This window comes from Coregonus clupeaformis, chromosome 33 (assembly GCF_020615455.1).
Source record: "Coregonus clupeaformis isolate EN_2021a chromosome 33, ASM2061545v1, whole genome shotgun sequence".
Classification (NCBI taxonomy): Eukaryota; Metazoa; Chordata; class Actinopteri; order Salmoniformes; family Salmonidae; genus Coregonus; species Coregonus clupeaformis.
In genome coordinates, this window is record NC_059224.1 from 842,257 (window position 1) to 1,130,614 (window position 288,358).

The following is a 288,358-nucleotide window of genomic DNA, read 5'->3' on the forward strand; positions in this document are numbered from 1 at the left end:
AGAGCCATGGAGGCCATGTTCACGGGGGAGAGACAAGCCCAACATTTTTTTAGGGGGGGGCTCACGCCGTGGACGACGAGGCAGCGGGAGGCCGCGATAGAGCGGTTCAGCAGGTTAGCTGAGGAGGCCGCCAGGTTACGGGGGCCACTGGTCACGAGGGAGAAGGAGAGTGTGGAGGCACGGCGAGAGGAACTGGTTAGGCAGCAGAGGGAGCGGAGGTTTATGAGGAAACCCAGTCCCGCTCCTCGCACCAAGCAAGTGGTGTGTGTCACCAGTCCGGTCCGGCCCGTTCCTGATTCCCGCACAAGGCCAGTGGTGTGTGTTCCCAGTACGGTCAGGCCCGTTCCTGCTCCCCGCACTAAGTCTGTGGTGCGCGTCGCCAGCCCGGTCCGGCCTGTTCCTGCTCCCCGCACCAAGCCAATGGTGTGCGTCGCCAGCCCGGTTCGGCCTGTTCCTGCTCCCCGCACCAAGCCAGTGGTGCGCGTCGTCAGCCCGGTCCGGCCCGTTCCTGCTCCCCGCACCAAGGCAATGGTGCGCGTCGCCAGCCCGGTCCGGCCTGTTCCTGCTCCCTGCACCAAGCCAATGGTGCGCGTCGTCAGCCCGGTCCGGCCCGTTCCTGCTCCCCGCACCAAGCCAATGGTGCGCGTCGTCAGCCCGGTCCGGCCCGTTCCTGCTCCCCGCACCAAGCCAGTGGTGCGCGTCGTCAGCCCAGTCCGGCCCGTTCCTGCTCCCCGCACCAAGCCAGGGGTGCGCGACGTCAGCCCGGTCCGGCCCGTTCCTGCTCCCCGCACCAAGCCAGTGGTGCGCGTCGCCAGCCCGGTCCGGCCCGTTCCTGCTCCTCGCACCAAGCCAGTGGTGCGCGTCGTCAGTCCGGCACGGTCCGTGCCTGTTCCACCGGTGCCTGGTCCGGCACCGGTCAGCTGCTCCACACCGGAGCCAGAGCAATCCGCTTCACCGGTGTCCAGTCCAGCTCCGGCCAGCGGGGCCAGACCAGACCAGGGGCGCTACGGGGGGGTAGAGATAGAGTGGTGGTCACGCCCGGAGCCGGATCCGCCTCCGAGGCGGAAGGCCCACCCGGCCCCTCCCCTGTTGTGTTTGGTTGGCGCGGTCGCAGTCCGCGCCTTTGGGGGGGGATACTGTCACGCCCTGGCTCTGGGGACTATTAAATGTTGAGCCAGGGTGTGGATTTCCTATTGTTTAGTTTTCTAGGTTTGTGTTCTAGTTCGTGTATATCTATGTTGGCCAGGGTGGTTCCCAATCAGAGGCAGCTGTAGCTTGTTGTCTCTGATTGGGGACCATACTTAGGCAGCCTGTTTGGCACTGTTATTTTGTGGGATCTTGTTCCGTTAAGGTTTGTGTTATTAACCTAGGACTTCACGTATCGTTTGGTTTGTTGTTTTGGTTCGTGTGTGTACACAATAAAAGTATGTACGCCTATCACGCTGCGCCTTGGTCCGCTTCATCATCTAACGACGATCATGACACAGTGACACAAAATCTCAATTTAATCAATAAAAATTCAGTATGTAACAACAGAATGTAGAAAAAGTCAAAGGGTGTGAATACTTTGTGAAGGCACTGTATATATATATATTTAACTACAACTAAAGACACTCAAATGTACACACATTTCAGAAACAATACAACTAAAGAATAATAATGTGAGGTGTGTGTAGAGTGTGTGTTAGAGTGCATGTGTGCATTTATCAGTTACACATACATGTCAGTACATACACACACATGGGGGAGGTCACGTGGAAGAGGCATTGTGCCTTGAGGTGTTGCTTTATTTGTTTTTTGAAACCTGGTTTGCTGTTTACTTGCGCTATGTGAGATGGAAGGGAGTTCCATGCAATGCTGTGCAGGTTAGGGTTGGGGTTAGGGTTAGGATTGTGGTTGAGGCTAAAGTTAGGGTTGAACCGAGATGTGAACATGAAGCTATTGTTAGGATTAGGGTTGAACATAAGGCTAGGGCCAGCCCTACACTCTTAAAAAAAATTTTTTTAAGGGTTCTTCGGCTGTCCCCATAGGAGAACCCTTTTCGATTCCAGGTAAAACCCTTTTTGGTTCCAGGTAGAACTATTTTGGGTTCCATGTAGAACCCTATGTATATGGAACCCAGAATGGTTCTACTTGGAAACAAAAGGGTTCTACCTGGAACCATCAAGGGTTATTCAAAGGGTTCTCTTATGGGGACCGCCAAATAACCCTTTTAGGTTCTAGATAGCACCTTTTTTTCTAAGAGTGTAGCATAACCCTAACCCTAATCTTGGCATAAACCAAATATGGCTCCTCCACCTCTGAATTTCCATTCAACCCCTGGTGATATCCAAAATGAGAGACATGATGCTATTATCACCAAGAATAGAGCTGGCACAAGGCAACAACACAATGTAAGCAACATTACGTCAACCTAATAACAGAAGACACTTTTAATTAAAGCTGTCAAGACATAGACCTATTTTCATGCAGTGCTTCCACTAGATTCCTGCTCAAGAATATTGACAAGACGTGGCAATGTCAAAGGTGATTATTTAAAAAGCTGAAAAATAAGGAAAGGCTTTTATTGAATCTCACAAATTTGCACAAATTCCAGCCGCCGACGCGTCAGCCTAATCTGAACTCTATACAATGTTACACAATCCACTAAACTCTGCAGGTGATTATGTTGCACAGCATTCAATAGTCTATTGTGAAGTGATTAAAGCATGTCTCTCCTGGACTGGTGATAATCAATCTAACCTTCATACATTGACTATTTGTCCAACCAGAACATTTACTGCATATGCAGAAAATTAATAAGACAACTGGAAATTGATAAATACAATGGATAGTGGCATGCAGTTGAGGCTCCTCATAGGAGGAAGGGGAGGACCATCCTCCTCAGTGAATTTCATTTTTAAAAAAATCACAAAACATTGAAATAATTTAGATAAAACTACACTAAATATATTCACGTCACCAAAGAATTGATTAAAACACACTGTTTTGCAATGAAGGTCTACAGTAGCCTCAACAGCACTCTGTAGTGTAGCACCATGGTGTAGCCGGAGGACAGCTAGTTTCTGTGCTCCTCTTGGTACATTGACTTCAATACAAAACCTAGGAGGCTCTTGGTTCTCACCCCCTTCCATAGACTTACACAGTAATTATGACAACTTCTGGAGGACGTCCTCCAACCTATCAGAGCTCTTGCAGCATGAACTGACATGTTGTCCACCCAATCAAAGGATCAGAGAATGAATCTAGTATTGAAAGCATAAGCTACAGCTAGCTAGCACTGCAGTGAATCAAATGTGGTGAGTAGTTGACTCAAAGAGAGAGAAAGATAATAGTTGAACAGTTTTCAACAAATTCATTCATTCAAAAATGAAGGAGAAGCAAGAGAGAGAGAGAAATTTTGTCATTTCTTTTCACTTTCAGTTTCACTTACTTAGCTAGCAAATGCAGCTGGCTAGTTTAGTTACTCAAACACCATGCTCAAACAGAGGGATGCTATGTTAGCTAGCTGGCTATGACTATCCAACACAACACTGGAACTCTTCCATGTCAAGGTAAGCTTTTGGTTTTATTAATTTATTGGCACTAGGGTCCGCCGGTGAAACTGCTTACTGACTATACACTGTAACGTTACTGCATGATTGTAGCGGGTTCACTAACGCATTAGTTCTATTAGCTATGTTGACTAGGACGTTACTTTAGGTAATATGGGGACAACGATGTAGGCTGTGTGTAGCGGTTATGACATGGTTTGGCTTGCAACGTTTTTTTTTGCCTGGTACATACAGTTGATGTGTTGTTCATTGAAGTCCACAAACAAAGGGAAAAGGTGAGAGGAGGAGAGTGCATAGAGGCTAGAATGAATACAACATGGCTGCTATGAAAGTGAACTGTGTTTATGTGTGATCAGGGGTGTATTCATTCTGCCGATTCTGTTGAAAAATGTTTCTTAAACAGAAGCAAACAACACAGGGATAAAAATACCTGAATTTATCCAATAGAAACTCTCGTTTGCAACTGTTGGACTAATGATTACACCCTAGATAAGGTAGATGCAGGCAAGAGTGTGCAAGGTGGTATTGAATGTGTCACTGTCTGTCCATGTGTCACTGTCTGTCATCTCAAATGTTTCTCTCAACCAGTGTGCACCTATGTTGTAAACTTTAATTCATAGGCTAGGTTGTAGCAACCTCATGATGGATATAAGGAAAAAAATTGAGTATCATGTAGCAGCCTAAACCTATCAATGTTACATTGAACTGGGTGAATGGAATATGAATTGAGGTTATGGATGAATGCTGTAATGGAAATAAGGCCATTCTCATTAAAAAAAATTGTCCTCCCTCATCATAAACAGTACTGACCGCCACTGGTGGCATGATATGCACAGAATAGGGAGAACAACAAGGTGTGTGTAAAATTTCCTTTGAGAATTTCGGGAGAGGTTATGGATGAATGTGATTTGCAAGCAGCTTTTTATTGGTTTGTGTTGCACTGCATTAGCAAAACAAAGATCTCACAGGCATGCAATATTGTGTTTGTGAATTAAACAGCTTCCCCTGGGCAAGCAGATTTTAACAATTTGTCCAGTTCCCGTTGTGACGCAGGGTCTTATAAATGTTTATGAGGCTCAGAAGCTCTACAGTTCACAGCACATTATAAGAAATAATATTGTTAGCAATCAGTTTCAGTATCTCTTATTCATCATGCACCCTGATAGCCTTTTAGGCCATGGAGTTTAAGGCAGGAAACAAATATGCTCATAATAAACAGGAATAGAGGGAAGGCAATTTTCAAGTCAATAATCTAGTAATATAGCAATCATGCGGCTTTCAGCACGCTTTGCCTTATGATTCTCAACAGGAACTCATTCCAAGCTTACTGAGCAGAGGAGCAGCATATAACCATCAATATATTCTCACTGCCCATTACTTTCTATTCTTCATAAAACAAAGGACCTTTGGAAATTCAATTTCAATAAAGTGTCCTATATTTGCAAGGGAAAGAGGTTCCAAGGAGATGAAACCACTGTGCAGGCAGAGTGTTATGAGAACATCAGACCACATGGGCTATTTCCAATTGTAAGGGCCAGACATAAAAAGGCAAGGTGTGATATCACTGACCATACCTGAAATAAGGTGCAAGTCAAAAAATTATAATAGCACACAATCTGGACCTTCCATTTTCTGATCTGTACAGTAGTAGAAGAGATAGTAATTTCGTTTTTTATTGCTTTTAATATTGCATTTTGCATTATACATGTGTGACTGTCACTAAAACAAATAGTTTTACCTTAATTCATCACTGCCTAAAAAGGTTGTCACAATTAAACAACAAGAAAGGGGACAGTCCAAGGGACAGTAATGCACGCTCGTCACAACCAAACAGCTAGTTAGTTGTGCACGTTTCCATGGAAATCTGGGACTTTCACTCCCAAAACAAACACTGGTTCACGCCTCCTCGTGGCAATGTTTACACTGTGATTGGTTCTAAAGACAAAAGCGCTACGCAAAATAATTGCCTGATTGGCTAGTCTCTCTGTTGGAACTGGAACTGACAGGATGTGCAGGTGCCGAAGCGGGAGAAGGGGGCTTCCAGGCGGGTAATGTTAGAACGTGGTGACAGCGGATAAAACGGAACGCAATAAGTTTACCACTGCATTTATAATGCAAAGTGGAAGGGAGACTTTCACTTGCTGAACGACATGAGATTGATTACATCTGTGCAAGGGAGCCTCATAAAGCCTCTTGGCATATCCGAAACCGAATGAAATGATAAGCAGCCGGAGTGCAACAGGTAGCTAGCTATATATTATGAGGACAACACAACTCTGTTGATGTTAGCTAGCCAGCTAACGGAATTAGCCAAATAATTATCTAGCTATAAGCTAACGTTACCTATTTGGCTATCAACGTTAGGCGACCTCGTAGTCTTTCAAGAAGTTGATACTGCCTGTGGGTTTAAAGCCATATCCTGGAAAACACTTTTGTCACTGTTTGTCAAAGTAGCTAGCTAGCTGGGTTGCTGCTACTATCTATCCATCTCACTCAGCAGCTCGAGTTGAGGCTCGTGATGCAAAACACTGCCACTGAGAGATTTGTAATGATGGTTGTGCCTCAGATAGGTGCGTGCTGTTTGTGAAGTTAGCTAGTTCTAAATGTAATTTAAATGCACTAGCCTGATTTGTTAATTAACTAAACCTCCCTTTTAAAGGGACATTTTCTGTCTCTCTCTCGTTCTCTCATTCTCTTGCTCTCCTCTTGCTTTCTCTCTCCATCTCGATCTGGAGTTGGTTCAATCTAATCCAGAATATGACTTGGTCAGAAGTGAGATAAGGAAGATGGGGGGGTGGTGGTGTGTAAACATCAATATGAATTAAATGGACAGCACCACCTCTATCAAGATCATCCTCCAAGTCAAGGCTACTCTGCAGCAAGATATGATTTATTCTACTTTCCTTTTTCATTACTTATTTTCCTTCCAATGATTTCAGAAGATTTAGATGCAGCTCACTCACACATACCCACAAATAGAGTTGTAAACCTCTGAGTTTTGGGCATTTTCCTTTGTTCTTTGCCCACAATCTCACCTGCTCCTTTGGTGCACAGTTTCTCTTTATCTGCCATTGTTATAACGTATTAGTTGTCGGAGTGAAATGTGTTTTATAGGCCGCTCCTCAAAGAGAGACTATGCTGCTCTGCTCCCTAGATTAATTACTGCTGTTAGAGAGAATATAACTAGGCATTGTGGTCTGAAGCAAGGGGCTCTGGGTAGGTTTTGCAGCACATAATTAAAAATGATGACTTGAAAAATAAGGGCTTTACTCACCTGAGGATTCAGGTATGTTATTAAAGCCATTTATTGTGTGGGCTGCTGCATTTCTGGACAGTCACAGTCCTTATGAGAGTATCTGAGGATCATCAGTGGCCAGCTCAGACATTGATGCCCGCACTGAAATCCCATCACTGTTTTTTTTACAGTGTCTCTCTATATGGTACTGTAGGTAATGCCATAATTTACTGTTTTAGTTAAAGGTTTGTCATTGTGAGACATGGTGTCCATGCATTAGTTGTGTTGATGGTAATATGTGTTTATTTGTGTTGATAGATTACAGGTCTGGCTCAGGGGATCATGGCTACTCCAGAGAGACTCAGCCGCCAGCTGAGATGCAGAAACTCCTGGTGGAATTCCGGACCCTTTACCACGAGCGCCTTCGACGCATTGACCAATCAGATGACAGCCGGGAGGAAGCTCTGCAGGTAAACTGGTAATGGCGGTCACGCTCCTTGGATGTTTGGATGTGCTGGGGAAAGAGTGTGATTTCCGCTAATGAACTGATTATTTAGACTGGCTTGGTCAGTGGAGAAAATCACACGTGGCAATCCCAGTAAATAACAGATCAACCAACCTACATTATGTTCCCCAGAGCTTACAGTCAGGGCTGGAAAAATCACCACAAAGACTGATGCAAATCATGAGGTGGTCCCCCTACAATCCTGCAATGTGATGCATATGTGTGAGAATAAACTAGAAAATGTTTAGGCCTACATTATGATGCAGACACTTAGTGACAGGCCTTTTATGGCGACTAACTGCTGGCACTGCATGTGAAGTCTGAGGAGGGAGAACAGACTGGGCCTGACAAGGGCAGGGAGGAAACTTGGTGTTTTAGAGACTTATAACGCTATTAGCCTAGCGCTTGGGTGCTAAAAGGTATAGTGCCATAATGAAAGCATGACAGGTTGATCAATGTTGTTAAGAGAATTACTGTCTTTACATCAAAAAGCTTTTTGGGTTATTTTTTAACTATCCCATTAAGTGGCCTTTATTGAATATCTTTACATCTCTGAAAAATTTACCTTTTAGCTGGTGCTCATCAGTAAAAGTGGAATAAAATATTTGTTATGACGTAAAAAGTAATTTCCCTACCTGTGCGTGCTCTTAGTCCTTGTAAGTCTATTACTAATTCATTTTTCTTCTCCTCAACATTTAAAGATGTGCTATTTTTCATATTCATCTCCACTAAAGAATGATGAAAGTGATGAGGACGAGCCAATTCCGCTGCTCTCTCACTCCCTCTGTGCATGTCATGTCAGTGGCTGTGGGATGGGGTTGGCTGTGTGGGTGGGGGGGTGGCTGCACACCTTGAGGACTGGGCTTGATGACGGCTGATGAAAGTTTTAGTGAGCCAAGCTTGTCTCTTTGACTCTAATCACCAGAGGAAAGCTCCTTCTCTCAGAAGTATCCTCTCCATGGCGAAGCAATGCCAGAGTTTGGAAACAACACGGCCTCTCATTTAAACTGCATTTATCCTCGGTTTGGGGAAATCCTGTTTGATTCACACAGCCTCTGACAGCCTCTGCTCTGGAAACACAAAACAAGCATTTTAGAACTCTCTTGTCAAGGGTTCAAAGAAGGACTAGTACAGTATATCAGAATCTCCATTGCCTATCCTATTATAGTGTTGTTTTGAAAGCAGTGAGCTAAGAGTTGAATTAAATTACATAGCATACACTATCTAATTTACTTGATAATTACCATCAGAGGGGTATGTCAAACTCATGTAGGTATTTTCAAAATGATCTCTCTCCAGTTCTGTAAGTTCAAAAAAATGTTTCACTTATTCTGTAGCCTTATATTCGGAAAGTATTCAGACCCCTTTCCCACAATTTTTTTAACGTTACAGACATATTTTTTCCCTCATCAATCTACACACAATAACCCATAATGACAAAGTGAAGACAGATTTTTAGAAATTGTTGCACAATTATAAAAATAAAAAAACAGAAAACCATATTTACGTAAGTATTCAGACCCTTTGCTATGAGACTCGAAATTGAGCTCAGGTGCATCCTGTTTCCAATGATCATCCTTGAGATGTTTCTACAACTTGATTGGAGTCCACCTGTGGTAAATTCAATTGATTGGACATGATTTGGAAAGGCACACACCTGTCTATATAAGGTCCCAGAGTTGACAGTGCATGTCAGAGCAAAAACCAAGCCATTAGGTCGAAGGAATTGTCCGTAGAGCTCCGAGACAGGATTCTGTCAAGGCACAGATCTGGGGAAGGGTACAAAAAAATGCCTGCAGTATTGAAGATCCCCAAGAACACAGTGGCCTCCATCATTCTTAAATGGAAGAAGTTTGGAACCACCAAGACTCTTCCTGGCCGCCCAGCCAAACTGAGCAATCGGGGAGAAGGGCCTTGGTCAGGGAGGTGATCAAGAACCCGATGGTCACTCTGACAGAGTGCCAGAGTTCCTCTGTGGAGATGGGAGAACCTTCCAGAAGGACAACCATCTCTGCAGCACTCCACCAATCAGACCTTTATGGTAGAGTGGCCAGATGGAAGCCACTCCTCAGTAAAAAGCACATGACAGCCCGCTTGAAGTTTGCCAAAAGGCACCTAAAGGACTCTGATGAAACCAATATTGAACTCTTTGGCCTGAATGCCAAGCGTCACGTCTGGAGGAAACCTGACACTATCCCTACGGTGAAGCATGATGGTGGCAGCATCATGCTGTGGGGATGTTTTTCAGCGGCAGGGACTGGGAGACTAGTCATGATCGAGGGAAAGATGAACGGAGCAAAGTACAGAGAGATCCTTGAAAACCTGCTCCAGAGCGCTCAGGACCTCAGACTGGGTCGAAGGTTCACCTTCCAACAGGACAACAACCCTAAGCACACAGTCAAGACAAAGCAGGAGTGGCTTCAGGACAAGTCTCTGAATGTCCTTGAGTGGCCCAGCCAGAGCCCGGATTTGAACCTGATCGAACATCTCTGGAGAGACCTGAAAATAACTGTGCAGCGACGCTCCCCATCCAACCTGACAGAGCTTGAGAGGATCTGCAGAGAAGAATGGGAGAAACTCCCTAAATACAGGTGTGCCAAGCTTGTAGCGTCATACCCAAGAAGACTCAAGGCTGTAATCGCTGCCAAAGGTGCAATGTGATATTTCCGTTTTTATTTTTAATACATTTGCAAAAAAAATCGAAAAACCTGTTTTTGCTTTGTCTTTATGGGGTATTGTGTGTAGATTGATGAGGGAAAAAACAAACAATTTAATCTATTTTAGATTAAGGCTGTAACGTAACAAAATGTGGAAAAAGTCAAGGGGTCTGAATACTTTCCGACTGCACTGTAAGCGTAGAGTAGACCCATGGCCTGTAAGGACCATTATTGATGGGTTGTAGACTGTCCCCTGCTGTCTGCCTCTACCAGTATGTGTGTGTGGAGGTGTCTCTTGGACCCCATATCCCCTCCCAGTCCCTGGTCCCAGTGGGCCATTTATCTGGCCGTGTTGAGAAGCCCCAACAGCACTGAGTGGACCCAGTTTAATGGCATTCTGCTGTTTACAAGTGACCGTTTAGCCACCATTTAGGGAGTGTAAACAGTGGTCCACATTGTAAAAAAGATCCCTCATCCCCCTCTCCCACCACAAAGACCTCAGTTACCATGCTTTTATAGAGTAACATCTCTTAACCTGACAGAGACTGAAGAGTGGAGCTGCTCCCCAATGCATTGTGGGTACACAAGCATGTTGGCGATATGAGGTTTATCTTTGACCAATAGAAGGACAAGCCCAGGCTTGATCAATGTATTCTAACACTGCAAACCTCACAGCTAATCCTAATCTGTTACCTACGGTGTTCCATCTGCAGTGAATAACAGAGAGAAGCTATGGACATTGTGTGATGGGACTTCTTCCACATTTAAGAAATAAATGATTTATTACTGTCTCTCTCACAAGTGCAGTTATGATCCAGTGGTGTTGAGTGATGCCATCCATTCAATCTCTTCTCAAGGAAGATGGGGGCTTGGAGAGGTGTAAGTGAAAGCCTTGAAAAGACTACTTTAGCAAAGGCTGCACTCTCTGTCAATCCACAGGGATCCTAATGCTTGATGCTTCTAAAAATGAACTGTGTGTGTGTGCTCACTCCTTAGGAAAGAGGGGATGTTGAGAGAAGGGTGTGATGAAGAACTGTCTGTTTGTGGTGGGCTGATGTGGCAGACGGCGTGCGCTGGGTGTTACTTGATCTGATGTTAATGTGCTGCCGTGTGTGAGGGAGGGAGGGAGTGAGTGTTTGACTGAGTGGAGAGAGGGAGAGAGGGGAGATGGGCAGATAATCCCGTCTGCCTGATGAGATTGAAGGCTGGGATTGATTGATCGCCTAATCATAGGAGGAAATGGGCCTGAAAATGAATGGGACTCTGCCCTTGGCTTGCTGTGGAGCTGGGCGGCTGGGTTGCAGGGGATGTTAGCTGCAGCAAGACATGGCCTTAATGTGCACGGTAGCTGATTTCATTTGTGTCTGATATACAGTTATACGATCCCAGCTAAATGATCAAATAAAAAAAGGAAGAGGGGGAACAGGGAAGGGGTGTAAATCAAGCTTTATTGCTGGAATATTACTTTTTCATGCCGTCTGAAATGGATGCTTTGAGAAAGGTGAAAGAATAGAAATCCAATATGAATTTGAATGTGGTGAGGCTGTGTGGAGGCCGAGATAGCCAGCCGCTGTCCTGGATGCAGCTGGGTGGCTGGCTATTGGGTGTTGTTGGATTATTATTTGTGTCATTATGAGGTTTGCATTATCTTTCTCATGGCCAGGAGATTTGTTTTGTAAAATTGCTCACAGCTGGGAGGCAGGATTATACATCTAAAAGGCCTAAAAGATAGTATTCTGTGTTCTCTCTCTTTCCCACTCTCTCTCATTTTCTCCCCCTCTTTCTCACCCCTCCTGCCCTACCTTCCCTCTCACTCTCTCCCTCCTCCCCCCTGCTAGACGTTTCCTCACTCGCTCCCTCTCCCCATCCTCTTTACCATCTCACCTGCTCATTCTTTCAAACTGAGGGCAGAATTACTTAACAGAAAGGGGAACCTTTGATGTTGGCAGGGTCCATGTTGGTACTCTCAAGGAACCTAATGCTGCTCCTCTCATCCCTTAGTCACAGTAAGGACTCCCACATGCGTCTTTGTGGCTAGAGAATTAGCCCGGTGTTTTCATGTACGGCCCCCAGTTCACAGGGTGTGTGCTGCCAGTGCCCATCGCCACGGCCTGATTGAGCTGGTGGGCTGGGCTTTGCATCAGGGCAGCATCAAACCCACCTGTTTATGTTCTGTTTAAGTGAGGCGGGGCACTTGTCACTTCCACTTCAACTCCATCTCCACTCCTCTAAAAGAGGCTTTGAAAAGCGAATACCCTTCAGTCTGATGGAGCATTTATCTCCATTTCTACCTGACAGCCGACAGAGCGGTAATAATTCCTATGTGTCCATCCCATGCTAAATTATAATCTGGGTCCAAACTGGCTGAGCTGTTCTGCAGATAGTCGGCATGCTCCTGCGTACGAATTAGTGTCAGAGTATCCATGTGTCTGGGCTGTGAAGATGCCATGCTAGATCAGAGGTGGCGTATGATTAATAGTACCCCTGGTGTTAGCAGAGCTCTAATATGGGGGGTGGTTTGGATGTCATGTGACAGGATTGGCCCGAACACCCCCTGCATGTCCTGCTTGATGATCAGAGGGGCTGGCTGTCAGAGAGGGGATGGGGGCGGGACAGGAAAGGACACAACAGCAAGCGAGAAGAATTGTCTCTGTCTCCCTCAAATACCTACCTGATTTACCTACCTGATATCTACCACTTTCAAACTTTCTCCGACCATCACTGCTTCCTTTGCTGTATTCATACAAAGTGATGTTTGAGAATATGCTGTATTTTTATGAATGGATTTGTTTTAATCCCAACTGGTCACTCAGTCCTCCCTCCATAACACTGACTGAAGGTGGGTAGCAGCAATCAATTTCATTGTTGATATTCCATTAAACACCTAACTATGGTCATGTTTGCTGTGCCCCTCCTCTCTGTCTCCCTCTAGAGCAAGGTGGGTGTGCTGCAGTCGTTTGTGCGGGACCTGAGTGAGCAGAATGAGGTTCTGATCCAGGCATTGGAGGCTGAGGAGGCGGAGGGCCGGGCGGTAGAGGGGAGAACAGCCAGCCTGCACAAAGAGCTGGAGGTGAGTGATCAATGGCATTGATCAGCCAGTCAATCCAGCAGTCTATATCCCTCTCTGTTTACACCCTCAGTGCGGTGCTGTGTTAAACTGAGCGTGCTCTAAGCAGCCACCCCAGGGACCCTCTAAAAGCCCGCCTCACACCCGCCATTGATTGACATGTCGATTAGCCTGGAAGCTGTTGACAGTGGGCTTGTTAGCCATCTTAAGCATTAATGATGATGTGGAGTGGTGGCCGCTAAGTTCAGGGTTACACTCTGACTATGAGGAAGGTCACATTCACATTCATAACTGTATAGACAGCTGACTGTGTGTGTGTTATGGATTGGTAAGGCCCATAGAATAAGCCTGGAGCTAGGCCTTCAGTGGGCTTGCAGGTGAATTCAGAACAAGGTAGGTGGAAACAACCTCATCTGAGTCTTTCACTGGGAACATCTAATCAATTTAAGATTGATTTACTCTCAGGCCCATGTATTGCTGAACTTGTTCCTGCACTGAACGATTGTTGAGATTTCCCCCTAATGTTATTAACTGGGCTTTTCATGCAAAATCAGCCGTATTCACTGTAGCTGGGCCTTGGGGTCGACATTGGAGCTGCTAACCACATGGTCTTCATTAAAGATGTCATTGTCATGGAGGCATCTGTATCACAGCTTAATAATCAGGTTTAATGCCTCAAAAACTAATTACAGCCTTTTGTTTGAGAACCTTTGCTTTTCTCCCATGAACAGTATAATGAGAGCGGCATTTTGGGTGAACAGAAAGTTTTCTTTTGTAGAAATTGGTATCCCCCTCCATTTCCCTGTAGAATATATCCTGCGCTGTAAAGTAAGCTGACAGTAATTGAGTAACGGTGAATTATGAACTAAGAAAATAAGAAAAAAGGCAAATGACTGTTTTTGTATTGGATTGTTAAAATAAGCCCAAGCAGAGTTTGGGAAAGGGTGTGCCTATTGGCCAAGCCAACGTTCTCTTTGTCGCTCAGTGTAGCTGACTGCCCCAGACCTTTCAGTCATTTAATCTTCACAGGAATGGAATGCGGTTGACCTTCAACAGGCAGCATTAATTATGAAACCCAAACGAATCAGTCTGCTCATTCATTATAGCAGCACACTGAAGATAAGCGCATATAGCCTACATACACTGTTGAATATTATTTGAACATGCTGGAAAGAAACCCAATGCCATTACACAATACTGAATGTAGCACATACTTTGTTTGCCTGTTGGGTTTGAATTTGCAGTGCTTTCTAAAGCTTAATTGGTGCCAGGTTGTTCTTGGCATTGGAATGTTTTTTGTTGCACAGTTAGTCAACATTTCTCATGAACGTGTCTGTCATTTTGGCTGGTTTTGAAGTGTGGAATGCATGTATTGTGGTCCTCCTTTGTGAATCACTCACAGATCGGGGGTGTGTGTGTGTTGAAGATAATCGTGTGAAGTGTGTGCAGACACCACCACCACAAGCCCCCAGCCCCAACCTCAAACCTGTTTCCTCTTTTATGCGTCATTTACAGCCTGTAAACAGTTTGTGTAAAGCAGTTTATAGATGATTTATAAGAGTTCCCCCAGCTCCCCCAAATGTGTGTGGAGTTAAACAAACTCTTACCTTAATAGACACCCAGTAATGGGCTGCTATGAGTCTAGGACCAGGCTGTGGGCTGGGGGGAGAACTGGCTGACGGAAGTGGTTTGAGGTACGGTTAGATCTCGTGCCACAACAAAGCCACTGATTAACCATGTGCTTACTAGCACTCCCCAAGCACAGAATCATTTGAACTGATGAGTTCCTCATCTGTTTTCACTGTGTTGTGTTTTCTCTTCCTTCAGCCTCCTTTCTTTCTCTGCTACCAGATAAAACCTAGCCTGTCTTGGTCAGCGCATTAAAAGCAGTTGTGGAAAAAGTACCCAATTGTCATACATGAGTAAAAGTAAAGATACCTTAAAAGAAAATGACTCAAGTAAAAGTGAAAGTCACCCAGTAAAATACAACTTCAGTAAAAATATACTTAAGTATCAAAATTAAAAGTATAAATCAATTCAAATTCCTTATATTAAGCAAACCAGACAGCACGATTTTCTTGATTTTTTAAATGTATGGATAGCCAGTGGCACACTTCAACACTCATACATCATTTACAAACTAAGCATTTGTGTTTAGTGAGTCTGCCAGATCAGAGGCAGTAGGGATGTCCAGGATGTTCTCTTGATAAGTGCGTGAATTAGACAATTTTCCTGTCCTGCTAAGCATTCAAAATGTAACTAATACTTTTGGGTGTCAGAGTAAAAAGTACATTATTTTCTTTAGGAAGGTAGTGGAGTAAAAGTTGTCAAAAATATCAATACTAAAGTAAAGTACAGATACCCAAAAAAGCTACTTAAGTAGTACTTTAAAGTATTTTTACTTAAGTACTTTACACCACTGATTAAAAGTTGTGGTGCCTCTTTACAAGATTGGCTTTAATCTTTTGCCTCTTCCTTGTCACCTCGAAACATGTGGAGCCTGATATGATAATGATGTGGACCTGTCCAGGGTATTAGAGTTAAGCTGGCTGATTAGGCTGCCCATCGATCAGTCTATCACTCAGCACTCCGCTCCATGCTGACCAGTGCAGCTGGCAGGGAAGAAACACACTGCTACTCTGAAGGACAGGGGCCACACACACACTTGCACGCACACGCAATTAAAAAAACTGTATTTTTTCATGAAGATGGACAGCCTTGAAGTTGCAAACTTTTGCTTTTATGCTAGAAGACTAATATGCTTGTGGCAATCTTTAAAATCTATTGAAATCTCAAACCTAGATAAAATAAATTGTAATACAATGTTGGTACAGAGTACTCCGTTTCCTGTAGTCTTTGTGCCTCTTATGCTTTTTCACACTCAAAGGTATGCTGGTACAGTAAACCATTAAAAAGGGTTTGTTATTGTCTTTTGTCAGTTGCACATAGTTTTGAGTTTCTTCCATCTCAAACTCTTCAAAGCAAGAGGCTAGTGTTGCACATATACCGAAAGTTCAGTACTTTTTCGATACTAGAACATGAAAAACGGTTCGGGACTAAAAATGTGTTACTTTCGGTACTTCTGTCAAAATATGTCTCACGGATCAACTCTATCAGCGCAGCCGATATCCCCGTATAGCGCGAGGCGCGCACCCCACCGTGCTTGTTCCACTTAGCCTGCACTGGGAGTCTGAGCTGCATCATGTTAGGTCCCCACTCACGCTGCACAGAAGTTAACACACTTGAATAATGTGACACAGCATGTAGAAATGTTGCAATTATTCATTACTGTTCGCAAAACAATGTCCATACAGGCTCGAACACTTTACAATGCAAGATACCGGTAGCTTCCAGCTGTGTATATGTACGCTAACTTTCCTTGCTAGCTGACAGCTAAAGCTAACATCAATTCACTACCCTAGTACTTTGTGTGTGATAATATGCGTACCATAACACAAAATATGCTGATTTCAAAGCTGATTGCCACCGAAAACGTTATTCATTCACTTATTCAGTCTCTCACGTCTCTTGCAAAGATGATCTATTGCCTTTTGGCTCATGAATGAATGAGGTCATTACTGGTTAAAGAGACAGCGCACATTTTTATAAAAGAAGCTACTTCTATGCAAATGCTGTTAAGTACAATCAAATAAGTGAAACAGATTGTCTGTAGCCCCATGAAATTAGCCAAAACAAGCGTAATAACTCAATGCATGCACACACTCCTATTGAATATGCATTCACCTGTATTGTGAATAGGCCTAGGCTACATCTTGATTTACCCAGTTTATCAATAGAGATTTACCATTCAAATAAATTATGACCATTATGTTTTTATGTAGTTAGGTTGGTAAAAACAAATTCAAATTGATTGTATAATTGATTCATTAATGCATACATGGCTGTCTCTGAAAAATGTTGACGTAAAATGTTTTCTAATGTAATGATATTGAACTCAAAAAGATGCCCAACGATTGAACCGTGCAGTAGTTGAGTTTATCTGTGATGGATCAAGTTCTGTGACGTTGGCTATTATGCCTTCTTTTTTTGCTGTGGTATCATTTTGGTATGGAGTATTGTTATACTAAACCTGGTAACGGTATCTTAAGTCAGAATTCTGGTATCGTGACAACACTACAATAGGCTTTACAACGATGGTGTGAGTAGACAATGCAGAGAGCTGTTGGAGGATGGAGAAATGTTTACTGTTTTTTGCTTTGTTCTGCCAGCACAAATGCATGAATGGAATTAACCTCATTTAATTGAAATTTGGCCTTGACTCCCAATGTGTGAGTCAATTATACAGCACATAAGGTAATGTAGACAGTATATTTTCTTATCACCTTGTTGTTCTGTAGGAGCTGTAAAGCCTAGGCCTGCTTTATATCGTATAGTGATGAGAGAAAAAATCGATACAGTTACATATCGGGATATTATTGTATCGTTTTGACAGTATCGCCGTATTATTTTTGCACTAGTTGGCTGTACCTGCACCAAAACTCCAGTATTTTTCCTTGTTCTCCATCTTCTTTTTAAATAGGGAGCCAATTTGTTTTCAGCATTTCTATCAAAACTAGTTTTCTCATGTCTCTCTCTTTTCCCTTTGCAGCAGCAGGTGAGCGATATGTTTGGAACATCGAATCGCAATAAAATCACAGTATCGAATCGCAATACATATAGAATCTGTCATGCGTCAGTGTGTAGCGGTAGGACGGAGTCAGGCGCAGGACACAGAACTTAGTCAATGACGTACTTTACTTGTCACAAGTAAAATAAACATATCTTCCACGCAGGGAAGAAAATACCGACTCACAATGTCAATGACAACAAAACAACGAACAATCACGCACAACACCATGAGGGAACCAGAGGGTAGAATAGGGAAACAAATTATCGTAATTGGAACCAGGTGTGTGCAATATAGACAAAACAAGTAGAACACAGAAACATAGATTGGTGGCAGCTAGTACTCTGGTGACAACGAACGCCGAAGCCTGCCCGAGCAAGGAGGAGGAGCAGCCTCGGCTGAATTCGTGACAGAATCGTGAGAATCGCAGTACATATTGTATCGGCACCTAATTATCGTGATAATATCGTATTGTGAGGTCCCTGGCAATTCCCAGCCCTAGTATCCTGAGAAGTTTGGTTCACTGGTTCACCTTCATGAGTGTTTCATCTGTTTCTCACCTCTGTCAGAAATGAATGGATTGTGGCTGATGTTGCTAAGATAGCGACAATGGAGAGAAAGCACTATGGGGACAAAAGGAGAGAGACACTTGAGAAATTATTCAGGAGTGATACATACCTTGTTCTCTCTAACCTTTTGGACTTTAACCTCAAAGAAAAGGTTTTATGTGTGGAAACAAAGGTGTGTGTATAGCTGCCAGGAGTGGCTGAGGGTGAGAGGCAATGAGAGGTAGTGTGAGGGAGAGAGGAGCAGGAGGATGAGGAGGAAGGTAAAGAGAAAAGAAGCAGAGAGAGAGAAGGGGAGGAAGGGAAGGAGAGAGAGAGAAGGGGAGGAAGGGAAGGAGAGAGAGAAGGGGAGGAAGGGAAGGAGAGAGAGAGAAGGGGAGGAAGGGAAGGAGAGAGAGAGAAGGGGAGGAAGGGAAGGAGAGAGAGAGAGAATGGGAGGAAGGGAAGGAGAGAGAGAATGGGAGGAAGGGAAGGAGAGAGAGAGAGAGAAGGGGAGGAAGGGAAGGAGAGAGAGAGAGAGAAGGGGAGGAAGGGAAGGAGAGAGAGAGAGAGAAGGGGAGGAAGGGAAGGAGAGAGAGAGAAGGGAAGGAAGGGAAGGAGAGAGAGAGAAGGGGAGGAAGGGAAGAAGAGAGAGAAGGGAAGGAAGGGAAGGAGAGAGAGAGAGAAGGGAAGGAGCGAGAGAGAGAAGGGGATGAAGGGAAGGAGAGAGAAGGGGAAGAAGGGAAGGAGAGAGAGAGAAGGGGAGGAAGGGAAGGAGAGAGAGAATGGGAAGAAGGGAAGGAGAGAGAGAGAAGGGAAGAAGGGAAGGAGAGAGAGAGAGAGAAGGGGAGGAAGGGAAGGAGAGAGAGAAGGGGAGGAAGGGAAGGAGAGAGAGCGAGAGAAGGGGAGGAAGGGAAGGAGAGAGAGAGAGAGAGAAGGGGAGGAAGGGAAGGAGAGAGAGAGAAGGGGATGAAGGGAAGGAGAGAGAGAGAATGGGAGGAAGGGAAGGAGATATAGAGAGAAGGGGAGGAAGGGAAGGAGAGAGAGAGAGAAGGGGAGGAAGGGAAGGAGAGAGAGAGAGAAGGGGAGGAGGGAAGGAGAGAGAGAGAGAAGGGAAGGAGAGAGAGAGAGAGAGAGAGAAGGGGAGGAAGGGAAGGAGAGAGAGAGAAGGGAAGGAGAGAGAGAGAAGGGAAGGAAGGGAAGGAGAGAGAGAAGGGGAGGAAGGGAAGAAGAGAGAGAAGGGGAGGAAGGGAAGGAGAGAGAGAGAGAAGGGGAGGAAGGGAAGGAGCGAGAGAGAGAAGGGGATGAAGGGAAGGAGAGAGAAGGGGAAGAAGGGAAGGAGAGAGAGAGAAGGGGAGGAAGGGAAGAGAGAGAGAGAATGGGAAGAAGGGAAGGAGAGAGAGAGAAGGGAAGAAGGGAAGGAGAGAGAGAGAGAGAAGGGGAGGAAGGGAAGGGGAGGAAGGGAAGGAGAGAGAGAGAGAGAGAAGGGGAGGAAGGGAAGGAGAGAGAGAGAGAGAGAAGGGGAGGAAGGGAAGGAGAGAGAGAGAAGGGGATGAAGGGAAGGAGAGAGAGAGAATGGGAGGAAGGGAAGGAGATATAGAGAGAAGGGGAGGAAGGGAAGGAGAGAGAGAGAGAAGGGGAGGAAGGGAAGGAGAGAGAGAGAGAAGGGGAGGAGGGAAGGAGAGAGAGAGAGAAGGGAAGGAGAGAGAGAGAGAGAGAGAGAAGGCTTTTAATCCAGGAACAGAGTCATTAAGGTTCACAGCTACAGAAAAGGCCAATTAAAGTTGAGTGTAGGCCTACGTCTGGAGAAAGGCAGCGTTTGCTGCAGGAACCCAGGCCTTTTATCGGACCAGTGGGATCTCTCCCCAGTACACCTTGGGAATCATATCAACTGCCTGCCTTCCTGTCTGCCTGCCAGCAATCCCAGGATCAGTCAGTATGGACAAGATGTTTTTACGTCAAATGAAATACATGAATTAATTTTTACCCTAGCTTACAGCAATGGTGCTTCAATACAGAACCATTAAATCAGCAAAGTGTAGCTTATTTTAAACATTTAGACATTGTTTCTCTTTTATGTTGACATTAGGTTGTCAATTGTTGTTATCATATGATGCAATTTACCTTTCTTTGCTTTATCATTCTTGTTTTCATGGAGTAACACAAAGAGGTGTTGTCACAATGTAAATGTACTGGACGTTAGGGCTGGGACTGTCATGTTATTGGTTAGATGTTAATAATCTGTTCATCTATCTTACCATACAGTAATGGTTGCTGTTGACTACTGCCTGTGGATGTTAGAGAATCTGCAGGCCCAGCCTATTCCTCCTAATCAGCCCTGATAACAGAGAGAGAGCGTAAATAACCCAGGGCTCAGAAGAGCCACAGTGACAAAAAGCGCTTGTAAAACAAAGTGAACAGAGTGAACGCTGCCAGAGTACGATCAGATTCTGTTTACTGAAACCTCTAAGCATCTATTCATCTGTTCTTCCCAAACTCTCTCTCCTCCCGGGCTTCAGCACAACTGGACCCAGCTGCTCCCCAGCTGTGTGTAGCCCAGCCTAGACCAACCCTACCCAGCACCTACTGACTGACTGACTGACCACAGGGCTGGGTGGGGCGGGTCGGGTGGGGTGAAGCAGGGTTGAGGGAGATCAAGTTCGTTTATTCAGATGAGTTCATCTGATTCATCATACAGTACTTAGAATCCTGCAAAACTACAGCATATTCATTCTGTTGATGTAAACAGGATGTTGAGTTGTCCCTCGTGCACTCTCTGTATTATATCAACACACAGATGGATGTTGCAGCTAATTGGAGTAAAATGGGGCTTTGTGAGGGATAAAGGAGGATTTCCATAGGCTGTGATAGGTCTTGTCTGTGAGGAGCAGTTAAACTATGCAAGGTGGAGAGAGGTCAAGTAGCGTGGGTGTTTATATATGTTTGTGTTGTTCTAAGGTAAGGTGGTTGGGTATTTTACATGTTATTGTAAGCAGCATGGAACATGGAGAGGCATTGGCACTGTCTACTATTCTCTATTGTGTGTGTGTGTTATGGATTGGTGTGTATGTGTATGTGTGTGTGGATTATAGCAGCAGTAGGCCCTACTGTGTCTCCTCACAGGCCCAGCAGTCGTACCTGTGTGACAGGAAAAGCAGTCAGGTTGGTCCTCTTCCAACCAGCAGGCCACCTGTGTTCAACATCCATGCACAAATGCACAATGATAGAGCAGCCATACCTTGGCTTGGGCCTATTTTCCCATTTATTTTAGCCATATTGATATTTCTTCATTTAGTTTCACTCTCATTCCATATGGAGAATATTCTGCTCTTGTTCACAGGAGCGCTGAGTTTTTGTAGATTACCCTGGGTATAAACGCATGGATTCTTTTAAAGGTAATTAGACTTTATCACTAAGTAGACTTGGAGACGTTTTCAAACCTCCGCTCCGCCTATCAAAGAATGATTGTGACTGCAGCCATATACATTACATAGCATTTTGCACATCCAAGGAGATTCGTAACACATTTTACAGCTCAGGTCTCTCCCTACTGTAGTGAATGAGGCTGCTAATGGGCATCGTAGTGTTGTAATATTGCGCAACCATGTTGTTCAAATTCTTGGGCTACAGCTATACAGGTTTGTAAACACCAGTGATACACTATATATACAAAAGTATATTAGTGGATTCAGCTATTTCAGCCACACCCGTTGCTGACAGGTGTATAGAATCGAGCACACCGCCATGCAATCTCCATAGACAAACATTGGCAGTATAATGGCCTTACTGAAGAGCTCAGTGGCTTTCAACGTGGCACCGTCATAGGATGCCACCTTTCCAACAAGTCAGTTCGTCAAATTTTTGCCCTGCTAGAGCTGCCCCGGTCAACTGTAAGTGCTGTTATTGTGAAGTAGAAACGTCTAGGAGCAACGACGGCTCAGCCGCAAAGTCGTAGGCCACACAAGCTCACAGAACGGGACCACTGAGTGATGAAACGCGCAGTGCGTAAAGATCGTATGTCGTCGGTTGCAACACTCACTACCAAGTTCCAAACTGCCTCTGGAAGCAACGTCAGCACAATAACTGTTCGTCGGGAGCTTCATGAAATGGGTTTCCATGGCCGAGCAGCTGCACACAAGCTTAATGTCACCATGCGCAATGCCAAGCGTTGGCTGGAATGGTGTAAAGCTCGCCGCCATTGGACTCTGGAGCAGTGGAAATGCGTTTTCTGGAGTGATGAATCACGTTTCACCATCTGGCAGTCCGACAGACGAATCTGGGTTTGGCGGATGCCAGGAGAACGCTACCTGCCCCAATGCATAGTGCCAACTGTAAAGTTTGGTGGAGGAGGAATAACGGTCTGGGGCTTTTTTTCATGGTTTGGGCTAAGCAGATTAGTTCCGGTGACGGGACATCTTAACGCTACAGCATACAATAGCATTCTAGGCGGTTCTGTGCCCAACATCAGTGCCCGACCTCACTAATGCTCTTGTGGCTGAATGGAAGCAAGTCCCCGCAGCAATGTTACAACATCTAGTGGAAAGCCTTCCCAGAAGAATGGAGGCTGTTATAGCAGAAAAGGGGGGACCAACTCCATATTAATGCCCATGATTTTGGAATGAGATGTTCAACGAGCAGGTGTCCACATACTTTTGTAATGTAGTGTATCTGAGGAAGACCATTACATTGGGAACTTTGTTGTATTACATCATGTTTAGAGGTAGCAAACAGTGATAAGACCTTCCCTTTCTATTCACAGTAACCCTTGTGGCCTTACCGGTCCAACCCTGCTCATCCACTCTCCTCCTAGACACTCACTGAGGCCTGTAGCGAAGCTCTGCCTCTGCCCACCGGGCATAACAGACCAAGGTTTATAGAGAACCAAATAAATAGATAAAGATGGAGTGTAAATTACACCTGGTTTCAGTGGGCTACCTTGGAGGATGGAGCTGAATGAGCCTGCTGAAGTAAAAGGAGCTGGCTGTGTTTCTCTACAAGCAGGGAGAAGGAAGGCCTCCTGAGCACTATGAATAATGAAACAGTTGACTGCTCTGTACAGATTTCACATGTCATAAAAATGGCTTTTTAGTTGCTGTTAGACCTCTTACCTGTCTGCTAGGCTTACACAGGTCCGGGCGTTTGTGAGGGGCTCGTGGGGAACGCTCCCTCATGCCTCATAGACAGCCTTCTAGTAACCGAAGGAAACTGGGTCTTGTATGGGAGGAGATGGAGGGCCAAGGCCTGTTAAGACTCCCATAGCTAGCTAAGACAGACGGCGGCCATCTTTGAGCCTACTGTAAGAATTATATTTCAGTGTATGAATGTGTTTTACTTTGAATTGCTAAAGCATATGTGTTGCAGTAAGTTTCAGAAGTCGAGGGCGATGGATGGTTTTGTTGGTTTGACTAATTCTGTTTCAGTTTTGTGGTGGTGGGTTGCAGTAGGCTTCTGTCTCCATGTCAGAATCATATCAGATTAGCTCATGCTCCAGTTGTCACACACACACATTCAAGATGGAGGGAAAGGTGAAATGGCTGAATAATTTATGTATGAATTTCCACACAGTGGACTGAGGAGTGTGTTATTATTCCTCCGAGGTTCCTCTCAGACACAGAGCAGTTTACCCATCTGTAATATCAACATGGGTTTGGAAGGAACTCACCCTGTCTCATACTGTGCACACTGACACTATCTATCACCAGTGCTGATTGCTTTCTCTTTCTCTGTCCCCTCTCTCTCTCTCTCTCTCTCTCTCTCTCTCTCTCTCTCTCTCTCTCTCTCTCTCTCACTCTCTCCTGCTATGCTTTGCTGCCTCTTTATTTCACTGCCCTTTTTTGTTCCTCTCTCCCTTTCTCTTGTTCTCTCTTTCCTTCTCTGAAGACTGAGCTGATATCCTCCTTTGAAAAGGTAATGATCCTGGTGTGTTGAGATTATGTATGTGCGCTGCACAGTGTAATGGCCCGGCTTTTTATTGCCTGCTGCATACTAACCCCACAACTGAAGGAATGAGATGACACCTGCAGGGAGCTGTGTGAGAGCTGCAGCCCCACATGAAAGAGCGGCCATTAAAAATGATCAAAGGAATTACTGCACTCTGCCGCACAACACTGCTCTCACGCCTGGCTAGGTGTACATCCCTGTGCCTGTCCGTACACACACACACACACACACACACTAATTAGTATCTCTGTCTGATGGATCTTTTCCATGTGATCCTCTGTGGAAATGTCCTCACTCTAAGTTGCCCTAGGCTTTCTACAGACACTGATGCACCCACGCTTGCAGATAGGAGGAAATGGTGGACATGCATACGCTCAAAATGAAAGTCGGTTTTCCATACCTCCATACAAATGATTCATGACACATAACTTCAACAGTTTCCCAATTGAATATTTATTAGCTCTTTTCTTTATCAAGTAGCCACTTGTTATATCAACAAATGGTTTGAATCATTATTCATCTGAATAGGTGTTTGTTTCTAGCATGATAATGGAATCGTGATAAGATGTTATTAGAGCTGAATGATAATGAGGTAGGCCTATCCTTTTACAAAATACTAATGCTGGCTTATCTGTTACTGATGTGAACTACAGTGAATCTGCTTGTATAGAGTTGCTAGTCAGAGCCTGATATCATGTGTGGACTGTCAGTGACACTCATGGGGCCTATAGGTCATAGCTTAGCTGTGTAGAGGATGTTACAGTGCAGAGTTATCAACATACAGTAAACCTGCACATCCAATCACCAGTCTATCCGTTCTCTTCATGTCTGGTTTCAGTCCATCTATCTTTCTTGTTCTCTCTCTCATTATCACTTTTTAATTGCACTACCACTGTGTCTCTCTTTCTGTCACTGTATTTATCTGTCTCCTCCATTATCCCCTCTCTCTCTCTCTTTCTCTCTCTCTCCCCCCCTCTCTCTCTCTTTCTCCCTCTCCTCCTCTCTCCCCCTCTCTCTCTCCTGCTCCCTCTCCTCTCTCCCCCTTTCTCTCTCTCTCTTTCTCCCTCTCCTCTTCTCCCCCCCTTCCTGCTCCCTCTCCTCCTCTCTCCCCCTCTCTCTCTCTCTCTTTCCCTCTCCTCCTCTCTCCCCCTCTCTCTCTCTCTCTCTCTCCCTCTCCTCCTCTCTCCCCCTCTCTCTCTCTGTCTGTCCCTCTCCTCCTCTCTCCCCGTCTGTCCCTCTCTCCCAGGCAGGTCTCACTCCTCTCCTCTGCAGCATGTCCATTTTGTGTGGCTACACAGTGTGAACCAGGCAGCTGCTCTTATCAGTGGGCCCAGTGTGGAGAGAGATGACATTTTACTGCAGCCAGTCAACCGCTCCACTCCTCATAACACATTCACTCTCCCTTTCCGAGCAGAGACATGCTGATAAATGCAATTTCATTTCCTTTAGGTACCCAGAATAATACTCTTTTGCTTTGTTAAATGGCCGCTCTGAAATGGCAACATGCAGAAATGATATGAGGACGGAACATTGATGGCAATGGGGAGTGGAGGAATGGAGAAATGGCTGTGGCCCGAGATGCAAAGCAGTTCTGAATTTTTCTCATTGTAATTGTAAATGATTATTGTAGTAAGCATATATTATTTTATTTCTTTTCTGTCACGAACATAGAGCGCTCCGAAGCTTAGAAAGATGGTTATCATGGGGAGCCATTTTAGTAAAAGATTCCTCTCCTCTCTTCTGCCCCCCTCCTCCCCTCCCTTCTCCTCCCTCCCTCCCTCCCCCTCTCAGCGGTCCATTTTAGAGCCACGCGGCTGCATGGTTTGGTGGGTAATTTCACTGGCTTTTCATGTGTCGGAGGGCGAGGAGTCCTCCTCCATTAGGTAGTGTCTTCTTGTGATGTATGCGCAGAAAGGCAATCTGATGTTTATTCATGACTTTCAAGGCAATGCCTCAGCTAAGCCCTCTGATTTCCTTTTAAGGAACAAAACTAGGTGAGATTGAGACTTGGGCTTAAAGGCACAGAGACCCATCCTACAGCACTTATTTCTCCCTCTCTTTCTCTCTTCCATCCCTCGTTTTTTCCCATCTTCTTTTAAATTCTCCCCTGACGTTATTTCTGTCAGCTTTAATTTACTTGACCCGTAGTAAAAAAGATCACGTGGTTATTTCCCTGTGATTCTGCCGGCTGGCTCCCCATCTCGCCTCTGTACTTTGTTAAGGACTTTGATGAAGAGATGAATTTGGAGAGTTTTTCTAGAAGGGCAGCATGTTAATGAAGCAGCACCACCATGAGACTAAATGGCATTTTCTGGTCATGCACACAAGGGCACAGCATCCCTGGTGCTAGTTATAGATTGCCTGCCCACTTCCTCCACCTCCCAGAACCTCAGCCCAGCCCACCTGCTCACAGTGCTGACCAATCATTCTGTACAGCTCTGTAGTAATCGCCAAGGCAAACTAACGGCCTGTTGTTCACACTGCATTTTGTCTCCCAAATGAGCAATAAAGTAACCATCATTTGAAAAGCTAGTCCCTATTTGTCTTGTAAATGACTTTTTAATGATAATCAAGCCGCATCCATCCATCACGCCAACACACGTCCATGCAGTTCTGTGATGGAACTCCTCCTATGACCAGATGGGGTCTATTTATAATCCCAATGACCAAGTTGCAACAAAGTGTGGTGCCTTTACAACAGTACATGCATCATCATGTGTATGTATAAGTATATACACAACATAGAAGCTTATGGAAGGCAGGACGCTGAACTGACCTGTGTGTGTGTGTGTGTGTGTGTGTGTGTGTGTGTGTGTGTGTGTGTGTGTGAACCTGCACGTGCGTTAGATTGAAAGCCTCAGAGCCTTGAGGCAGTAGCGCCACCTGTCACTACTAGCAGGACTGCTGCATAGCTTCTAAATGGTGGCTCTTATAAATGGGTGGTTGGATGGGGGGCCATGGAGATCCATTGTGCAGCTCAGACCCCACACAGGAACATGGAGGATATACAATAGAGAACTGGTAGCACTTGTAGGACATTAATGTTGAGCACTGTTTGTTTTGTGCAGGCCCACACAGCATGTAGCCCATCTTTTAACACATGAACCATTGAAAGCCCAAAAGCACCCCAACGCCCCCCTTCTTCACCCCCTCTCTCCCATGTTTGGTGTGAGCAGTTTAGGCTTATTAACATGAGCCCTGTTTTATTTTTGGGCTGACCATAGAGGTGCACTGGAGCATGAGTGAGGCAAATAACTCCCTTTTGGACTTAACATATGTAATGTTGCATTAATCAACAAGCGGCCCGGCCTTGAGCCGTGCATATTCCAAGCGGATATTATAAATAATGCAAATGTGGCGACCGCCGCAAATGCCAAAGAGAGCGAGGGAGCAGGGAGAGAGGGCGAGAGGGCGAGAGAGCGAAGGAGCAAGAGAGAGGAGAAAGAGGGAGAGCGAGAGCTGGCGTAACAGACTGATTGTGGTGCTGTCAAGTTGATTTGCATGAAAAAGGGTGGGCTAATTGCAACATTTAGCTGCAGTGTGGTGATAATACAGAACAGGATTACTAAAGGACACAGAGGGGCTTTTATTAACGCCAAGGATTTCCTGGGGTTTGGGAGAGACGCACCACCACCTTCTGTTTCTGTATGAGCCATTCACAGCCACCACTCACCCACTGTCTGGCAGTCGTGGCATATCCATCACAACACACACACGCACTGCCTGAATCACCGTTTCAGCACCCGCTGCTCACCAGTCAAACAGCCATACCATATTATGTGTCATTACATTGACCAGCTCTGCAGAGATGGAGCAAGTAAAGTTAACTGCACTGGAGGGCTAAGGGTGCAGAAAAGTGTTGCATGGGGGGGGGAGGTGTTGGGGTGTTGGGGTTACTGGAGCTGCCGAAGGCAAGCCTTCTCTTTCTTCCCTTTAATAATAAATGATTATGAGATAATCCAATTCAGTGGCGAGCTTTGGAAGGAGGGCATAAAGAATAAGCAGTGGAGTTCTGTATTAAAGGTCTTTGTTTTGCTTCAGTGATCACAAAGGGGCCGCTGGTGTATGATTTAACATGCCTGGTGAAAATGGTCTCTATTATGTACCATTAACAAATCAACCAGGCCCCACCCAGGGTGGATCTGGGGGCTCTCAACCAGTTTTCGGTGGCCTTTGTCTTTCCCCACTACGCATTGATTTATAGACCCTGCTCATAATCACATTGGGGTGGAGGAACACGATTGAGTGTGTGCTTGTGTGCGTGCGTGCTGTTGTGTCTGTGCTTGTGAGGGGACGGGGCTAGGACGTGGATCAATGCTTGGTAAAGCCTGTGGATCTGGTCATTTACAATTTGTTATCTCTCTTCTTAACTCTTTATCTTTCCCCAGACTTAATTCCTGTTTATTTCTCTCATTCTGTCTCATCTCTCCATCCCCTCAAGTTCAATTAGTTACCTCTCATTCTCCATCACCCACTTTGGTACCCACTATTACTCTCTCGTAAACCTCCACCCTTCATCCCTCTTCCTCCCCTCACTCCCCCATCTTTCTATCCTGTCTCCCCCTCAGTCTCTCCCTGCCTCCCCCATCCTCCTGGTCCTGCTGCTGGTGTCTGTGATATGCATGGTCTCTTTGTGATGGCAGGAATCTGCCTCTAATGAAGCCAGCATGACCAGAGAGCAGCAGCAGCCAACCAGGAGGATGTCTGGCCTTTCACTTGCTGAACAGAGGGATTGGCTAATATCCCTGTCCACCACAATAAAAAGAAAAGGAAAAATAGACATTCCTTTTTAATGAACCTCTGAGCCGGGACGCCAAGAATGCAAATCCATAAAGTAGGGAGAAATAGAAATGGAGTAATAGCGGTGTTAGTGGTAAAAGGCACATTTCCTCTTTTTGTTGTCGCTGTGCTCGGCGTAATGCTCCAGATTTGCACTGAGAAAACGGTTAATGCTTTTGGCCGATGGGATGAGGAATGAGGAAAGAGGTCTTCAAGGTCCTCAATAGCGTATTTTGTGCCAATCATTTCAAGAAATAAGCCATTCATCTTTTTTTATTCCCTTTCTAGGAACTTCAACTAAGACTGGACATGAGAGAGGAACAATGGGTGGAGTTACAGTCCAACTCCCCCTGCAAGGTGAGTGTTAGTAGCTAAGTTACTAATGCTTTACCCAGCTATGCTACTGTTTTCATGAGTGCGTATGAACACGATTCACTGCAGTAGTAAGGATATTACTGGCAGGCACACACACACACACACTCGCACCCACACAGGTGTCAGGTAGGCTACACTGCTGTAAAAAGCAGTGTTTCCCAGTAAAGATGGCCATATATTTCACTGTGGTGTGAAAGTGTTATTCTAGGGTCGGATTCACAAGCTCAACACCGCTTGCCCGTAGACTGCCACAGATGTAGGGATTGTGTGTGTTATTTTATTTTTGGTGTTTGGCTTTATATTGAGGAATTTTATATGCGTGTGATTTTTTTTCATTACAATGGCGAGTTTAAAAAGATTTGGGTTGGATGGAGGACAGCTCGGAGCAGTACATGTTAGTTTTATTTGCACTGTGGCCTTGTATCAATGATTCGAGCAGTGCTCAACCGGGCCTCATGCGTATAGTGCTTAAACAGCTACAGATGCAGGTCTGTGCGCTTCAGAGAGCCTTTGTTTAAGTTGGCTACCTCATTTGAGCAGTTCCTCTAACATCAGCTACGGGATTTGCCAAAAAGACCTTAAAAAATGTATATTTCGATCCAATTAAGTCTGTCATTGCCCTTTAGCAGTAAACTGTGGAGGCAGCACATTTTTTCCTCAGCCAGCAGAGGTCATATTGCTATGTGTCTCCCAGCCTAAGTCTATTCTTATGAGCGGCCCTCTTGCCTTTTTCTCATCTCATTCTCATTCTGAGGCCGGGCTCATTTGGAGGGGTGGGGAGTTCTGGGCCGACAGGGTTCTCCTGACAGAACTGTAAATTCTGTGCAACACATAACTTGGAGTGATTCCCTGTGTCGGTCTGAGCGGCTGAGTATTTCAGCAGGACTCCATTATTATTAGATCTTTTTAGATCAGGGCTGCAGTAGATCCATTAGGCCAGGGTTAGGCTCACCTCTGGGATGGACTCTGGCTGTCCAGCATGCAGCGCTGCACTGGGCCTCTGGCAGCTGTTGGGTGTCAATGACAGCGAGAATATGGCCAAGTATAATCAGCATTTTCTTCGACTGAAACAGCCATGATGGGATGATGTAGCCTAGGTGTGCCTATGAGCCAGGGGGTTGGTCAGGGGGGCGAGGTAGATTCTATTTGGCATGGGCAGCTGTATACCAGAGAGAGAGATAATAGACACCATAGAGATAGAATCCATGGTAGACACCACTGTATGGCAGGGGGTTGTGGTGGTTGTAAAAGCTGTGGTGGAGGTGATTAGGGGAGTCAGTAGTAGACAGTGGGAGTAGTAGTGGCGGCTGTAGAAGCTGTGATGATGAGGATGTATAGGAGGGAGACAGTAGTAGTGGTGGATGAGATGGTACAGTACAGTAGCAGCAGCAGCATGGGGACTACAGGCAGCCTGCTGCTGTAATGAGAGAGTGAGCTGTCAGAGACACGCGTGTAATGGCTCCCCTGCCAGCCGCCCGGTTCAGGCCCTATGGGATTCAGCACAGACACTGTTTCTCTCTCTCTCTTTTTCTCTCTTTTTCTCTCTCTCTCTCTCTCTCTCTCTCTCTCTCTCTCTTAGGCCTGATCAGAGACCATGTCAGGCCTCTCATATCCTCACAGCTGCTGTCTTCTTAGCTCTCTCTCACACACAGACACACTCTCTCTCTCTCTCTATCTCTATCTCTCTGTCCTCTCCTCACTGGGCACACAGACTGAGGATGGACATTCAGGTAGTACATCTCCCAGGCTCTCCTTTCTTCCTCCCCTTCAGTCAGCCTGTATGTACTGTACAGCTCCTCTCAGGGGAGTCTATTCCCAGTGAAGAGGGCAGGCAGCAGCTTCACATGGGGCCAGCCAGCATAGTCACGCTGTGATGTCACTGTGTCTATATCTATATCCCTCTCTGACAACCACTCTGCTGCTGTAGGACGTCCATGGTCAGCTGACTACTACTGTACACCACGTCCTGCTAGTCCAAGGTCATTTTCACTAGGCCTCCCTCCCAGTCACTCATTAAGACCAGATGGGGAGCTGAGCTGAGATGTAGCTAAGGCATAGTCTACTGTATGAGTTAGAACATCCACTATGAAGACTAGACTAGCTAGTACAGTATGAGGGGCCAGTTGAGGGATATCTATGGCTCTCTGTTTATATTGAGGATGCAACATGAATCTCAGGATCATTTCTCATACTGTTCTTGTAGAGGAATGGAGTCTGATCAGAACTCCCCCCAACTTCATCTATAAATGCCCCCCTATGCATCTCTGCGGTTATGACAGTCATTCGGTCGCTCAGCCATTTAGGCTGCTGCTAATAATATCCTCTACCGGACTTTAAAGGCTTATTATCATATTGTGCCGGATGATTGACAGTTGACCTTCACGCTAGTTTATATTAAGCCAGTGAGACGGTGCGGGTCACCTCGATCACCTCAGCGACAGCGTATTAATACTAATCTGATAGAATTACCAGGAACCAATTAATGTGCAGGACTGGGCGCGGCGTAGTGTGAGAGGCCACAAGGTGAAGCGGTGCTGCTGTGGAAATGCTTAGGTGAGGTTACAGTGGCCCTGTTTGGCCGAACGCACACTCATTAGTCAGAGAGAAAATGAGGGAGAAGAGAAGGGGTTAGAGTGGTTAGTAAACCAGGAGTTACATTTAGCTGTGTGTATTAACACTACAGGTATGGTGGAGGATGGTTGTTGAGGGCTCTCTGGGTTCTGCTGGAGAGCATCTGAGTGTATCAGTCTATCTGAGGTGCAGACACTCTCACTCAATAACATCAAGCATGCTTACCTGCTGCCTAATGCTCATGCTAATTTGCTTATTTTAATATCCACCGATTCTCTTTCAGCCCCTGTGAATGGTAGCAGCGAATAACAGACGACGACACAGTGACTCTGTCCCCATGATTCCCACAACGTATTCTGGGATATCCAGGTCTAGGAGCCTAGAGGCTGGGGGGGGACTCCCCTGGATGTAAGGCTGACTAACGATGTAACAATATACCCTGCTAAGGCCCACTGACCTCCTATTTCAGGACCCCAGCATCCTCTACAGCCATTATTAACGGTGTTGAACAAGGCTAGCCTGAAGAAAAGTGTGAGATTCCTGAAATAACCGAGTGTTGAGCCAAGGACAGAGCCTGACACCTGAGAAGGCCTGTCTGGTTATGTACAGTCATCAGTCACTGGGAGGATATAGTCACATTGTCACCTCTTTAATGGTAGCACAGAGACATGCAGCTGTACGTTTAGAGGCCTTGAGGCTGTAAACCTCTGGGACTGGGCTACACATGGAGACGAGCCCCAAGGTGCTAGTCACCTGAAATGTGGTTTAGGTGTCAGCGTGTCAACCCTATTCACAATGGAACATTAGTGCACTGGATGGATTTAAGCACATGATAGCTAGGCTATTTAGGGACTATGCCTGCCTACCCATGTCTCATATATAATGGTTATTTAATTCATTAATAAATTGTTTATTAGGCTATATTAAATCTGGTAGAGGAGGAGGAAACTACTCTTGATCATATGTGAGGTCAGCTGATAGTTGTATTTGAAGTGACCAGTCAGCAGTATATCTCTCTGGTCACTTTGGCAACATCCCAGGTGAACACAGGTCATCTGCTAAGTAAGTTATTTCCGAATGATAGAATCTTTGGTACAGCATATGCCTACCACTGAAACCAGGCTTTAGTGTCTCTGTCCCCCTCCCTCCCCCTGCACTGTGCCATGCCTGGCCTCTCTGTGCTGCAGCAGGTGACTAATGACCAAGGGGCTCTGGGATAGGGGGACTGGCTGCTCTGCTCTGGAGGTACAGAGGAAAGTGGCTGTACTTTTTCAGCAAGATGACCTTCTCTCTCAAGGTCAAGTGGTGTTGGAGGGTAGAATGACTAAGAGCTCCCGAAACCCTGCCTGCCAGCCACTGGCACTACCACATCATTCTGCACCCACCGTGGTGACTACACTAGCTTCTTGTGCCAGGCAGCAATAGGGCTTTTGTGGCCAGTTTACCCAACCATTCCTAAATTCCGTGACGGAACACGCAGAGCCCAGCCAGCTGATAACCCAAGTGGTGTCTGTCTTTACCAACGACTTGTTTTTTTTAAACATGTTTTGGGATCGTTGTGCCGCCCCCCTGTGTAAGAAGGCTTTTACGTCTTTCTGTCAATCTTCTCTCATCCATATTTCATGGGGTCCCATGAGCCTGCTTGGTTTGTTTTGTTTGATGCCGTTTGCCAGGGAAACCAGTCTCATGAAATCTGGACCGTACCACCTCACTGGGGGCCTGTATGAAAAATGTATGCACTCACTAATTGTAAGTCGCTCTGGATAAGAGCGTCTGCTAAATGACTAAAATGTCAATTTGATCACTAAAAAAATACTGACGCAGGTGGGTTTCCAGTGTGACTCTCAAATGATGAAATGGAAGGACTAGTAAGGGTGTGTGCAGGGGCGGGGTAGTAGGAGGAGCGTATGGTTGGGCGGGGGTCAGGTCGTAACATGCCAGTCAATCTCACACTGCGGTAGAACTCACCACCACTTGAGTTTTCTTTTCTTTTCAGATGGAACACCATGGATATGTGTGGTAATTAAACATTTGGAGAGGAAATGAGGGCTGTGTTTGTTCAGAGAAAGATAAATTCCCAGACTGTAACCAGAGCACGGCTGCTCTATACAACCCACCAATATTACCTCCTCGCCGCACCGGGTTCGCATAATAAAGAGGCCCCTTATGCATATTAATATGAGCACTCTGCATAATGGCTACACCATGTGACACGCTCAGTAGCACACCGTCATCCTGTCGGTTCGGCTTTACCTTGCCCACGTTTCACCACTATTATTTATGTCCACATTCCTCCATACAGGGATCCCCCTACTCCTTACCAATCAGCCCCACCCTCACCCATCTTAACTCCTCCGCCCCGGCTGCCAGCCTCGTTCCCACACACTCCACCCCTCACACACGCTCATGACTCCTTAAAACATACGGCGGAGGTGTGTGCGATGCCAAACGAGGTCCTCATTACCTCCCCTCCCTCTTGGCTGGCTGGCTGGTGGAAAGCTTTTGGAAGAACTACAGCGACATCTGCATGTGCTGCGGCTACAGAGCGCCAGGCTGATACCCGCTATGCTGTGCCGGGCTTCTCCTGCCAGCCTGCTCCCCACCGTACCGACCCTCCGCCCACACCACCCCTCCGGCTCTCATTACTCAAATTACTAAACACGGCTAATTGTGCGGCGCGTGAAGCTTGCTTCATTTGAATATTCCTGCATATGGCCTGAGGGGATTTGCCTCGCGAGGGGACGGACCTAGCCAAGAAGTCTGGAAATTTGGGCATCCGCAATTATCCGAGCCAGGCGGGCGCTGCTCTCTCTGCACTGGGCTTCTTTTTACCTGGAGTTACGCCGTTTTGTTTTTCTTTTTAATTAAACGACACAGTGAAGATTATGTACTCCTTTATTTGGGTTTTAAAGGCCTCAACATTCTTAGTAACTTTAACTGGATTTATGATGAAATAAATTCATAATGTATATCTTTTTTTGATCTATCATATTGAAAATTGACAGGAGAGAGTGTGAAATGAAAAATAAATAAAAATAAACATCTTTAGGGAAGTCCCGCGATTGCTTTTATGTTGAACTGAAACAGACGGTGGGAGGAGACAGAAACGGTCCACAATCTGTACGCCTTAATTAATAGTGTGGGGTGTATTTGCATGCGTGTGTGGTGTGTGTCTTGGGAGCCAACAATGCACCCCTTGTGTCCCATCACAAAAGGACAGTGCACCAGACAGAGAGGGGGGCGGGAGGAGGGGACATTCTGGAATCAGAAACAATGATTTCATACAGGCAATCAGAGTCCAAGCAAGCGTATGAATTTGCGCATAAATTACACCAAATTAATTTGGTGGGGGTGGGGGTCAACATGTGTGGGCAGTTGGGGTTGTTTTGTCTTTTCCCAGGGACATCATGGTGAAGGGTTGCGACAGAATACCCCCAGTGATTCCCACGCTTATCCCTGTGCCCTGAGTCACCAGGTTTCAGCTCCCCAGCCCCCTGGTCCCTGGTCCTACACCCCGTCCCGCTGGCGCTGCCCGCCCGCTGCCAACAGCAGCTTGCCGCCTTCCCAAATAGAGAATGTTAAACCATTACAGCAGGTCAAATATAATTAAGAGCAAAATGCCCGCTTCGTCCTCAACATGATGTTGTTGTATTAATCATATCCAGAGATCACAGAAAACATATTTAAGATTTGTTCTCCGCTAAGTCGTCTGCGAAAAAAAAGGGGGAAAAATCCATTCTGTGAAAAGGTGTTGTAATTAGAGGGATTACATTTTTTTCAAATGGTCCTGTAATAATTGACTATAACCAAAGATATCCACATACTTTACATACACACACACATACTGTATGTATGACGAGTCCTTGCTGCGCAGATTGGAAGACACTCAATTAATCCGAGTTGGAAAGGTTGAGCGCGCCCACTTTTTTAATTAACGTTGAATTAAAACGAATTGGCAGGTTGCCGGAAAGCAGGCGCACGGCTTTGAAGATTGCCATCGCATAATGAGTCGCTCTTTCCTTTTTTTACACTTTGGGCTCCTCCATTTCCACTCCCTCGCTCTCCGCTGCCAGTTGCTAGTGTGCCTTAGCGATTTAATGATATGCAAATGAAATATGCATAAAATCATTCTGCTGAAGGATGATTAAGCACAGAGGACATTAGCCAGTGCCCGCCACAGTGTCTGTTGTCTCTCTCCATTCCGCTTCGCCCGGCGCCAACGACAGACACCACTGGAACAAAGCACAATACTAATTATAGGACACCACTAATCATTTGAATAACAACAATAAAATCCAATTGAGAGAAATTAAATTCCAGGCAGGGTATTTTCTCGCTCCTGTTTTGTAAGATCCACATCCAGAGAAGTGAAGGCAGAAGTCCCCAGAGCTGAGGACTGGAGCTGTAGAGAGCAGAGAGGAGAGGAGAGGAGGCAGAGACCAGGTTTTCCAGGATAGCACTTGAAGAGACTAGCATTGCCAAGCATTGCAGGAGCTTTTCTCTGCTTGTTTGCGAGTAGTGTTGCCTTATTTGAATGCTGGCTTATTAAAGAAGGAAGGAAAATATCCCCCCTTTCCCAATCTCTCTCTCTCTCTCTCTCTCAATTTCCACCCTTTCTCCCTCCTGCTCTCTGCTGAGAGCTCTCTTTTTTGGTAATCCATTTGTGTAATGAAGACGTGGCGCAATTAACATCCCCCATGGAATTAAATAAAAGGCCGATCATCCAAAACTCATTAGCTCCGAAAGATTATAATATCCACATGCGTTCCGCCGTGAAGGGTACGGGAAAAAACACAACAGAATTACGAATTAAACCGTTAATTGTGTGTGTTTCGATCGCGGTTTAAGTGACTGCGGCGTAGATGCCCAAAAAGATGCCACCATTCATACCAGCCTATCCTTACTGATGGCAGCCTGGCTCTGACATCTTGGTGGTTTATGCCAAGGCAGTGTAGGAAGCACAAAGATTTTATAATCCCTCCCTTTGGATGGCTTCTTCAATTATTCATATTCCACAACCGTGCCCTGTTGTCCAACAAAAATCCAAGAAGAGGGAAAAAAAAGTTGGGGATATCCATTTGTGATGTCCAATGGCTGATGTTGATTTCTTCCTTGCTAATTGTTGTAATTATTCCGGTGCAATTAGTGAACTTAACGGAATCCTCCAATCTGTCTGTTCGCAGCGGCGCCCATCCATGGCTCTGTGCCCGATGCCAGTGGACCTCGCTGGAACCACGGCAACGTTCCTCCGAACCAAGACCCGCGAGCCGAACCGGTTGGTACTCCATCTGCATCTGTTCCTCATAGTTTACCCCTTCCACTTTACGGCAATAAAAACACTGGAAGGGTGGAGTTTAGTAGTTTCTTTGGTTGGTTGGCAAGGAGGGGGCAAACAAAAAAAAAGCGTGGTTGGGTGGCTGAGGGGGTGCCGAAAGTGTTCCCATGGCCCCCCTTCCCCCGCCTGGCGGAGTTGAAGGCAGGCCGGCTGGGGCGGGTATCTCCTCCCCACCCCAACATTGTGTGTCTGCGGCCGGGGCTGCTGCTCCTGTCGCCCTGCCTCCTGTGCCCCTGCCCCCTCCACTGAGTTCTAGCATGTCTGTTGTTTGTGTGGCATCCCCCTCGCCTCAGTCTGGCTCCCATACTGGTGGATGCTGTATAGAGCCTACAGCCTGAGCCATTCATCTCCCTGGTGATTGCTGTGAATGTAGATAAATCGCACACACACACGCCTGCCTGCCTGCCTCTCTGGCATAGCTTTGCTTGCTGCTGAAGTAGATTTTCATGCTTTCTGTTTTTGCCTTTTCTTTTTTCAAGAAGTTGTTCCTGTCACGCATAAATCCCAAACACACCTGGAGGAAACCATGATGCACGATTAGTTTTTCTTTGGCGAAAAACAAAAAGTACAATTTAAACGAACGCAGACAGAAAAGTAAATTAATTCCTGTCTGTCCGCTGATTATAATTTGTGTTGGCGGTTCATTAGTATGCGTCCTCATGTTTGCAGTTTTTTTTCTTTTTGTGTGTGTGTCTTTGTAAACAGCTGCTGTTGAGACCATGGCACAGTCCCTCAGGTCCTTTCTTCATTCCTCCTCTCTTGTGGCAGGCAGGCAGGCGATTGGCAGGTTGGCAGCGTCTGCGGCAGGGAGGCAGGCAGCAGTGGCCATGGTAGACATTCTTCACCGCAGTGGCTGCCAGCCGGCTTGATGAGAGCTGGAGGAAAATGGTGTGGTAGAGGGGGGAAAGGGGGTTGGCACAAAAACAGGCACCCGCTTCACACCCTCCCCACAGAACAGCTTGCTGCTTTTGTTTAGTCTTGTTTTCCTCCGCTTTGTTTTGTTGGTAATCTTTCCCGTTCCTTTCATTTCGTCCGTCGCGCTAATTAACAGAGCAAACTTTTGTTGTTCTAATTAGTCATTTGAAGCGCTTGATGGTCTTTGTTTGCACTTGGCTTTCTTTATCTTTGCCAACCGACCCGTGACTGGCGCCCGATCGTGTTGATTTGCTCTTGATCGTTGTGTACCATCTCTCACCCCCATCCATTTTTCCGCGACAGATGCCACCGAGTTCCCGCTGGTACACCTCTCGAAGATCGTGGGTACCGAATCACCGCCACCGCTCATCGGGCATCCTCAGAAGCGGTGACTTTCCCGCAAATCCGTAAACGCCACCGTCCAGATAGACGTGGTGCCTTTTCATCGCCTGTGTTTTCCTAGGGTGCACCGCAACTGCCGATGAGCAGGTTGGCATGGCGTCCGCTGCCTGGCTGGCTGGCTGGTTGCCTGGCACAGGGGGTTGTGCTTGAGAAGGGAGCGCAAGAGAGAGAGAGAGGGAGGCGCTTCTTTTTGTCCCACCCCCCAGTCGTCTCTAGGACAACACCACAAGCTGCAAGTTTCTCTGTGTTGGTTGTTCTAGAATTTCCAATTCCCCCACCAGTCCCTTGTGGCAGAGCCCATTTCCTTAATCTCCCCTGCTCCCTGGCTCCTCCGCCAGCCCCCTGGCATCCTGCGCTGTGGGCCACTTATTGTCTTTTGTTTTTTGTTTTCAAGCCGATACCTCCTCCCTCCACTCCGTGCCACCATGCTATGCCAAGCGCTCCATCCCAACTCCCCAAGTCGTCCCCTGAAATTCCTCCAGGTGCGCTGCTCTTCTCTTCCCGTCGTCTGAAGGCTCCTTTCTTCTGTAATCTGGGGCAGCAGATGTTCTCCTCTTCTCTCTGCGGTGGCGTTGACTTGATGTTGAGCCTTGGCTCCAGAACCCCATCCGCATCCGCACTCTAACTTCTACTATTTGTAAAACACCCACCCCTGGCGTGGCACTAGCTGCCAAATCAGGCGGGGGTCCTTCTGTCTCCCTGTCTACATCAAGCCGCCTACCCCCGAGAGCGAACGCGTGTCCGCCCTGGCGCTACCACTGAATGGATGGCACTGTGCCAGCTTCTCTCTGCCATCATCTGCATTCGCTGCTTGTTTCTCTCGCTCGCCCACCCCCTCTCTTCTGTCTCTCCCTCTCTTACCCTCCCCTCCTTCTTCTCTCTTGGCTCCCCCCCCTCCAGAACCCCTCTTTTGTTCTATAGGCTTGACATTAATTAACATATGGGTTAATTGACTCTAAAGCTGATGAATTGCTCTTAACAACTCCCATAGACTGGCTAGCTGTTTGTCGCGCCCCGCGCCCGTACCCCCTTCTGCCTGGCACCGCCTGTGCCTCTACCTTGCCCTAGCTAGCCTCCACGTTGGCTGGCGCTAGTAAAGGAGTAGAGAGATAGCGCAGCCAGCAGCTCTGGTGTAGTGTAGTGTTATAGACCTGAGTGAGCAGTGCCCCTAACCCCACTGTACACAGGATCTCAGGCTGCTTATTGGACTATAGCTGATCGCAGTTGACGTTTTGCTGTCTGATCCCACCGCAGGATGTTGCAATGGCATTTTGTTATAAATAATCAAAGTCCTCCTGCAACCACCTCCCACCCCTTTTTCTATCTACCCTTCTCATCCCTTTTTCACCCTCCCTCTCTCTCTCCACCCTCTCCCTCCCTCTCTCTCTTTCTGTCTCCAAACTAAACACACTTTCACACCAGCAGACACCAACTCTCCTCTCCTATCTTACCTTTTCACTCTTTTCTATGACCATCTGTTTAGTTTTTCCCCCATTTTTAACGAACTTCGAGGATTAAATGGATAACGAATCAAAGTTGTAATAAATTGGCATGTTTTTGGACGTTTTTCTAAAGCGCTCCTTATGTACCGTGCGGTAATTATCTTTTCTCTCTTGTCATTAGCGGTTTCGGGGAACCTCGCTGAGAATTAGCCTGAATTACCTACGTCTGTCATATTTGATTACGTAATTATCTTGGCCACACCGCTTTCTGTCTTAAATTTTTTCTGGTCGTTTCGAACGGAGCTGATGAGGTTAAAAACGAGAGACAGAGTGGGTTTTAATTATTAAATAGTATGCCCCCCTCCCTCTTACAGGGGTCTGCCAAGTGCCGTTAATTAGCCAGGCTGCTGCTCGCATTAATAGTCAAGGTAGAACAGACTCATTAAGACACAGCACACACACACACACACACACAGCCAGGTTACCAGGTGCCTCAGCATATATGCTAGCTCCTGTAGTCTATCATTTCCCTCTCTCTCCCTGCCTGTGTTTAGATTTGATATGGGTCTGGTCGTAAGCTGTTTAATTGCTGATGTTCTTAGTGTTGACTCTTTTCCCTGCGATCTCCCTGTTCTGTCTTTTGGTGGGTTGGCGAGATCCCTCGCAGCAGCTCCGTCTGGCGCTGGCGTTTTTGGGAGGCTGCGATGGGATGGTGAGACGGGGCGCTGGCACACCGCTCCATGGGGATGAAACACGCTATTCTCTCCTCTTTCACACCCTTTTTATTTTATTTTCATTATTAAATCAAAAGGAGCATGAGGCAACAAGAGGAATCCATTATGCAAATGAACTTATATTTGCATAATGTCTTACGCCAGGAATATGCAAATTAAGCTTATAATTTATGAGCGCCTGCGTCTGTCTCAGTGTCCCCATAACTTACAAAGAGGATATTTTTGTTCTACACCCTCTCTTCTCCCCTCCTCTCCAAGCTGGCACAGACACACACAGTCTCACACACACCATACCCATACAAAACAAGCACACACTCTATTCTCACAAAGGGGTTGGTGGCTGTGTGTACCATGGCTGGGTGGGAAACAACTTGTCTGGCAGACTGATGGGGGATAAGGAGGCAGGCTAAGGAAGGGGAGGGTTGGTGTGATGGAAAACATGGTGAGAGGGGCACATAAACCCCCTTTACAAAGGAACAGTAGCAGAAGCACATTTTCTAAAACAACTGCGAAACAAAATAAATTAACGGACACTAATGCGGGGCTGGGTGAAGGGGAGCCCACGTGCTTTCTGACTTTTGTTTTGTCTTTGCGAGAGAATATGGTCCTGCCTCTTCTGGCTTTTCTTTGATGCCCACTTTTGGGGTTGAGATTTCTGCCCATCACAGGAGCTGGTAGCTTATCCTCCTCTGGAGGGTTTCCTCAGGAGTCAGTCTGATGAAGGCAGCGCAGCGCCGGCCGGGATGGAGAGGAGAGGAGAGGAGAGTGAGAGAGAGGCTGCATCTGAAGGCATGTGTGTGGAGGCATGTGTGTGGGCTCCCCTCCACACAGCCTCCAGTACCCGGGGATGCAACATCTCAACCCAGCCCAGCCAAGTCCTACTCACCTCAGCGCTGCTACAACCCGGACGAGAACTAGGAGAAAACCCGGAAGCATCCATGTTGTCTGATCCGAACCACGACAGTGTTATTTTTTCCTCACCCGGCTTATTGTAATCACCGGCCTGTTTTGCATACTTGATCTGTGGCTAATGTCTGAAGTAACAATACCACATTGTTGAAGAGACAGAAAGCCACAGACGACATGCGTTGGAGTAAAACTTTTGCAATACAGTGTATTGTGAAGTTGGGCGGAGAGAGACAAACTTTGGATGGTTTCGCAGTTTTTTTTAAAAGACATTCCTCCTCAGGGTGTCTAGACCTCTTTTTAATCCTTTATCTTTTTTTGTCCTCGTCCTCTTGCTGGTGACTTGGTGGCTTTTCCTGTCTTTGTATACGTCCCACACACGGATGGATGGCAGCTGGGGAGGCTGTGTGTGTGTACCAGGACAGGACCAGTGTGCCCGCCTCCCACTGAGCCCAGGGGGCATCTGCTCCCTGCTCCTCTCTGCTTTCCTGGTAGCAGCTAAGCATTGTAACGTTCAGAGATGGTGCGGGCTCCGCAGTGTGTGTGTGTGTCTTGTATACAGCTCAATCACACACTCACACAGGGTGTGTCACCTTTACTCCAGGCAGTGCAGGATTCTCTATTGCAGTGATCAGGACTCAGTATGGGAAGGACAGAAGACTCTTCCATGGGAATATTGGCTTTGCTACTCTGTATCCGTGCTGTGTGTGCCCATGGCTCGGACTTGGACTGTCGCTCGCTAGGCTTTACTGTACTTACAGCCTTCGGATCCTGCTACAGTCACTGTTAATTAGAGCGCCGTGATCATTATCCGTATTCATTTAATTCATCGCTGCTCTCAATTATTGCTTCTGATTCACATTTGTTTGCTTTGTGTATATTGGCGCAGTGTAATTGGAAAGATTTTCTGTGTGTATGTATGTGTTTTTTTTGCAATCGCAATTATATCAGGAATTAGCGTTTAACTGCTGACTTAATTATGCCGCACAGACCTTTCATTATTCACATGCATGATAATGAGCTTCTCAATGAATGTTGAATATTCACACCAACGCACATGTTCTGAATATCAGCTGCAGGTCATCAAGAGCAATGTATAACAAATGGCATTCGCAGTGTTTTATTTCTCCATTACATTTCTCAAGTGTTCATGTAGTTAAATCGCAAAGTGCAATTGAGACTATAATTGACAATACATACTCAGAGTAGCAGTCATTGGCTAAATTAGCAATGTCAAATATAACTAGGTCTGTATTTTTTTTATGCATTTCCCCCTCATTTTCTCTAATGAGACCAGTAATTGTTAGTTCACAGTTTAGTCGCCCTATTTAAAATAATAATGTACTGTAGCCTGTGTGACAGAGTCACATTGCACATTGTTTTATTTGGCACATTACTTTCACCTGGCTCCTGTCTTGTTTTTATTTGTGTGTTAAACTGAAGTGAGGAGCTGTTCTGGCATAAGTGGGAGATTTAAAGCCCTGAAAATACCTCCACACTTCTTGTGCTCTCATCAAACAGCAATAGAATTTCATCTCATTCTCTGAAAAAGCCAAAGAAAAGCAATTTAAAGTCTGATTTAACTTTGGTTTGAAGTTCTATTGGAGGTCTAGGAGATGCTATTGGAGGTCCAGGAGAGCTGAGCGGCCTGCCATTGCCACTTGTATATATCCACAGTCTGAAATTAAAATCTCAGGGCATTTGGGAAAGCAAAGAAAACTGCATTTAAAGGGAAATGGGAGAGAGACAGAAACGCATTGGGCTTTCAAAAGGATACTTTGTATAGAAAGGCAGTTTTAATAGGAAATAGGCCTACCTTTGTTTTAGATTCAAACTGTGTGTTTGGAGGTCTTGATCACCAAGTTTCTCAACTACTGTATTTTACGAGCACACTTGATACGAATAACAATGCACGAACAGACCAAAGAGACACAAAAGAATGTAGGATTGCAGTTTGCTTAGGTTTTCTACTTGCTAGTATATTTATTTAAAATGTATGTAACTGTCCTTGAGCTGTTCTTGTCAATGTTCTGTATTGTGCATTGTTAATCTTATGTTTTGTGTTTTTGTGTGGACCCTGGGAAGAGTAGCTGCTGCTTTTGCAATAGCTAAAGGGGATCCAAATCAAATCCTAAACCCTAGTAACTGCATAACACAAACAGAATATGTTTACTTTGGCTAGTTGAATAGACACTTCCTCATGAAACCCTGAAATAGTTTTGGGCTGTAATTCTATCCAAACAATGTAGTAGATAATATCACAGTATCCTAACCAGCAGTATTGTGATGCAGCATATCAGATTTTTCTGTCACAATTTATACAGCATTTAGACTCCCACAGTTCCAAAAAGGAGTAGGCCTAATTAACTGTGAATAGTTCAGTGGTGTTCATCATGTTTTCAAGTTTAAATGTTTTAAATGCTGTTATTGCACTACTTACGTGCACAATGTTGTATCAAAGAGGTGTGTTAGAACAAAATAAATGACCAAAGCATTATTTACCACTATGGCCTGTGTTTTCCTTGGAATGTGGGTGTGTCTTTGAGAACATCGTCAACATGTACTGTCCATTGCCATGCACTGCAAATACATTTACGTCATTTAGCAGACGCTCTTATCCAGAGCGACTTACAGTTAGTGAGTGCATACATTATTTAAATTTTTTTATTTTATTTTTCATACTGGGAAACGAACCCACAACCCTGGCGTTGCAAACGCCATGCTCTATCAACTGAGCTACATCCCTGCCGGCCGTTCCCTCCCCTACCCTGGACGACGCTGGGCCAATTGTGCGCCGCCCCATGGGTCTCCCGGTCGCGGCCGGCTACGACAGAGCCTGGATTCGAACCAGGATCTCTAGTGGCACAGCTAGCACTGCGATGCAGTGCCTTAGACCACTGCGCCACTCGGGAGCCTGGCTCATACAGAGACTCATACAGTACATTGCCTCTTCCGGTGACTCATTTAAGAAGGAAGACATTATATGGTTATGTGTCGTTCTCAAGTGTCAGTCTCAATACATCTTTCATAGTGTTGACTATGCAGGAGGTTTGAGTTAGTGTTTAGTTAACGGGGCTCAGTGTCTGCACTACTGCAGTAGCGGCTGTTTAAATGAACATGCTAATGAATATATGAATATAGCTCCTCGTAAGATGAGTAGAGCCATTGAGCACTTCAGATGGGCTCAATAGAGTGTTATGCCATCAGTTCATTTGTTGAGTTAATAACATTTCTCTTCAGTATAGATTCCATGCTATTCGATCCCCTCAGTCAATCAGCATTTTATCTCTGAGCTTCAGTTTCTTCCCTCCCTGGCAGAAATGGCCTCTAGTTATGAGAATAGAACAATAATGAGTGTCTTGGCTACAAGTGGGTGTTCAGGCTGCAGTGTGTAAGGGAAGGGGATGCTATTTGTTAAAGTGTCTGATGAATGTTTGAACTGCAAATACATGAGTTTCAAGAGCTTAATACTGTATAAGTGCATGACATAGACTGATCAGGTGAATCCAGGTGAAAGCTATGATCCCTTATTGATGTCACTTGTTAAATCCACTTCAATCAGTGTAGATGAAGGGGAGAAGACCGGTTAAAGAAGGATTTTAATCCTTGAGACAATTGAGACATGAATTGTGTGCCATTCAGAGGGTGAATGGGCAAGACAAAATATTTAAGTGCCTTTGAATGGGGTATGGTAGTAGGTGCCAGGCGTACCGGTTTGTGTAAAGAACTGCAACGCTGCTAGGGTTTTTCACGCTCAACAGTTTCCTGTGTGTATCAAGAATGATACACCACCCAATGGACATCCAGCCAACTTGACACAACTGTGGGAAGCATTGGAGTCAACATGGGCCAGCATCCCTGTGGAATGCTTTCGACACCTTGTAGAGTCCATGCCCCTGACGAATTGAGGCTGTTCTGAGGGCAAAAAGGGGGTGCAACTCAATATTAGGAAGGTGTTCCTAATGTTTGGCATACCCAGTGTATATTCCATTGTGTAAGAGCTCAGCCTCCAGCAGACATAAATAGAATTTCCTCTTCTCCCTGTCACATTCTCAATCTCCTTTCTGCTCTTCCTATGACAGTCTTGTTTCTGAACTTCTCCTTCAATGTTGTTTCCTTGAGAATAAGCCATAATAAATTGCCTCTGTGATTGTGAATAAGCAGAGAACTTCTGGAACCTTTTGTAGGGTGGAATTAGCCTTCCATTTGAGCAATCACCATTTTGTATTTATCTTGGAAAACAGAAGTAGCAGTGATTCAATTTTAAACATCTGTACTCACATACCTGGTACAATGTAATTACATAGGCTATTCCCTTATAGTTATTCCATAATAGATATGTAATGTCAAGTGTTGCATGGTGAGTGTTCAACAAGGATAAACCTGTCTCAAAGAAATGGGGAAAAGAGACTGGCACTGGGTGATTGAAGGGAAAATGGAGACGCTGGGGGAAGAGACACTCCAGTGTGGCTCTCTTTTAATGGAGGCGTATGAATGGGAAGTGCAGCTAGATTGCGGCCCTATTGAAAAGCCCCTTCACGTTCATTGCGCCCTTTGACCCTGAGGTACGTATCAGATGGCGAGCGTTTATTTCAACACAACATGTTCTCTCATAAAAGTGGCAATCTTGCTCTAGCGGTGTGAAGGTTTTAGCGCACTGAGTAACAGCACCTGAAATCACACAGACGTAAATGGGCCCATCCATGAATGATGGAGGCAGTCCATGTAAAAGCACATGGCACAAAGACAGCCAGGCTGCACTCTCTCTCTCTCTAATGATATAATTTCCCTTCCTCCATTCCCGGTAAACAACCACCACTCTCATTTGCTGTATAGAACTATTTGATGGGGAATAAAAGAGCCTTTGCTGGTGTATCATGGTGGGATCATCCGGATCCATTCCATGTCCATGGGTACATTGTGTTTCAGTGGTCCTAGCCTACCTTGCCAGGTTTATAGAGTTAATATAAATGCCTGGCTAGGAACCAGCCAGACTACCATTAACCTGAGCAGCACTGTGTGTGGAGGCCTGCGGAACAGCAGCCGTGTGTTCCAGTATTCCGCCATGGGCTTCGCAGGGATGTTTTAGTCTGGCCTTGCCGAGCCCTGATAAAGCCCACACTTGTCACACATGATTGATTTGTTTACGTATTTGAGGCCAGCCCACTCATCATGTGTCTCATCCCTGACTTGGTGCACGGATGTGTTCTCGCTCTCTCTCCTTCCCCACCACTCTCCCTCTTTTCCCTCTCTCTCTTCTGCACCAAAAACTTTCTGAGTTGACTTTATATTTATATACATGTGTATATATAAACCCTCACTGTAAAACGACAATACCCGGTCATCATTCTTCCAGCCACCTGGATGCTTGATGTAGGAGGTTGATATGCTTATAGGATCCGAGGCCTTGGCGAGTTCCATTTCTCATTTGAAGCAGCCAGTCAGACACTCTTAATCATTGTACTTGATAAGGGCACTGTAGCACTGCTCGGCTTGGCTAGCCCGGGTAAAGGACTCCTGCAGGTCTCTGGATAACATGGTGAACAAAAGCCCTGAGTGAATATCCCACCCCACCTCATTCAGCTCGGTAGTAGGGCCTGCTGCTGTGAATGGATGAGGTGATGGCTGTACTATGCATCCCTTCCTCTTAGCCAGGTAACTAGTAGAGTTCCATCTGGTTTTTCCAGGTGTAAGGACACTTGAAACTTCAGGGTAATTTACAGGCAAGGGAAAACTGTATTTGTATTGAGTTTTCTATTGGCCTTTATTACCCCATGTTATCATGCTTGATATTTTTTATAATCTCAAGGTCTTTTTTTCTCTAAAACTATCTAATATATTTTTCAACGTCTATTTGAATCTCGTCAGCTGTCAGGGCCAGAATTCAGGTAGAACACGGAATTGAACAAATGTTTCTATTTCTAAACCATTTCTAGAATAGGTCCACACGGCAAAGTTATGTTTTCAACGAAATTCACGCAAGTGGGCCGGGAAGGAGCATGGTACGGAAGCAATCTTTCCCCAATGAAAGCAGTGCAGCCAAGCCTGATTTCAAGCAATAATGACACGCATAGTTGCATTTTTAATTTTATTATAACTGGATTACAGCTCCCGCCCAAATGTCGTGAATAATATACACTGAGTGTACAAATCTTTCCAGGACATAAACTGACCAGGTGAATCCAGTTGAAAGCCATGATCCCTTATTGATATCACTTGTTAAATCCACTTCAATCAGTGTAGATGAAGGGGAGGATACAGGTTAAAGAAGGATTTTTAAGCCTTGAGACAATTGAGACGTGTTCCATTCAGAGGTGAATGGGCAAGACAAAAGATTGAAGTGTCTTTGAACGGGGTATGGTAGTAGGTGCCAGGCGTACCGGTTTGTGTAAAGAACTGCTACGCTGCTGGGTTTTTCACGCTCAACAGTTTCCTGTGTGTATCAACAATGGTCCACCACCCAAAGGACATCCAGCCAACTTGACACCACTGTGGGAAACATTGGAGTCAACATGGGCCAGCATCCCTGTGGAACGCTTTCGACACCTTGTAGAGTCCATGACCCGACCAATTGAGGCTGTTCTGAGGGCAAAAGGGGGTGCAACTCAATATTAGGGAAATGTTTTGTAAACTCAGTGTATATAGTGCCTTCAGAAAGTATTCACACCCCTTTACGTTTTCCACATTTTATTTTGTTACAGCCTGAATTTAAAATGTATTACATTAAGATTTTGTGTCACTGATCTACACACAATACCCCATAATGTCAAAGTGGAATTTTGTTTTATAGAACATTTTAGAAATGTATAAAAAATCGAGTCAATAAGTATTCAACCCCTTTTTTATGGTAAGCCTAAATAAGTTCAGGAGTAAAAATTTGCAAATCGCATAATAAGCTGCAAAAGTTGCAAGCTCATTCCGTGTTCAATAATAGTGGTTAACATTTTGAATGACTACCCATCTCTGTACCCCACACACAATTATCTGTAAGGTCCCTCAATCGAATAGTGAATTTCAAGCACAGATTCAACCACAAAGACCAGGGAGGTTTTTCAATGCCTCGCAAAGAAGGGCACCTATTGGTAGATGTGTAAAAAACAAAACAAATAAGACGCTGAATATCCCTTTGAGCATGGTGAAGTTATTAATCACACTTTGGATGGTGTATCAATACACCCAGTCACTACAAAGATACAGGCGTCCTTCTTAACTCAGTTGCCCGGAGAGGAAGGAAACTGCTCAGGGATTTTACCATGAGTCCTATGGTGATTTTAAAACGGTTAAATGTTTAATGGTTGTGATATGAGAAAACTGATGGATCAACAACATTATAGTTACTCCACAATACTAACCGAGTGAAAAGAAGGAAGCCTATACAGAATAAAAATATTCCAAAACATGCATCCTGTTTGCAACAAGACACTTAAGTAATACTGCAAAAAAAGCGTTATGTTTGGGGCAATGATGACCACTCTTCATATTTTCAAGCATGGTGGTGGCTGCATGATGTTATGGGTATGCTTGTAAAATCGTTAAGGACTAGGGAGTTTTTTAGGATAGCCAAATCTACACAGAAGTTGCTTACCAAGACGACATTGAATGTTCCTGAGTGGCCTAGTTACAGTTTTGACTTAAATCGGCTTGAAAATATATGGCAAGATTTGAAAATGGCTGTCTAGCAATGATCAACAATCAACTTGACAGAGCTTGAATAATTTTTAAAAGAATAATGGGCAAATATTGTACAATCCTGGGGCCTCATTTATCAATATTGCGTAGAAACTATTGTAAAATGCTAGTTACGACGGAATTTAGAATGTTCGTACGCATATACGATTTCTCAAACAATCCTACGAGCATCATATGCACACCGATAAAAACCAATTGTTCTCAGCCTCAGTGCTTGTGCACGACCTTGGATATTTGCATCTCGAAGCACCCCTAATTAACCATACATGGTCAAAATCAATCCTTTAAAGCCTGTGGGGAATATACAACGCCATACCATGAATTACAACGGTGCCACAAAAAAAAGCTACGAAAAAATTACTTTTCCGAGGTTGACACTGAGCGAGAGGTTGGCTCGCTCAAGTGTGGCTTGACCAGTAAAAATGTAAAACATAGCTACAAAGACAGGACCATTAGGACAATTCAAGTTGCTTTAGCAATGGCAAATATACTTCAAATGAGTAGGCAACACTCACCAATAAGCCATCCATTCTCAACAGCTCCCCATAGGCGTAGGCTATAGGCCAACATTGCTGTTCTGCAGAATGAACGAGTCGTACGTTCCACCAGGCCACCTGGCCATTCAGCAGCGTCTTTTGCGCATCACATAACCTATCACCTGCACATTAAGAGTGGAACCTTTTCTGTTCACATAGATGAACTTGTTTTGGGATGGTGCTTTTATGGCGATGTGGGTGCCGTCTATTGCTCCGTTCGTATTTGGGAACCCATTGATGGCAAAGAAACCCCTCTTGACTTCAACCTGTTGTGCAATGGTGTATGGAAATTGTGTTACAGTTAGTTTTGCTGATGATTGCATCCAAAACATTGGCTCATCAACGGATCTGAGATGCCGATTGGCAATCTCCCGCTGAAAGAACCCGAGGGTGGATAGCACTTGGATGTGCACCGGAAGGGCATGTGTTTGCCTTTCTAAAGTAGATCTTAAATCTTCCCAAAGATCCTATATGATCAGTTTTGGGAAAACATATCTGGTGAGCCAATCTGTACTTTCTGCAAAAAACTCCCACCTGTCTCTAAAAATGCACTCTCTTTGAAATGCAGCATGTGCCAAATCTTCCAACAGAGTTAGGTCAGCCATCTCTCATTCGATTTCCCATTCTTCTCAGTCTTTTATAGTATTTCAACAATTGTTTCAATTTCTAATTTAACAAATGACTACTTTATATGAATATTATTATAAAAAATGCACTGATGTGGTCAAATTATATGATAGGCCTATAGCCTGTCAAGATATGTTGCATTAATTCACAATTGAAATACAATGAAATAGAAAAATTATTTACATTTTTACTATCACAATGTTTAAAAAAATCTACATGCAGTATATTTTCCCCATTCACTAGGCTACGCTTGACAAGTAGTCATGGCTGTGCGTACATTTACACACACTCTCAAGCAAACGTTCATATTGATAAATCTGACACTTTGCGTGGAAAAGATCCCACGCATGGTTTACGTACAGAGTTGTGCCTACAAATGATATATTGAATCCATTTTGAATTCAGGCTGTAACACGACAAAATGTGGAATAAGTGAAGGGGTATGAATACTTTCTGAAGGCACTGTATTCATGTCATATTCACCAATCAACTCCATTACATTCAAAAGTTACTTCAACTTCAACCAGTGAATGCTAGCTATTCTACCTGTCTGTTGGAATGAGTGCTAGCATGCTAAAAGCACACCCTGCACACAAAAATTAATATATATATATATATATTTTCTTTTTAGTCATTTAGCAGACGGTCTTATCCAGAGCGACTTACAGTTAGTGAGTGCATTCATTTTTCATACTGCCCCCCGTGGGAATCGAACCCACAACCCTGGCGTTGCAAGCGCCATGCTCTACCAACTGAGCTACACGGGGTATGCAGTAGGTTGATAACGATATCACTAAAGTATGTTGTATCTGACATTTCAAACAACATTCCCAACTAATGAGAAAACAGTCATGGTATTTATAGTCCCGTGTAGCTCAGTTGGTAGAGCATGGCGCTTGCAACGCCAGGGTTGTGGGTTCGATTCCCATGGGGGACCAGTACGAAAATGTATGCACTCACTAACTGTAAGTCGCTCTGGATAAGAGCGTCTGCTAAATGACTAAAATGTATTTAATTTAAGAGAATGAACAAGAATTAACAAGGCAACCTTGGGGCTAATTTGAATGGGGCGCCAACGGCAGATTTTGAGGGATTTTTACATCCGTACCCCAGTACAACCCACGTGGCCGCAGTGAACGTCACTCCGTGAGGGACTATAAGATCCTCAAAGATTTTGACAATAAATGCTTGTTGATAATCCGATTTTGTCTGCGCTGTGTAGGTGTATTGCTAGCATATGATATGCTAACTGAGGGTGAAATTGATTGTAGCTACACTCCTGATTCTGATTTCATAAACAACTTTTTACAGATTTACTTTGTTTTCAACTCATTTTCAACTTGTATTTGTATTGACAGTGGAGAAAAGGCAGACCGTTACAAGGATGTGCAGACACACCTGCCTACCCAGGATGCTATACTTCAGCATCTCAAAGAGGCCTGTCTATCTCAGCAGGAAGCCCAGGTTAAAGTAAGTATCCTGCACCTCCACTTGGCTCCATTCACTGTTTGAAACAACATCAGAGGAACTGGCCATTACTGCAAGGAGAGGTAGACTACTGACTCCAGGGCCCCATGTAGCTCAGTTGGTAGAGCATGGCGCTTGCAACGCCAGGGTTGTGGGTTCGTTTCCCACAAGGGGGCCAGTATGAAAAATGTATGCACTCACTAACTGTAAGTCGCTCTGGATAAGAGCGTCTGCTAAATGACTAAAATGTAAAATGTACTAGTCTTGTATTATGGAGACAGAGTTAATGCCCACTATTCATGCAGTCAGATTGACCAAAGAAAGGCCAATGATATTTACCCACCAAATTTTACATAGATGTACCCTATCTCTCATTCTCTGTGTGTGTGTGTTTGTGTGTGTGTTCTACTTGACTGCACTGGACCCCTCTCTGAGCAGAGTACGCATCCCAGTCCCCCCACACTCTCACGCTTGATGAACCAGAGACAAAAAGTGCCAGGGGGTGAACACGTCCACTGGCTGCATTTTGCATGCACCACCTACCTGAGTGGTTGGATACCCACACACACATAAATACACACACATCTCTAATGAGTGTGGGTCTGAAACACACACCACCCCTGGGGGAGCCCGGCACTCTGTTATGTTAACTATTGCATGCAATCCCCACTAAAGTAGTGTAAGCAGAAAGTTGAATTATTCACACTGGTGGGGGTAATTAAGAGTGTGTTGTACTTCCTCCATAATTCATTGACGTTAAAGGCCTGGTGTGTTTTTGTGTGGTAAACAGAGTTGGCACATGATGTGGCGAGAGATAAGGCAACATGACGGTTGTGCCCAGAATGGCCATGTTCTCTCATTTAGCCTGCGGGCAGCTGGGGTGACGGAGGGTGGTGGGGGAGGAGGGGATGGTGGTTAGGGTTAGTCTGCTTCACCTGGTCTGGTAATTTACCCCTCCCCCACCTTTGTCCTAACTCCTACCCCCATGGCCATGTCATAAGAGGACCTATGCCATAACTAGGTCACCACCTGAATCTAAAATGGATTAAATTGAGATTTTTTCACACTGGACTACACACAATACCCCATAATGTCAAAGTGGAATTATGTTTTTCGAAATGTTTTAACATTTATAAAAAAGGAAAAGCTGAAATGTCTTGAGTCAATAAGTTGCCAACACCTTTGTTATGGCAAGCATAAATAAGTTCAGGAGTAAAACATGTGCTTAACAAGTCACATAATAAGTTGCATGGACTCACTCTGTGTGCAATAATAGTGTTTAACGTGATTTTTGAATGTCTACCTCACCTCTGTACCCCACATATACAATTATCTGGAAGGTCCCAATGCCTCGCAAAGAAGGGCACCTATTGGTAGATGGGTAAAAATAGTGAAGTTATTAATTGCACTTTGGATGGTTTATCAATACACCCAGTCACTACAAAGATACAGGCGTCCTTCCTAACTCAGTTGCCGGAGAGGAAGGAAACCACTCAGGGATTTCACCATGAGGCCAATGGTGACTTTAAAATAGTTACAGAGTTTAATGGCTACAACAACATTGTAGTTACTCCACAATACTAACCTAATTGAGTGAAAAGGAAGCCTGTACAGAATACAAATATTTTAAAACATGCATCCTTTTTGCAAAAAGGCACTAAAGTAATACTGCAAAAAAATTGGCAAAGCAATTCACTTTTTGTCCTGAATACATAGTGTTATGTTTGGGGCACTGAGTACCACTCTTCAAATTGTCAGGCATGGTGGTGGCTGCATCATGTTATGGGTATGCTTGTAATCATTAAAGACGGGTGTATTTCATGGTAAAAAAGAAATGGAATGAAGCTAAGCACAGCAAAATCCTAGAGGAAAACCTGGTTCAGTCTGCTTTCCACCAGACACTGGGAGATTAATTCACCTTTCAGCAGGAAAATAACCTAAAACGGCCAAATCTACAGTCGTGGTCAAAAGTTTTGAGAATTACACAAATATTAATTTTCACAAAGTCTGCTGCCTCAGTTTTTATGATGGCAATTTGCATATACTCCAGAATGTTATGAAGAGTGATCAGATGAATTGCAATTAATTGCAAAGTCCCTCTTTCCATGAATATGAACTTAATTCCCCCAAAAACATTTCCACTGCATTTCAGCCCTGCCACAAAAGGACCAGCTGACATCATGTCAGTGATTCTCTCGTTAACACAGGCGAGAGTGTTGACGAGGACAAGGCTGGAGATCACTCTGTCATGCTGATTGAGTTAGAATAACAGACTGGAAGCTTTGAAAGGTGGGTGGTGCTTGAAATTATTGTTCTTCCTCTGTTAACCATGGTTACCTGCAAGGAAACACATGCCGTCATCATTGCTTTGCACAAAAAGGGCTTCACAGGCAAGGATATTGCTGCTAGTAAGATTGCACCTAAATCAACCATTTATCGATCATCAAGAACTTCAAGGAGAGAGGTTCAATTGTTGTGAAGAAGGTTTCAGGGCGCCCAAGAAAGTCCAGGACCATCTCCTAAAGTTGATTCAGCTGCGGGATCGGGGCACCAGCAGTGCAGAGCTTGCTCAGGAATGGCAGCAGGCAGGTGTGAGTGCATCTGCACGCACAGTGAGGCGAAGACTTTTGGAGGATGGCCTGGTGTCAAGAAGGGCAGCAAGGAAGCCACTTCTCTCCAGGAAAAACATCAGGGACAGACTGATATTCTGTAAAAGGTACAGGGATTGGACTGCTGAGGACTGGGGTAAAGTCATTTTCTCTGATGAATCCCCTTTCCGATTGTTTGGGGCATCCAGAAAAAAGCTTGTCCGGAGAAGACAAGGTGAGCGCTACCATCAGTCCTGTGTCATGCCAACAGTAAAGCATCCTGAGACCATTCATGTGTGGGGTTGCTTCTCAGCCAAGGGAGTGGGCTCACTCACAATTTTGCCTAAGAACACAGCCATGAATAATGAATGGTACCAACACATCCTCCTAGAACAACTTCTCCCAACCATCCAAGAACAGTTTGGTGACGAACAATGCCTTTTCCAGCATGATGGAGCACCTTGCCATAAGGCAAAAGTGATAACTAAGTGGCTCGGGGAACAAAACATCGACATTTTGGGTCCATGGCCAGGAAACTCCCCAGACCTTAATCCCATTGAGAACTTGTGGTCGATCCTCAAGAGGCGGGTGGACAAACAAAAACCCACAAATTCTGACAAACTCCAAGCATTGATTATGCAAGAATGGGCTGCCATCAGTCAGGATGTGGCCCAGAAGTTAATTGACAGCATGCCAGGGCGGGTTGCAGAGGTCTTGAAAAAGAAGGGTCAATACTGCAAATATTGACTCTTTGCATAAACTTAATGTAATTTTCAATAAAAGCCTTTGACACTTAAGGAATGCTTGTAATTATACTTCAGTATACCATAGTAACATCTGACAAAAATATCTAAAAACACTGAAGCAGCAAACTTTGTGAAGACCAATACTTGTGTCATTCTCAAAACTTTCGCTGTCAAAGGTGTTTCTACAAAGTATTGACTCGGGGGTGAATGCTTATGAAAATTAGATATTTCTGTATTTCATTTTCAATACATTTGGAAACATTTCTAAAAGCATGTTTTCACTTTGTCATTATGGGGTATTGTGTGTAGATGGGTGAGGATTATGTTTTAATAAATTCAGGCTGTAACACAACAGAATATGGAATAAGTCAAGGGGTATGAATACTTTCTGAAGGCACTGTATTATGTTGAGTACATTCTCTGAACATAATGTCAATATAATGTTCTGAGAAGGTTACAAGCCAACCATGCATTATTGTACAACGTATCGAATAGACTTCAGTTAGATGATACATGAGCCTGCTTTATTCGAATAGACAAGGCAGAGAAATATTCATATAAATGATCCTCATCTTTCATATTGCATAACTTCTAGTGATTAGATGATGGTGTTTGTTATAGAATGTGCAAAGGGTCCTGGTAATTTGGATAAAAGTCTTAATTGGCGTGTGATAGATTGACTGGGCTCAGAGTTTAGACGGAAGGCTGCAGATGATGGTAAGGCTTTAGAGAGGGTATTGATTGTGCATACTTAAAAACTCTCCCACCCAAAATAAGAAGAGGGCTTAAAAGTGCAAGGCAAATTAGTCACGATTTGTCAATAATTTACACTAAGATGTATGCTGAGGGATTCACTGCTTCAACTCCAGACTGCTCTGTTGGATGGAAAAGAACAGAAAAGGCTGAATTCAGAGGAATCTTTATAGATCTGTCTTTTTACTACAAACCCCCTGCGTTCAGAGACAAATGGAATTAGCTCAACTAATTGAACTTTTTAAATGACTCTGGATCTGAGCACTATGTCATCAGTCTCTAAGTGGTTATTGGACCAGAATGAGGTAAGGGAACTTCTGTGTTGTGGGATTCTTCAACCGTACATCACACATACCAACACGTACACATACCAGCACATGCATGCAAAGTGCATGTAATATGCTCGGCTGTTGTTAGAACTAGTGAGAAACTGCCCTTTTGGAGAAAGCTCAGAGAACTATCAGTAACAGTAAATTAATGCTCACACACATTCGTACATTTCTCTGTGTAACTGCTGATGTCTACTGCAGAGCAGAGCGCTGCAGTACGTGGGCGCTCTCAGCGCTCTGATTCCATCTGTCAGGTTCCTGAACCGCTGGCCCACTCCAGCCCACCAGGCCGACCCTTCCCCCACACAGCCCACTGCTCTATACAACACAAGAAGTCATCCCAGAGCTGTTTCAAAGGTCAGCAGGACTACACTACAGCCAGCCTTGACATTTGATTGGCAGAGGTAAAAATCTCAGAGTGGTTGAGATGGGCCGTGTCCTCGTGCACTGCTTCAAAGAGCAATGTGAATGGGAGATACGCAGGGTTGCTTCCCCCGGGCGAACTCCCATTCACTGGGTCTTCTTTTAACAGGGCTTTACTGGAGCTACATAGACCTTTTGGATTATTATTAGAGTCTGTCACTACAGACTACCATTCATTGTCTCTGACAGCATCCTGTTTTGATATGCAGATATATGCTGGCCGGTCAAATTGCTAGTTATGTTTATGTGGAGGTGGACAACCTTGAGAGGTTTGTGTGTATGTGCGTTTGTGTGTATAGTTGTTAAATTATTCATCTGGTGTGGGTGTGTATTCTGCTGTGACCTCAGCCAGGACAGGAGGGCACCATGGTGGGTCATCTGGGCCCTGCAGCCTGCCAGTCCCCCTCCCCTACTTCCCCCCTCCGCCTCTCCAGCCCACTCCCTCTGGTCACCGCCTTGTGTGCAGCGTGCTCTGGCGGCTAAAGGCGCTCGTTAAAGGCCATAACTTATCTCACGTTTGAAGCTAATGGGAGGAATACTGGCCGCAGTGAAAAATAAATGACATTTCCCCCCCCTCTCTCTCCCTGCCCTCCTAACCTGCAGCGTAATATAGCAGCGGTGAGGGTATGCATTACAGATCTGAGGCCTTAGAATTTATCTGTGCTGCACTACGCTGACTGATGCATTTGAAAATAATGTACTGGAGCCGGAGCATAACAGGGACCCCGTAACTAATGGACAGCTCTCGCCCCGTGGCCGCCACTGTATATCATTCAGCTGTACTACCTCATCAAGCCCCGGCCCTACACACAGTCCTCGGCAGGCAGGCAGGCAGGACCTGCAATATATCCCCTCCCTCTCCATCCTTCCTTCTTACTCTCTTTTTAATTCCCATTCTCTCTCATGATGCCCTCTTACTAATTAATACATAGCCTACCTTCATAATGTTATGTCGTTGCTCTCAGTGTACCCCTTTTTTGTGATATCCAATTGGTAGTTGAGGTGAAGGTCGAGAGCCATGCGTCCTCCGAAACACGACCCTGCCAAACCGCACGGCTTCTTGTGACACTGCTCCCTTAACCCGGAAGCCAGCTGCACCAATGTGTTGGAGGAAACGCCGTCCAGCTGGCGACCGAAGTCAGCTTGCAGGCACCGGTGCGCCACAAGGAGTCACTAGTGTGCGATGGGACAAGGAATTCCCTGCCGGCCAAACCCTCCCCTAACCCGGGCCGACGCTGAACCAATTGTGCCGCCTCATGGCCGGCTGTGACAGCCTGAGATTGAACCTGGGTCTGTAGTGACGCCTCAAGCACTGCGATGCAGTGCCTTAGACCGCTGCGCCACTCAGGAGCCATAACTGTTCAGATTGATGACACCAAAGTCCACTCCTCTGAAGGCCATCATTGTGTTTCCTTTGTAATAACTGAGACCTTTTGAGGCCTAGTTACTGAGTCATTTTCATTTGACCAATCAGATATCAGAGCATAAGATATACTGTATCTGCGGCATAAAGCAAGTTTCACATTTTTGTGACATGCACTACTTCAGTGAAATGTCTTTCTTGTTCTTTCCAAACAATGCAATAATCAATATCAGTAGTACTATAAAAAAATATATATAAAAAGGTCAAGTAGAACAAAAACACACGAGAAATATAAATAAGAAGAAAGTAATTAAGCTATATACAGGGTCAGCTCCAGGGTCAGTGCCAATACCATATTTGCAATGTGCAGGGATACTGGAATGGTAGGGTTAGATATGTATAGGGGTAAGGTGTCTAGGCATCAGGATACAGTGCATTCGGAAAGTATTCAGACCCCTTCCCTTTTCCCACATTTTGTTACATTACAGCCTTATTCTAAAATGGATAACAGGTTTTTATAAATTTTTGCAAATTTATATAAAAAATATATACAAAAATACCGTATTTACATAAGTATTCAGACCCTTTGCTATGAGACTCAAAATTGAGCTCAGGTGCATCCTGTTTCCATTGATCATCCTTGAGATGTTTGTACAACTTGATTGGAGTCCATCTGTGGTAAATTCAATTGATTGGACATGATTTGGAAAGGCACACACCTGTCGATAGAAGGTCCCACAGTTGACAGTGCATGTCAGAGCAAAAACCAAGCCATGAGGTCGAAGGAATTGTCCGTAGAGCTCCGAGACAGGATTGTGTCGAGGCACAGATCTGGGGAAGGGTACCAACAAATGTCTGCAGCATTAAAGGTTCCCAAGAACACAGTGGCCTCCATCATTCTTAAATGGAAGAAGTTTGGAACCACCAAGACTCTTCCTAGAACTGGCCGCCTGGACAAACTGAGCAATCGGGGGAGAAGGGCCTTGGTCAAGGAGGTGACCAAGAACTCGATGGTCACTCTGACAGAGCGCCAGAGTTCGTCTGTGGAGATGGGAGAATCTTCCAGAAGGACAACCATCTCTGCAGCACTCCACCAATTAGGCCTTTATGGTAAAGTGACCAGACGGAAGCCACTCCTCAGTAAAAGGCACATGACAGCCCTTTTGGAGTTTGCCAAAAGGCACCTAAAGGACTCTCAGACCATGAGAAGCATGTCTGAGAGTCTGATAAAACCAAGATTGAACTCTTTGACCTGAATGCCAAGCGTCACGTCTGGAGGAAACCTGGCACCATCCCTACGGTGAAGCATGGTGGTGGCAGCATCCTGCTGTGGGGATGTTTTTCAGCAACAGGGACTGGAAGACTAGTCAGGATCGAGGGAAAGATGAACGGAGCAATGTACAGAGAGATCCTTGATGAAAACCTGCTCCAGAGCACTCAGGACCTCAGACTGGGGCAAGGTTCACCTTCCAACAGGACAACGACCCTAAGCACACAGCCAAGACAAGGCAGGAGTGGCTTCGGGACAAGTCTGAATGTCCTTGAGTGACCCAGCCAGAGCCCGGACGAATACAGGTGTGCCAAGCTTGTAGCTTCATACCCAAGAAGACTCGAGGCTGTAATCGCTGCCTAAGGTGCTTCAACAAAGTACTGAGTAAAGGGTCTGAATAAATGTAAATGTGATATTTCAGTTTTTATATATTTATATACATTTATATAAACCTGTTTTTGCTTCGTCATTATGGGGTATTGTGTGTAGATTGATAAGGGGAAAAAATTATTTAATCCATTTTAGAGTAAGGCTGTAACGTAATAAAATGTGGAAAAAGTGAAGGGGTCTGAATACTTTTAGAATGCACTGTAACTGCTTGATCATTTTGCTTTTAGGCGTCCTATTTCCTCGCACTCGTTTCACATCCCTTTTCACAGCCCATTTTTATTTAATGGTGTTTATGTTTAATAGCTGGATCAGACAGTATCCACTCACTGCCCTTTTCCAGCCAAATCAAGGTAAAGAAAGAGGGAAAAGCCAAATGAATTCCATCCAGCGAGAGGTCAGAGAGACAGACAGAGAGTGCATAGCAACGCCTTTTCCCCAGTAGGCAGTGGGAGATACAATGCTAATAAGATCATAAGAGAAGAGGAGAGGCTGGACCCCCGGGACGACCATAAAGAGTTTCAGTAAATTTTTTTGAAAGAAACGCCCTGAAAAAATAATGATGTCTGCTTTGAAATGCATTAATAATCGGATGCGGACTGTTTTGTTCTAGAAAATGAAATAGGATTTAAATTCTGTAGTCTTGGGGAGGGCAGGCGTGGGCGAGAGGGGGGTGGTGGTGGCGAGTTGGGGGCCTTAGAGAGAGTTAAAGGAAAGGCGGAGTGTGGAATGAGAGATGTGTTGGTGTGAGCAAGGTTGAGGAGGCCTCTTCCTCCCTGCTCTCCTTCCGTCTGCTTTCCGTCCAGGTGCACAGGGCAGGGGGAAGAGAAGACAGGAAGAGGCTCTCATTATTTCTGATTTCCATTTTCTCTTAATGGAATGCTCTGGATAGTAGTGGGTGTTTGAACTCTCTGCGTGTCTTCCCATGTTCCTCCCTCCGTGACAACGCCTGTTCTCTAACAAAGATGCCTCTCTGACTCACTCTCAGGAATAGAGGAATATGAGGAATATTTGAACAGTTGTGGCCTATCTTAGAGCATGATGAAAAATACTTGAAAGCTTTGTCTTTCTATCCCCTTCAATCCTAATTGGAAATTCATAGAATACCTAATGAAATGAAACCTGAAGGAAGTGTGCCGTTTCCCCCCCTTTCTTATATAATACATCAGAACATTTTGGTGTTGTGCTGAGTTTATAATGCAGTAGAATCCTTAAGTCGATGAAATCTCTATTATTAAAGTGTAATATAATTATAATACTTTGTAATTGGAAAATGCATTGCGGTGTATAATGAAAGACTGTGTGGTTGTCAAGTGCAGTCTCAAGCAGATTGTCTGCCCCTGTGGATGTATGAAGGTCAGACGTCAGCATTCCCACTGCCTAATCTGTCTGTATATACATATAGGCAATGCCTCTGGGCTATTTCCATTCTGAAGACCTGGCCCACTGTCTACCACAGGGGAAATACCCGTTTGTCATCACAAATAAATAATTCACTTAAATTCATTTTAGTAACTCGGCTGTAATGTTGGTAGGGTATTACTAATTAGATTATCCTTATTGGATTGTTTATTTGGTTTCGGTCCTAATCAATGCATTCTTATTCACTTTCATTACATTTTGGCACATCTTCAAGTATTATGATCCAGATATCTATAGGACTTTATTTGGAGACAGACGACCGGGGTCCCTATAGTGGGTTCGTTGGATTGACTGAGTGGTTGATGTAAATAATATATTATCTCATTCATCCTCCAGTAGTTGTGAGGATCCAGGGAGAGAGCTCCAGGGCTTGGCCATGTGTTGATGTCACTGAAGCAGGGAGGCAGGACGCCGGACAGAGTGTGATTTCATTGTGACTGAGCATGTGCGGCTGGCATCATCACTCTGTATTCAACTGTATCTTAGTCCATGCCGCTCTGTCATTGCTCGTCCATATAAATTATGTATATATTCTTAATTCCATTCCTTACTTAGATTTGTGTGTATTGGGTATATGTTGTGAAATTGTTAGATATTACTTGTTAGATATTACTGCACTGTCGGAGCTAGAAACACAAGCATTTCGCTACACCAGCAATAACATCTGCTAAACACGTGTATGTGACAAATAAATTTGATTTGATTTGATTTGGCTGGTGGTTTCAGTGTTGTGACAGGCCATGCTAAGGCTGAAGCAGGCAGGTGGCCAGCCCAGGGGAAGTGGTCGATCAGGTCGGTCAGACCTATTTTCTGACTGACTTCCTCTGTGAGGGGGGAATGGGCCGTGTGAGGTGGCACTGGCCAGGACAGAGAAGGGGACCCTGGGGAGGAGAGTATAGGTACTGTAGGCAGAGCAGCAGGTCAGAACTGAGCCACTGACCAGTCAGTCCACCTAGAGGGAGATGGAGCCTCTAGTAGGCCCATCATCACTGTGTGTTTGACTGTCTGGACACAGGCCTGGTTCTGTTTCAACCCCACACTGAAACCTCTTCAGCAGCAGCCCAATGGTTGAACTTCAGTTAGTTTGCTCTAAAGCACTCTTCACTGGGCTGGCAACCTGGCACTCTCACTAAGCAAACAGTAGATGGGCTCTGCTCTGCTCGCTCTGCTCTGCTCTGCCTGGATAGGCCTCTCTCATGGCAGTGTGATCCAGCCAGCCAGGCCCACCTAAAGCTCTGTAATGGCTGTGTGTGAAAAGGGTTTGCTGGGAATGGTTTTAAACGGTGGAGAGCTCTGAAGAGGCCGACGGTCGGACAGATATCACCTAACAGCCTGCCGTTAAAAGGTTGACCGCGCCGCGCTGGAACGGAGGTGTCCTATAGTCGGCCCAATTTCAGCTAATCCACCACGCCTGATTGTTTGCTGAAGTGCAGATTTGTGGTGCACAGTCATTAGCCCTCCACTGGATGTTTCATAGGATGATTTCCTTTATTTTGGTATTTTTCAACTGTTTTTTTAAAATTTATTTTTTACATGGGCTATCATTTATAATTTCCCCAAGCTACAGAATCTCATCTACACTGGCTTAATTTAGACCGTCCTCCCAACATCAGAGTGCATATCCTATTTTTGGGGGAGCTTACAAATAACATGGAGCATCTCAATGTGAAAGCATTATCCAAATTGCAATTGGTAAATGTTGCGCTAGATTTATTTTATGTTCCCCATCTGCAACAGCCTCAGTACCCAGACACAGTCTCTGTCCCCCCCGGCCTGTGCTTTGATGTGGGTTATCAGTGAGCCCCATCGCCTCCGTCCCCCAGCCACCCTCCCAACCGCTCCGTGTCAGCACCTTTTGATGTAGCCTATGTACACTTCCAAATATAATTTTTAATAAGGAGTCATTATCATTTAGATTTCTTGCTGAATGAGAAGAGTGACCTCTGGCATTTATCTGGTGGGTGGGGGGGGTAATGGTGATGATGTGTGTATGGTGCTGTGGTGGTGGCAGGCAGATATGGCTCATTGACGTTAAGCCAAAATGCTTACTATGTGCATTCTGGGAAGATTGGGTGGAAGCCACTTATATGGGTAGCTGTATGTGGTGGCAGTCATTCACATATGTCTGGAAATCAGAATGTCATCTCTAGCAGTTCCCTGAGCAAGTCAGTTTGGGTCTAAGCAATCTAGTCTGGATTCTAGTAGTTAAATAAATCAGTAGTTATTTAGTACTTAGTGTAGATGTAGCTTGTTGGAGATGCGTACGTATGTGTGTAGTGGTGGGGGGACTTATTATGAAGCTCACCTGCCCTGAATAAAGGCATTACAGAGCAGGTTGGGGGACTGGCCTTGGCTGTGTTGGGCTGTGTGAGGCAGGAAGGGTAGCAGCTGTGCTCTCACACACTAGGCTCCTCTAATTTGGCAGAGCCCACCACCACCTCGTTGAAGGCGAGAGTCTCAAGACTTAATATCATCCTATTTTTATCAGGCAGTGAGCGAGCGGAGAGAAGTCCCAGGGCCCTGACAGGACAAAGAGCCTCTCCACATGCCTCCCTCTTTAAAATCTTTCTGTGGACCAGGTCGCAATTAGCATGCTAATGAAGGGATCTGAAACCTCTAAAGATCAAGACAATAGGAGTCCTTTCTGGGCGCCTGAAGATAACAAATAACCTTTAACGGAAATTACCAGATGAAATGTACAGCGTTTATCGTGTGAAATACTCATTTTTAAGATTAATCTACGAAACGCTGGCGTTAATCTTTTTCTTTATGCTTTTGAGCCCCATGCCTGCCTCTAGCTTATTTTGGTTAATTACATTGAGGACACTTATGCTTCTCTCTTTTAAAAACGCATTGCGGTTATCTGCATATTCTCCCTGCCCTACTTGATGTTGTTGCATGCTGGCTAAGCTGTGAGAGGCTCATTTAGGAGCGCTGGTGCTGCAGCTTTGTCGCAGCTGTGAGAGATCAAAGAGACCCCTAATGCTCAGATTCAGGAAGAAGAATACCAAAATCACACTGGTTTCCTGGACAGGCCTGGTGTCGGTAGCATTTGGTCAAACTCAAGATAATGAGGAGTGTATTAGAGCCCCTTTAAAACCACACAGCTTTTCACACAGGTACATTATGCAGTGGGAACATGCTGGACTGGGCTGTCCCTGAGGTGTGTAGGAGTAGAGGGTTAGTATTAGTACAGGTGGTAATATAATAATATATGCCATTTAGCAGACCCTTTTATCCAAGGCGACTTAAAGTCATGCATGCATACAATTTACGTATGGGTGGTCCCGGGATTCAAAACCACAATTATGGTGTTGCAAGCGCCATGCTCTACCAACTGAGCTACAGAGGTGGTAGATGCAACAACAAGGCCTTGATGCAACGGTCCGATGTGAACAAATAAAGGGGCTGAAAGGCATCCCCTGGCAGAGGGCAGGTAGAGGAGTGGGTGTCAGAGGGGGTTGGGAAAGGCAACACTGCTGAGTTCAAAGCACCTGTGTGAAGAAGACACTGGAAGGGCTGTCCTCTACAGAGAACCCCTGATTCACTGTTCAGTCAGACCAGTTAAGCAGAAGCTTCCTGGAAACGCACGTGTGTGCATGTGCACACACACACACACACATCAGCCAGGCCCAGACGATACCCTGCAGCGTCAGCAGCACCCCAGCTCTCTGCATGCACTGCCCCAGGCCTCAGATCCAGACAGACAGACAAGACAGACAGACCCAGCCTCTCTACTCCTCTCATCTACCACTCTCCTCTCCTCCTCCCCTCTCTCCTCTCTCCTCCCCCTTATCTCCTCTCCTTCTTCTCCCCATCTCTTCTCCTCTTCCTCCTCCTCCTCCCATCTCCTCTCCTCCCCATCTCCTCTCCAAATCCTCCTCCTCCTCCTCCTCCTCCTCCCCCTCCCCATCTCCTCTCCAAATCCTCATCCTCCTCCCTATCTCCTCGCCTCCTCCCAATCTCCTTTCCTCTTCCTCCCCATCTCCTCTCCTCCTCCTCCCCATCTCCTCCTCCTCCCCATCTCATCTCCTCCTCCTCCCCCTCCCCATCTCCTCTCCTCCTCCTCCTCCTCCCCCTTCCCATCTCCTCTCCTCCTCCCCATCTCTCCTCCTCCCCATCTCCTCTATCGCTTTCTGTCTCTCACTACTAGCTTAGTGTTTTTTCCTCTTTATTCCTCCCCATCTCCTCTCCAAATCCTCCTCCTCCTCCTCCTCCCCCCCCCTCCCCATCTCCTCTCCAAATCCTCCTCCTCCTCCTCCTCCCAATCTCCTTTCCTCTTCCTCCCCATCTTCTCTCCTCCTCCTCCCCATCTCCTCCTCCTACCCCTCCCCATCTCCTCTCCTCCTCCTCCCCATCCCCATCTCCTCTCCTCCTCACCATCTCTCCTCCTCCCCATCTCCTCTATCGCTTCCTGTCTCTCACTACTAGCTTAGTGTTTTCCTCTTTATTCTCTCTGTCAATCCATGGCAGTTTAATGGATTTCTAATATCTATGCATGGACATGGTTGTGTGTATTACTCTGTGTTTATAAGAAATAACCTTTCACCTTTGGTAACCTTGTTCATATCAATCAGGGTACATATTGTGGTTAATATACAAAATTTACATTGCGTGCGTGAGAGAGGGGTTTGTACACCCATATTTTCCATGGAACTGAATTCTTCAAATATCTTCCCAGTTTAGCCCTGGCAGGTAAGACCTCACATAGATGTCGGATGAGGTAAAGTAGCCCCTGTAATATTGCTAGGAGGAGGGAATACGACGGTGTGGATTATCTGTCAAAGCATCAGCCCAGTGAGCTGTGTGGCCAGTTCATTAAACTGCTGACAGTACCATTAATATTAGTGTGCCTTTAAAACCCCAGCACCAAATCAGAACCACCCAGGGAGATGTGAGGTGGTTCAGCTGTTTAGAGGGGAGTGATCTGAATTGTAATGGGCTGTAGGCGGATAGGTGTTGGAGGTCTATAATAAAGTCTCTTTTAAAACCTATTTTCGGAAATGGGAATTATATGGTACTGCTAGCATTATAGAAAGCAAACCTTAGAAAACTGGTGAGATGGACATGTCATGAGATACTGGAATGAATGTATGTTTGTTATCATGCCAAGCATTAGGCCAAACGTTCCCTGATGCATAACTTCTTGCCTAATTATGATATTGAAGAATAAAACTCCTGGAATTTCCATCATATTTAGACACTGTGTGCATTTGGTGGTTGCCACATAATATTTTTTCTGTGATACAAATGTTCAGTAAACTTCTCTTGCAGTAACCGGCATCAAAAGATAGCCGATTCTTGCGTTTGCTTTTCATATTTGATGCGAGAACTTTACCAGCATACTTTTAGGACATGGAGATTACCAAAATTGTATGCTGCATGTATACAGAACAAAATGAATTTTTCTGTGGAAAACAGGACGCAAATGTGTTGCTTTGATGTTAGCCATAAAAAATACACAAAATAAAAGGATGAATACTTTGGATGTACACAGAATGGTGTGACAGTTCTAGAGCGCCCTCACCGTTGCTGTCCAGCAGTGCCTGGGATCAGCGCATTTACCATATATCCTCCCACCACTCTGACTACCAGAGTAGCTTTTATTCTCCTCAGAGGAGGGAGAGATGCCTCTTGTTCTCTTCAAGACAGCTTTTTAATACTGTTCCTCTCCGACAACATTTGTAGAGAGCACATGCTTTGATGAAATATGGGACAAACACTATACACATCATGTTATTCATCTGTAGTAGTATAGCATTGAAATGGACTCTACAACATATCATTTATCTGATATAATCATGTACTTGCTTTTAGACTGGCTCTAAAAAACTGCCTGTTGATTTCAAAATATTTATTACAACTAGTATCTTGGTGAATTTACATGAGATGAAATAAGTCATGACATCCACTTGCTAAGCAACTGAGGAGCATATAATTGCGACATCCAAGGAAAATGAAATCTTAATGATATTTGCTGACACTTACCATGCTGTATCCTTTGGCCGGTTATAAAGAAAAGGACATGCATTTTATCCGTGTAACATTGTTTGATTACGAATCTGGCTGTTGGGTTAATTGAGTTTATGAAATTAGAAGTTTTCTTCTTGAATTGGAAATGTTTCCTGTCTTACATCTTGAAGTTCTCTCAACACTGTCAGTTTTATTGTATAGTAAGCATGGAGTATAACAGGATTTGATGCATGTTTTGTGTTGAGGCAGCTATTGCGCTGTGATGTACAGTTTCATCTTCCAAGGCCTATTGTATTGTGACACATTTGCTTCTGGGTGACTGACCTTGCTTTCTTCTACACTGTGAGGCTAATTTGGCTATGGAAAATGGATTCAAAACTAACCTAGCAACAAGCACCAGTGGAGCAGCTTTTCTGGGAAATTGATATGTACTGTATCTTCTGTCACAAAAATGTAATCTTGTACCTGAAATTGGTACATCTTCTTTGAGCCCTCTCTTGATAGGTCGACATGTGAGTGCAACCTGTATTTTATTTGGTGTTTTACTGTAATAGACGACTTTGATATTCAGTTGCTTCTGGGGACTTTCAATAGGCTTTGTGCTTTAGTTTAGTGCTGCAGACTTCCAATAATATGAAAATGCATCCCTGTTTCTTTCCTTCCTTCCTTGAAATAATCACTAATAATAATAAAATAATAGTGGAATCCTTGCTTTCACCCAACCTACTGTGTGAAATTGATACCTCAAGGAAGGATTACCTCAAGGATTACCTCAAGGAAGTAAGGCTGGATGGATGGAAGGAAAGACGTTGAAAGGAAGGAGGTAAACATATATCAAATCAGGCCTGTGTTTATCTTGTATCAGGTGGAGGAGCGTGAAGCCCAGGTCCAGGAGCTGCAGGACACCATCACAGAGCTGCACCAGGAGATGACCAGGAAGGACCAGGACAAGCTGACACAGCTGCAGGAGCTCCACCAGCTGGAGAGCAGGGTGAAGCAGCTTACTGACCAGGTAGGACTGGGGAACTATTACAAGCCAGACGGGTCTAGTTCAGGACTGGCCAGTTCTGTTGGGCAGCACTGGCCCACTCCTGGTCAAGGTCAAATAGAACTAGGAAAAAAAGTTTAACCTAATTTAACCACTTTTAATCACATTATGCTTCATCAGCATAATAAGACCATCATTGGTCTAATCTACAGTGTATGATACAGTTGTACTTGTAACCCATTGGTCTTGATGGCAGGTCAGGAGCTCTGAGGAGACCATAGTCCAGCTGAGACAGGAGGTGGCTGTTAGAGTGGGCATCAGCATCAGCAGCGCTACCCTGTCTGGGGACGTGAGTACAGCAGGGAAAGTGGGTACATACATGTACTGTTATATGTTCCACAGGTCATGATCTAATACCTGACCTACATTTTATATAGGCTGTAAGGTCTAACAATGCATCAGTGAACATATAATGAACTTGGGTCCACTCTGGGCTTTTCCGGTCTTAAATATTCATCCAAATGTCCCTTTTTCTGCGCAAACAAATGGATGAGTAGGTGATAGAAAATAATAGAAATGTAAGCTAGTCCCATTATATTGTGTTCATGTTCTCTGTTCTAAGACTCATTAACATTTAATCGGTCATCCTGTTGTTATTAACATTCCTATACAAGCCTACGCATTCACACATAAATCACATTAGACCCTCATTTCCAGATGAATGCGTACGCACATGGTGACTTAGTATCTGTATGGTCTATCTGTATGGTGTCATGGGTTGGAGATCATGATTGCCCTGTAGAGCTGGAGATCTTTGAGAGCAGTGCTTGTTGAGAGGGGCTCTAATGATGGCACGTGGCCTGGGATCTGATGGGCCCAATGTGGGAGCCAGGGCCAGCCTGAATAGCAGCTCTGTCCCCCTCCACTCTCTTGACGTCTCCACACATCTGTCAGGCAGCCAAGAGACCATGATGGGAGTCAATTAACTCTAATGAATTGTAATATTGTGCAATTTTAATCAGGCAGTAATTCTGTATAATAACCTTATAATTTCTGGACGTGATTGGATTGCACTTACGTCTGCAGCAGCAGGAGAAGGCAGAGAGTTTAAGTAGGGAACTATGCAGGTCCCTAGAAAGAGTTCCTTTTGTTTGCGTTTAATATGGAAATTGTGCGAAAATAATGAGACAACTTCTCCTCATTGCTTATTGAATTTGGGAGGTCAGGCACAATGAGTCTGTGTAATTATGGAGATAGCCTCAGATATGGTAGGTAGATTGGCCTATTAGTCCTGTCTGTGATGAATTTATTTCTCTCTGGTGGAGTTTGACCTTCAAATCATCCAAATGTTATTTAGAACCTTCCTGATTAGTTGAATTGGCTTGTTGATTAGTCAGGCTTCCCTGGTGGGCTCACAGAGCACTGACTGGTATCCTGTTTGGCTACGTGGGGGTGGAGGAGGAAACAGCCTCATAGCCAGATGGTAGAGAATAGAGGGAACCATAGAAAACATATTTAAATGAGATAAATGTTCCTGTCATGTATTTGGTGTTTTAGTGAAACAGCATCGTCTTTGTGTAAGAGTGGATGTCTTTGGCGCTGAAACAGAATATTCCACTGAAGGAATCTATGGGATTCCTGACCCTGTCCTCCATCTCTGCGGCCTTTTCCTCTCTTCTCCTCCTCTCCCTTTTCCTTCTCCTCTCTTTCCCTCTCGTCTCTTTCCCTCTCGTCTCCCTCTCCCTCAATGTGGAGGAAATGCATTGGAAAGGAGAGCCAAAGTCACACAACATTAGTTTGGTAGTGGCTGCCGCTGCAGAAAGCCATTACTCTTCCTTGACAGTATCATAGAGAGCAGTGGAGCTGGGTCGCGCCTAGCTTCTCGCTCTCCCTCGCCATGCGCCACTCGCAGGAAATTGCCTCATACTTCAGCGGGCAGGAAGGTGACACGTCGGCGACACCCACACATGTGTCACTTTCAGGGCCCAGGGCCTGGGTGGGAGCGGGCTCTGGTGCCACAGACAAGCGCTGCCTGGGGAGCTGTAGAGGAGAGCTGCCCAGGGGAGGCTGGCTGAGCTGGGGTCTGCAAACGGAGGGAACCACGCTAGATTTAGAGGTGGGACGGAGAGGGGTAGAACTAGTGCTACCAATAAATGGGGTCTTAACCTCCCTAGCTTTCTTTGACCACTAGAGTTTGACCTGATTTAACCCATCTACTGCACAAAAAGGAAATGGAAATGGAGATTTGTGACGTTTCAGTAGATGGGAAATTTGCAGTGCCCACTGTCCGCTGTCTCTTATTTGATGAATTTTGATAGGTAGGTGCCGGCACTGGGGGGATGGACGGAGGGATGCAGCAGGACCCAGGGAAAGTGCTAGGTGGTGGGCTTCTCTGTGGCTGGTTTCAGCCTGCAGTCTGGAGCCTAAGGGCTGTTCTGTCCGCTGTCACCTGTATGGGGAGCAGTAATGAAAGGAGAGGTTAAGGAGGAGAGTGAAGTGGTCTCGCTCAACAATACATCCTATGTAGTGGGGGATGCTATGGGACCCCACTCCTAGCACACAGTAGGGGCGTTGAAAAGGGACAGGCGTACGCACACTCACACATACACACACGCTCACACACACACACACACACACACCATACCTGTTAAGAGCTGTTGTGCCTCGTCTATGAAAATTTGGGCTAATGTTTTGTGGAGAGCATTCCCTGTAAAATGCGAGGATTCTCATTGCTCACTCAATACATTAGGTTCTTTGTGTCATACATTGACAAAAATGTTGTTTATGAGTTGATTTGACTATTCTTTGAAAATGTAGACATCATTTTAACAAAACTAAAGCCTTTATCAGTTCTGAAGCTACAGGCACTGATGCAGGTGTGGTATACGTACCAGCTGCTGGGTTGGCCATTATTTTCAGATGAGACATGTACATTTTGTTGTTTGAGAGGGAATAGAAAGCTTTATGCTGTTCCATCTCCTCCAAAACACCACACCCCGTCCCTGTGCAGACCTCTCCAGAGGACCAATGTTTATTGCCATTCTAAAGCAGGCTTTGTTGTGATTGTGTGTGCTCTCCGTCCCCTTCTCCTTGTTTCCACTCTTCTTTCATTTTGTGCAGGGCTGGGGGGATTGCTCTGTGCTGCGGCTCTGTGATTAGAGAGAGGGAGAGGCAGAGTGCTTCTCAGCAGGACTCTGTTTTATATTCATCAAAAGAGCTGCCTTTGATTTGCTCCCTCTGACGTGTGACATCGGCGAGGGCTGCAGCACCACACAGCCGCCGAGGAAATCGTGCACTTATCACCCCTCCCTCCTCTCCTCCCCTGTTCTCCTCACCCTCCTTTACCAGCAGTATACCCCACCGCCCTACTCCCCCCCCCCGCAGCCCAACCTTTCGGGCCGACTGGCCGTCTTATTAATTTCTCTATTATTATTAATATTGCCTCTTTTCACTCAAAAGGCAGACTTTCTCCAAGGTCACTGGAAGATTTGCTGAGCTGAGAAGTGCCCCCCACCCCTCCCCATCTCTCCCTCTCCTCAGAGTAGTTACCCAGAGTAGAGCCTGTGGACTGACGGACCAGCAGAGAGAGAGAGGGTGGAGAGAGAAAGAGAGAGAGCTCTAGGACTGGATGATGGGTGGTGATGAGAAGGTCATCCAGGCCCTGTCTGTCTGAATAGGATGATGTCCATTTCCATGGGAGGGAAAACAAGCTGTTGTTGATTATAGAACAGTACTGAATACGTTTTTTTCCCTGTCGATTACAGTATATGAATGTGACCGTTCAGTCACTGCTGCCTACATAGAATTACAATTCCATTACAGTTGCCTTCTTTGTCCTGCTGACGTCCAGTGGCCACCCTGTTGTACAGACTCCCTCATTATCCAGGGTGGGAATGATATAACATCTGGGTTGGAGAAAAGGCCAGGTAATGTCCTGGGATGGTGGAGGCTCAGGCTAACCTAGATAAAGTCCTGTCCTGTAGCCTGGAGGAGCATCTCTCACACTGTCTCTATGACCTTCAGCTCTGTGTCAGTAGGAGCTCAGACGAGGCCTCTAGTTGCCTATGTGTTTACACAGGAGCCCACCCTATTACCACTCTCAACTAGCAGATCAGTCAATTCTGCACAGTTTCTGATGGCTCAGACTAAAATCACATACACACTCACACACTAACACTGCCCCCCTCTGCACCACGCCTGGGCCCTAGCAGGACACACACACACCTGTGTTTGAACAGGGCCCCTCTGTGCCGCAGAGACCAGCCTGGTTATTAACAGTGTAAATTATTAAAGCAATTTCCAACTCTGCAAACAGTGGCAGGGAGAGGCCATCAGACGCAGGAACGTGTGTGTGGACGTGTGTGAGTGTGAGATCCATGGGGAGGGAGGGATGGACAGACTGAGGCCATTTGCTTGCCGTTTTATCCCTGCAGTGGCCCAGCTAACAAGGTCACACACACCCAAGGTTAGCTCGGAGGGGAACATGCTTGGGTAATATTCCACCTTCTCCTTGGTTCCACAAGACTCTTATGCACACCACACACACATGCACGCATACTTGCGAACACACTCCCCTCCCACTAACTGGAAATCAAAAGGGGTCGAATTTACATTATGAATGTACGGCAGCAGATTGAAATGGAAACTGAAGCAGTGTTCTCGGGCGCTCACTGATCGCTCCTTGCCATTAGACGATCCCCCATACTTCATGGCTCATGTCACATTTGATAGTGACTCCACCATGTTAGAGTTCATATAATGTTCTATATGCACAGGGATAGATGCACTCCACAGTCTCGGGGTCCTCTGGAGAGCGGGAAACATGAGTAAATGTTCAGCTGCATGTTGTGGCTGACATTTTTAAATTGTCACATGCTTCGTAAACAACAAGTGAAATGCTTACTTCCCCAACAATGTAGAATACAATAAAACATTATTAGAATAATAGAAAAATAAAAATAACACAAGGAATAAATACACAATGAGCAATGATAGCTTGGCTATCTATATACATGGGGTACCAGTTCCGAGTCGATGTGCAGGGGTACGAGGAAATGTAGGTAGATATGTACACATAGGTAGGGGTAAAGTGACTAGGCAACAGGATAGATAATAGACAGTAGCAGCAGCGTATGTGATGAGTGTGTAAGTGTGAAAGTGTGTGTGTGCCGACAGTGTGAGTGTGTGTGTGTGTATGTGTTGGAGGTGTGAGTGTGTGCATAGAGTCAAAAAGCGTTAGTGCAAGATGGGTCAATGCAGATAGTACAGGTATCTATTTGCTGAACTATTTAGCTGTCTTATGGCTTGGGGTTGGAAGCTGTTCAGGAGCATTCTGGTCCCAGACTTAGCGTTCCGGTACTGTTTGCCGTGCGGTAGCAGAGAGAACAGTCTTATGACTTGAGTGTCTGGAGTCTTTGACAATTTTTAAGGCCTTCCTCTGACACCGCCTTGTATAGAGTTCCTGGATGGCAGGGAGTTCGGCCCCAGTGATGTACTGGGCTGTGCGGTCAAATGCCAAGCAGTTGCCATACAAAGCGGGGATGCAGCCAGTCAAGATGCTCTCAATTGTGCAGCTGTAGAACTTTCTGAGGCTGTGTGGGCCCATGCCAAATCTTTTCAGCTTCCCGAGCGGAAAGACAAGTCGTGCCCTCTTCACGACTGTGTTGGTGTGTTTGGACCATGATAGATCCTTAGCGATGTGGACACCGAGGAATTTGAAGCTTTCGACCCGCTCCAGTACAGCCCCATCGTTTCCTGTAGTCCACGATAAGCTCCTTTGTCTTTCCCACATTGAGGGAGAGGTTGTTGTCCTGGCACCACACTGCCAGGTCTCTGACCTCTTCCCTATAGGCTGTCTCATTGTCGTTGGTGATCAGACCCACCATCGTTGTGTTATCAGCAAACTTGGTTACATTATTTTAGCTCTTCCTCTCCTGTGTTGTGTTTGAGTCAAGCCTCACCCCCGAAAACAAAGCCTAGGTCCTTTAGTATTAGCTCTCACAGCTTGTTGCTCAGAGGACCGATGCGGAACAGACAGACAAAGTAGAAGGACTACAAAGTAATACAATGGAAGATACAGTGTAGGCTTATGATGCCACACGCATGTAGAGCATTCCATGTTTAGATAACTACAGGAGTGAATGTTTGTTTCAGGCTGCACAGTGCACAACTCCAGGGCAAAGTTAGTTGGATGACACTTTGAATGGAGTTTGATAGGAGTGTAATGACCGTCTGATGGCCCTCCTGTCTGGGTCACATCAGGCTGTTCAAGGTGACTGCTCCAGACCCTACTCTCTGTCTACATGCATGATGATGCATTTGATCAGAACCCATCTCCCTAATGGTCTCTCAGTGAGCTGCCAGCATTCTACAGAGCACTCAAGAAGCCCTTGTCCCTGTCATTTCAGATGTTCACCTGCCCCACTAAGCATAGGTAGCCATTCACTCGCCGCTGCTCTTGACAGAAAGAAAGAGGGAGATGAGAGCGGTGTAGAGAGAGAGAAAGAGGGAGAGAAAGGGATTATTAAACCCTGCAGCGCTGCACTTTGTGTCAGAGAGGGAACGTCTTCCTTCTGCTCCACTGTAATCTCTGAAGCCGTGCCATGGTGTGTCAGTGTTAAGTTGATACCGAGCTTTGGGCTACTGTGGACCTCTACTTCTGAAGCTCTACTATAGGGCCTAAACCCCATAATCCAGCTCAAAGGGAGACACTTGGGTTAGTTATGCGTATATGTGCTGGAGATTGACTGGCTCTTTTCTGAGAGGTGTTTTCTCTTCTCTGTTGTTTCCCCATGTTCCTGTGGCTGTCTCTTTGGCCCTGCAGGACCCCCACAAGGCTCTGGGTGATTCCAGCGTTTATCCTCCCGCACCTCCATGTCTCTCACTGGGGAGAAAGCAGGAAGCAGGGATAGCAGCAGCACATCCTCAGGGCTCTACTGTCTACTGCCCCAGAGGCCCTGTGGCTGTCTGCACATTTCTATGGAAACACTGACTGGTTATTTCTGTAGCTGGTCTGACAGCAACCATCCTTTCTGGCTCTCTGTACATTATGTAGCTTTGTGTAATATATAAAGAGACATATATAGTGCAGTCACACACCTGTAACTGAATGGAACACAGGACAAAAGAGACATAAGATAGTTAGATGGGTTGTTTTTAGTGATGGCAAATGAAGGACAGATATTTTATTTGCAAATGTAGGGACTCAGAGTCCTTATCTATCTGTTAGCCCAGCCATTTTGTCTCCACATTTTCCCTTCCTCCATCTCCTGCTGCACCACCTGTGTCTGTGTGTCTTGTCTTCACTATAAGACAGAGCCATTTATCAGTGTAACTACAGCAAAGCAAATCACGTTGAGAGAAAGATGTTAGTAGCACATTTTGTTTGTTTTCTTTTAAGGGCATATTGTGTTTTATTTATAGTGGGTTTCTGTATTATTAAGAGAGGGGTTTGTTGTGAATCACTGTCGTGTCATTGGTTTATCTTTGTGAGTATGCTTCGATGTTGTCTGCTCTCCCTCCCTGGCCCTGTGAAGTCAGACTTTTTGATAGGGCTCTTGACACAGCAAGTACTTGGCAGCAGACTCCCTTTGTTCTCGCAGGGAAAGGTGCCGAAGGCATTCGAAAGCAATAAACAGGAAAAGCTATCAAATTCAATATATCTCAGCAGATGAAGAAACAGACATGTATTTGTGCACTTGGCATGCAGCGAGATCCCTCCTGGCTCCTGGATATGATACAAAAAAAAGTTAACATGCAATATTAGCGTTAAAGTAGGGGAAGCATTTTCTGGCAGACACCACACCAGGCCTAATCTTATCAGTGACACCAACACATATCAGGTAGAATGTCTTAGTTTAGCAGAATTGAACAGATCACGATAAGTCCCTGGGAAGGAAGAAGTTACCTACAGGGAAACACCTGTCTGTGCCTTAGAGTGGCTTTGGGGGAGCCAGCCAACTGCAGGCAATTATTTGCTGGTGGTCAGCATTTGGGCTATCTGCTGGGATTAGCTGAGGGACTGCTGACCTGGGAGCTGGTCGAGCGGGATGTGGCCACACCTGACTGGGCACTCTGGGCTGAGCTGAGATAGGCTTGGTTAAAGTCCACTGGCATGGGATGGGATGGGCTGAGCTACATTTGTCTGGGTTGCTTGGGCTGGATCTCATTGAGCTCAGGAGCCTGCATGTGCCTGCTACGTTCCACATCACCAACAGAGTCTCAGGCTAGGTGTAGCTTTTGAGGTGAGCCTCTTTATAATGGAGATAAACACACTGGTAATAGTAAGAGATGATGAGCACTATTTAACTGGGCAGTATTTTACATTATCTTTTGGATCGCGAGTAGCTGTGATTGTATGGGGCGGAAATGTGTTCATGTGTGACTACAAACTAATGTATTTTTGTGTGTGTGTTGAGTGTGTGTGATTATTTACAGATTTGGGTAAATGTGTGTGAGTGTTCTGAGTGTGTGTGTGTATGTGGTGTGGTGAGTGTGTGTCTGGCTGCGTGCATCTGGGGGTCTGGCTGGGACGTGATTGTGTTTTGATGAGGTCTCAGTGGTGCGCCCCGCTCTGGTCTTGTTGAGATGCTTGGTGCCTTGCATTCCCATCGCTTTCCCAATTTGACAGCTGATGGGATCTCAGATGGAATGTGTGCCAGTGTGAATTGCCTGTGATATACATAACAACCTAATTTATCTTCTCCATCCCTCTCTTTTCAGCAGTTCCTCCCTCCTGCCTGCACACCCCTCTCCCTCCTTCCTACCCCTTCCCCTCTCCCTCCTCTCTCTCCCTCTCTCTCTCTCTCTCTCTCTCTCTCTATCTCTCTCTCTCTCTCTCTCTCTCTCTCTCTCTCTCTCTCTCTCTCTCTCTCTCTCTCTCTCTCTCTCTCTCTCTCTCTCTCTCTCTCTCTCTCTCTCTCTCTCTCTCTCTCTCTCTCTCTCTCTCTCTCTGTCTCTGTCTCTGTCTCTGTCTCTGTCTCTGTCTCTCAGTTCAGGTGCCCTCCCGGTTCTTTAGCAGGGTTCACAGGCAGTGCCAACTCCAGCCATTCCCTGAAGGCAGTTTGTCATACGTTTGAGTCTCTATAACCACCCACCACACTGTCCCTGGACCAGCTCCTATGTACCCGTGTGGAGAATAGTGGGTTAGCCAGTGTGAGAAGCCAGTAAGAACACACACTCTAACACACAGTTCATCATTGCTCTAAAATGGCTACTGTGTCCAGTGTTAAGCACCAATACACACCACTAATCCCTCTATTTTCTGGTGCCTGCTTCAGAGAGAGAGAAGAGGGGAGGTAGAGAGAGAGCAGGAGAAAGATAGTAGAGAGAAGGGATAGAGGGAGCAGGTGAGTGAGACAAGCCATTGAATCAGACATGGCTCTGTGGTGCAGCATTATTATATTGGGATTCTTTGTAGACGATCTCCTTTCTCCTGTGGTCAGTGTGGGCAGTTTGATTTACTATCAGAGATTGTTTCATACTGATGGAGGGTGTTGGAAGAAACAATTGTTGTATTTTCTTTGATGGAACAAACAGCTGACTGAAGACGGGACGAAACCGAACTAAAAAAACGTGATATTTTTGAAATAATCGAACCAAAACCGAACCGACCTCAAAGAGCACTAATCGCTCAGCACTATCAGACAGATGAGTGCAGACGGCGAAGTTGAATCAACAGATCACAGCACATATTTTAGCACATATTTTACTTCCTGCTTTGCTCCTATGGGTACACTCACAATGGCCGCCAGTCCACCCATTATGCCATCATTGACTTGAATGGGGATGCCCGTTCTATTCATTCTATTTCTATGGCAGCACATGCAGTCAGGAGCGGAGTAGAGGAGAAAATATGCGTCTCAAATGTGCTATTCAAACGTTAATTACGTTGACCGCGGTCATTTAGCTGGCGAATTACCGTCATCCAAAGTTCCATGAACATCACAGCCCTAGTGTGAGTGCATGAGTATATGTGTGTACCGTAGACTACAGAAATGTGCATGGGGAGTAATGGATATAAATGACCTCATAGAGATTGCTCCCTAATCTGATTCCTCCTGAAGCTGTGGGCTTGCCATGATTTGTTTGGCTGGCCTGGACTCTGTATGCACATCATGCAGAGTGGGTTTGATTTGCAGTGCTCCAGAATGATCCCACTCGGCATTACAGAGAGAGAGTCCGAGATATTTGTATACTAGAGAGTGCAGAAAGAGTGCCGGGGAGGCTGGTAAAGAAGCACCCTTCAGTCCAGTGGGTGGGGCTGATCCATCTCCCGCTGACTTGTGCACTTTGAGGGACATTTCTCATAACGTGCCACTTGCTCATCCTTATCACCAGCAGCCCGCTGGAAACTTTCCAAAACTCTGTCCGATGCTCCACGGTGGTGACACACGGCCCAGCACTCGGCACGCCACCTCCACGGCATGCCGCTCCTCGCCACGCCAACCCCCCTGATGCATCAGCCATCATTCACCGCCGTGCCCATTTCCATCCATTTATCTGACTGCGTCAACATGGGCACAGTGTGGGAGCTCCCCATATAGCATCACTGTATATTGTGGGGTATATTCATCAGTGTCTGTTTTCCAGAGAGTAACTGTTATGCTATTATTATTGCATTGGAAATGCACTCTGTGGTAAGAATTCCCTCAGTCCAGGATGATTTTAATCTGGTAAACAATATAAGCATATGATTTGGTACAAATGAAGGGGGAAAAAACTGAATTGCAAGATAATGGATCAAATGCTTTTTCTGTGATTACATTGTGAGTGTAGCCTATCCTTATCTAAAAGCTTCAAGAACGAAACAAAAGGAAAATGGTGTGATTGTATGCTCTTTTAAGCGGTCCTTTATTTCATAAAGTAATCACAAAAATAGGACTCAAGTCAATTACACATATTATCTCCCAGTTGAAATTACAGTCCCTTTGCAGGCCATATCTCCAGTCACATTACATAATGTCAATTACATAATGAATGTCACGTATTTTCTCAACCTTATTGACTGGCTTCCAGGCACCTGCTAAACTGCCTGACAACATTCACATTAATACCACATTTTCTGTATAAAAATTCCTAAATATATTTATCAGCTTAAAATATGTACATGGTATTTAAACAATCGTATTATAGGAAGGTTCTCTAATCATTGTGAACTGTTGATTGTTCATGCACTGCCAATGCAAATGCGTTGAGGAGAGTGTGGACTTTAGTATTATGTATGTTTGCATAAACTGCTTTTCCCTGAGCAAACCAATGCTGTTATATTATTCATCAGCCAGACACTGTACCAAATATCCCTGCAGCAAAATGGAGGTGCGGCAGCAGCAGGCAGGCAGGCAGGCAGGAGACACTTAGTCACATGGACAGAGCAGGAGCAATATCAGCTCCTCCAATTCAGCTGGGAATTGACTCTGGGTGACAATGGAATTCATTTCCAAAGGCTTGTGTGTGTGTGTGTGTGTGTCAGTGTGTGTGTCTGGTGACAGGGCTGTGGTAATGAGGCTCGGCAGCAGCCCGCTTTAGGATTAAAGGCACAACTCCCTTCCTCTAAAGGCAGTAAAGCAATGCCGGGACGCAGTGAAATGTTTACAGCGCTGTGGTTGGCTCCTGCAGCCGGGCCGGCCGTGGAGGATATTACTGCGGCTCGCCGCTAATCACTCATCCCTGACCATCAATCAGGACTCCACAACAACGCTCCTAAAGCACCGCATCACAAGGACACTTTTAATGCCTTCCCACTACGCTTAGAATGATTAGCCCTATTTAAGTATTTTTCCATTATTCATTATTTGCATCAGGAACCCATAAACACGCCGGGTTCTGATTCAGGCTGTAGCTTTTGACACTGATGAAGGTTGGCTGAGGTGAGAAGTTTGACTGGAGCTCTGGGAGTCAGAGGAAGGTTCCAGAGGGGTTGAGGAGGGACAGTGGGGTGATAGGGAGGGACAGTGGGGTGATAGGGAGGGACAGTGGGGTCATAGGGAGGGACAGTGGGGTCATAGGGAAGGGACAGTGGGGTCATAGGGAGGGACAGTGGGGTCATAGGGAGGGACAGTGGGGTCATAGGGAGGGACAGTGGGGTCATAGGGAGGGACAGTGGGGTCATAGGGAGGGACAGTGGGGTCATAGGGAGGGACAGTGGGGTCATAGGGAGGGACAGTGAGGTCATAGGGAGGGACAGTGGGGTCATAGGGAGGGACAGTGGGGTCATAGGGAGGGACAGTGGGGTCATAGGGAGGGACAGTGGGGTCATAGGGAGGGACAGTGGGTCAAGGGAGGGACAGTGGGGTCATAGGGAGGGACAGTGGGGTCATAGGGAGGGACAGTGGGGTCATAGGGAGGGACAGTGAGGTCATAGGGAGGGACAGTGGGGTCATAGGGAGGGACAGTGAGGTCATAGGGAGGGACAGTGGGGTCATAGGGAGGGACAGTGAGGTCATAGGGAGGGACAGTGGGGTCATAGGGAGGGACAGTGAGGTCATAGGGAGGGAGCCAGGAGGTGTGAAACCTGAATAATAAAACAGACTTAACAGAGTTACACAGTCACAGCCCTGCATACATCACCTCAATGACAAAATAGGATTTATTCACCATTCAAGTGGGAAGATTATCTTTGGCACAAGCTATCAACTTGACTTTTTTTGCAAGAATGCAAGTATGGCTGTTGGAGTGTAAAGTGACTTTTAGGCTTTTTTTAATCCTTTTTATCAGGGCTTGGTTATGCTTGTGGTTGGTGACTCTCCATGTTATTACGAACCAGTAGTGAGTGCCAGTTTATCCTAAGCCAGTGCAGCTGGTGGGGCCTGATTTGAACTCCATTCTGATTCTGTTGGGGATTGCCGTCACACACAATCATCACATTGGATTAAAAGTTGTTGTGATTTTAAGTACTCAACTCCCTTGCCAAAATCAATAAAGCAAGTCAATAGCTGGACCCACCGCTGCGTTCCTGCTTCCCACCACCAAAGCTGTGCTAGGCTGCTATGGAAGCCTGCCTTTCCTGCCTCTACAGTCACACACCCTACCAAAGACAGGTTCTCAAAACCCACTAAGGCCTCATCTCATTTGGACTTTTCATTATCTCTCCTTAGTTGAGTCTATATCAGATCGTTGAGATACGCTGTAGTGTATTTGGGCAAACTTCTCATCATTGATAAGAGCTAGATATTGTATGCCTTGGCCAATGTCTTGTCGTTTTTGTTCACTGTAGTTTGACGTATGTAGGCTATTCTGTGTTCTGTTAAATCCCTTACTGACTGTTGTCTCTCACAATAGCCTAAGAACTCTCTGCTTCCACAGGAGACAATACCACTCTATTATGACTTTCTATCTCAAAAATAGATTATTTTGGCAAGGCCTTCGTGGCTAGGCCTTCGTGGCTAGGCCTTCGTGGCTAGGCCTTCGTGGCTAGGCCTTCGTGGCTAGGTCTTCGTGGCTAGGGGGCCTTCGTGGCCAGGCGGCCTTCATGGCTAGGCCTTCGTGGCTAGGTCTTCGTGGCTAGGCCTTCGTGGCTAGGCCTTCGTGGCTAGGTCTTCGTGGCTAGGCCTTCGTGGCTAGGCCTTCGTGGCTAGGCGGCCTTCATGGCTAGGCCTTCATGGCTAGGGGGCCTTCGTGGCTAGGCGGCCTTCGTGGCTAGGCCTTCGTGGCTAGGCCTTCGTGGCTAGGCCTTCTTGGCTAGGCCTTCGTGGCTAGGCCTTCGTGGCTAGGCCTTCTTGGCTAGGCCTTCTTGGCTAGGTCTTCGTGGCTAGGCCTTCGTGGCTAGGCCTTCGTGGCTAGGCCTTCGTGGCTAGGCCTTCTTGGCTAGGCCTTCGTGGCTAGGCCTTCGTGGCTAGGCCTTCTTGGCTAGGCCTTCGTGGCTAGGCCTTCTTGGCTAGGCCTTCGTGGCTAGGGGCCTTCGTGGCTAGGCCTTCTTGGCTAGGCCTTCTTGGCTAGGCCTTCATGTTTAGGTCTTCATGGCTTACTTTTTATATCAAGAAGAGATTCTGGTAATTGTAACAATACAGTTATTGTCCTGTACTGATACAATACAATAGTGTAGGTGTGAGTTTAACAATACCGAAACTCTTGATGTTAATTGGTTTATGTTTTTGAAACCTCTGGGTCAGGCCGTAATTGTGAACGAGAACAAGTTATTGACTCTTTCGGATTAAATACCTCACCTCAAGCTATGCCTCTTCCAGGCCCAGTCTTGAAAAAGTGTCGCAGATTTCATTTCCCCTTCTTTACAACATTTATTTTATCCTGCTACGCCAGACGATGTGCAGGAGATGAATCTAAGCAGAGATGAGGGCTTTGTACCTATCAGTACTATATGTTTTATTTCCTCATGAAAATAACTTTTACTGGGTGTTTGTGAGTCATTTCTGTTCTACCACTATTTGAGCAACTTTTTAATTGCAATCCAAGGAGAGTCGTGATTGTTTCAGCTGGAGATATGTCTATTTTTAGATGATCCAATCTCCACCAACACTAGCAAGGCACTCTTTTTGTTTGTGTGTGTGAGTGTGTGTGTGTGTGTGTGTGTGTGTGTGTGTGTGTGTGTGTGTGTGTGTGTGTGTGCGTGGCTGCGTGTGCGTGTGTGTGTGTGTGTGTGTGTGTGTGTGTGTGTGCGTGTATGTGTGTGTCCGTGTAGCTGTGTCTGTTTTGGTGTGTGGCTGTGTGTGGGCGGTAGGTGATATAACACAGTTTACAACTAGGTGTAGGGAGCATTCAGTGAACAAACAGCATGATTAGATTCTGGGAAAACACATTTATTAGTGAGTGCTCACTTCAGCGTGCTGGGGACGTGGGTGGTGGAGCTGCAGAGGACACAATCACGTGTGGTTGACCATGATTTCATTGTGTTCTTGTTGTTGGTTTCTTAGCTTTTTAAATAGCTTTTACATTTTTAAGGGAAGATGGTAGTCTCAAATCCTCCTAACAGTGGACTCTCGAAGTGAAGGCCTACTTGACTTACGCTTCTGGCATACCCTCTGGCCTTGCTTGCGCACACACACACACACACACACACACACAGACACAGACACAGACAGACAGACAGACAGACAGACAGACAGACACACACACACACACACAGACAGACAGACAGACAGACAGAGTGGAGATGAGGATGAGGGGAAAAGAAATAAGCTGCAGCACTGCATAAGACAGGTGTCAGCGTGTCCTCTTCGCCGGCCATAAAAGTTAATTAAAGAAAATGAATTTTTATTATGCTCTGCTGCTGGAACACGGCGGCTGCTTAATAATAGCCTCTCCTGGAGCTGCTGTCAAGAGGAGCACCAAAGCAGAATAATGCCACAGTGTGGATGTGTGTACTTGTGTGTGCGTCCGTGTGTGCATCTGCGCATGTGCCAGAGGGATTCGTTCTGTGTTGGTAGGAATGTTTTGTTACATTACAGTGATGATATTCTATTGTGCATAGTCCTTCTATTCATACAAAGACCATTCAATATTTCATTGTTTTATTTGTGAAGAGGTTGCTCCCACACCTAATGACATCTGAGGACTTGGATTTCTGAAGACTTGGATTTCACCTACCTTAGTCTTGTGATCCCACCATGGCTCGATAAAGACCTGACTCTAGAAAGCCATGTCCCCATGTGGCAAGAGAATACCTCAGAATACTGCAGTGCACTGGGTGTAGCCTTTATTTTTATACCACTCCTGCCACTGCTTTAATGATATTTGTTTTGCTCTGCTCCGAGAGTATTTTGGGAATCTCAGTGGGGAGTTTGGGTTTTAGGAGGATTGGGTGATTTGGATCAATGTGGCACATTTTTCTTTTCGCATACAGCGATGCCCTCTTTTTTTGGCACATTTGAAAGAAAAACGTGGGCATATCAAACACTCTCACACAAGTACACACACCTAAGAATGCACTCACACACACACACACACAAACAAGAAAGCAAACACATGCACACTAACAAACACACTCTGTACATTAGAATGTACAGTACCTAGCAACTCTACCTCTGTTCCAGCTTTAGCATTATATCCATACAGCATAATACATGTAGGGAGATGCTATTTAAGAGCCTACATACAATACAGTTTGGAGTGGTGGATTTGATCTCTAGGTTTATGTCTAAGTTCATCTTTAATTACCAGAACGACTCAGCAGTAAATGAAGTGCCGGAGGATGAGCTGAGAAAAGGATGGAGGGGGACGGAGGAGGAGGGAAAGGGAGAGGGAGGAGGATAGACAGGGGCGGAGGAGGAGGGAAAGGGAGAGGGAGGAGGATAGACGGGGGCGGAGGAGGAGGGAAAGGGAGAGGGAGGAGGATAGACGGGGGCGGAGGAGGAGGGAAAGGGAGAGGGAGGAGGATAGACGGGGGCGGAGGAGGAGGGAAAGGGAGAGGGAGGAGGATAGACGGGGGCGGAGGAGGAGGGAAAGGGAGAGGGAGGAGGATAGACGGGGCGGAGGAGGAGGGAAAGGGAGAGGGAGGAGGATAGACGGGGGCGGAGGAGGAGGGAAAGGGAGAGGGAGGAGGATAGACGGGGGCGGAGGAGGAGGGAAAGGGAGAGGGAGGAGGATAGACGGGGGCGGAGGAGGAGGGAAAGGGAGAGGGAGGAGGATAGACGGGGGTGGAGGAGGAGGGAAAGGGAGAGGGAGGAGGATAGACGGGGGCGGAGGAGGAGAGCAGTGCGGCAGTAAAGGATGCATTAAGCAATTAAAGTTAGAGAGCAAAAGAATGAAGTGATGCGATGATTTTTGCAGTAATTGCCTTGGCTATGACTGGTGATCACAGGGGAGCAGGGCAGAGAGGGGGGGAGGAACGGCAACAATATGCTGTACATCAGTATCTTCTACTGACAGTCCTTCATACACACTCACAATCAAGGGCATACTATACACGTGATACACACACGTATGCATTTCACACACATAAACACACGCACGTACAACATACACACACATAGTATAGTATGCTTGGCTTTACTTCCACATTTGTGTTGATTAATTATATGTGCATTCATACTCTCGCTGTCTCTCTCTCTGTCTCTCTCTCTCTCTCTCTCTCTCTCTCTCTCTCTCTCTCTCTCTCTCTCTCTCTTTCACCACCACAGAAACGTATACAGACACCACCATCTGCACACATATGCGTGTATTATTATGTATGCATCAATATTTGATGAAGAACACATGAGTTAGCACCCTGCAGTATTTGTGATCTTAAATGGTGGGATTATGTTAACAGTGCTCACACAAGCTCATCTATGATTTATCTGGTGCCAGAACCCAAGCCGGCACTGTTTCACTCTTTAAAGCATTTGTCTGGCCTGTCTGTGGGAGATAAGACAGTGGAAATACTTGGGATGAGACGGAGGAGAGGAAAGCAGGGGGAGAGAGAGCGAGGAATGGACAGAGACAGTGCCGAAGGAAGGAGAGGTGTAACCTTTTGTTTGTGACTGGGGTGAGTGTGGGGTGTGTGCCGAGCCCTCCCTCCCTCTCTCTCTCTTTCTCCATTTCTCTATCCTTCTGGCTCCTGCTAGATGCTCCCTGCAGGCCCTGATTAATGCTAATGTATGCAGCCTCCGCTAGCACAAAGCAGGGCTGGGAGGGGCCCTCTCCCCTGATTACCAGCAGAGAGAGAGATGGGGGAGGTGGGGGAGGGGGTGACGTGGACAGACACCTCATTTAATTTAATACATTGGAGCATGCGGTGGCGGGGAGCGCCAGAGAAGGAGGGAGATAATCAAGAGCCCGGGCCCTTATAAATGTGCGCTGAGATGACACAGAAGAGATTGGATTTGGAAACGAGGAGCAAAGAAGAGCAAAGTCGAGCGGAACGCGATTGATTGATTCCATTCAAGTGATCACACCCGCTGATAAGGAATGAGTTATTTTGTATTTTTTTTAAGTAGGAAAGAAAATCTGATGAGTTTCTTCAAATTGAATACTGTGATTGCGATTTAAGTGTTTTCATAGCTCGGCCTATCCCTTATTCAGCGATGTTCCCTCTTTTTACAGTCACACATAACTAAATATGCATTATAAATTCCTGTGTCATAGAGCAGAATCTGCTTTTAAAAAAAAACTACAAACAGCAGCAATATGGCTGCCAACACGTACAAACATTCCAAACTCAATTCCATAAATAAAAAACTTGTTTCTGTAGGTATTTTCGGCCCCGACTTCACAGAGATAGATAATATCTGTGTCTCCCAGTGGCTCCAGTTCAGTAATGCAGCTCTGTGAAGTAAAGTGATACCTGGAAACCCCCCTGGTTCCCTGAAGACCTGCTCTGGCCATCCCTGAGCTGGTTCTGGTGCACCTCACGAGGCTCTACTCTCTCTCTCTCTGCTGAAGGTTGAAATGCCGTCCGCACTGTGACGAATGGCAGGAAGTCGGGAGGCGGCCATGACAGGCAGATTATGAGATCCCTCTGTCTACATGACTTAGCCTCTTAATCGTTAAACATGATTAAAGCAAACAAACGCAGCGTTATTAGATTAGTCAAAGGACATGGAGTCTTTGGCACTGATTATCTTTTCCTTTTTAATGAAATGCTGCTCGGAATTAACATTGCTTTGGCTAATTTGATTTAGCACTGCCCCGAGAAAAGCCAGACAGCTCTGATTCAACTGCAGACGGTTTGAGATCCTTGTCAGGAGCTTAAGACCAAACAGCGATGCAAGACCGACATTTCCGGCATTTTAGAAAGTTCAAGAGGCTGATTGAGTTACAGGCTCTGTGTTCTAAATGACAGAAGGCTTCGGATGAGCTAGTCAGAGACAGTAGAGATGGGATAGAGAAACTAGAGGGGGGGTAGAGGAAGTAGATATGGGGGACAGGAAGTTGAGATGGGATATGGGGGACAGGAAGTAGAGATGGGATAGAGAAACTAGAGATGGGATAGATTTAGTTGAAATTAGAGAGTTAGTAGACATGAGTTAGTGTACCTGAGACAGGAAGGATAAAGAAACTGAAACAGCAGGGAATCAGCTCAGCAAATGCAATGTATGTCATTTGGATGTGTGTGTTTATGTTGTTGTGTATATGCGTGTGTGTGCATAATGCTAATCAGCAGTCCAGCAGAAGAGGAGCTCTGAGGTCCTGCTGGTGTGTAATTGGCAGCGGGTGCTGCATTGTTGTTCAGAATAATCCTGTCAGCATAATCCTCCTTTGTGGGGTTCATTAATTGCACTTAACATTGCAGGCAATCTAGCTGATTCAGGGCCTGCTTTTGAGCCAGCCTCAGCCCCTCTCCCCCACATAAAGCCTCTGTCACTTCAAAGGCTAAAGGGACTGGCCTAAGCGTGTTTTCAGATTTTCTATTTAAATTTACTGCGCTTTTTATCTGTGAGTTTTACAGCAGTATGGCTACATTGTGTCTGTGGTAAAATGAATTGAACAGGCAGGCAGCCTCTCAGTCGGAGCAGCTGCTGCAGACATTTGTGTCTGAGGGATGTAGTGTTTTAATGGCCTGGGTATACACACATGTGGCAGATCATTTTCTATTCCACTCCGCTCACAATAGAGGAAGTAAAAACACTTTTTTACAGAAACCCATTCCGGCTCTTGCATTCTATTTGGATAAAGCATGTGGCTACTTGGGTTCCTGCTCCTCCAGTATATTCCTCTGTATTGTGGAGAGCGAACCACTCAGGCAGCCGAGCCTAGCCCAGCGTGGGATAGAAACACTGTTCTCTCACGCAGCCCTGCTTCTGAATTACCCTCCTGCACACGACAGCCTTTTTCTTTTCCTGAATGAAACTTTAAGAAATCCATTTATGGCGGCCTCCGCAGCCTCGGCTGTCAGACACACGGCCGCTTAAAACCAGAGGTCAGCCCCAGACTTGTTTAATAGCTACTCAGAGCACCTAAGCGAGTGTGTGTCTGCCCCGACTCGCAATAAATACTCACTGGATGGGCCCAGGTTTACCTTTCCCCACCAGGCCCTTTAAAGGGACACCTCTTACTTTCTGGCCCATCTTCTTCCTCCACTCTCCCTCCCCAGTGAGCCTCTACCCAGGTCGGATGGAATAGTTGGGGAGGTGGACTGTGAAGCTGTTGCACATGTTTGGGTAATATGAAGTCTTGGGGAAAGTGAAGACTATAATAGCTACCTCTTTCTGTTGGGGTCTGCTGTTGGTTAGTATTGGTCAGTATTTGGTTGGGGATCCGGAGGGGTCCGTCCAGGGCTTAGTTTGTCTGTCCATCCTGTATGGAGGAGCATCAACATCTCTCTTCTCTGTGGACATGACAGCTGCTGGAGACAGAGATGGAGCCCAGCTCACATTCCCATGAATACATTCATAAATGTACTATTCCCCTGCATGTATTACTGCCCAAGTGGAGAATGATGAGCAGTACTGTGGACTCCTCACCCAGGCCACCCCCAGAGAGAAAGGCTGTGAGAATAAGAAGGAGGGGAGACTGGAAGAGATAGAGAGAAAGTGAGGGTGGTGAGAGAGACAGATAAAGGGAGTGGCAGAGAGTGACGCAGACGAATGAGATGTATAGAGACAGAGAGAGGGGGAGACGGAGAGGGCAGTGGGGGAGACAGAGAGGAGTGCGGTGAGACAGACAGAGAGTACTGAGATAGATAGAGCTCTCCCCTCCACCTGTGAGCTGAGGCAGAAAAGGGCCTCTCTAAGGCCGAGCAGCCCCATCACTCTCTGCCAGACGAGGGGCTTGTTCTGTGTAGTGTGTCACCAGGGACCGCCGGGCTGCGCCTATAAACTTAATGAAGTTTGACTGAACTCATCAGCTTCTGAGAGCAAGAATCCCGGAGACTAGGAAACCAGATGCGGGGGGGACCTGAGATTTCCGATGGAAGAGGCTCACTTAGAGGTCATTACTGTGGTACAGGAAGTGGCTATGGTAGGGGGGGTGGACAGGGGCGCCCCATCTGCTTTGCCCCCCATGACCCTGATGGCACACACACACCTGGGGTGGCATGTAGCTTAGCGGTTAAGAGTGTTGGTCCAGTAACCAAAAGGTCGCTGGTTCAAATCCCCAAGCCGACTAGGTGGAAAATCGATGCGCCCTTGAGCAAGGCACTTAACCCTTAACCCCCCTGTAAAACAACATGTTTCACTGCACCTATCAGGTGTATGTGACAAGAAATATATATTATTCTTTTTTTACACACTTGCGATCCCTCTCTTCCTCTGCCCAGATGAGACAGAGATGCTGTTGTTGTCCCTTGCAGGAGGAGAACCTGAAAAATACATTTTAACTAGCCTATGGCCTTTTGTCAATTAGATTTCCTCATCTCCTGCGTCCTCTCTCCTCCGTCCTCTCTCGCCTCTCTTTGAAAAAGGTCAAAGGTAATCGAGGAGAGTCGGCGAGGAAAGTGAACGTGGATTGAAATGCGTTTGTGTGAAATGAGACTGTCCTTCTCCACTCGTGCTTCAATAGGCAAATGATGTTTACAGGGGTGGATCCCAAAAGAAATGTGGAAAGTGATCAAAACAAATTAAGATAGTTGTGCAAGACATTTTATAAATAAAACAATAAGTAGCATATTGTTTTTAAACGTGTGCATGTTTTTCTCTGCCAAAACATTAGCTGATTCAAAGGGAGGGGGTGTGGCAGATTTCAAAACTCTTCCGCGGTAGGATGCACGAGTATCCTCGATGAAAGGTGGCTATCGAGGGGGGAGGATATTTTCGTTTGCCTACTAACGAAATGACACACTCCTCGACCACTTATCGGTTTCAGGGTCACGGAGGAGAGAAGACGGAGGACGGTCTTTTGCCCAAACAAATTTCTGTCTTTTGGCCAAAAAAACTGTTTTCACGCTTTTACATACAGTGAGGGAAAAAAGTATTTGATCCCCTGCTGATTTTGTACGTTTGCCCACTGACAAAGACATGATGAGTCTATAATTTTAATGGTAGGTTTATTTGAACAGTGAGAGACAGAATAACAACAAAAAAATCCAGAAAAACGCATGTCAGAAATGTTATAAATTGATTTGCATTTTAATGAGGGAAATAAGTATTTGACCCCTCTGCAAAACATGACTTAATACTTGGTGGCAAAACCCTTGTTGGCAATCACAGAGGTCAGACGTTTCTTGTAGTTAGCCACCAGGTTTGCACACATCTCAGGAGGAATTTTGTCCCACTCCTCTTTGCAGATCTTCTCCAAGTCATTAAGGTTTCGAGCCTGACGTTTGGCAACTCGAACCTTCAGCTCTCTCCACAGATTTTCTATGGGATTAAGGTCTGGAGACATTAATCTTAATGTGGACCTTAATGTGCTTCTTCTTGAGCCACTCCTGCGGTGAAGTTGTCCTGTCCCCTTAGCAGAAAAACACCCCCAAAGCATAATGTTTCCACCTCCATGTTTGACGGTGGGGATGGTGTTCTTGGGGTCATAGGCAGCATTCCTCCTCCTCCAAACACGACGAGTTGAGTTGATGCCAAAGAGCTTGATTTTGGTCTCATCTGACCACAACACTTTCACCCAGTTCTCCTCTGAATCATTCAGATGTTCATTGGCAAACTTCAGACGGCCCTGTATATGTGCTTTCTTGAGCAGGGGGACCTTGCGGGCGCTGCAGGATTTCAGTCCTTCACGGCGTAGTGTGTTACCAATTGTTTTCTTGGTGACTATGGTCCCAGCTGCCTAGAGATCATTGACAAGATCCTCCCGTGTAGTTCTGGGCTGATTCCTCATCGTTCTCATGATCATTGCAACTCCACGAGGTGAGATCTTGCATGGAGCCCCAGGCCGAGGGAGATTGACTGTTATTTTGTGTTTCTTCCATTTGCAAATAATCGCACCAACTGTTGTCACCTTCTCACCAAGCTGCTTGGCGATGGTCTTGTAGCCCATTCCAGCCTTGTGTAGGTCTACAATCTTGTCCCTGACATCCTTGGAGAGCTCTTTGGTCTTGGCCATGGTGGAGAGTTTGGAATCTGATTGATTGATTGCTTCTGTGGACAGGTGTCTTTTTTATACAGGTAACAAACTGAGATTAGGAGCACTCCCTTTAAGAGTGTGCTCCTAATCTCAGCTCATTACCTGTATAAAAGACACCTGGGAGCCAGAAATCTTTCTGATTGAGAGGGGGTCAAATACTTATTTCCCTCATTAAAATGCAAATCAATTTATAAATTTTGACATGCGTTTTTCTGGATTTTGTTGTTGTTATTCTGTCTCTCACTGTTCAAATAAACCTACGATTAAAATTATAGACTGATCATTTCTTTGTCAGTGGGCAAACATACAAAATCAGCAGGGGATCAAATACTTTTTTCCCTCACTGTATATTACCCTACTGTTGCCTACTGTGTGTTTATCAGCCTCTACTGTGTTCTGTGTAGCGTATGTCACACAGACATGCATGTGTGATTATTGATATGAGTATTCCTCTGGTTTGTTCCTGTGCGTCTGCTTCTCATCTATGCTTTAATTCAGTTCTTTGAGGCATATCCCTCTCTCTCTTTCTCTTCTCCTTTCCCCCCTGTTGGCAGGAAGGAACTTGCCATGCATTTCACGTCCAACTCAGAGTGTGTTGCTATGGTGGTTGCTAGGGATTTAGCCTGGAGTGACGTGAAAAGTCGGCATATTAAAGGTGTCCTTCTGATGCAGTGCTGTTTGAAGCTGTGAGGAATGAGCAATCACCTCTGAGATACTTTTTTGTCTCTCTCTTTGGAATATCAGGATTGATTTTCAAACACACACCAAAGGACGGACTGCATAAAAAAGCACTAAGCCACAGGAAGAAAAAGAGTAACTAAACACTGACTGCCTTTTCAGTATGATTGGTTGTTCATTCATTTCCTAATTTCCACATTTCTATGCATCTCTAACATCATGCTGCTCATACTAAACAGTGTGTACCATCTCATCTGTGTGAAAGCAGCCAGTTGTGTATAAATGAGCAGATTCTCCACGTTCCTCTAAAATAGCAGAGGTCCTAATGTGCTTTCCTAACCTCTCTTATGCACTGAGTCTGAAGGCGACGGCCCGTGATTGTGTGCTAGCTGGGAGAATGGTAGTTGGAGGTTAGGATATAATTGATGCATGTAGAGGTGGAGGCTGAGAACCAGGTGTGGTTGGTGGTGAGGATGCATTGTAAACAGGGTTAAAGGCTCTCAGCATTAGCTAACTGGGCTCCACACTGCAGACGCTAATGTGGAGGGAAACGTCTCCGGCATAGAGAGCAGATCAGGTGTCCCCGTCACGGTCCCTGCCAGCTTTCATGAACTCAACTTAACTTTCTGTCTTCACAATGAAGGAATGCTCATAAAATACATGTTTCCGGGTTACTCATGGTCTGACTGGAGGATGGGTTTTCCAGCACCAGGCAGTACTCTCTGTCTCTGTTTAACTGTTGTTCTTCTCAGCCATCAACTGGCTGTCCAAACCACACTGTATTTCTGTCTCTCTGTCTGTTGTCTGTCTCACTCTTTCTCGCTCGCTCGCTCTGTCTGTCTGTCTGTCTGTCTCTCTCTCTCTCTCTCTCTCTCTCTCTCTCTCTGTCTCTCTGTCTGTCTGTCTGTCTGTCTGTCTGTCTGTCTGTCTGTCTGTCTGTCTGTCTGTCTGTCTGTCTGTCTGTCTCACTGATATGTACGACTGAGTGTCTGTCAGTTCTGATACGGTAGGACTGGTGTTATTATTAAGCAATAAGGCCTGAGGGTGTGTGGTATATGGCCAATATACCACGGCTAAGGGCTGTTCTTATATACGACGCAACGCGGAGTGCCTGGATACAGCCCTTAGCCGTGGTATATTGGCCATATACCACAAACCCCTGAAGTGCCTTATTGCTATTATAAGCTGGTTACTAATTAGAAGAGTCAAAATACATGTTTTGTCATACCCGTGGTATACGGTCTGATACCACGATTTTTAGCCAATCAGCATTCAGGTGTCGTACCACCCAGTTTATAATGAGAATTAGATAAGTGTCACACTCTGAAGTCACAACAACCATATTCTGTTAATTATTTTCCAGGGGAGTACTACTGACCAGACAGGATCCAGTCCAGTCCCATATCTTACAGAACAGAGGAGCAGAGAACTGCTGAAGACTGAGGTAGTCACACCCATCGAGTCAATAGCTAATGTCATGTAGCAATAATCACCTATTTTTTCTTTTTCTTTTGCACAAGCCCCAGTGTCCCCCAAACATGACCAAAATGCAATATACACAATGAAGTAATCTAGTCTTTCCATTGTACTGATGTTGTCCAATAACCTGTTGATTGGAAACCAGACCCTTAACTATTGATGAATTACTAGTGATGTTATTTTGGTGCGTGCCATGGTGTCTCTGTGATTGTGTGTGTGTTTGAGTATGTGTCTCTTTGATTGTGTGTGTGTAGCTGTGTGTGACTGCATGGGTTCCAGGCTTATTTAGCAGACTGATCAATAGCAGGCTAAATGTTAATGACCAGTCCCCAACTCAGAGCTCAAGGCCTGGGGAGAGAAGGACCTGCCCTACCCTGTCCGTCGCCCTCCACCTTCCTCCGTCACACCCTCCCCTCCCAGTCTGCAGCCACAGCAGCCGTCACACAACTTCAGGCAGCCTAGTTAGCCCTGGAAAAAAAGAGCCAGATCCCACGATCAATAACTTTAGTCTTGTCTGCCTAATTGCTCATTGGTTGACATTGGCGCCAGGCTATATGTAAGTGCATGTTCTCTGAGTGATCGTCTGGCTTTGCCTCTCTTTATCCTACCTCACGCCTAGTGTTGGGTTCACACTCTGCCCCTCTCTCCTCTCCTCTCCTCTCCTCTCCTGTCCTCTCCTCTGTTCACCCACATTCGGGATGGGAAAACCTGACCCGTTGGGCTGACTGCACCCCAGTTGTCACGTCGGGACGCGACCATCCAGAAGCTCCGGCGAGATGTGCTGCTCTCCCAGCAGGCCCGCGACTCCCAGTCTGCTCAGGTAAATATCCAGCTAGGATTAATGACCAACACCAAGATTAGCCAGTCATTTGCAGCGCCAGCTATTCCAATCAGCGGCAGGAAATCAGATGGGCTCGTTTTGGCATTCTGAACAGTTTATTATATGATCCTACCCAGGCGTATATGGCCAGGAAGCTGGCTGTGGAGAGGGCACTATTGATTGGACTCATTTTGAATTACGTGAATAGATAAATGCGTGAGAGTGCATATATATAACGTTATTACTCATTCAGGTCCAAATGGAAAATATAATACATTTCTGCTTAATATAAATATGAAATATGTCTCTATCTGCACCGTCTAACTAGGGCATCCGCAGAGTTGGTTATTTGACATGATAATTAGGAAAGCGTGTTTCCCTTTTCCTCTGATATGATGATAGTGCTCCTCTGTCTGGGATTTAAATGTGCTATTGATCAGTGTGAGGCTCGGGAGCTCAAATCAAAGCAGTGCTACAGCCCCCACGCACTTGCATACATTTCTAGCTTTTGTTTTACTTCTTGTTAAAACAAATATTTAAACCTTACCCCTCCAAAAAAATATACTGTTATCTGTTATCCATACCGCTTAACATACGAAGCGCATTTGCGTTCCTACTCTCTATTTTTCTCCAGTTGTAGTGTGCTAATGTCATGATTTAAATGAAGTATTGATCAGTTTAGGAGGGGAGAACAGAGAGAGGGAGCGATTGTGAGGGAAAGAAAGCAAGAGCAGGGTTATCGGCGTGGATCGCACACAGAAAGAGAGAGCTAAAGGGATGAGCCAGGTTTTTGGTGCGATTCTGTGGAAACGATTCCTATTTCAATGATACTTTCTAATTGAGGAATAAGCAGCAGTCACCTCATCAGGCTTTCCAAGAGGGAGATAGGTGGAGGCAGCCATGATGCTTTTCAACAGAGAAAGAAGGGGAGAAACGCCCGCACGGGTCTTGTTCTGGGTGGATTTGTGGATTATCTTTCAGCCTGTATGCAAATGTTTGATGAATGGGTCGTCTTGGGACTCCATCTTGTCTGTTTGCCTTTCCTCCTCTCGCTGCTGCTGTTGTGATGAGCTACCACCATCACCATCACACACAGAAACAGGACTATGTCTCTGTCTCTGACCGACTGGACCACTACCTGCATGGGTCTTCTCCTGTTCCTCCTTCTCTCTCTCTTTCTATCCCACTCTCCCTACTTTCCCTCCTCCCTCCCTCCCTTCTCCCTCTCTCTCTCATATGATTTAGCAGGTGACTGTGTTGTGTTAATTAGAGATTGTTTATTAGAGTTAGTGCTGTGTTGGCGTGCTTGCTGGGCCAGCCCACTGGCCAGCCTTCTACTGGTGTCAGACTGGGATCAGTGGGATCCCTCACTGGTCCAGTAGTTTGTTGTTGATGGTAAAAACACTAGACACTCTTAGAAAAAAGGGTTCCAAAAGGGTTCTTCGGCTGTCCTAATAGGAGAACCCTTCTTGGTTCCAGGTTGAACCCTCTGTGGAAAGGGTTCTTTATGGAATCCAAAAGGGTTCTACCTGGAACCAAAAAAAGTGATCCTATTGAGACAGCCGAAGAACCATTTTAGCTTCTAGATAGCACTTTTCTTTCTAAGAGTGTATGGTTTCTCAGGAATCCTGTCCAGTGATTATTACAATGATTCAAAATGTTGTTTTTAGTTATTATGCAGTTATAAGTTGTTTTACATTCTACTCTTGCTCGTATTATAATGACTATTTCCTGGTTGTCAATGCATTAACTGCGTATGAGTAACATTGTGGTATTTTATATGTAAACATACATGTAGTCTGTTATTGTGTGTTGACACTCATTGACGCAAACCTCAGGTTCCACGAGATGATACCATTTGAAATTGAAAAAGGTATTTGATTAGTTAAGATCGGACATTCAGATTAGTTCCATGGTAAATATTCCGCACTTTATTGACCCATCATTGACCTGTTGTTATTGTTCAGAATACGATCTGGACAATCTCTCACCATAAATACTGGGTTTGGTTCAAACAATGCATAAATGGCAACCATTTCAATACGTTAGGTTGTATTCGTCAGATTGATTTTTGCACTTATTTAATTCATCCAGGCGCTTTCTTACTTATCAGAGGCAGGCGGTTTGAGGTGGATCTCAGGGCTGGTGTTGGGAGAGCAGTCCTGGGACTCAGGGTGTCTGGACTTGGGCTGCTGGTGGTTCTGATCTGGGATCCATGATGTATCCCTGCCTCAGATAGACAGGCAGGCAGGCAGAGCCAAGTGGAAAGGAGAGGAGAGGCTCTTTGTACTGGATTGATTTTCTCCTCCTCTGCCGCCCTGCCTTCTTTTCTGGTTCGATAGCTGGATAACCATGGGCAGAGGATCTCTCAGCTGCAGACGGAGCTACAGGAGAGCCAACTGGAGCTCCAGAGGGGACACAGCCGCAGAGAGCAGCAGCAGAGGGACTTGCAGACCCAGACACAGCAGGCAGAGGAGCTCCACACTCAGGTAGAGAATTCACCGCCAGGCCCAGGCTTCTCAGGCCTTCTCCTCCTCTCCCTGTTAGCTCTCGTTCAGCCATGATGCTTTGTGTCTACAGTTCTTTGAGTGTGTGTGTTGGGTGTCCGTTCACTAGTGCACAGTCAAGAACCAACAAATAATTGACCCCCCAGAAATCTAATCCAAATGTGTTTGGAAAATGTAGACTATCTCATCATGCATGTCGTGTCCACTTTCTCATTTTACATTTGTTTTGTATAGAAAGCCTCATAAGCATGTGGAAATATTCAATATGTTGCCGAATGTAAAGTAGCCTGGCATTCATATTGATGGGGTGTAATCAGCTGAACTGTGAAAGTGCGTCATCTTATAGAGGAGCTTATCTGTTGACGATCAAATAACTAATCCTTTAGAAACTTGAAGATGTCTCACTTTCTATCAAAACTCTATAGTCAGGGTACATAGGCCTAGGTTAGATCTGCACAATGATCCAATAGCAGCATAAAGGGCGATAATCATCCATGTTGATGGAGAGGCACAACGTCCTGTCCTATGGACCAAAGTGCCATAGCGGGACAGCCCTATATTGGTTCCATTGGTACAGTTGTGCTATCTGATGCTGTGTCGTGGCCTGGGAACATGTGCTGAGCAGCTGGCCATGGCCCTGTCTGGGTCTGTGTCTGCCTCTGGCCCAGACCACCTCTCTCCTCTCTACAGTCTAACTGGCAGAGCCCAGGAAACATGAGTCAGAGCAGGATGACTATGTTGTTTACTACAGAGAACTGGGGAGATGAGGAGTCTGTCAACAACAGACAGACAGACACAGACAGACAAACAGACAGGTAGATAGTCAGACAAATTGGCATGCTCTCAGACATTCACACAATAAGGCAGACCAGCAATACAGAGCCAGACAGACATTTAGAAAAATAGACATCCATAAATATACATTAGTTAGATACTCAGACAGTTATACTTTCCGGTAAACACAGGTCAGTGTTGTGATGCTGAGCTGAAGGAGATCTCTAGCCGCTGCTGGCCTCCCCTCCTGGAGAAAACTGCAAACCAATCAGATTTAGTGCCAATGCTGGCTGTCAGCGCCTGTGTCACCTGTTGCTAGGTCTCTAGGCAGACTCTCTGCCTTGAGCTGGAGGGATCCACAGCAGCGACCTGCTCTACCTGCCTGATGGGAGATCTCATTCACACTCGCCACTCTATCAATGACTGCACCATTCCCTGAGCACTCTGCCTTTCTATCTATCTAGAATGAAAGGAACGAGTCAGTTTCTTTTCCCTCATAGCATAACTGCATAACTATATTCTGTAGCCTCCTGTAACTGTACAGTCATGGCTAGATCTGAAGGTTACATCAGATACAGTTGAAGTCGGAAGTTTATATACACCCTAGCCAAATACATTTAAACTCTGTTTTTCACAATTCCTGACATTTAATCCTAATAAAAGTGTCCATTAATGATGAACTAATCAACTGTCTTGTCCTATCCTGTCCTAACTCCCTGTGTGTTTCATTCCAGTCCCTCCATGACTCAGATAGTCATTATCACCGCTGTGCCATTTTCTACTCTCCATAATGACGTGTCATTGTCCTTCTCCCTAGATTGAATAGATTTTAATGCAGTGACTCCGGTCGCTGTCCATATTAGTCACACAAGCTTCTGCCTAACCTTAAAGAAGTTCACTCATAGGCGGCTCGCGCAAGTTTGAAGTTTGGGGAAGCAAATTTTTACCATAAAAATGCAAACAGATCAATTAAATAGGCCTACGAGAAGGGGAGACGCAAATACAATATGACGTCCATCTAACCTGGGGGAGGAAATAATTGTCCAAAAAAAACTTTCAAGTGGCACTGATCCAACAATGATAAAGAGTGAATATGCGCACTCACCGGGGATATGGCCGAGCTCTCCGCTGATGCCAATAAGATAAGCTACTGTTCGCTCAATGACAATTTTAATAACTAAAAGACAGATTAGAGTATTTTCATTGTCTTCTCTTTATGGCAATAGGAATTTGCTTTCCAAACTATGTTTTCCTGCGATTGTATTTTGAAATATTGCGATATGCCTGGCTGGGCTTCTCTACTTTTCTATTTTGTATTTGCCGCGCGCTGCCCAAGTTGTGGGCACTTCCGACTGTATGCAATGTGATTTAAAGAATACAATTATTCCCTGTGGCCAAATTGCGCTTTCTTGTGTAGTAGCCTATTTTGAATCATTATATTTATTTCCGAATAGACAGGAGTAGGCTAATTAGGCTACATAATGACACTTCCTATTTACTTTCGCCGCCTATGGGTTCACTCTTGCCGTTTCTACAGAAGCTTTGGAAACAGTAGTGTTACTGTAAGAAATAATGAAATGCTGTATTGAATAGAAATGGAATAGTGTGGATATATATTGTATATACAGGGTTTGTTCAGAGACAAGTAGACCTAGTTTATGCTGCAGTACTGTAGTATTCCTCCCTCTCTGACATCATGTCTCTTTTGTCCCCTAGCTGGCGGAGGTCAAAGGGCGTCTTGTGCAGGTGGAGGGAGAAAATGAGGCGCTCATGGGATATAAGCGGGAGCAGGGAGCCGAGGTCAGACTGGGTGCCTGTCGTGGTTCACAGTGACTGGAGTCCACCACTAACACAATACACACTCTCTAGCGGAAACACTTTCATAACCCAAAGTCCATCTTCACCAACAATACACGCTGATTCACACCCGATTCATATTGTCCTCCGTAACAAAAATATCTCCACAGACTTGGAGACTTTCATAAACTAAGTCCATCTCTGTTGACAATGGAGACTTTGATGATCACATTCACATTACCAAGATATTCTATCAACAGTTCACACCTCAGTACTGTACACTCTGGAGTCTCTGCCTATTATAATGTCTCTGTAAGATGTTGTTTATTACCACTGAGAGAGTCTTTTTTTTTTCTTCTATATGTATGTCTGCCCATATCCATGCCTACATAATGAAAGTGTCCAAATGTGTCTGTGTGTGTGTGCATGTGTACATGCGGATGTGTGTGTATGTGCATGCGTATGTGTGTGTGTACGCAAGTTTGTGTCTTTCCATGGTCTCTTCCTCTCTTCCTTCTCCATTAACCTGGGCAGACAGACAGACAGCGATTCCCACTCAGGAAACTCTGCTCTCTCCTGGGACTAGAGGAATATGGAGGAGTTGAACATAGACATGGCTCAGGGGCTGGGTGGATATGGGCTCTGTTAGTGTTGGAATGAGGATGTATAATGGGAGGGAAATGAGAGCCACTCTTACCTGATTGCCATGGATTCCCCTCCAGTATTAGTGAGGGGTCACAATGAGATGGGCCAGCCCACTGTCCCACTGGGAGAAGATGCAGCTGTGACCTAATGTTGTGTTAACATTACAGTAATGTAATGTGTGTGTGCATGCGTGGACCCTGCAGGTGGAAAGGCTGGCAGCGGTGGTGTGTTCTCTGCAGAGCGCTGCCAGGGACAGAGAGGGCACAGAGAGTGCCCAGGCAGAGTGGAGGTGTGTGGACCTGGAGGGGGTGCTGACAGAGACCCGTGCCCAGCTCACGGAGTGCCAGGACAGGCTACAGGATGCCAGGAGGAGGGTGAGACCACCATCAACCCAGCTGTATAGATAGAAACACACAGACACACAGGCACTACCACTCTGTAAGATAATGTAATGTTGACCTGACTGTTATGCTCATTGAGTCTACTTCAGTTCTAGCCTTACCACCCACACCCACTTGATGTCAATGCTTGAGCTTTATTGGGTATTCTGGAGTACATGCCATTGTAAAGGCAGCTACACTCATATTGAAGAAGCTTGAATTGTGTTTGCCGTGGCTCAGAACCTTGTTCAAAAGCCTCCCACTGATCCAGCCTCTCCATGTGAGATGGTGGAAGTCCGGCACATTTGCTCTAGTGCTCAGCATAAAGCCAGAGCCTTTATCTGAACACAATTAGCCATTTTCCCAGGCCTCTGCACTCTGCAGGCTCTCCCACTGTAATTTCTCTGCATTTCCCTGCAACCTTTAGTAGTGGGGTTTGAGTCCACCCTGAGCCCCGGCTCCTCTGCCCAGGCATCCATTACAGCTCTCCAGGACATCAGCATTAATCCACCTGATGCCATGCCAGCCATGCTCCACACATGGAAATTAAGCTACCTCACTGCTGCTTTATTCCTATTCACAGGAGGTTATGGAAGAAACTGTGTGTGTGTGGTGTGTGTGTGTGTGTGTGTGTGTGTGTGTGTGTGTGTGGTGTGTGTGTGTGTGTGTGTGTGTGTGTGTGTGTGTGTGTGTGTGTGTGTGTGTGTGTGTGTGTGTGTTATTTGTCTGCTCTCTCTCCATGTCACCTTTGTTGACTTTGTCTCTCTTGTCTCCAGCTCTGTGCTCTCTGCTTTAATGACGCATATATCCTTCAGTCCTTGCTTAATCCCAGCAGTGCTGGCTCAGGAACAGATTACTGCTCCCAGACATGAGAGAAGTAAAGAGCAGGGAGGGAGAGAGGGAAAGAGACGCCTCAATGAGACGGTCCACAGGGAGACAGAGGGGTCCAGCACGTGGAAGTGCATGTGCCCACAAACAACCTTCTCTCAGACAGAAAAAAAAAACTCTCAATTTTCCATCCACTGCTTTTGTTCATCCTCATTTGCCATGATGGACTCTGTGTACAGCCAGAGAACCATGTCCAGTTTCACACCAGCAGTCTCTCAGAGTATGCAGTGGGTTTCAGAATGGACATTTCCATCACTTTACTCAATGCCCTCTCTACCTGTCTATCTCACCTCTATCTCCTTTATGAGCTCAAACTGCATGTTTTTGACCCCCCCCTCTCATTTCCTCTCTCCCTCTCTCTTCCTCCCTCTCCCCCCTCTCTCTCCAGGCTGAGGAGCAGACCCAGAAGTTCCAGGCCGAGGTGTCAAGTCTGAAGAGCCAGCATGGCTGTGTTAGTCAGCAGGTAGGCAGGCCCATGTGACAGATCCAATCCTAACCCTGTCCCCCTTTACTCCTCACATCATACCCATACCCCATCCCTACCACACCCTGCTGTTACCATCCCTACCACACCCTGCTGTTACCATCCCTACCACACCCTGCTCTTACCATCCCTACCTCACCCTGCTGTTACCAGCCCTACCACACCCTGCTGTTACCATCCCTACCACACCCTGCTCTTACCATCCCTACCACACCCTGCTGTTACCAGCCCTACCACACCCTGCTGTTACCATCCCTACCACACCCTGCTGTTACCAACCCGACCTAACCCTGCTGTTACCATCCCTACCTCACCCTGCTGTAACCAGCCCTACCACACCCTGCTGTTACCAACCCAACCTAACCCTGCTGTTACCATCCCTACCACACCCTGCTGTTACCATCCCTACCTCACCCTGCTGTTACCAGCCCTACCACACCCTGCTGTTACCATTCCTACCACACCCTGCTGTTACCATCCCTACCACACCCTGCTGTTACCATCCCTACCTCACCCTGCTGTTACCATCCCTACCTCACCCTGCTGTTACCATCCCTACCACACCCTGCTGTTACCATCCCTACCACACCCTGCTGTTACCATCCCTACCTCACCCTGCTGTTACCAGCCCTACCTCACCCTGCTGTTACCAGCCCTACCTCACCCTGCTGTTACCATCCCTACCTCACCCTGCTGTAACCAGCCCTACCACACCCTGCTGTTACCAACCCAACCTAACCCTGCTGTTACCATTCCTACCACACCCTGCTGTTACCATCCCTACCACACCCTGCTGTTACCAGCCCTACCTCACCCTGCTGTTACCAGCCCTACCTCACCCTGCTGTTACCATCCCTACCTCACCCTGCTCTTACCAGCCCTACCACACCCTGCTGTTACCATCCCTACCACACCCTGCTGTTACCAGCCATACCTCACCCTGCTGTTGCCAGCCCTACCTCACCCTGCTGTTACCATCCCTACCACACCCTGCTGTTACCATCCCTACCACACCCTGCTGTTACCATCCCTACCACACCCTGCTGTAACCAGCCCTACCACACCCTGCTGTTACCATCCCTACCACACCCTGCTGTTACCATCCCTACCACACCCTGCTGTAACCAGCCCTACCTCACCCTGCTGTTACCATCCCTACCACACCCTGCTGTTACCATCCCTACCTCACCCTGCTGTTACCATCCCTACCACACCCTGCTGTAACCAGCCCTACCTCACCCTGCTGTTACCATCCCTACCACACCCTGCTGTAACCAGCCCTACCACACCCTGCTGTTACCATCCCTACCTCACCCTGCTGTTACCATCCCTACCACACCCTGCTGTAACCAGCCCTACCTCACCCTGCTGTTACCATCCCTACCACACCCTGCTGTTACCATCCCTACCTCACCCTGCTGTTACCATCCCTACCACACCCTGCTGTAACCAGCCCTACCACACCCTGCTGTTACCATCCCTACCACACCCTGCTGTAACCAGCCCTACCACACCCTGCTGTTACCATCCCTACCTCACCCTGCTGTAACCAGCCCTACCACACCCTGCTGTTACCATCCCTACCTCACCCTGCTGTAACCAGCCCTACCACACCCTGCTGTTACCAGCCCTACCACACCCTGCTGTTACCAGCCCTACCACACCCTGCTGTAACCAGCCCTACCACACCCTGCTGTTACCTTTTGTGTTGCCTTTTTCCATTCTCACGGTTTCTGAACAATCATTTATTGAGTATTTTTGTCTTATGAAACATGCTTTTCTTATATAACATGAATACCTTATGAAACATGTCTTTGTTTGATCTCTCTCTCACACTATGTGTTGTCTATCACAGACACACATCCCCAGCTCAGCTTGTTTCAGAGTCCATGCGGCTTGTCATGTATTTCACAGACTGTGAAACATGAAGGATCAGCTGCCATTTAGGACCTATCTGTCTGTCTGTCTCCATCTCACACACACGCAATGTGCACACCCCCCCACACACACACACTCTGTTGGCCCTGTCCAGTCCTGTGGAGATGACAGGAGCATGGGGTCTGAGTGAGCGAGCCCCTTCCTCAGCCTGACTGTCCTGGGGGTTAATTAACCCTCCTCCCCCAGACTCCACCAGCCCCATCCTGCTCCAGCAGCTCCAGGTGGAGATAATTGGGAGTTGTGCGAGCACAAATGGTCTCCTCCGTAACTGGGCTGGTTGCTGGACCTGCCTGCTGTCATCACGTGGGCCCCCTCCCAGGTTAGATGACTGTTAGGGCCAGGCGGACGGCGAATGATTGCTAATAAAACATTTGATTGAGAGGAGAACAGAGTGAGAACCATAAACAGGCTAGATTCTGCCCTTTAATTTTGCCATCTCCAGAGAATTGGTTTTGCTGTGCCGCAGAGCGACTCACACACAAGCAGTTAGTTGTCGTCTGCCCTAGGACTGGAATTTAATTTAGTGTGTGTGTGTGTGTGTGTGTACAAGCACATGTGGGTGCAGGTGTAATGTGGTGTGTGTATTTTGTACTTTCCTATTTCATAGAAATGAGCCAGGGTTTTTCTAGATGTGAAATCTCCCTTCCCTGTAGGTGCAGCAGTGCTGCTATAGATAAGGAGAGAAAACAAGCATTTCATACTGCAGTGGGAAAATTACCATAGAGTTACCAAGATGGCCACTGCTGAGCCCTCTGCAATCTCCCCTCATTCTGCTCTTTGTGTTACATGTTTGTGAGGTTGGTCTGTAGTGATGAGCTATTGTACAGGCTAGTGTTTAGCTACTGTGTTTGACTACATGATTTGGCTATTCTACTGTAATTGACCAGCATGTTGTGGGCTCTTTATGTTAGAGATATTGTACGGTGGTTGTTGACAGTGTCTTGGTAGTGCACATACTGTATGGCTGGTATCGCTGGCTGGTTGCTGTTGCTGAGTCAAACTGAGAGGCTATTATGCTTACTGGGATGTATTTCTACTACTGTATTCTGTGTGGATGCATGGGACTGATGGGTCTTGCTGGTGTGTGTTGCCAGTGTGTTGGACAAATGTGCATTCCTGGTGTGTGTTTGAGGTGCTCTATGATTGCTGGGGTGGGGTGGGTATAAAGTACTATACAGTATAATACCAGTATGTTTAATGCTGGTGTATGTTGGTTCTGTGCAGGGTGTATAACATGCATAATGGGTGAGTTGGGGTAGGTGAGTGTCTGTGCAGGATTTATACCATCAGTGTACACCAGTGTATTGGGGGGTGAGGGGCATATCAAATCAAATCAAATCAATTTGTATTTGTCACATACACGTGTTTAGCAGATGTTATTGCGGGTGTAGCGAAATGCTTGTGCTTCTAGCTCCGACAGTGCAGTAATATCTAACAAGTAATATCTAACAATTTCACAACATATACCCAATACACACAAATCTAAGTAAGGAATGGAATTTAAGAATACATATATGGACAAGCAATGACAGAGCGGCATGGACTAAGATACAGTAGAATATTATAGAATACAGTATATACATATGAGATGAGTAATGCAAGAAATGTAAACATTATTAAAGTGACTACTGTTCCATTTCTTTAAGGGGTCAGTGATTTCAATAGGCAGCAGCAGCCTCTAATGTGGTAGTGATGGCTATTTATTAAGTAAAAATACGGGCTTACCAGCTGAGCTACAGTGGACCACACCACAGTCTGATGGCCTTGAGATAGAAGCTGTTTTTCATTCTCTCGGTCCCAGCTTTGATGCACCTGTACTGACCTCGCCTTCTGGATGATAGCGGGGTGAACAGGCAGTGGCTCGGGTGGTTGATGTCCTTGATGATCTTTTTGGCCTTCATGTGACATCGGGTGCTGTAGGTGTCCTGGAGGGCGGGTAGTTTGCCCCCTGTAATGCGTTCGGCAGACCGCACCACCCTCTGGAGAGCCCTGCGGTTGCGGGCAGAGCAGTTGTCGTACCAGGCGGTGATACAACCCGACAGGATGCTCTCAATTGTGCATCTGTAAATGTTTGTGAGGGTTTTAGGTGCCAAGCCACATTTCTTCAGCCTCCTGAGGTTGAAGAGGCTCTGTTGCGCCATATACTGTAATCACCATGTATTGGGGAGTGGGGTGTGGGGCTAGGTCCTGATGAAAGGGTAGAAGCATATATCAGACTCCAGCCCAGGCAGAACTAATAAAAGGCCAACCATGGTGGAGCTCCCCTGCTTCTGGGAACAGCGCTGCGTTTTACTGCCGCTCTGACAGCAAGATAAAGTGCTCATCCAATTAGAAAAATATTTGGTCACCTACCTACCAACGGAGCTTGGGCTTGTATTTTTGAAGCCATTTGATCAGGAATCCTTGCTATTTTTATTGTATGTTTTCCTACCATTGTATATATACATCTTATTGTGCAGCCATGGAATGTTGATGAACCATTTACCATGTAGTAATGTAATGAATGTTGTCTGTCTCAGTGTGGTTTCTAATGAAGGGTGGGTCTGGAGGCAGTGCTACATAGTGTAGGTTTGTGTATACTATGGTGGTGTGTGGGTTTACATTTTGTTAGGTTTTTGTGTTGGTGTCGGCTAGGTTTGGGCTGAGAGGATTTTAGTCATTTCTGTCGTTTGTCCTCCTGTACAGGGCTGTGTACATAGCTGTATACTAGTACTAGTCACCTTCTCTGCTTAAGAATACTGATGTATTTTTTCCAGAGTGCATTAAAATTAAATTCTCTCTTGTTGTAAAAAGAGGCACACGTTCAAAATAATTGGATGTGGGAGAGAACAAAGGGCTGACTCTCGTTCCCTCCCTGAACACCCCAGCTAGGCGTTAATACCAAGCCAGCCGCATTGTTCTGCCGTCTGCAGCCATCCCCCCAGCCAGACACTCAGCGCTGGAGAAGTCACTTTTAATGTCTGATAATCAAGGTGAATTTTCAAAAAGCTGCCATTTTCAAACGATGGTGTATATATTACATGGAGATGGGACTTGAGGAGGGGAGGGGCTCTGCTGGGAGAGAGGCAGAGCCTCGGCCATGCACAGTGGAAGAGAGACACCTAATGGCCACAGCAGGGACTGCAGGCAGGTTTTGTTCTGCGCTAGGAATCAATGGAGGAAGGCGGTTGTCAGTTCACTGTCAGTCATGTGTTGTTGTGCTGTGTAATTTGCTTTGTCTGTGGTAGAGTGTATGTGTTCCACAAGTTCAGGCTGAACAATAGCTTTCAGTGATTCCTATTCTCTCAAGGAGCCATTCACTAGGAATGTCCTTGTGTCCTCCAAACATTCACATACATTTTAGCCTCTCTGTTTCTATATTATTTTACAGACAGAGTATATAGGGATATATTATTAAAGATAGTATGTCCATGTATATGTGTTTATCCCTCTGCTCTGCTCAGTAATGATGGAGATTGCGGTGGAGTGTTGTAGGGGAGACTGTGGGAGCGGAGTAGGGGAGCTCCATTTCTCTGGCGTGGTGCAGGGGCTCATCTCCCCCTGCTCCTTCCCTCTCTCCCCCCTCTCCCTTCTTTCTTCCCCACGCCGCTCTAAGGTATGATTATTTCTCCTCCACTCTGCCGCACCATATATCCCAGGTCCGCAGTTCTCCCTCGCCGCTGTCATTTTTCATGGCATGTTTTCGCCCGGGTGCAGCATTGCGCATTTGCACTGTGCCTATTCAATATGTTAAGGAGGTGAATATATGCAGCGTGTAGAATGTAGTAAGTGTACATTTATTTTCTGCGGTGGTGATTTACTGGTGTTTCCGGTGCTTGGGAAAAAGAGGGCAGCAGTGTATCTTAACTGCTGCGTATGCACTCACCTCCAACGCTTTTTTTTTACACACTGGAGACACAATATTATACAGTTGATAGAGAGGGTTTGGATGTTTTTTATGTTGTGTATAAATGCCCCCATTCCAGTATGTACCCTAGCTCAGCATAGTGGGTTTTTTCGAAAGTCATTTTCTTTATACAGATGGTGATGTTCGGTGGTGGCTGGGTTAAAGACAAGTCTAATGGTACCTTGTCTGGCAGTGATGCAGAGTGTAGTATATGTAGGCTAGCTATGTGGCTCGGACCCTGCCATTCTGATTGCCTAGCCTGGTCCACCTGTGTTCCTACAACCCCTATAAAGCTCCCTGTCATTAACCTGCACACACACACACACACACACACACACACACACACACACACACACACACACACACACACATACACAATCCCATCTCCAGTCCTGTCCCCCTGAGTGAGATCTGATGGAGCCATGCAAAGAGGTCTAAAATAAAAACACATATGGTTGATGGAAGCCTGAAATCGACATTATACTCTGAGGGGAAGTAGATCTAATCCCATGAAACAGTAGGCTTTAAATGTATTCTGAGCTCGGAGCCTTGTGGCGCGAGCCTCCCTCTGTGAGACCATCACTGAATAGAAAAAAGATCAAATCAAACAAAGTTTTTTCAGAAGTAAATGCTAGCGTAAAAGCTTTTGGTCCAGTGTGTCTGATGCTGTTCATTGATTAGCTCAGCCTATGTGGGACTGTTTTAAAAATGTTGTCCTCAAAAGACTGACAATGCACCCCAAAAGAAAGAGAAAAAAACAAAACAAGATGGAGGCAGCCTCCTCTGCTCTTTCAAGAGGACAGCATCTTAGACGTGTCACGCTCTTTCAGTGTGACTGTGTCTGTGTGTGTGTGTGTGTGTACGTGAGTGTGTGCGCGTGCAAAAGCCTCTTCTTGTACACTGTCAAAAGCATGAAGTGTTTTTCAATGGGACACTATTGTTGATGGCAGAGCTCTATGTCTCTCCCATCCTGGTAGTATGTGTATTATACTCCCTCCTCATCTCTTCCCCAGTCTCCCATTGTCCTTTGTGAAGTGGTAAGATTCTCCATTGCTAATGTGCTCCTTTCTCTCCCCTTTATCTATGCTGCTCTCAGAACAGTTCTTTCTCTCTGAGTAGACTATAATATAATATATAATATGCCATTTAGCAGACGCTTTTATCCAAAGCGACTTACAGTCATGCGTGCATACATTTTTTTTTGTGTGTATGGGTGGTCCCGGGGATCGAACCCACTACCTTGGCGTTACAAGCGCCGTGCTCTACCAGCTGAGCTACAGAGGACCTCTCTATAGACAGCAATGTATTCACAATATTTGCTACAACTCCCTGGCTTGGTTTATATAGGCTTATTTTCTTATACTGGCTTTGTATTGGTGTTTCAAGTTGTATTTTAGTGGTGTGCATATGTGCGTGACTGTTTGTCTCTTGGTCGTCGTGGGTTCCTGTGGTTTAGCAGAGACACTCGTCCGGAGCAGTGTGGGACAGTTGGGACAGACCTGGACCAATGACACAAACCACTACAGTCAACTTGTACATCAGAGTGACCTTCCGGACCAGGCTGGAGTTCACATCGGAGCTTTTTCTCCTGGAAGTACAGAAGCTATTAGATCTAATCGCGATGTTGTTGTCTTTTATATTTCCTATCTGCTAGAATTCATTGATAGTTTGATAATGCAGGGGTTCACTGAGTGCAAGAAGTCTAACCATATGATAAGATATTGGCAACGTGTTTAAAGGCTGGTGGTTTTATTTGGTACATGAGTATATTATTTGTTCCTGGCACTGGTAGCAGACAGTTATTTTTCATTGTTTGGTTAGAGGGCATGCTTCCAAAGTGTTGTTCACAGCTGTAGTGGAGCATAAAGAAGGAGAAGGAGGAGAGGACTGGGGAAGGGGGCTCTCTAATGGAGGGAGGAGTGTGGAGAGATGAAGATAGGGAGCGTTGTTTTGCCAGGCCAGGGTGGCAGAGCTGGTGTGTCTGGCCTTGTGCCAGCATGGGCAGTGTGCTCACGGGGAGGCAGTGTGTAGCCAGCGCTGTGCCACAGACAGAGAGACAGAGGGAAAGGCTTTACTGAGGCTGGTAAGGGTACTGACTGACTGTCAGAGGAGTCTGGGTTGAAGTGACACTCCCCCCTGGGGGTGTGATGGGTGGGCAGGGGAGAGAGAGAGAGAGAGAGAGAGAGAGAGAGAGAGAGAGAGAGAGAGAGAGAGAGAGAGAGAGAGAGAGAGAGAGAGAGAGAGAGAGAGAGAGAGAGAGAGAGAGAGAGAGAGAGAGAGAGAGAGAGAGAGAGAGAGAGAGAGAGAGATGGCTGATGTTGGATAGTGCCATGTCATTCAGTGCCTTAGCGACTCCATGGACATCATTGCCTATTTAGTGTCTGTGCATTTTCAGTTAATCTCAGTTAATCTCCTATGCATGGAACATACAGTGCATTCAGAAAGTATAAGTATTCAGACCCTTTACTCAGTACTTTGTTGAAACACCTTTGGCAGTGATTACATCCTCGAGTCTTCTTGGGTATGACGCTACAAGCTTGGCACACCTGTATTTGGGGAGTTTCTCCCATTCTTCTCTGGAGATCCTCTCAAGCTCTGTCAGATTGGATGGGGAGTGTTGCTGCAATGCTATTTTCAGGTCTCTCCAGAGATGTTCGATCGGGTTCAAGTCCGGGCTCTGGCTGGGCAACTCAAGGTCATTCAGAGACTTGTCCCGAAGCCACTCCTGCGTTGTGTTGGCTTTGTGCTTAGGGTCATTGTCCTGTTGGAAGGTGAACCTTCGCCCCAGTCTGAGGTCCTGAGCGCTCTGGAGCAGGTTTTCATCAAGGGTCTCTCTGTACTTTGCTCCGTTCATCTTTCCCTTGATCCTGACTAGTCTCCCAATACCGGTCGCTGAAAAACATCCCCACAGCTTGATGCTGCCACCACCATGCTTCATTGTAGGGATGGTGCCAGGTTTCCTCCAGACGTGACGCTTGGCATTCAGGCCAGAGTTCAATCTTGGTTTCATCATACCAAGGAATCTTGTTTCTCATGATCTGAGAGTCCTTTAGGTGCCTTTTGGCAAACTCCAAGCGGGCTGTCATGTGCCTTTTACTGAGGAGTGGCTTCCGTCTGGCCACTCTACCATAAAGGTCTGATTGGTGGAGTGCTGCAGAGATGGTAGTCCTTCTGGAAGGTTCTCCCATCTCCACAGAGGAACTCTGGAGCTCTGTCAGAGTGACCATCGGGTTCGTGGTCACCTCCCTGACCAAGGCCCTTCTCCCCCGATTGCTCAGTTTGGCCGGGCGGTCAGCTCTAGGAAGAGTCTTGGTGGTTCCAAACTTCTTCCATTTAAGAATGATGGAGGCCACTCTGTTCTTGGGGACCTTCAATGCTGCAGACATTTTTTGGTACCCTTCCGCCAGATCTGTGCCTCGACACAATCCTGTCTCTGGGCTCTACGGACAATTCCTTTGACCTCATGGCTTGGTTTTTGCTCTGACATGCACTGTCAACTGTGGGACCTTATATAGACAGGTGTGTGCCTTTCCAAATCATGTCCAATCAATTGAATTTACTAAAGGTGGACTCCAATCAAGTTGTAGAAACATCTCAAGGATGATCAATGGAAACAGGATGCACCTGAGCTCAATTTCGAGTCTCATAGCAAAGGGTCTGAATACTTATGTAAATAAGGTTTTTCTGTTTTTTAATTTTTAATAAATTTCCAAAAATTTCTAAAAACATGTTTTTGCTTTGTCATTATGGGGTATTGTGTGTAGATTGATGAGATGTTTTATATTATTTAATCAGTTTTAGAATAAGGCTGTAACGTAACAACATTTTCTGAATGCACTGTATGCAAACTGTAATGGGCAATGGGGATTTTGAGCAATGAATGGTATTTATGCAGTCGCTTATAGTCTCAAATAATAATGCTACTAGCCTGTTTAGAGGTTGTTGGTTTTTAGTCACTCTGTTGTTTCTCCTTTCTCGCTGTGTCAATGCTTGAAGAGCACATGCTTCATGGGGAAAATGCTATCTCCCTGTTATGTGTACATTTAAATAGTGTTTGCTTTTCAAAACCCTATCCCTCCTTTCCCCCTCTTTTCACTCTCTCCGTTTCCCTCTCCCCCTCTCCGCTCCTCTGTGTATCCTTAAAATATTCTGCACATCCCTCAGCAGTTCCGCATCGCAGATATCCCTAATATAATCTATGTGTCGGAATACTAATTTGTACCGTCAGGATAAAATAAATAGTCTGCAGTTAATTATGGGGAGCCGGCTCCTGGCTTGGCCCAATGATTTATGAAGTGCGCGTAGGCATTCTGCTACACATTTTTCTTAATGTATTTTTTGTCTGTCTTTCAATACATTTTCCTGGAAACGTCTTAATGATGTCAGAGGTGTGTTAATGAGCCTGGCTCAGGGAGCAGTGCTCTGGTGGTGGAGAGGTAAGGGTGTCTGTCTGTCTGTGTGGTTGCCTGTGTGTCCATCTTCTGTCTGTATGCCTTGCTGTCTGTCTGTCTATGTGTGTCTGTCTGTTTCTCCTATCAGCATTTCTCCTATATTTTCCCTCATTACTGTGTCCCCATGTGTTTTCTGTGGGGGCTCCTGTTCCACTAGACTGCTCTCTTGTTTATTTAGCTCTCTGGTCCTGTGTGAGCAGTAAGATACAGTAACGTAGCAGTAAGTTTCTGGGTAATCCATACCTCTGTGTGGTCAGAGCTGTTAGCCAGGCCAGGGGCTGGGCGTGGGTGGTTGGTGATGATGGGCATGGGTCACCAGGGGAGAGAGAGCCCCTAGCTCCCTCCCTCCCAGACAGCAAAACACTTCACATGATTAGATGCATTTTCTCCATCGTTTCTTCTCCTCTATTTGTTATGCGCTGTCGATCTCCGGCAATTAGCGCGGAGCGTGCCCGACGTGGCGCTCGGAGAGCCCTGGTGGGGAGCGGGCAGCAGGCGGGCAGGCACTGAGCCTCCGCTCTAACCACGTCTGTCCGTCCGTCCGCCCGTCCGCCAGCCTCCCAGACAGAGGTAGCACACAGCGCGTCAGAGCAGGGCCCCATTAGGGACATCCACACATCTCTCTGCATCAGGATGCTCTCATTTACCTCCTCCAGATCCTAGCATTTATCTCCTCAAAAAAAAAAAATCCCACATTAAGCGGCCAAGCATGGCTGGCCGCAGTGCCTTTCCTGAAAGAGGAAAAATAATGATTTAATTTCTTCTCCTTTTTGTCTCAGTGGCCTACTCACTTTGTTCATACACACATCATTACACACAGAGGCCTCGTTTTCATCTCTCTGCCAGGCAGGCTGAGGCTGGGATCAGGGCTCTAAGTTAGCCGTGCGGCTGCAACCAGGCCATCGCTGCAGATCAATACCTGTGGTCAGGACGGAGCATGCCGCGCTTCGCTATGCTACACCTCCTAAATAGGCCCTGCAGGTCCCACCATAAAACACCTCACAGGCCAGCCTGGCGGACCCATAAATTATTTTTCTATTGGAGCGAGCAAAGAGTAGCTGGGCTGGGTTAGGATAGGGTGGTCAATGAACTGAGGTCTAGTGGTTAGGGAGTATGGCACTAGGGTGGTTCCAGCTGTTAATCTGCATCCTTAGAAACCGATAATCAATAAGCATTGGCCAGGGAAAGGACAGGTTGGGGTTTGTGTTGTGTCTTTGTAGGATAAACATACACTCCTTGATTTGGGCCAGAACAAGCACACTTGTTTAGTTCTTGTGTTGGGATCGCTAGCCTGGAGTGTGCTACTATGGACTGGGTTACAGGGCTGGATTGTGCTAGTGTGCTGGGCTACAGCAGGGCTTGAGTGGGTAAGATGTGTTCCAGATGAGAGCCTGGGGACCTGCCAGAGACAGAGAGAGACAGAAGGCTGATTCTCCTCATCTCCCTCCTTCAACCCCCCAGGCTGTGTGTGTGTGAGTGTCTCTGTCTCTCTTGGCCTGCTCCATGCATTAACCAAACAGATAGCCACCAACTTTAATTACCTTTGCTTCCACTTACTCACCCCTGATGCCCTCAAACCCCATCCACCCTTCTTGCAAATGAAAGAGGGAGAGGGGAGAGAAAGAAGGGAAGCATAATTACTTATTTTAGTGGAGTGCGGCAGAATGCCTTTTGCCAAATGACTCTAATTCCAAATAGTTAACAAGATTTTTCTTTTTAATAGAGCCGAATCCGTGTGACAGCAAATAGCTTTCCCATTTGCAGCCCTTAATGGCTTTTCATACTTTGCACTTCCAATAAGCAGTAAACTCGGAAATTAATATTGCACGCTGTGTTATGATGCAAATGGGAGCGAGATAGGAGAGCGGTACCTTGATGCAGAAAGCTCTGATTAGATCCGTAATTGCTTCAGTGGGATGAAAACATTTCTCCCGTTCGTTTGAATTATTTTTTTATTTTTATATATGTATATTTTAAGCCTCGCCATTCGCTCCAGCGTCAGAATCGTTTTGTAATGTTGTTGTTTTGTGTTTTTAAATCAATGCTAATCAGTGGTAATTGTGGTTGGAAGAAAAACACTCCTCCACAAAGTCTTTGTCTATATGGAAGATTGTTTATGTGACCTTTCACTGTATTCACTACGTATTGGTGTATATTTTGTGTACTATGTTCAGATCTGTACAATATGTTTTAAGATCCTAAAGGTAGATTTTGTCCTTGGAGCGTCCAACTAAAACACCTCTATTTCATCTGATCATACTGTAGATGGTCACCCAGTTAGAATGTGTTTGAACCTATTTGAACCAACCAGCCACCTCTCTCCAGGAAAACACACGAGGCGCAAAAATATATATTTGTGCAAGGTGTTTCATAATTAACATCTGATCCAAGTCAATCCGTTTCCAATTCCATTTTACACATGCTCAAATATTAACCCTGGTCTGTGCATAAGGTACTGTATTCTTAATAAGGGGGATCACATAGGGACGGAGACAGTTCACACAGCACAGACAGCCACGGAGTTGTCATGTTAATGGAACATGGAACGTATACATTTATTATATGGCTGACACTGATCAAAAATTCAACTCCTAACAGCACCCTTAGGCAGCTGGCTCTCATCCTTGCTCTTTCACAAGCTACTTCAATCTGTCTCTGCCATATTCAACATCTCTCCCTCCTCAACCCTGTTGACTCACTGCATATCACTGTAGCAGCCTGTCGTGTACCGCAGACGTATGTGTTTGTCTGTGCACCAGTGTATACATTCCACCTGACCATATTGTCTGATTTACTGCATTCCCCGCCCAGCTATGGTATAACGCCTTCATATGCTTTAAATGCAGATTATTCCTGAAGGCTGTAAATATGCCACAGCACAGCAGCCTGCCCTGGTGCCTGACTCTAGCCAGCCCAGCCCACAGAGCCTGTCTTTGGGGAGAGAAGAGCAGAGCATCCTGACAGCGTGGAGCCCCAGCCCCAGACATACAGCCACCCTGACCTTTGGACAGAAATAGCTAATAAATGGGCCTCCGATTGCTGCCAGCTATTGAGGTTAAGTGTCCTTTGGTCTGTGGGGCCTCAGTGTAGCGCTGTGCAGTCGGGGCTGGCTGGGTCACGTGACCAACGCCACGCACGCACACGCACATCTGATTCCCTCTCGCCGGCCGCGTCGTCATGGCAACCCTTCATTTCTTTTTCAGCGCGTTCCTATTTCACCTGTCACTTCGATAATTGCCTCTGGATTTTCCAGCGTATCAGGGAAAAAATTACGATGATGATAATAATAAGACAATATTTATGAGCCAAACGGCTGACAGACAAGTGTAGAGAGATGAAGAAATGCAGAAAGGTTTCATTAGGATAGAATATTAATGTGGAGACAGGGCTTCTTTGGGACTGATAAAGCTTGTTCCCTTTTCTCTCACGGGCTTTAGCTCATTGCCTGTGTGACTGGCAGTGGAGTCTGAATTTCCATTGTTTTAATTGGGTCACCCTCTCCTTCATGTCGCCTCTCTGGTGAGCATCTCTCTGCTTAATCAGTTCTACAAGACTGTGTCTCACTAGCCGAAACATCCTGTGCCCTCACAACTATTGATGTTCTGGTTTTAGAAGTATTGATAAGACCAGCAAACGTAATGGCCTTTGCCACGGTGCTGTGTTCATTATTGGCCTTGGAAAACGTGTTAGAGAGAGAGAGAGAGAGAGAGAGAGAGACAGAGAGACAGAGAGACAGAGAGAGAGAGACAGAGAGAGAGAGAGAGAGAGAGAGAGAGAGAGAGACAGAAAAAAAAGGGCCAGGCCCTTGGAGTGATGGGCCAACTGGTGCTCTTTACCAAGGTCACCACTATTATGTTAAGCACCTGAACTCGATAATCTTCTCCTCTGAGATTGGAAACAAGTAAAAGTTTTCATGCCAAAACTCCATACACAAAAACCAGTCTCATTCTTACTGTATAGCTTCAAATTGACAGCAAGCTGTGAAAGCCAGCTACTAAAGTGAATAAGAACTATGCATTTATTTAATTGGCTGTGGTAGCATTTGTTTACTGATATGAGGTTATTGACAAGATGTTGGATATGTTCTATGTGCATAATTAAAGTGTGTAGGAGATTTTATAGGTGGTGATATGAGTGTGCTTGTCATTGAGTATATTCTGGACTTGGTCGATATGTGTCATATTATCACATCCTACTGTTTTGAGTGATTTCCATAATGCACTAGACCCGGTGCATATAAAACACATTTTCTCATCAGAGTGTTCCAGACCTCATTTGAGTGTTTAAAGTCAATATCTTGTCACTCCAAGGAGTCTGTGTTTATAACGATAACAAATGCCCTATCCTGTCGGGGTATTTTAGAATTAGGACATAAAAACGTGAAATAATTCTTGCTTGCTTTGCTTGATAAAACAAAAACACGAAAGCAAGTGTCCATGTTGGATTTATATGTGTGCTTTGGGGGAACGTCAGTGGAATTAATTGATTTGCCCATATTTGTCAGAAAAGAGTAAGCGCCTAACCCCAGCTTGCATTATTAAAGCTAATACCACAGTGGTTTCGGCAAGTCCTCTGCCGTGAATCAAAGTCTGACACGGACTGATGATGTATGGATATATTATTCAGAGCGTTGCATGGGGCTCTGCGCGGTGCTACTCCTTCCTTGCCCCCGATCCCATCCTGCACCAGCACCCCATCCCCCTGGAGGGCACCTGTGTTTTCAAAGTAAAGACCACTTAGAGAATAGCCCGGGGCGTCTGCATACTGGAGTGCCCTGTGTTACACATTAGAAGTCTCTGTCCAGGTCCGCAACATAAACACTCTCAATAGCCCCCGTCTCCCCCTCCGCCCTGGATACCCCAAATACCTCAGACAGGGAGGGGAAAACTGCAGACAGGCCACAATATGGAACAGATAGTCTACAGGGACGTGACCATGTTAATGACCACTCTCTGGGAACCTCCTCAGCTCAATCCTGCAGTAAGGCTTTCATAGATAATATGGAGAAAATGCCAAGATTTCATCATTAAATTGTCATTATATATTTAAAAAGCATTCAAGATCTTTTCTCTAGAGAATGAGGAGATATTCCGTCCTATTCAAAGCATTGTGACTTTTACCTGCCTAGCTTAGCACAGTTACCCCTTCTTACTTATGTAGCCTTTCCCAGCAGACAAACATCCAGTACATCTCAGAACACTGACGGCAGCATGTCTGCTAACAAATACCCTACTTAATGAGCTTCATCTAGTGTAAATTGAAAAGCACTTATGGAAATAATGAACGCTTAAACGCTGAGAGGATGGGTGAGGGGTTTGAGGGGCGGAGGGAGAAGAAGATGGGGAGGCCTTTTTGACATGTGGCATCAAAGACAGCATAGACTAAACAGGGGGGCCTATGAGAAGGAGCTGGGACTGTGAAGTGTGTAGTGTGTAGTGCGTAGTGTGCACCCACCCAGGGCCGCTGAGACTGAGATGCAGGGCTGACATCTTGGGGGTGAACAGCAGACACAATAGGCAGTAAACATCTCCCCCATGGGTGAGGCCTCGGCTGAGGGTGAGACGGGGTTAACGATCAGACGTCTCGTTCAATCCCCCCCGGTGGAGTAAATGGGGTTTGATCAGCCGCAAGGAAGGAGCAGAATGAGCTGCATTCATAGGCAGGCTTTACCATTTGTCAAGACCAACAGTTTTAATATTTTAAAAAACAATCCTATTACCGAACAAAAATAGAGCAAGGATTTCGGGAAACCTGCGATATAAATGTTTAATGGCAGTTTCTGCATACAGCTTTTGTATCTGCATGTATAGCTTGGTTGGTTGTTGAGGGGAAAATAAGGAGTATTGCTTCACTGCTCCTTTGTGCGGGTGGAGGCAGAGAGAGACGGAATTGAATGGCTGGGGAGGACATTAGAATGTCTGTACTGCCTTTCTTATTTCTGTATCTCCCCATCTGCTGAGATGGAGGTGTGAGGAATAGCATCATTAAGGTAATGTGCCTGGGAAGGCAATGAGTTGAGATCTAACGTGGGCAGTTTCCTCGGCTCAGCCACGGCTTTAAATGCCCAATCTACAGTGACCTTTACCGCAGAGAGAGAGAGAGCTTTGGAACACACACAAACACCCACAAAGCCCACCAGACATATTGAACAACGCATATAATGTACACATTTAACATATAGATTATTGTGTTAAATGGCTTCTAAATCAATCACACAACATGGCTGATGACTCTGTTTTATTTGTTTGGTGAAAAGATCCGTCCAGTGTGGATATGAGTGTGTAATTGGAGGTTTGTGTCTGTCTGGGATCAGTTAGTCTGGAGTGTTGCAGCCTCCACACCATCACCAAACTCCAGGTTATCTGTCAGCTGAGATGCAGAGCGGAGCCCTTTCATGTCACCGGCGTTCTCCCTGACAGAGTGGCAGAATGAGGGCAATTATAAATCACTTAGTGAGTGTGTGTTCCAGTAATGGATGGACCGCTGGAGTAGAGGACCAGACCAGCAGCACAGAGGTACCGGTATGCCTCTGTTGCTGTAACCCTCTTCCATCAGCATCACCCCCGCCAGGGGGTAGGGGTGGAGGAGACCATGAGGGTGGTTTACTCAACCCCGGTCTTAGTGTCCAAGCACAGCCAAGCCAATCATTCCTCAGCTCCCTTCACCCCCCATCCTGCAGCTAGAGTCAACAGCCATCCTTTAACACGCTTGTTCTCTTTTAATGTGTCTTTTCACTGTGTTTGTAGGCAATCAGGAATGACCAGGGGTTATTTTATTGTTTGGTCGTCCAATGTGTGTTTTGTTTGGGCTGAGGACTTGGTGATGAATTTCATACATCACATTTTCCAGGGCGGTTGACCAATGAGTGGTGTGGGTCTAGGGGAGCGTGGCCTGTGGTGTTTTTCTTTAATAAGTCTAGAGGTGAGAGGAACACACCAGGTGATCAGTCATCCTGTCAGGATGCTCGACTCTGATTAGTCCAGTACTCTGGCTGACATATCTGACCTGCCACACTCCACGATGTCAAAGGACAGGCTCCGGTTCACCTAATTACTATTTTGAAGTTAGCCAAAAAGTCATCTTTTGTGACCTATTGTGAATCAAGTTTGTTTATCGGATTCTTCTCTTATGAAAAGCAGAAAAACATCCATCTCCTTGTTGTGGCATTTTCAGAGTTTTCAGTAGATAAGGTCACAGACATACTAAAATACAGATCATCAAAATATATCGCCCTCCATGATTTCACTGGCCCGTCTGACTAGCTCTAGGAACCCTCTTGTTTCAACTGTCCTACAGAGGGGAGCTCTTCTAGCAACATTGGATCAGTCCTAGTTGCTCCAGGCCCCCTGGCCTTGAAGCCTCTCTATAGCTCCCCCACTACCCCCATGTCCCTATGTCCCCTACTCTCTTTGTCCAGTCAGGTGTGTGTCTGAGGCAGCCTAGCGCGGTTGGTGACACTCTCCCCTTTGGGCCTCCATCAGAGACTTCAGAATAGATCTTTATTTACAGCACAGAACTTGGAAACAGCTGGTCAATCCATTTAGCCTAAGGCCACTGATTTGTTCGTATTTACTACAACACCCAAAGAAAAGCTGGGGTATTTTCCCCTCTCTCTTTCCTATTGATCCGGTGCTTAGAAAATCTGCTCTGCTGTCTAAACACTATTGATCCCTCCCTCTCGACGGCAGGCTCCCCGCACCAGTGTATAAAGGGACTGGATGAATTGAAATTTCATTTCCGACAACTTGTTCCTGTTATTTTTACCCATTTGTGGAGGGTGGGGAACACGCGCTGGAGAGTCGATAGGTGGTTGGTGGAGGGAGGAGCAGTGGGACGAGGCTCGCAACGTCATACCAGACCGCACCGTAGCGTATAGCCATGGACAGGCCAGCCACACACACAGGCCCCAGCCAGGAATGAATTCCTCATTGACAAAGTTCCCAGTGATCATTATGGGCTATTAGGGCCTGCCATAGGCCAGCCTGCCTGTCTTTCTATCAGGTCTCTCAGGCCTGTCAGCAGCCAGCTGAATGGAGAGTCACAGCTACATCACAGAGCCAGCCAACACCCACAGAGAGAGCTGGACCTCAGCACGAACATCCAGACCTCTCAATCATATGGATCGTATGGAGTTTTATAGCCAAATGAAGAGTCTTGTGAGGAACTACCCAACATGTTCTCTATGGGCTTTATATGATTCATCTAGTCTGATGAGCTGCTTGTTGTCAAGCCTTTAGTTTAGCAGGATGCTGTTGGCTATGGTTTCGACCAGGACGTGTGACCATACCTTACCTCCTTTGAGCAAATGTTGTCTGTACAGTGTGTGTGTGTGAGATTGACATTATTCTATTTTCTATGTTCTCTAGCTGCAGGACAGCAGTGCTGAGGTGCAGAGGCTCCAGAGGTCATTGGCTGAGCTACATGGGCGAGAGATGGAGTGGGAGAGAGAGACATCCGCCCTGCAGGGCCAGCTGAGCCGTGCCAGAGAGGAGCTCCACAGCGCCATCCTCAGGGTGAGCCCCGAACTGCATCCTGCCCCTCCGCAACGATCCCATTGTGTTCCACTAAGACGATTAGCACTGAGATATAGTGGTACATAAAAGGGGAGGCCCTGTTTTAATTAACATAAATATTCATATAATGACCGTGAAGCCATCCCACGTTCCATTTCAGGCTCTTAGTGTTAATACATATTTTAATACATTATCATTACCACCATCATAATTCTGATTATGGTAACTGTAATTATTCGATTTATGACAGAATTATAATTTTGTTCCCTGCAGCCATTTCCTCCGGCAAAACTACATTTTCCCTTGTGTATGACGCCCTCGATCTCCCCCCTCAAAAATATTGAGCACTGGTAAAGATAAACACACAAACACCCCAGCCTGTATGCTCCCGCGCCTGTAAAACACTCAATCTGAATTGCATATCCGCCTGGCGACCAGGCTTGTCATAAGCCATATTAAGAAAAATGGTCACACGGTTTGACATAAATTGGAAAATGACATTTGGAAAGCGGCCGCTGCTGTGGAAATTAGAGATATTAAAATTATAAATCAGTGTCTGGATGTGCAGGGGGGGTCTCTCTCTCTCTCTCGCTCTCTCTCTCTCTGTCTCTCTCTGTCTCTCTCGCCTCTCTCTCTCTCTCTCTCTCTCTCTCTCTCTCTCTGTCTCTCTCGCCTCTCTCGCTCTCTCTCTCTCTCTCTCTCTCTCTCTCTCTCCCCCCTCTATCCCTTTCGTTCTCTGGGGACAGCAGAGGGGGTCTGGCTTTACAGGGACAGGGGCCTAGAGAGAGTGCTCCTCTCTGGCCCAGCGACCATCTCTGTCTCTGCTCCGTATGGACAAACACTCCCTCTCATTTGGCAGTGAAAGTAGAGGATATTGTCTGTGCTGGCCTGGTGTCCCGTCAGCTGATTTAGCAGCTCTCACGCCGTAACCTGCTAATGGATCATTTCAGAGGTGTGATATGCATAATGCAAAGGTATCCGCTGACACCTTTAAAAACAGACTCTTCTCTCTCCCATGTGTGCCTCACCTCTGCCCTCCGGGTGTGTGGGTGTGTGTGTGTGCATGTGTCTGTTTTGAGAAGGGGGGCACAGCAGCAGAAGGAAGAGCTGATTGGTGATCAGCAGAGGGAGGTGGACAGACTGAAGAATGAGAGACAGGAGATGCGAAAAGAGGTCAGTTAGTGCTCTGTCTATTGACAGCATCAGTCTCACACACACACACACACACACAGAGCTAGCAAGAAAGGCATTTCACTGTAAAGGCAGTGCACGTGCCATTAAAACTTGAAATTGTTGAAACACACACACTGTCTATAACAACCTTCCTTTGCTCAATAAAATGAAGAACAGTAACCCCACTCATATAAACACACGTGTGTACAGTCCAGTACCTTCAACTGCTCAAAAAGCTGTTATTATTGAGCTCAAAGAGAGCCTCCACAAAAGACTAGAACTGCTGTGGGGCTACTTGCCTTGACACTGCCGACCCTGAGCTATTGAGGAAGATGAGGCGCAACTATGCTACCTTCAAGGCGTGGGTTAAAGCCTCTTTTCGTCCCAGGTGCAGGGAGAAAACATGACATCTTTGTGTCTTTGGGGGAGGAATGTTGCATTCAGATACAGGGTATTTGTGTTTAGAGAGAAGAGGTCAAGAGTGATGTCATCCTCCTTGGATCTGAAAGAAGAGAGGTCACCTCTATAAGAGCAATGTGCCATTCATGTGCCATTCTCTGCCCTCCGACTCTCAAGATGTTCACACTCAGATTGAACTATCACTTTAAAAGTTTCTGAAGATTTCATGGCAAGTCTTTCCTTGCTCAATATCTGCTGTTTACCATAACGCGTTCTCTTAGGCCTCCACTCAGTTCAGCTTCATTTCCCTAACTACCAGAGTTCCAGTACAGCTGAATGTCACCTCCCTGCCAGGGGCCACTGTTAATAAAGCCCGGGGGCCCCAGGGGCCTGAGGTACCTGCGTCAGCCTCTCCCGTCCTGGTAGTCAGGTCTATCGCTGTCACTTTCCCCTCTTCTCCTCTACACACACCCTCGCTCTCCCTCGCTCCCTGCATTACCGCTCCCAAATTGCCCAGCCACAGCACCACTTCAATATTTCAGCACTTTTTACTCCTGCCGTAGGTTTTTGCTGTTCTCTCTTAATATTTCAATATTTAAAGAGGTATTCCTGAAGAGGTCAAGTAAAGAAAGGAGAGGCACTTTGTTTTATTAAGGTTTCAGATGCTTCTCACTCCAGGTCTAGTGAGGAGAGAGAGGGGGGTAGGGGGGTCCAACCACTCAGTAGGACTAGATAGCAGCATTAGTTATTCATCTGGATTGGCCTAGACCTGCTGTTGATTGTCAAGAGACTTAGCACTGTTGAGAATGTGAATGCTATTAAAGGCCCAGTACAGTCAAAATTCAGTTTCTTGTATCATATTGTGCAACAGCTGATGAAACTAACACTGTAAATGTGTCAAAAACTCAGTAAATGTGATCATTGTTATTTCCTGATAGTTTCTGGTTGGAAATATAATCTACACAATACCTTCTAATCAGCAGGTTTTGCATGGGTGGAGTTTTGGCTTGCCTGGTGACATCAAGGCAGAAAATTAGTTAATAGGCCAATAACAAAGAGTTCCAAAACTCTTGCCAATAACAGCGAGTTTTCAGTTTCCCCCTCCCCACTCAGACCACTCCTAGACAGTCCTAGCAAAATTCTAGCAAAATTATTTTTGGCTAAAAAGCTATTTTGTTTCTTTTTGACCATTTAAATGGAAAACTATTACATTAACGTACTTAATTGTTACCCAGAAATGATTTGAAATTGATATAAAACGGCTGCATTGGGCCTTTCATAATGTGTTTGTTATAACAGCCCTTCTGTGTAACCTCCCACTCTATCTCTTCACCCTCTGTGTACTTAATTCGTTGTGTGTGTTTCTCCTCAGCTTTGTGGTAGAGAAGAGGAGCTGAAGAGGCTGAGAGACGAGCAGCATCAGCTCAAGGACAAGGTCTGTGGCTCTGGGCTCTGGCTGACACCTTGTGCTCTCAGGAACAGGATGACACACAATGCTGCTTGGTTAACAAGGCCTCTCCTCTCACGCTGCTGTGTTGTGAGGTGGCTGACTGACTGACACAGCGTGGGCATCTTCTAAAGCCTGCCCTCAACCCTTCAACTTCACATTCGCCTCTTAAGCAGTGGGAGCCGACGTGTAATGAGGCTTTTGGTCGGCCCTTAAAGGCCAAAGAGTGGGTCAGGAGAGTTTCCGGGGATTGGTGTGGTGTGGTGTGTGGCTCTGTGTGTGTGTCTGTGTGTATGCACATATCTACTGAGCATGGCCTTGGCAGCCCACACTAATGAGGGCTCAGACAGTCCCTGTCCCAGTCAATAGAGCCAGTGGGAGGTAGAGGGTGACAGTGGGACAGAGCAGAGGGCAGACCTAGGACAGAGGGAGTGATCATCTGTAGATATGTGTGCGCTAGATCCCTGTGTGAGGTGAGTAACATTTACATTTACCTCGGACGAGTGTAGAGCGCTGGGACTGCGTGTTTTTACAGCACGGCCTCACTGTGCTCTGGGACCGCAATAAACCACGGCCTTCAAAGCACAGCCAAGCTCCACTAACTGCTGAGTGCTTCTCTGGTGGTTGGACAAGATTACTCTCAAAACAAAGTGCAGACAGGTTGATTAATAGAAGGGTCTGCAGAAGTGCGCGCCGCAGTATGTTTTCACACTCCGCTAACACACGTTCGTTTCATTCGCATGGACTTTTATGTGCTGATCCTGTTACTGTGTGAGTTTGTCAGTTCATAAAGAATAGTCCTGCTCTTTAAGTGGGTTTTAGTGGAAACTCACTAGGGCTGTTATAGACGTGTTGTTTTAACATCCTGGGAGCTAGCTGTGACAGGAGGGACAGTCTGCTCTGTGCCACAGCAGACACCGTGGTGAGGAGTGTCGGACGTATTTACATGAGTGTCTGTACTATGTCCTTGACTATTAACGTGTGTGTTCTTAGTGTGTGTGAGTTGTGTTTTTAGATGTCTCCTGACTGATATGAATGACTGAAGATGTCTATTTCGTGATATCACTGACTGTGACTGTGTGTCTATGTGCAGGTGAGGGAGAGCGAGGTGCAGGCTGTGTGGCTGCAGAGCCAGGCAGATGTGGTGGGTCGGGAGCTGTGGGAGGAGAGTGCCCAGCGAGACAGGGAGCTGTGGGCGTGGAGGGACCGCTACCACGCTGCCTCAGAGGGCCTGAGGCTGAGGGAGGCTGAGCTTCAGGAGGTACAGAGGGCCAGGGACACGGCCCTCAGAGGCCTGAGACTACAGGAGGAGAAGAGCCACAGTCTGGGGGCCCAGAGGCAGGAGCTGCAGCACAGCCTGGAGGACCTACAGGACAGGGTGAGGAGCTGGGGCTGCGGCTGGGGAGGTACTGGGAGCAGGGTTGAGGGACGGGTAGGAAGAGGAGGGGAGAGGTGGAAGAGAGTCAGGGCCTGGGGAGGAGGGGGAGGTGGCAGGGTGCTAGGAGTTGTGGGGGTTGGAGGGAGGGTGCAGGCTTGGTGGCGGTGGTGCGGCTGCAGTGTGGGTGTAGTGAGGACTCGGTCAGGCTCCATAACATCAGGTCACTGGGGTCTAATTAAGCTGAGCTCCACATTAGGCTGCAACCCCAGAAATGTACAGGAAATTCATTTTTTTTTTTCTCCCACTTTCAAGTGCACTGCCGTGTTAAAACGCATATGACCCCCATGGATTTAATTAAAATGTTGTGCTTAGCAAGCAGGTTAATGACGCTCCTTAATGGGCTTTGTGGAAAATTAGCCTCACAGAGAGGATAAATTATATTTTATTTTCTTTACTGATGTGTTTCTTTCTTGTAATTTTATTGTTTCTTGTGATAAAAAGGACATTATAACTCAGTGAACTACCACTGTTAGGAATAACTCCTGTAGGTCAACTGAAAATCACTCAGCCATAACCCTCTCACAATCAGAATTTTCTATGTGAAAATAAGGCGCCTCTGTTTCAGAGTGAGGCCTGTGCTCATTGGAAGGCACAGCGGTCTGTAAAAGCATGTGTGGTGAACCTCAGACTGACCTTGTGCCTCTATCTGCTCATTGTCCTCTGTCTGTCTGTCTGTCTGTCTGTGTTGTGGTTGGAATCCTCAGCCACTCTTTAGATACCTCAGTCTACAACCACCCCTCCGACCCCCCTCTCCTCCCCAGCCCACCAACCCACTCACCCATTCCACATGTTTCTGGTATCAGTGTTGTTGTTGTTAATTGCCTCATCCCAGTCTGCCTCTCTCTGTCTCTCATGCGTATGATTACTCGCGACAAAATAACACTATCAATATAGCCGTGTGTTTTTATTACTCTGTTACCAATGTGGAGTCTCATCATATTTTAACAGATTTGGGCAGCAAAAACGGATAGAGAAAGCTGCTTTATCAATAATTATGTGTAATCCACAACAATGTCACAGAAGCTGAATAACAATAGCAAAAATTGTTCTGTATAAACCCTTATTATCCAATTTGCAGTGAAATGGAGGGATGTAGCTAGCAGACAAACCCATTTCCCTAAAACAGGAAAACATTTCTTGCTTATCTAGAGCATGTTTTTTGTCCAAATGGGAAACTAACTGGACAGAACATCTATATATATATTGTGTTCTTTTCTCATGTACAATTGTGGTGTTCCCACCATTAAAGGGACTTTTACCTCTTTATGTGTTATTATGTGTATCCATGGGATGGCACTAAAACCATCAAGCTCTTTGTCATTGATTTTCCTGTATCCCTGTAAGACGGAACATAGAGAACAACATTAAATAAACGTTTGATTTGAACTTTTTTGTGCTTGCTGATTGCAAATAATGCCAGTGCTTTGAACAGGAAAGTGCTTTCCACTTAGCTATTACTATACAATCAGCGTGTTCTCTGTCCTTGATGTGTTCTTAAGTGTGTTATGTTCCCTCCTGTCCCACAGCTTGCCCAGAAGGATGAGACAGTGGTGGCTGTCAGAGTGAAGCTGCAGGACCATGAAGAAGACACCCGTGTTCTCCGCCAACAGCTGCTCTCCTCCCAAGATGCACTGCAGCAAGTTACTGCCGAGCTGAGGTCATGTAGAAGAGAGAGGGAGAAGCAGGTAAGAAAATGTTGTTTCATTTGACCCATTAAGAGCCATGTATTGAAATGTTTATGACAATGGAATGACCTTTCATGTGCCACTTGTTATAGGATAGCCAGTGTGTGGAGACAGAGGAGAGGCTTGCTGAGATCAGAGCTGATCTGGTCCAACTACAACAGCAGTATTCCACCTGCTATGCCCAGGTACTTGAACCTTGATAGAAAGTCACCAGTACCAATAGTTACATAATATGCTAAAAAAGTCAGTAGGGTTATCCATATACTGTACCTCTGCTAGCCTCTTTTATTAGCCTCTCCTCTATTAGACCCATTCTATTTCTCTGTCTGTGTGTAGCTGGTCCAGGAGGAGGCTGTGGTGAGCAGGCTGAGGGAGGAGCTGCGTGAGGTGGGGGAACAGAGAGACAGACTGGCCTCTCAGGTGACAGAGAACCAGGACCTGAGCAATGAACTGGACCTGCTCACTAAGAAACACAAGGCTGCACAGCATGAGGTACTGGCCTTAACATCACTCAACATCTGTCCTCCATCTGTCTCCTCTCCCTCATCTAACCAACCCTAGTCATGATGCCCCTTAGCTGGTCAGCTCACAAACAGGCAATCAGAAACATGGCCTTGTATCAGGATGTTTCATAATGGATGTCGAATACAAAATGTCTTTACCAAAGTAATTGTTAACAATGTGTCGATATAGTGTAGTGTTGTTTTAAATCTAAGCAGCAGAAGATAAACCATGCTGACAGTAAAGGCAGTGTGAATTGAGTGTAAGTAGGGACTGACCAAGGTGTGTGGTTGTGTTCAGGTGGCCAGCAGGGATGAAACAGTGCTGAGACTGACCACAGAACTGAGGACCGCCCAGGAACACCTGAAATCAGCTCAGGATGAGGTGAGGCCTGAGATCTAATCTGTTTTTAATTAGTTGAAAAGGACATGATTGTACAGACCTGCCTAACACAGTCTCTACAGCCATCGAAGATGAGTCCTAGTGCTGCGGGTATGTGGAGAGGCTAGTTCAACTCAAATCCATCAGAATTCCCAAGGGCACATAACCCCCCCCTCTGTATATCCCTAAGGAGGATGCTCAAGGACATGGTGACCTTGTTAGTGTCCAGCCAGCCCTGTACCATGGGACTTAGAAAAGACGCCTGACTGTGTGTCCCATGAACCCTCTGTGTTATTTCAGAGTTTTCTTCTTGAAGGAGAACTTGTGGAGGACCTGTCAATGGCCGTACGCTGTGTTGTGCTGGCTTATTTATACCTCTCTCTGACTGGTCAGATATTTGTTTGCCAGAGTGTCCTTGTGTGTTATAAATGGGACAGGCCTGTCACTTCAATGCTGAGAGGATGTTTTGAGTTCCTTGAAAGATTTTTATTTATTTAATTTTGGGTTGGAGGGGAGCGGTGAATAATGCATTGGGAACCTGCTACATGTACTGTTTTTATCATTAGCATGCAGCCCAAGTTATCTGCAGAATACTTATGAGTGCCAGTGAAATGTTTGTGATGTTATTTATTTATGTTGCCCTCTCAATTATTCATTTGTTTATTTATTCATGGCAGAACTAACTGCAATTGGAAAATTCATTTTTGCTGAAGGGCACATGCCCCCCCCCCCCCATACACAAAGGGAAGGGGGGGGCACATCAGGCTTGTTAGTAATTGCTTTACGTGGCGTTTCCTGAGACTCACAGGGAGATGTCATTTAATCTGAGCAGACGGGTGAAGAGAGGGACTGAGGGAGAGAGAGAGATGGGATGGGTCGGGTTGAGAGGTGGGGATGGGAGAGGAGGGGAGGGGGGGTGAATTTATCACTCACTCTTTTAGCCTACTACCTCTGAAACTTGCTGCTGACGGGGGCCGGAGGGGGCGATGGTTAGGGGGGAAACAGGGTAATAGCCACATATATTACAGGGAATCAGATTCCACTTCTCCAGACAACAAGGCTCTACAGGTCTGACTGCAGGCAGAATAGAGGAGAACACAATGGGTTTGTGGTTGTCTCTGGTTGTCTCCATATGCTCCCCTGCCTTCTCCTCTTGTCTGCTCACAGCACTGTTTTCTTTCATTATATAGACTGGGATTTTGTTCAATTCACACTTGCGCCCACACATGCAACAATTATTTCCTGATAAGTGATAATGTTTCACTGAAAATGAAATGATATGTATGTTGCCTGTCTGTCTATCTGTCTGTGTGTGTGTGTGTGTGTGTGTTTGTGTAACGGTGGCCCTGACACTAGCTTTCACTAACTGCTCATGGAATTCCAATTAGCATCATATGCTGAGTTTGTGCGTCATTGACTGTGTGTGTCTGTGTGTGTGTGTGCTCTTGATGCTGTGCACTGTGTGTCTGTGTGTGTAGCTGTCAGTGCAGGCTCAGCAGGAGCAGGCCCTTGGAGAGGAGGTGCAGAGGCTGCAGAATGAGGTGAGCTGTCTCCAGGGCAGCCTGAGTCAGAGAGAGGAGGACATGGAGGCACAACTACAGACAACTGGCCAGCTACAGCAGGAGAGGGACAGCATGCTCACACAGGTCAGCTATACACATACAGTTGAAGTCGGAAGTTTACATACACCTTAGCCAAATACAGTGGGGGAAAAAAGTATTTAGTCAGCCACCAATTGTGCAAGTTCTCCCACTTAAAAAGATGAGAGAGGCCTGTAATTTTCATCATAGGTACACGTCAACTATGACAGACAAATTGAGAGAGGCTGGGTCTTTCAGCATGACAATGATCCCAAACACACTGCCCGGGCAACGAAGGAGTGGCTTCGTAAGAAGCATTTCAAGGTCCTGGAGTGGCCTAGCCAGTCTCCAGATCTCAACCCCATAGAAAATCTTTGGAGGGAGTTGAAAGTCCGTGTTGCCCAGCAACAGCCCCAAAACATCACTGCTCTAGAGGAGATCTGCATGGAGGAATGGGCCAAAATACCAGCAACAGTGTGTGAAAACCTTGTGAAGACTTACAGAAAACGTTTGACCTGTGTCATTGCCAACAAAGGGTATACAGTAATCCCTCGTTTATCGCGGGGTTACGTTCGAAAATGACCCGCGATAAGTGAAATCCGTGAAATAGAAAACTTTTTTTTTTTTTACAATTAGCAACTATTACATGTATACAAATACAGTGACTCACGTGTAGGCCGTTTCACTGCTCTTCAGACTGGGCCGCTGCATCCTGACTGCGCTCTGCAGTGTTCTCTTCTTCTGAAGCCCGCGGTGCAGGTGTGTTTGTTCGGGAGAAGAACATAGTGATAGGCAGCTGTTGTCGCTCTTTTTCTTCTTTGCAAAAAGATCCTTGTACACCGACATGCCACCATCGATTACGTTGGAGAACTGTAACGAACGGCTCATCAAAGGGTCCCATTTCATTAGGAGATGTTCGAAATTACAAGATAATTTGGCCAACTTAATGTAAATTTGCCAAGCTGTTTTATGTACGTACACATAACTGCACGAGACGACAAAATGATAGCACAATTCGTAGCATGTTTTGATACAAGAAGCGGGAGTGAGTTTTTAGCGAATCAGAATGCAGAGCACAATGCACCAAAAAAAAAAAAATGCATTATGAAAATCCGCGAAATAGCGAATCCGCGATAAGTGAACCGCGAAGTGGCGAGGGATCACTGTATAACAAAGTATTGAGAAACTTTTGTTATTGACCAAATACTTATTTTCCACCATAATTTGCAAATAAATTCATTAAAAATCCTACAATGTGATTTTCAGGATTTTTTTTTCTCATTTTGTCTGTCATAGTTGACATGTACCTATGATGAAAATTACAGGCCTCTCTCATCTTTTTAAGTGGGAGAACTTGCACAATTGTTGGCTGACTAAATACTTTTTTTCCCCCACTGTACATTTAAACTCAGTTTTTCACAACTCCTGACATTTAATCCTAGTAAAACATCCCTGTCTTAGGTCAGTTAGGATCACCACTTTATTTTAAGAATGTGAAATGTCAGAATAATAGTAGAGAGAATGATTTATTTCAGCTTTTATTTCTTTCATCACATTCCCAGTGGATCAGAAGTTTACATACACTCAATTAGTATTTGGTAGCATTGCCTTTAAATTGTTTAACTTGGGCCAAACGTTTTCGGGTAGCCTTCCACAAGCTTCCCACAATAAGTTGGGAAATTTTGGCCCATTCCTCCTGACAGAGCTGGTGTAACTGAGTCAGGTTTGTAGGCCTCCTTCCTCGCACACACTTTTTCAGTTCTGCCCACACATTTTCTATAGGATTGAGGTCAGGGCTTTGTGATGGCCACTCCAATACCTTGACTTTGTTGTCCTTAAGCCATTTTGCCACAACTTTGGAAGTATGCTTGGGGTCATTGTCCATTTGGAAGACCCATTTGCAACCAAGCTTTAACTTCCTGACTGATGTCTTGAGATGTTGCTTCAATATATCCACATCATTTTCCTTCCTCATGATGCCATCTATTTTGTGAAGCGCACCAGTGCCTCCTGCAGCAAAGCACCCCCACAGCATGATGCTGGCACCCCTGTGCTTCACGGTTGGCATGGTGTTCTTCTGCTTGCAAGCAACCCCCTTTTTCCTCCAAACATAACGATGGTCATTATGGCCAAACAGTTCTATTTTTCTTTAATCAGACCAGAGGACATTTCTCCAAAAAGTACGATCTTTGTCCCCATGTGCAGTTGCAAACCGTAGTCTGGCTTTATGGCGGTTTTGGAGCAGTGGCTTCTTCCTTGCTGAGTGGCCTTTCAGGTTATGTCGAAATAGGACTTGTTTTACTGTGGATATAGATACTTTTGTATCTGTTTCCTCCAGCATCTAAACAAGGTCCTTTGCTGTTGTTCTGGGATTGATTTTCGCACCAAAGTACGTTCATCTCTAGGAGACAGAACACGTCTCCTTCCTGAGCGGTATGACGGCTGCGTGGTCCCATGGTGTTTATACTTGCGTACTATTGTTTGTACAGATGAACGTGGTACCTTCAGGCGTTTGGAAATTCCTCCCAAGGATGAACCAGAATTGTGGAGGTATAGAATGATTTTTCTGAGGTCTTGGCTGATTTCTTTTGATTTTCCCATGATGTCAAGCGAAGAGGCACTGAGTTTGAAGGTAGGCCTTGAAATACATCCACAGGTACACCTCCAATTGACTCAAATGATGTCAATTAGCCTATCAGAAACTTCTAAAGCCATGACATCATTTTCTGGAATTTTCCAAGCTGTTTAAAGGCACCATCAACTTAGTGTATGTAAACTTCTGACCCACTGGAATTGTGATACAGTGAATTATAAGTGAAATAATCTGTCTGTAAACAATTGTTTGAAAAATAACTTGTGTCATGCACAAAGTAGATGTCCTAACCGACTTGCCAAAACTATAGTTTGTTAACAAGAAATGTGTGAAGTGGTTGAAAAACGAGTTTTAATGACTCCAACCTAAGTGTATGTAAACTTCCGACTTCAACTGTATATACAGACATCATACCACATCCTTAGTGAGACTCATCTTTTTTATTCAACATTGTTTACAGTAGCTACTGTAATGATAGCAGCTACTGGAATGATGAACTTTAGAATGATGGGCTTGGTGCCTGGCCTATGAAATAGCTGCATATAATAAGCTATATGAATGCATGCACCATAATCTACATACGCTTGGCACTCACACATGTTTATACACAACCTCACGGCATATACAGTATGCATTCACACATATATACATACAATATGTCTAACCCTCTCATCCCTCCTATTACAGTATGCATACTGTTAATACTTGAGAATTGTCTGTGCATTGCGATCAAACTGTATGCACAAATGAAGGCCATATAAGGTTGCAAAATTCCGGTAACTTTCCCCAAATTCCCAGGTTTTAAACAAATGCCGTTTATAGAGTCACAAGCTTTATGTAATCATTGCGTGCTAGGAATATGGGACCAAATACTGAAGTTTTGACTACTTTAATGCACATATTAGTGAATTTGTCCCAATACTTTTGGTCCGCTAAAATGGGGGGATTATGTACAAAAAGGCTGTAATTTCTAAACGGTTCAGCCGATATGGATGCAAATCCATAAGTACAGAGCCAAAACAACAAAAAATGTGTCACTGTCCCAATACTTATGGAGGCCATTGTATACACAGACTATGAGAGATGGTGTGGCTGTGTTGTGTGCAGTAATGTGTGCTGTTGAGGAGAGGTAGCAGAGATACAGGAGTGGGCGGTCAGCCATCCCTCTCCCACGGCATCAACAAACACACAGCGCACAGCCATGGAATTCCAATTAGTATCATTTAATTAGAAGTGGCTGCCTCTTGGCACAGTTCCTTCATTTATTTTAATCTTGTTTATGCACCTTGATTGTTTCACAATATAGATTTATTTTAATTAGCTAAGATTGATTACATTTCATTGATTCTGTATCCTTATTCAAATGAAATCCCCATCCTCCCTCCCCCCTGCGATGTTATTTTTCATAATTAATGGTACAGTCTGGGACTAGGGTTGGGGGTTGTTATAGCGAAAGCTTTGACCATTTTGTAATCAAGGCAAGGTTTATCATTATTTATTGCCTGTGCTGTCACATTGTTGTGTCGTGAAAGGCGTTTTTTGAGTTTGTGGAGAGGCTGTGTGATCGATGAAGTTTGGTGACAGAGCTCCTGTTGCATGTCTGCCTGCCGTTCTGTTCTGCCTCAGTCACAAGATAAGATAGAGACCAGCTCTAAGCCCTGCTGCTCCTCAGACTCACACTCAGACTGCTCTTTTGTCTTTAGCTGAGAGTTCAGCCTCTGTCCACTCTACAGACAGACAGACAGACAGACAGACAGACAGAACCTGAGAGCACTGACCTTGGGCGGGGGGCCCAGTGTGTGTGTGTGTGTGTGTGTGTGTGCGTGTGTGTGTGTGTGTGTGTGTGTGCGTGTGTGTGTGTGTCGAAGCGGCTGCAGACGCCATGGTTAACACCAACGCCTCCTTCCCAACCCAGAGCTCTTTTAATTTTGATTGATGACTCCGTTTATCTTCTGCATAACAACCCTCCACCCCCGCCTACCCCACTCTCCATTTTCCCAGCTCCCGCTGCCTTCCACACACACACCCTGTAAGAAAATGATATTAGAAACAAAATGAGATTTGAAATTTATGTTTGACAAGCGACTTGATGAAAGGGTTTCATTGCAGGGCCTGATCCATGGAAATGTTATGCTAATAATACTGCTGGCCAAGCGATCTAGTTGGAAATTAATCAGTGGTTGAGCTGCGAGACGGAGAGGGAGAGGGAGAGAGGCTGCTTTATAAACACCCTTCCCCCATTCCCTCACCACCCCTCTCTCCCTCTCTCTAGCTCTGAATCTCATCAGAAATAGCCATGGGGTGTTGTCTGTGTGATGAGGTTGGGAGAGAAATAGGGAGTTAGAAAATTACACTGCAGCTTAGCACTGATTGATGCGGTAATGTATGCAGCAGGCCAGGCAGGCAGGCAGGCAGGCAGGCTGTATTAGGGATTAGAGCTCTCCCTCCCTCTCCCTCCCTCTCTCTCCCTCATTCTCTCTCTCTCTCTCTCTCCCTCCACACCAGTCCCCCTCCCTATATCTGTCCTACTATTATTATTATATTTACCCTGTTCATCTGTCTCCTCTTTTCTCTGCATGTATCTTTTACCTCCATATTTGTGTGTGTGTACACGGTTTGTGATGTCACAGACTGCCTCAGTCCATCCTCTGACTCCCTCCTCCCTCCCTCCCTCCCTCTCCATCCCTGGGAGACGTCAATGCACTGGAGTCACTAATGGAGTCATTATCAGATTTAACTCATTTAAAAGAACACAATTAGTGCTGGGGTCTTAATGATGTTTGCAAGTTAAATGTAAACTAATCGTTTTTCTCTCTTCCTTTCTCTCTCTCAAACTCTCTTATTCCTGGCTTAGTAAGAACGAAGGAGTAGATGAATCACAGAAGTGTTTTGTGAGTGTGGGTGTGTGTCTCCCAGCCATGTTAGAAGTCTGTGGGATTTGTTATTTTTACCCCGAGAGCCATCTGTTACACTGCTCCTTATTTTTGTAATGCATCATCAGCCAGGGAAGAAATAATATTATCCCATCTCGGATATTGTACTCTGGAGTGTAATAATCTAATGTAGCGCTGGTGTCATTAAAGTGCCACAGTGAGGCTGCAGGGAGAGGAAGGAAGGTGGGCTGAAGGAGTGTACTGGATCATATCTGTTTGTTCTGTCTGTGTGTCCCCTATACCCTCCATATGTGTGTATACATACACACACACACACACACACACACACACACATTCTCCCCATACACTCCCTCACTGACATTCCCCTCTGTCTCCAGCGGGACAGCCAGCAGGGGGCAGTGTGTGTTCTGCGCGGGAAGCTGCAGCGGTGTCAGGCGGAGGCCCGGGCTCAGCAGGAGAGCAGGGAAGAGGAGGTGTCGGGCTTGAGGGCTGAGCTACAGAAGGCCCAGGGCAGGCTGCAGCAGTGTAGAGGAACCATGGAGCACCTCCGCTCTGACCTGGAGCACGCCCAGAGACAGACCAGGCAGGCAGAGGATGAGGTGGGTGGGAGCAGTGAGAGGAGTAACACAGAAAGAGAGGAACATGGATTTCTCTTCACTTTGATAAGCAATGAAGTACCCTCAGTACTGTGACTATTGCAGGTTTATGTAAGCCATTATACAGGCATATTGAAGTAGAATACAGTGTTCTGAGAATGTGTGTGATGTCCCCAGGCATCTGATAGGGAGAGCCGTCTGCGGGGCCAGGAGGCAGAGTTATCCAGGCTGAGGGCTGTGCTGCAGGAGGCTGAGAGCAGAGCAGCGGACACAGAGGCCAGGCTGCAGCCCCTGACCCAGTCCCTGGAGCTGTACAGGACCAAGTACCAGGCCTGCATCACAAAGATCTCCCAGCAGGACAGCACTTTACAGGCCCAGGACGAGGACCTGAAGGAAGCCAGGGCTCAGGTCAGCTACCACGCCATCCTCACCCTGCAGGAAAACTAAGAACTGATACTGGAGCTTTTTTATAGTATTTCGAGAGCTTCTATCTGCTAGAGGTTCTGTCTGCTAAAAGATGATTCTGAGATAATTGGCTTTAAAGTTACGAACCCTCATTGGTTTGAACGGTGTCAGCAATTTTTATCTAGTATAAATATTTTTTACTTAACAACATGAATTGGGGTATTTAGAGTACTATATAGGTAGAGAACATTGAACAGAACAAGGCTATGTCAATAACTCAGTTTTGACAAAAATACAGATAGAACCTTCTAGCCCAAGCTCTCGATTAGTTTTTTTTCACTGCTGCTTATACCCATGTTGCCAGGAGTTGATCTTGCATACATCTCTAGGCCTGATTTATGAGTGTTAATAGCATGTATTTTGTATCTACATGTGTGTTTGTGTGCCTGCCTGTGTGTCCCTGTGTGTCTGTTTACCAGGTGGTGGAGCGGGAGGAGCATGTGCTGCGTCTGTGTGCCCAGGCGGTGGTGTTGCAGGGGGAGCTGAAGGCCCACAGTGCCCAGCTGGAGAGTGGGGATGACGCCCTGAGTGCCCTAAGCCAGCACCTCCGAGACACCCAGAGAGACCTGGAGGACAGCCGCAAACACAGCCAGGAGTGTGAGATGGTCATCAGCACACTGAGAGACAGCACCGCCACACTGAGACGACAGGTCAGACAGTCAGTCAGTCAGACCAGTTAGGCCAGTCAGTCAGGCAGGCCGAGCCTCATCCACAGGGCTGTAGCTTCCCAATGACAGATTTGTCCACAGACAAACCCAGTCACACTTTGCTGATCACTCCCTTTCCACTACAAACATAGATGAACATACTAGTCCACTCAGTCGTTTCCCCCTACACAGTCAGGCCCACTCATCCTGCTCACTACCCCTGCTACCTGGAACAGTGGCAGTCATGCGGCTAAGTCAAATCCAGTCAAGTAGTACAAGCACTGTAGTATACCCAACTAGCCTCTCAGGTGAGTGAAGCTACATGCAGGTCAGTTGTTGCGCCACACCTGCTGTAGGTAAGGCTCCATCTCTGCTCCTGATCTGTAAACAGGTGGAGTCAGACAGGGTACAACACAACACACTGTGAGTTGGAGGCCTGGGAGTCGGAGGCCTGGGGACCTCTGGAAGTGTTTTCACTGATTCCTATTGATCGGCGTCATGGCTCCTATACAGGAGGAAACACAATGAGAAAACACAGGCAGTGTGAGGTCCCTGGACAGCACAGAGCACAGCACAGAGCACAGCCGTTAATGGCTGGCAAGAAGGAGGAGAGAGGAGGGGAGTTGGTGTGGTGGGAAGACTGGATTACATGGGCAGAGCAGTGGAGAGGAAGGATTGATGTTTGGACTTGTTTGGGTGTGTGTGGTTGTGTGCATGCATGTGTGTGTGAGACATGGGGTGGTTGACAGCTCAATGCACGGAAGAAGCAAAGTGGAAAATCATGCTGGGGATGCGATATGTGGCTGAAATAATGGCCGCCCTGCCCAGTGGAGCTCAGTGTTTAGCTGGTGTGGAGGTGGCTGGAGATCCTGTGGGGCGCTTACCTCCTTCTGTGAGCCCACAATGGAGGTGCCATTCCCATCAACTCCAGCTCTCACCCTCCCCTCTCCACTGCTGTAACCAAGGCCTTCCCTCTACACTGTGTACCCCCCCACCACCTGGGTCCCTAACAACACCCCCTCCCACACAGCAGAGCTCCATTAGCAACACAGAGGCTCTCAATACACACACACACACACACACACACACACACACAGTATTGATCTCTCCCGTCCTCAGCTTGGTCCTTAGAGCACACAGCGCGACACACCACCCACTCGGTTCATCAGTCTCTATCTCTCACCCACGGTGTGTATGTGTGGTGTGTGCGTGAGTGTTGACCTGCATACCTTTTAAGTGATCGCTTCCTGCCAAGGTATTTTTTCACACCAATGTTTCTTTACCTCTTCCCCAAGTTTACATTTGTTGTCTGGAAACTGGTGTGTGTGTGTGTGTATGTCTGTGTGAGAGAGGGAGGTAGAGAGAGAGAGAGAGTCTGATTTAATTTAATGAGCCGATCGCTCTGAGTCTGCTGTGAGACATCAGTACAACAAGGTGATTTCACCACCTCTATCACTCCATCTTCATCCTGCCTGTAATGAGCCCCTGGCTTTATGAACACTACAGACACTGTGCAGTAAAGGCTGTCTGGAAAACAAAGACAACAAACAACAACAGTGGGTAATGAGAGGAACACCGTATTCAGATAGATATATTATCCTCATAAACTTAGAGGCCATTTGGGAGTGTTTTATATGTGTAGCAGTACAAGGTAATCCTGACAAACCACCGACACCCGATAGGACATTTTGACTCTCTGTGTGTGTGTGTGTGTGTGTGTGTGTGTGTGTGTGTGTGTGTGTGTGTGTGTGTGTGTGTGTGTGTGTGTGTGTGTGTGTGTTAATGTGAAGCCATTGTGAGGGCCTCAGACAGACCGACTCATCTGTGAGAAGCAGAATGTGCTCCAGTCACGAGCCATCAGGCCCAGCACAGCATGCAGACCGAGGAGACAGAGGGGAAACGTTCTGTTTGTCTGTCTATGCTTCATTAGTGTGAACTCACCCAGCACCTCAGCCCCAAACTTACAGTCTCATAGTGGGCCCCAGCCTGCCTCACCCACAGTCAGACAGGAGGACCCCATGCAGTCTGCCCTTCAACCATAGTCTCATAGAGCTCCAGCCAGTCCCTTCTGTCTCTACCTCTCAACACTCAACTACACAACACAGGAAGGATAAGGGAGGAGGGACCTACTAAAGTCAACCCCATGACAGTAGTTCTGTACCGGTCTGTCAACAGATATATGTTTGTTCCTGTGTGTGCCTCTCTCAGGTGGAGGAACAGGAGGAGAGTGTGGTGAAGAGCCAAGCTGATTTCTCTGTCTACAGAGCCACTCACATCCACTCTGTCTCAGACTACGACTCCCAGCTCTCCGCATCCAGGAACTACAACAGGTACGGTAGGATCAGAACACTTCACCTCTTCATGCAGGAGTCCTGCTAACATAACTGTGGCCAGTGAAATCACAGTGACCAGAGAAAGTTATTGTCTTTGGTACTTCACTTATCAACTATATTTTGTGTTAAATGCTCTACAACAAAGCTTTCTTAGTGTCCAACAAGCTTTCTCTGCCATTAACCTTGTTCTGAACACCTCCAAAACAAAGGTGAACACCGGTGTGATTTCTACCTCTAAGGGTTTAGAGCTTGAGTTAGTCACCTCATACAAGTGCTTGGGAGAATGGCTAGATGGTACACTGTCCTTCTCTCAGCACATATCAAAGCTGCAGGCTAAGGTTAAATCTAGACTTGGTTTCCTCTATTGTAAATGCTCCTCTTTCACCCCAGCTGCCAAACTAACCCTGATTCAGATGACCATCCTACCCATGCTAGATTACTGAGACATAATTTATAGATTGGCAGGTAAAGGTGCTCTTGAGCGGCTAGATGTTCTTTACCATTCGGCCATCAGATTTGCCACCAATGCTCCTTATAGGACACATCACTGCACTCTATACTCCTCTGTAAACTGGTAATCTCTGGATATCCGTCACAAGGTTGATGTTTCTTTATAAAACCCTCTTAGGCCTCACACCCCCCTATCTGAGATACCCACTGTAGCCCTCATCCTCCACATACAACACTCGTTCTGCCAGTCACATTCTGTTAAAGGTCCCCAAAGCACACACATCCCTGGGTCGCTTCTCTTTTCAGTTCGATGCAGCTAGCGTCTGGAATGAGCTACAAAAAACACTCAAACTGGACAGTTTTATCTCCATCTCTTCATTCAAAGTCTCAATCATGGACACTCTTACTGACAGTTGTGGCTGCTTCACATTAGAGAAGACACTGGAGCTGAGCTACAGAGGACCAGATGTGTTGTTGTCTCTACCTTCTTGCCTTTGTGCTGTTGTCTGTGTCCAATAATGTTTGTACCATGTTTTGGGCTGCTACCATGTTGTGCTGCTGCCATGTTGTGTTGCTACCATGTTGTTGTCATGTGGTGTTGCTACCATGCTGCATTGTCATGTGTTGCTGCCATGCTGTGTTGTTGTATTAGGTCTCTCTTGTTGTGATGTGTGTTTTGTCCTATATTTTAATTTTTAATCCCAGCCCCTGTCCCCGTAGGAGGCCTTTTGCCTTTTGGTAGGTCGTCATTGTAAATAATTATTTGTTCTTAACTGACTTGCCTAGTTAAATAAAGGTTAAATCAAATAAAATATATACAAATAAATAGTTAGAAGTTTGGTCCTACTGTATGTTCAGTAAGTTCACTGTATTTCAGTGTATTCCAACCATGGCTTTAAACTGACCCTAGACAGGAAGTCAGAGCAGCCATCGCCAGACAGACGCCAACCCGCACCAACCAAGGTCCATAACGGCTGCGGTGACTAATTGTTTGTTATGTCAGCGTGCGTGTGCCGTTTGCCTTTAATGGAGTGTAGTGGGGCGATCCATCAGTCTGTCGAGCAGGCCCAGTGTCAGCTGGAGTGGCTGGCGTGTCAGAGGAGCGCCCGCACTGCGTCGACGTGATTTACTGCCCTGCTCCCGACGCACGCAGCCACCGCTCCCTGTTCCACTCCGACTCGGCCCAGATTGATTACCCAGCTCGGCTGGCCCACGATGCCCACCATCTTCTGGCAACCTTTTAGCTGCATTTTATAGATGGTTAGAGCACCTCGTTTGACTATTTATACATCTGTAAGTGGCCATGAAATCTAGATTTGTCTTGACGGGTGTCAGCGTCAGGGGTAGTGAAACCAGAGCCTGGTGACAACTCGTTATTTTAATGGTCTGAGATGAAGGGGGAAGATGGCAGGATCTTCCCTCCGCAACATGGCTGAATTATACTCTTGTATTTTCACTTAATGTTTACGCACATATTTCACTCAAAGCTGTTGGCCTGTATTTTCTCCACCACGTTTGTTAGGGTCTGAGAGCAGTGGGGAGATGGCTAACACACATACACACACACTCTACTGGAGGAAGTGTGTGTTCAGCTGAGGAGCACACTTGACAGTGACATGTTGACCTGTCAGCTGCCTGCGCACACACACACACACACACACACACACACAGATTCACACACAAGGTCTCCTAGGTAAATATGTGCTGGCAGCCACACAGTGCAGTTGGCTGGTTAATTGAATAGTTAAAACATCAGAAGTAGGTCTGTGCAGATTGGATGTGACACCTGTCAGATAGGTGCTCCTCTAACGCAGGACACTTCCTCCACACACTGATACATATGCCGTCTTGGTGGGAATGCCAAATTAGGGGCAGGCGCTTCACTGAACGCGCTAAAGCAGGTGTGGAGATGTACTAGGGGGAGGGGGGACATTGCTATGCTGGGTCCCTCAGGTGAGGATGTGGAAAGCCTGGGGCTTCGGTCCTCCCCTTCCCCTCAGGCATAGTCACAGGTGTGTGTGTGTGTGGTGCGTGTGTGTATGTGTGTGTGTGTGTCTAGGCGTTCTCCCAGGCCGTGGAGCAGTGTGCCCAGGGCAGCCAGGACCTCAGTGGGTGCCAGTCGGAGGTTCGTCAGCTGAGAGAGGAGGTGTCCAGACTCACCCAGCTCAAGGACAACACTGTGGCAGGTGTGGAGGGCATGACACAACTCAACCAATTGATAGAATACATGAAGGGTTTATTTTTGACTGCATTGTGTGTGTGTGTGTGTGTGTGTGTGTGTATTCATGTGTGGGTTTACGGTGTGCTGTGTGTGCTGCAGAGGTGCTGCGGCTGCAAGAGGCTGGGAGGCAGCTCCAGGCAGAGGCCATGATGGAGGGCCAGCGTAGGCTTGAGGAGGTGGGAGCTCTAGCGCAGACGGCTGCCAGGCTGGAGCAGGACCTGCAGGCCGCCCACAGCCAGTGTGCCCAGAGACAGCAGGTACATACTGGGGCACGAGGCCAGGCCAGGCCCACTCACCTCCAACATACCTGGAGGATAGAAAGAGCTTACATACAACTACTCACTCACTGACATACTCACTCAGAACTTCAGGAAGTGGAAAACACGCACACACACACACAAATAGAATACTCTGGGTAAGAGGATACACACAGGAGTATACATGTACTTTGACTGAGCCTTCCTTCTTTTCCCTCCCAGGCGGTGCAGAAGCGGGATACCCTCCTGAGGCGTTCGGAGGCTGACCTGCTGGAGGCCCGGGAGACTCTGAGGAGTCGGGCTGTGGCGGTGGAGCGGCAGGCGGCTGCAGCCAGGGGCCTGGAGGCTGACGTCCAGAGGGCCAGGAGGGAAGGCCAGCAGAGAGAAGCAGAGTGTGGCTCTCTCAGGACCCAGCTGATGACCCTCAGGGAGGAACTAAAGGAGGCCCAGGGACGCTGCAGGGACACGGGTAGAAGGAGGACACACAGTCCTGGGGGGTGGGCTGGGAGACTGGTGTCTATAAAGGTGGACTCATGTGTTTCAGAGTGTAGTCAGGTACATTTATAGCTCTCTCTCTCTCTCTCTCCCTATTTCTCTGTCTTGCTCTGTCTCTCTTTGTCTGTCTGTTTGTCTCTCTCTCTCCTTCCCACTTCCTTGGTGGAGAAGAGGTTCCAAAAACAGTTAAAAGCAAAAGAGGCATGAAGAAGAAAGAATGAGAGTGATGCTGATGGAAGGAGAGAAGGGGAGAAAGAGGAGAGTGACAGGGTTGTAGTGGCAGCAGCAGTGACAGGGTTGTAGTGGCAGCAGCAGTGACAGGGTTGTAGTGGCAGCAGCAGTGACAGGGTTGTAGTGGCAGCAGCAGTGACAGGGTTGTAGTGGTAGCAGCAGTGACAGGGTTGTAGTGGTAGCAGCATCGTTGGGGCAGCAGCATGAGCAGCGTTGTAGTGGCAGCAGCAGTGACAGGGTGCAGTGGCAGCAGCAGTGACATTGTAGGGCAGCAGCAGTGCAGGTTGTAGTGGCAGCAGCAGTGACAGGGCTGAGTGGCAGCAGCAGTGACAGGGGTAGTGGCAGCAGCAGTGACAGTTGTAGTGGCAGCAGCAGTACAGGGTTGTAGTGGTAGCAGCAGTGACAGGGTAGTGGCAGCAGCAGCAGCAGTAGCAGCAGCAGCAGGGTGCAGTGGTAGCAGCAGTGACAGGGTGTAGGGTAGCAGCAGTAGCAGGCTGTAGTGGCAGCAGCAGTGCTGTAGTAGCAGCAGCAGGCAGGTAGTGGCAGCAGCAGTGACAGGGTTGTAGTGGCAGCAGCAGTAGCAGCAGTAGCAGCCTCTAGGGCTGACTTTAATGAGCCGTCTGAGACGGTCATCTGTTTACGTGCTGCCTGCCCCAGAATCCTCAGCAGCTAGCCAGCAGCTAGCCAGCAGTGAAGCAGCCCATCAATTCACAGCCTGGGGCCTTTTGTCTGACACACTCACACTCACACCATGCATACTAAGATGCATATGCACTCAGAGGGACAATAAAAATAATAAACAACGGAACATGCATGAATGCAGAAGAAGGGCAAATCAACACACAAGATAACAGATAAGATATGTAATATAATAGTGTTGTTGATAGTAAATGGTAAAAAGATGTTGTGTCTATCTTTGTGTCTGTCTCTCAGCTCAGGAGCTGGCTCGTCAGGAGGAGAAGGTGTTGCTGGTGGAGGGGGGGCAGCATCGGGCACAGCAGCACCTGGCAGAGCGGGTGGCAGAGGTGGTGAGGGCAGAGCAGGCCCAGAGGACGCTACAGGCAGAACTACGCACCCTAAAGGAGAGACTCCGCACCACAGAACATGAGCTGCAGGGCTACAGGTACACTACAGGGCTTTGGGTTCCCTAAAGCACTCTGACTGCCTCTGTCTGTCTGCCTCCATGTAGAGGTCTGCACGGGACCTTCATCCTACTCCCTCCTGCAGCCGCAGCTTTTCATACCGCACCCGCTGCTGCCGCTGGCTTTCTGTCCGACTCCCACCCACTCCCGCAAGAACTGGTCCCAAACCCAACCGCTGTCCCGCAATGTGATTTTAGGCGTATGTGACGCAGCTAGCTTGCCAGCCATGGTCCCAGCTATTTTGCGCTCTATAGACAATATCAGAATGCGCTAAAATAACCTAAGAAATAGGTAAATTACCAGAGATTCTCACATTCTCCATTATATTAGGCTATCGGTATTACTGGGCTATATCAGCCAATAGGTTAGACGTAGTATGAAGAGAGCAGAGTTGGAGAGAGAGCGGACACTTGCACTTTCTCTTGAGATACGTTTAATAGCCTACCTTTTAGGAGCGGGACGAGTTTCAGACGGAGACAAATATGGGTGATCAATATTTATTTCTAGGCAATGTAGTAAACTATAGCCTAATTATATTTAGGAAGCTAATTTCCTTGGAAAGAGAAATGCCCTGTGCTTCTCCGTCCATGCATAGGCTATAGCCTACTCTATTGAATTGAGATCAAACGCGCACCTGATCTCACACACCCAACTAGGAGAGGTATGGCTACTGAACTTGAAGCAGCAAGAATCATGACAGCTGACAGCTGCACTTTCTCTTGAGCTACGTTTTGCATATAGGATATAGCCTACCTTTTAGGAGCGAGACGATTTGCAGGCAGAGACAATTATATGGGTAATCAATATTTATTGAAAAAGGAAAGGCGCAATGCTCACCATGGTATTTGAGCGTTGTGCCTTTTCCTTTTCAATGATGATCTAATTTTTGCATTGCACCTCGACTCACGTTGGTTGAGCACCCTCCGCATCTTTCCATTATCAAAATGTATTTACAGACACTTGTAGTAAACTATAGCCTAATCATATTTAAGTTAATTTCCTTGGAAAGATTCATCCAAATTCATCCCAAAGTGGTCTGTCTGACCGGCCGCAGGATGAAAAATGCCGACCGCGACGCAATGAATCTCTGCCCTCTACCTCCAAGCACACAGCATGACTTCATTTCATGAACCTTGTCTTTAACCCCAATTCTTCACATTTCACAGAGCCATTAGTTCAACAGTGACTTGAGTGTGTACTGAACGCCATGAGCCTATAAGACTCTCATTCCCATTTAGTTCCAAACTGAACCTTAGTCAATAAGGCCACAGTGTAAAAGATAAATAAGGCTGTGAAAACACCCATTGATTTAATGTGTTTAAAAACCCACTGTGCCTCACACACACTCTCAATCCTGTCTGTATCTTAGTGGCTGAGAGAAAGAGAGAAAAGTGTTTTGGCTTTGTGACCCTTGGCACGCTGCCTCCCCCGCTCTCCCCCTCCTCCCCCCTGTCCATCTGGGCTGTGTGTGCGCCAGCCGCTCGATAGGCGGATCATTCCAGGTCGGGGCCCTCTTGTGAAATCAGATGTTTAACTGGCCAGGAGAAGAGGAATGGGAGCGTCTTAACCAGCACCTTGCCAAAGGTCTCCTGTTCAGTCAGCCGTCCTGCCGCTTGGAGAGCGCCCGCAGCCTGCCAATAGGCATTAGGGAGGATTTAGTAATTAAGTGATAGGCTGAGGACTAAATTGGGTGTTTGTGGGCTGGCGAGCCACCCAGAGGTCCCCACAGCCATGCAGATAGGGGATTCTAATTGCCAGGGATATTGATCAGCCTGGCGAGGGGGGATGCAGGGGATTCACGAGCCATCGATTAGCTGTTACTGCGGCCGCCTTGTCAATGGGAGAGGGAGGTGAGCACTGAGAAGGCTCTGGGCTTTTTCCCCACACACACACACACACACACACACACACACACACTCTCTCAAACACTCACTCACTTCTGGAAGGGCTTTACCCCTCAACCCCCGCCCACCTCCTCTCTATATCTCTCTCTTTTTCTTAGACTGTCTAAAGGTGTTGCTTCTCGAATGGGTATTGGCAGAGAGGAGGGGCAGCTCATTGGTAGAACATGTCCAGAGGGAGTGCCACCCTCACACTCTGCTCTACGTACAGTATAAGTTCCTCCTTCACACTCTGCTGGTGTGTCCCTCGTCACCCTCCCTAACGCGTGGTGTGTCGCTCCGTGGGCAGGCGAGGGCTTTGACGCTTGGCTGTGGTCTGAGTTAATGTCTCAGGGAGAGAGGGCACTGGACTGGGCCGCTCTCTGGGATTTGATTAGCTGCTTCACCTGGCGGTAAACAGGCCCTGGCCACCCCTCACACACACAGCTCTGATCCCATCACTCACGCCCGGCGCCCCATCAGCCCAACGCTCGCCCCACTAAACCATGCCACACCGCAAAGCGCAGCACAGACAGAATTAGTGCAACGTCCTCTCATTAAATGTTAAGGCTTGCCTGCTCAGATTAAATCTGGCATACACAAACACACACGCATTACTCTCCAATGATTACGTTTCTCGCATTACATAATAAGATCAATTAAATTCCCTTTCATTTTGAAAATGTGAACAAGAGTGAAAACAAAGTTTACAGCATGTTGGGGGTAGCTATGGCAGAGAGAGGTATCAAACATGCCAGTTTGAAAGTAGTGGTCGTTTAAAGACTGGGAGCCCAGCCCCTGACTGACGGTGTGTCTGTGGCTGTGTGTGTGTATCAGGACCCATGTGGAGAGTCTGAAGAAGGAGGCAGGGGAGAGCAGGCAGGCCCAGCTCAGTGCTCAGCAGGAGGCCAACACACACCAGCAGGGGGCTCAGCAGCTGGAGGCAGAGCTGACCAGCACTAAGGACACACTCAGGACCCTACAGCAGCAGGTAAGACCTAACATTAACACGTACAGCAAACCAACCAACCAACAGGTTCCTACAAACTGTGTCCTGAAACCACAGTCACCACTTTGGGGAGCCTCGCACTTGGCTGACAGTGAAAGGGACTCCACAACACCTCCTCTACCCTAAGTCATTTAGGGCCTGTTACACTAGAGGGACAGTCTTTTCACGCCACTTCGATACCGAAGTGACTTCGAGGTTAAGATTAGGAAAATTGTTAGGATTAGCGAAAATGCTCTCCTAACCTGCTACGAAAATGACTTTGTATCGAAGTGGCGTGCAAAGAGGGTGTCCCGATACACTAGAATTGTCGCAACCCCTATTACTAGCCTGTTCAACTTCTCTTTCGTAACGTCTGAGATCCCCAGAGATTGGAAAGCTGCCGCGGTCATCCCCCTCTTCAAAGGGGGTGACACTCTAGATCCAAACTGTTACAGACCTATATCCATCCTGCCCTGCCTTTCGAAAGTATTTGAAAGCCAAGTTAACAAACAGATCACCGACCATTTCGAATCCCACCGTACCTTCTCCGCTATGCAATCCGGTTTCCGAGCTGGTCATGGGTGCACTTCAGCCACGCTCAAGGTCCTAAACGATATTATAACCGCGATCGATAATAGACAGTACTGTGCAGCCGTCTTCATCGACCTGGCCAAGGCTTTCGACTCTGTCAACCACCGCATTCTTATTGGCAGACTAAATAGCCTTGGTTTCTCAAATGACTGCCTCGCCTGGTTCACCAACTACTTCTCAGATAGAGTTCAATGTGTCAAATCGGAGGGCCTGTTGTCTGGACCTATGGCAGTCTCTATGGGGGTGCCACAGGGTTCAATTCTTGGGCCGACTCTTTTCTCCGTGTATATCAATGATGTCGCTCTTGGTGCTGGTGACTCTCAGATCCACCTCTACGCAGACGACACCATTTTGTATACATCTGGCCCTTCATTGGACACTGTGTTAACAAACCTCCAAACGAGCTTCAATGCCATACAACACTCCTTCAGTAGCCTCCAACTGCTCTTAAACACTAGTAAAACTAAATGCATGCTCTTCAATCGAATGCTGCTGGCACCCGCCCACCCGACTAGAATCACTACTCTCGACGGGTCTGACCTAGAGTATGTGGACAACTACAAATACCTAGGTGTCTGGTTAGACTGTAAACTCTCCTTCCAGATTCACATTAAGAATCTCCAATCCAAAGTTAAATCTAGAATCGGCTTCCTATTTCGCCTCCTTCACTCATACTGCCAAACATGCCCTCGTAAAACTGACTATCCTACCGATCCTTGACTTCGGCGATGTCATTTACAAAATAGCCTCCAACACTCTACTCAGCAAATTGGATGTAGTCTATCACAGTGCCATCCGTTTTGTCTCCAAAGCCCCATACACTACCCACCACTGTGACCTGTACGCTCTTGTTGGCTGGTCCTCACTACATGTTCGTCGTCAAACCCACTGGCTCCAGGCCATCTATAAATCACTGCAAGGCAAATCCCCGCCTTATCTTAGCTCATTGGTCACCATAGCAGCACCCACCCGTAGTCTGCGCTCCAGCAGGTATATCTCACTGGTCATCCCCAAAGCCAACACCTCCTTTGGCCGCCATTCCTTCCAGTTCTCTGCTGCCAATGACTGGAACGAATTGCAAAAATCTCTTAAGCTGGAGACTCTTATCTCCCTCACTAACTTTAAGCATCAGTTGTCAGAGCACCTTACCGATCACTGCACCTGTACACAGCCCATCTGAAATTAGCCCACCCAACTACCTCATCCCTATATTGTTATTTATTTTGCTCTTTTGCACCCCAGTATCTCTATTTGCGCATAATCTCTTGCACATCTAGCATTCCAGTGTTAATACTAATTGTAATTATTTTGCACTATAGCCTATTTATTGCCTTACCTCCATAACTTGCTACATTTGCACACACTGTATATATATTTTCTGTTGTATTTTTTGACTTTATGTTTTTTTACCCCATATGTAACTCTGTGTTGTTGTTTTTATCGCACTGCTTTGCTTTGTCTTGGCCAGGTCGCAGTTGTAAATGAGAACTTGTTCTCAACTGGCTTACCTGGTTAAATAAAGGTTAAATAAATAAAATTAAAATCAATATATTGCTAATGACCCAGTAGCCTTGCACTTGACTTTTCCTACTAGCACTGACTTTGCTGATAACTTCTTTATTGAGAAAATAATGTCTTACTACGACTTTGATATGTGGTTGTCTCACCTAGCTGTCTTAAGATGAATGCACTAACTGTAAGTATTTTTATTTTATGTATTTATTAAACCTTTATTTAACTAGGCAAGCCAGTTAAGAACAGATTCTTATTTACAGTGACGGCCTACCAAGAGGCAAAAGGCCTCCTGCGGGGACGGGGGATAACATTTTTAAATGTAGGACAAAACACACATCACGAGGAGAGAGACACCACAACACTACATGAAGAGAGACCTAAGACAACAACACAGCATGGCAGCAACACATGACAACACAGCATGGTAGCAACACAACATGACAGCAACACGGTAGTGACACAAAGTCGCTCTGGATAAGAGTGTCTGCTAAATCAGTGGTTCAGCAGGGGGGAGCGCGGGGGTCCCCCCATTTAATTTTTGTTTTTTTTAAAGGAACTCAGTCCGGATTTAAACTTACTCTTGAAAGTTGTAATAGTAGAATGCACAATGTGCATCATCAGTTCCTCTTGTCATGTTAGTCATTGCATACCTTAGAGAGCTATTTATAACTTGTCAGAAATGTCCAGATCAACTAGCCCATGTCAACTAACGTTGTTTTTTTTGCCCATAGGTATTGTTGTAATTTTTTTGTCACTCAAATATGACATGAATACACATTAGACATGTCAAAATGTATAGAATTGCAAGAAAATGTGCTTTAAAACGGCAAAATGTTAATTGCACCCCATTACAAAATGTGTAGAATTGCAGGAAATAAGCTTTAAACCTGCAAAATTCTCTCCACCAACAAGAGGGGTGTGAACAGTTTGGGTCATGAACAGTGCTTGTGCCCATAGAAATAGACGTGGCATGTGCACGCTTGCGCGGGATGTTCCCCAATGCTGGAAGGGGGGCCCGAGTGAAAAAGTTGGGAACCCCTGTGCTAAATGACTCAAATGTAAATGTAGCCTAACCTCTGAATATTGCCCTGTAAACATCGGTTGGTAGGCTGTGTGACTGTGGTTGTCTCTCTGTGTGCCAGCTGCAGGAGCAGGCTGATGCCAGCCGGGCACTGCGGGCAGAGCTGTCCCAGGAGCAGGCCAGGCAGCAGGAGCAGCAGGAGAGGAACCAGGGGGCCAGGGAGAGAGAGGCCCGGCTGGAGACAGAGAGAAACCAGCTCAGAACCAGCCTGGAAGCAGCTCACAGCCAGGTAGATTCGAACACTATAATTAAGCAATAAGGCACCTCGGGGGTTTGTGGTATATGGCCAATATACCACGGCTAAGGGCTGTTCTTATGCAAGACGCAACGCGGAATGCCTGGATACAGCACTTAGCCGTGGTATATTGGCCATAAACCACAAACCCCAGAGGTGCCTTATTGCTATTATAAACTGGTTACCAACGTAATTAGAGCAGTAAAAAATTTTTTTTTGCCATACCTGTTGTGTACGGTCTGATAAACCACGGCTGTCAGCCAATCAGCATTCAGGGCTCGAACCACCCAGTGTATAATAATGTATATAAAACTAGCACTCAACTAGACATGTGCAGTCAACAACTTAGCACTCAACCAGGTGCTTTCACACACATACTAATGTATCCAAAAACTAGCACTCGACTAGAAATATACAGTGTATAAATTCATGCATATTGATAATGCATGTCACACTCACACAACATATGTTAATTATACTGTAGTGTTTGTCTGTTGATTTATGACTAATGGCAATTTCCCAACACAAATACAGTGGGGGAAAAAAGTATTTAGTCAGCCACCAATTGTGCAAGTTCTCCCACTTAAAAAGATAAGAGAGGCCTGTAATTTTCATCATAGGTACACGTCAACTATGACAGACAAATTGAGAATTTTTTTTCCAGAAAATCACATTGTAGGATTTTTAATGAATTTATTTGCAAATTATGGTGGACAATAAGTATTTGGTCACCTACAAACAAGCAAGATTTCTGGCTCTCACAGACCTGTAACTTCTTCTTTAAGAGGCTCCTCTGTCCTCCACTAGTTACCTGTATTAATGGCACCTGTTTGAACTTGTTATCAGTTTAAAAGACACCTGTCCACAACCTCAAACAGTCACACTCCAAACTCCACTATGGCCAAGACCAAAGAGCTGTCAAAGGACACCAGAAACAAAATTGTAGACCTGCACCAGGCTGGGAAGACTGAATCTGCAATAGGTAAGCAGCTTGGTTTGAAGAAATCAACTGTGGGAGCAATTATTAGGAAATGGAAGACATACAAGACCACTGATAATCTCCCTCGATCTGGGGCTCCACGCAAGATCTCACCCGTGGGGTCAAAATGATCACAAGAACGGTGAGCAAAATCCCAGAACCACACGGGGGGACCTAGTGAATGACCTGCAGAGAGCTGGGACCAAAGTAACAAAGCCTACCATCAGTAACACACTACGCCCAGGGACTCAAATACTGCAGTGCCAGACGTGTCCCCCTGCTTAAGCCAGTACATGTCCAGGCCCGTCTGAAGTTTGCTAGAGTGCATTTGGATGATCCAGAAGAGGATTGGGGGAGAATGTCATATGGTCAGATGAAACCAAAATAGAACTTTTGGCAAAAACTCAACTCGGTCGTGTTTGGAGGTCAAAGAATGCTGAGTTGCATCCAAAGAACACCATACCTACTGTGAAGCATGGGGGTGGAAACATCATGCTTTGGGGCTTTTTTTCTGCAAAGGGACCAGGACGACTGATCCGTGTAAAGGAAAGAATGAATGGGGCCATGTATCGTGAGATTTTGAGTGAAAACCTCCTTCCATCAGCAAGGGCATTGAAGATGAAACGTGGCTGGGTCTTTCAGCATTACAATGATCCCAAACACACCGCCCGGGCAACGAAGGAGTGGCTTCGTAAGAAGCATTGCAAGTTCCTGGAGTGGCCTAGCCAGTCTCCAGATCTCAACCCCATAGAAAATCTTTGGAGGAAGTTGAAAGTCCGTGTTGCCCAGCGACAGCCCCAAAACATCACTGCTCTAGAGGAGATCTGCATGGAGGAATGGGCCAAAATACCAGCAACAGTGTGTGAAAACCTTGTGAAGACTTACAGAAAACGTTTGACCTGTGTCATTACCAACAAAGGGTATATAACAAAGTATTGAGAAACTTTTGTTATTGACCAAATACTTATTTTCCACCATAATTTGCAAAATAAATTCATTAAAAATCCTACAATGTGATTTTCAGGATTTTTTTTTCTCATTTTGTCTGTCATAGTTGACGTGTACCTATGATGAAAATTACAGGCCTCTATCATCTTTTTAAGTGGGAGAACTTGCACAATTGGTGGCTGATTAAATACTTTTTTCCCCCACTGTAATTAGTGTCAGTGAATGTCATGAATTAAACCTTAAAAGTTTCAAAAGGCATTTTTAGGCTTTACAGGATGTTGTTTTTCCATTCATCAGGAGAGCGTCTTCTCCTCACATAGTGTCTGACTGAAGCCTGGCTATACTAATCTACAATCCACTCAGATTCCCCCTCCAGCCATGCTCGCAAATTGAATTAGTTTCCGTCTCTGAATTTGTGTTTCAAAAATAGTAATTATTTTTTAACCCCAAAGGAAGCAAGAGAAATGAGTCAGATCTGCACAAGTCATGAATTTTGTGAAATAATAGTTTTCCACCAGCCAAAGGGATACAAGCCTGAAGCGCGGCAATTTACTAACTGTTCAGCTGCTAGGAAATTAAATTGAAGCACATAATTCATATCTTTAGAAAGTTAAATCAATCTGATCAAAAAGTTTCTCACTCAATTACGGCCTGAAATTAATCTCCTTAATCCCAATTTAATATCTGTCATGCATATAAGTGCAGATCTCTCATCTATCTGCCCATCCATGTGACTTAATCCTAAACAGAGAGCTAAGATGGTGCTGCGATTGTCAGATTTAGTCCCATCTATCTTTGAGCCTGATATACACACAGTGGCACACACACACACACACCTGATGGGAGCTCTAATAGTGGTGTGTCTCCTGTCTGTCCTACAGCTGAGGGAGCGGGAGAGGACCGTGGGGTGCCTGCAGGAGCGTGTGGTGGAGCTGCAGAGCACCACCCAGAGGCTGCATGAGGAACAGACAGCCTGCCAGGCTCAGCTGCAGCAGTGCAGGAGGGAGCTGGAGAGCAGGGTGGGCCAGAGCCACAGCCACAGCCAAGAGGTCAGAGGACACATACTGTCCATACGTTGAGTGTATTTTGTGTGTAGTTTGGGGCCTATGTTCCATGTGTGTTCTCCTCTCCAGATGAGCGTTCTTCAGGAGACGGTGTCCAGGCTGAGGGAGTGTGTAGAGGAGGCCCAGGCCAGCAGCAGGCAGGGGACCATGGACACAGCAGCAGCACAACACAGCCTCAGAGAGCTGAGACTGGAGCTGGCCTCCACCCAGGCCTCCCATAGAGAGAGCATGGAGCTGGTGGGTGCCCTGCTTACACACTTGTACTCTGTTTGTCTGGCATGTATTTATAATGCTGACGTTAAAACAATTACATTAACTCTCGACTTGTTTTAAGGTAATGACTGTGAGGAAATAATGTGTAGTGGGACTAACAATGTATATTTTGTGTGTTTGTGGCTGGGCGTGTGATGGTACTGGTCAGCTGGCTGAGCAGAGTCGTGAGACGGCAGGTCTACGTAGTGAGCTGTCCCGCCTGCAGCAGAGAAGCTCCCAGCTGTCAGAGGAGAGAGAGGGCCAGGAAGAGAGGACCAGGCAGCTGGCTGCAGAGCTCCACAGACTACGCACTGCCAGCAGACAGTCACTGGACGAGGTGAGAGAGAAGGATCTACACATCAACATTTCCATTCATCCTCATGGCAATTAACCAATAACCATTCATTTTATTGTCAATATCCAATAACCACTAATATGGTTCTAGATCTTACACTGCCAACAGCCAACCATTAGGTCATGGACCAGATAGCCACACATTAAATCCTAGACTGTTAACAGACAGTTGCCAACCACTACACCATCCCAGGATTAGAAGTGTGATGGGCCAATCTTTCAACCTTATATATTGTATAATAGGAAAGGGAACTATCCATTATGGGGTTATCTAGTGTAATATACGCAGGGCTGGAAATGAACACTACACCCTTAAGAGAATGCCTGGTCATTAGTGTGGAGCACACAGCCCCTCTGAAGTAGAGACTTAACCTCCACGGGTCACGCTGTACACTAATTGACCACTACAGGTGAGAGCAGGTTCTGTTGTAGAGAAAAGAGGTGTGACTTGTAGCAGTGCCTTTCTGTGTGTGAGGGGCTGTATTCCTAAAGCTGATTAGAAAATGAGACCTCTCTCCCAGACCCCTACAGAGTCTGCATGTACCACGCGCGCGCACACACACACACACACACACACACACACACACACACACACACACACACACACACACACACACACACACACACACACATATTCATACATACATACATACAGAAACAGTTTGCAAAGACACCAACATTTACACACACACGCACAGTTTTGCTTAGAGGAGCTGCCTCACATAATAGCCAAAATATAAATCACAGTTTAACCGAGATACTAAAAGACCTTATACAGTACAGAAATGTTGTAACCGGTTTTCAATTGAAAATGTGTAAACGTCTAAGAGGCCTTATGGTTAAAATATTCTAAGCAATGTGTTTGTATTGTGACAAATCCAAAGCACTTTGTTTGTGTACACAGGCACATGCAAGCTGTGTGTGCTTGCTCTGCAGTGCCAAACATCTCTACAATGTGCATGTGTGTTTGTATGTGTGTTTAGCCCAGGGCACATCTCTGTGGCTCATCGCTGTGGTCTCACGTCATCCTCCTTAAGTGCTGTCAATGTTGCATGGTAACAACAGCGTTCTGCCCTCTTAATTGGTTTAGGAAAAGCATCCTTGTCATTTTGCGGTCAGCAAACTCCTCCAGAGAAAATGAAGTGCGAGTTGCCCCCTCCCTTCAACCCCCCACGCAACCAGTCCCACAAAAAATAATGATTATGTGCAGCAGGGTGTGTGTATGTGTGTGTGTATGTGTGTTTGGTTGTCTGTTTTTACTTTCCACTTTTAGAAATAATTGCTGGTTGCTCGGTGGGATCAGAGGAAGGGTATAATGATTCTCTCTGGCCGTGTGGTATGGCTGGGTTCTGGGGAGGGAAGACATTGGGCTGGGGGAGAGCAACTCATTTCACACACCTAAACGTTTGTGAGAGTGTGTGTTTATGTGTGTGAATGTGTTAACATTAGTGTGTTTGTACATTCTGTAACCTGTTTGTGGTGTCTGTGTTTTCTATGTGCTTGATGTGTATCTACATACTGTATGTATGTGTAGCCTAGATGGTGTGTGTGTGTGTGTGTAGCCTAGATGTGTGTGTGTGTGTGTGTGTGTGTGTGCACGCACGCACGACTGTCCTTTTGCGCGGATTAGCAGGTGAACGCAGCAAGAGGATGATCAGACAGGGAGCACACTGGGGTTGCTGTGCTGTCACACAGGGATTATGGGGGAATACAGAGCTGCAGTACTGCAGTCTGGAGCCTCCAGTCAGGCTCATCCCCCTCTGCCTGCAATCCCCCCTCCCCCCTCCCCGCTCCCACACCACTTTAATTGCCTTTGCTTCTTTCATTAAATGTATTGCCTCTGCATTGGGCTTGTGGAAAGGTCATTGTGGTGGTGATGTGAACACTGCACAGCCTCCGTGTCTCCCAGCCAAGCAGGCAGAGGATAGGGCTGGGGATGGGGATGTGGCTAGGGGTGACTGGTTACTGCTGACCTTCACATTGTTCCTATAAAGAAAAACTTGTAATTTATGTTGACCAGTGACCAGTTCTTTGATGTAGTGGCTCACATGTACATGCATATTAGCATACGCAGGCATTGTTAAGAGGTATTTAGAGTCAGATGAATGTGAATATGACAGGACAGGATGTTACTAGAAGGAGATGTTTATGGAGGAGTTCACTACAATGTAATTAACTAATTAACTATCGTTTCCCAGTTTCCTACCTGGGCAGGGTTATGGGAAACACTCATGAATATACAATTTATGTTGCTGTGATTCATTGTTCATCATTCATTGAAAAGGTCCATCAGTCTTCAGAAATGAGAACAAAAATGATATTAGGAAATGCCAATGACAGGTATCATCCCTCTCCCACCTAGGCTCGGTCCTGTGAGGGCAGGCTGGCAGAGCTGAGTGCCCAGCTGGGGAGGTCTCAGCGCTGGGGCCAGGAGCAGCTGGTAGCCCTGGAGGCCCGGGAGGAGGAGGTGGTGCTGATGAAGGTGGAGATGGCTTCTCTCAGGGACAACTACCATGCCAAGGTGGCCCAGGTCAGACACACACACTTGCACAATGGGTTCTGGGGACATTCTGGTAGGGTTTATGACTGGGGACAGGAGGTTTTGCTGACCATGTCACCTGATCAGGAAAAACCCTGGGCCCTTATTATAGCCGGTAGCCTTACTGCCTAACTGTAGAACTAGGCCCAAAGTTTTCCTGATCAATTTACGTGCTCATGAAAACCTCTTGGCTCTAGTTATGACACATATCCTCACACATTGCACTGGCACAGAAAGGCCAAACAGCATAGTTAGTAATCCCCTCTCAATGGCAAATGAGCTGTATAGCCATTATGATGTGCAGTAGGGGTTTGTTCATGTGTCTCTGTTCAGGTGGATGCCTTACACTCACAGCTCGATTCCATGGAGCACAAGTACAGCACATCAGCTAATGAGGTAGTGAACACTTAAAACCTCCAGATATGTCAGATAGACACTGTTAGGGTTCTGAGTTGTAGAATCTCATTACATCCTTTCTCTCTCTCCCCATCGCTCTCTCTTTCTCACCCATCTCTCTGTCTCAGGTGGAGGTGTTGCGCCAGTCTCTTGGTAACGCTCGTTCAGACAGTTCTCTTCTACACAGGGAGAGTGAGCTGGTGGTAACCAACGTCAACCAGTGGGTGAAGGAGCAGAAGTAAGAGCATATGTAACTCCACACACCCACTGATGCCCAGTCATTTTCTACATTACATTCACTAAGCAGCATTAACCCTGTCTTAACCCTGTCTTAACCCTGTCTTTACCCTGTCGACAGGCAAGGCAATGAAAAACTGAACCTCAAGATCAAAGACCAGAGCAAAAAGATAATTCATCTCACAGCAGAGAAGGAGTAAGAGCTCTTCCACACACATCCAACCTACCCTGTGTGGTATATGGCCAATATACCACGGCTAAGGGATGTTATTATGCACAACGCAACGCGGAGTGCCTGGATACAACCCTTAGCCTTGGTACATTGGCCATAAACCACAAACCCCAGAGGTGCCTTATTGCTATTATAAACTGGTTTCCAACGTAATTAGAGCAGTAAAAATAAATGGTTTGTCATACCCGTGGTATATGGTCTGATATACCACGGCTGTCAGCCAATCAGCATTCAGGACTCGAACCACCCAGTTTATAATTATGATTAGGTCCCCATGTTTAGAGCACTGGTTAACAAGTTTGGCTTTAGATTAGATGGGGCAGGGAGCATACTGTACGTGTGAAATCAATGTAAATTGAGCCACCCAGGAGTGACCCGGTTTATTAACTCTGTGTCCAGTCACCTGCAGGAGAGTGTGGAGGGTCTGCATGAGGAGCTGAAGAGGCTGAAGGCTGAGCTGGATGAGAGCAGGATTGAGGCTGAGAGGATCAGGGTACGTACCATACCCAGTTACACACACTGGAACACATTTACAACCTTGATATACTGTAATATAACACCACCAATTGAAGAGCATTGTTCCTTTCTATTGAGTAATCCCACTTGTTTTTGTGTCAGGCCTCTCAAGCCAGTGTGAGTGACCAGCGCCAGCGCGGTGGCCTGGGCAGACTTCCCATCCAGCTGCTCCACACAGAGTGAGTGCTGTACTACTGACACTGACCTGAGACACACTGGATCAGTGGGCTTGGCTCTAGTCCATCCTATTCTCTTTGAGACAACCCTGACAACTTCCCAGTCCTCCAGGAACAAGAAGCAGCAGGTCCATACGAGGCTAATGACTACATGTTCTCTAACTTCTCACTAGTTTTTTTGCTGGGGCTCTAGAGGCAGCGTCAGTGACAAAGCAGTGACTTCCCAGACCGAGTGAATTCCTCTCTGTGTGTTTCTAGAGTGGAGCTGAGACATTGGTCAATAGCAACAATCACAAACGCATCTCAGACAGTATCGGTTAAGAGCGGGAGCCCGTCTGTAACTCATAAGAGCTATTGGCAGCTATGTTGATTTCTGTTGTTCTGGGATTAGCATAGGCCTCTCTGTGTTTCTGGGGGCTAATGGCCCGTGTCGTCCGGCTGTGAAATCAGTGGCCTGAGAGCCTCTGAGAAGCCTGCAGATTGGTGTTTCAAATCCCCCACCCCCCTCTAATGCAGCCCAGCATGTCTCAGCCACTCTCTCCATCTCCCAGATAGTCCCTGAGTAGAACAGCTTAGCTGTTTCGAGTTCCCCCTCCGCACCCTGGGTGACCCCCACTGCAGTCTCCTCACGCCGGGGCCCATACGCCACCGGCCCTTCCTGCCCCACAGGACCACCGCAGCTTGTTAACACTGAAGATGCATTTGTGCAGTCAGGCGGGAAATCATGGAGGTGTCTATGGACGGTGGTGATCAAAGGCCTGGTGCTCTGACACTGAGGACTGGAGGAGGGGTTAGAGATAACCTCTAGTCTAGCCTCCTATCAGGTCCGATCATCCCACCTAACAGAGACAGCAGACAGGCAAACAGAGAGACAGACTGAGACAAACAGACAGACAGACAGACAGACAGGCAGATAGACAGATGGACAGACTGGTAGGCAGACAAACAGAGCCATCCAAGGACACGGTCTCCTCTCCTCTGGGCCAGACCGGTCTTAGTCATGTCTGTTTACAGAAACCAGTCTAGACACTCAGACAGACATGTCACCCACACATTGCCATGGTACCGACTATATCTTTTTAAAATTGAACTTGCATTTTATATGTGATGCTGAGAAAAGGTGATTTATTGGTGAAATTGTGTTCCATATGGTTGTTTGACAGTTGAAGCCATCTCATTTCGCCCTGCCTATACTCCCCTCGCTTTAAAGTAAGCCAGTGCTCACTGGCATTTCCCTGTAATACGTTCCCGTCTGATTTCCTCCTAAATTGAAATGCGGTAAAGTTAGGGCTGATTGGTGGGATAACTTTTGGTGAGTGTGAGATAGAGGGAGAGAGAGAGAGAGAAAGAGACTAGGTTGGCTGTTTGAACCCAATCAGAGCCCTGTGTTGACTGTGCTGATTAGAGGCTTGTAGTGAGTGGGTTCCATTCTATCCCATCATTCCCTGTGTTTGCTCTGATAACGGAGCCTCAACACTCATCATCGCCCTAACCTCATCCTCATGGTGTCACTTACAGCACGCCACACTGAGCTCTCTCAAACTTCTTACGCAAGCTGGGTAATGTACCAAAAGTCCCTTTAGAACTTTAAACCTGCTTTGAAAGAACAGTTAGCATGCTTTGGAAAAAACTAAACTGGTTGGCTGAGTGTGTTAAAAAAACATTTAAAAAGTTGCAATATGTAGTTGAGGAGCACTGAGGCATTGGGTGGACAGTGCTCTGGAGAGCACACTGTAGGCCGATAAGTGTGTGTGCGTCGTTGGTGCGTGTTGCCTGACCTGATACCAATAAAGGGCAGATGCAAACTCAGCCCATAAACGCCCACTGGATGACTGAGGCTTCACTCAGCTAATGTTCCAGGACATCCAGGAAGCCTGTAGGGAGCTGGGAGAACAGAGAGGAGCTCTAAAAGCAGCCAGAGAGAGGGAGTAAATACAAATAAATAGATAAATAAGTGAATGGCATGAGAGGAGCAGAAGGGAACAGTGTGTCCATTCTCACGCATGCAGCGCGTTTGTTTATTTATGGCGTCTGAGGGCCTGAGCAGGGCTGGGAGGAGGAGGGGGTTGTGGGGTGAGGGTGCTGGGGGTGCTGGGGGAGGACACTGGGCCTCTCCTTCCTTATGCATGCCTGACTCTGCTCCCCAGCTTTCATTAAGTGTCATTACCAGGGCTTTCAGTGCTAGAGCCAAGCTGAGACCTGACATCCACTCCATAGATGTGTGCATGCATATGGATGGACTGCTGATCCCTCTTAACCTCCACTAAGGAGGGAGAATTAGGCCGAGGAGAGGAGAGGAGAGGAGAGGAGAGGAGAGGAGAGGAGAGGAGAGGAGAGGAGAGGAGAGGAGAGGAGAGGAGAGGAGAGGAGAGGAGAGGAGGGAGAGGAGAGGAGAGGAGGAGGAGAGGAGGAGAGGAGAGGAGAGGAGGATGCAGCCATATCTGACTTTAATGGTCAGGATATAGCTATTACTTAAATGAAGGACAGTATTCATGCCTGATTTGTTGTCATGAATATGTCATACGGGTCGGGTTATCCACATTTAGAGTGTGTGTACACTTACTGAATTCCGTCTGGTGATGGTAAAGGCCATGTACACTGCAGCGTGTTGTAGTTAAGGATGACTAGGAGTTTTTGTGCATATCGATACAGTTACATATCGGGATATTATTTTGTACAATATATCGTATCGTTTTGACAATCGCAATATAATTTTGGGCTAGTTGGCTGTACCTGCACCAAAACTGTAGTATCTTTCCTTCATCTTCTTTTTAAATAGGGAGAAAAATAAATGTCAGCACTTTTATCACTTTCTCATGACTCTCTTGTCCCTCTGCAGCAATATGTTTGGAACATCAAATCACAATAAAATCACAATACCGTATCGCAATACATATAGAATCGTGAAAAATCGCAATACATATCGTATCGGCACCTAAGTAGCACGATAATATCGTATCGTGAGGTGCCGGGCAATTCCCAGCTCTAATGGCCAGTAGCAGAAATAAAGGCGTGCTGCTGATGTAAAATGTGCATTTCCTTCCACGCATGGTGTTCATTAGCAATGTCCCTTTCCAGTTCACTTCCTGTTAGAAGGCCTGCTGATTGATGGCTTGTGCTGTTTATTTGGATATCAGCGAATGAAATATTCATGTTGTTCGCTTTCCCAAGCAGAAGTTATCTAGATGCAACGTAAATGGTACTTGGGATTAGATTTTCACAGCAGATTGCTGTTATTAAAGGAAAAAAGGGTGAAAAGAGTGTGTGAGCAGTTGTCTTCCTGGGAGGCAATCTATTTATCTTCCACACAGAGCACCGGAGCGCTGGACCAGGCTCCTAATGCACTGGAGAAAAAGTGCTTTGGTCCGCAACCTTTCACGCCTTCACCTCCCCTTTATGTGATTGAATAGTTAATAACTTTGACTTTCCTTTGAAAGCCTGTGACGTGGCTCCTGCTGAACGGCCTGTTGTCTGGCTGGCACACCTGCCTATTGCTCTCTCTGTCTGTCTGACTGACTGCCTGACTACATGTCTACTTGGCCCAGATGCCAGATTGTCTGATAGCCCACCTCTCTCTTCCACAAGCCCTCTCACTTTCATGCCTGTCCCAACGCCTAGCCCATCTGTCTATCTGTCTGCCTTATAGGAGCCTGTACATCATCAGAATTTTGATGGAAAGGGGTTTTGATTTCTTACTCTTCTTCTCTCCTTCTAGACACAAATAGACACACACACACACACACACACACAGGGAGCTCATTAGCGCACCCCGCGCTCACAGCTCCAGCAGAATGTGACCCTGCCTAATTGTGCACCATGCTCATTTGTTCTCCCTGCATGATGTGGCGATTGCTTATTTATTCTCCTCAGGGCTCCTCTCTCACATTAAAATGATTGACTTGTTTAATTCAATGCACATTTGCCAAGCTTTATTTGATAAGCTCATTTCCCCTGTTCCCATGTTTAAAAGTTCTAATGTTCCCAATGCAGATTATTATTCATACTTGTGATTGTTTCTTCGGCTAATTATCTGTGTTGGAATAATTTTGCATCTGTGAGCCTGTTTATCCCTGCGGAATGAAACGACACAAAAGGGCACACATTAACGATGCGGCTGGAATAGCCGAGGAGCCAATTGTGTACACAAAGCTGGCAGACGCGGTCAACAAGAAGCTTAACAGGGATTGGGACATCGTGGAAGGTTTACCAAAATAAGCAGACAGAATTTGCATTCGGTTAGAGGGCTGTTGACGAACAGAGCCATCAACATTTGGTCCATCAGGTAATGAGACAGGCTCTGTTTTGACATGGATATATGCAGCGAGGTGGAGCAAAACAAGTTGTACTTAATAGGTTAAGGTGAGAAGCGCAGATCCACTCCACTCTGACCCATTGACCACCATCACCCCTGTCCTCCCCTACAGTGGTGAGACCCTCCCTGCCCCAGACCAAGAAGAGAGTTATAGAGAGACTCAGGAGCTTAGAGAACAGAGCCAGTACCAGAGCAGAGACAGAGACAAGCTAGCTGCAGGAGACCTGTTCAGTAGTGTACCGGTAGGTTAATACACTGAAATGGATATGAACTCACCGACAGAGGACACAGTGGGTAGTACTAGGTAGGGGAATGATTGGCAGTATTCCTGCAGTGGGAGGTGAATGATAGTGTCATAATGAGTCATGTATTAACAGTAATTCTCTGGATAATATTCATGATGACAAATATGCAAAGTTAAGGTCCATGGTGATGCCAACATACCAATAGTAACACTGAGCTCTGAGCCTGACTATTGATGGTATCTTATTTGAATGTACAGTAATCTGTTTCTGTCTGCTTCTGCTCTGTCTCAGATCTGCTCTGACTGCGAGAGGAGCCTTGAGTGGTCAGGGAGACAACCTGTGGAGGAGGAATGCTCTGGCTGCCAACCTCCATCTGCGCTAGCCTCAGCCTGTGCCTGCCTGGCAGGCAGGGGGGCCACGTTTGCTGCTGAGGTGGCCAGGAGAGTGGCCCTTAGGGCCCTGGAGCGCAGACCCCTTGCCATGTGGCCACCACCGCTGGAGCAGACCCCCTCCCTCAGCTGGGATGGGCCACACCCTACACATCTCAGGGAGGGACACTGATGGGTGCTAGTATGAACCAGTGAGAAGGGAAGTACAGGTAGTTATGTTATTATGACTCAAAGGAATACAGCACAAAAATATTGTTTATGATTTTGTAGCTTGATAGGTATGAATAGATTATTGTATTATATTATTGAATAAATTATTATTTAATGAGAATACTAAACTTGAATAATTTAATTTCTTTTGTATTTTCAGTATATATATTTTTCAAAATCATATTTTTGTGGCACAATATGTTCTCTTTCCTATGTTCTTGATGGCTTAATGTGATTTTGTGGCGCTACTACCTTTGAGTTACCTATGCCTTACGATTTATTGAGAAATCAGCTCAGTACTTAGAATTTAATTTACAACTTTTTTTTTTTAATGATTGGTTTTATTTATTTAAATTTTATGAATGTACAGAAAATCTGTTGTGAATAAGTAGACAATCATTATTTTATTTTTTTCTCATAATCTATAACTTGGCTGAAAGGGTAATGGATCAGAACCTTACCTGTACAGTATCTGGGTCGTTCCACCAATTCAGTGCCTTTTGAGAAGTGTATCTTGGTCATAAAAACGTGTGATTTCACCCAATTTTGACATTCTGTCATAAAGAGCACATGTTCATCTTCATTAAAAAAGCACGTTGCCATCTCAAGAGGTTAAATTAAAAAAATACTCTAGTAAGTGCTGAAAAAAGTAACAGGGTTGACCGTATCAGGTATGATGATTTCATCTTAAATCCACCATAAATCCCCTCGTGACAGGGGGAATGGAAGCTTGTTGTGTGCAGCAGACAGTGGCAATTGAAAGCAAGCTTCACCAAAGAAATTAAATTGCTAAAACATTTACTAGCCTGTCTATCTATGGGTAACAGGGTTGACATGTTATGCTTGACCTGCTCAGTTTTCCACCACAACACACCAGAAAATCGCCAAAAAGAGTAATACAGGCTCACCTGCTTTTACGCTATGATTTGACTATTAGATGTTCAATGTTTCTTTTGAAAGACAAACGTTTTAAATGAATAGTTTCACCATATTAAAACGAGAGTTCAGTTCACGTAACAGGGTTGACCTTAAAATGAGTGACAGAGGTAAATGAATCACTAATCAAATGAAATACATAATAATCTTCAGAAATGACTGTCAAAGCAACAAAATACCTAGGGATTTACAATGATGGTGAAACTTGGAGAAATGTTTGTATTAAGTGGGTTGAAGTCTTTCTAGAAGTGACACAGGGTTGGTGGAGGGATGTCAAAATGCTGAATTTTCGCACTTTAGCAAGCCTTTATTCATATAAAAAAATCAGATTTATTGAATTCTCCATGCGGTCTATATTAAAGGGCCACTTCATTGAATAAGAACACAATTTTCTACTTAAAATATCAAAAGGCACTCTTTTCGTGGAACGACCCAGCTGACGAATACTTGTATCTATCCATTCAGGGTTTTGAGTTTCATTTACATTTTTATACAAACCTAGAAAGAAAGAATTAGAAAAAAAGTGTCCAGACTTTTATTGTGGTATAAGAAATGATGAATTGATGTCTAGATCAAAGTCATACAAATGTATTGGTGGGATTTCATGTTTTCAGTCACCTAGAGCAATACGTCCTTGAGTTCATGTAAATCCTAATGAATTGTGTGTAGGCAGAGAAGTCTTTGTGGCCAAATAAAAGGCTGGTAAAGGCATCTAAACCCATAACAAGTGTCCTTTTGTTCTAGCACTACTCCATTCATCATGAGTTGGCTGTGTGAATTCAGGCATTGCTGCAGCTTTGAGAGCAACTCTGCGAGTTCCATGCCCACCAGCTTTCAATCACTGGGGATGTCAGAGTTTGACAGTAGAAAGTAGTTTTTCTGACTAGAAGAAAATAAGAGCCCTAAGCAATGGTAGATGAGCTGTTAGTAAGCACACAGTCCACTGGGAGAGAGACAGAGCATGGCAGCATACTGTACATGGAGTGCAGTGGTGAAGAACAAAATGTGAAACAGGCAATAGTGGAGATTAGATCTTCATTTAATAGAGGTCAGTGGTTTTATTTTAACATAACATTATATACATATATAGACAAAAATAACTTAAACAATTATATTTTATCGTTATAGATAAACAAAAGCGAAATGTAATACTATTGTTTGCAGATATTATAGATATCCAAACTATAGCGCCCCCCAATACAGTAATTACAGTAATAAACCATGCCCATCATTGTAATGCTCCACACCAGCATGCAGGGAGAACTTTAGAGGAGGTGTGTTCACAGGGAAGGTAGTGTCCTAAAGAGGCCCTAGTCAGTCGATGGGATCGAGCAGTGGCTGTTGTTCACTGGCAGCCTGCTAGGATTAATCCCAGCCTTACAGGAAGAAGACACCATCTCTTTCTGCCTTGGCCAGATCAATAGGCAACATTCTCTCCAGCACAGCAGTCAATACCCAACACTTAAGGTGTCTGAGGAAACTAAAGAATGCCAATAATTGTTATTAATGCCTAGGATTTCCCCAAGTACTGCATTTATAAGGTAATTCCAGTGTAACAGATGTTCAACCAACATCATACACACAAAACACCAATGCCCTCCGGCAAAGTATTGTGTATATACACATTTTAAGAAACCTATACACAAATACAGAGATGAAAACAATCTACAAATTGGAAGTGTCATCCTTTTTTCAAATAAGTATAGAGTTTGTAACCCGATTATAAATGGTATTGCTCTTTTGAGTCCGATACTATAATAGTACTGAGTAGTGAGCTACAGGACCATGTTCAGAGTAAAACCTTGGCCAGTTCAGGGCTTATGGAGAAATTGGTCACACTGGATATACTGAAATCCAATAATTTGCCAAACGTGCTAGTTTATTCAGTATGCCTGATGTGCCTTTGGTATATTAAGCAATAATGCCTGAGGAGGTGTGGTATATTTAAGCAATAAGGCCCGAGGGGGTGTGGTATACACGACACAACGCCATATACCACAAACCCCCGAGGTGCCTTATCGCTTAAATAACAAAAACGTCACATAATCGTCATAATATATGCGCAAACTGTTTCGACTGGGAACATGAGACAGGCTTTAGCTGTGGTATATTGGTCATATTATACCACAAAACCCAGAGGTGCCTTATTGCCATTACAAACCAGTTAACAACATAAATATAACAGTTAACAAGTAGTTTTGAGTTATACCTGTGGTATATTGTCTGATATACACACGGCTGGAATACTGTTTCAGCCGATCAGCATCCAGGACCCGAAACTACCCGGTTTATAATGGCATTTAATGAAATGTTGAACATTGTGGGGTGTCTTTAATAGCAGGTGTTATTCCGGCCACGTGCTGAGGAATGGATTTGTGTTGATTGTGGAGTGTTATGAAGCATGATGACAGACGTTAAAGAAATAGCACATTTTAATGCCTTTTCTCCAAGATCAAGAGGATTTTTTTCTGAGAGCCAAAGAAAGGCATTGATAATTTTGTCTGATTGCTCAAGGATCATAATTATACCTCTGCCACTTTGAAGCTGCTCTGTCAGGCATTGCCTGCCATATGAATAAGATCTCAGTGAAATGTATTTTTTTAATTATGTAAATATGACCTTTCTCCCATCAACAGTCAGTTTTTCCTCTACTGTATGTTAAGATTCCAGGAAGCAAAGAATACAACTTCAAAATGGACTTTACCATGAGTATCTATCTACTCCAGCATGGATGTGGGCTGTCCTGTATGTATTTTTGAATTCCATCCAATTGTGGGCCCCGTGTAGCTCAGTTGGTAGAGCATGGCGCTTGCAACGCCAGGGTTGTGGGTTCGTTTCCCACGGGGGGCCAGTATGAAAATGTATGCACCCACTAACTGTAAGTCGCTCTGGTTAAGAGCGTCTGCTAAATGACTAAAATGTAAATGTATTCATTCTGAAAGCACAGGGTCAGAGTTCACAGGTTTTAAATGTAAGCCATTGTCCTTTCACAAGGCCTAAATACATACTGTACGTATGAGTTGCAAGGACAAGATCTCCCATTGTGTGGGCTGCAGCAGAAAGAGTAGGACTGCTTCAGGGAGAGGGGCCCTTGGAATTGTTTTTATTTCACTCAAGCACCACCACTCCACACGACACAACAGCCGCTCTAGCAGTGGAAAGTAGGACAGTAAACTCCAAGCATACGTTCCCTACCTCCTCTTTCCATTGAAAACCACAAGTGAGGGGGGCAGGGGTTCTAAATTCAATCAAGTGAAGGCCGTCGGCGGCAGGCAGGGACACAGAGAGAGAGAGGGGACGGATGGAGGGAGATGAGGGGAAACTCAACTTAAGTTTCCACTGGGCCTGCTGGGCTCCTAATGCAGCCTTGGATGTAATTGGGTCCCAGAAGGCTGTTCATTATCGGGGCTGAGTGAAGCAACAAAACAGAGGGGTGGAAAGGAAATAAATGCCTCGCTCCACTCTGCGCCCTCTGCTCCGTCCCAGCGCCATTATGGGATTGGAGTTAATTAAAAGAGCAGTTGATGCCACTGTTTTCCTCATCAATCTCACTTGTGCTCTTATTACGTTTGTAATGACAGTGGGGCTTGTCCCGGTCTGCCACACAGCAGGGGAGAGGAGGGGGAAGAGAGGGGTACGAGGTATGAGGGACAGTATGTTTCAGCAAATCTCTCAGCGGTCAACAACTAATACACAACATGATTCTTCTTCCTTTAATTATCCCGTTGAGGATGTAGGTGGGGGGGTTGGTGTAGATACTGCAATGCTGTGAGAGGACGACAGCCCTCTTCTTCATTCAGGTTTGTTGAGGCTGAGGACCAGTCAGAGAGGTGTGGCTTTACCCCCTAATCCTGCGACTCCCATCCCAGTCGCCTTGGAGGCCATTTTAATTCCTGTCATCATTACACAGACTTACCCTGGAAATCTCTGGCAAACTCTGGTAAATAATGATGGAAAAGTCTGTGGCATGGTGCTGCTGGACCTCCAGAAAGCCTTCTATACAGTAGACCACCAGATACTACTCTACAAGCTAAGGGCCCTAGGTTTTAGCAGCATGGCAGTAGAGTGTCTCAAGTCTTATCTGTGAGGAAGGTATCAGAGGGTTGATGTCAATGGCACTTTGTCTAATCCCAGGTTAATCAGCTGTGGAGTACCACAAGGGAGTGTTTTAGGGCCCCTCCTCTTCCTGTTATATATCAACGATATGAAATCAGCTTGTTCCTGTCAGCTTTTTTTTGTATGCAAACGATTCAGCTATTCTGGTCTCACACAAAGACAAGAGTATGGTAGAGACTAGAGAGCCAGCTTAGTGCAGAACTGCAGGGTATCAGTAACTGGCTGTCGGATAACAAATAGTCTATGCCAGAAAAGCCACATTTCTGGATAATGGTACCTTGAAAATACTTTCAACAGCGTTAGTGCAGGCTGATACTACTGGTACAGTAACTCCCCCAAGGTCATTAAGAACAAACTGCAAACGGCGCAGAATTAAATGGTAAGGGTGATACTGAATCTTAGCCCTTGTTCTCATGTTGGCCCTTCTCAACTCAGAGAACTCCAGTGGCTAACAGTTGATAAAAGGGAATTGAGGGGATAGACTCACAAAATCCTGTATGGCACAGCTATTTTACTTCAGTAAGGGACTCACATTCTTACGCCATGAGGCAGTGCCACAGACTTTGTGCCATGTCGTTTTAAGAGTTGTACTGGGCAGAACACATTTTTATATACGGCAGTTGTAGAGTGGAACAAACTCCCGGCTGCGATAAAAACAGTTTCTGACATTCATAGGTTCAAACAGTCCTGCAGGGCTTGGTTAATAATGTAAACCACCCTGCTCTATTGGAAGGATTTTCTATGTGTGTATATTTGCCTTTTTGTATACACTGTGTGTACAAAACATTAGGAACACCTGCTCTTTCCAGGACATTACATTTTACATTTTTGTCATTTAGCAGACGCTCTTATCCAGAGCGACTTACAGTTAGTGAGTGCATACATTATTAATTTTTCATACTGGCCCCCCGTGGGAATCGAACCCACCAACTGAGCTACATCCCTGCCGGCCATTCCCTCCCCTACCCTGGACGACGCTGGGCCAATTGTGCGCTGCCCCATGGGTCTCCCGGTCGCGGCCGGCTACGACAGAGCCTGGATACGAACCAGGATCTCTAGTGGCACAGCTAGCACTGCGATGCAGTGCCTTAGACCACTGCAGGTAGCTTAGTGGTTAAGAGCGTTGTACCAGTAACCGAAAGGTCGCTGGTTCTAATCCCCGAGCCGACTAGGTGAAAAATCTGTCGATGTGCCCTTGAGCAAGGCACTTAACCCTAATTGCTCCTGTAAGTCGCTCTGGATAAGAGCGTCTGCTAAATGACCAATTTATTATTATTTTATTTACTGCGCCACTCGGGAGGCTAGACATAGACTGACCAGGTGAAAACTATGATCCCTTATTGATGTCACCTGTTAAATACACTTCAATCCGTGTAGATGAAGGGGAGGAGACAGGTTAAAGAAGGATTTTTAAGCCTTGAGACAATTGAGAAATGGATTGTATATGTGTGCCATTCAATGGGCAAGACAAAATATTTAAGTGCCTTTGAATGGGGTATGGTAGTAGGTGCCAGTCACACATTGTTGTGATTGGATTTTTGGGTATACAGTTATGTATATTTTGCTGGGTTGTTAAATGGTTATGTATTTTAAATTGGCAAATCAAATTTTAAAAAGGTGACTGCTGACACTCACGCACAAGGACTATTTCAAAATGTCAGCCTATAGCCCAGATTTGTCTCATTAAAGTTGGTGGAGTCCATTATAGCCACCACGTGCTTCGTTAGCCTACTCTTAAATCAAGCAGACTTGGGGAATTGAGGGGTTGGAGGAAATGTTCACAATCATCTGCATTTGCATAAGGGTTACTGGGAGAGGGAACTAAATTGACCAAGTAGAAATGAAAATTCAAGAGGGAGGCTGCCTCTACACAGCACAGGGGAATAGACAGCAAGTTGTTGCACACCACTCAAGAAGGAATAATTCACAACAAAGCATCTATTTTTCATCTAGTCCTCCAAATGGTTGCCAAGCAGAATGTAAGGTTTCAACTAGAAAACAAAGACATCAAGACATGTCACCAGAAATACAATGACGACACTGGCACATCATTAAGGCTGTTTGTTTCATACTGGGTATGACCTCAGAGGATTTACATACGGCTTCAAACTCAAGAGATGCGAGACACATCCACATAGCTCCTCTTCATCTCCAACACAACATATCACAGCTGAGAAAATCCAAAGCACTGGAATCATTCATGCAGAGCTGTTGCTGCATTATGGGAGGAATTCAGACCCGAGTTACGGGCACGTGGCTAAAATCACCGGGGAAGCCAAGCCAGGGAAAAAAAGCCATATTACAACCTATGTTTTGTGATAATTGTGCTGTTTGCTCTATAACCTGTTAGTTCATATGCCTTGCCATCGTGATATATAGGCCTAAGGCCGAGACAATAAGAAGACACAGAGGCAGAATAAATTCAACCACACCTTTGTTTCATCACAAAACCGGAGAGCAACATCTGTCCGGTGAAGTCCACAAAAGCATATTGCATGTAACAAACAGTTACATGACCTACAGCATTGTCAAGCAAGTTACTGTTGCCGACATTTTCGGACTACTAAACAACTATTGATTTAGAACCACTGAGAGTTACCGCAAGTCGAAAAGAAAACAGGCGCTGCCGCCACTATTCCAGCACCATTTCAACATCATTTAATCACCTATGCTTGGTCTAATACAGTGACAACTAAAAGACACCAAAAATGATTTAGTCCAATCAACGCAAGCTAAATATGTGGCTGTCCATGGTACTGATTTAAGTGTGTGTGTGTGTGCAAGTAGAAAAAACATGTTGACACCCTACTTGTAGAGAAACGCCAATGCCATCCTCCTCTTTCATGTTGCCTAAACGGTCCATGACTCTGTCATACACGCTTTTAGTTTTTGTTGTCCTAGGCTAACTGGCTAAAATGCTTGCTCGCTAGCCTAACTTCCTTTCATGGGCAACGATGCGCCAGGCCAGCTAGTTAACGTTAGCCTAATGTTACTACATCTAGCTGCATGTTGAACTTCCATCCTCTCAGGCCAGGGGCAAATGTATGAATTTATGGTTGGATCAGAATCGCTGTTATAATCATTGGCCAGTATGGAGAATTAACTAAAACCACAAGTCCAAATCCCTATCTTCATCCATGGCTAATTTAGGAAAGGGACGATTTTAGCTAGCTAGCCACCGGAGGACGACACTAGGAGATGCAACAATTCAAGTTCTGTCAATGACGTTTGGCTTCTAATGTGATTGGTGTGAAGCCAAATCCAAACCGGCTTCCCTTAAGATTTTTTTTGGTGCACCAGGACCATTCACAGCTGAGCTCACTCAGTTTAGCGCAACGCTGACTGGCTATTATTTAAAAATATATAAAGGGAGGCCAAATGCTCGCTGGCTTCCCTTGCATTCAGTTACTATGAGTGGCAACAATGTCATACGCTTTTTGACCAGACAGCACAGATGTGCAAAGTGAAAAGCATATCAACATGTCAAGCATTCCCACCCCTTTCCTTTCCACAGTGAAGTATAAAATGCTGTGACCTTATGCATGATTTTTATTGTATGGCATTTGAAGAAACTTGGAGACACAAGCCAAATGGGGAGGGCCCAGAGCATGTGATGATAATGGAAGCAATAAAAAAGACAGTCTGACCAAATTTGACCTTTGGGCGCTCTCAAATGTTTTATTTATATGCCCTGACTTTCTCTGTAACCTACTATTTAATCATGTCAAATATTAGCCTCTATCAGTATCGACTGTCAGTAATAACCATACATATTTAACTGCCAATTTGGTTGGAATAATACTGTGAAATTGTACAAATTATGATAATGCCCTTTTAGTGAAAAGGCTGCCTGAAATTTCTACCTGTTTTGGCCTGCCTGGTGACATCACCAGGCGGTAAATTCGTTAATAGACTGTAGTGTCTGAGGAATTATGACTTTGCTAATGTTTTCAAAGTGGAACCTGAGAGGATGTTTATTCAGTTTTAGGGGGAGCAGTTTTAGAGGGACACCCCATAGAACAGAGGAAGTCTGTTGTGTGGAGACAGGTGATTGGTCAGTATGGGAAACCACCCATATCCTGGTAAAGATGATAAATACTTGGTTTGAGACAAAGAAGATCAGAACAGACATATTATTTTGGGACACTGTTCTCCAGATGCTGCAGACGTCTGTAAACTTATGCTGAAATCTTGTGATATAAATAAAACTTATAATCAAAGTACAGTATAAGCGGACTCACAGCATAATTAGCAACGTTTACTCGACACAACAAGACCAATAAGAGAGAGTTCCAAACCTCTCTGCCAATAAACGCTAGTTTTCAGTTTTCCCGTCCCCACTCAGAACACTCCCAGACAGTCCTAGCAAAGTTCTTGCTTGAGAAATTGCTCTTTGCTAAGAAGCTCTTTTTCTTTATTTTTGACCATTTTCATTGAAAACAATCACAGTAAGGTACTTAATTGTTACCCAGAAATTATTTGATATCAAGATAAAACATGGCTGCATTGGACCTGATGTATGGTGCAACACTTGGTGTGTCATCACACAGTTCCATGGTCAGTGCAGGCAAAGCGCCATGGTACACTATTCTCCCTATTATAATTCTATGTACACTAATCTTCCAACATTACCATGGGTTGAAGAACTGAATGTGGCAATTTTCAGAATAAATTCAACCACCGTTTTATTTAATGTTATGCTCCATAGGCTACATTCTAATGTTGTGCCGATCTAATTCAAATTAAAAGGGATTGTTTTAGATAAATGAACAGAAAAACTAATTGAAGAAAAACTCCCTGATCAAATTGGGAGGCCACCCAGTGGGTGTGTTTTCTGGGATTTGATCAAATGTATTCAGTGTGTGCAAGGGAGCCACACCCGCAAACCTTGTTACGCACGTGCATAGGGTCAGGTGCATAGGGTAAGTCTGACTACCAAATACGAGAAGTGCTTAAATCAAAATGTGTAAACAGGCATACATTTCCTGTCTGAATCGGACCCTATGTGCTGGGGTTTAATTGTTCCTGCGTTTGCGGAGACTGCATTCATGGTAAACACTACATATGTCGACTTAATCGGAAAATACCTTTAGAATTGCTAACCTAACCTCAATCCTTACCCTAGCTTCAAGTCCACATCACGGTTCAACTCTTACCCTCAACCCTATCTATCTTCAAGTCCACATCATGGTTCAACCCTAACCCTAGCATCAACCACAATCCTATCTTCAAGACCACATCACGGTTCAACCCTAACCCTAGCTGCCCGCAACCCTAATTTTGGCATAACCGTAACCTTGGTTTATCTTATTTTTATTTTAGGACCCGTAAGGTGCTGAAGCTCAGCTCTGCCTGGCTCTCCCTTTAACAAGGTGCAGGAGTCTGGGTAGCCGGCTCAATTTAACCACTGCATATGTGAAGGGAAAGGGAATAGCTAGTCAGTTGCACAACTGAATGCATTTAACCCAACCCCCCTGAATCAGAGGTGCAGGGGGTTGCCTTAATCTACATCCATGTGGCCCGCAGAGCAGTTGTTGTTAGGGGTTAACTGCCTTGCTCAAGGGGCAGAACGGCAGATTTTTCCACCTTGCCGGCTCGGGGATTCGAACCAGCAACATTTTGGTTACTGGCCCAACGCTGTTAACCACTAGGCTACCTACCTGTGTTTCTGTGAGGGGGATGCACTGATTTATTTTGTTTTATCTGACAGGTTTACTCATCTAAGCTCAAATTGTGTTCACCTCTCCTATATCAATAGAACGTCACCGCAATTAGATATTCTGCCAGAGCTTGTGTTGAGCACCCGGGCCATTTCTACTCTACTACATAGTGAAATCAGTCATCATGACTTTTGCACTTCACCCCTATGGGCAAACATATTAGAAAAAAGTACAAAAGACCATGTAAATCCATGCTAGCTGGCTGGGAGAAACATTTAGAAAAGAGTAAAAAGGACACTGCTTTGTTTGGCCAAAGAGGGTCATCCATCATAATTATAATTAGAAAGTGTCACCTCACCTTTCTGCCCGATCAGCGGCTGATTATATATTCTCTGGCTGCAGCCAATAATTGAATTGTGTGTGTGTATGTGCGAGCATGTGTGTGTAAAACCCAAAGGGCTGCTGGGAAAAGCTAAATTAATTACGCACAGGTCTGGCGCCACTAATGAGCGAGCTGCTCATTTATTCACATTGTGAGTTGGGCAAGGTTCACCATTCTCTGGCAGAAAAGCTGTTGGAACTGTAGTCACTACTAGTCAGACATTAGCTGGTTATATTCATGAAAACCTATCCACCTGTCAATCATTGGGCAGGTGATTAGTCTGGTCTTTTACCTGTATGTAAACGACATAAACATGGACTATGGGCTGGATAAAATCCGTATCGCAGAAGATCCGTGTTAAAATGCCGACATAGCCTATTCAGTGTTTACCGTGAATGCAGTCTCTGCGAACAGTGCCTTTAATATTGACACCGAGCTATAAACGCGTATCTTCCGTGATACGGATTGAATCCAGCCCTTCCAGCATTGATCATTAGCTCAGATATAATGAGGTTTAGGGGATGGATTCAATCCGTATAGCTGAAGTTCCGCCGTATAGCGTGATTGAAATGTAGGGCTGGATTCAATCCATAGCACCGAAGATCAGCGTTGTAGCGGGGTATACATTTTAAGATCATTTTCGATTGAGCAGACAAGCAGTCTCTGCGGATACATTGCCTTTACATTTCAAATCACGCCATAATGCTGATCTTCAGCGCTACAGATTGAATCCAGCCCTTAAAGGCGTTTGCGGAGACTGCATTCACGGTAAACGCTGCATGTCGGCTCAATCAGAAATTACCTTTACATTTAAATTGTGCTATACCACAGAACTTCCGCAATATCGATTGAGTCGAGCCCTAAGTGCTCAAATACTGTGTTTTACCTGTGGTGAAGGAATCAAGGACACATAAACCAACAGAGTAAAAAATAAGACAATTTATTTTCAGTTCCCAAAAGTAGTCAAGTTAAAAATTATATTCGCAAGCCATGGGCTGGTGTTACCAGAGCCTAATTTCACATCACAAAACAGAATCACTGACCACCAACAAGACAAGATAATGGTCTGTACAAAACTATACAAAGTCAATCCAGTACACAAATGACTTCAGAATCAAGTCCAACGCTTGGCACTTGCTGAACCACCTTGCTAAACCTGACTACTGTCTCATGTGCAGGACATATCAGTCTGGTGAAGAGACAGGTAAGACAGGGTTTCCCAAACTCGGTCCTGGGGCCCCCCTCGTGTGCACGTTTTGGTTTTTGCCCTAGCACTACACAGCTAATTAAAATAACCAACTAATCATTAAGATTTGATTATTTGAATCAGCGGTGTTGTGCTAGGGAAATAACCAAAATGTGCACCCGGGGGGGCCCAGGACCGAGTTTGGGAAACCCTGATCGAAGAGACGTGCCACAGTTACTCACACACACATACACACATATCAACTCCAACCATGGCCCCTGTAAAATACATTTCTGGGATCATTCACCCACTTGACTTGGAGAGGGGAATCTCAAGATAGAATTTTTGGTGGGCATTTTCAACACAAGGACCATGAGAGGCTGAGGCCGTCATGAGTTTCATCCAGGTTCTGACATTCATATGTATACGGAGAGAAGCTGAGGAATATTACAGTGCTCTAGAGGGCTAATGGGGTTAGGAAAAGCTCAATTGCTAAAGCTTGTCCTCCAAACAGTTTGCATGAAGGGTACGTGTTAAGGTAGCTTACAGATATAAGGTCTGAGACACTCATGCCACAAGCACAGTTTGGATAATGCTTCAGTCAGTGAAGGGGTACTTCACCATGGCACAGGCCATTTGCTACACACGACATACAAATGATAGAGGTCAGCCAGTTGTACAATGTGAAAATGATCTCTTGAAGGAGATTTGAGAGGGACATGATGAAATTGAAAAAGAATAAAACATTTCAGTCAGAATTCATGGACACATGACACAGTACTACTTCTACCTCCTCTCTCTACTCACACTGAATGACATATAGCCCAATGAACACACTATGGGATCAGGCTAGTTTGAACCATCTGTCCACTTATGATTCTGATAGCACAATGCAGCACTACTTGAACACTACTGATGGGGGGATCTATACAGTTACATATCGGGATATTATTTGACGATATATCGTATCATTTTGACAATATCGCAATACTTTTTGCGCTAGTTGGCTGTACCTGCACCAAAACATCAATATTTTCCTTCATAGCTTGTTCTCCATCTTCTTAAATAGGGAGCCTGAATAGGGTATTTGTATTCAGCACTTTTATTTGCCTGACTGATCTCATGGCTCTCGCTTGTCCCTCTGCAGCAGATATATGGTGAGCAATATGTTTGGAACATCGACTCGCAATAAAATCACAGTATCGAATCGCAATACATGTAGCATCGTGAGAATCGCAATACATTTCGTATTGGCACCAAAGTATCATGCTAATATCGTGTCGTGAGGTCTCTGGCAATTCCCAGCCCTATTGAACACAGTTTATATTGATCGGGGGAGACTACCATCAAGAAAACAGCCCCTTGTAGGGTAGAGTAGGAGATGGAACAACTAAACATTTCCTGCTTGGACACTGTAGCCAGTGAAGGATTATGATAAAGGCTTAGACAGATTTTCAAGGTATATCAAATACCCTTTAAAGACGATACATATTCAATGATGTTCCATCATTGTGTATTTTTTTTTACTATCACAGAAATAGAAAATACTGCATTCTAACGGCCGTATATCTCTCTGCACGTAAAAATGGAGGGATGCTATGTGGATTTGCTGACGGAAAAGGTCTGTTGTGGGAGCCTCATGCCTTATACAAGTTCTACCTCTGCTGGCCTCTGTCTGAACTGCGGCTGGTTCCGGACAATAGGAGGGGACAGTGTTCCAAGCCCTCTCAGCAAGGCTCATCCAGTGATGGTATGGTACATATACAGGTGATATTTAGTGGTGAGTTCAAGTGTTTAAGTCTTAACAGAGGAGATCTAGAGCCCAAAACGAGCTGGGGTGCGCTTTGGGGTCATGGGTGCCTCCTCCTTCCTTCCCGGGGTGCAGATTTTCACAGCCCTATCGAGACAAAATAATAAACAATTGGCAATGACAGAAGAGAATAAGAAAACACTTGCCATGCCAAAACATAATGGTTGTTTCTATGTTCATTGTCAGAGTATTTGACTCAGTGAAATAGTAGTAGGCTAGTAGAGGGGGACAGGCAGGTAGAGAGGGACAGGCAGGTAGAGAGGGACAGGCTGGTAGAGAGGGACAGGCTGGTAGAGAGGGACAGGCTGGTAGAGAGGGACAGGCTGGTAGAGAGGGACAGGCTGGTAGAGAGGGACAGGCTGGTAGAGAGGGACAGGCTAGTAGAGAGGGCTAGTAGAGGGACAGGCTGGTAGAGAGGGACAGGCTGGTAGAGAGGGACAGGCAGGTAGAGAGGGACAGGCAGGTAGAGAGGGACAGGCAGGTAGAGAGGGACAGGCTGGTAGAGAGGGACAGGCTGGTAGAGAGGGACAGGCTGGTAGAGGGACAGGCTGGTAGAGGGACAGGCTGGTAGAGGGACAGGCTGGTAGAGAGGGACAGGCTGGTAGAGAGGGACAGGCTGGTAGAGAGGGACAGGCTGGTAGAGAGGGACAGGCTGGTAGAGAGGGACAGGCTGGTAGAGAGGGACAGGCTGGTAGAGAGGGACAGGCTGGTAGAGAGGGACAGGCTGGTAGAGAGGGACAGGCAGGTAGAGAGGGACAGGCAGGTAGAGAGGGACAGGCAGGTAGAGAGGGACAGGCTGGTAGAGAGGGACAGGCTGGTAGAGAGGGCAGGCAGGTAGAGAGGGGACAGGCTGGTAGAGAGGGACAGGCTGGTAGAGAGGGACAAGCAAAATCTATCATCTTTCATTACAGCAGCGCGACACCCTGACACTACCCAGCATTCTCTCCCTCAGTCCTCACACACACCAGCAGCAGCCATCAGGCCATAACCCAGTACTTCCCTTCATCCCTCGGAACAAAACGTGTAGTAAAAGTGTTTCATGGGGACCCCTCAGCACGGTGAAGGGATGCTTGTTTTCACAGGCAGGCGGACAAAAGCAGCTGAGAGCCCACGAGAGAAGGCCATGTTCATTATCATACTTCTGAGGTGCTCGCTCTCTAATCTAATTCTTAATCCTCCGCGTTTTAATGTGATTATTTTGGAGACTGACAGATTCACAAAGACGCTGATATAGCAATAAACCTGCTGATTAATTAACAATAAAAGTGTTATTTTTTTCCTCCCAAACCCATTTCTTTTGTGAGCCTTGTGGAACGGGTGCGGAAAAAAAAAATGTCCTTTCTAATTTGAAAATGAACGCTGGCTCCTTTCTCCCCTCTGCTGTGGCACCATTTAAATTGCAGCAGTAATGGGGGTCAGCCAGGAGTCAATATTATTTATTTTTGTCTCATCTGGAGGGACTGGAGGTAAGAAAAGCTCATCATGGAAAGTGAGAGAGGTAGAAAAGACAGAGAGGATAAGAGAGGAGAGTCAGAGAGGTTTAGGGAGAGATGGGTAGCGAAGCAGCTAAATTAATCAGCTTCTACGACTCGGAAGGGGCCCATTCTGGAAAACAAACATTCTTTCCCATTTACCCCCATTGTAAAAGAGCAAACTTTGTAGTTTGCTGTATTGTTCAATGTTCATATAACCAGGTCAAAAATCCCGACCTACAGTTCGCAATGCTCCCACATAGGGAAATAGAGCCTGCGAGAAGAGCCCTGTGCCTTCAAACTATTCGGCATTGGAGAGTGGGAAATGTAGGGACACGGTGTCCAAGTAGGCTACACGTAGCTATGTGTGTGGATACAATGTTAATCACAGGTAACTCGTTTAGTACAGTCCGTTTGTAACTCCACTCACTACTTGTAGCTTTATAGTGTGTTGTTGGTCTTGGCTAGCTTAATGTTCTGGTTGGTAGCTAGCTAGCACTCATGTGGCTAACGTTAGCGCCGTCATGAAAAGTTCAATATTCAATATTAACTTTTTCTAAGTAGCGAGAACGCATGGGAGCAGGCAATGTTGAAAAGTAATCTTTAGACATGTACTTTTCTTAAATTTAGTTTTGAAATTGACTAAAACAAGCAGACAACAAGAAAATTGCGTTTGAAAAAGTTCAAGGTTTCGCTGTTAGCCAATTGGGTAACCAAGGTAACCACAGGTTATTTTCCCCACAGGTGGGCGGGGCCCCGACACTCTATTTAACACCAACTGGGACTATTGTCAGAGTGAAACCTCTCTGTGAAGAATAGATGAAGGTAGATGAGTGTATACCTGACGCTGCCCACGTTACTCTTCCTGTCCTGATCCTCTCTCCTGCTCCTCAGTTGCTGCTCCGCCAGAGACATCTCCTCCTCCATGTTAGTGATCTCCTCCTTGGCCCGCCGCCGGTTCTCCTGCACAGAGAGAGAGAGAGGAACAGAGGGGTGAGAGGAGAGAAAGGGACAGAGGGAGGAGGAATAATCCCTGAGACGTTAGGAGGGAGGTAGTAGGGGTTGAGTAACAAGAGCTTACCATCCTGCTCTTCCCTGCCTGTTTGACGCTGTAGAACATGGGCCCCAGCTCAGCCAGCCACTCCCCATCCACCGCAGTCACACACTGCATGTACTCCTACAGTAGGGACACAGGTTACTACACATTATAACACAGCTAGAAGAATAATGTACACTGCTCAAAAAAATAAAGGGAACACTAAAATAACACATCCTAGATCTGAATGAATGAAATAATCTTATTAAATACTTTTTTCTTTACATAGTTGAATGTGCTGACAACAAAATCACACAAAAATTATCAATGGAAATCAAATTTATCAACCCATGGAGGTCTGGATTTGGAGTCACCCTCAAAATTAAAGTGGAAAACCACACTACAGGCTGATCCAACTTTGATGTAATGTCCTTAAAACAAGTCAAAATGAGGCTCAGTAGTGTGTGTGGCCTCCACGTGACTGTATGACCTCCCTACAACGCATGGGCATGCTCCTGATGAGGTGGCGGATGGTCTCCTGAGGGATCTCCTCCCAGACCTGGACTAAAGCATCCGCCAACTCCTGGACAGTCTGTGGTGCAACGTGGCGTTGGTGGATGGAGCGAGACATGATGTCCCAGATGTGCTCAATTGGATTCAGGTCTGGGGAACGGGCGGGCCAGTCCATAGCATAAATGCCTTCCTCTTGCAGGAACTGCTGACACACTCCAGCCACATGAGGTCTAGCATTGTCTTGCATTAGGGGGAACCCAGGGCCAACCGCACCAGCATATGGTCTCACAAGGGGTCTGAGGATCTCATCTCGGTACCTAATGGCAGTCAGGCTACCTCTGGCGAGCACATGGAGGGCTGTGCAGCCCCCCAAAGAAATGCCACCCCACACCATGATTGACCCACCGCCAAACCGGTCATGCTGGAGGATGTTGCAGGCAGCAGAACGTTCTCCACGGCGTCTCCAGACTCTGTCACGTCTGTCACATGTGCTCAGTGTGAACCTGCCTTCATCTGTGAAGAGCACAGGGCGCCAGTGGCGAATTTGCCAATCTTGGTGTTCTCTGGCAAATGCCAAACGTCCTGCACGGTGTTGGGCTGTAAGCACAACCCCCACCTGTGTACGTCGGGCCCTCATACCACCCTCATGGAGTCGGTTTCTGACCGTTTGAGCAGACACATGCACATTTGTGGCCTGCTGGAGGTCATTTTGCAGGGCTCTGGCAGTGCTCCTCCTGCTCCTCCTTGCACAAAGGCAGAGGTAGCAGTCCTGCTGCTGGGTTGTTGCCCTCCTACGGCCTCCTCCACGTCTCCTGATGTACTGGCCTGTCTCCTGGTAGCACCTCCATGCTCTGGACACTACGCTGACAGACACAGCTAACCTTCTTGCCACAGCTCGCATTGATGTGCCATCCTGGATGAGCTGCACTACCTGAGCCACTTGTGTGGGTTGTAGACTCCGTCTCATGCTACCACTAGAGTGAAAGCACCGCCAGCATTCAAAAGTGACCAAAACATCAGCCAGGAAGCATAGGAACTGAGAAGTGGTCTGTGGTCACCACCTGCAAAACCAGTCCTTTATTGGGAGTGTCTTGCTAATTGCCTATAATTTCCACCTGTGGTCTATTCCATTTGCACAACAGCATGTGAAATGTATTGTCAATCAGTGTTGCTTCCTAAGTGGACAGTTTGATTTCACAGAAGTGTGATCGACTTGGAGTTACATTGTGTTGTTTAAGTGTTCCCTTTATTTTTTTGAGCAGTGTATATGACAGCTCTTTCTGGTAGAACATCTTCAGCTCTGAACAGTACAGATCATAGGTTAGCAGCATGTGGGTATATGTATAGCTGTGTGGAGGTTGGGTCTCTTACCTTGGTGGTCATGACCAGCTCGTGGTAGGTGATGTAGTCGGGGGTGTAGCCCATGCCAAACAGAGAGCTGGTGGGGTGGAGGTGGCAGGGCATGCCTGTCCTCACGTTGACATACTCCCCTATTCCCTTCAGCTTGGCTGCCTGGTGGAAGTAGGCAGCACAGATACACTTCCTGATGATGTCCCAGTCTGAGCCACAGGACACCAGGTTCATCCTCTGCTGCACCATGATGTCTTTGAGCTGGGAGCGCACCTCACGTACCTAAAACACCCACACACAGAGACACGTTAGCTACCGGAGAACTAACAGAAGAGGACATTTATTCAATACACATTGCTCAATGTGTGGATATTTTGATGTAAAGTGGTAATCAAGTGCATTTCGATCCCAAGACAGGGAGACTGGACAGAGAGGGTAAAGGAGAGGGGCGTTGACTGACCTTGCGCATGGCCTTGGTGTGGATGAAGTGTTCGTTGCACCAGATACTGGAGTAGTTGTTGTTCTTCCACTGTAAGTAGACATTCAGGTAGGTCAGGTGGTCACTCTCTGGGACCGAGAACTTCTCCCTCACCTGGTCACTCTCCTCCTCGCGACCCTGGAAAGGTCGGGACACAGGGGAAATACAGGGGTCACACAACTGTCCAGTGTGTAATGTGAATAATTCTTAACAGAAACATAAACAAACATTAGGAACATATTAAGACATGAATTGGTTGGCGATCTCAATGACATCTACCTTAGGCCTGTAGAAGATGGCCGGTACAGACAGCATGGAAACGATGATGAGGATGTCAGCACTGCAGCCCATGTCACATGATACGATCAGCATCTTGGACAGAGCCGGGTCCAGAGGGAACTCCACCATCAGCCTCCCAGTGGGCGTCAGGGCACCTGAGGGGAACACAAATCATTTACGCACTTCCTGTCTACAGACAGAGGAGAAACACAATACAGGTGACATCCGCCAGTGAAGGATGGTTGTAAAAAAATATTGAAATCAAACTTTGCCAGCTCTGATTTAAATGATTACATGACTGACTATAAGGAGCTTAGAGGGAAAGTGCAGAGGCAGAACAGGCTGTGTTGGCCAGGTAAACCTTAATCAGAGATAATCTGCTGTTAACACACCACACAGGCAAACGTCAAAAGTCCTCCAGAGACACCAAATCCCCTAATCCCCAGAGATCTGGCTCAGATGAGACAGAGATGAGAGTCAGCCAGTCAAATCTAACAGAGGATAAAGCACTATGCAATTACTCCACTACCTACATCACAGTGCTACCTAGCTCTGTACTTTACAGGGTGCAGTGCATGTACATACTATTACAGCAACCTATTGCCTAGTTTCATCATCCAAGTCTCTCCTCGCAGCACATTAAGTAGTTATTGTTAAATCTGTTGGCTGTATTGCTGGTGGGGAACACATACTTATTCCACCCTATTTTAACCTTGTTTTCTGAGATCAATTTATACATTTGGAGGCCTAATCTTGACTGATGTGGTCCAGGCCAGGCCAGGGCAGGGCAGAGACCCACCTGTGTTGTCCAGGGCCCCCAGGATCCAGAGCTGGTACATGGAGTTGAGCATGTTGTCCTCAGGCGGGGGGTCCATGAAGTGGAAGAGCAGCAGATCCTGGACCCCCAGGGACTTAAGCAGCAGCACCACGTTGGCCAGGTTGGTCCGCTGGATCTCTGGAATGGTGGTGGTCAACATCTCATTCTTGAAGGCGCTCTGGGTGTAAAGCCTGGATGGACAGAGAGAGGGAGAGATGGACTGACAATGAGAGGGGGGAGCTTATTGAATAATCTAGCAGACACATTTTCTAAACGCACAAATGCTCCATAGAGTGACAGGTCTGGAGATGCGGCCTTCACCACCTGGTTAAACCCGCTCTGCATGGCACTGATATGATTTCACACAGTGCTCTAAACCTGCAACAATGGCACCGTGATTGAGAAGCCTCCGTTCCATGAAAGCTGAACGCTCCCCAACTGATGTTTAGAGAAGGGCAAAGAGACAGGCCTACTGCACATTATAAACATTTAACCAAGCTACTTATGAGGCATTTACTATCAAACTATTTAGAGCAGCTCCCATTGCTGCTTCAGACTGATAGGCCTGGCCTAACAAAGCATCTCTCAACCATTTCAGTTAGTGGCTAATCCCTCTGAAATCTGTGCATTATGAGGGAATGATCTGTGTGTGGGTTTACGCCAGGTTGTGTGAATGTGCTGGGTGTAGTTACAGCTAAGAGGTGCTTTGAGTAGCAGATTCTTCACACAAGTCGAGTCACCCAGCACGTCACCTCCCACCCCTCCAAACGCCTAGGCCCCACTCATTCTAAAGCTCCACTCCCAAATTGATTCTTCACATCTGTGTGTGTGTGGGGAGGGGGGTAATCTTGGTAGAGGGGCTTTTAGAAGCATCCCAGCTCATTTTCAAGGCAAAACAATCACGTGGTGTGTGTGTGTCACCATCTCCCTCAACTTGGGGAAGTATGAGAGATAGGAGAAAGGTCATGTGAAATCTCAGAGAGAAGGGGCTTTTGTGTCACATTTTCCCTGCTGTAAACAGAGTTAAACTGCATGAAATCCTGTGGAGATTAGGATTCTCCCTCCCTCTCTTCCACCCAGCCTCTGATGGTTTTGAAAGCAGCCCGGCCTCCTTGCAGATCAGAGGCCTGGACGGCCCATCTGAGGGGAGCTCTGATGTGCATCAGCCAGAGGACGAAACACCGGCGGCGGCATTACACACAACAACAACACTTCAGATACACACCCGTTTCAGCACGGCTCACCATACAAAAAGGATGCTAATGTTGTTAGCTGCTTTTCTACCTTTTTGGTGGAGAGGAGCGGTTGGAATGAGATAGCAGGCAGAGTGAGGAGAATTGTGTAATTCAGCCTGTTTATTCCTGTATCTAGGCCCAGAAAAACATGAAAGAGGGAAGATATGGCTGATCTAAGGTTTAGTTCCAGACTGCTGCAGTCTGATGTAGAGGAGTACTGAAGACAATCAGAGAGGAACAAAAAGTATAGTTCTAGAAGACAGGACACTCTTGACATAGACCAGTGTCAGCCATGTGAATACTCCCTTCCTGCTAGCCCTGACTGGAACACTCAGACATCACACCAAGGTGACACCTTCAAATAACTGCCTTTCATTACACCATCATTATGGCTCCATACTTCTCTAGCACCACTAGAGGACTAAGGCAGCCCTCTGGAAACTGAGAAAGGTGGGAGGACTGTACATTTGGAGTGCGAGACTGCGTGAATGTGAGTAAGTGTGAGCTTGTGTGTGTGTAGACAGTGACTTGCCTGTAGCACTGGCCTGGCCCTGTACGTCCTGCTCTGCCCGCACGCTGGTTGGCGTTAGCCTGGCTGATGGGGTACACCTGCAGGGCATCCATGCCAATGCGAGGGTTGAACACCTGTCAAAGAGAACACATCAGCAACAAACACAACACAGAGAAATACTATCCTAACATGGCTGGTCTTCTTTCATTTGATAGTCTGGGGAAGATCGTGAGGGCGACAGGGTACCTTGAGTTTGCAGTATCCAGCATCCACAACAAACATGATACCATCCACAGTCAGGGAAGTCTCGGCGATGTTGGTGGCAACGATGCACTTCCTTACACCATCTGGAGCCTGGCAGCCAGAAAACAAAACAAAGACATCAGGAGGAAGTGTTCCTTTTAGTATTAGGTATATGCATTCCAACTCCCTAATTACAAGTATGCTTGTGTACAAAGGATACTGCAGTATATTAAGAGTTCCAACTGTACATGTTAGCATAACAACAGTAAATGGGTGTGATTGGTTACCTTCTGGAAGATCTTGGCCTGGAGGTCAGAGGGCAGCTGGGAGTAGATGGGCAGTACAGTCAGAGGAGGGGCACTCTCCAGGTCCTCCAGACGCTCCACGATCTGGTCTGACGTCACCTCGATGTCCTCCTGGCCAGGCATGAAGATGAGGATGTCTCCCCCCATACCACTGAGGTGGATCTGTAGGGCCTGCTTCACTGCTGCCTCCACATAGTCTTCCTGGGGAGTCTACACACAGATAACACTGTTAGAATACACAACAACTACACACTACCTCGGTACAAATAACAGTAGTCTTACGCCATGACCAAACCGGCACCGCGGGTGCGTTCGCCATTGTGAGCATGATAATTCTGTCTATCTCCACCAGACGCGATCATGACACGCAGGTTAAAATACCAAAACCAACTGTGAATCAATTCTATTAATTTCAGGAAAGGTCATAACACATGAAACATTCATGGACATTTAGCTAGATAGCTGTTGCTAGCAGTTTGTCCAGGGAGATGAACATCGGGTTGTTATTTTACCTGACATGCAAAACAGTCCTCTTTTTAGCTGGTTCTTTGTAGATTTGACAAAATGTGTGTTTCTCTACTCTGACGATTAATCCACAGATAAAAGTTAAACCAAGTTAGTTTTTTGTTATCTTTGATTAAATCTCTCCTTGTTCGTTTTTCAAGCACCCACGTCGGTTTGTATATTTGTGAAAACCAATAAGGAGATGAGAGAGGTGGGACTTGCAGCACATCGAGCGTCTTAAATAGAACCAAGTTCTATTTTAGCGTTCCGTAAAGTAGTGTGGATGAAATGATTGAAAAACATGCATGTGTAAATGTATTACGCAACGCTTGGCACGAAATGTGGCCGGTCTAGTCAGAGTGCAAGTCAATATACAAATGATCCTTATGTTGAAAATATGAATGGAAAGTTGGACACAATACCTTGCTGAATAAGATATCTACAGGGAAAGTTCTTCCTGGAATGTGGAATATGGGAACGTTCCCGAAAAATGCAGCAAATTTGTCAGAGTCCATGGTGGCTGAGGTGACTATCAGCTTGAGGTCAGAACGCCTCGATACAACCTGGAAGAAAAGGTGAGAGAGAGAAAGTTCTACTACTGCTTACAACAAGATAACCCAAAAATATGCATGCAAAATAATAATCACAATTGAATAACATCCAGTGAGTTGTAGAAGTGTCTCCCTGTGGTCTAGCAGTCTAAGCCACTGCCCCTGGAGCACATGTATCACTGCCAGTATGAGTTTGAATCCAGCCCACTGCTCTTTCAGCACTCTCTCTCTCCTACCTCTCACCTCTATCCAATAAACATACTAAATACTTTAAAAATACAAAGTGTCTCCCCCTGACCTCTCGTAGCAGGCCGAACAGCACGTCTGTGTTGAGGGAGCGTTCGTGGGCCTCGTCCATGATGACAGCACTGTAGTGGTCCAGATCTGACTCCCTGAGAGACTCTCTCAGCAGGATCCCATCTGTCATGTACTTTATCACAGTCTTCTCCGACGTACAGTCCTCAAAACGGATCGCATAACCCACCTGCAAAGCAAAAACTGAACGGTTTAGTAGTGAACTACATATATTTACATTCCACGTATGAATTACGGCCTTCAAACTACAGTGCTACGGGTCAACCAAAGAAACAAGCTGGCGAGGAGAGTTCAATTACAAGTTGTAGAATGGAAGCAGTGTACAATCTCTGAGTCACCACTAGATGGAGGTGTTGTGTTGCACACATATGAATACAAGCATCAACTCCATAAGGAGAAAACCAAGACAGCACCATGAGTCAACATCAATTGACAGATGACCTCTAAACACAGTGAACATTGATATCTGTTGGAAAAAACACTTATTCCGTTCTGGAGTACTTCCGTTCCTCTATAAACAAGTTAATTGCAGTTCATAAACTCTTGCCAGGTTTGTTACACTGGGTTAACTGATAAGAGTGGTTATCCACTGCTTTGACTGATTCATAGATCAGTTTTTCTCAGATCTAGTTAATGTTTGCCTAGTGGCTCCTCCATAAGCCAGCTGAATGCCCACCTCCTCTCCCAGGTTGCTGCCCAGCTCCTCGCTGACTCTCTTGGCCACGCTCATGGCTGCCACTCTGCGGGGCTGGGTGCAGCCCACCATGCCGTAGCTGGTGTAGCCGTCCTCGTGAAGGTACTGGGTCAGCTGGGTGGTCTTCCCACTGCCCGTCTCCCCCACCACGATCACAATGCTGTTGTCCCTGGAGAGAATCCCATCACAACCACTAACATTAAAACCCTGATGGGACTTTTCAACCTTACGAAACTGTGGAAACATGAATAACGGCTCACGAAAACAGATCTGGAAGTGTATTTGTCAATGATTTACAAATGCTGTCTAACATTACCTTAGTCACCTGTGATGTGGTCATTCTCTAACCAAAGGTAAATCACATATGAACATTCTGACTTCACAGCCCCCAATCCCCACCTTCATTGCCATACATGTCTTATCCTACACCCTGAATGAAAGCCTGCATCTGGGGTAAGGCTGGGGGTGATAAGTGGTCCCAGGACAGCCAGGCCGGGTCCAGTAGAGTAGCTACCTGATGATGTTGAGCAGTTGCTGCCTCACAGCGAAGATGGGCAGATACTGCCTCTGCTCCAACAGGGTCTTCTTCTTAGCAAACTCACTGCTGGCCTCATTCTTATCTTTCATGTGGTCTGCAAACTTCTGATCCGTTCTGGAGGGGAGAGGAGAGAGGGAATTATTGAGGTTGTTCTTGTCACATTTCTAAACTGATATTTAATAAACATTCAAAATGGACACAAAATAAGCCTTTAGTAAAGGGCTTGTTACCTGTAGTCCACCTTGCCATCCTCACCCACTGGCTTGCCCCCAGAGCTATCCCCGTCCTCGGTCTTCTTGATGCCCATGATGTCACCCAGCTTGGTGCCTGCCAGCTCCCAGTGTTTCTGTTGAGCCTGGAGAAACAATCAAAATGACAATCAGATATTCAGCCAGTAACCATACCATCAACTACTGTATAGCTGTTTTAAACATTGCCTTCCCTCCACTCAGCCTACCTTCTTGCGTTCCTTCTGCTCACGGTGCTTGCGGACCAGCTGGCTGCCCTTGCGGGAGATGATGGCCATGTCGGAGGTGGCGTCTTTCACAGGGATGACAGGCTCCGGCTACAGCACAGAGAGACACCAGCAACAGTACCCATTCAGTACACAGCAACTCTGATAGTAAATCTACTAGTTATTACTCAACCAGCTCCAAATGCGTTTCAGCAGACTCTCACAATCCCTCAACAAGCCTGCAACAGCTCTCGTCCCATGGCTTAGAACTTAAAAGTACATACACTCCACTACGTATTTGGACAGTGAAGCTAAAAATATATATTTGGCTCTATACTTCAGCTTTTGGATTTGAGATCAAATGTTTTCTACGAGGCGACAGAACGTCACCTTTTATTTGAGGGTATTTTCATACATATGTTTTACCGTTTACAAATTAAAGCACTTTTTTTTATCTAATCCCATCATTTGAAGGCATCATAAGTACAGTGCCTTCAGAAAGTATTCCACATTTTGTTGCGTTACAGCCTGAATTTAAAATGGATTAAATCGTTTTTTTTTTTCTCTTCTCACCCATCTACACCCCATAATGACAAAGAAAAAAATGTTTAGCAATATTTGCACATTCTTTTTTAAATTCTTCAAGTGCTGTCAAGTTGGTTGTTGCCAAGCCTTCAAGACGATTAAAGTCTAAACTGTAACTAGGTACCACTCAGGAACATTCAATGTCGTCTTGGTAAGCAACTCCAGTGTATATTTGGCCTTGTGTTGTAGGTTATTGTCCTGCTGAAAGGTGAATTTGTCTCCCAGTGTCTGGTGGAAAGCAGACTAAACCAGGTTTACCTCTAGGTTGACTTCTGTGCTTAACTCTATTCCGTTTCTTTTTATTCTAAAAACCTCCCTATTCCTTGCCGATGACAAGTACATCCATAACATGATGCAGAGTGGTACTCAGTGATATGTTGTGTTGGATTTGCCCCAAACATTTCTTTGCCACATTTTTTGCCGTTTTACTTTAGTGCCTTATTGCAAACAGGATGCATGTTTGAGAATAATACCGGCTTCCTTCTTTTCACTCTGTCATTTAGGTTAGTATTTTGGAGTAATTACAATGTTGTTGATCCATCAGTTCTCTCATATCACAACCATTAAACTCTGTAACTGTTTTTAAAAAGTTACCATTAAACTCTGTAACTGTTTTAAAGTTACCATTGGCCTCATGGTGAAATCCCTGAGTGGTTTCCTTCCTCTCCGGCAACTGAGTTAGGAAGGACACCTGTATCTTGGTAGTGACTGGGTGTATTGATACACCATCCAAAGTGTAATTAATAGCTTCACCTTGCTCAAAGGCATGTTCAGTGTGTTTTTTATTTTAACCCATCTACCAATAGGTGCCCTTCTTTGAGAAGCATTGGAAAACCTCCCTGTTCTTGTGGTTGAATCTGTGTTTGAAATTCACTGCTCGACTGAGGGACCTTACCCAGATAATTGTATGTGTGAGGTACAGAGATGAGGTAGTCATAGAAAAATTCATGTTGAACACTATTATTGCACACAGAGTCACACAACTTATTAAGCACATTTTTACTCCTGAACTTATTTAGGCTTGCCATAACAAAGGGGTTGAATGCTTATTGACTCAAGACATTTCAGCTTTTCATTTTTAATTAATTTGTAAACATTTCTAAAAACATAATTCCACTTTGACATTATGGGGTATTGTGTGTAGGTCAGTGACACAAAATCTCAATTTAATCACTTTTAAATTCAAGCTGTAATACAACGAAATGTGGAAAAAGTCAATGGGTGTGAATACTTTCTGAAGGCACTGTATTTGGACAAATTCACTTATACTGCATTAAATTCTGTCAAAAGTTTAGTATTTGGTCCCATATTCCTAGCAAGCAGTGACTAAATTAAGCATTTGACCCTACAAACTTGTTGGATGCATTTTCTGTTTGTTCTGCCATGTCCCTTCCGTCTTCAAGAGAGCGAGAGTTGCTCCCCTTCTCAAAAAACCAACACTCGACCCCACTGATGTCAACAACTACAGACCAGTATCCCTTCTTTCTTTTCTTTCCAAAACTATTGAGCGTGCCGTCTTTAGCCAACTCTCTTGCTATCTCTCTCAGAATGACCTTCTTGATCCAAACCAATCAGGTTTCAGGACTGGTCATTCAACTGAGACTGCTCTTCTCTGTGTCACGGAGACTCTCCGCACTGCTAAAGCTAACTCTCTCTCCTCTGCTCTTGTCCTTCTAGACCTGTCTGCTGCCTTTGATACTGTGAACCATCAGATCCTCCTCTCCACCCTCTCCGAGCTGGGCATCTCCGGCGCGGCTCACTCCTGGATTGCGTCCTACCTGACCGGTCGCTCCTACCAAGTGGCGTGGCGGGAAGCTGTCTCCGCACCACGTGCTCTCACCACTGGTGTCCCCCAGGGCTCGGTTCTAGGACCTCTCCTTTTCTCCCTATACACCAAGTCACTTGGCTCTGTCATATCCTCACATGGCCTTTCCTATCATTGCTACGCTGACGATACACAACTAATCTTCTCCTTTCCCCCTTCTGATAACCAGGTGGCGAATCGCATCTCTGCATGTCTGGCAGACATATCAGTATGGATGACGGATCACCACCTCAAGCTGAACCCTGGCAAGACGGAGCTGCTCTTCCTCCCGGGAAGGACTGCCCGTTCCATGATCTCGCCATCACGGTTGACAACTCCGCTGTGTCCTCCTCCCAGAGTGCGAAGAGCCTAGGCGTGACCCTGGACAACACCCTGTCGTTCTCCGCCAACATCAAGGCGGTGACCCGCTCCTGCAGGTTCATGCTCTACAACATTCGGAGAGTGCGACCCTGCCTTACACAGGAAGCGGCGCAGGTCCTGGTCCAGGCACTTGTCATCTCCCCGTCTGGACTACTGCAACTCGCTGTTGGCTGGCCTCCCTGCCTGTGCCATTAAACCCCTACAACTCATCCAGAATGCCGCAGCCCGTCTGGTGTTCAACCTTCCCAAGTTCTCTCACGTCACCCCCCTCCTCCGCACACTCCACTGGCTTCCAGTTGAAGCTCGCATCCGCTACAAGACCATGGTGCTTGCCTATGGAGCAGTGAGGGGAACGGCACCTCTGTACCTTCAGGCTCTGATCAGTCCCTACACCCAAACGAGGGCACTGCGTTCATCCACCTCTGGCCTCCTGGCTCCCCTTCCTCTGCGGAAGCATAGCTCCCGCTCAGCCCAGTCAAAACTGTTCGCTGCTCTGGCACCCCAATGGTGGAACAAGCTCCCTCACGACGCCAGGACAGCGGAGTCACTCACCACCTTCCGGAGACATTTGAAACCCCACCTCTTTAAGGAATACCTGGGATAGGATAAAGTATTCCTTCTAACCCCCCAAATTGTAAAGTGGTTATCCCACTGGCTATAGGGTGAACGCACCAATTTGTGAGTCGCTCTGGCTAAGAGCGTCTGCTAAATGACGTTAATGTGCCCTTGAGCAAGGCACTTAACCCTAATTGCTCCTGTAAGTCGCTCTGGATAAGAGCGTCTGCTAAATGACTAAAATGTAATGTAAATGTAATGTAAATGTTTTGGTTGTGTTTTGGCTTATGTTGTGCCCAATAGAAATTAATGGTAAATTGTGTCATTTTGGAGTCACTTTCATTGTAAATAAGAACAGAATATGTTTCCGAACACTTCTACTTTAATGTGGATGCTACCATGATCACAGACAATCATGAATGAATCGTGAATAATGATGAGTGAGAAAGTTAGAGGCAAAAACATCATACCCCCCAAAAAATGCTAACCTCCCCTGTTATTGGTAATGGTAGAGGTTAGCATGTCTTGGGGGCATGATCTTTTTGCATCTGTTGAACAAGTTTGTGGAGTCACAAGCTTGAGGTAGTCATTGCATGCTAGGAATATTGGACCAAATACTAAACTTTTGATTAAATGTAATACACAAAGTGAATTTGTCCAAATACTTATGACACCTTCAAATGGGGGGACTAGATACATGAAGTGCTTTCATTTACAAACTGTAAAACAGAAATGTACGAAAATACCCTCAAATAAAAGGTGACATTCTGTACTGTCATCTGGGGCTGGGACGATAACAGCATTGTGATACTCGTTAGTATTGTGACAAGGAAACAAAACACAAAGCAGATTTAATTTATTTAGGAAAACAGCCCTAATGTTGGAAACAAACATCATTATGTTGTCATCTAGAGTCACATTTATTTATTTTCCAAGCTATAGTACACAAAATATTTTACATACAGCAGGTTTTTAAAGGACCAAAAATGGTCGTCTGCTTCGTGTTTTCGCGACACTGGTTTCGCCACTAGCCTCACAAAACATTTCATCTCTAATTCAAAATGCTGGAGTATAGAGACAAATTAAACGTTTTAGCTTCCCTGTCCAAATAAATACGAAGGGGAGTGTTGGTAATTTCATTGGCCCATAACGTGCTGTAATGATGTATTACCTGCTTGGTGAAGACTATCCTCCCATCCAGGAAGGGAGGGACCAGGTTGTGAACCAGCAGGTGGACCTTGGCAGCGTTGTCCTCCTCAAAGTCATCATCCACCTCCAGCCTCTGGACCACTCCACTGGTCAGCATACGGTTAGTCTCCCAGCGCTCATTATCCTGGCAGGAGGAACACAACACACATCGTTATACATACAGTCACACACACAAAATTCAAATCCATGGATGGTATTAACGATCAAAACTATAACTAAACGGGCTACATACACCCAGGGATGGAGGTGGTCACAGAGTAGGAACACAGTGCCATACCTCATTGATCTGTCGTCTCTGGGCAGAGATGCGTTTCTGTGTCTGCTTCTGCAGGATCTGCTCTCTCTTCTTCACATAATCCTCAGAGGTGGAGGTCAGTGGGTTGTGGAACTCGTCATAGCCTTCGTCCATCATGTACCAGTCTCTGTCCGCTTGCTGCAACACCACAGGGCAATAGTCAATACATAGAAACGTGCATTTATGAATGTTGGGAAAGCTATATGGTCCTCTGTAGCTCAGCTGGTAGAGCACGGCGCTTGTAACGCCAGGGTAGTGGGTTCGATCCCCGGGACCACCCATACACAAAAATGTATGCACGCATGACTGTAAGTCGCCTTGGATAAAAGCGTCTGCTAAATGGCATATTATTATTATTATTATTATTATTACTATTCATTTGTGTTACTGCTAAGACTCCACATGTCCACTCACCTTCTGGTCCTCCTCCCACTGCTGCTTCTCATCATCATTATCAAAGGCGATGCCATCCTCTCCTTCATTCTTACCTGGGGCACAGAGACACAATCCACAAACATCAGCAAGCCTTATCAGAGCATTAATAAGAGCTCAAACGTGACTGGGGGAAGAGGGAGAGGGGAAGGAGGAGGGGCTTACCTTTCCCACGGGACAGACGAGGAGTGGAGCCCAAGTGCTTCCTGTCATTGGCCCATTCGTTGTACTTGTATGATGGGGTGGGAAGGGGTGAGTCATCAGGATACCTGCCTCTGACTGACCTGGGAACAGAGACAAGAAAAGTTCATTTAAAAAGCTGAAAATAACACATTTCTAATAGCCACTGAAAATGAGTCTTTAGATAGTGCTATAAAACCCAGTCAAATGAACATACGAGTGTTGAGCTGCAGTTACTTACTTGTCCTTCCTCTCGCTCTCCCGTCCAGAGCGGGGGCTGCGCTCCGACCGTTCAGACTTGTCAGAATCCTTGTGTGAAGGGGCAGGAGAGGGAGATTCCCAGTGGGAACGGCGTGAGCTGGCATAGCCGCTGTCATCCTCATCCCAGCTGGTGCGCGAGGGAGTGCCATCTGAGTCAAAGGGTTTGCGGAATGGAGGGAGACAGAGTGGTTAGTGTATTGTAGGCATGACCCAAGGACCTTAAATAACTGCCTGTCAGTGGGTGTGGCAGGGTTACTGACCTTTGGGGCGTGTCTGGGGCGTTGGAGGCTCCTCTCTCTTGCTCCCCCGGCTGATGCGTTCGGAGGACCAGCCTTCTCTCTGTGAGCGCTCACTCCTCTCACTGCGATCTCCACGCTCTGACCGGCTGCTGCTGCTGCTGCCGCCGCGGATGTGACTGCGCTCCCGCTCATCTGCCATCAAAGCAGTTAGCCAATACTTCAGTCACAAATTCACAGACACACAACAGACAGGAACGATTGCTATTGCCAGAATATGAACATTGTGCATGCAGATGTAGAAATGTTTTGCTCACCTCTTTCACCCCGTCGATCTCTGTCCATATCTCTGATCCTCTCTCTGTCCTTCTCCCTCTCTCTGTTCTTGTCCTCTTTGGAGGAGGCGTACATTCCATGCTCACGCCGTTCTTTCTCCCTCTGCTGGTGTTTGCGACGGAACTCTTCGCTGACCCCTCCAGGGTTAGAGGGTGTCTCTGAGCCAGTCACACGGTACTTCCTGCTGCTTTATGAAACATAGAATAAAGTGTCAGTAATGCAACACTGCATGCATGACATCAGTTGAGATGTGATCTCTTTATAGGGAGAGAGTATGTATTCTATGCTAGTAAGAAAATAAGATACAGTAACTCAAACCAAATCACTTCAAAACAACATACCTCTCTTTTTTACCACCTTGGTCCTCCTCCTCTTTGTCTTCTTCATCAGACCCAGAATCACCTTTCCCTTCCTCCCAGTCCATGTAGCAGGACACCTTGGATTTCTTGTTATTCCTGTCATCACTGTCAGCTTCAGCCTGCTCCTTGCCCTCACGCTCCTTTCTCTTTTGAGCTGCCAGCAGATCCAGGCCCAGGAGAGAGGTGCGTGGAGTGGGTGCACGAAAGACATGAGGCTCTACTGCTGCACTCTTGTTCTTCACAATCAGCCCGCCGACCTGCGCAGTGGGGTCACTGCCCTCCAGTCGGTGCAGTGACGCATCATCCTCCATGGTCTCTCTCAAACAACTGTCTGGATTGGATACCACATGTTTTGGGAGATTAGCCAACTACTAATTCTGTAACGTTAGGGATGTGTCAGATAATTTAGAACAAAACACTTAATCAAAGGCACTTTGCATACGGACATTTGAACGACTTGAGAGATTATTACATTAAACGAATCGATCAAAAGTGTAAAATCGCGCCCGAATAATTCACGGGATGTATTTTAGATTGCTACAGTAGCTAGCTAATTTATCTTGCTACCTACGCAGCTATTTAGTCAGTACTGTCGCTACACTAGCTACATCTACATCTAACGCCAATGAACGACCAGCAGAAACTATTATGACTTAGTGACAGACGTGACTTCAAAAAAACATTTTTAAAGTAGCTAACGTTACCTAGCTAGCTAAAAGGATATCGCTCAGCCAATGAATTAATTAGCGAGCTAGCTATTACGTTACAAAAAGGAAATTAAACTAATAGCTACGACTGTACATCCGATATTACAGTTGTAAAATCCCATTCAATAAAACACGGGCTTGCTTACCTTTAACAATAGGTGGTGAGTCTATCAAGACGCTGACACTAGCTAGCTAGTATTTTTTTTAGCGAACTAGCTAAACCTGCCACATGTATTTATTGTAACTAAAAAAATTATCTTCAATAACATTAACAACCCGAGTTACTGGGAAAATACCATTCATGTAAGTACGAAAACTGTGCCACCCACTTGAGATGATTCAAACCATTACGAAATAGCTATTATCTTTTGTAAATTATGCGTTTTTTGTTTACAAAGACAGAAGCCGCCATTGCTATCCCACAATTCCACGGGATATATATATAAAAAAAAAAAAACTTTATTAAAATTCTGTACCAGAACACTGGACAATCTATTTTCTTCTTCATGTGGCTTTCTTCTTCATGTGGCTTTCCCGCAGATTAGTTGCATATTGCTGCATTTCGCAGGTTGGAGTGCGAATTGCACATTTTGGTCACAAAAAATTAAAAGGGAAAAGGAGAATGGGAAAAACTTTAATTGCACCACCATCTAACACTGCACCTATACACTATCCCAAAAAATCCACCACCCCATCCCACTACTTTGACCCTAAATTATCCTACACCAGGCCATCGGCCTGGGAGGATGGAACCCCTCTCAAAACTTCCTGTAGCTCTTCGGCACTAAAATCTCTCACACCCAAATATTTCTCTGCTGCTGCAACTACCACATCTATCTATCTAGCTCCTGAGTGGCGCAGTGGTCTAAGGCACTGCATCGCAGTGCTAACTGTGCTACTAGAGATCCTGGTTCGAATCCAGGCTCTGTCGCAGCCGGCCGCGACCGGGAGACTCATGGGCGGCGCACAATTGGCCCAGCGTCGTCCAGGGTAGGGGAGGGAATGGCCGGCAGGGATGTAGCTCAGTTGATAGAGCATGGCGTTTGCAACGCCAGGGTTGTGGGTTCGTTTCCCATGGGGGGCCAGTATAAAAAAAAAAAAAAATGTATTTACTAACTGTAAGTCGCTCTGGATAAGAGCGTCTGCTAAATGACTAAAATGTAAATGTAAATGTATCTTCTGTGATTTCCGCTCCATCAGTGCAGTGCAGTTGATCACCATGGCTATAAACACAAGAAATACAGCCATACTAAAAACCTCTTCCTCTCTGGCTCTCTCTCTTCAGGCTTACTCACTGGGGGCCTCCCAGTCAACTCACTCACCCTTGGGCTATCCTCTACTCTCTTCACTGCCTCAGCATAGGAAACGTTCTGCCCCACTCAAACTCTGGCAATCTCAACCTGTCTCTCACAGGGCACTTCGGATCCCCAGCTGAATGGGCACCCCCACAGTTGACCCATAGTGCTTTCTCTATCCCAACTGTACACTCCTTCTGACTATGCCCTCCTGCACATTTCTCACATCTTGGGATCTCTCTTCTACACACTGCTGCAACATGTCTGAATCCTTGGCACCTAAAGCACCGAAGCGGGTTCGGAACATAGGCCCTCACAGAATGCAATTATAACCTAGCCTGACCTTATCAGGTAGAAGCTCTGTGTCAAAGCTCAACAAGACGGACAGGGTATTCTCAGTCTCGCCATTGCCACTGGGTCTACGTCTCACCAAACGGCGGGCGTCACAAACATAGGAAATATTCCTTTCAATTTGATTGACCTCTACACTCAATGCTACCCCATTGATCACCCCTTTTAGCAGCGCCCTGCACCGGAGAGCAAAGCAAACCACAGGTTGAGCCCAAACCGCATGGGTAGAAGCTCCCGCTTCCTCTGGTAGGCGGATACACACAAAATCTAAACAATTCCACTTCTCGAAACTTTCACAGATGTAACCATTCCCAGTTTGTCCTTAACCCAGCTTGACACAACATATGGGTCGGCCAAAAAACAGGAATCCACTCTTTCCAAAAATCTCACTCCTACTGGTCCAAAATCATATCTGGTAGGATTCTCAGGGCAAACGTTTGAAGACTGTCGCCGCAGGTAGGCCCACTACATCCTGGACTGCACAGGAGGCTGCTGAGGGGAGGAATGCTCATAATAATGGTCAGAACAGCGCAAATGGAATGGCATCAAACACATGGAAACCATGTGTTCAATGTATTTGATACCATTCCACGTACTCTGCTCCAATCATTACCAGAAGGCTGTTCTCCCCAATTAAGGTGCCACCAACCTCCTGTGCTGGACTGGCTCAACTTCAGAGCTCACCTCTGCTGACTGACTCCCTTTCGAGATCATCAAGGTTCTCAAGAGAGCATGAAGACATAAGTAAGACTACTTGGTTTGTAATCAGGAGATGTAGGTACAGTTGAAGTCGGAAGTTTACATACACCTTAGCCAAATACATTTAAACTACGTTTTTCACAATTCCTGACATTTAATCCTAGTAAAAATTCCCTGTCTTAGGTCAGTTAGGATCACCACTTTATTTTAAGAATGTGAAATGTCAGAATAATAGTAGAGAGAATGATTTATTTCAGCTTTTATTTCTTTCATCACATTCCCAGTGGGTCAGAAGTTTACATACACTCAATTAGTATTTGGTAGCATTGCCTTTAAATTGTTTAACTTGGGTCAAACATTTCGGGTAGTCTTCCACAAGCTTCCCACAATATGTTGGGTGAATTTTGGCCCATTCACCCTGACAGAGCTGGTGTAACTGTCAGGTTTGTAGGCCTCCTTGCTCGCACACGCTTTTTCAGTTCTGCCCACATATTTTCTATAGGATTGAGGTCAGGGCTTTGTGATGGCCACTCCAATACCTTGACTTTGTTGTCCTTAAGCCATTTTGCCACAACTTTGGAAGTATGCTTGGGGTCATTGTCCATTTGGAAGACCCATTTGCGACCAAGCTTTAACTTCCTGACTGATGTCTTGAGATGTTGCTTCAATATATCCACATCATTTTCCTTCCTCATGATGCCATCTATTTTGTGAAGTGCACCAGTCCCTCCTGCAGCAAAGCACCCCCACAGCATGATGCTGCCACCCCCATGCTTCACGGTTGGGATGGTGTTCTTCGGCTTACAAGCCCCCCCTTTTTCCTCCAAACATAACGATGGTCATTATGGCCAAACAGTTCTATTTTTGTTTCATCAGACCAGAGGACATTTCTAAAAAACGTACGATCTTTGTCCCCATGTGCAGTTGCAAACCGTAGTCTGGCTTTTTTAATGGCGGTTTTGGAGCAGTGGCTTCTTCCTTACTGCACGGCCTTTCAGGTTATGTCGATATAGGACTCATTTTACTGTGGATATAGATACTTTTGTACCGGTTTCCTCCAGCATCTTCACAAGGTCCTTTGCTGTTGTTCTGGGATTGATTTGCACTTTTCGCACCAAAGTACATTCATCTCTAGGAGACAGAACGCGTCTCCTTACTGAGCGGTATGACGGCTGCGTGGTCCCATGGTGTTTATACTTGTGTATTGTTTGTACAGATGAACGTGGTACCTTCAGGCATTTAGAAATTGCTCCCAAGGATGAACCAGACTTAGCTGATTTCTTTTGATTTTCCCATGATGTCAAGCAAAGAGGCACTGAGTTTGAAGGTAGGCCTTGAAATACATCCACAGGTACACCTCCAATTGACTCAAATGATGTCAATTAGCCTATCAGAAGCTTCTAAAGCCATGACATCATTTTCTGGAATTTTCCAAGCTGTTTAAAGTCAGTCAACTTAGTGTATGTAAACTTCTGACCCACTGGAATTGTGATACAGTGAATTATAAGTGAAATAATCTGTCTGTAAACAATTGTTGGAAAAATTACTTGTGTCATTCACAAAGTAGATGTCCTAACCGACTTGCCAAAACTATAGTTTGTTAACAAGAAATGTGTGGAGTGGTTGAAAAACGAGTTTAATGACTCCAACCTAAGTATGTAAACTTCCAACTTCAACGGTTTGTACACCTCGAACGAAGGTGTATACTCAGGAGACGAATCCCTGATCTTAACAGCGCCATTCTTACGCTTTCATACCATCGCATTTCTCCCAGCTGTCTAATGTCCTACACAGATTCCCAACAATCTACTTCTGTGTAGGGCAGGATTATATAGGCAGGAACTACATAAATGCTGTATACTGCATTAAATAAGTGATGATTCAACTGCAGAATTTGTTTTTATCATTCCTCGACCGTAGCTATTAAATTGAATTAAAAATCATAATATACTGCTTTCAAAATATTCATTTGAGATAAAACTTCGATTTTTTTTTAATAGGAAATGGCAGTCAATGACAGTAATTTAGGTTACATAGTGGATATCTGAATGAACTGATCAGTCAGTAAAATATGACAGTAACAAATATTTCCTTACAGTATTTATGAGTACACCTCTCATAACAAAAATTGTACACAGAGAACAATGAAAAGCATATCATAAAAGCATGTAGCTTTTAAAATAGTCACGTCACTCAAATAATTGTATGAAAATGATAGCACGATTCAGCCTTTTACTTTGCATGACAAGGGTAATGTCAGATTTAACAGGAATTATCATTTCAATGGGAATGGTCTTTGAAGTATAATGAATTTGAAAGTGTCCAAATGGAATATGTTTGTTATCATATGTACAAATCAGTATTATAAAGTCTTGGGAAGGTTGTTTTCAGGTGCTCCACAAGTTGTGAATAGCAACATTTATATGAAACATACAATGACTGACGTATTAAATATATTGTTGACATATACCAATTAAAATTGGTAGTGCAATTGAATATCCACATATATGCTTTCAAGTACTGCTGTTTATCCACAATTCCCAGATACAGATTTACACTTAAAAATGGCATGGTGACCAACACTACAATAAACGGACAGTTAACACAATACGAATGTAAAAGTGTTTTATATTAGTCCAATCATTAGAATTCAACGACACTCACTACATAGGGCAGCATTAAAGTACTTGAACTTTTTGAATTGCAAATGGATGTGCATAGGAAGAGACAACCATATATCCTGCACAATGTGTGTAATGCGATATAATTAATCCAGGTTATAATATATATCTATATATATATAAAACACACCAATTATCTCATTCTTAATTTTTGTTTTTTAAAGCATAGTATCACCAAATAAATGCAATTTAACTTATCAATACCTCAAAAGAGAATATACATGGTGTGCAGCCTTTGTAATGCAAAAGGTCGAGATTTAGAGGCCTACTCGATCAGTCGATGCATGCATGCAACGCAATGAATAGCTGAACATAAATTATGTACTTTAACTATGAGGCATATTGTTCAATCAAGTCATTGGTTCAAATCAATGATGATTTTTAAGTTTCAAATGACAAATTGCATGACAATCTATACTCAAGCAAACATATGTTAGAATGCTTCATTTCTAGCTTTTCCTATGTTCTTCAGTCACCAGAAATTAAATACTGGGCAGCAGTTTTTGAGGAGAATTAAGACTCACGATGAGTGTGCAACTCAACCTAAACAAAAAAACACGCTAATCAGATTTCTCAGTGTAAGAAAACAGCATTATTTCTTATAGATATGACCCCATAACCTGTGTTGCCATACTCTACTACACATAAATATATTTCTACTTCCTAGACCTAGAGCATAGAGATGGTGGGGTTAGCCACTAAACATGTCTGAACAAATGGAGAGAAATACAGTGAGCTCCAAAGGTATTGGGACAGTGAAGTGACAAATTTTTTGTTGTTTTGAAATGATAATGACTATGGCCTTAAAGTGTAGACTTTGTATACATAGTCTCTCCCCCCCACACACACATTTTAAGGGACCAAAAGTATTGGGACAAATGTGTTGGATGCATTTGCTGTTTGTTTTGGTTGTGTTTCAGATTATTTTGTGCCCATGGTACATCCACATTAATGGATAATCCTGAACGAATTGTGAATAATTATGAGAAAGTTAGATGCACAAATATCATACCGCCCCCAAAAATGCTAACCTCCCCTGTTATTGTAATGGTGAGAGGTTAGCATGTCTTATTTTTTTTAATGTTATTTAGCAGACGCTCTTATCCAGAGCGACTTACAGTTAGTGAGTGCATACATAATTTTTTTATTTTTCATACTGGCCCCCCGTGGGAATCAAACCCACAACCCTGGCGTTGCAAACGCCATGCTCTACCAACTGAGCTACATCCCTGCCGGCCATTCCCTCCCCTACCCTGGACAACGCTTGGCCAATTGTGCGCCGCCCAATGGGTCTCTCGGTCGCGGCCGGCTACGACAGAGCCTGGATTCGAACCAGGATTTCTAGACCACTGCGCCACTCGGGAGGTCTTGGGGGTGTAATATTTGTGCGTCTAACTTTCTCACTCATTATTCACAATTCATTCAGAATTATCCGTAATCATGGTAGCATCCACATTAATGTAGAAGTGTTTAGAAACATATTCTATTCTTATTTACAATAAAAGTGACTAAAATGGCACAATAACACATTATTTACCATGAATCTCTATTGGGTACAAAATAATCTGATACACAACCAAAACAAACAACAAATGCATCCAACAAATTTGTCACAACCTTGATGTAGTCATTGTGTGCTATGAATATGGGACGAAATACTTAACTTTTTACTCCACATTAGTGAATTTGTTCCATTTATCTTTGGTACCCTAAAATGGGGGGACTATGTACAAAAAGTGCTGTAATTTCTAAACGGTTCACCCGATATGGATGAAAATACCCTGACAGTCTGCACTTTAACCTCATAGTATCATTTAAAATCTAAAGTGCTGAGTACAGAGCCAAAACAAAACAAAAATGGTCACTGTCCCAATACTTTTGGAGCTCACAGTAAAAGTCTCACAAAGCAGATAGCGACAACAGTTTGCAGATATAAATGACAGTTTAGATCACTTGCATATGAATAAGTAACTTAAAAAGACACCACACAATAAGTATCACAAAAGGCAGAGTGAGTAAACAATATGAATAGATTAGAAAACTATTTAAAGAGACTGAGGGCAGAAAGTTTCCCGATGCATCTCACCCCACTGCCTGTTGGATGAGGTCTAGAAAAGTAAGCAGAGGGATTATTTTATCCTTTCTCTCCCTTTCCTTCAAGGTGAGGGCACTGTGTGAGTTGAGTGGGACGCGGGGCGCACCTCTGAAAAGTTGTGTGCGTTCAATGCAAGGGGGGTTTGGTCAAACATGTCAAGGCCTCCAGACAGAACGAATGAGAAGAGACGACAGCGTCAGGACTCAGGAAGACTTGTGCTCCAGCATGTAGTATCGATACATGATACCCACAACAACTGCAGCTACGGCAGGTATCAACCATGTGGTCCACGAGCTAGAGAAAGAAGGAAAGAGCACTTAGACATTCAGCCAGGGAACAAAAACAGCTCAGTGAAGAATGATTAGGAGCCATCTCCTAATAATCAAATTCTTATCGCTTATGACTGACCTGGAGCCATCTCCTGAAGTTGTAATGAATGCTTCCTGTGGGATAATTGTTGTTGTTGTTGATAAAACAAAGTTCAAGGGTTAGCATTAGTAAAATAGGTGTTACATTATTATAAAACATTTTTACAGAACATTTACTTTAATATTGTGTGAAAATATACTTTACCTTTGCGCCATCCTTCTTCCGGTCATCCTAAAAGACAGGGTGAAAGAATCATTTACACACTTACAATCAGAATAAATCATGCCACAGATAAATGTTTTTGTTCCATTATTAATTGAAAACTATGTTTCAAAGACACTTGTGAACAAACAAACACATTTGCAATGATTGAGAGTTCAACAGTTCTCTGTACCATATGGAGCTCCCCAACGTAGTACTGGATGAGCATCTCTCTGGCATCTGTAGAGTGCCCAACATCCTCAAAGCTCTCTGTGGCATCTGCACCTGCCTGCTCCACCAGAACCTCCTCTCCTCCTGGATGCTGGAAACACAGAAACAAGTGGTAGACTTAATCATGATCTGTCACTACCAATAGTTGGAATGTAATCACAGACTACACAATTATAGCATATGATGTCCTACATGGTATGGATGGCTGGCTTATGTCGACCTAAATGTCAATATGATAAATATGTTAAATAAAGCTCTGCACTCTTAATTCTCTGATATCCTGAAATGATTATGCATTTACATATTATAGGGATAGATTGCTTTATCATAATGGTTAACGCTCCAATGTTTACTTTTTTGTTGGCAGGCTCACTCTTTGAAGGTAAACAAATCTTACAGGTGTGGTTTTACTTCACAAATACAGCCTTGATAATATAACACATGAAATAGGTCATACTTGTAACTAACCCCTTTAATCTTAGCCTGAAATCCAGAACCTGTTTTGCTAACATTCCACTCCTTGTACTCTGTGCCATTGGCAAAAATTGTTTAGCATTAACCTGGAGTGGACTGATAGCTAAACAGACTGGTACCCCAGGCTACTTTCATCTGTGGTCATGCTTTGCCATTGGCATTGTATTTGGACTTATTTTTACATCATACCTTGAGATGGTGCGTTGCGCAACTTTTGGCTACTGACCTCTTGTAAACCCTAGCTAGTTTTGTAACCTTTGCAAAGTGGACTAAAGTCCCACTGTGGTAGTTATAGCTACAGTAAGAGGACCAGGCAAGGATTAACTACCTAGCGCACAATTAGGAGTGGTCGTGACAAAATGTTGCACAATTATTTTGGCAAATTAAGCTAGGCAAACCTAACTAACGTTAGTTACGTTAGCTAGCTAACGTTACGCTAGGTAAATTCCATAATAATGCATCTCCAGGTGCAACATTACACCATCTTTGTTAATATTATTGGGAATATGTAGACACAATAAGTAGACACAGATAGCATACACAGTTAAGTTAGTCACATCATTTGCTAGCTAGTTAAACTGGCAAAACACACAATAGCCAAAATAGCCAATGCTATTGTTGGCAAGCTGCCACCTTCAGCCTGTGTTGACTGAGCGTTGGATAACTAACGTTAGGCTATGGTAGCTAGCTAGAAAGACCCAGACCTTCACATAAGTGCATTGTTACTTAGCTAGTTAGTTAGTTATCTATCTAGCTAGACGTTTAGGTTGGCGTTGGATACGAAATGAATTTGAAACCAGGCAACGGACGGATGAGACCAATATTCTAGCTAGCTAGTAGTGTCGTAGCTAATGTGTTAAGTTAGCTAGTCAGCTAGCAACGGTGGTATTTTGATTTTACCTCCTCCAAGAAACTGGTGACGTTATACACTTTATCGTGGATGATAATCCATGTGTCCTTGCTCATATTATGAGCTTTTATTTCTTCCAAGGTGTAGTATTTCACATCGCTGTCTGCTGTCTGTTCTGCTGTGTGATTCACGTCCCCCATGTTGTTAGCAGCACCATTTGTGTTGATCGTGTTATCGTTCATTTCCTCGCCCATTCTGTCTGTGTTTTAACACTTTGCCTAGCTAGCTAAGTCCCTAAATTACACTTTGATTATCCAAAGTTGAATCGTATGCTGTAGAGTTTGAGAAAGAATGAAGGCTCGTGTATCCAATGTGGACTGCCTTAGCAATGCATAAGCCTGAGTTTCCCCTCAACCGGCATATCGTTACATCAGCAGACATGTGGAAAGGACCAATGATTTCATTCCGGTGTCACCTTCCAATGAACATGTATTGACTTTTAGACAAATAACCAATGAAATGCAACATTGTAGAATTATAACCAATCACAGGTGACCTTTAGATGCTCATGAGACCTCGTCATTTAGCATGTCAATGGGAGAGCTTGATCAAGTATTTTACATTACTCACATATCAAATCAGTTTTGTTGCTCCTTTGATTTGACCCCCAATGTTGTGAAATGTTCTCAGTGGATTTGGATAATGATCAATGCAATTCCATCCTGCCTATTGTCTTTGTCAGTGGTGTTGTTTTTGAGTAGGTTCCACTTCCAACCTCACCCACTGAAGTGATGTCTAATGTACACTGAACAAAAATATAAACGCAACATGCAACAATTTCAAAGATTTTACTGAGTTACATTTCATATAAGGAAATCAGTCAATGGAAATACATTCCTTAGGCCCAATTCTATGAATTTCACATGACTGGGAATACATATACAATATGCATCTGTTGGTCACAGATACCTTTAAAAAAAAAAGTTGGGGTGTTGATCATAAAACCAGTCAGTATCTGGTGTGACCACCATTTGCCTCATACAGCGCGACACAGCTCCTTCGCATAGACTTGATCAGGCTGTTGATTGTGGCCTGTGGAATGTTGTCCCACTCCTCTTTTTATATTTTTAGTTTATTTAACCTTTATTTAACTAGGCAAGTCAGTAAAGAACAAATTCTTATTTACAATGACGGCCTACCAAAAGGCTAAAGACCTCCTGCGGGGACGGGGGCTGGGAATAAAAAAATAAAAGAATAGGACCCAACACACATCACAAGAGAGACAACACAACACTACATAAAGAGAGACCTAAGACAACAATGGCTGTGTGAAGTTGCTGTATATTGGCGGGAACTGGAACCAGCTGTCGTACACGTCGATCCAGAGCAACCCAAGCATGCTCAATGGGTTACATTATTATTTATTATTATGTCTGGTGAGTATGCAGGCCATGGAAGAACTGGGACATTTTCAGTTTCCAGGAATTGTGTACAGATCCTTGTGAAATGGGGCTGTCCATTATCATGCTGAAACATGAGGTGATTGTGGCGGATGAATGGCACGACAATGGTGAGGACGACGAGCACGCAGATGAACTTCCCTGAGATGGTTTCTGACCGTTTCATCAGCTGTCTGGGTGGCTGGTCTAAGACGATCCTGCAGGTGAAGAAGCCGGATGTGGAGGTCCTGGGCTGGCGTGGTTACACGTGGTCTGCGGTTGTGAGGCCGGTTGGACGTACTGCCAAATTCTCTAAAACGACGGAGGCGGCTTATGGTAGAGAAATTAATATTACATTTTCTGGCAAGAGCTGGTGGACATTCCTGTAGTCAGCATGCCAATTGCACGCTCCCTCAAAACTTGAGACATCTGTGGCATTGTGTTGTGTGACAAAACTGCACATTTTAGAGTGGCCTTTTATTGTCACCAGCACAAGGTTCACCTGTGTAATGATCATGCTGTTTAATCAGCTTCTTGATATGCCACACCTGTTAGGTGAATGGATTATATTGGCAAAGGAGAAATGCTCAGTAACTGGGATGTAAACAAATTTGTGCCCAAAATTTGAGAGAAATAAGCTTTTTGTGCATATGGAACATTTCTGAGATATTTTATTTCAGCTCATGAAACATGGTGGGACCAACACTTTACATGTTGCGGTTATATTTTTGTTCAGTGTAGTATGTTTCTCTGCATCCAGTGATAAGGAAGCAGTGGTAGGCTACATGCACAACATTGATATGCTGGATAAGGGGGGCACTGACAGGAGTGTAGCAGAGTTTTTGACAGGCCTGCCTGATAACATACACACAGATGTCATGCATTACTGTCATCGCATCACCAATGTAGACAACTCCAGGTAAACATTGAACTAATAACAGCTGATAATGTAGTAACCTGAATAGGAATTCATAAAATGTAATGTAATTTTCAAGAAAACACTAAATACTTCCATTTATATAATGCATTTCATCCTATAAATATATTGTAGCAATACTTGCTATATGAGCCACGTTACAATTTCCACCTAGTTGGTTAAACCTATTTGCACGATGCGTAAAATGTTTGCCTTTCACGCTAGTGACCCGGGTTCGCTACCCTACCATTCACTACATTGGTGTCAGAAGTGGGATGGCGGCCATGAGGCCATCGGAACGCACAGGCAGACGTGTGAAGGGGCTTGAAAGAAAGTTGAAGCACAGGGACGTGACTTCCCGTTCGAAAGGAGGCAGTGTAGCAATCCGTGTTATATGAGCCACGTTACAATTCCCACCAAGTGTGTTAACCCTATTGGCGCGATGTGTAGGGTGTTTGCCTTCCACGCCAGTGACCCAGGTTTGCTTCCCTGCCCTGCCGTTTGCTACAATGCTACAAAACAAAACAAAAATGGTGATCTTCACATGCTCCACAAGATGGCAGTAAGTTAATACCCTTTGGCACCTGTGTCTAAACTAAAGACATTTACATTTACATTTTAGTCATTTAGCAGACGCTCTTATCCAGAGCGACTTAACACCTTGAACTTTTGGATTTATTTCGCTTTGTTCACAGAGGTCCCTCTTGGGTCATCATTGCACTAGTCAATATGCGTACAGATGTAGGATCTTAATTTGAGCTAGTTTGCTACAGCAGGAAAATAATCCTGCAGCAACAGGAAATGTGAATTATTATGTGGATTACAATTAATGGAATTTTTTTGTAGGGGTTGATACATTTTTCATTAGGGCAACTCAAGTCTGACATTTTAAAGTGGGAATTACAAACTTTAGAAGCCTTTTTAAACCTTGAATACACCACAAGTTTGCATTTCCTGCTGGGCAGGAAAATCCTCAGCAACAAAAGAGTGATCAAATGAAGATCCTACATCTGTATGGAATGATATGAAGAAGTGTGTAAGAATGGCAGTGCCAAACCGTACATACAGAATATCAACCAATAACAGAAACAGGTGTCACCCTCATCAACCTCTTATATGAAAGATCTCCCCTGAAAATATCTACTCGATTATTGAGTGAAATTAAGCCTTCCAGAAACTGGAGGACATTCTTTAAATCCTTCAAATGCACTTATTTTAAAATAACACGTTCACCTAATCTCCAGCAGATAGATTGTTTGCATCTACAACCAGGGAATATCTTTGGGGAGGGGTCTGAGTTATCTCTCGAGCTGTAGCCACATCCCAGGGGCCCCGTGTTAGACGCCACTATAACAGAAGGAACATTGGTGAGAGTGGAGCGACAGCTGAGTGTGCAACATTTGGAGCCAGCCAGCAGCGGAGCAGTGTGTCATTAATACCCCTGTCTTGTCCTCGTCCTCACAGACTAACTGCTCTCACTAGGGGGAAACAAGACGTCCTGGTGTCACCAAAGGCCACACTCCCTGTGACATAATCTGTGCAATTAGGCCTGCCAGTTCACTCAGGCAGGTAGATACTGGTCTAGAGGCTGACTGGCTGCCAGCGGAATCATGATAAGACATTTCATATTCTTGTAGAGGTCCTACTCCCCCTGATTTGTGTATGGGAGACCGCACTTCATCTGACCTATCTTTCCATCAAGTATACATAAATGTACTGGTTCAAATTCAGTCCACCCCTAGTCAACCACCACCTTTTTACTAAGTTCAACAAACTAGTTAAAGTACTGTGAGAATGATGATATGAACCTCTGACATCTGGCATTTCCACTGTGATCTTCACGTTGGTGAGCAGCGTGCAGCTGAGACCTGTGATATCTGTGTTATGTGACTTCTGTTGGCAGGCTTTTATTCTAAGTGACCCTATTGTATGAACAACAGCACCACAGATCAATTGTATGTGTATAGTGTTTTGCTGCCCATATTCAGAGGGGTCACAGGGCACAGACAACGTTCTCCTTATTTTCAGCCTGTCACAGACAGGTCAGCAAACTCCATTCTACACATACACACAGTCTCAGCCATGGTGCAGTTATGTAGCTATCATGTTGAACCAAGGACAGTTGTTCAATGAATTGCCATTGAGAAAGAAATGGGTTAAATAAGCCCGATTTAGAAAGGCATTAGTGTGACAACTCAAGTAGCTACTTCTCTGTTCTTACAAATGAATTAACGATATTACTTTCACCTTTACAGAGCTTTTAGGAAAGAATCTTACAGTGAGGTCATAGCTGTTGTCTCAATTAATTCATTTTCAAATACAATACCTAATGACTTTGGGGGAGGAGGGTGGTACATAAACACAGAAAGTAATGTGGTCACTGGCCACCCAATCATATTAAATGTTCTCTTAAACAGTAATTCCATGGCTCAATACAATGACACACAGAATAATACTTGTGTCCATATGCCTTCTTCCCTCCAGGTACTTCCCTGATGAGAGGAGCGGGTGGTTATTGAAATAAAAGCTTTACCGCCTACAGTCCGAACAAGAGCACTCACGGAGAGCGTGCCCATGCCCGGCAAACCACAGAGGGCACAGATCAACAGTCACTGATTCATCAATTATAATCAGGTGTGGCACACACATAAAACATGATGACCACTCCACAGAATGTGTGAGTGAGTTATATAATCACAAGTAGACAAAGAGAAACAATGACAAAAGCGCAGGTGGACATGGACATAACTCCATCTACATGGAGTTTATCTGATAATACATTTTTCTGTGCATAAATCTGTAAATTGTTGTCTCAGTTTTACTTCAATTCTTACAACCGACTGTCACCATAAGGCTGTTGAGAGAGAGCCATATGATCACATCTCACATTGTAGAACCTATTGTACATATCGGTAGGCCAATATGCATGAACACTAGATGGCACTACAAGGTCAAGTTAATGATGCCAACTTACTCCTCAGTCGTATCAATTGTTTCCTTTTCTGTGAAGAGGAAGAACTGAAAAGGAATAAAATACTAAATTCACATGTTTGATTTGATTCATGCATCCAGATTCATTATTCATATTTATCATATATTCATCAAAGTAACACCACTCAGCATCTCCAGGGGGCATGGTAAGTGAACACAGTGGGTGCTGTCACACATGATGGGAGAGACATTAACACCAAACCAAAACAGCAATAACAAACAACAACCAACAAATACTATCATGATGGATAATTGGGGGAAACATTTGCATGAAAAGGTTTTCGATGTCACTAGAAATCCTCTTTGCCATCTAATGACAAAATTGCTATGTGCCCCATTTACAGTAGCCTATTCCTTAAAGCAGGTCATTTGATGACAACATCTGTTACCTCCATTATCTTGCCTTTCCATGGATTTACACTATGCACATAGCAGATTCTCTGGACCAGACAGATGGCGGTGTTTATACACAGAAAATTGGACAGCGATTTGCCTGCTCTGTTTCTCTGTGTGTCTATCGGCCACGGGAAGTGGGCATTTAGATCATTTATTCTGGGCCGACTGACTGGGACTTAAGAGCAACAACAGTTGCAACCACGGCCCTTGCATAATCTCCTATTTGGTTAAACAGCTGTCGACACTGTCAATCATTGCACTATATCTCAACCCAACCTGTTGTATGACAACAAGCTATTTGCAGTATAGCACTGTAATCAATGTGTGTATTTATTTAGACTGGAGCACTGATGCCCCATATATTGCCCCTGAGACAGACATACTTCATATTTGTGACAGGTTTTCAAAGTCAACACTGCAAAGGAGAGTAAAGCAAACCTATGATACATGTTCAATAAACACATGCTGCATAAAGGGAGTGTCAGCCTGACATCAATTGCATGGTAAGGAAATTGGTCTGAATAAACATTTATGTGGAAAAAGCAGTAGGAAAGTCACAGAAGCAGCTCTAATATTAAAATCAAAATACTTGATTTTTGTATACCAGCATTAAACTTTCTTACTGACTCAACTATGTAAGGCGCACTTGGCCACAGTGGCTACATTTATTTTCTGGGTTGTGGCAAAGGCAATGGGCTGGCAGTAATGTTATTGGAGATCACAGTGCAGACTGTAGTACTATATACAGTGGGGGAAAAAAGTATTTAGTCAGCCACCAATTGTGCAAGTTCTCCCACTTAAAAAGATGAGAGAGGCCTGTAATTTTCATCATAGGTACAAGTCAACTATGATAGACAAATTGAGAAAAAAAAATCCAGAAAATCACATTGTAGGATTTTTAATGAATTTATTTGCAAATTATGGTGGAAAATAAGTATTTGGTCACCTAGAAACAAGCAAGATTTCTGGCTCTCACAGACCTGTAACTTCTTCTTTAAGAGGCTCCTCTGTCCTCCACTCGTTACCTGTATTAATGGCACCTGTTTGAACTTGTTATCAGTATAAAAGACACCTGTCCACAACCTCAAACAGTCACACTCCAAACTCCACTATGGCCAAGACCAAAGAGCTGTCAAAGGACACCAGAAACAAAATTGTAGACCTGCACCAGGCTGGGAAGACTGAATCTGCAATAGGTAAGCAGCTTGGTTTGAAGAAATCAACTGTGGGAGCAATTATTAGGAAATGGAAGACATACAAGACCACTGATAATCTCCCTCGATCTGGGGCTCCACGCAAGATCTCACCCCGTGGGGTCAAAATGATCACAAGAACGATGAGCAAAAATCCCAGAACCACACGGGGGGACCTAGTGAATGACCTGCAGAGAGCTGGGACCAAAGTAACAAAGCCTACCATCAGTAACACACTACGCCGCCAGGGACTCAAATCCTGCAGTGCCAGACGTGTCCCCCTGCTTAAGCCAGTACATGTCCAGGCCCGTCTGAAGTTTGCTAGAGTGCATTTGGATGATCCAGAAGAGGATTGGGAGAATGTCATATGGTCAGATGAAACCAAAATAGAACTTTCTGGTAAAAACTCAACTCGTCGTGTTTGGAGGACAAAGAATGCTGAGTTGCATCCAAAGAACATCATTCCTACTGTGAAGCATGGGGGTGGAAACATCATGCTTTGGGGCTGTTTTTCTGCAAAGGGACCAGGACGACTTATCCGTGTAAAGGAAAGAATGAATGGGGCCATGTATCGTGAGATTTTGAGTGAAAACCTCCTTCCATCAGCAAGGGCATTGAAGATGAAACGTGGCTGGGTCTTTCAGCATGACAATGATCCCAAACACACCGCCCGGGCAACGAAGGAGTGGCTTCGTAAGAAGCATTTCAAGGTCCTGGAGTGGCCTAGCCAGTCTCCAGATCTCAACCCCATAGAAAATCTTTGGAGGGAGTTGAAAGTCCGTGTTGCCCAGCGACAGCCCCAAAACATCACTGCTCTAGAGGAGATCTGCATGGAGGAATGGGCCAAAATACCAGCAACAGTGTGTGAAAACCTTGTGAAGACTTACAGAAAACGTTTGACCTGTGTCATTGCCAACAAAGGGTATATAACAAAGTATTGACAAAACTTTTGTTATTGACCAAATACTTATTTTCCACCATAATTAGCAAATAAATTCATTAAAAATCCTACAATGTGATTTTCAGGATTTTTTTTTCTCATTTTGTCTGTCATAGTTGACGTGTACCTATGATGAAAATTACAGGCCTCTCTCATCTTTTTAAGTGGGAGAACTTGCACAATTGGTGGCTGACCAAATACTTTTTTTCCCCACTGTATCTGCGGCCCGGTTGGGAGCAGATGAAGACATCAGTCCCAATGGCTGAGGCAGCTGTCAGATCCATCACAGCCACTCTTCAAGGAGAGCCTCGGCTGCCAATGCACAACATCACAATGCCCACGGTGACTGACAGTCTGCCTACTGTCAAATCCTCACCGGCCTGGAATGACCTTTTTGGCTATACATGGAATCAAAGGAGTATTCAAGATATTAATAATATGTCTAGCTGTACTGAATCAAACCCACTGAGTATTCAATACCTAGATCCAGATGAAATGAATTTTGGGACTATGATCAACAGATTGGAACAAAGCGTGTCTATACACGTGCCCATCAAACAAACACCTGACGCATATGTTGGTATTAGTAACACTGACAATTCAGTCCCTTTAGTATTTCCACATCAGTGTTATCAACTATGACAGGCAGTGGTTAGAGCCAATCAACTCTTCCTGGTAAATTACACACCTTTATCAAGGCCTTCTGTTGCTTTCACTATTAATCCATTCTCATCAGACTAAGAATAATACAGAAGAGCAAAAAACTGTAATTGTTCTATAAAAACATTCTAGCAGTATGTGACGCTATTCCTTCTATATGATAGATATACCAACCTAGAACTACTGCTTTTTCCATTACTTCCATTCAGAGCAGAATGAATGAGCAATTCATCCCACCTCATTTGAGCGGCCAAAAGAACTTCAGAGGAAAATCAAGCTTTACACTCATGTCAGACGCACACAAGATATTTCAAGGAGAGGAGCTCAAATAGCAGCCTCTGCCCTTGTATGAAAGGTCCACCAACACATATTTCTATACATGGAGTGAACATGCCATCAAACTGAGGAAACTGAGGAAAACACAGCATGCATACTCTCTAGCAGTGGAGGCTGGTGGGAGGAGCTATAGGAGGACGGGCTCATTGTAATGGCTGGAATGGAATCAATGGAACGGAGTCAAGCATGTGGTTTCCATATGTTTGATACAGTTCCATATATTCCATTCTGCCACTGCTCTCTAGCCCAATATTTTGCCCAAACCCAAGCCCATATCAGATGTGGTCAATATAAAATAGTATTGGGTGGTAATTGTACAGTGTCAATTTGCCAGTGTATGTCTCATATGATGGTGATACTTGGTGAATTGTCAGATTGGAAACTTCCTTTCCAAAGGACAACTTTTGTAGTCTGGCTATGACTGCAGCTGAAAATATGTATTGTATAACTTTTGTGGGATAATGAGGATTCTGCTCTAATTTTCATTGGATAAATTAGATCCATTCCTGAATAGCCCAGAGCTATTTCCGCCAAATCAGACCCATGGCTGAATAACTGCATATCACCCACTACTGTGTAGGCTACAACTGCCAATTGTGACAAATGTAATTGCATTGTGAAAATTAATTTTTAATTACAGATGTCAAAACTGTTTTTCTTAGCTTGTTTTTAATTTCTTTCAAAACTTAATTTTTAACCGTGTTTGGATTCAGTCATATTGAACTAAAATTCTCCAGAAGGGCACACACTATTGGGATGTCAATATTTCAGTGAGAAGATTCATGGAGAGGTTTCAGAAATGCAATATGTGGTGTGCTAATAAAACAAAGTCCATTCTTCCCAGTCTACCTCAGTGGTGTGTTACCATGTCCTCAGGGTCTGCTGGTAGGCCAAGTAAAATGTGTTCCCTGTTCTAAAGCTTGACAAATCTACCTTGATGTCAGCATATCAATGAAAATGCACTCTGCCATGGAATCATAGACACAAACCTCCAAACACTCTTGAGACGAAAACAATTGTTTCGAGAGCCAAAACAGAACTATCCTGAAGTGCTTCCTTCCTATCAAGAATTCCTTCATAAGATCTGATTAATTCAGCGTGTAAACAACAGCTAAGTAAATAGCACAGTCATAGTCTCTGGCAATGAGCTGAGCCATAGACAGACCTGTGACTGTTTACCTTTTCATTGGGATTGATGTTGTACCCACTACCCAGTCACTCACCCAGTCAATCACTGTTACAACATGAGAGCACGGCTAATGAGAGAGTTATCTCTGTCAGTTCAGCCAAACACAGCTCAGCTTTAGCATCAAATCATCTGCTGAATCCATGAAGCTACTATACACAACTTGCCCAAAAATTGCTAGAGGGTTTGAGAATCAGATTTAGATAATTCTAATTTAATGCTCAGATGTACATATGATGATGTTGTATGATGCGAATGGTTCCAATCCCCTGGTAGGGCTGCTATAGTCCCACAGTTATTGGATATCACTGTGATAGGCCATTGGGCCTCAAAATAAGAAAAAGCATACGCCAAGAGTGTCTGACAGCGTCAAACTCCAGGAAAGGGGGAGAGCCCCTCAAAGGTGATTCCATTTTGAGATTATAGAAATAGGGCTCTTATCTGAAGATTGACCAGTTCAGTCTAAAAGTTACCATATGCAATGAAATCCTCTGAAGTTGTCAGAGTACCTGTTTTCACTAACCAAAAGATGGCAATCATCTTTACCTTCCTTCCCTGTGGAATGAATTCCAAGGAATAGGAAGACCAATATTAATTGGTAGGGCCTATGTCACCAAAGAGATTCATTAATTGCATAATTCCACAGAGGCGCATCCCTGGATTGACAGAAATTAGATCCATCTTGATGTACATCCCCACCTCTTTTTTTATTACTCAATGTCCAATGAGGGCAGGCCATCTGTATTGTCTGATCATACGACATTTACTGCATCCAGAGGTCCTCTATAACCGTTCTCCTGAAGAGGACTTCACTTTAGTTTTACTGAGCCATAAAGAAAATCAATGTCTTCAATCTATATATAACCCCCTTGACGTATAGTCCATTAAAAAGTAGCCGTCTGAAGGGCCTGTAAGGATGATCACATTATGTGGAGGGTAACCCTGAGTAGTGTGGGAGCCGTCCTTAGAAATAGATCTAATCTCACTACAGTAACAGCATTATGTTCAGGCCCTGCTGCTTTATCTGCTCATCCTTTGTCCATTTCAGAAGCAATGAAATGGCTATAGTTTTCAGCTGCCAGTCTCTGCACTGCTTTGATGGTGCTCCCCTTCACATCCCATAATAAGCTGAGGCTGCACTGTGCTGAACAGCACAGTAGGTGCTCAGGGATCCTCATCAGGATGTGTGGGGTTGCTTAAGAATTACTCCTAAAGTAAATCCATGTTACTGGCAGCTGCTACTTTCTTATATGCTTAATCAACATTTTCCACTTCCTTACAGTATACCCAGGGCTTGACTTAATCTTTCAACACTGTGCAATGTTACTCAGTACTGCATGCAACCATAACATAAGCCTAATTCTGGGACAAAACTGGCACGCCACTGTTCAATAAAACTGAATAGGTTGAATTCAGGAGTGGTGACACACTTCATATCCATGTATACTAGCTGGAGGAAAAATGTATCTGTAAATGGTTGTTCTTTGTGGAGTACCTCAGACCTTTCCCTGACAAAATCGCCCCCCCGCCCCCGCTGTATGGCGGAGCGCTCGTGTGTCCTTCCATAAAATCACAGAGACCCAACCACACTGTCTGACAAGCCGGCAGCTCCTACCCTGCTATCAGCAGCCTGAACATCTTTATGACACAAGGCCCTATAAGCATGCAGCTGTGCTCTCCTCCACAGCTCTGGCAGACAACAGGCTCATGCCAGAGCCGTCTGAAGCTTATCAAAGAGGAAATTAGAGGGGGAGGACGGTGTTTGCATGAGCTGTCCCTGCTAAGTAAACAGATGTTTTAATTGCAATGTTTCTGACACCTCTCTTTGTGAACATGTAGAACAAGCACAAAAGGGCAGGCAGAGGCGATATGTCTCAGGCTGCGTTTAGATAGGCAGCCCAATTCTGATATTATCTGAAAAAGATCTGATGTGATTGGTCAAAAGACCAATTAGTGGAAAAAATATCAAAATTGGGCTGCCTGTCTAAATGCAGCCTTTGTAATGGAATAAGGAGGGTAATGGAATAAAGAGTCTAGACTGATAGCTGGTGGGCCGAAGCCGAAAAACGCGAAGTTGATCGATCCCTGTCGAGGGAGGAGCTGATTATTTGTATATCACAGACCAAGTTTCCACAGTTTTTATGCGAGTAGTCGTAACGTATTAAAAAAAAAAAAATCACGACAGCTGTGATGGAAACAATTTTATAAATGTCGTCAGATCATTTGTTTGTTCGACATGGGATCTTTTTGTTTCTGTAAAATGTATTAAGCGAGAAATGGCGGTGGAAACACCTTAATGCACAAATATTGATAGAATAACCATCATATCGAAGTAAACTTGGAGTCACGTAGTCATGTCGATGGTCTTACTCTGGTGACATGATGAATGATGCTTGACTGACCTTTGACAAATAAAAATATCTCATAATGTACTGTAGACTAACCTACCCACAGAGCCTACCTGCAATGTATCTGTGAGCTGTTGGCGAGAGCACCTGCTAAATCCAGACTAGGCATATTTACTATTTAACGCAACAGTTTTTGTGACAAAACTATCAGTAGAGTTGAAAAAGTTGATGGAAACACATTGAACATTCAATTTTTATTTGGTACATGAAAACTTAAGTAAAAAATTACATTTTGTGTGCACTACGTCATCACACACTGATTTTTATCTGCAACAAGCACGTTAGGTGGAAACACACCACTGGCTGGAAAACGTGCATATTTTCTTCATACGGATTTTTGAATATTCGCATGAAAATCTGTCGCCAATTGCACGGAAACCTAGCTAGTGCACAGCAAATGAGTGAGGCTTTTATGACATCGCTGTAATAGAATCTTGGCAGACGTGTTAATGTCTGAAAAACAGGAGAAAATTAGGTTCTAAAAAAGGAAGAGATAAAGAACCTTTAATACACATATTTGCCATTATTTTATTAATGGTCTTAATTGTTCATTCAAAATCATTGGAGAGATATGAAAGGTTACACAAAGAGTATGGCCTTTACAGCAGAGCACAACTACAGAAGTTCAACGTCTAGATTTCTGATTCCAAAATAGTCCCAATAAATGAATACATCAGTGGGTAAGAGCAGTTATTCTGACTCGGTCTAAAGTCCACCTTTATTACTGACATGAAAAAGCTTGCCAGATTTTTGGTTCGAACAAACCTTTCCTTTCCAATCACTCCATATTACAGTTCTGAGAAATAGGCTACAAATTCGTCGTCCTTGGAACGGCACAGTGCTGCTTCTCTAAAAGAAACAGATCTCCAGATTTCCAGGAAGCTATTGTTTCATGAGCACTCAGGTGTCAGTGAATTCAAATGTTTAATCATGTGTTGGCATGGTTGCGTGTCTCATTTCAAGTAACTAGCTGCAGGCTTAAAGAAACATTAAATCCTATAATTTGCATATCAACCCAAATAAAAGCATGTTGATAGAAAGATGTGTGTGTGTCATGTATAGTGCCTATAGAAAGTGTACACCTCCTTGAACCTCTTTCACATTTCGTTGCGTTACAAAGTGGGATTGAAATAGATGTAATTGTATTTTTTTGTCATTGATCTACACAAAATAATATTCCATAATGTCAAAGTGAAAAGAAAATTATATATATACACAGTGGGGGAAAAAAGTATTTAGTCAGCCACCAATTATGCAAGTACTCCCACTTAAAAAGATGAGAGAGGCCTGTAATTTTCATCATAGGTACACGTCAACTATGACAGACAAATTGAGAATTTTTTTCTCCAGAAAATCACATTGTAGGATTTTTAATGAATTTATTTGCAAATTATGGTGGAAAATAAGGATTTGGTCAATAACAAAAGTTTCTCAATACTTTGTTATATACCATTTGTTGGCAATGACACAGGTCAAACGTTTTCTGTAAGTCTTCACAAGGTTTTCACACACTGTTGCTGGTATTTTGGCCCATTCCTCCATGCAGATCTCCTCTAGAGCAGTGATGTTTTGGGGCTGTCGCTGGGCAACACGGACTTTCAACTCCCTCCAAAGATTTTCTATGGGGTTGAGATCTGGAGACTGACTAGGCCACTCCAGGACCTTGAAATGTTTCTTACGAAGCCACTCCTTCGTTGCCCGGGCGGTGTGTTTGGGATCATTGTCATGCTGAAAGACCCAGCCACATTTCATCTTCAATGCCCTTGCTGATGGAAGGAGGTTTTCACTCAAAATCTCACGATACATGGCCCCATTCATTCTTTCCTTTACACGGATCAGTCGTCCTGGTCCCTTTGCAGAAAAACAGCCCCAAAGCATGATGTTTCCACCCCCATGCTTCACAGTAGGAATGGTGTTCTTTGGATGCAACTCAGCATTCTTTGTCCTCCAAACACGACGAGTTGAGTTTTTACCAAAAAGTTATATTTTGGTTTCATCTGACCATATGACATTCTCCCAATCCTCTTCTGGATCATCCAAATGAACTCTAGCAAACTTCAGACGGGCCTGGACATGTACTGGCTTAAGCAGGGGGACACGTCTGGCACTGCAGGATTTGAGTCCCTGGCGGCGTAGTGTGTTACTGATGGTAGGCTTTGTTACTTTGGTACCCAGCTCTCTGCAGGTCATTCACTAGGTCCCCCCGTGTGGTTCTGGGATTTTTGCTCACCGTTCTTGTGATCATTTTGACCCCACGGGGTGAGATCTTGCGTGGAGCCCCAGATCGAGGGAGATTATCAGTGGTCTTGTATGTCTTCCATTTCCTAATAATTGCTCCCACAGTTGATTTCTTCAAACCAAGCTGCTTACCTATTGCAGATTCAGTCTTCCCACACTGGTGCAGGTCTACAATTTTGTTTCTGGTGTCCTTTGACAGCTCTTTGGTCTTGGCCATAGTGGAGTTTGGAGTGTGACTGTTTGAGGTTATGGACAGGTGTCTTTTATACTGATAACAAGTTCAAACAGGTGCCATTAATACAGGTAACGAGTGGAGGACAGAGGAGCCTCTTAAAGAAGAAGTTACAGGTCTGTGAGAGCCAGAAATCTTGCTTGTTTGTAGGTGACCAAATACTTATTTTCCACCATAATTTGCACATAAATTCATTAAAAATCCTACAATGTGATTTTCTGGAGAAAATAAATCTCAATTTGTCTGTCATAGTTGACGTGTACCTATGATGAAAATTACAGGGCTCTCTCATCTTTTTAAGTGGGAGAACTTGCACAATTGGTGGCTGACTAAATACTTTTTCCCCCACTGTATGTATGCAACAAGGCACTAAAGTAATACTGCAAAAAAAACACAGCAAAGGAATACACACTTTGGCCTAAATGCAAAGCCTTATGTTTGGGGCAAATCCAGCACAACACATCACTGAGTAACGGCCTCCTTATTTTCAAGCATGGTGGTGGCTGCATGATGGTATGGGTATGCTTGACATCGGCAAAGACTGAGGAGTTTTTCAGGATGAAAAGAAACGGAATGGAGCTAAGCAAAGGCAAAATCCTAGAGGAAAACCTGCTTCAGTCTGCTTTACACAGACACTGGGAGAGGAATTCACCTTTCAGTAGGACAATAACCTACAACACAAAGCCAAATCTACATGAGTTGCTTACCAAGAAGGCAGTGATTGAGTGGCCAATTTACAGTTTTGACTTAAAATCTGCTTGAAAATCTATGACAAGACTAGAAAATGGTTGTCTACCCATGATCCCCAATAACTTGACAGAGCTTAAAGAATTTTGAAAATAATAATGGGCAAATATTGCACAATACAGGTGTGCAACGTTCTTATGAGACTTACCCAAGAAGACTCACAGCTGTAATCACTGCCAAAGGTGTTTCTAACATGTATTTACTCAGGGTGGTGAATACTTTCCTAATCATGGTATATTGGTTATATTTTTCATTAATCTTTTTTAAAAATGTTAGAATTTTTCTTCCACTTTGACAGAGTATTTTGTATTACTTTGTAAAACAATACAATTTGAAGAAATCCAAGGGGGGTGTAGACTTTCTATAGACACCATATGCAAAAATTGAGGTTTAAATACTACAGCTGCATATTCATATTAGCCAACACGGTATATCCTACACATATACCTTGCAATACAATCTCTAAAAACAGCTGAACAAAATGTATACAACGTGCTCTGTAATATGATGACCAGTTTGATTCCTAAACCAGAGGAGTTCAAATGTCAGCAGCTGACCAATACCATGGAGGGCTTGCATAATGTTGGATGCATTGGAATATAAGGTATGGAGAATGATAGTCTGCAGAACTATAGAAAAAGCAGTTGGGAAATTAATGTTTGAGTTTCAAATTCTAAAATGTTCAGTGACTAGATTTAGGTGGTTTAAATGATTAACCTAACTTTCCTACTAACCTTCTAAAAGTTGACAGTGCCAAATTATTGTAAATCCATTATTCTACTACTAACTATGACTGAGTGAGGCGTACATTTAAAACATATACATTTGAACAAAGAACATCATTGTGTTTCACCATTTATTGAGTACAGAGACAAACCGCAAAAGGTGTCTCAATGGGATTGAGATCCAGGCTCTTCGCTGGCCATGGCAGAACACTGACAATAATGTATTGCAGGAAATCACGCACAGAACGAGCAGTATGGCTGGTGGCATTGTCATGCTGGAGGATCATGTCAGGATGAGCCTGCAGGAAGGGTACCACATGAGGGAGGAGGATGTCTTCCCTGTAACGCACAGCGTTGAGATTGCCTGCAATGACAACAAGCTCAGTCCGATGATGCTGTGACACACCGCCCCAGACCATGACGGACCCTCCACCTCCAAGTCGATCCCGCTCCAGAGTACAGGCCTCGGTGTAACGCTCATTCCTTCGACGATAAACGCGAATCCGACCATCACCCCTGGTGAGACAAAACCGCAACTTGTCAGTGAAGAGCACTTTTGTCAGTCCTGTCTGGTCCAGCGACGGTGTGTGTGCGCCCATAGGAAACGTTGTTGCCGGAGATGTCTGGTGAGGACCTGCCTTACAATATGCCTACAAGCCCTCAGTCCAGCCTATTGCGGACAGTCTGAGCACTGATGGAGGGATTGTGCGTTCCTGGTGTAACTCGGGCAGTTGTTGTTGCCATCCTGTACCTGTCCCGCAGGTGTGATGTTCAGATGTACCGATCCTGTGCAGGTGTTGTTACACATGGTCTGCCACTGCGAGGACGATCAGCTGTCTCCATGTAGCGCTGTCTTAGGCATCTCACAGTACAGGCATTGCAATTTATTGCCCTGGCCACATCTGCAGTCCTCATGCCTCCTTGCAGCATGCGTAAGGCACGTTCACGCAGATGAGCAGGGACCCTGGGCATCTTTCTTTTGGTGTTTTTCCAGAGTCAGTAGAAAGGCCTCTTTAGTGTCCTAAGTTTTCATAACTGTGACCTTAATTGCCTACCGTCTGTAAGCTGTTAGTGTCTTAACGACCGTTCCACAGGCGCATGTTCATTAATTGTTTATGGTTAATTGAACAAGCATGGGAAACAGTGTTTAAACCCTTTACAATGAAGATCTGTGAAGTTATTTGGATTTTTACAAATTATCTTTGAAAGACAGGGTCCTGAAAAAGGGACGTTTCGTTTTTTGCTGAGTTTATATTGAATTTAGTCTTTAAAGAAGCATGTGTATCTGTAGTTGGTGCTTGTCAACTCTAAAATACACTAGACTGTGTAGACTTTGTAAGACAAAACTGACAGACAAATGCATATGGGGTCTCAATGTTTAATGGTGATGGCAGGGATAGTTAAAACTGCAGTAGGATGGTTCTCCACACAAGTGAGTGATTCAGCTGAACCCATGCTTGGTGAGTAGCACTTAGTTGATCTCTGGGAGCAGGACACAGGAGAGGAGAGCTGAATAGATCGTGGGAGACAAACGTGAGAGACCAGATTGAATCAAAGAAATCACAGCAGCAAAGGATTGTAGTGAGCTAGAAATGAACATCTTGACAGTCTTAAATTACAACAACTAGGCTACAAGGATAAAGGCAGGGTGCTCTGCATCCTACTCCAACTAGGCCTATTGACAGGGATAATGTGGCATTTCTTATTTGTCAGCATGAATGAAATTAGTGAGTTCTGCCTTGATGACTGTATTAGCGTTACAATACTTGTCCTATAGATTTTTGTAGTCTTAAATTATTACTTGGAATAATTATAGCTAAAGCTCCCTGTCCCAGAATGACATGCTAGTAGTGATGAAGCCATCTGCTCCTGCCAGCTAGCAACAGGTCTACTGGTTGTAGCTAGCTAGCTACATTTCTAAGGTTACTGCGTTAAGTAAAGTTGGGAGTTATTTTACAGAATGCATTGATGGTATCACATTTCAATAACTAAATTGATACCAAACATAAAAATAAATACTTTACCTGATAGCAGTTTGTCAGACTGAGATCTCGAGCTGTCACCAGCTGTGCTTATGTACATTAGGTATGGAGAACGTGATTCGCAGACTTGTCCAGCAGAGATGGTACCTGGATAGTACACAAATTTTGATTGGTTTACTGTTTAGTACTTGGCAGTGTTTGCCTGTCCAGCTAGCGAACGTAAAAGTATTTTGCAAGAATTGACATTGCCAAACGGAAATGCGTTCAGAAAAATATACACGATATGTAAAAACCAGCTCCTCCCTCAGCAGAGACCAATCATCTCGAAAACTAAAGCAGATACGATGCATCGGCCCACCATCTATGACTGGATCTCCTGAGCCAAGGCCCAGAAACCTGTCTGGAACCATAGGGTGTCTGACTTGGCCTCAAATTGGACTAAATACAGTTTTGGAAAGAATACACTGATATTCAGGGAATGCTCTTGCAGAGCATAATTCCCATGTAGGCAGCTTCTCAAATCTGCCTCTCCTTTTGCATGCCACACTAAATGACTAATTAAGACAACACAATAAAGGCATTATGCTTTATTTCCCAATCACAAACATTTTGGGGGTTTTACACTTATTTATAAACAATATAAAATTATATTTTATGTACACAGCAAAGTCACTCAACTATTCACAAAAGACAATTTAAACGTACATCATTCGTAAAAGTCCCAGTTCTTTTTACATTTGAACGCACCAATTGAGTTTGGCAAGTTTCATAATAAATATGGCCTACATTTTCAGATTTAGGCCAAACACTATACATTCCAGGTCATGAATCTCAGGAGATGGGTTCACAACCAACAGGTATCACAGTCAACATTTACCATAATAGATAGTCTAAATGAAGTTGTATATAGTATAAGAGAGCTGCCCAACATGATACAATGTAGGGTGGACAGTAGCACAGTGATGGTTTTGCATAGTCTTAACCGCTTTAAAAAAGGGACCACGAATTGGGAGGTGACCCTGGTGATATGAGAAGCTAGTCAAAGAGAGGGAAGGGGTAACTCCAACAGACATGAGTGTGGTGGTGACCTTTATACACTGGAGACATTTAATTACTTTTCTCAGAAATGAAATTCTATGACTTAAAGGTTAACCTTGCAAGGCTGCTACGTAAACGCCAGGCCTTTGATATACAAGATATAGGAGTACAGAGTAGACGGCCTGAAGACCATCAAAGCGCTTGTAAACATTTCCTAGCGAAGTTCACCAAATACAATTTATTGTTTGATGGCTAAATATCCATTTCAATTAATTAAACATTATTTTGACATTTAAGTGCAATATATTGATTGGCTATAGACAACCTGTAGATAAAATTGTAGCACCATGTAAAATACTGATAATACAAATACAAACAAGGTGGCGGGAGACATGGCTGGACGAGGGCTACATTCAGATGGATTTACAAACGAAAAAATAACTCAACTAAAAATGTGGTTTAAGAGGTCTTCACTGTTGGTGCATGACATTCTGACAACACTTGGTGTGACAGAGTAAAATGTAAAACAAAAACAATTATCTATAAAAAGAAACATTCCAGCATGGACCAAATACTGTCAACTGGGGATGAATAAAATGTCTAATAATTATGTTTGGGTTCAACACAAAAAAAAATATTCTAAATATCTCAAACTGCATAGTGATGGTGAGGAAGATAGATGCTTTATAAAGCCCTGTCAAACACCACGCCATGGCCTGACAGCACTCCCATGTCTCCTTGCCACACTTTTTGTTTTTAAATATAACCTGTTAGCACGATCTCAATACAAAGCAGCTCTCCTAAATGTCCTTCAGGTGTTTGGTGTTGAAACTTACCAGATGTATCATTGAATAATGTGAGTGAGTACCATGTCTATGAGGAGTCGAATCCCTCAGAAGGTGGTGTCACTGGCCAGGGTGATCAGGTTGCAGGTTGACGACACACTGGAGCAGCGTTCCGGGAGGGTGTTGTTATTGTCCCATACTCCAGTCTGTGAGCTGGCTGTGCAGCCCAGGGCCTTGGCCAAATCTGGGCACACTGTGAGACACAGCCGCTGGAAGAGCAGGCAGAACTTTCTACGGAAGCTGCGGTTGATCCAGAAGTAGAAGATGCAGTTGAGGAAACCGTTGGAGGTTGGTAGCCACACCACCACAAACTCCATCCACTCCGGAACTCTGTTTCCTGAGATGGCTGGTGGAAGAGACAACAGAGAGAGAGAGAGAAATACATAAAAGGGCCAACATAGGGCTATGAAATAAAAGACTGACTAAGCACAAGCTTTGACATTAAACACATCATATAGGCCTCCTGAGTAAAGCCTGTCACATGCTTCCCAGTCAAAACAGTTTTCACATAGGCTATATTATGATGAAAATGTGACTTTTTATTTGTTTTAGTGTTTGCCAGGTTCTCTTTTTTTGTGTCTGTTCGCGGCTACATTTTTTCTCGAGGCAAGTCAAAGTTCGCCAAAGTCTACATCCCTTCTTCAGTGATCATCAAAAGTACTACTTCTAGTAGGTGTGGGAACTATGGACGGGATCCTTCTTTTTAAGTGTTTGTTGTCATTCAAGAAGAGACGACTAGTTTTCATGTGCATTTTTTCACTTGAGAAATACTGCACCAAACATCTTAGTTAGATGTAAAATTGCACGACTAAGATCTCCTCTGCAAAAACTTCACCTAGCCAAGTTACCAAACCGAACCTAGTATGCGGCGCCTTTAGGCAAACACATTTACAAATAACGAAAAACTAAACGTCCCTTGTCTATCACGAACGTTGAATAAAATGATGTTAACTTACTCTGCCGATTGTCCGTGGGGTTAGTTCTTCAGTGGGTTGAAATTTGAGACAAAATATCCACAGAAAAGTATTATTACAGACTTAAAAATGTGGGACTGTGTGACAATCAAGATGTGTTTGCTCCTGACCCAAGGCATGTGCACAAGCCTAAAGGACATGCATGCATACTGACCAAAGTCTTACAGGTGTTTACATGGTTTTCCGCATGTGCCAGGTGATAAATAATTCAGCAGCAATCCCAGCGCTCTAAAAAGTCAGGTAAATAACACTTTCCTGTGGCTAATTTGTCTCAGAAGTAGATCCACTGAACGACCAACTATACTGACAACCAGTAGGGTAAAATGTAATGTATATTTATTCAAGATTCTTGCTTATAAGGAAACGTTCCCCGTTTACACTGCTTAGTTTCAGGCTGTATACCAGAAGTTGCCGGTATCACAGTCTGATTCATCAGCCTACCTCAGTTATCTTACACCCAGCACATTGGCATTTCCACTTTACAGCCTTGTAGCCTACATTTGTTAGGGTTATTTTCCTGAGCTCATATAGGAGGGTGGTGACTTTGGGAAAAGCATGCACCCTGTCTGAATTTTAGATGTTCCATCTACAAGTTTAAAAAGTTTCCTGCATCCCCTAAATGTAAACCAACTGGTTCCTTCTATAGGCCTACTCACCATTATAGATAATTGCCGCCATGCACGGCGTCCAACATGTGTAGTATACAGTCATCACAGGGACAAGCACCCTGGAGGCTACGTCGGGTCTGTTGTGACGACCCAGATGTTGTGTGCGCATCTTTAACCGCTGTCTCTTTGCAGCAAACCAAAGGCGCAGGTTTGCGCAAGTCATGATGATTGAACAAGGAAAGAAGATGAGGCACGTCAACGTTAGCGTGTACACAACGTTAGTAAAGTACGATGGATTGCAAACTAGTGACGCTGTAGAAAAATGGACCTCAATTATCCCGTCAGGAAAAGATATGGGCACAAGTAAAAATGGAGGAAAACACCATGCAAACGCGATCAGAAGCAGCGTTCTTCTCCTGGTCATCAGTGAGGAGTACTTCAGCGGGTAAAACACTGCAATGTATCTTTCTAGACTTATTGTAGCCAGTGTGTACATGCAAGTCGAATAGATCGTCGCGTTGAAGAAAGCCACAATGTGACAGAGGGTGTCTGGGCCTTCGCTGTAGTCTTTCGCAAGACTGACGCACAGATTCAAGGGCGTGATGATCAGTCCAAACGCCGAATCAGCACCGGTGAGTGAGAGTAAAAAGTATCGAGAGTTCCTTGACCAGCCGGACACCGATGAAGAAATCACCAGAATAACTGCAATATTTCCCAACGTGATCATCGCTCCTAAAACTGATATTATGCCAATTTTAATGGGCCGGTGCCGTTCTAGAAGTATTTGCGTATCGGTGCTGGTTAGATTGGTGTCGGACTCGGACAAATTGAGTGTTGGAAACATTGTCCTTCACATTGTTTGTCACTTCCTCCGTAAAAACTCCCACCACCCAAGGGCATGCTCTTAAAAATTCTTTCAGGTGAATTTACATGATAAAGTCGAATTACCAAGGCGTGGTATTCACAATAATAAATACCACTACCACACCTGTGGCACATTAGGTGGGAGTCACGTGCCCCAATCAAATATGTAGATCTGATGTAAGTAAAAATATCAACCTAGATGCAAATTATACTTCCTTGGCTATAAGGATAAATATACACATTCAAAGGACTTTTCATCACATTTAGGAGTTGGTGTCCATTTATGCCATTGTTTTGTTGTGTAATGTAGTCGACATTGTATTGAGACACTCATTTACACTAGGATTATTCAGTTGTGGCCTAGTTGTATGAGAAATGGCTCCCTCACAGCTCAATTCTTCTACACGCTGAATCAGGTGAGGGCCACCTGAGCACAGGCAGAGATGAGCTACATGGGGGAGTGGATTGGGGAGGAAGAGTGAGGACATTAACATAAGTAGCTGAAAGATGAGCCCATCTCCTCCTCCAAGCCCTGCGCGGGACTCCACACAGAGGGATTGGTCATTAGGACAGTGACAAGTGCATATATCAAAGGCATATTACAGGTAGTCCTCCTTCCACAGAGGGATATGTCCATGGCTAGCTGACACTACTAGCCTACCTGCTGGGGAAGCAGCCCCTCTGATGGGCCTCCATAGCAGCTGGACCTCACTGTTCAAACTGATACTGTCCAGATAGCTCACATTCTGTCATATTAGTGACTGAGGCAGAAATGTTATTTTATCTATCCAAGGGCCTTCATGAGAAATATCAGTCAGAGATCAATAATATTTTCATTAAGCCTCACCCCAATACAAGGTTATTTCATTTGATTCTACAGAATATACTTCACATTGTATGAAAAAGATGTAACAAGTTTTGTTGGAATCCATTTTTTTGTTATTACCAGAAGGCTTATTTGTAGGCATTCCTTAGCTCTTCAAAATGTGACAAGTTGATAGAGTGAATTTATCTTTCCATTGAAAGATTGTGCCCAAACAAATAATATTCCATTAGTGTCTGTCTGCAAAATGAATCAAGCTGTTGACGCGAATAATCAGGAATCATCAAGAACAAATTAAGACACAAGCTGCCGTGAGATTTTAAAAGCAATGCAAATACATATTGGCCATTAAAAAACACAATCATGATCTCATGCTACATACATTTTTTATGCACATTAAAGGATGAAAAGGAGATGCATGTTTTGTGATGTAGATAGCCACCGCTATGCTTTAGAGACAAGGCATTGTACCAGTCTGAAGCGAAAAGTATGGGGCCAATTTGTGCCTTTCTGTAATCACTCAACACATCCATTTTCTAATTTGAGCCACAGGAGTGTGGGGCTGATGCACATCTCAGTTTGCCATTGGTTACCTGAAGCATGGCGATAAGTGTCCTCATTTTTTTCAGATTTTCTGTGCTGATTTACGACCGTTTCTCTCTGTTAGAGAGGCTGCTCTGTGCTTGTGGGTTTTACATTGCAACAACTAAACTTCTACCCAAGTGAAGATGAATTACTCATAAACCAGGGTTCAAGTCAGGTAGGAGATCATTAGCCTATGTTGAGTCAGTAATAAATGGGGCAGGATAATGAGGCTTTAGGTTTTTGTGACTCATTCAATCAGAATTCAAGCACCCTTTCATAATATAATCAAAATGACATAGGACATATAATTAGTCTAATTAGTCAGAATATTATCTCAAATGTGATTTTTTTAAATGGTGCATGGACAATATGATTGGATGCTTTGATAAATCTGACTTTGATGTACAATGTAAGTAGTGTATTCCAGGCAGAGGTAATGTGTTGCACTGTAGCAATCAGTCCATATTGGACAACTGAACCTCTGAATTACCTTATGTGCCTCCTCAGAATAGCAGGACTAACAGGATTAGATAGCAGTTAGAATCTACAGGAAGTTCACAGAAAAGAGGGTGACTCATCCCTGCAGAAGGTCAGATGGTTCTGGAATCAAAGCAAAACAACCAGGGTTATCTTCTTATACCCAACTGCAAGTTTTCCCCAATCGCTTATGTGCCATAGTTGGGTTAATATTCCGTCTCTTTTCAATAATATTTTGAATTCGCGTTAAGAAATAGGGATTTAACAAATAGAATGAATTCATATTTTCACATTGTTTTTATGGGAGTCTTTATCTGTACAGCTCAAATACGGATGGTGTGAATACTTTAAATGAGTAGCTGTTAGGGAAAGATAGAGGTGTGTGTGTGTCCGTGTACACATGTAGGTTTCCCTGTGTGTGTGAGTACACAGCATGTTTTGTGGATGTCTCTGCTCCTGCAAGATATGGAAAGATGTGCAGTGTTGTTTTTTGTGTGAGTGGGTGGACTATGATTGTTTTGCGTGGGCTGCATCACTGAATGCTTCCACAAGTGGATGGTGACACATAACAGATGCTGAGGAGAGATAGTAGGCTGACTACCACAGGTTGGAATGGAGGCTGAAGGGTGGAGGTGGGGGTAGTGGTCCACTGCTAACTTTCATTATCACTGGGCTATAAGTGAAGGGAAACAAGCAGCACTATGCTCTCTGTCTGTCTGACAGTCTCCCCACCTCCGCATGATAACAGGGCTCTGCCATTGTGTATAAAAGCACTCTGGCAGGTGCACACTGATATGACATTTTATTTTTTATTTGATTTAACTAGGCAAGTCAGTTAAGAACAAATTCTTATTTACAATGATGGCCTACCAAAAGGCGGAAGGCCTCCTACGGGGACAGGGGCTGGGATTAAAAATAAAAATATAGGACAAAACACACATCACAACAAGAGAGACCTAATACAACAACATAGCATGGCAGCAACACATGACAACGCAGCATGGTAGCAACACCACATGACAACAACATGGTAGCAACACAACATGGCAGCAGCACAAAACATGGTACAAACATTATTGGCCACAGACAACAGCACAAAGGCAAGAAGGTAGAGACAACAATACATAATGCGAAGCAGCCACAACTGTCAGTAAGAGTGTCCATGATTGAGTCTTTGAATGAAGAGATGGAGATAAAGCTGTCCAGGGTGATGATGAAACACCCTAACAGATAACCTTTGGATGAAAAGTATAATTAAAAAGGATTCTGCATGGTGTCCATGATCACACAAGCCATGAAAGAGAATATCAGAAATATATTTAAAACACGTTTACGCTTGACTGTTTCATTAATCAGCCCCAAGCTGGTCAAATGCATTCAAAACAATGTAAAGCAACTGGCACTGTTGAGTGGCAAATGATACAATGTGAAGCATGATAGCAGTAACATAACCACAACAGAAATTAGTCATTCGTAACTGCTCTCCGCTCACCTGTACTTGAGCAATATGCTTTCAATATGTTGGATAAAGTTACTGACTAGCAACAGAGATGTGTTGGCTATCTAGAAATGCAAGGAGGTGACTCCTCCTAGTAGGAGGGTATAAATATATGTGCTTATGTAAACATGTCTTTGCAGCTGTTTGACCCAGTGGGTGAATAAACTTGGTTTGAGGTTTTTTTCTAGTCATCCGTTTGAGTTTTACTCTGTTTGTCAGAACCTAACAAATGGAAATTCTAGTTTGGGAATATCCCACAACCACACAGCATAATGTATGATTTGTGCTCGGTAGGTGAGGACGAAGGAATCATGCGTGAAGTTTCCTTTGCTTTATGATGTATATTTGCTTGTTAAGGACTAAGTGCATGATTAAGGATTTATCAAGGACTAAGTGCATAAATAAGTTTACAGGCACTGTCATGGGATTTAAACATGGCATAGTTTCTTTCAAATTGAGTCAGAAGATGTAAAAAAACAACAACAACAAGGCCGTTAGTAGGAGGGGATTGATTAAGATATAAGAAAACCATTCATTTTCTAATGTAAATTAGATGCCATACAGTGGGGGAAAAAAGTATTTAGTCAGCCACCAATTGTGCAAGTTCTCTCACTTAAAAAGATGAGAGAGGCCTGTAATTTTCATCATAGGTACACGTCAACTATGACAGACAAAATGAGGAAAAAAAATCCAGAAAATCACATTGTAGGATTTGTAATGAATTTATTTGCAAATTATGGTGGAAAATAAGTATTTGGTCAATAACAAAAGTTTCTCAATACTTTGTTATATACCCTTTGTTGGCAATGACACAGGTCAAACGTTTTCTGTAAGTCTTCACAAGGTTTTCACACACTGTTGCTGGTATTTTGGCCCATTCCTCCATGCAGATCTCCTCAAGAGCAGTGATGTTTTGGGGCTGTCGCTGGGCAACATGGACTTTCAACTCCCTCCAAAGATTTTCTATGGGGTTGATATCTGGAGACTGGCTAGGCCACTCCAGGACCTTGAAATGTTTCTTACGAAGCCACTCCTTCGTTGCCCGGGCGGTGTGTTTGGGATCATTGTCATGCTGAAAGACCCAGCCACGTTTCATCTTCAATGCCCTTGCATTCATTCTTTCCTTTACACGGATCAGTCGTCCTGGTCCCTTTGCAGAAAAACAGCCCCAAAGCATGATGTTTCCACCCCCATGCTTCACAGTAGGTATGGTGTTGTTTGGATGCAACTCAGCATTCTTTGTCCTCCAAACACGACGAGTTGAGTTTTTACCAGAAAGTTCTATTTTGGTTTCATCTGACCATATGACATTCTCCCAATCCTCTTCTGGATCATCTAAATGCACTCTAGCAAACTTCAGACGGGCCTGGACATGTACTGGCTTAAGCAGGGGGACACGTCTGGCACTGCAGGATTTGAGTCCCTGGCGGCGTAGTGTGTTACTGATGGTAGGCTTTGTTACTTTGGTCCCAGCTCTCTGCAGGTCATTCACTAGGTCCCCCCGTGTGGTTCTGGGATTTTTGCTCACCGTTCTTGTGATCATTTTGACCCCACGGGGTGAGATCTTGCGTGGAGCCCCAGATCGAGGGAGATTATCAGTGGTCTTGTATGTCTTCTATTTCCTTATAATTGCTCCCACAGTTGATTTCTTCAAACCAAGCTGCAGATTCAGTCTTCCCAGCCTGGTGCAGGTCTACAATTTTGTTTCTGGTGTCCTTTGACAGCTCTTTGGTCTTGGCCATAGTGGAGTTTGGAGTGTGACTGTTTGAGGTTGTGGACAGGTGTCTTTTATACTGATAACAAGTTCAAACAGGTGCCATTAATACAGGTAACGAGTGGAGGACAGAGGAGCCTCTTAAAGAAGAAGTTACAGGTCTGTGAGAGCCAGAAATCTTGCTTGTTTGTAGGTGACCAAATACTTATTTTCCACCATAATTTGCAAATTAATTAATAAAAAATCCTACAATGTGATTTTCTGGATTTTTTCTCCTCAATTTGTCTGTCATAGTTGACGTGTACCTATGATGAAAATTACAGGCCTCTCTCATCTTTTTAAGTGGGAGAACTTGCACAATTGGTGGCTGACAATACTTTTTTTCCCCACTGTATATTGTTATTTACATGTACAATATTCAAATCTGTACCCCATATATATATTCCCATATATATATTCCCAATGTTAAAACTGATATTGACAATTTTACAGTGTTGTTTTCGTTCAAATTTCAATGACAAGCCTAAATGCTTATTTCATTTTATTCACGTTAGTTGTCAACTGTAGCTATCAATTATCAATCACAACTGGACAATGGAACTGATGTCTGTGCCCAGTGAGAATGTATCCAGAGGAATAATGTCAACCTCCCACTTGATAACATGACCCCTCTCTTATGTGAATATTATAATTGAGGAAAGCTATTCACAGAATTACATTGGCTCTTATCAGTCCAAACCCCAAATCAAGGCCCAATGAGACTTATATTCACCCAGAGAAACTGACTTCCTTTCTCATTTTCTTTACTTGGGCATTGTCATTAGAGCAGTGATAGCTTTTGCAGATTATTCTGGTTATCTTGCAAGACACACTCCAAATCGGGAAAAGGATTCTCTCTGACACTGACGGGAAGTGGTCAATGCAACACAACTCCATTATTTGAAGATTTGCCCTTTTACCTTGTCATAATGATTTATTAGAACATTAAAGGCCACCATAGTGAGCCATGTGCACAATCCCCACAGCAATCTGACATCTCATAGAGATTTAAAATGATAAAGGCATAAGTGAGTCCATTAGTAAGCGCAGACAGCGTTTTACTTTATCAAGGCAACAATGAGGGCATAAAGTAACTAATTTAATAGATGCCTGGTAATCTGAGACCATCCAGAGACTCATTGTGAATGCCACAGCTCAGAACCATGCATAGTAGTCTGATAGGGCTTGAGTCCTATAGATATTGGAATATAAACAGACAAGGACTTTCTTTGTTGCAACATTTTGGCCAAAACATAATGCTACAGGTAAAAAGTCATTTTCAATTATCTGTGTGGTTGGTATGAATGATGACCATTAACTCTTCACTGTTTTTCCTCCTGGGTAAGACTGCTGCACTGGGTCATATATTGACAGAGTTATGCAATACTTATGTCACTGTGCTTCTGCCTCTCACCCTCGCACAGGAATGCCAATCCTGAGGCTAGAGCATTTCAGCATTACATAATCACTGCTCTCCTCTCACTTGAAAAGAGCTCTGCTATGGCATGAGCTATTAACATTCATTAAATGTCTTCCCTCTTCTGCTGTTTTTCTGTGCCACAACATTGATTTCAACCCCTAACCCCTCCTCTCTGCTCTTGAGAGTGCAGAGGCCGGTTGCTAGATGCAGGGAAGCTGTGCACTGCATAATGGTAAGGCTGCTTTGTTTGCTGCTCTCCCCACAAACAGCTCTCGGTGTGGGAAGGGAACGGAGGGCAGAGGGCCCGGGCAGGTCTCCAGAGCACTGCCTTCCACAGTTTGTCTACAAAGCAGTTTGTCTGACCATGTGTTCTCGCATACCCCGAGAGCATCTGGTCAGCGGGGTGGTGGCACAGGAATCCTCATCTCTCCCAAGTGGACATTCTCAATTTTTCCCCTAACCCATCTGTCTATCTCCTCATTTGAATTCCATGCTGTCACAGTCACTAGCCCATTGAAGCTTAATATCCTTGTCATCTATCGCCCTCCAGGTTCCCTTGGAGAGTTCATCAATGAGCTTGATGCCTTGATAAGTTCCTTTCCTGAGGATGGCTCACCCCTCACAATTTTGGGGGATTTCAACCTCCCTACGTCTACATTTGACTCATTTCTCTCTGCCTCCTTCTTTCCACTCCTCTCCTCTTTTGACCTCACCCTCTCACTGTCCCCCCCTACTCACAAGGCAGGCAATACGCTTGACCTCATCTTTACTAGATGCTGTTCTTCTACTAATCTCACTGCAACTCCCCTCCATGTCTCCGACCACTACTTTGTATCCTTTTCTCTCTCGCTCTCCTCCAACACTACTCACTCTGCCCCTACACAGATGGTAATGCGCCGTCGCAACCTTCGCTCTCTCTCTCCCGCTACTCTCTCCTCTTCCATCCTATCATCTCTTCCCTCTGCTCAATCCTTCTCCCTCCAATCTCCTGATTCTGCCTCCTCAACCCTCCTCTCCTCCCTTTCTGCATCCTTTGACTCTCTATGTCCCCTATCCTCCCGGCCGGCTCGGTCCTCCCCTCCAGCTCCGTGGCTTGATGACTCATTGCGAGCTCACAGAACAGAGCTCCGGGCAGCTGAGCGGAAATGGAAGAAAACTAGACTCCCTGCGGACCTGGCATCTTTTCACTCCCTCCTCTCTACATTTTATTCCTCTGCTTCTGCTGCTAAAGCCACTATCTACCACTCTAAATTCCAAGAATCTGCCTCTAACCCTAGGAAGCTCTTTGCCACCTTCTCCTCCCTGCTGAACCCCCGTCCCCCCCCCGTCCCCGTCCCCGTCCCCGTCCTCCCTCTCTGTGGATGACTTCGTCAACCATTTTGAAAAGAAGGTTGACGACATCCGATCCTCGTTTGTTAAGTCAAATGACACTGCTGGTCCTGCTCACACTGCCCTACCCTATGCTTTGACTTCTTTCTCCCCTCTCTCTCCAGATGAAATCTTGCGACTTGTGACTGCAGGCCGCCCAACAACCTGCCCGCTTGACCCTATCCCCTCCTCTCTTCTCCAGACCATTTCCAGAGACCTTCTCCCTTACCTCACCTCGCTCATCAACTCATCCTTGACCGCTGGCTATGTCCCTTCTGTCTTCAAGAGAGCGAGAGTTGCACCCCTTCTCAAAAAACCTAAACTCGATCCCTCCGATGTCAACAACTACAGACCAGTATCCCTTCTTTCTTTTCTCTCCAAAACTCTTGAGCGTGCCGTCTTTAGCCAACTCTCTTGCTATCTCTCTCAGAATGACCTTCTTGATCCAAACCAGTCAGGTTTCAAGACTGGTCATTCAACTGAGACTGCTCTTCTCTGTGTCACGGAGGCTCTCCGCACTGCTAAAGCTAACTCTCTCTCCTCTGCTCTTGTCCTTCTAGACCTGTCTGCTGCCTTTGATACTGTGAACCATCAGATCCTCCTCTCCACCCTCTCCGAGCTGGGCATCTCCGGCGCGGCTCACTCTTGGATTGCGTCCTACCTGACCGGTCGCTCCTACCAAGTGGTGTGGCGAGAAGCTGTCTCCGCACCACGTGCTCTCACCACTGGTGTCCCCCAGGGCTCAGTTCTAGGCCCTCTCCTATTCTCGCTATACACCAAGTCACTTGGCTCTGTCATATCCTCACATGGCCTCTCCTATCATTGCTACGCTGACGATACACAACTAATCTTCTCCTTTCCCCCTTCTGATAACCAGGTGGCGAATCGCATCTCTGCATGTCTGGCAGACATATCAGTATGGATGACGGATCACCACCTCAAGCTGAACCTTGGCAAGACGGAGCTGCTCTTCCTCCCGGGGAAGGACTGCCCGTTCCATGATCTCGCCATCACGGTTGACAATTCCGTTGTGTCCTCCTCCCAGAGTGCGAAGAGCCTTGGCGTGACCCTGGACAACACCCTGTCGTTCTCCGCTAACATCAAGGCGGTGACCCGATCCTGTAGGTTCATGCTCTACAACATTCGGAGAGTACGACCCTGCCTTACACAGGAAGCGGCACAGGTCCTAATCCAGGCACTTGTCATCTCCCGTCTGGATTACTGCAACTCGCTGTTGGCTGGGCTCCCTGCCTGTGCCATTAAACCCCTACAACTCATCCAGAATGCCGCAGCCCGTCTGGTGTTCAACCTTCCCAAGTTCTCTCACGTCACCCCCGCTCCTCCGCACACTCCACTGGCTTCCAGTTGAAGCTCGCATCTGTTACAAGACCATGGTGCTTGCCTATGGAGCTGTGAGGGGAACGGCACCTCCGTACCTTCAGGCTCTGATCAGTCCCTACACCCAAACGAGGGCATTGCGTCCATCCACCTCTGGCCTGCTGGCTCCCCTTCCTCTGCGGAAGCATAGTTCCCGCTCAGCCCAGTCAAAACTGTTCGCTGCTCTGGCACCCCAATGGTGGAACAAGCTCCCTCACGACGCCAGGACAGCGGAGTCACTCACCACCTTCCGGAGACATTTGAAACCCCACCTCTTTAAGGAATACCTGGGATAGGATAAAGTAATCCTTCTACCCCCCCCCCAAAAAAAATAAAATAAAACAATTAAATAAAATAAAATTTGTAAAGTGGTTATCCCACTGGCTATAGGGTGAATGCACCAATTTGTAAGTCGCTCTGGATAAGAGCGTCTGCTAAATGACGTAAATGTAAATGTAAATGTAATGCGGTGGTGAATACAGTCAGCATCTCCAGTCTATTGGCACCTCGCCTTCGAGAGCATGATCACTCTTTGCAATGAATAAATAAATAAAGCATAAAGAATGAATGAATAAATGAAAGTGTGGCAATGGTAATCAGCCTATTGGAGAGCCTGCAGGTTCCCTTCATTAAAGTTTCATAACCAATCATTAAAATGCAGGAAGGAGGAAGAGAACCAGCCCACATCTTTACCAGATCAACCCCCTTTCCACATGAGGGAACAAAGTTTTGTATAAATGTATACATTCACCATGAAATTTGAAGATGATGTGGCTCGGAAACGCTCGGCTGTTGGACCTGCTCAATGAACTTCACCTCTAACTTACTGTACTGTAGGGCTAAGCCTGGTCTTTGAATCATCTTACTTCATGGACAAGGTATTTACTTAGCAATCAAAACAGCACATCCCTCTGGTGGCCTAGCTTACTGAGCAGCTCCCAAGACTTGTTTGTTGATTGGCCTCTACCATTTCAGACACCTATTATTTATATCAGGGAGAGCAGACCTGTCCACCAGCGGTGATTACAGAGCGACAGCGACAGACTCATAAGCCTCTTTTTTTGCTTTAACAGACGAAGGTGCCTGCTCCGCCGTATCCCCTTTGACATGGTGTGGATGAAATCTATCATGGAGAGTTTTCAAGGGTAGGTAATCCAATCCGAGACCTTATACTGTAACTTTTTTTCCTGTGTAATTTGCATTGCATGTCTTCTCCCTGAGGGCTACTAATTAATTAGCAGTCTGCATGACTGACAGAGCATGGAGGTGCACTACAGAGTCTACTTAACTCTGTTTTCCACTGGAGACAGGAGCCGTAAAGACATCCAGCACACTACACAGACAGTATGATAACTTTAAGTTGTTTCAACCCTAGGCAGAAAAAGCCTCTTCTTAGTGAAACACTGCTGTAAACTATAGGATCAAAGAGATAACTATGGCTGGGGATATAATATATACCATTAGTATGATATAATCCCAAGCTTAATAGTTTATGGTATAGTTTTGATTGGACTCCAATACATGCAAAACAATAGCAAAAAAGGTGTTCAAGCCATGAATGTTTTACAGTTTAATACAATGTTAAAGACTGTCATAGTTACGACTTCACACAATTATCACGTCATAAAACATTTAATTATAAAAACATCATGTTCCTTTCTAAAGCATAGCTAGTCATCTCTCAGAAAGTTGTATTTCTCCTTTGAAAGGACGCTAAAGGATGATCAAAACTGAGAGCTGGAAAATTGAATTTAAGGGCCACTGGGCAGTTTCTTGTTTCCTTTTCTGCGGTATTTGTCTTGTCCTCTCAAATGGGACTGCTATATTACAATGGGGACATGCATTCAGTGAGAGGTGCTTGCAACAGCATACATTGTTGAATCTGTCATTTGTATTTCCAGACAGTATGGCAAAAAAACAGATACTGAGTTAATGATACATAACACACAAGAAATGCAGCTACATTAGGTGAAAGAACGGGCAACGTCATCATTATGCAATATAAGAGACATATGGGTCTGTTAAAAGTAACATAAAATATAATGAGCAACCAGCCTTGGCCTAGTTGGCTCTTAACATTAGAATACTTGTTCAGAATGCAATTTGTGATAACGTAAAAGTTATGAATTACGTTGAGATAATTTATTTGTATTTCTCTCTCCCCCTCCCTCTCTCTCCCTCTGTGTGTGTGTGTGTGTGTGTGTGTGTCATGCAGTTGAATCATCTTTTCAGGCTGACAAAATCACTACCTATATCCCAGCCCTCTCCTTCAGTTTAACTGGATAGCCGTTTGCCATTCCCTGTGAAGCTAGGCTTCGTACAAGATAAGACTGTGATTTGGGTATGTTACCACCTTGACACATTCAATAAACACCATGATTCCATCTCAGCAAAGATGAAGCCGAGATGAGGACGGACCTACTCCAGTCAACAGAGAAAGCAAAGAAATCATCTGTGTTCACTGATAGCAACCAATTTAGTTGTGTCTGCACTGCTATTGTGATTCTATTGAAATGGTTTGAAAGTAAATGTTTCAAGTTAATTATGAAAATGTTAAGTAAAGGGTACGTGGGTGTATTGGTTCTGAAAGCAGATTCCTAAACCCCTATGCTGATGTGAACAATGATGCCTTGACAGGCTCTGTCCATTTTAATTAACAACTGATGCTAGCAAATGGTTGCATATCCCAGAACCAACGTGTCTGTAAGCAGGGGTTGTGAGAGAGAGCTTTCAATTTTGTGCAGATGGGGGATATACATTTGAAAATATAGTATACATCTAATATATTTTTTTATTGTCCTATCATGATGGAATGATCCCCAACCCTATATCCTAGACACCCACCTGAGCGACCCATACACCAAAGAGAAGTCCCCATCTGTTTTATGGACCTGCTGTGAGTTGCCTATATGCAGCCAAAACAGAAAAAGAAATGCGGTCAGAGACCTACTTGAGCAGCACCGCCCCCTCAAGATTCTGAGCCTGCCTGGCAGGGTTGGTCCTACAAAGCCAGAGCCCCCTGATGGGAGAGCATAATATACAAGGAAATTCTCAAAGCTGCTAATGAGAACCTTGACGACCTTGTACCTAGCCGGTGGGGATTTGGGTGGGCTACCCCCACCTAGGTAGTGGCAGTGCTAGCAACACTGGCTGCAGTAACCCATGGGGGGGTCACACTCGGACAATCAAAGAGGGGGCTTATCATTGTGGCCCAGGTGGCACAAAATAATCAAAGGTCTGACTGCACAGAGATGCTTGGGAAAATGGTTACAACGGGGGACCAGAGTGTTTGTGTCTCAGGTGAAGAGGGTGGATTTTTATTTTTATTTTATTTCACCTTTATTTAACCAGGTAAGCCAGTTGAGAACAAGTTCTCATTTACAACTGCGACCTGGCCAAGATAAAGCAAAGCAGTGCGATAAAAACAACAACACAGAGTTACATATGGGGTAAACAGTTCGTTCCAGTCATTGGCAGCAGAGAACTGGAAGGAATGGCGGCCAAAGGAGGTGTTGGCTTTGGGGATGACCAGTGAGATATACCTGCTGGAGCGCAGACTACGGGTGGGTGTTGCTATGGTGACCAGTGAGCTAAGATAAGACAGAGATTTGCCTAGCAGTGATTTATAGATGACCTGGAGCTAGTGGGTTTGGCGACGAATATGTAGTGAGGGCCAGCCAACAAGAGCGTACAGGTCACAATGGTGGGTAGTATATGGGGCTTTGGTGACAAAACGGATGGCACTGTGATAGACTACATCCAATTTGCTGAGTAGAGTGTTGGAGGCTATTTTGTAAATGACATCACCGAAGTCAAGGATCGGTAGGATAGTCAGTTTTACGAGGGCATGTTTGGCAGCATGAGTGAAGGAGGCTTTGTTGCGAAATAGGAAGCCGATTCTAGATCTAACTTTTGATTGGAGATGCTTAATGTGAGTCTGGAAGGAGAGTTTACAATCTAACCAGACACCTAGGTATTTGTAGTTGTCCACATACTCTAGGTCAGACCCGCCGAGAGTAGTGATTCTAGTCGGGTGGGCGGGTACAAGCAGCGTTCGGTTGAAGAGCATGCATTTAGTTTTACTAGTGTTTAAGAGCAGTTGGAGGCTACGGAAGGAGTGTTGTATGGCGTTGAAGCTCGTTTAGGGGTTTGTTAACACAGTGTCCAATGAAGGGCCAGATGTATACAAAATGGTGTCGTCCGCATAGAGGTGGATCCGAGCGTCACCAGCAGTAAGAGCGACATCATTGATATACACAGAGAATAGAGTTGGCCCGAGAATTGAACCCTGTGGCACCCCCATAGAGACAGCCAGAGGTCCAGACAACAGGCCCTCCGATTTGACACATTGAACTCTATCTGAGAAGTAGTTAGTGAACCAGGCGAGGCAGTCATTAGAGAAACCAAGGCTATTTAGTCTGCCAATAAGAATGTGGTGGTTGACAGAGTCGACAGCCTTGGCCAGGTCGATGAAGACGGCTGCGCAGTACTGTCTTTTATCGATCGCGGTTATAATTATCATTTAGGACCTTGAGCGTGGCTGAGTTGCAGCGGAGGGTGCAGAGCTGATGGCCAGGGTAGTGGTAGCCAGGTGGAAAGCATGGCCAGCCGTAGCAAAATGCTTGTTGAAATTCTCGATTATTGTAGATTTATCGGTGGTGACAGTGTTTCCTAGCCTCAGTGCAGTGGGGAGTTGGGAGGAGGTGCTCTTATTTTCCATGGACTTTACAGTGTCCCAAAACTTTTTGAAGTTAGTACTACAGGATGCAAATTTCTGTTTGAAAAAGCTAGCCTTTGCTTTCCTAACTGATTGTGTATATTGGTTCCTGACTTCCCTGAAAAGTAGCATATCGCGGGGGCTGTTCGATGCTAATGCAGTACGCCACAGGATGTTTTTGTGCTGATCAAGGGCAGTGAAGTCTGAGGAGAACCAGGGGCTATATCTGTTCTTAGTTCTGAATTTTTTGAATGGGGCATGCTTATTTAAGATTGAGAGGAAAGCACTTTTGAAGAACATCCAGGCATCCTCTACTGACGGAATGAGGTCAATATCCATCCAGGATACCCGGGCCAGGTCAATTAGAAAAGCCTGCTTGCTAAAGTGTTTTAGGGAGCGTTTGACAGTGATGAGGGGTGGTCGTTTGACCGCGGACCCATTACGGACGCAGGCAATAAGGCAGTGATCGCTGAGATCCTGGTTGAAAACAGCGGAGGTGTATTTAGAGGGTAAATTTGTCAGGATGATATCTATGAGGGTGCCCATGTTTACAGATTTAGGGTTGTACCTGGTAGGTTCGTTGATAATTTGTGTGAGATTGAGGGCATCTAGTTTAGATTGTAGGTTGGCCGGGGTGTTAAGCATATCCCAGTTTAGGTCACCAAGCAGTACGAACTCTGAGGATAGATGGGGGGCAATCAGTTCACATATGGTGTCCAGGGCACAGCTCGGGCTGAGGGAGGTCTGTAGCAAGCGGCAACAGTGAGAGACTTATTTCTGGAAAGGTGGATTTTTAGAAGTAGAAACTCGAATTGTTTAGGCACAGACCTGGATAGTACGATAGAGCTCTGCAGGCTATCTCTACAGTAGATTGCAACCCCAACCCCTTTGGCAGTTCTATCGAGACGGAAAATGTTGTAGTTGGGGATGGACATTTCTGCATTTTTGGTGGCCTTCCTAAGCCAGGATTCAGACACTGCTAGAACATCAGGGTTGGCGGAGTGTGCTAACACAATGAATAACTCAAACTTAGGGAGGAGGCTTCGGATGTTAACGTGCAAGAAACCAAGGCTTTTACGGTTACAGAAGTCAACAAATGATAACGCCTGGGGAGTAGGAGTGATACTGGGGTCTACAGGGCCTGGGTTAACCTCTACATCACCAGAGGAACAGAGGAGGAGTAGAATAAGGATACGGCTAAAGGCTTTAAGTTCTGGACTTCTAGTGCGTTGGGTACAGAGAAAAAAAGGGGCAGATTTCCGGGTGTTGTAGAATAGATTCAGGGCATTATGTACAGACAAGGATATGAGTACAGTGGAGGTAAACCTAAGCGTTGGGAAACGATGAAAGAGATAGCATCACTGGAGGCACCGATTGAGTCAGTCTCCACGTGTATGGGGGGTGGGACAAAGGAGCTATCTAAGGCAGGTTGAGCTGGGCTGGGGGATCTACAGTGAAATAGTACAATAAGAAATAACCGAAACAGCAATAAGCAAGGCATATTGACATGGGAGAGAGGCATAAAGCAATCACAGGTGTTATTCGAGAGAGCTAAGACAACAGCTGGTAATTGCGACAAAGTTTGGGCTGACGCTAAATATAAACAGGATGCGGTACCGTATAAAGGAACAGTCCAGCAGACATCAGCTGTATAGCTGAGTTATCATAAGGTCCGGTGAACAGCAATAGGAGAGTTCGGAGGTAGTTCGGGGGCTGCTACGCACTGGCGAGCAAGAGGCCACGGCTTGTGTGTGCTAGCGGGCCGGGGCTAGCAGATGGATCTTCGTGGTCGACGTCGTAATGGGAAGCCTGTTGAAACCACATCAGACGATTTCGTCGGCAGACCAGTCGTGTTGGATCGGCGGGGCTCCGTGTCAACTCTAGGAGGTCCCGTCCGGTTGACAGAGAGGTAGATAGCCAGGAGATGGGCCTGGCTTGAGGCTAGCTCATGGCTGATTAACCAACAACTACATCCATTTGGTTGCAGCTAGCTAGTTGCGATGATCCGGTATTAAAGGTCCAGTGATTCAGTGATTCCGGCAGAAAAAACGATATGTTCTGGGTCGTTAACGCGCTGTGCAGACAGTGCAGACTGGCCGATAATAGTCCAGGCTAGAGCTGGCTGGTAGGTAGTGCGGGCCACGGACAATGGTGAAAAATCCGCTAACGGTGGCTAATAGCAAGTAGCTAGTTAGCTGGCTACTCCCGTCCGGTAGACAGAGAGGTAAATAGCTGGGATATGGGCCTGGCTCGAGGCTAGCTCGAGGCTAACTGGTGCTTGCTTCGGGGGCAGTGGTGATTAGCCAACAGCAACATCCATCCGGTTGCGGCTAGCTAGTTGCGATCCGGTGTTAATGTCCAGTGATTCAGTTATTCCGGCAGAAAAGCTGATGTTCTGGGTGAAAACCGGTAACGATGGATAATAGCAAGTAGCTAGTTAGCTGGCTAGCTAGTTTCAACTGGAGATTCTAGATAAAAGGTAAGTCAATAATAGAATCCGTTCCACATTGAGTGAGGCGGGTTGCAGGAAAGTATATTTTGTAGAAGGATGAAAAGTGTGATAGGGAAATAAGTACGAAAAATACAAAAAAAATACAAAAAACTGGCTATTTACACGGACACACAACAAAGAACACGACCGCACTGCTACGCCATCTTGGATCTGATCTCCATCACCTAGGACTTGACATAGATTAAATAGATTAATCAAATCTCACATTGTTGTCAATTTTTGCTCAACCTTGCATGCTTTCTCAAACAGCTGTAACTGTATATGCATTTGTAAATCAGGTCCTTTCTTGAGTTGGGCTCTGGGATGTAACAACCGTTGAGTATCTGATTTTATGGTTGATTGTGGAGGAAAGGGGTTGAGTGTGTTAGAGTATGTGCGTGTGTGTTTATCCCACATCTGTTGCAATGGGGTAAGGATGTTAGGGAGAATATAGGATAAACCACAATAATTGTTTGCTAAAATAATAATTGCTTGTCAAAGATGTAATGTAATACAATGGCAATCTGGGTTATAGGTTAAAATCCTACGCATGAACTGCCGACATTATTACGCATATTCATTGGTAATGATGGAAAATAAGATATGCAAGATATTTGAATATATATACAGTGGGGGAAAAAAGTATTTAGTCAGCCACCAATTGTGCAAGTTCTCCCACTTAAAAAGATGAGAGAGGCCTGTAATTTTCATCATAGGTACACGTCAACTATGACAGACAAAATGAGGAAAAAATTTCCAGAAAATCACATTGTAGGATTTTTAATGAATTTATTTGCAAATTATGGTGGAAAATAAGTATTTGGTCAATAACAAAAGTTTCTCAATACTTTGTTATATACCCTTTGTTGGCAATGACACAGGTCAAATGTTTTCTGTAAGTCTTCACAAGGTTTTCACACACTGTTGCTGGTATTTTGGCCCATTCCTCCATGCAGATCTCCTCTAGAGCAGTGATGTTTTGGGGCTGTCGCTGGGCAACACAGACTTTCAACTCCCTCCAAAGATTTTCTATGGGGTTGAGATCTGGAGACTGGCTAGGCCACTCCAGGACCTTGAAATGCTTCTTACGAAGCCACTCCTTCGTTGCCCGGGCGGTGTGTTTGGGATCATTGTTATGCTGAAAGACCCAGCCACGTTTCATCTTCAATGCCCTTGCTGATGGAAGGAGGTTTTCACTCGAAATCTCACGATACATGGCCCCATTCATTCTTTCCTTTACACGGATCAGTCGTCCTGGTCCCTTTGCAGAAAAACAGCCCCAAAGCATGATGTTTCCACCCCCATGCTTCACAGTAGGTATGGTGTTCTTTGGATGCAACTCAGCATTCTTTGTCCTCCAAACACGACGAGTTGAATTTTTACCAAAAAGTTCTATTTTGGTTTCACCTGACCATATGACATTCTCCCAATACTCTTCTGGATCATCCAAATGCACTCTAGCAAACTTCAGACGGGCCTGGACATGTACTGGCGGCGTAGTGTGTTACTGATGGTACATTTGTTACTTTGGTCCCAGCTCTCTGCAGGTCATTCACTGGGTCCCCCTGTGTGGTTCTGGGATTTTTGCTCACCGTTCTTGTGATCATTTTGACCCCACGGGGTGAGATCTTGCGTGGAGCCCCAGATCGAGGGAGATTATCAGTGGTCTTGTATGTCTTCCATTTCCTAATAATTGCTCCCACAGTTGATTTCTTCAAACCAAGCTGCTTACCTATTGCAGATTCAGTCTTCCCAGCCTGGTGCAGGTCTACAATTTTGTTTCTGGTGTCCTTTGACAGCTCTTTGGTCTTGGCCATAGTGGAGTTTGGAGTGTGACTGTTTGAGGTTGTGGACAGGTGTCTTTTATACTGATAACAAGTTCAAACAGGTGCCATTAATACAGGTAACGAGTGGAGGACAGAGGAGCCTCTTAGAGAAGAAGTTACAGGTCTGTGAGAGCCAGAAATCTTGCTTGTTTGTAGGTGACCAAATACTTATTTTCCACCATAATTTGCAAATAAATTCATTAAAAATCCTACGATGTGATTTTCTGGATTTTTTTTCCTCAATTTGTCTGTCATAGTTGACGTGTACCTATGATGAAAATTACAGGCCTCTCTCATCTTTTTAAGTGGGAGAACTTGCACAATTGGTGGATGACTAAATACTTTTTTTCCCCACTGTATATATATATATAGTGAGGTGAGAGCATTTGAAATGCTTTTGGCGGTTGACCTGCTTCTGTTTTGTGGGTGGCACTGTGTGCTGTTTTCGATGGATGGGTCCTGGCCTCTCGGGGCCCTAGGGATACGGAGGGACGGGGGTGGTATGGCGATCACTGGGATGACGGCCCAACTTGGGATGGGGAGGGGCTTTAGCGGGGGAATTAGTGGAGAACAATTGGAGGGTTACTTAGTAGCAATGCAAATATCATGGTACAGCTATATGGACACTCAATCACTATGGTATTTTTTATTGGTAAATTTACAAACATATATAATGATAAATAGATTTGAAACTTGTATCTCATTATGGTATATGGTGAAATAAGTATAGCCAGTTATAATCGTAATGGCTTAGCAGATAATATTTACAATTACATTTTACATTTTACTCATTTAGCAGACGCTCTTATCCAGAGCGACTTACAGTTAGTGAGTGCATACATATTTTATTTTTTTTCATACCCCCCGTGGGAATCGAACCCACAACCCTGGCGTTGCAAACGCCATGCTCTACCAACTGAGCTACATCCCTGCCGGCCATTCCCTCCCCTACCCTAGACGACGCTGGGCCAATGGTGCGCCGCCCCATGGGTCTCCCGGTCGCGGCCGGCTACGACAGAGCCTGGATTCGAACCAGGATCTCTAGTGGCACAGCTAGCACTGTGCCTTAGACCACTGCGCCACTCGGGAAATAATAATATAAAAGAAGAACAATATTTACATGGCTCAAAGAGAAGGAATATAATATCTATTGTTTACAGGAAACTCATTCAACAATTCTAGATTAAGTTGTGTGGAAAAATAAATGGGGGGGGGGGAATATACTTCTCCCATGGGCAAAGAAACTCAAAAGGGGTGATTTACATTTACATTTTAGTCATTTAGCAGACGCTCTTATCCAGAGCGACTTACAGGAGCAATTAGGGTTAAGTGCCTTGCTCAAGGGCACATTTACGTCATTTAGCAGACGCTCTTATCCAGAGCGACTTACAAATTGGTACATTCACCCTATAGCCAGTGGGATAACCACCTTTTTTTGGGGGGTAGAAGGATTACTTTATCCTATCCCAGGTATTCCTTAAAGAGGTGGGGTTTCAAATGTCTCCGGAAGGTGGTGAGTGACTCCGCTGTCCTGGCGTCGTGAGGGAGCTTGTTCCACCATTGGGGTGCCAGAGCAGCGAACAGTTTTGACTGGGCTGAGCGGGACCTATGCTTCCGCAGAGGAAGGGGAGCCAGCAGGCCAGAGGTGGATGAACGCAATGCCCTCGTTTGGGTGTAGGGACTGATCAGAGCCTGAAGGTACGGAGGTGCCGTTCCCCTCACTGCTCCATAGGCAAGCACCATGGTCTTGTAACGGATGCGAGCTTCAACTGGAAGCCAGTGGAGTGTGCGGAGGAGGGGGGTGACGGAGAGAACTTGGGAAGGTTGAACACCAGACGGGCTGCGGCATTCTGGATGAGTTGTAGGGGTTTAATGGCACAGGCAGGGAGCCCAGCCAACAGCGAGTTGCAGTAATCCAGACGGGAGATGACAAGTGCCTGGATTAGGACCTGTGCCGCTTCCTGTGTAAGGCAGGGTCGTACTCTCCGAATGTTGTAGAGCATGAACCTGCAGGATCGGGTCACCGCCTTGATGTTAGCGGAGAACGACAGGGTGTTGTCCAGGGTCACGCCAAGGCTCTTCGCACTCTGGGAGGAGGACACAACGGAGTTGTCAACCGTGATGGCGAGATCATGGAACGGGCAGTCCCTTCCCCGGGAGGAAGAGCAGCTCCGTCTTGCCAGGGTTCAGCTTGAGGTGGTGATCCGTCATCCATACTGATATGTCTGCCAGACATGCAGAGATGCGATTCGCCACCTGGTTATCAGAAGGGGGAAAGGAGAAGATTAGTTGTGTATCGTCAGCGTAGCAATGATAGGAGAGGCCATGTGAGGATATGACAGAGCCAAGTGACTTGGTGTATAGGGAGAAAAGGAGAGGGCCTAGAACTGAGCCCTGGGGGACACCAGTGGTGAGAGCACGTGGTGCGGAGACAGCTTCTCGCCACGCCACTTGGTAGGAGCGACCGGTCAGGTAGGACGCAATCCAGGAGTGAGCCGCGCCGGAGATGCCCAGCTCGGAGAGGGTGGAGAGGAGGATCTGATGGTTCACAGTATCAAAGGCAGCAGACAGGTCTAGAAGGACAAGAGCAGAGGAGAGAGAGTTAGCTTTAGCAGTGCGGAGAGCCTCCGTGACACAGAGAAGAGCAGTCTCAGTTGAATGACCAGTCCTGAAACCTGACTGGTTTGGATCAAGAAGGTCATTCTGAGAGAGATAGCAAGAGAGTTGGCTAAAGACGGCACGCTCAATAGTTTTGGAAAGAAAAGAAAGAAGGGATACTGGTCTGTAGTTGTTGACATCAGTGGGATCGAGTGTTGGTTTTTTGAGAAGGGGTGCAACTCTCGCTCTCTTGAAGACGGAAGGGACATAGCCAGCGGTCAAGGATGAGTTGATCAGCGAGGTGAGGTAGGGGAGAAGGTCACCGGAGATGGTCTGGAGAAGAGAGGAGGGGATGGGGTCAAGCGGGCAGGTTGTTGGGCGGCCTGCAGTCACTAGTCGCAAGATTTTATCTGGAGAGAGAGGGGAGAAAGAAGTCAAAGCATAGGGTAGGGCAGTGTGAGCAGGACCAGCAGTGTCATTAGACTTAACAAACGAGGATCGGATGTCGTCAACCTTCTTTTCAAAGTGGTTGACGAAGTCATCCACAGAGAGGGAGGAGGGGGGGTGGGGGTGGGGGGGGAGGATTCAGCAGTGAGGAGAATGTGGCAAAGAGCTTCCTAGGGTTAGAGGCAGATGCTTGGAATTTAGAGTTGTAGAAAGTGGCCTTAGCAGCAGAAACAGATGAAGAAAATGTAGAGAGGAGGGAGTGAAAAGATGCCAGGTCGGCAGGGAGTTTAGTTTTCTTCCATTTCCGCTCAGCTGCCCGGAGCTCTGTTCTGTGAGCTCGCAATGAGTCATCAAGCCACGGAGCTGGAGGGGAGGACCGAGCCGGCCGGGAGGATAGGGGACACAGGGAGTCAAAGGATGCAGAAAGGGGAGGAGAGGAGGGTTGAGGAGGCAGAATCAGGAGATTGGAGGGAGAAGGATTGAGCAGAGGGGAAGAGATGATAGGATGGAAGAGGAGAGAGTAGTGGGAGAGAGAGAGCGAAGGTTGCGGCGGCGCTGCTACCATCTGTGTAGGGGCAGAGTGAGTAGTGTTGGAGGAGAGCGAGAGAGAAAAGGATACAAAGTAGTGGTCGGAGACATGGAGGGGAGTTGCAGTGAGATTAGTAGAAGAGCAACATCTAGTAAAGATGAAGTCAAGCGTATTGCCTGCCTTGTGAGTAGGGGGGACGGTGAGAGGGTGAGGTCAAAAGAGGAGAGGAGTGGAAAGAAGGAGGCAGAGAGAAATGAGTCAAATGTAGACGTAGGGAGGTTGAAATCCCCCAAAACTGTGAAGGATGAGCCATCCTCAGGAAAGGAACTTATCAAGGCGTCAAGCTCATTGATGAACTCTCCAAGGGAACCTGGAGGGCGATAGATGACAAGGATATTAAGCTTAAATGGGCTAGTGACTGTGACAGCGTGGAATTCAAATGAGGAGATAGACAGATGGGTTAGGGGAAAAATTGAGAATGACCACTTGGGAGAGATGAGGATTCCTGTGCCACCACCCCTCTGACCAGATGCTCTCGGGGTATGCGAGAATACATGGTCAGACGAGGAGAGAGCAGTAGGAGTAGCAGTGTTTTCAGTGGTAATCCATGTTTCCGTCAGCGCCAGGAAGTCGAGGGACTGGAGGGTAGCATAGGCTGGGATGAAGTCAGCCTTGTTGGCAGCAGAACGGCAGTTCCAGAGGCTGCCTGAGACCTGGAACTCCAGGTGTGTGGTGCGTGCAGGGACCACCAGGTTAGAGAGGCAGCAGCCACGCGGTGTGAGGCGTTTGTGTAGCCTGTGCGGAGAGGAGAGAACAGGGATAGGCAGAGGCATAGTTGACAGGCTGTAGCAGATGGCTACAATAATGCAGAGGAGATCGGAATGAAATGAACTAAACATCTGGGAAAGGAGAGAGCAAGGCCTCCCTCACCAAAAAAATATAACTCTCCCAACTTCCACCTCAGAAACTATAATTGTTTCACTGAACCACCCGAATAAAACTCTCCCAACTTCCACTTTAGAAATTAGAATTGTTGTAAACTACAGCGGTTCAATGTTTCAAGGACTAGACTCAACTTACTTTATTCAGGGTGATGATATTAATTAACAGTAATTTCAATCCGAATGTGCAAATTGTCCAAACAGATACGCAAGGTAGATGGATTATTTTCAATATGTTATTGGACCATAAACAGATATGGCTCATTAACCTTTACGGCCCAAATAATGATGATCCATATTTCTTTGACAATATATACAGTGGGGAGAACAAGTATTTGATACACTGCCGATTTTGCAGGTTTTCCTACTTACAAAGCATGTAGAGGTCTGTAATTTTTATCATAGGTACACTTCAACTGTGAGAGATGGAATCTAAAACAAAAATCCAGAAAATCACATTTTATGATTTTTAAGTAATTAATTTGCATTTTATTGCATTTGCAGGTGGTTGTGCCACCTTTAGCTGCAATGACTCCAACCAAATGCTCCCTGTAGTTGTTGATCAGTCTCTCACGTCACTGTGGAGGAATGTTGGCCCGCTCTTCCATGCAGAACTGCTTTAACTCAGTGACGTGTGGGTTTTCAAGCATGAACTGCTAGTTTCAAGTCCTGCCACAACATCTCAATTGGGATTAGGTCTGGACTTTGACTAGGCCATTCCAAAACTTCCAATTTGTTGCTTTTTAGCAATTTTCATGTAGACTTGATTTTGTGTTTTGGATCATTGTCTTGTTGCATGACCCAGCTGTGCTTCAGCTTCAGCTCACAGACGGATGGTCTGACATTCTCCTGTAGAATTCTCTAATACAGAGCAGAATTCATGGTTCCTTCTATTAAGGCAAGTCGTCCAGGTCCTGAGGCAGCAAAGCATCCCCAAACCATCACACCACCACCACCATGCGAGTCCCTGGCAGCGTAGTGTGTTACTGATGGTAGGCTTTGTTACTTTGGTCCCAGCTCTCTGCAGGTCATTCACTAGGTCCCCCTGTGTGGTTCTGGGATTTTTGCTCACCGCTCTTGTGATCATTTTGACCCCACGGGGTGAGATCTTGCGTGGAGCCCCAGATCGAGGGAGATTATCAGTGGTCTTGTATGTCTTCCATTTCCTAATAATTGCTCCCACAGTTGATTTCTTCAAACCAAGCTGCTTACCTATTGCAGATTCAGTCTTCCCAGCCTGGTGCAGGTCTACAATTTTGTTTCTGGTGTCCTTTGACAGCTCTTTGGTCTTGGCCATAACATAGGTTTATCTAATGTTCTGAAGACCACAAGGAAAGAGCAAAAGCAGAATCACTATAATGCCACAACTTTTAATCTCCGGGCTCGGGAGTGCTGCCAAGGCCGATAATGAGGTACTATTAAGCGCCTCTACCTGCAGAGAATTACTGTGTCCTCACTGCTTACAGGAAATTAGATTTCAACAACCACTGATGAAATCTCTGTGCAAATCCACAGGTTAAAATGCAACCAAATAAACTCAAAACTATTCATCTATCACACCTGAACTCACAGAATCAGACAGTAGTAAACAACTTGAGCATCTGATATTTTATTTACCTGATGTCATTGCCTGTTGTTGTCAGAACTAACTGTGGCAGTGTCGGGCCATTTAAAATGCATATGAAGCAGCATCTTGAATATTTATTCCGATATATCCCTTTATGGAAGTTATTATATTTTCAGTGATGTCATAATGACAGAGCTCATTTGCACCTCATTCATGTCATTTTATTGGGAAATGTTGAAACAGCCTCCCTCACAAATCTGTTTGTGGAGAGCAACAATTATTGAAAAATAATGAAGGTCTCTGCGGCAAACAGAGGGGATTTCAGGAAGAGATAGAGGATACCAAAATGTTGGATGTCATCATGCATTGAATGTTGTAAAGGAGCTCTGTCTGCTTTGTGATTAAATAGATAAAGATGAAAGTAAAACTTTCCTCAGTGTCTAATCTACAGACTTTGGTAACTATATTTTATGAATAACTGCTGGTGAATTACAATAACTGCCATTGCGGTTGTTAAAAATGTATACTGCAGAAAAAAGTTACCCAATAACCAGACCCACTTTGCATTGAGTTGTACTGGTATCAATCAATCAATCAATCAATTTTATTTTATATAGCCCTTCTTACATCAGCTAATATCTCGAAGTGCTGTACAGAAACCCAGCCTAAAACCCCAAACAGCTAGTAATGCAGGTGTAGAAGCACGGTGGCTAGGAAAAACTCCCTAGAAAGGCAAAACCTAGGAAGAAACCTAGAGAGGAACCAGGCTATGAGGGGTGGCCAGTCCTCTTCTGGCTGTGCCGGGTGGAGATTATAACAGAACCATGCCAAGATGTTCAAAAATGTTCATAAGTGACAAGCATGGTCAAATAATAATCAGGAATAAATCTCAGTTGGCTTTTCATAGCCGATCATTAGAGTTTAAAACAGCAGGTCTGGGACAGGTAGGGGTTCCATAACCGCAGGCAGAACAGTTTAAACTGGAATAGCAGCAAGGCCAGGCGGACTGGGGACAGCAAGGAGTCACCACGGCCGGTAGTCCCGACGTATGGTCCTAGGGCTCAGGTCTCTCAGTTGGCTTTTCATAGCCGATCATTTAGAGTTGAAAACAGCAGGTCTGGGACAGGTAGGGGTTTCGTAGCCGCAGGCAGAACAGTTGAAACTGGAATAGCAGCAAGGCCAGGCGGACTGGGGACAGCAAGGTGTCATCATGCCCGGTAGTCCTGACGTATGGTCCTAGGGCTCAGGTTCTCAGAGAGAAAGAGAGAACGAGAGAATTAGAGAGAGCATACTTAAATTCACACAGGACACTGGATAAGACAGGAGAAGTACTCCAGGTATAACCAACTAACCCCAGCCCCCGACACATAAACTACTGCAGCATAAATACTGGAGGCTGAGACAGGAGCGGTCCGGAGACACTGTGGCCCCATCCGAAGAAACCCCGGACAGGGCCAAACAGGAAGGATATAACCCCACCCACTCCGCCAAAGCACAGCCCCCGCACCACTAGAGGGATATCCCCAACCACCAACTTACAATCCTGAGACAAGGCCGAGTATAGCCCACAGAGGTCTCCACCACAGCACAAACCAAGGGGGGCGCCAACCCAGACAGGAAGATCACGTCAGTAACTCAACCCACTCAAGTGACGCACCCCTCCCAGGGACGGCATGAAAGAGCACCAGCAAGCCAGTGACTCAGCCCCTGCAACAGGGTTAGAGGCAGAGAACCCCAGTGGAGAGGGGAACCGGCCCGGCAGAGACAGCAAGGGCTGTTCGTTGCTCCAGCCTTTCCGTTCACCTTCACACTCCTGGGCCAGACTACACTCAATCATATGACCTACTGAAGAGATAAGTCTTCAGTAAAGACTTAAAGGTTGAGACCGAGTCTGCGTCTCTCACATGGGTAGGCAGACTGTTCCATAAAAATGGAGATCTATAGGAGAAAGCCCTGCCTCCCGCTGTTTGCTTAGAAATTCTAGGGACAATTAGGAGGCCTGCGTCTTGTGACCGTAGCGTACGTATTGGTATGTACGGCAGGACCAACTCGGAAAGATAGGTAGGAGCAAGCCCATGTAACGCTTTATAGGTTAACAGTAAAACCTTGAAATCAGCCCTTGCCTTAACAGGGAAGCCAGTGTAGGGGAAGCTAGCACTGGAGTAATATGATCAAATTTCTTGGTTCTAGTCAGGATTCTAGCAGCCGTATTTAGCACTAACTGAAGTTTATTTAGTGCTTTATCCGGGTAGCCGGAAAATAGAGCATTGCAGTAGTCTAATCTAGAAGTAACAAATGCATGGATTAATTTTTCTGCATCATTTTTGGACAGAAAATTTCTGATTTTTGCAATGTTACGTAGATGGAAAAAAGCTGTCCTTGAAACAGTCTTGATATGTTCGTCAAAAGAGAGATCAGGGTCAAGAGTAACGCCTAGGTCCTTCACAGTTTTATTTGAGACGACTTTACAACCATCAAGATGAATTGTCAGATTTAACAGAAGATCTCTTTGTTTCTTGGGACCTAGTACAAGCATCTCTGTTTTGTCCGAGTTTAAAAGTAAAAAAGTTTTCAGCCATCCACTTCCTTATGTCTGAAACACAGGCTTCTAGCGAGGGCAATTTTGGGGCTTCACCATGCTTCATTGAAATGTACAGCTGTGTGTCATCCGCATAGCAGTGAAAGTTAACATTATGTTTTCGAATAACATCCCCAAGAGGTAAAATATATAGTGAAAACAATAGTGGTCCTAAAACGGAACCTTGAGGAACACCGAAATGTACAGTTGATTTGTCGGAGGACAGACCATTCACAGAGACAAACTGATATCTTTCCGACAGGTAGGATCTAAACCAGGCCAGAACTTGTCCATGTAGACCAATTTGGGTTTCCAGTCTCTCCAAAAGAATGTGGTGATCGATGGTGTCAAAGGCAGCACTAAGGTCTAGTAGCACGAGGACAGATGCAGAGCCTCGGTCTGACGCCATTAAAAGGTCATTTACCACCTTCACAAGTGCAGTCTCAGTGCTATGATGGGGTCTAAAACCAGACTGAAGCATTTCGTATACATTGTTTGTCTTCAGAAAGGCAGTGAGTTGCTGCGCAACAGCTTTTTCTAAAATTTTTGAGAGGAATGGAAGATTCGATATAGGCCGATAGTTTTTTATATTTTCCGGGTCAAGGTTTGGCTTTTTCAAGAGAGGCCATGGTACCATGTTATAAAGAAATTGCATTTACTCACTAATATGAAACAGAGTTTGGCCTCTGTACTTCCATTACAATTCACTTACTGTTTCATATCTGCGATTAGAAAGTACAGTGCATTCAGAAAGTATACAGACCCCTTGACTTTTTCCACATTTTGTTAAGTTACAGCCTTATTCTAAAATGGATAAATAATAATAATAATAATCCTCATCAATCTACACGCAATACCCCATAATGACAAAGCGAAAAAAACAGGTTTTTAGAAATACCTAATTTACATAAGTATTCAGACCCTTTGCTATGAGACTCGAAATTGAGCTCAGGTGCATCCTGATTCTATTTATCATCCTTGAGATGTTTCTACAACTTGATTGGAGTCCACCTGTGGTCAATTCAATTGATTGGACATGTTTTGGAAAGGCACACACCTGTCTATATAAGGTCCCACAACTGACAGTGCATGTCAGAGCAAAAACCAAGCCATGAGGTCAAACGAATTGTCCATAGAGCTCCGAGACAGGATTGTGTCGAGGCACAGATCTGGTGAAGGGTACCAAAACATTTCTGCTGCATTGAAGGTCCCCAAGAACACAGTGGCCTCCATCATTCTTAAATGGAATAAGTTTGGAACCACCAAGACCCTTCCTAGAGCTGGCCGCCCGGCCAAACTGAGCAATCGGGGGAGAAGGGCCTTGGTCAGGGAGGTGACCAAGAACCCTATGGTCACTCTGACAGAGCTCCAGAGTTCCTCTGTGGAGATGGGAGAACCTTCCAGAAGGACATCCATCTGTGCAGCACTCTACCAATCAGGCCTTTATGATAGAGTGGCCAGACGGAAGACACTCCTCAGTAAAAGGCATATGACAGCCCACTTGGAGTTTGCCAAAAGGTACTTTAAAGACTCTCAGACCATGAGAAACAAGATTCTCTGGTCTGATGAAACCAAGATTGAACACTTTGGCCTGAATGCCAAGCGTCACGTCTGGAGGAAACCTGGCACCATCCCTATGGTGAAGCATGGTGGTGGCAGCATCATGCTGTGGGGATGTTTATCAGCGGCAGGGACTGGGAGACTAGTCAGGATCGAGGGGAAAAAACAATTTAATCAATTTTAGAATAAGGCTGTAACGTAACAAAATGTGTAAAAAGTCAAGGGATCCGAATACTTTCTGTATATCCATTACATTCTGGTTGTCAAAGTACTAACTGAACTGCACAAAGGCAACTGGAAGTAAAGTGTGAACTCAATAACATTGAAAAGGATTCCATCAATAGTTCTTGTCAATATGACCCCTCCATTAACAAGTGATGATTTCTCAGCAGATAACTTTCATTCCTTGAATAAACCCAGCTATATTGTCAAATCTGTTCATCTTCAGGAGGGCACATCTGAAGCACAATGAGTCCAGATACGGCATAGACAGTCAGACAAAAAGAGACGTCAGTAGAGTGATGTATGACGGATGTCATCAGGCACACCAAGGTTTTAACTGTAGCTCGGTTGCTAGGAGAAGAGATCAGTGTCACCCATCTCCAGAGTTCCATTCTGTGAATATGACATTGAAGGACAGAGAAACAGAGCTGTTATGTACTCATATTTGGCCTTCATCTGTCACTGAGTCCTGCTCAACATGTTATTCATGCCATCAAACAGATGGGCTATGCTTAAATGACCATACATGGCCATTACTGTTCATCATGGTGTTTTTCAGTAGCAAGGCAGTGCCATCAATTTTTTTTCTTCCATCAGCAGGCAGGTTTTGGGGTAATGGCAGGCTGCTCTTAGTAATGAACTCACTGGTCCATTTTGGATGGAGCTGACAGACAGAAGTTGTGTTAATGCGTGTGTGTGTGCCTACGTGTGTGAGTGTGTGTGTGTGCGCGTGTTTGTTTGTGTGTGTGATAGGGCTGTCCTTTTTTTCTTCTTCTAATGCCTCTTAAATGTAAAGTAACAGAAAGTAATCAAATTATGTTACTGAGTTTAGGTAATCCAAAAGTGACCTTACTGATTACAATTTTGGATAGGTAACTAGTAACTGTAACAGATTACATTTATATAGTAAATAAAACAAATATTTTGTACTGTCACATAGAGGATAGGTGCAGTGAAATGTGTTGTTTTACAGGGTCACCCATAGTAGTACAGTGCCCCTGGAGCAAATTAGGGTTAAGTGCCTTGCTCAAGGCAAATCAGCGATCTTTCGGTTACTTGCCCAACGCTCTAACCGCTAGGCTAGGCTATCTGTCGCCCAAAAACCTGCTCAACCCTAGTAACCTACCTAACACTGCTCTTAAGTGTGATATATGGCATAAGATAATTTTGTCACTGTCAAGTGGAAATTAGAAATGGTGTCTTAATTGGAATCAACCCTACAATATCAGATTGCAGAAATGTTGAATATGTTATAATGAATTGTCTGTGTGGTTAGAATTTGATTCACGAGCCAAAAGCCATCAACCAAGAGGCTCTTGTTAATCAATGCATGTAGCAGTAGTACAAAGTGCAGGACATAATCAAAGCATGATAAGCATAATCATTTCATCTTTTGTTTTATCCTTGTGAGACAATAGCACTGCTTCTTTAATGACTGAGTGAGAGCACACTGTTATTCTGGAGAGCATTCAGCATTCCAAAAAGCTGCATCCTTCCAAAGATCCATAGCACCCCCCCATCTCTCTCTGTCTCACCTCCAGTCCTAGCCTGAAGCCGGCACTACTTCTCCACCTCCTCTTGTTCTGGCTTTGCTGCTGTTGATCTAAGTGGGAGCCAGTGCTTGCAGAATAATAAAGGATTTCATTTTTCTATTGAGCTTGTAACACCTCTGCCGGTTCCAGTGCTGTACTCACATTGATTTAGTTTTACACCAGTGAGAGAGAACTGTTGACTGAGAGGTGGAGTCTCATTGTCCATAAATTACATAATGCAGCATGTAGAATCACTGAGAAGGATAACACAGAGACTCAAAACAGATCCAGTGGATCAGCTCCTTATGCCGGCTGACATGAATGAATCTGTCTCATATCTTTCTAATAGACAGTGGGAATAGCTATCTGTGAACATCTCCTGAATCATGATACTGTGTAGTTGTCATGAACCCTGCATCCTGAGTCGGTTCCTGCCTGTGTTGCCATTTTTTCTGCTCGGGATCTCCAGTTTCCTGAGGGTTCGTGAACGCTCCCGGCCTGGTTGCCGGGCGACGTTGCTAGGCGGGAGATCTCCCGATTAACCGCACCTGCATCTCATCAGCGGTCTGCACACCTGGTCCTGATCATCACCCTTCTTAAGCCCTGACCTGACATCCATTCCCTGCCGGATCGTTAGCCATGAACAGTATGTTTGTCAGTGTATCAGCCTTGGAGTTTCTAGCGTTAGTTTTGTTGTTTTGCACCTTGTTGGCTTGCCGTGTACTTACCTCCGTTTTGTTTCTATCTGCAGTCAATCTCCCGGAACCTTCACCCAACCCCTGCCTGGTTGTCGGCGGCTGCCGAGCCATTCTTGGATCTACCACTGCACCTCCACCAACTCATCTCCGCCGTCCGCTCTGTCCCCTGGATTATTCTACATCGTTTTGGAATCTGTTAAATAAATACTCACCTTCGTTTCAACTCACCTTGTCCTGGTCTGCTTCTGGGTTCTGGCTTAGTAAACCGTGACAGAACGATCCGGCCAGAAATGAACCCAGCGGACCTGGACTCTGTTCGCCATGCCATTACCCATCAGGAGAAGATGTTGGGACAACATAGCACGGCGCTACAGGAGATAGCTTTGTCCGTTCGGAACTTTTCTACCAGTCTGACGAAGATCCAGGCTCAGCTCAGTTTGCCGGTGGAGAATCCACGACCGGTTTCACCCATCTCGCCTGCCGCTTCTGGAGCTGTGCCTTTCCGTGAGCCCAAGGTTCCGACGCCTGATAAATATGAGGGGGAGTTGGGAAGATGCCGTTCTTTCCTTATGCAGTGTGGATTAGTGTTAGATCTACAGCCCCACTCTTATGCCACAGACAAGGCTAGGATAGCCTTTGTCATTGAGTTGCTGCGTGGTCGAGCTCTGGAGTGGGCTTCAGCCGTTTGGGAACAACAGGACACCTGCATGGCCTCATACTAGGAGTTCACGGCCGAGATGAGGAAGCTATTTGACCATCCCGTCCGAGGTATGGACGCAGCTAGGCGCCTGTTTTCGCTTCGCCAAGGAACTCGCAGCGTTGCCGACTTCGTGATCGAGTTCAGGACTTTGGCTGTGGAGAGTGGGTGGAATGAGGAGTCTCTGCAAGCGGCCTTTTACCAGGGGCTGTCGGAGCAGCTCAAGGATGAGTTGATCTCCTATCCGGAGCCTAGTGACCTGGACAGCTTGGTAGCCTTGTCTATTCGGGTGGATAACCGAGTTCGAGAGAGAAGGAGGGAGAAGCAATGGGGCCCGTCCACTTGTTCCCGGCGGTCGTCAAACTGCTCGGCTCGCTAAAGTTGGGAGGACTTTTAGCGAGCCAGTTTCAACCTCTCAATACCTCTGTCAGACCCCGTTTCCCGGCTACCCTCATGAACAGGAATCAGAGTCTAGCGATTAACGCTTTCGTCGATTCAGGTGCCGATGGAAGCTTTTTTTGATGCCGAAGTGGTGGAACAGCTGGGGCTTTCCAAGGAGCGATTACCGGAAGCCATTGAAGCTACCACTCTGAACGGCAGTAGTCTGGCACGTATCACGATGAGGACTGAACCGGTTAAGATGCTGTTGTCAGGGAATCATTCTGAGGTGATCTCATTCTTCATTCTGCCTTCTTCCCATGTTCCTCTGGTCCTTGGATACCCCTGGCTGAAAGAACACAATCCCACGTTCGATTGGGTGACTGGCAAGGTAACTAGTTGGAGCGTTGAGTGTCATGCTAACTGCCTCAAGACTGCCTGTTCCCATTCTGTTCCCAGTCAGGTGATTGAGGCTCCCAGATTTGTCCCTGGTTCCCGAGACATATCACGATTTGGGGGAAGTGTTCAGTAAGCAGAGGGCTCTGTCACTCCCTCCCCACCGACCATATGACTGTGCCATAAACCTGTTCCCTGGAGCTGTCTATCCCAAGGGACGGTTATACAGCATCTCCCGACCTGAACGTGAGGCTTTGGAGACCTACATCAAGGAGTCCCTAGCGGCTGGTCTCATTCGTCCCTCATCATCACCCCTGGGGGGCAGGATTCTTCTTTGTGGGTAAGAAGGATGGCTCTCTTCGACCGTGTATTGATTATCGGGGGTTGAATGATATCACGGTCAAGAACAAGTATCCCCTGCCCTTGATGAGCTCTGCCTTCAACTCCTTACAGGGTGCTACTGTGTTCACCAAGCTAGACCTACGCAATGCGTATCACCTGGTCCGGATCAGAGAGGGGGGACGAGTGGTTGACGGGTTTCAATACACCGATGGGTCACTTCGAGTATCAGGTGATGCCGTTTGGACTGACCAATGCTCCAGCAGTGTTCCAGACTATGGTGAATGACGTCCTGAGAGATATGATCGGTCTCTTTTTGTTTGTTTACCTGGATGACATTCTTATCTTCTCGAAGGAACCTTCCAGCCACGTCCAGCATGTCAGGCAGGTTCTGCAGCGATTGTTGGAGAATCGCCTGTTCGTGAAGGCCGAGAAGTGCGAATTTCACGCCCACACTACATCCTTCCTCGGGTACATCATCTCCAGGGGAGAGATCAGGATGGACCAGGAGAAGGTTAGGGCGGTTCTGGAATGGGCCCAGCCCGGTACGAGATTGCAGCTCCAGAGGTTTCTGGGGTTTGTGAATTTCTATCGCAGATTCATCCGTGATTACAGCCGTGTGGCCGCTCCTTTAACTGCCCTGACTTCCAGTACCAGGACCTTCAGTTGGAACCCTGAGGCGGACCGAGCGTTCCTGGATTTGAAGAGGCGATTCACCAACGCACCGATTCTCTCTCAACCTGACATGGCCCGTCAGTTCGTCGTGGAAGTGGATGCGTCTGATGTGGGGGTTGGCGCCATCCTGTCCCAGCGATGCTCCACTGACGGGAAACTCCATCCCTGCGCCTACTACTCTCGTCGTCTTTCGTCTGCGGAGAGGAACTACGATGTGGGTAACCGGGAGCTTCTCGCGGTGAAGCTTGCCTTGGAGGAGTGGCGCCACTGGTTGGAGGGGCGGAGCAACCGTTTATTGTCTGGACCGACCACAAGAATCTTGCTTACGTGCAATCGGCTAGACGTCTCAACTCCCGTCAGGCCAGGTGGGCTTTGTTTTTCGGACGCTTTAATTTTTCCCTGACGTTCCGACCTCTGTCTAAGAACGGCAAGGCGGACGCCTTGTCCCGGATGTTCTCCAAGACGGAGGAGAGTGGGGCCAAGACCGAGACGATTCTTCCCCGGAACTGTGTCGTGGGAGCAGTTATGTGGAGGATTGAGGAGGAGGTTATGGCGGCCCTTCGGACGCAGCCCGGTCCCGGTAACGGTCCACCCGGTCGTTTGTTTGTGCCTGAGTCGGTTCATTCTGCTGTCCTCCAATGGTCCCACGCCAGCAAGATGGCTTGTCACCCTGGCGTGGCCCGGACGATGGTGTTACTTCGCAGACGATTTTGGTGGCCGGCCATGGGAGAAGATACTCGGAGGTTTGTTGCTGCCTGTCCAGTGTGTGCGCAGAATAAGAGTGCCAACCGGCCCAGCTCTGGACTACTTCACCCCCTCCCCTATTCCCCGGCGACCATGGTCGCATCTGGCCCTGGACTTTGTCACTGGGTTGCCCTCTTCTGAGGGGAACACGGTCATTCTGACTATCGTGGACAGATTCAGCAAGTTCGCCCACTTTGTGCCCATTTCCAAGCTTCTCTCGGCCTCTGAGACGTCCGAGATCCTGGTTAGGGAGGTTTTCAGGGTCCACGGGTTGCCCAGTGACATAGTTTCCGACCGTGGCCCTCAGTTTACCTCTGCTGTCTGGAAGTCTTTCTGTTTGGCCATTGGAGCTACAGTCAGTCTCACATCTGGTTTTCACCCCCAATCTAATGGTCAGGCGGAGAGAGCCAACCAGAAGATGGAATCCACGCTACGCTGCCTTGTCTCCTCCAACCCCACCTCCTGGGTCTCTCAGTTGCCTTGGGTTGAGTATGCCCACAATACTCTCCCTACATCTGCCACTGGGATGTCTCCCTTCCAGTGCCTGTATGGCTACCAACCTCCCTTGTTTCCTTCTCAGGAGAAGGATCTCTCAGTGCCCTCTGTTCAGGCCCACATTCGTCGTTGCCACCGGACCTGGCATCGGGCCAGAAAGGCCCTCCTTAGAGTTTCGGACCGGTATCAGCTCCAGGCGAATCGTCGCCGGATTCCCGCCCCCACCTATACCATCGGAGATAGGGTCTGGTTGGCCACACGGGATCTTCCTCTGCAACTGAGTCTAAGAAACTGTCACCGAAGTTCATTGGTCCGTTTGTGGTGGAGAAGGTGATCAATCCTGTGGCGGTTCGACTCAAGTTACCTAGAACGCTCAGAGTCCATCCCACCTTTCATGTCTCCTGCCTCAAGCCTGTTCTCCTCAGTCCTCTGTTACCCCCTCCGCCTCCTCCTCCTCCCCCTCGGATGATCGGAGGTGGTCCTGCCTACACGGTGCGCCGCATTATGGATTCCAGACGGCGGGGCCGGGGTTTCCAGTATCTCGTGGACTGGGAGGGGTATGGTCCTGAGGAGAGGAGTTGGATTCCTCGGCGCCAGATCCTGGATGCTGACCTCCTTCGTGACTTCTACCGCCTCCATCCTGGCGCTCCGGGTAGTCCGCCCGGTGGCGTTCGTCGGAGGGGGGTACTGTCATGAACCCTGCATCCTGAGTCGGTTCCTGCCTGTGTTGCCATTTTTCTGCTCGGAATCTCCAGTTTCCTGAGGGTTCGTGAACGCTCCCGGCCTGGTTGCCGGGCGACGTTGCTAGGCGGGAGATCTCCCGATTAACCGCACCTGCATCTCATCAGCGGTCTGCACACCTGGTCCTGATCATCACCCTTCTTAAGCCCTGACCTGACATCCATTCCCTGCCGGATCGTTAGCCATGAACAGTATGTTTGTCAGTGTATCAGCCTTGGAGTTTCTAGCGTTAGTTTTGTTGTTTTGCACCTTGTTGGCTTGCCGTGTACTTACCTCCGTTTTGTTTCTATCTGCAGTCAATCTCCCGGAACCTTCACCCAACCCCTGCCTGGTTGTCGGCGGCTGCCGAGCCATTCTTGGATCTACCACTGCACCTCCACCAACTCATCTCCGCCGTCCGCTCTGTCCCCTGGATTATTCTACATCGTTTTTTGAATCTGTTAAATAAATACTCACCTTCGTTTCAACTCACCTTGTCCTGGTCTGCTTCTGGGTTCTGGCTTAGTAAACCGTGACAGTAGTAATATAACTTAATCTAGTAATATAAGTTAATCGCAAATTCCTTGTAATTGTTTTTCATGATTTTCTTGACTTCTAATGAAACCGGTTAGTTGTCGATCTGTGCAAGAATAGTCAAATGGTATGGTGCAGAGTCTAAGAAACAATGGAGGGGTTTATTTTATTCCCTTTTATTTGCGATTCTAAAGTTTGGTTTGACAAAGCCACATGGCCTCCCCTTCCCCTCCCAGGTTTCTAGGCTTCTTTCTGGTTAGGCCTACTTCCCAGGCCCACTTATTTCCTGGAGGCGATCACTGTCCACTTTCCTGTGATGCTGAACTTCAGACGCCGGATACAATCGCTGTCCACTCTCCAGTGGTGCTGAACTTCAGACGCCGGATACGATTGCTGTCTACTTTCCCGTGGTGCTGAAGTTGGCGCGCCCGAGCCGGGAGCTGTCCACTGTTCAGTGGCGCTGAAACTCTGACATTCTGATTCTGTTGCTGTCTGCATCAGTGGTGCTGAATAATCGCTGTTCGCTTCTTTGTTTACTTTAGCATCTGACCTTTCTCTCTTGTGACCCTATCAGAATGGTTGTAACTTTAAAGCAGATCTCTTTGATTCGAAGAGGAACTCCCTGCCTGTCAGTGTGATAGGAGGAGAGGTGATAGAGGACCGAGCAGAGTGATAGAGAGAGAGTAGAGACCAAGTTGTTATCCTGTCAGACTGACAACACTCAGGGGATCCTGGGTAACAATGAAGCTGACAAGACTAGCACAGCGGAAGACTGAAGCGGTGGTGGAGTTCAGTGTGGAGGCCTGGAGTGTGTCTTGCCTGTGTGTCTAATACACATCTGGCTGTCAGCATCGGTGTCTTTTATCCTCCATCCCTCTATCCCCCTGCTGTAGGCAGGAGCACCTGTGTGCAGATCTACCTCGCTCCTTCCATCTGTGTCTGATCAGCTGATGGGTGAGAGAGCACATGAGAGAGCCGAGTCTGTTTGTTCTAAATGAAAGGAGAACCCTTGAAAAATCTCTCTTATTCTGTGTACAGTGAAGCACAGCAAAACTTCAGTAGTTTCTAGCTAGTCCCAGAGGTTCCACGGAGGTATATTCTCTTTGAATCAATACACACATCTCCGTGCCAAAACTGGCTAATTAACCCCATGTGTTGTATGATACAGTGTGAGTTCCAAGTTTCAAGTTGTATTTCTCACATGCTCAAGTACAGTGAAATGCTTAACTTGCAAGCCCTTCCCAGCAGTGCATTATGCAATACTAAAATAGTATAACTAAAAAACACGAGCAATAAAACATATACACTACCAGTCAAAAGTTTGGACACACCTACTCATTCAAGGGTTTTTCTTTATTTATACAATTTTTTTTTACATTGTAGAATAATAGTGACGACATCAAAACTATGAAATAACACATATGGAATAATATAGTAACCAAAAAAGTGTTATACAAATCAAAATATATTTTATATTTGAGATTCTTCAAATAGCCACCCTTGGTCTTGATGACAGCTTTGCACACTCTTGGCATTCTCTCAACCAGCTTCATGAGGTAGTCACCTGGAATGCATTTCAATTAAAGGTTCATTTGTGGAATGTCTTTCCTTCTTAATGCGTTTGAGCCAGAAGATAGCCCTATTTGGTAAAAGACTAAGTCCATATTATGGCAAGAACAGCTCAACTAAGCAAAGAAAAACGACAGTCCATCATTACTTTAAGACATGAAGATCAGTCAATACTTCAAGTGCAGTCGCAGAAACCATCAAGCGCTATGATGAAACTGGCTCTCATGAGGACTGCCACAGGAATGGAAGACCCAGAGTTACCTCTGCTGCAGAGGATAAGTTCATTCGAGTTACCAGCCGCAGAAATTGCAGCCCAAATAAATGCTTCATAGAGTTCAAGTCACAGACACATCTCAACATCAACTGTTCAGAGGGGACTGTGTCAATCAGGCCTTCATGGTCGAATTGCTGCAAAGAAACCACTATTAAAGGACACCAATAAGAAGAAGAGACCTGCTTGGGCCAAGTAACACGGGCAATGGACATTAGACAGGTGGAAATTTGTCCTTTGGTCTGGAGTCCGCCGTGTCTTTGTGAGATGTGGTGTGGGTGAACGGATGATCTCCGTATGTGTAGTTCCCACCGTAAAGCATGGAGGAGTAGGTGTTATGGTGTGGGGGTGCTTTGCTGGTGACACTGTCTGTGATTTATTTAGAATTCAAGGCACGAATTCCAGTATGGCTACCACAGAATTCTGCAGCGATACGCCATCCCATCTGGTTTGGGCTTAGTGGGACTATCATTTGTTTTTCAACAGGACAATAACCCAACACACCTCCAGGCTGTGTAAGAGCTATTTTACCAAAAAGGATAGTGATGGAGTGCTGCATCAGATGACCTGGCCTCCACAATCCCCCGACCTCAACCCAATTGAGATGGTTTGGGTTAAGTCGGACAGCAGAGTGAAGGAAAAGCAGCCAACAAGTGCTCAGCATATGTGGGAACTCCTTCAAGACTGTTGGAAAAACATTCCAGTTGAAGCTGGTTATTACATGATTCCATATGTGTTATTTCATAGTTTTGTTGTCTTCACTATTATTCTACAATGTAGAAAATAGTAAAAATAAAGAAATTATTGAGTAGGTGTGTCCAAACTTTTGACTGGTACTGTATATATATAATGTTTGTATTTATGAATATTGTCAAGTACACCAGATAGGAGCAGTGAAATGTGTTGTTTAAGAGAGGAAGGAAAAAAATCTGGAGAATGTAAGCTATATACAGGGTGCGTGCCAGTACTAAATGTACAATGTGCAGGAATACTGGAGTAGTTGAGGCAGATATGTACATAAAGGCAGGGATTAGGAGAAAGTGACTGGTAGAAGGATTATAATTATAATTATAATAATAGCAATAATAGCAAACAGCATGGCAGCAGTATACGTGGTGTGTGGGTGTGTGATGGTGAGTGTGTGTATGTGAGTTTATGTGTGTAAGTGTTAGTGTGAGTGTGTGTGTGTGTGTGCAAGAGTGTCAGTGTAGGCATGATAGATGGATATACATGTAAACAGGGCTGAAAAGTGACTGGTAGCAGGAATATATAAATACTTATGGTAATATACTAATGGTAATATATACATGTAAACAACAGCGTAATGGTAGTAATAAATCTAATCAATAATCATTTTAGCAGCAACACCGTGTGGGTGTAAGTGTGTGGCGTCAGTTGTGAGTGTGAGGGTGTATGTGTGAGTAAGAGTGACAGTGAAGGTGTGTGTGTCTGAGTGACCTGTGGATGGGCATAGAGTCAGTGTTGATAGTCTGTGGGAGAGGGAAAGCAGTAGTTGTTAGCCATTTAACAGTCTTATGGCCAGGAGATAGAAGCTGTTTAGGAGTCTGTTGGTCTGAGCCTTGATGCACCGGTACCGCCTGCCGGATGGGAGTATAGAGAACAGTACATGTCTTGGGTGGCTGGAGTCTTTGGCAATTTTTGGGGCCTTTCTCAGACACTGCCTGGCATGTACATCCTTGATGGCTGGGAACTCACCCCCAGTGATGTGCTGGGTCCGCACCACTCTCTGTTGGGCCCTCCAGTCGAGGTCGCTGCAGTTGCCATACCAGACAGTGATACAACCAGTCAGGGTGCTCTCGATGGTGCAGCTGTAAAAATTCCTGAGGATCTGAAGGGCCATGCCATATCGTTTCAGCCTTCTGAGGAGAAGAAGCGCTGCTGTGCCTTCTTCACGACTGTGCTGGTGTGAGAGGACCATGTTAAGTTCTCTTTGATGTGGATGCCGAGAAACTTGAAGCTCTTGACCCTCTCCGCTGTGGTCCCCTGTTTCATATAGTCCACGATCAGCTCCTTGGTCTTGCTGATGTTGAGGGAGAGGTTTTTGTCCTGTCACCACACTGCCAGGTCTCTGACCTCCTCCCTGTAGGCTGTCTCATTGCCATTGGTAATCAGGCCTAGTACCGTCGTGTCGTCAGCAAACTTGATGATGGATTTGGAGTCATGCATGGCCACACAGTCGTGGGTAAACAGGGAGTACAGGAGGGGACTAAGCACACACCCCTGGGAGGCCCCTGTGTTGAGGGTCAGCGTGGCGGAGGTGTTGTTGCCTACCCTCACCACCTAGGTTAAGCCTGTCAGGAAGTCCAGGATCCAGTTGCAGCGGGAGGTGAGAGAGAGAGAGAGAGAGAGAGAGAGAGAGAGAGAGAGAGAGAGAGAGAGAGAGAGAGAGAGAGAGAGAGAGAGAGAGAGAGAGAGAGAGAGAGAGAGAGAGAGAGAGAGAGAGAGAGAGAGAGAGAGAGAGAGAGAGAGAGAGAGAGAGAGAGAGAGAGAGAGAGAGAGAGAGAGAGAGAGAGAGAGAGAGAGAGAGAGAGAGAGAGAGAGAGAGAGAGAGAGAGAGAGAGAGAGAGAGAGAGAGAGAGAGAGAGAGAGAGAGAGAGAGAGAGAGAGAGAGAGAGAGAGAGAGAGAGAGAGAGAGAGAGAGAGAGAGAGAACTGTACCCAGTCAAGTGGAAATAGATTGTCTACCCTTGTCTATGCTCTGACCTGTTCAGCAGTCTAAATGGTACACTATCTAGATAAGGTCAGGCCTCCTTTTCTCTCCTCTCCCCTCAGTGAGACCCTCCACCGACCGTGAGGTGTGAAATCCAAGCTGTTGCTCCATGATGTGACATCCTGTGATGGATGGACGGGCCCACAGAGGACCAGAGACCTCCACCACCACCCCATCCCCTCGCCTTCCTGGGTTGTCTCTGACCCCACCCCCCTCTCCTGCTGTTCCTCTCACCCTGCCAAGCCTGCTCTCATCCAGGGAGGAAGAGGTGAAGCGAGAGGCATAACTGGGCCCAAAATCTGTTTTCTTCATATTAACACATTTAACCCAATTCTTATTTGCTACTTCTGGCTTATTTGATCTAATAGAAGTTTCATAATGATTAGGTTGTTACAAGTGTACTGATATAAGTAGGACACGTGACATCAAGGTAAATTTAAGAAAAACACTATCTGTGTTGTGCCTGGTCATCACTATTTACCACAGCCACAAATTCATAAACCCCGCCTATTTCAACAATTTATCTTCTTAAAATGTGATTTTAGACCTGACCCTAACCACACTGCTAACATTATGCCTAACCCTAACCTTAAATTAAGACCAAAAAGCAAAGGTTTGTTTTCATGAATTTTGTCTTTGTGGCTGTGGTAACTAGTGGAAACCGTTGTGCCTGTTGTTCACACGCATCTATGCCCTCTCATTGGCTAGAATGGTCCAACTGATCTTGCCTCCTCCCGACTGCGGCCATTCTCATCGACGGGGCTGTAGTGGAACAGGTTGAGAGCTTCAAGTTCCTTGGTGTCCACATCACCAACGCACTATCATGGTCCAAACACACCAAGACAGTCATGAAGAGGGCACGACAAAGCCTATTCCCCCTCAGGAGACTGAAAAGATTTGGCATGGGTCCTTAGATCCTCAAAAAATTCTACAGCTGCACCATCGAGAGCATCCTGACTGGTTGCATCACCGCCTGGTATGGCAACTGCTTGGCCTCCGACCGCAAGGCACTACAGAGGATAGTGCGTACGGCCCAGTACATCACTGGGGCCAAGCTTCCTGCCATCCAGGACCTCTATACCAGGCAGTGTCAGAGGAAGGCCCTCAAAATTGTCAAAGACTCCAGCCACCCTAGTCATAGACTGTTCTCTCTGCTACCGCACGGCAAGCGGTACCGGAGTGCCAAGTCTAGGTCCAAAATACTTCTCAACAGCTTCTACCCCCAAGCCATAAGACTCCTGAACTGCTAATCATGGCTACCTGGACTATTTGCACTGCCCCCCCACCCCCCACCCCCCACGCCATCTTTTTACGCTGCTGCTACTCTGTTAATTATTTATGCATAGTCACTTTAACTCTACCCACATGTACATATTACTTCAACTACCTCAACTAGCCGGTGACCCCGCACATTGACTCTGCACCGGTACCCCCTGTATATATAGCCTCCCTACTGTTATTTTATTTTACTTCTGCTCTTTTTTTCTCAACCCTATTATTTATTTTTATTTTTTTATTATTAAAAATAAATGCACTGTTGGTTAAGGGCTGTAAGTAAGCATTTCACTGTAATGTCTGCACCTGTTGTATTTGGCGCATGTGGCCAATAAAATTTGATTTGATTTGATTTAGAGTATCTGATCAATATAATGGATAATCTGTGTCTCATCACAATCCCATAAGGACTGCCGAATTTTCCCATGAGTTAGTAATGGGTGAGAAACAAACTCCCTTGGCTCTGAGAGAGGAGGTAAATTGCCAGCTCCACCTCATCAGCTTAGGTTTATATGCATGTAATCATAGGTCCTAAACACTGATGGCCTTAACGATGTGTGATGGGTTACCAGTACATGTCCACAGAAGCTGCAGTGTGTGGGCATTTTGGCTCTGGCAGTAAGCGAAAGGTGAGTTCCTGGCTCTGGTCGTATATTTGTCAGTGCCTTGACAGCTCTCTTTCATCTCCTCCTCTAGTTTATTTTCGTTTCCATTTTCACAGGCCAGATGGTTTGTACATCAAAACTGTCGCAGCCTAAGAGAATATCAGATTAAATAAAAAAAGCACTGGTACATAATTTACTAAAATACATACTGCAAAATACTTTCACAGTCAGTGTGAAGCAATGGAATGGCTATGATTATTCAAATTAACAAGAATGTGACAGTCAAATACAGTATGCTATCCTTAACAGGGGAACCCTCAAATTGTTAAATTACTGAATGTAAAAAACTGTAATATTACGACAGCAACCCAATATTTACTGAACGTGTGTTATGATATGGTGGGTAGTTTAGTGTTGGCACATAGTTAGGCACCACACTACCAGAATACACTTCTACACTCTATCCCCAGGTGGCAGCACCAACCGAGTCAGGGGCAGGTGCTATGCCAAGCCTTATTAAGCCCACTGGTGGAGCCAATCAAGTGATGATTAGTGTGCAAAAAATTATTATCAAGTGATGATTAGTGTGCCATAACCCTGTATAGGCCACCAAAGCACTGCCCCACTTTCTTTACTGATCTATCTGAACAATTTTCTATTGTCCTTGAGAACTATGATCAAATCATTGTGTTGGGCGATTTTTATATTCATTTTGACAAAGAGACTGACTCCAAGGCCATTCAATTTATGACTCTTTTGAGCTTTATGGACTTTATCCAACATGTTACTGGGCCCACCCATAACTGCAGCCATACTCTGGACCTGGTTGTTACCAAGAGGCTTTCTACTGACATATCCTTTAATGTTGATGTTGCTTTATCTGATCACCGCGGTGTATTTTTTACTACCTTGTTGCCCATAGCACAGGGTAATACTGAACGCATTATTAAGAAACGCTATCTTAACTCTGAAGTTGCTACATATTTTATTGAGTGTATGAACAATACAGCTATTTTAAGATCTCCAGAGATTTTCGATCGGGTTCAAGTCTGGGCTCTGGCTGGGCCACTCAAGGACATTCAGAGACTTGTCCCGAAGCCACTCCTGCGTTGTCTTGGCAGTGTGCTTAGGGTCATTGTCCTGTTGGAAGGTGAACCTTCGCCCCAGTCTGAGGTCCTGAGCGCTCTGGAGCAGGTTTTCATCAAGGATCTCTCTGTACTTTGCTCCGTTCATCTTTCTCTCGATCCTGACTAGTCTCCCACTCCCTGCCGCTGAAAAACATCCCTACAGCAGGATGCTGCCACCACCATGCTTCACCGTAGGGATGGTGCCAGCTTTCCTCTAGACGTGACGCTGGGCATTCAGGCTAAATAGTTCAATCTTGGTTTCATCAGGCCAGAGAATCTTGTTTCTCATGGTCTGAGAGTCCTTTAGGTGCCTTTTGGTAAACTCCAAGTGGGCTGTCGTGTGCCTTTTACTGAGGAGTGGCTTCCGTCTGGCCACTCTACCATAAAGCCCTGATGGGTAGAGTGCTGCAGAGATGGTCACCTCCCTGACCAAGGCCCTTCTCCCCCATTTGCTCAGTTTTACCGGGCGGCCAGCTCTAGGATGAGTCTTGGTGGTTCCAAACTGCTTCCATTCCACTGAGGCTATTGTGTTCTTAGGGACCTTTAATATACCACAGGTGGACTCCATTCATGTTGTAGAAACATCTCAAGGATGATCAATTGAAACAGGATGCACCTGAGCTCAATTTAGAGTTTCATAGCAAAGGGTCTGAATACTTATGTAAATATGGTATTTCTGTTTTTTTATTTTAATACATTTGCTAAAAATCTAAAAACCTGTTTTCGGTTTGTCATTATTGGGTATTATGTGTGGATTGATGAGGAAAAAAAGTAACTTCATTCATTTTAGAATAAGGCTGTAACGTAATAAAATGTGGTCAAGGGGTCTGAATACTTTCCGAATGTACTGTATGTTGTCTCTTGGCAGCGTTATCAGAAAGCACAGTATTGATTTTCACTGCTACGCGGACGATACACAACTTTATACAAGACCGAGATACTTATTCTTTGAGCCAAAGCTCAGAGAGAATCTAGCCGCACATTTTAATTCACGGGCAATAAATATAAAACACCAGGTAAAAAACCTAGGTGTTATTTTAGATTCTGAACTAAATTTTTTGAATCACACATTAGGAATGTGACCAAAATAGCTTTTTACCACCTGAGGAACATTGCCAAGGTGCGGCCGTTTCTCTCTCAGGCTGATACAGAGAGGCTCATCCATGATTTTATTACAAGCAGGCTTGGCTACTGTAATGCTCTCCTGTCTGTTCTACCCAAGAAAGACATTGGTCAACTGCAAAACATACAGAATGCTGCAGCACGGGTACTGACCAAGACCAGATGGAGAGCACACATTACACCAGTTTTAAGGTCTATGCACTGGCTGCCTGTGAGTTATATAATTAATTTTAAGATTATTCTATTGGTTTTTAAACCAATCCACAATTGTGCACCCCAATACATGTCAGACATGCTTTTATGTTATGTACCCAGTAGATCCCTCAGGTCCTCTGGCACTGGCCTTTTAACCCAAAGCCGAGGACCAAGAGGCTTGGAGAGGCAGCCTTTAGTTATTATGCTCCCAGCCTCTGGAATAGCCAGCCAGAGAACCTGAGGGGGGCTGAAACTGTGGACATATTTAAAACACATCTTTTTAGCTTTGCTTTTCCTTAGGGTACTTTTTAGTTGTTCAGTTCATTCTTTAGTTTTTTATCTTACGTTTGTTGTGTAGTAAATATTTCAGCTTTTATTTTCATTATGTATTAGTTTTTTCCTGTAAAGCACATTGCATTGCATTCCATGTCTGAAATGTGCTGTATAAATAAAGCTTGATTTTATTTGATTTAGAGGAACTACATCTCTGCCTACCTCACCACCTTATCCGCTTGAATAAAATACAAAATAGTAGCTAGCAGGATGGAGATCACAAGTTATTTTTAATGAGGGCATTTCGCAAGTGGCTAGTTTGCATCAACTATCTTCACTAAAACCACTGCAAAGGTTTTGTCTGCAAACTTTTCGAATCGCAACGTTCTGGCATGTCTGCCTCATGATTTGTTGGCAGAGTTGTCTGTCTGAAGAGGACCCACCCCGGAATTGTTTTATTTCCCCTTATCGAAGTTACCCAAAGAGTCCATCAGTCATTGAAACCAGACCCTAGTCACAGTTTCCTAGGGTCTGGTGTTCGAGACTTGGGCCATGTGGGTTGAATCCTTAGTTTTGGACTTGTCCTTTTTAGTTTATTTTTGTGTATATGTATTTCGGTCATCATTTTGAACAAGCAATAATCCACTTGGGCTAGCCGAGCCAGGAGGAGTCAACTCAAGACTGAGCTGGCCCTGAACCTAAGGTATGGTTGCTGTCTACTGGGCACATGTACATACAACACGGCCCTCATACGCTGATTTCTCACATCGATGCACACCTTAAATCAGGTTACAGACCAGTTAACTAGGTCTAGGACCCCTAGACTTAGTGAGCGTATCAATATTATTAGGCTAGTTATTGGTTTCGTAACAATGCACCTGATAACTTTCCTTGTTAAAAAAGTTCCTATAAGGAAATCTAAATAAATGCTTGTGCTATACATCAATGTTCAGATTGGTCCATTTCCCCCCACTAGAGATGTCCATCTGCTTTGTATCCCTCCTCTCAGACACAATTATGAGTCAGGGCCATCTGGAGAGCTGAGGTCCACAAAGAGCAGCAGAGACGTGACTGGCTACTGATCTAAAAGAGAAAATAATTAGTCCATGAGGCTGTTATCTGAAGGTTGAGTGAGGGGAAGCCCTCCATGGACCTCTACTGGCTAACGTTCCCCCTAACTCCCTCCCTCAGGCTGGGTAATGATGGCTCTGTTAGGGCTCTGAGAGCAAGGGGAGACCTCAGGTCCAGTCTGGAGCACAGAAGCTCAGGGTGGGGTGCTGGACAGGGAGCATCATGGGAGCATAATGGGAGCATGTGACAGAGTAAGAACTGATAACAACCTAACAGGTCAAACCCTAACACCACTTCTAGAAGTCTGAACTTTGAGCTGGCCTTTGCTCCAGTGCAGGACATTATCCAATGCCACCATTCACAAGTCCCTCTGAAGTAATTCCAATGTCTGAAACAGGCAGTTAGAAATGAAGGATCCATTTAATGTAATGGGATTTCGATTTTTCCATTTCATTTGATTGGAGTGTGCCAGTTTTGAATCCAAACACCTCAACAGATTTGTTTTATAGAGCTTTGCTCGTCAGAAGAAAGTAGACATTACACACACAGAACTTTGATGATCTGCTTCACTTTATTTTCTCTCTCATTTATTTCCTGATAGTGATCAGCTGGGACTGTAAACTGGGGAGGAGCTGGCAGAAACTAGGGTACATAATGAATGGATGGGAGAAATAGATGTGTCTGGTGGGTGCTGAGCAAGGACTGATGGGAATTATTATGCATTTATCCCCTCATTAGGCCAAGAGAACACACGCTGAAAGAATGATTCATAATTTTATGAAAATACCTACCGTATCAGCCGAGTTCCCCAGCTCCAACCCCACTGTCTGGTGAAACTGGAGCATCCAGTCTTTCACTATGTTGGATTGCAATAAAGCTGAGGTGTCCAGCCTATCGACACTGTGACAGTCAACACCATCAGTGCTGGCTTGGCTGCCCATGCCAAGAGGTGGGGCTCAGTGGGTTTAGCTAATGTCCTTTCAGCAGCAGAGAAACACACTCACATTCAGCTAATCAGTAATGGTTAGTCAAGCACAGTATTGTCAGTCCCAGAGCCAATCATCTCTCTTCAGTCTGGTAAATCACCAAACCAGAGCTTATTACTCATCAGAGAGCAGCCTTCCATCACCCTGCCAGAGCCCATTTCCTGCCACGCAGGGCTTCTGTTCTGTGCAATTCCACAAAGCGCTTTATTTACCCATGCCCATCTGGACTGGAGAATATTTGGTCATTTCCGACTCATGGATTACTGGGAATATATTTAGGTAATTTGATGATACTCCAAATGATTACATAGATGCACTCAACAATTTTCAAATGTTGAAACAAAAATGTTAGGTTGGGTGCATCCATGCTCTGATATTAACAAATAATAGTTTTGCGTGTGTATGCTTTCGTGAGTGTAGATGCATGTGTGTTTTTGTCTGCACCTCTTATGCAAATCGGTGTGTGGGATTTCATTTTTACGCATCTCAGAATGTCTTCTTGCTGCAATATCTTTAAACTCCCTCCACTCAACTTCAACCACCAGTGCACATTGTCAATCATCCAAAATGCCACATCACATCACACCAGAGAAATGAATTGAAAATATTATGACAAATATAAAATGTAAATCTCTATAGGTGAGAGTATGCTGGCCACGTCTGGGCATATTTAAAGAGAGGTGTCGACCGTATCTTTAACCAGGGAATGTGTAATTGAGCTGAGGGAGAAATGTAGTAGTGGGTTCAGCAGTATACAGTGCATTTGGAAAGCATGAAGACCCCTTGACTTTTTCCATTCTAAAATGGATAAAAAAAAGAAAATGCTAATCTATCTAGATTTTACATTTGAGTCATTTAGCAGACGCTCTTATCCAGAGCGACTTACAGTTAGTGAGTGCACACAATACCCCATAATGACAAAGCAAAAACAGTTTTTTATACATTTTTGCTAATTTATAAAAAAAGAACTGAAATATTACATTTACATAAGTATTCAGACCCTTTACTCAGTACTTTGTTGAAGCACCTTTGGCAGCGATTACAGCCTTGAGTCTTCTTGGGTATGACACTATAAGCTTGGCACACCTGTATTTGGGGAGTTTCTCTCATTCTTCTCTGCAGATCCTCTCAAGCTCTGTCAGGTTGGATGGGAAACGTTGCTGCTCAGCTATTTTTAGGTCTCTCCAGAGATGTTCGATCGGGTTCAAGTCTGGGCTCTGGCTGGGCCACTCAAGGACATTCAGAGACTTGACCCGAAGCCCTGCTTTGTCTTGACTGTGTGCTTAGGGTCGTTGTCCTGTTGTAAGGTGAACCTTCGCCCCAGTCTGTGCCTTTCCAAATCATGTCCAATCATTTGAATTTACAATAGGTGGACTCCAATCAAGCTGTAGAAACATCTCAAGGGTGATCAATGGAAACAGGATGCACCTGAGCTCAATTTCGAATCTCATAGCAACTGGTCTGAATACTTACAGTATGTAAATAAGGTATTTCAGTTTTAAATTTTTATAAATTTGCAAACATTTCTAAAAACCTGTTTTTGCTTTGTCATTATGGGGTATTTGTGTAGACTGATGAGGGGAAAAAAACAATTGTATCAATTTTAGAATAAGGCTGTAACGTAACAAAATGTGGGAAAAGTCAAGGGGTCTAAATACTTTCCGAATACACTGTACCTCTCTGTCTCAGGCCAATCTCCATCCCACCATGCCAGGCAGAAGTTCCTGTAGAGAGGGTGGAGGTTGAATCAGGGTGTTCACGGTCAGAGGATAATTTAACATTTATATTATGTGCTGATGGTCCAAGATGGCGTAGCAGTGCGGTCGTGTTCTTTGTTGTGTGTCCGTGTAAATAGCCTGTTTTTTTTGTGTATTCTTCGTACATATTTCCCTATCACACTTTTCATCCTTCTACAAAATATACTTTCCTGCAACCCGCCTCACTCAATGTGGAACGGATTCTATTATTGACTTACCTTTTATCTAGAATCTCCAGTTGAAACTAGCTAGCCAGCTAACTAGCTACTTGATATTAGCCACCGTTAGTGGTTTTCACCCAGAACATCGGATTTTCTGCCGGAATAACTGAATCACTGGACATTAACACCGGATCGCAACTAACTAGCCGCAACCGGATGGATGTTGCTGCTGGCTAATCACCGCTGCCCCCGAAGCAAGCACCAGTTAGCCTTGAGCTAGCCTCGAGCCAGGCCCATATCCCGGCTATCTACCTCTCTGTCTAACTAGCTACTTGCTATTAGCCACCGTTAGCGGTTTTTCACCATTGTCTGTGGCCTGCACTACCTACCAGCCAGCTCTAGCCTGGACTATTATCGGCCAGTCTGCACTGTCTGCACAGCGCGTTATCGACACAGAACATATCGGTTTTTCTGCCGGAATCACTGAATCACTGGACCTTTAATTCCGGATCATCGCAACTAGTTAGCTGCAACCAAATGGATGTAGTTGTTGGCTAATCAGCCCTGAGCTAGCCTCGAGCCAGGCCCATCTCCTGGCTATCTACCTCTCTGTCAACCGGACGGGACCTCCTAGTGTTGACACGGAGCCCCGCCGATCCAACACGACTGGTCTGCCGACGAAATCGTCTGATGTGGTTTCAACAGGCTTCCCGTTACGACGTCGACCACGAAGAACCATCTGCTAGCCCCGGCCCGCTAGCACTCGCAAGCCGTGGCCTCTTGCTCGCCAGTGCGTAGCAGCCCCCGAACTACCTCCGAACTCTCCTATTGCTGTTCACCGGACCTTATGATAACTCAGCTATACAGCTGATGTCTGCTGGACTGTTCCTTTATACGGTACCGCATCCTGTTTATGTTTAGCCTCAGCCCAAACTTTGTCGCAATTATCAGCTGTTGTCTTAGCTCTCTCGAATAACACCTGTGATTGCTTTATGCCTCTCTCCCATGTCAATATGCCTTGCTTATTTCTGTTTCGGTTATTTCTTATTGTACTATTTCACTGTAGATCCACCAGCCCAGCTCAACCTGCCTTAGATAGCTCCTTTGTCCCACCCCCCATACACGCGGAGACCGACTCAATCGGTGCCTCCAGTGATGCTATCTCTTTCATCGTTACCCAACGCTTAGGTTTACCTCCACTGTACTCATATCCTTCCATATCCTTGTCTGTACATAATGCCCTGAATCTATTTTACAACGCCCGGAAATCTGCCCCTTTTTTTCTCTGTACCCAACACACTAGAAGACCAGTACTTAAAAACTTTAGCCATATCCTTATTCTACTCCTCCTCTGTTCCTCTGGTGATGTAGAGGTTAACCCAGGCCCTGTAGCCCCCAGTATCACTCCTACTTCCCAGGCGTTATCATTTGTTGACTTCTGTAACCGTAAAAGCCTTGGTTTCTTGCACGTTAACATCCAAAGCCTCCTCCCTAAATTTGAGTTATTCACTGCGTTAGCACACTCCGCCAACCCTGATGTTCTAACAGTGTCTGAATCCTGGCTTAGGAAGGCCACCAAAAATTCAGAAATGTCCATCCCCAACTACAACATTTTCCGTCTCGATAGAACTGCCAAAGGGGGTGGGGTTGCAATCTACTGTAGAGATAGCCTGCAGAGCTCTATCGTACTATCCAGGTCTGTGCCCAAACAGTTTGAGCTTCTACTTCTAAAAATCCACCTTTCCAGAAATAAGTCTCTCATTGTTGCCGCTTGCTACAGACCCCCCTCAGCCCCGAGCTGTGCCCTGGACACCATATGTGAACTGATTGCCCCCCATCTATCCTCAGAGTTCGTACTGCTTGGTGACCTAAACTGGGATATGCTTAACACCCCGGCCAACCTACAATCTAAACTAGATGCCCTCAATCTCACACAAATTATCAACGAACCTACCAGGTACAACCCTAAATCTGTAAACATGGGCACCCTCATAGATATCATCCTGACAAATCTACCCTCTAAATACACCTCCGCTGTATTCAACCAGGATCTCAGCGATCACTGCCTTATTGCCTGCGTCCGTAATGGGTCCACGGTCAAACAACCACCCCTCATCACTGTCAAACGCTCCCTAAAACAATTTAGCGAGCAGGCCTTTCTAATTGACCTGGCCCGGGTATCCTGGATGGATATTGACCTCATTCCTTCGGTAGAGGATGCCTGGTTGTTCTTTAAAAGTGCTTTCCTCTCAATCTTAAATAAGCATGCCCCATTCAAAAAATGCAGAACTAAGAACAGGTTCTCCTCAAACTTGACTGCCCTTGACCAGCACAAAAACATCCTGTGGCGTACTGCATTAGCATCGAACAGCCCCTGCGATATGCAACTTTTCAGGGAAGTCAGGAACCAATACGCACAATCAGTTAGGAAAGCAAAGGCTAGCTTTTTCCAACAGAAATTTGCGTCCTGTAGCACTAACTCCAAAACGTTTTGGGACACTGTAAAGTCCATGGAAAATAAGAGCACCTCTTCCCAACTGCCCACTGCACTGAGGCTAGGAAACACTGTCACCACCACAAATTCAGACAGCTGATGTTCTGAAAGAGCTGAAAAATCTGGACCCCTACAAATCAGCTGGGCTAGACAATCTGGACCCTTTCTTTCTAAAATTAGCCGCCGAAATTGTCGCAACCCCTATTACTTGCCTGTTTCAACCTCTCTTTCATAACGTCTGAGATCCCCAGAGATTGGAAAGCTGCCGCAGTCATCCCCGTCTTCAAAGGGGGTGACACTCTAGATCCAAACTGTTACAGACCTATATCCATCCTGCCCTGCCTTTCGAAAGTATTTGAAAGCCAAGTTAACAAACAGATCACCGACCAACTGCTCTTAAATACTAGTAAAACTAAAATCACTACTCTCGGCGGGTATGACCTAGAGTATGTGGACAACTACAAATACCTAGGTGTCTGGTTAGACTGTAAACTCTGCTTCCAGACTCACATTATGTTAGGCTATGGTTAAACCCAGCACTCAGAGAAACAACACACGACTAAGGGAGTGGAAGAAACAAAAATTATTTTAATAAAAGTTCAATTTGTCTTAGTCCAAAAACAACTGAAGAAAAGGAACAGAGTGGGCTAGTCGGCTCCGGAGGAAGGAGAGGCTGAGGCAGGCAGGCAGGCAGGCAGGCAGGCAGGAAGGCAGGTATGTCTGAACTGAAGACAAAACAAACGACAGGTTAAGGAGAGTAAAGAGCCAGGCTGAAGACAAAGACAATTTAACTCTACTGGTGAGCCAAGTTACCGCTCTAGTAAGAACAACGATCTGGCGCCGGTGGAGAGCCATGCCCAGGAATTAGTAGTGCAGGTTGATGAGAGAATAGGATGCAGCTGCGTAGGCAGGAATCACTGGAAACAACCCGCAGCTGCACAGGAGAGGCAGATCCTGAGCACACCCCCCGATCCACTCCAGACACACACCGGCAGACGCACCAACATAATGGGGACAAACACACAATACAGATACAACAGACAAAGAGGGGACAAAACAAGGAGGAAGGGAAACAGAAAAGGGAGAGACAAGCTGCCCACATAACACATTAAGCATCTCCAATCAAAAGTTAGATCTAGAATCGGCTTCCTATTTCGCAACAAATCCTCCTTCACTCATGCTGCCAAACATGCCCTCGTAAAACTGACTATCCTACCGATCCTTGACTTCGGCGATGTAATTTACAAAATAGCCTCCAACACTCTACTCAGCAAATTGGATGTAGTCTATCACAGTGCCATCCGTTTTGTCACTAAAGCCCCATATACCACCCACCATTGTGACCTGTACGCTCTTGTTGGCTGGCCCTCACTACATATTCATCGCCAAACCCACTGGCTCCAGGTCATCTATAAATCACTGCTAGGCAAATCCCCGTCTTATCTTAGCTCACTGGTCACCATAGCAACACCCACCCGTAGTCTGCACTCCAGCAGGTATATCTCACTGGTCATCCCCAAAGCCAACACCTCCTTTGGCCGCCATTCCTTCCAGTTCTCTGCATGTCAATGACTGGAACGAACTGCAAACATTTCTGAAGCTGGAGACTCTTATCTCCCTCACTAACTTTAAGCGTCAGTTGTCAGAGCAGCTTACCGATCACTGCACCTGTACACAGCCATTCTGAAATTAGCCCACCCAACTACCTCATCCCCTTATTGTTATTTATTTGGCTAATTTGCACCCCAGTATCTCTATTTGCACATCATCTTTTGCACATCTATCATTCCAGTGTTCATTACGAAATTGTAACTATTTTTGCACTATGGCCTATTTATTTATTGCCTTACCTCCATAACTTACTACATTCGCACACACTGTATGTATATTTTCTGTTGTATTTTTGACTTTATGTTTTGTTTACCCCATATGTAACTCTGTGTTGTTGTTTTTATTGCACTGCTTTGCTTTATCTTGGCCAGGTCGCAGTTGTAAATGAGAACTTGTTCTCAACTGGCTTACCTGGTTAAATAAAGGTGAAATGAAAAAAAAAGGTTCGGGAACTTCATTATACTGCTGACCTGTGCAGTGAAAAGTGCAGTTCAATAGGCTTCTATTGGCAGCTTTCACTCGCAAATCATGAACCTTTTGTGTAGCAGTCAGTTTGTCTGTACTGTTGGAAAATGATATCTTTAATGGGTCCAGCAGGCTGGTTCTGAGACGGTTGTATAGCAAAGACGTCTTTAGGAATGTATGGGATGTATGTGTGCTTCTGGGGCTCAAAAAGCACCTGAGTTACATGAAATCATTAACAGTTTGTGATAGAATATCAAGTATAATACCGTACTAAAACTGTCATTGACCATCAGGACTATCAAAAATAGGTCACACTTTATTTGGATTGTTTGGATTTTCCATCTGTAGATGCTCTACAGATGGTCATACTATCAACAAACGATCTGTTGATAAGCAACTGCTTGCTAAGGTTATAGTTAGGTTTAGAATAAGGGTTAGGGTTAGTTGAAATGTTACTGATAGTCATTTTACATTTACATTTTAGTAATTTAGCAGACGCTCTTATCCAGAGCGACTTACAGTTAGTGCATACATTATATATTTTTTCATACCCCCTGTGGGAATCGAACCCACAACCCTGGCGTTGCAAACGCCATGCTCTATCAACTGAGCTACATCCCTGCCGGCCATTCCCTCCCCTACCCTGGAAGACGCTGGGCCAATTGTGCGCTGCCCATGAGTCTCCCGGTCGCGGCCTGCTGCGACAGAGCCTGGATTCGAACCAGGATCTCTAGTGGCACAGCTAGCACTACGATGCAGTGCCTTAGACCACTGCGCCACTCGGGAGACTAGAGTAATGCTCTCCAACCCTGTTCCTGGAGAGCTACCGTCCTTTTTCTACTCCAACCCTAAGCTACTGCACTTTGATTGGTGCTCTTCATTTATCTTTAAATGTGAAAGTTCACAAAATCAAACTACACCATAGAACACTTCTGGCCATCAGTGAGGGATAAAGCAATCAGTCTGGGGCATGGCCACTGTATTTAAGCAAAACGTTCCATGCTTTGCTCTCCCCCTGTCTAGACGTCCTTGGATAACCCTCTTCTGTTCGGCTCCATTATGCCTCTCCGTAGGCTCTTCCTTTCAATTAGTGCTTATGAAGGCACAGACACAGACCTGCTCCCAGGTGATTTATAGGTATTCCATTCTGTCCATCCACACAGTAAACTGTTTTCCATGGAGGTTTAATTTGTTTGTTCATCCAATCTATTGTCTGAAGCAGAGATCATGGGGCTCTGGCATCAATAACAGGACCCCACTGGGCAAAGATGTCAGATCAACATCCCATTTTATTTGATATTTTATTGAGTTGTCAACAGACAACAAACAGTTCAACCCTGCATAAAGACCATAATTGGTTAAAGAAAAAATTGTGATATATAGAAAAGTATACCAGTTTCATTTAAGGACCAAAGGATTGACAGCCCTCCCATATAGATTGCAAAATAGTTGGGAAGAGATTTTTGATGTACCGATTCCATGGCACATGGGTTATGAACTGATACGCAAATGGACACCAGATTCAAAATGTAGAATTGTTCAATTTAAATTATTATACAAAATTCTTGCAACCAATAGAATGTTATTTATATGGAGGATACAATCTTCCCAGCTCTGCAGATTTAGCTGCGAAGAGACAGAATCATTAGATAATTTGTTTTGGTACTGTCCATTTGTAGCTTGTTTTTGGTCACAGAACCAGGATTGGCTGAAGAATTACAATACAGTTGAAGTCGGAAGATTACATACACCTTAGCCAAATACATTTAAACTCAGTTTTTCACAATTCCTGACATTTAATCCTAGTAAAAATGTCCTGTCTTAGGTCAGTTAGGATCACCACTTTATTTTAAGAATGTGAAATGTCAGAATAATAGTAGAGAGAATGATTTATTTCAGCTTTTATTTCTTTCATCACATTCCCAGTGGGTCAGAAGTTTACATACACTCGGTTTGTATTTGGTAGCATTGCCTTTCAATTGTTTAACTTGGGTCAAATGTTTCAGGTAGCCTTCCACAAGCTTCCCACAATAAATTGGGTGAATTTTGGCCCATTCCTCCTGACAGAGCTGGTGTAACTGAGTCAGGTTTGTAGGCCTCCTTGCTCGCACACGCTTTTTCAGTTCTGCCCACACATTTTCTATAGGATTGAGGTCAGGGCTTTGTGGTGGCCACTCCAATACCTTGACTTTGTTGTCCTTAAGCCATTTTGGCACAACTTTGGAAGTATGCTTGGGGTCATTGTCCATTTGGAAGACCCATTTGCGACCAAGCTTTAACTTCCTGACTTGAGATGTTGCTTCAATATATCCACATAATCTTCCTTCCTCATGATGCCATCTGTTTTGTGAAGTGCACCAGTCCCTCCTGCAGCAAAGCACCCCCACAGCATGATGCTGCCACCCCCGTGCTTCACGATTGGGATGGTGTTCTTCGGCTTGCGAGCGACCCCCTTTTTCTCCAAACATAGCGATGGTCATTATGTCCAAACAGTTCTATTTTTGTTTCATCAGACCAGAGGACATTTCTCCAAAAAGTACGATCTTTGTCCCCATGTGCAGTTGCAAACCGTAGTCTGGCTTTTTTATGGCGGTTTTGGAGCAGTGACTTCTTCCTTGCTGAGCGGCCTTTCAGGTTATGTCGATATAGGACTCGTTTTACTGTGGATATAGATACTTTTGTACCTGTTTCCTCCAGCATCTTCTGGGATTGATTTGCACTTTTCGCACCAAAGTCCGTTCATCTCTAGGAGACAGAACGCGTCTCCTTCCTGAGCGGTATGACGGCTGCGTGGTCCCATGGTGTTTATAATTGCGTACTATTGTTTGTACAGATGAACGTGGTACCTTCAGGCGTTTGGAAATTGCTCCCAAGGATGAACCAGACTTGTGGAGGTCTACCATTTTTTTTTCTGAGGTCTTGGCTGATTTCTTTTGATTTTCTCATGATGTCAAGCAAAGACGCACTGAGTTTGAAGGTAGGCCTTGAAATACATCTACAGGTACACCTCCAATTGACTCAAATGATGTCAAGTAGCCTATCAGAAGCTTCTAAAGCCATGACATCATTTTCTGGAATTTCCCAAGCTGTTTAAAGAAATTTGTGGAGTGGTTGAAAAACGAGTTTCTAACTCCAACCTAAGTGTATGTAAACTTCCGACTTCAACTGTATTTACCTTGGGGTAACCCTGCAGATACCACTACGGGGTGATCCGAAAAGTCATAGTCAGTCAATCAATAATATAATAATACTTTTAGCAAAAAAAATTATTTTCAATTTACAATCTGTAGAAACAAAGAGAATAGAAAGGTTCAGAACTTTTGTGAAACATCACAGTACAGTTGAAAAATATATGGCAAATAGAAATCCAATATGGATGGTGTTAAGAGAAAGATGTGAAGGGTTGAATGGTGCTGAAGGTTGGGACTAATAACAACTAACAAGAACAAGATAACTAATGTAAAACATACTGTGTCCATAATATGTATATAGGTTATAGGTTAATAACTTTTGTGAAAGAGCACAGTTTGAAAGATATGGCATATAGAAGCAAACCGGATGGACATCATGAAAATGATCGGAGAGGTTGAGGGTAGAGGAAGTTCAGGAGTAAAAACAAACAAAATAGAACTATTGTAAAATTGACTGTGTCCATAAAATGTATATACTATGTATAAGCTGGAAGTAGAGGCCTAAGCGTTGTTGTTCACTAGTTTACTCCAATTAGGGGAGGGGTGGGAGGGTTAGAAAGTAATAAATGAAAATATATTTTTAAAAAGGATATGTGTATATATATGTATACACTCCCTCCTCTCTACATTCTCTTCCTCTGTTTCTGCTGCTAAAGACACTTTCTACCACTCTAAATTTCAAGCCTCTGCCTCTAACCCTAGGAAGCTCTTTGCCACCTTCTCCTCCCTGCTGAATCCTCCTCCTCCTCCCCCTCCCTCCTCCCTCTCTGTGGATGACTTCGTCAACCATTTTCAAAAGAAAGTTGACGACATCCGATCCTCATTTATTAAGTCAAATGACAACGCTGGTCCTGCTCACACTGCCCTACCCTATGCTTTGACTTCTTTCTCCCCTCTCTCTCCAGTTGAAATCTTGCGACTTGTGACGGCCGGCCGCCCAACAACCTGCCCGCTTGACCCTATCCCCTCCTCTCTTCTCCAGACCATTTCCGGAGACCTTCTCCCTTACCTCACATCGCTCATCAACTCATCCTTGACCGCTGGCCATGTCCCTTCCATCTTCAAGAGAGCGAGAGTTGCACCCCTCCTCAGAAAACCTACATTCGATCTATCTGATGTCAACATCTACAGACCTGTATCCCTTCTTTCTTTTCTCTCCAAAACTCTTGAGCGTGCCGTCTCTAGCCAACTCTCCTGCTATCTCTCTCAGAATGACCTTCTTGATCCAAACCAGTCAGGTTTAAAGACTCAGATTCAACTGAGACTGCTCTTCTCTGTGTCACGGAGGCTCTCCGCACTGCTAAAGCTAACTCTCTCTCCTCTGCTCTTATCCTTCTAGACCTATCTGCTGCCTTTGATACTGTGAACCATCAGATCCTCCTCTCCACCCTCTCCGAGTTGGGCATCTCCGGCGCTGCTCACTCTTGGATTGCGTCCTACCTGACAGGTCGCTCCTACCAGGTGGCGTGGCGAGAACGTGCTCTCACCACTGGTGTCCCCTAGGGCTCAGTTCTAGGCCCTCTCCTATTCTCTCTATACACCAAGTCACTTGGCTCTGTCATATCCTCACATGTTCTCTCCTATCATTGCTACGCAGACGACACACAATTCATTTTCTCCTTTCCCCCTTCTGATAACCAGGTGGCGAATCACATCTCTGCATGTCTGGCAGACATATCAGTGTGTATGACGGATCACCACCTCAAGCTGAACCTCGGCATGACAGAGCTGCTCTTCCTCCCGGGGAAGGACTGCCCGCTCCATGATCTCGCCATCACGGTTGACAACTCCATTGTGTCCTCCTCCCAGAGTGCAAAGAACCTTGGTGTGACCCTGGACAACACCCTGTCGTTCTCCGCTAACTTCAAAGCGGTGACCCGATCCTGCAGGTTCATGCTCTACAACATTCGCAGAGTACGACCCTACCTTACACAGAAAGCGGCACAGGTCCTAATCCAGGCACTTGTCATCTCCCGTCTGGATTACTGCAACTCGCTGTTGGCTGGGCTCCCTGCCTGTGCCATTAAACCCCTACAACTTATCCAGAACGCTTCAGCCCGTCTGGTGTTCAACCTTCCCAAGTTCTCTCATGTCACCCCGCTCCTCCGCACACTCCACTGGTTTCCAGTTGAGGCTCGCATCTACTACAAGACCATGGTGCTTGCCTACGGAGCTGTGAGGGGAACGGCACCTCCTTACCTTCAGGCTCTGATCAGACCCTACACCAAAACGAGGGCACTACATTACTCCACCTCTGGCCTGCTAGCCCCCCTACCTCTACGGAAGCACAGTTCCCGCTCAGCCCAGTCAAAGCTATTCGCTGCTCTGGCACCCCAATGGTGGAACAAGCTCCCCCACGACGCCAGGACAGCGGAGTCACTGACCACCTTCCGGAGACACTTGAAACCCTACCTCTTTAAGGAATAACTGGAATAGTATAAAAGTAATCCTTCTACTTGTCCCACTGGCTATCATAAGTTGAATGCACCAATTTGTAAATTGCTCTGGATAAGAGCGTCTGCTAAATGACGTAAATGTATGTATGTATGTATGTATGTATGTATGTATGTATGTATGTATGTATGTATGTATGTATGTATGTATGTGTATATGTATGTATTTATATGTGTGTGTATGTATGTATGTATGTATATGTACGTACAGTGGGGGAAAAAAGTATTTAGTCAGCCACCAATTGTGCAAGTTCTCCCACTTAAAAAGATGAGAGAGGCCTGTAATTTTCATCATAGGTACACGTCAACTATGACAGACAAATTGAGAAAACAAAATCCAGAAAATCACATTGTAGGATTTTTAATGAATTTATTTGCAAATTATGGTGGAAAATAAGTATTTGGTCACCTACAAACAAGCAAGATTTCTGGCTCTCACAGACCTGTAACTTCTTCTTTAAGAGGCTCCTCTGTCCTCCACTCGTTACCTGTATTAATGGCACCTGTTTGAACTTGTTATCAGTATAAAAGACACCTGTCCACAACCTCAAACAGTCACACTCCAAACTCCACTATGACCAAGACCAAAGAGCTGTCAAAGGACACCAGAAACAAAATTGTAGACCTGCACCAGGCTGGGAAGACTGAATCTGCAATAGGTAAGCAGCTTGGTTTGAAGAAATCAACTGTGGGAGCAATTATTAGGAAATGGAAGACATACAAGACCACTGATAATCTCCCTCGATCTGGGGCTCCACGCAAGATCTCACCCCGTGGGGTCAAAATGATCACAAGAACGGTGAGCAAAAATCCCAGAACCACACGGGGGGACCTAGTGAATGACCTGCAGAGAGCTGGGACCAAAGTAACAAAGCCTACCATCAGTAACACACTACGCCGCCAGGGACTCAAATCCTGCAGTGCCAGACGTGTCCCCCTGCTTAAGCCAGTACATGTCCAGGCCCATCTGAAGTTTGCTAGAGTGCATTTGGATGATCCAGAAGAGGATTGGGAGAATGTCATATGGTCAGATGAAACCAAAATAGAACTTTTTTGGTAAAAACTCAACTCGTCGTGTTTGGAGGACAAAGAATGCTGAGTTGCATTCAAAGAACACCATACCTACTGTGAAGCATGGGGGTGGAAACATCATGCTTTGGGGCTGTTTTTCTGCAAAGGGACCAGGACGACTGATCCGTGTAAAGGAAAGAATGAATGGGGCCATGTATCGTGAGATTTTGAGTGAAAACCTCCTTCCATCAGCAAGGGCATTGAAGATGAAACGTGGCTGGGTCTTTCAGCATGACAATGATCCCAAACACACCGCCCGGGCAACGAAGGAGTGGCTTCGTAAGAAGCATTTCAAGGTCCTGGAGTGGCCTAGCCAGTCTCCAGATCTCAACCCCATAGAAAATCTTTGGAGGGAGTTGAAAGTCCGTGTTGCCCAGCGACAGCTCCAAAACATCACTGCTCTAGAGGAGATCTGCATGGAGGAATGGGCCAAAATACCAGCAACAGTGTGTGAAAACCTTGTGAAGACTTACAGAAAACGTTTGACCTGTGTCATTGCCAACAACGGGTATATAACAAAGTATTGAGAAACTTTTGTTATTGACCAAATACTTATTTTCCACCATAATTTGCAAATAAATTCATTAAAAATCCTACAATGTGATTTTCTGGATTTTTTTTCTAATTTTGTCTGTTATAGTTGACGTGTACCTATGATGAAAATTACAGGCCTCTCTCATCTTTTTAAGTGGGAGAACTTGCACAATTGGTGGCTGACTAAATACTTTTTCCCCCCCACTGTATATGTGTATATATATACACTACCAGTCAAAGGTTTGGACACACCTACTCATTCAAGGGTTTTTCTTTATTTTTGCTATTTTTTACATTGTAGAATAATAGTGAAGACATCAAAACTATGAAATAACACATATGGAATCATGAATTAAACAAAAAAGAATGCCAAGAGTGTGCA

At 45.3% G+C, this 288,358-nt stretch overlaps 4 protein-coding genes across 9 annotated transcripts; 1 reads left to right on the top strand and 3 right to left on the bottom strand.

Annotated features, from left to right (window-relative positions):
• The first annotated feature begins 5,481 nt into the window (after positions 1-5,481).
• Positions 5,482-141,266, top strand: LOC121548460 (centrosome-associated protein CEP250). Of its 3 annotated transcripts, XM_045210097.1 has the most exons (30): positions 5,482-5,796; positions 7,108-7,259; positions 12,884-13,021; positions 24,071-24,097; positions 29,198-29,266; positions 37,039-37,130; positions 51,800-51,911; positions 68,028-68,174; positions 68,407-68,499; positions 93,076-93,156; positions 93,928-94,011; positions 96,354-96,500; positions 99,009-99,092; positions 99,938-100,108; positions 101,391-101,465; positions 120,128-120,275; positions 121,356-121,447; positions 123,219-123,281; positions 124,387-124,671; positions 126,258-126,416; positions 126,509-126,601; positions 126,753-126,908; positions 127,218-127,301; positions 128,777-128,944; positions 134,743-134,964; positions 135,139-135,369; positions 135,846-136,076; positions 138,282-138,403; positions 140,916-141,042; positions 141,177-141,266. In XM_045210097.1, the coding sequence occupies exons 1-29, from the start codon at positions 5,772-5,774 to the stop codon at positions 140,992-140,994; spliced, it is 3,630 nt and encodes a 1,209-aa protein (XP_045066032.1). In that variant the 5' UTR covers positions 5,482-5,771; the 3' UTR covers positions 140,995-141,042; positions 141,177-141,266. The 3 variants fall into 3 exon arrangements, with proteins under 3 accessions (XP_045066032.1, XP_045066033.1, XP_045066034.1); XM_045210098.1 differs by lacking the exon at positions 24,071-24,097; XM_045210099.1 differs by lacking the exons at positions 24,071-24,097; positions 29,198-29,266.
• Positions 141,267-175,606: 34,340 nt separating this feature from the next.
• LOC121556363 (pre-mRNA-splicing factor ATP-dependent RNA helicase PRP16) lies at positions 175,607-195,491 on the bottom strand. 3 transcript variants are annotated; one of them, XM_041870269.2, is made up of 25 exons: positions 195,396-195,491; positions 194,342-194,690; positions 193,982-194,187; positions 193,689-193,859; positions 193,409-193,577; positions 193,153-193,271; positions 192,970-193,043; positions 192,538-192,693; positions 192,223-192,384; positions 187,730-187,837; positions 187,503-187,627; positions 187,249-187,386; positions 186,717-186,903; positions 186,024-186,209; positions 185,597-185,737; positions 184,653-184,880; positions 184,369-184,476; positions 184,144-184,256; positions 182,359-182,567; positions 181,560-181,714; positions 181,263-181,418; positions 180,824-181,084; positions 178,985-179,080; positions 178,745-178,866; positions 175,607-176,518 (listed from the first exon to the last, which is right to left on the bottom strand). In XM_041870269.2, exons 2-25 carry the CDS (start codon positions 194,668-194,670, stop codon positions 176,437-176,439), a joined length of 3,801 nt encoding a protein of 1,266 aa, XP_041726203.1. In that variant the 5' UTR covers positions 194,671-194,690; positions 195,396-195,491; the 3' UTR covers positions 175,607-176,436. The 3 variants fall into 3 exon arrangements, with proteins under 3 accessions (XP_041726203.1, XP_041726204.1, XP_041726202.1); XM_041870270.2 differs by having other exon boundaries at positions 193,982-194,184; positions 195,213-195,491; XM_041870268.2 differs by having other exon boundaries at positions 195,213-195,491.
• Positions 195,492-201,526: 6,035 nt separating this feature from the next.
• On the bottom strand, positions 201,527-204,773 carry LOC121556337 (cytochrome b5). The gene is made up of 5 exons (XM_041870243.2): positions 204,363-204,773; positions 202,951-203,079; positions 202,761-202,787; positions 202,596-202,630; positions 201,527-202,481 (listed from the first exon to the last, which is right to left on the bottom strand). Exons 1-5 carry the CDS (start codon positions 204,564-204,566, stop codon positions 202,391-202,393), a joined length of 486 nt encoding a protein of 161 aa, XP_041726177.1. The 5' UTR covers positions 204,567-204,773; the 3' UTR covers positions 201,527-202,390.
• Positions 204,774-222,097: 17,324 nt separating this feature from the next.
• On the bottom strand, positions 222,098-227,091 carry LOC121556354 (adenosine receptor A2b). 2 transcript variants are annotated; one of them, XR_005998145.1, is made up of 4 exons: positions 226,215-227,091; positions 224,576-224,930; positions 222,744-222,848; positions 222,098-222,228 (listed from the first exon to the last, which is right to left on the bottom strand). XR_005998145.1 is itself a non-coding variant. In XM_041870261.1 (2 exons), the coding sequence occupies exons 1-2, from the start codon at positions 227,008-227,010 to the stop codon at positions 224,632-224,634; spliced, it is 1,095 nt and encodes a 364-aa protein (XP_041726195.1). In that variant the 5' UTR covers positions 227,011-227,091; the 3' UTR covers positions 223,292-224,631. The 2 variants fall into 2 exon arrangements, 1 of the variants encoding a protein (XP_041726195.1); XM_041870261.1 differs by lacking the exons at positions 222,098-222,228; positions 222,744-222,848 and having other exon boundaries at positions 223,292-224,930.
• Positions 227,092-288,358: the final 61,267 nt, after the last annotated feature.

Bases quoted from the DNA above. Each gene is read 5' to 3' on its own strand.
- LOC121548460 (XM_045210097.1), top strand. From the start codon at position 5,772: ATGATAAGCAGCCGGAGTGCAACAG. The intron at 24,098-29,197 runs GTAATGATCCTG...TTCCCTTTCTAG, and splicing joins TGATATCCTCCTTTGAAAAG to GAACTTCAACTAAGACTGGA. The intron at 101,466-120,127 runs GTAGGCAGGCCC...TATGTTCTCTAG, and splicing joins ATGGCTGTGTTAGTCAGCAG to CTGCAGGACAGCAGTGCTGA.
- LOC121556363 (XM_041870269.2), bottom strand. From the start codon at position 194,670: ATGGAGGATGATGCGTCACTGCACCGACTGGAGGGCAGTGACCCCACT. The intron at 192,385-192,537 runs GTATGGCACTGT...TCCTCCTGCCAG, and splicing joins AGAGACGACAGATCAATGAG to GATAATGAGCGCTGGGAGAC. The intron at 184,881-185,596 runs GTATTGTGTCCA...ATCTGTGTGTAG, and splicing joins TAGATATCTTATTCAGCAAG to ACTCCCCAGGAAGACTATGT.
- LOC121556337 (XM_041870243.2), bottom strand. From the start codon at position 204,566: ATGGGCGAGGAAATGAACGATAACACGATCAACACAAATGGTGCTGCT. The intron at 202,788-202,950 runs GTACAGAGAACT...CCTGTCTTTTAG, and splicing joins ACGTTGGGGAGCTCCATATG to GATGACCGGAAGAAGGATGG. The intron at 202,631-202,760 runs GTAAAGTATATT...ATTATCCCACAG, and splicing joins GGAAGAAGGATGGCGCAAAG to GAAGCATTCATTACAACTTC.
- LOC121556354 (XM_041870261.1), bottom strand. From the start codon at position 227,010: ATGTTTCCAACACTCAATTTGTCCGAGTCCGACACCAATCTAACCAGC. The intron at 224,931-226,214 runs GTGAGTAGGCCT...CTCTTCCACCAG, and splicing joins GGCGGCAATTATCTATAATG to CCATCTCAGGAAACAGAGTT.